At 49.0% G+C, this 241,700-nt stretch overlaps 8 protein-coding genes, 2 long non-coding RNA genes and 1 other non-coding gene across 26 annotated transcripts; 5 read left to right on the top strand and 6 right to left on the bottom strand.

Annotated features, from left to right (window-relative positions):
* Positions 1-8,560: 8,560 nt before the first annotated feature.
* IGFBP4 (insulin like growth factor binding protein 4) lies at positions 8,561-21,309 on the bottom strand. The gene is made up of 4 exons (XM_045781583.2): positions 20,492-21,309; positions 12,497-12,654; positions 11,566-11,700; positions 8,561-9,804 (listed from the first exon to the last, which is right to left on the bottom strand). The coding sequence occupies exons 1-4, from the start codon at positions 20,838-20,840 to the stop codon at positions 9,670-9,672; spliced, it is 777 nt and encodes a 258-aa protein (XP_045637539.1). The 5' UTR covers positions 20,841-21,309; the 3' UTR covers positions 8,561-9,669.
* On the top strand, positions 17,957-26,964 carry LOC123781842 (uncharacterized). Of its 8 annotated transcripts, XR_006776830.2 has the most exons (7): positions 17,957-19,598; positions 19,811-19,918; positions 21,309-22,015; positions 22,205-22,259; positions 22,447-22,807; positions 22,907-23,010; positions 24,308-26,650. It is a non-coding gene; the product is annotated as an uncharacterized LOC123781842 (long non-coding RNA). The 8 variants fall into 8 exon arrangements; XR_006776828.2 differs by having other exon boundaries at positions 21,309-21,666; positions 21,962-22,807; positions 24,308-26,651; XR_006776829.2 differs by having other exon boundaries at positions 21,309-22,606; positions 22,704-22,807.
* Positions 26,965-41,169: 14,205 nt separating this feature from the next.
* On the top strand, positions 41,170-68,459 carry TOP2A (DNA topoisomerase II alpha). The gene is made up of 35 exons (XM_045781674.2): positions 41,170-41,353; positions 42,198-42,353; positions 42,578-42,668; positions 42,940-43,003; positions 44,625-44,770; positions 44,918-45,015; positions 45,241-45,453; positions 45,798-45,971; positions 46,161-46,262; positions 46,364-46,501; positions 48,452-48,590; positions 50,735-50,892; positions 51,174-51,299; positions 51,787-51,897; positions 52,034-52,139; positions 52,231-52,340; positions 52,571-52,663; positions 53,201-53,315; positions 53,418-53,539; positions 54,911-55,059; positions 56,686-56,917; positions 57,317-57,451; positions 57,557-57,757; positions 57,923-58,118; positions 59,404-59,495; positions 59,597-59,761; positions 59,888-59,971; positions 60,933-61,115; positions 61,439-61,529; positions 65,005-65,157; positions 65,381-65,504; positions 65,627-65,670; positions 66,070-66,210; positions 66,655-66,854; positions 67,364-68,459. Exons 1-35 carry the CDS (start codon positions 41,333-41,335, stop codon positions 67,490-67,492), a joined length of 4,602 nt encoding a protein of 1,533 aa, XP_045637630.1. The 5' UTR covers positions 41,170-41,332; the 3' UTR covers positions 67,493-68,459.
* A 9,249-nt stretch (positions 68,460-77,708) lies between these two features.
* On the top strand, positions 77,709-80,215 carry GJD3 (gap junction protein delta 3). Its single transcript, XM_045781725.2, has one exon. The coding sequence runs from the start codon at positions 77,709-77,711 to the stop codon at positions 78,564-78,566; it is 858 nt and encodes a 285-aa protein (XP_045637681.1). The 3' UTR covers positions 78,567-80,215.
* Positions 80,216-84,303: 4,088 nt separating this feature from the next.
* RARA (retinoic acid receptor alpha) lies at positions 84,304-127,516 on the bottom strand. Of its 4 annotated transcripts, none has more exons than XM_045781731.2 (9): positions 127,387-127,516; positions 105,767-106,308; positions 92,022-92,170; positions 90,594-90,735; positions 88,463-88,623; positions 88,071-88,247; positions 86,591-86,795; positions 85,655-85,813; positions 84,304-85,067 (listed from the first exon to the last, which is right to left on the bottom strand). In XM_045781731.2, the coding sequence occupies exons 2-9, from the start codon at positions 105,942-105,944 to the stop codon at positions 84,850-84,852; spliced, it is 1,389 nt and encodes a 462-aa protein (XP_045637687.1). In that variant the 5' UTR covers positions 105,945-106,308; positions 127,387-127,516; the 3' UTR covers positions 84,304-84,849. The 4 variants fall into 4 exon arrangements, with proteins under 4 accessions (XP_045637687.1, XP_045637686.1, XP_045637689.1 ...); XM_045781730.2 differs by lacking the exon at positions 127,387-127,516 and adding an exon at positions 118,149-118,363; XM_045781733.2 differs by lacking the exons at positions 105,767-106,308; positions 127,387-127,516 and adding an exon at positions 97,402-98,167.
* Positions 127,187-144,333, top strand: LOC123781947 (uncharacterized). 3 transcript variants are annotated; one of them, XR_015721293.1, is made up of 4 exons: positions 127,187-127,394; positions 130,272-130,438; positions 143,678-143,769; positions 144,208-144,333. It is a non-coding gene; the product is annotated as an uncharacterized LOC123781947 (long non-coding RNA). The 3 variants fall into 3 exon arrangements; XR_006776838.2 differs by having other exon boundaries at positions 144,155-144,292; XR_006776839.2 differs by having other exon boundaries at positions 144,111-144,242.
* CDC6 (cell division cycle 6) lies at positions 132,524-144,304 on the bottom strand. Of its 2 annotated transcripts, none has more exons than XM_045781728.2 (12): positions 144,165-144,304; positions 143,097-143,284; positions 141,205-141,486; positions 140,881-141,080; positions 140,459-140,634; positions 139,945-140,051; positions 139,359-139,498; positions 138,098-138,198; positions 136,885-136,949; positions 134,235-134,437; positions 133,657-133,797; positions 132,524-133,344 (listed from the first exon to the last, which is right to left on the bottom strand). In XM_045781728.2, the coding sequence occupies exons 2-12, from the start codon at positions 143,269-143,271 to the stop codon at positions 133,255-133,257; spliced, it is 1,680 nt and encodes a 559-aa protein (XP_045637684.1). In that variant the 5' UTR covers positions 143,272-143,284; positions 144,165-144,304; the 3' UTR covers positions 132,524-133,254. The 2 variants fall into 2 exon arrangements, with proteins under 2 accessions (XP_045637684.1, XP_045637685.1); XM_045781729.2 differs by having other exon boundaries at positions 144,152-144,273.
* Positions 144,334-147,022: 2,689 nt separating the features above from the next.
* On the bottom strand, positions 147,023-191,209 carry WIPF2 (WAS/WASL interacting protein family member 2). 3 transcript variants are annotated; one of them, XM_045781737.2, is made up of 9 exons: positions 191,074-191,184; positions 185,572-185,745; positions 169,456-169,587; positions 163,136-163,268; positions 162,291-162,407; positions 161,278-161,934; positions 153,601-153,810; positions 152,168-152,269; positions 147,023-151,920 (listed from the first exon to the last, which is right to left on the bottom strand). In XM_045781737.2, the coding sequence occupies exons 3-9, from the start codon at positions 169,516-169,518 to the stop codon at positions 151,880-151,882; spliced, it is 1,323 nt and encodes a 440-aa protein (XP_045637693.1). In that variant the 5' UTR covers positions 169,519-169,587; positions 185,572-185,745; positions 191,074-191,184; the 3' UTR covers positions 147,023-151,879. The 3 variants fall into 3 exon arrangements, with proteins under 3 accessions (XP_045637693.1, XP_045637692.1, XP_087710560.1); XM_045781736.2 differs by lacking the exon at positions 185,572-185,745 and having other exon boundaries at positions 191,074-191,209; XM_087854434.1 differs by lacking the exon at positions 185,572-185,745 and having other exon boundaries at positions 191,061-191,192.
* Positions 191,210-204,048: 12,839 nt separating this feature from the next.
* Positions 204,049-217,188, bottom strand: RAPGEFL1 (Rap guanine nucleotide exchange factor like 1). The gene is made up of 15 exons (XM_045781705.2): positions 216,298-217,188; positions 213,438-213,513; positions 212,382-212,523; positions 212,054-212,151; positions 210,282-210,394; positions 209,880-210,047; positions 209,052-209,149; positions 208,817-208,939; positions 208,085-208,263; positions 207,908-207,998; positions 207,307-207,357; positions 206,872-206,959; positions 206,617-206,681; positions 206,225-206,279; positions 204,049-205,998 (listed from the first exon to the last, which is right to left on the bottom strand). Exons 1-15 carry the CDS (start codon positions 216,815-216,817, stop codon positions 205,874-205,876), a joined length of 1,992 nt encoding a protein of 663 aa, XP_045637661.2. The 5' UTR covers positions 216,818-217,188; the 3' UTR covers positions 204,049-205,873.
* Positions 217,189-218,956: 1,768 nt separating this feature from the next.
* LOC123781967 (U6 spliceosomal RNA) lies at positions 218,957-219,062 on the top strand. The gene has a single exon (XR_015721408.1). It is a non-coding gene; the product is annotated as a U6 spliceosomal RNA (small nuclear RNA).
* A 1,368-nt stretch (positions 219,063-220,430) lies between these two features.
* CASC3 (CASC3 exon junction complex subunit) lies at positions 220,431-241,332 on the bottom strand. Its single transcript, XM_045781614.2, has 14 exons — positions 241,048-241,332; positions 240,651-240,678; positions 240,279-240,316; positions 229,133-229,291; positions 228,891-229,042; positions 228,210-228,386; positions 227,339-228,024; positions 225,730-225,794; positions 224,917-225,031; positions 224,577-224,675; positions 224,111-224,325; positions 222,791-222,913; positions 222,596-222,659; positions 220,431-222,125 (listed from the first exon to the last, which is right to left on the bottom strand). The coding sequence occupies exons 1-13, from the start codon at positions 241,276-241,278 to the stop codon at positions 222,636-222,638; spliced, it is 2,112 nt and encodes a 703-aa protein (XP_045637570.1). The 5' UTR covers positions 241,279-241,332; the 3' UTR covers positions 220,431-222,125; positions 222,596-222,635.
* Positions 241,333-241,700: the final 368 nt, after the last annotated feature.

Raw genomic sequence — 241,700 nt, forward strand, 5'->3', positions numbered from 1 at the left:
TTCAGTGTTGCTAAAGTATGTGGTACCCAAGGAAATAAGACGGGAAGCAAAGGAGAGTCAGGAGCCAGATTTTCAAGAACCTTGGGTACTAAGCTGAGAATGCCTAGGGAACAAATACTTGTTAAATGAAATGGATGAGTGAAGGAATGAATGAGGTTGGACTCAAGACCCTTTGTGTACAGTTGCACGGGTTGTGCAATGCACAATCATACATGGCAACCTGCTTGGGTTTCATCCTGTGGGCAATGGGGAGACATCAGAGGCTTTTCAGCCAAGGAGTAAGTGATCAGATTTGTTCTTCAGAAAGATGACTGTAGGGCCAGGAGACAGGATCTGAGGCCTGGGTTGGGGAGAAGTGTGATTGGAAGAGGAAGCTGGGAAAACCTGGGACTTCAGGCCGGGAAAGGGATAAAAGCCTAAGAAGACAGCCTGGGACAGGAACCTACTTGATCTAGGCCTGGGTCCTGGGTTCTTCTGACTTAAAGGGCCACGTGGGAAAGAGCAGGACCAGGGCCTCCCAGTTTCACTGGGTTTAGTCTCCTCAGGCTGCCATAACACAATACTGGGTGGCTTAAACAACAGACACTTCCTTTGTCACCGTTCTGGAGCCTGAGGTGCCAGCATGGCTGGGTTCTGGTGAGAGCTCTCTTCTTGACTTGCAGACGGCCACCTTCTCATTGTTTGCGCACATGGCCTTTCTTCAGTGTGTGCTCCTGGAGAGGGGAAGCTCTCTCTTCTTCTTAATAAGGCCACCAAGCCTCTAGCATTAGGACCCCACCCTTCCGATCTCAGTTCACTTTAATTAACTCCTAAAAATACTATTTCCAGATACGATCACACGAGAGTTAGGGCTTGTGAATTTGGAGGGACACAATTCAATCCTGCCCCGGCCACGTTCCCTACTCCCACACTCCCCCTGTGCTGGCCCTGCTGGGGCTCTCTTCTTCCTGACCCTTGCCCTTAGAGGCAGCCCGGGGCTTGTTTTGTAAGCCTCTGCTTCCTAGAAGTCTTCTCAGCCTTTACCTCCGTGCAGTCGAGTCTCGTGGAGGAAGTCAAGTGGAGCTTGGCTTGCAGCAGGCCTGGAGGCCAGGGAGGCGAGCCAGGAGGAGGAAGCAGAGAACATGAGAAGGGAAAGAAGAAGGGAAAATGCCACTCACTTGCTCACTCACCCTTTCACCAAACATGTGCCGAACTGTCATGTGAACAGTGCAGCACTAGGCATCCTGCGGAAGGGCAGGGAATGGAGAAGAGCTCTGCCTGCGCCCCAGGAGAGATGCTCTGTCCTTCACAGCGTCAGATGTGACGCCCGTGAACACTGAGATGGGACCTACACACACACACACACACACACACACACACAGAACTTCCCTCTTCTGCATCAAGACTTAGAAGCCTGAGGGGGTCAGGCAGACGTGGGTGGCAGGTCCCCTCTGCCATTGACCAGCTTCATGATTTATCAAGAGTCGGATGCTCAACCGACTGAGCCATCCGGGCACCCCTATCTCACTTAATCTTGACAGCAATACTACATAAGTACTATTATTTATCCTCATTTGATGGATATAGAACTGTGAAGTGGGAGACTAAGTCAGTCTCTCAGGGTCCAACCTTAATAAGTAGAGCAGTGAGATTTGAACCCAAGCAATCTGGACCCAAACCCATGGTGACGATGACAATAACAATGACATTTGGAGCTTATTGAACCCAAGGTCATCAAGTCCAATCCCTTGCCTCCACATACACCAGGATAAGGCTGTCTGCCCCTCCTTCTTGTCTCTGCCAAACCCCTCCTCTCAAATCAGGGGGTAGGTCCCCAGCACCAGTCTGCTCGGGATGTTGACAAAGTCACCCCTCCCTCTTTCTGCCTGGAAAATGGCACATCTCCCCCTATAATCCCCCACCCAGAATCCCAGAATCTTCCCTCAGGACCTCCGTCCTTCCTCTCCAACTAGAGCCCTTACTTAGCTTCCCCTTTCTGGTGCCTGAAGAGTCCTTTCCTATGGAAAGGGTAGGTGCCCAAACATTCCCCCTGCACTCACTGGGGGATGGTGCACATAGAATATTGCCCTGAGTTCTAATCCACTTCCTCCACCAGCTCTTTTATGCCTTCAGACAAGCAAGTCACAGACCCCAGTGGGCCTCCATTTCCCATCTATGTAATGGGTGAGCTGGAGAAGAACGTCAAGGCTGCTCCCAGCCCTGGTCTTCTTGATAGTGACCTTTCTCTGCCACCAGGCTAGAGCCATCCTCTCTCCCCCCACATGTACCCCTCTCCAGTGAGATGCTGCTTGGCTCTCCCCAAAGCTTCCTGTGTGGTCTTCCCCACCACTACCTCCTACCCTAGAACTATGGGATCTGCCTGTGGGCAGCCTCTGCTTTCCCCCCACTCCTGCCCTCTACTTTGGATTGTGCTGACCCTCCCTTCTTCTGCCAGGGCCCCGAGTCCCCTACAAGGCCACCATCTGCAGAGAACACAAACGGAGTCTAGCCCTTCCCCAGCCTATGGGGCGGCTCCTCTCATTAGAGCCCCAAGAACATCCCCATGCAGGGATTTACAAAATCCCTTTGCATTTTTTTTTTAAGATTTTACTTATTTTACTTGAGAGAAAACAAAAGCAGGGAGAGTGGCAGGCAGAGGGAGAAGCAAGCTCCCCACTGAGCAGGGAGCCCAACGGGGGGCTCGATCCAAGGACTCTGGGATCATGACCTGAGCCAAAGGCAGACACCCAACCAACTGAGCCACCCCTTTGCATTTTAAAGGCAAACTTCCCCACCCCTCTCCCAAAAAAAAAAACTTTTCAAAACTTTTAAGGACCCAGTTTACATTTCTTACATAAACTCTTCTGGGCCTACTGCCTGGGATTTAGGACTCACCCACCCCTAAATTCGAAATCTCTTTTGGGGAGGGTTTTTGTTTTTACCACAACCCCTCCCTCATTGCATGGGGCAAGGACTGCCCAGGGCTTTTGGAAGTGGGGGTGGTCACAGTTCCGGGCTGGCCCAGCCTGACCCCTCACACAGCCAGCGATCAGGCCAGGGTCACTGAGCAGTCACATGTCACTTTGAATGGGAAGCCTTGAACCGAGCCTGAGAAATGAAGTTGGGAAACAGCTCAGCCAAAGGCAATTGGACTTTTTTTTACTTATGGTTTTTGGGGGAAAAAAACCTCTATTGTCCGACTAACCTTCCCTGATGCTGGAAAATTGAATTTATTTCCCAAGTAGTCTGGTCCAATTTCCCCTGGGTGGGGACAAGACTGGGCTTCCCTCCCTGCTGTTCCAACTTAGAAGCTCTGGCTCTGCTCACAGACCAGGACCCAGGAGGGAGGCAGGGACCCTGAGACCTGGCCCTTCCAGGCAGCTAGCCCCCCACCCCACAATCCTTTCCCAGGAAACCCCCATTCCAGCCCCTGCAGGTAAGGAAGCTTTTCCCTCTGTCTCAAGGCCCCCGGGTTCATTGCCATTCTCACTTGCCCAGCAACCTGGGTTTGCTGGGCATCTGTCCTGGCCTGTCCCACACCTACCCCAGCAATCCATGTGTGCCCCTCTGTGTCCCCCAGCTTCCTGCCTCTGTCTCCAGTCTCTCTGGGGCAAGCCACTAGAGGTACAGCTGTAAAGCATTTGTGCTGGCCGCCAGGCTGCCGGGGGGGGGGGGGGCATCTGCAGCCCGGTCGCTGCCAGGCCTGCGATGACGGGAACCCGGGGCCCCAGCCCTTCCATCCCAACCCCCAACACAGGAACCTCTCTGTCTACCAAGGCCTAGGAGGCCAAGGGGAAGGGCAATGACCTTGAGGCCACTGCAGGAGACAGTGTACAGACCTAGTCAGCCTTACTTGGCAACCTGCAGCTGAGCTTCACTGCAGAGGTGGGGGAGGGGTTGCTGCTCCCAGAAGAGGCTGTCAGATGGCTGGGGGCTGCCCACCCAAGCCTCAGTGACAGATTTGTCCTCAGCTGGCCAGCGTCCCGCTTCCACCCTTCCTGAGAGAATAGAAAAGTTCCCAGGCCACTAGTGGGTAGAGTAGGAAAGAAGGAAAGGACTCTCTGTCCTAGCCCCAGCACAGAGAACCCCCCAGGCCCTGACTTCCCTAAACTACACCCACCTCCCCTCCTTGGGGGGGGAGCGGTGGTTGCATTAAGTGAAAGAACTTCTGAGATGCCTCCAGCCACAACAGACCCATTTGGTTCCAATCAGAGCAAGTTCCCAGATCATAGAGGGCACATGGGGGAGGGAGGCTGTGCACACAACCTCCCCCACTCCAGCCCCTCCCCAGAGTGCAGCCCCTGTCCTATTAGATCTCCTTTTACCTCCCAGGTGGGTCTCACACAGCCACTGGAAGACTAGGTGAGGCAGGCAAATCTTAGGGGCAGCAGTACAGACCCCAGACCTCTGTCCATGTTAGAAAAGCAGACTACAGAGGAGAGTGGGAAACGGAAGGAAAGAGGGGCCTGGAAGGAGGAGAAAGGGCTGCAAACAGAGTCGGAGCAAGCAAAGTTCCTGGAAACCACCAGGTCCCAAATGGATCTTATCACAAATGCGGAAGCAGGGGTCCTGAGAAGGAAGTCTAATAGAACCACTTACTGAACTCGGCCCGAGCCCTGTTCATGCATTCCGCCCACCAGTCTTACCAGGAATTATGATCCCACCTTCAACAGATGGGAAAACTGTGGCTTATAGGAGTAGAAGTCCCACCTGCCCAACCTCACCCAGGTGGTAAGCGACCAGGGCCACCATTTTTCCTTCCTTGCTATCTCTAGACTTGGATCAGGTGGGAGCCTAGTTCTGGAGAAATCTACCCTCCCCAACGAGGGAGGTTCCCCAACCCTCACCTGCCCAGTCCCAACTTCTGTCTCCAGGCGCAGGTTGAAAGGATATGAGCCTGAAAAAAAACAGCCTTCCTGGTCATGGCTTGGTGCCAGGGTCCTAATCCTGGCTCTGGATGACTTTGGCACTTGGGTCTCAACCTCCCCACCAATAAAATGGGTCAGTATTGTCTAAAACTGGTTTGGACAGTGATTCTGTGATTCTCCAACACTCCATTTCTATCATCCTAAACAAACCTAGAGGTTACCCTTGGCTTGGGTGGTCTTTAGGAAGAAGGTCGATCCCAATTTCAGAATTTAGAGCTGGCAAGGGAGCCAGCTCTAAAGAGAACGAGGGGACCCAGCCAGCCATGGAAGCCGCTAATCTCCATCTCTCCCTGGGGGGACTTCACTGCCGCCTCCACTGAAAGCAATTTGTCATGCCCTGAATTAAGTGATTCCAACAAGGGTTTAATTTCAGTTTAATGGCTCTGTTTTTATGTGTAATTAAATACCATCACATGGCGAAAATATGTTGTTTGCACTTTAGAGACTGTGTAAGGGCCCGGGAAGCCAATCCCACCGGGTTTCTACTCCCAGGCTCTAGCAACCCCTCCCCTAGTCTGGCTGGAATTGTCCAGGTCGTGGAGAAGGGGGCTGGGGACCTGGGGAAGAGAGGAGGGGTTCAGGGGAGAAATGGTCCTGGTGGCGCCTGCTCACTCAGTAGAGCCTGTTTCTAATTATCCTCGGCACCCCCACTTCTACTCCCTGACCCTAACTCTCTTCAGCCCCTGGGGCCTCAGACATAGAAGGGACAGATCACTCTGACAGTGAAGATCTAATTAGACCCTTGGCTGGCTGAAGTGGTGTCGACTCCCCCCTGCCCCCTCCCCACCGTGGGTATGCCCAAAGGTCTGTCCCATTGTCTCTCCCCCACTTATTGTTCTCATTAAGTCTCTCCTCCCCCGTGAATACACTTCCTCTCCATTGACCCTCTCCCCTGACTCACAAACCACCCCTTTCCTCCCCTCTTCCCTAAGACAGCCCCAGGACCCAACGACCCTCATCTGTCTTCTGTCTTCTGTCTTCTGTCGCAGCTGCCAGCGTGCCTCCCACATCATCTTGACTTTCTCTTTCTAGGTCAGAGGTGACATTGCCATAGGGGTCTGGAATGCAGGGGGAGTTTCTCCAGCTGGGAATGTTGCAGGGTCATTTACCACACAGTCATATCCCCCCCCAGGAAGGGGGGCCAAGCAGACACCCCAAGTCCTGCATGCCTCATAACATTCCTGGAGCAGCTTGGTATAGCTGAATCTGGCCCAGAGGGCAGAGCGGTTGGGACAAGCAGCCTTGTCCTGGAAGGAACTGAAGCCATTGCCGGAGCTGGAACCTAGGGGCCTTCCTAGGAGGAGGGGCCGCAGGAAGCTTGGCCAACTCTTCAGAGATGCCCCCGCCCGAATCCAATACTGGAGTCAATCCACGTCTCCCCTTTTCTCTCCCTACTCCCACCCTGCTGGCTTGCCGGTGGAAAACCCAGCCCCCAGCCCTCAACGACAGCAGGGCTTCATCTCCACTAATGAGCTGGGAAATGGAAACCAAATGCCTGAAGTAGATGGGCACCAATGGTCTAGGGGATCCTGGTGGGGCGCCTCCCACCCGCCTACTCCAAGCCACAATGGAGGCGAATAACGTTTCTTGGGGAGGCAGAGCAGAGCGCTCAAGGACTTCAGTTTTAAGTTTATCTGGGTAGGTCCCAACAGGACACCGGAGTTTAGTCCTTGCTGCCTCCTCCCTTCCACCTCTGCCAGACATGCGGATGCCCTGTGGCTACTGGAGTGACGGTCCAAGGATTTGGACGCCTCGGCTGGGCAGGAAGGGGGTGGGGCTAGGGGGACTAGCAATTCCTCTCTGGAGCCTCGGTCTCCCCACTGCCCGGGACAGTGTACTTCCTCCAGCCTGGCAGTGGTAGAGGGTGTCCACATTGACACGGGGCTGCTTTTATTTCCTTCTTTTTGGACACCTGGGCCCTGGCTCCCAGATCGAGGAGGCAAGCGCCGGGGATGGGTGGGGGGCAGTGTTTCTGTGGGATGTTTCACCCCCTCTCCCAAAGTGCATATCCTCTGTTCTTTGGTGCTTAGGCTCCCACAAATCCTGCAGTGAAGGCCACTCATTCATAGCCGGGAGGGAAGTACATACATACTCTGAGTTTCTCTATCCCTCCCGCCTCACATCACATACATTCACAGATTCGCACAGCCCGCATAAACACGCCCCTCGAATTAGCGTCTCCTCTACACACACCCACGCCTGGTACACATGCGTTCACATCTCACCTTATATATTCGCTTCGTATATTCAAAAGCATCACTTTGCTATATCCACACAGGTGTCCACACACACTCAAACCCACACACACACACACACACACACACACACACACATGTACCACAAATATGCAGATATAACAAAGGCACAGCCCAGGCCACATACGCAGCTTCTTCCCAAGCAGATCCAGCTTTTTTTGGAGGCCCACGAGAGGAAAAGGACCTCCTAGTACCCACGGCCAACAGTACCAGGGTAGAGCATTGAGAAGGGGGGCTGGAGAAAAAAGGGGAATTTAAAGAGATGCTTTAGGGAAAGAGATACTCTCTCTACATTTATTTGGTTTAAGGACCTACAACTCGTCAGCCTGCGCCTACCTCCTACCCCAACATGCCTTGGCTTCAGCCCAAGCGGTAGGGGGCTCCATGAAGGGGGGTCAGGGGGCCAAGGCCACTTTATTCTTTAATCTCCTACTGCTGGCAGGGGCTTGTGGTGCCTCAGGGAGACCAGATGGCTGTGGGATGCTGTCACTGAGGCAGAGCTGGAGAGATGCGGGTTGCAGGCCCAGATTTAAGAGGCCAGCTCATCAGAAGCCAGTGAATTAAAAGGCCTGGGAGCGCCCCTGGTGCTGGGGAGGGGCTAGGAATCCAGAAGACAACCCAACAGGAGGGAACACCCCAGAGTGCAGCAGACATGGTGCACTGGGCCTTCAGGCTGCCCGTGACCTCCTGAGAGGGGGCCCTGACCCAGGCAACCAGCATATACACACACACAGACACACACACACAGCACAGAGATGGGGGAGAGGGCAGTGGGAGAGGACCAGAAATCCAGTCATACCACATGCGCACCAATTCTGGGTCTGGCACCAAAAGCCCACAGCCTGCTGAGCTCAGGACAGCAAGATCAAAGATGCCCCTACTCCCAACCTCTCGGAATCGAATCACGACCCAACTACCCCATTAAGGAATCTAGGCAGTCAGAGCTGTGGAATGTATTGGAGTTTACCCCCTTTCCCCAACTTCAGGGAAGTGCCTCCCCACTAAATGAATACATCAAATCCAGAGGCAAATCCAATCTGCCTGATGCCCTAGGAGATACCCCAGCTTCACACACCACATGATCCCAGAAATAGCCCTGGCCCAGCAGGTCTGTCCTTGCTTGCCTTCCTTCGGAAGCCATTATTTGCCCCCCAGGAGTCTGAACACCCACAGCATGACTTTGGGGACAGGGAAACTCCCTAGGGAGGGGCTACAGGGAAGAGGAGGGTGAATTGGTTGACTCTTTGCAGTCTTCTTACCATGTAGGACAGGTCTGGGGACCACACGATGACCCCCCCCCTTCCCACCCCTGGTGCATCCTTGTCTCTAATTATAAATAAATCAACCAAACACAATTGTCTAGATTTTTTTTCTTTTGTTTTGTTCTGTTTTGTTAAAAAAAAAAAAAAAAAAAAAGACAAGACATCATGGCCAACTGGTAGGTCCCTAAGTCTCCTTCCATCAAGTCAAGCCAGAAATTCCTGGAGGGCAGGGAGATATAAGGAGGCAAAGCCACAGGCAGTGAGCCACTGGAAGGATGGAGTCATTCTGGCGACTTTGTGACTGTGACTGCAAACACGGGAGGAAGCAGGACGCCAGGCAAGTCCTTCACCCCCCAGCATGTGTGTCCTCTGTTCCATCAGGCACAGGCAGTCCCATTGTGCATTCGTTCCTCCCACCCTGACTATTCAGAGATGGGCCCCACCTCCCCAGCCCTCTGTCTTGCCTGACTTCTTCCGACCTTCTTCCCTCCCTCACAGCAGGGTCTGGGCAGCCAGGCAACCCAGCAGGTGGCACACCAGACCAAAAGGTGAGCTTGTCTCTATAGGTCCTTCCCCTTGGAGGGGACTGGGGAAGAGAAGAGGGGAGCCTGGCAGGCTTGAGCTTTCAGAGTGGGTCTGGGACTCCTGACCACTGAATCATCTACCACCCCACACTTTCCCTACAGCCTCTGTCCTCTGACTAAAGTGAGGGGAAGGACAATGGTACAAGGTACAAAAGTCAACGTACATGTCTACTTTCCTTCTCTGATTCTGGAAATGGGATTTCTCTTCCCCCACAAGCTTGTGCTCAGCTAATAGGAAGTGACCCCACATGCCCAAATCAGACAAAGTCAGAATAAGAGCACCCAGGACTAAAAAACTAGAGCTGGCATGTAGTTTGTTGTCAATAAATGTTTTTAGATGGCTGGATGAATGAAGGAAGGAAGGAAGGAATGAATGAATCCAGGATCAATTTGGAGACATACCAGGGCTCCCCATTGCCACTCTCAGACCTCTCGGACTATCTAAGCCCAAAGACACCCCTAGGCTTTGGCTCACCCCAAGGGCACACCCATGCACACACACACACACACACACACACACACACACACACACACAGAGAGAAAGGGAAACTTCTGGGCCAGAGGCAGAGCCAGGACTCAGACCCAGGTTCCAGGTCAGCTCTGTAGCCTCTAGGGGATAGGGGTGGCAGGGGGCACGGAGCCCCCTGCCTCCTGTCAGGCCTCACTCGCGGAAGCTGTCAGCCAACTGGTGGCAGTCCAGCTCCCCTTTTGGCTCCAGGCCCCCCGGAAGCTTCACTCCCGTCTTCCGGTCCACACACCAGCACTTGCCGCGCTGCCCATCTAAGGCCGGGTGACACTGCCAAGACAAGGGTATGAGAGGTCAGTTCCCAGGCAGCCTGCCCCAATCCCAGCCCAGCCCAAGTCAGACAGTTGATCCAAGATGGCCTCTGAGCGCAGAGGCTCTTTCATGAGCACGGACCCTCTGAGCTCATGGAGTAGAGAGATCTTCGGCCAAGAAGCGAAGGTTGTCTCAGAGGTCAGCATTGGTCTAGGGATAAAGGGCTCAAGTGTCAGAAGTTTCAGTGGGATAAAAATTGGGGGAAGAAAACACACAGAACTGTACAGCACAAAGAGTGAACCCTAATGTAAACCATGGACCAATATCAGTCCCTCAATTTGTGGTAGCGTATGTACCTCACTAAAGCAAGACGTTAACGGGAAACTGGGGGTGAGGGAGTAGATGGGAACCCTGTACTTTCTGCTCAGTTTTTCTGTAAACGTAAAACTGCTCTAGAAAATATTAATATTAATGTAAATATATTTATATTAATATAAATATTAACTTTTTTTTAATGAGGGAAAAAAGTTTTTAAAAATTAGACAAGGATGGGACACCTGGGTGGCTCAGTCAGCTGAGCATCCAACGCTTGGTTTTGGCTCAGGTCATGATCTCAGGGTTTTGAGATGGAGCCCCAAGCAGGGAGCCTGCTTGAGATTCTCTCTCTCTCCCTGTCTCTCTGCCCCTCCCCCTGTGCTTGCTCGCACTCTCTCTCTCTCTCTCAAATAAATAAATAAAATCTTCTAAAAAATGGGACAAGGATAAAATTGGTGTTGGGATAAAGCTTGTGAGTAGGTTTGGCACCAGTTTGAGGGGCCCTTTCCGGTCCTGCACTCATTGCACACCACCCCATAACCTCCTCATGCCATCCTGGGATTTGCAGACCCGGCAGCAGCCCTTCTCCTCCGACCTAGGCCTCTATTGGCTGAGTAGCAGCCCACTTTGTGGATCTCCCTGTAGAACATGGAGTGGGAGAATGCATGTGTCTATGCCCACAAAGAGCTGGAGAAAGACCCAGGCCAGGACTCCCCAGGCCACACCCAGCACAAGGCTCTGCCCAGATACGTCACCCTTCCGAGTAAGCGCCCCTCTCCTGGGTCAGAGATGGGGCTGAGGCAGGCCCACCTTGCTGAACATCCTTGCCTCTTGAGGGCTCATCAGAGGGACCCATGTTCCAAGGGCATGAGGGAGTATGGAGGTCCCCGCATTCATGTTTTCTCTCCTGCCCCCCTCCATTCTCTGCTTCCATCCAAAGCTCCCATTCCCAGCTGTTAGATCTGGCTTCACCTCCATCCTGACTGTACCCCAGGTGGTTTGGTTACTCAGCTTAGGGGAAGGGGCAGGCTGAGTTTCCTCCTTAACCCTTCATGACTGAGCCCCTCCATCCCCAAATGAAACCTAAGACAGTCTATGGCGAAAGAGAACTACTCATAGAACGGAGTGCAGATGGGGAATGAGAGAGTGCTGGGAGGTAGAGGTTGGCAGGGGTGCTAAATGGTGAATCCAGAGGTGATGGAAACAGCCCTGGATGGAGAGGCAGGACAGCTGGTCTGCCATTAACTCACTCCGGGACTTTGGGCCTCAGTTTCCTCATCTCCAAAATGAGTGTGGTGGGCAAAATAAGCTGAGGCTTTAAGGCTGGGGGAGGGTCCAAGGGGTTAGGTTTGGGTGGGGAGGTCTCCCCCTTCCCGAGATCTCCTTCCCGAACCATCTTGTAGAGAGACCAAGAACGCCCCACGAGCTGAGGCCAGGACGGAGCCAGCAGGGATGAAGACCCACCTGCTTCGGGTGGAAGTTGCCATTGCGGTCGCAGTTGGGAATGGGGATAATGTAGAGGTCCTCGTGGGTGCGGCTCTGTGAGGCGGCCAGCCGCTCCAGGGCCCGGTGCAGCTCGCTCTGGCAGGAGCCCTGCGGCTGGAGGAAGGGAGAGTGAAACTGCTTAGCAGAAGGAAGAGAAATAGGAAGACCAAGGCCGGGGCGGGGGGGGGGGGGGGGGTGAGATCAGGACTGAAGGCCCAGAAAGGAGGCTCAAGGCCCAGAGGCTGGGCAGGGCCCACTGGGTTCAGGGGACCCTGGTGGACAGAGCAGAAGGACACTGAAGAGAGGATCCTGAGCCAAACGAGGTTCTAAAAAGGAAGGGTGTGAATGGAAGGGACTTTGTGGGGAAGGGGTTGTGGAAACCTATGGAGGTGGCTGGGAAGGGACGGATTTCTAAGCAGGAGGGACAGCTGATGTCATACAATGTCATACACATGTCCTACATATGTCATACAATTAACAACTTGGTAGGACCCAGGCACAGATCCATCAGAAAGGACATTAGCCAGACCCTGGGGCACGGTCTCCAGGCCCCCTACTGTGGCTAGTGTTAACCCCTTAGTTACTGAAAAAGTCTGCATGGAGAATCCAAGAGAAGAGCTAAGAAACACCAGGAGGCTTGGGTGACCACTATTTACAAACCAGCACAGAAGTACTTCAGTACTTCACAACTGCTTCGACTGCATCAATATACACATAACTGATGGAGAGGAAAGGAGGTTCAAGGAAAGGAATGAGGATTCTCTCGGTCCTGATGACGCATACTAGGTGCCTCTTGCACACAACAGGCATCCAGCGACCGTTTGCCGAATGAACATCGTCCAGATCTAGTGGTGGTGCCAGTGGTGTGTGTGCCTGCGCACATGAGTATTTGTAGGTCAGAGGTCCTCACCACGGGCCGAGCTTCCTCCCGGGGCACCCCGATGACCTTCATCTTGCCCCCGCTGCTGCTGCGGTCTCGAATTTTGGCGAAGTGCTTCTGCAGGCACCTGCGGTCGTGGGCGCTGCAGGGACTGAAGCTGTTGTTGGGGTGCTCACCCTCATCCTTGTCTGCAGTCAGGCCGAGATGGGGAAAGGTCAGCACCAGGAAAGGACAGGGCAGCACACCAACCCAGCCTCCCACCTTGCTTTCTTCTTGGAGATTCTCCAGCCTGGCTCTGGGAAAGCATGGGGAACCTTGGGGGGGGGGGGATGAAAGCAACACCCTTGTCTCCTGCCCACTCTCCTGGGATTCCCGCAGGAGAATATTCCTCTTAAAGTCCTTGACTTGTCCCTCACCCCACCCAGTCCAGCCCTCAGATGAGTCACCAGCTGCAGCTGCGCAGACAGCAGGAGGGTCCCCTGGGCCCTGCAGGGAGGTCTAAGGCAGGCAGGGGCCTCCCCACCAGATCTCACACCCTCCTCCATTCAGCTCCTCCTACTATCCCCCATTCCGTCTGCTCTCTCTTCCTGTCTCCTTTCCTGCTCTTTTCAGCATCTGGCTGAGCCAACCAGGGGATCCTCAGATCTGTTGGCTCTGCTACCCCTCTTCCCCATGGCCAAAATCAGAATGTCCATGAGGGATAAGAAATCTGGCCCAAAAGGCTCTCCCCATTGGCTGAACAGGAGAGAAGAAGCGGGAGTGGGTGTGTATGCCTACATGTGAAAATGTGGGTGTGTGTGTGTGTGCGTGTGTGTGACACTGTGTGGCTGCAGGACCAAAAACACCCTCACACCTCCTTTCAGTTCCCCGACCCCAACATCTCCCATCCTTGGACTTTAGACTCCATCCAAAGTCTATTGCCCAGAGCCAGGGCACTGGGGATGCGGAGATGGGGGTGGTGAGGCTGGACCTGCACCCTCTCCCTGGGATCTCCTGAAGACTCTATCAAGAATGACCCGATCCAGAAGTCCCAGAATTGTAACCACTACTCCAACCTCCAGGCAGCCAAAACCAGAATACAGGGCTGAGCTGGAGAAAGAGGTTGCAGGACCTCTCTGCAGATCGGAGTCACCTCTAAAATGCTTGGGCTTGGCAGCTCGCTGCCGGCCTGAATGCAAAGCCCCTGCCAGCATTCCAGATGTTGGCAGCCAGACAAAAGGTCACATCTGGTTTGCGTCAGGATTTTTTTCCTGAGGAGTTAGCAGCTTCCTCCATGCGTGGCAGCAGTCCCGGAGCTGCCTCCGGGTCAAATGGTATTTTTCCGTCTAGCCAAAGTCAGTTGGGGGGTTAGTTCTCTTTTTATTCTCCTAGTTCTGGCAGTGTGGGGGGAAGCAAGTAGATACAGGGAAATCAGGCAAGGAGGAATCTAGACTTTCAGAAAGTCTTTGTCAAGATTCCATACCAAAGGTTATTTATAAAATTGAGTCACCAAGGATGGGAAGGTTTTGTCATGGGTGGAGGGCTGGTTTAGAAAGAAGAATCAGGGGCGCCTGGGTGGCACAGTCGTTAAGCGTCTGCCTTCGGCTCAGGGCGTGATCCCAGTGTTCTGGGATCGAGCCCCACATCAGGCTCCTCCGCTGGGAGCCTGCTTCTTCCTCTCCCACTCCCCCTGCTTGTGTTCCCTTTCTCACTGACTGTCTCTCTCTGTCAAATAAATAAATAAATAAAAATCTTTAAAAAAAAAAAAAAAGAAAGAAAGAAAGAAGAATCAAAGGTAAGGAATAAATGGAGCAGATAGGGGAGCCTGGGTGGCTCAGTCGTTAAGCATCTGCCTTCGCCTCAGGTCATGATCCCAGGGTCCTGGGATCGAGCCCCTGCATCAGGCTCCCCGCTCAGCGGGAAGCCTGCTTCTCCCTCTCCCTCTGCTTGTGTCCCCTCTCTCACTGTGTCTCTTTCTCTGTCAAATAAATAAAATCTTTAAATAAATAAATAAATAAATATAAACAAATAAATAAATAGAGCAGATAGAAATAATCTATCTTTCTGCGTATTTAACATCCAAAAGCATAGTCTGGAGGGAACTCCAGTCTCAGAGAAAACATCAAGTTCTTAAGCCGACCAAGGAGAATCCACTATAGCAAGACCTCCCAGTGATGTAGGCAGCAAAAGATGTGGGTAAATTTCAGAAGATCGGGATTGGCAAGGGGGCCGTAAGAAGATGGACCCCAAACCCTAGGTCAGAACCAGAGAAAAGATCTGGGATCCAGGCTCTTCCCTGAAGACCCTCCCAAGGAACCTTTCTGGCCAAAAGGCCCAGATTGGCCAGTGATCCTTGCCCCTGCATCCACCTTGTACAAAAGCATAAGACTTCTGGAAGGGGTCACAGTGTTTCAGGGGTGTAGGCTGGAAGTGGATAATGGAGAGGAAGAGGAAATGGAAGACCTAAAAGAATTAGAGCCAAATCTTGAAAGAACAGAGGCTGAGCTGAGACATGAACAAAAGTGCCACCATTTTACCCGGAAAAGGCTGGAAAGGATCAAAAGGACTCATTTGCCACAGCCCATGATGCTAATTCGAAGGGCACCCCTAGAACCTGGGAAAGATTTTGGTCTTTCCTTTGAGTTTGCTTTCTTTTCACGGCCATAAAGGGAATCACTACTTTGCACGGTGATGCTTGTTCCTCTTGGTAAGCAGGCAGAATGTTCTCAGGTTTGAGAAGTAAGCAAGAGTTTTATAACAAATGGAGGTAGAGAGCCTCCCATCCTGGACGTGTAGGGCATCGGGATGGTAAAGGTCTCAGGAACCTAGAGAGATCTGGAGTAGAAATGTAACTGCAACTAGGCTTCCCAACATTGAGTTTCTGTGAATTGAAGTTCACAGATGACTAACACTTGGGGGCTTATTAATGGATATATATGAACTATTGATCCCTTAACTTAGGAGGCATGATTAAGGAGGACAACTGTTTGGGGTGTCTGGGTGGCTCAGTTGGTTAAGCAATTGAGCATCTGGCTCTTGGTTTTGGCTCAGGTCGTGATCTTGGGGTTTTGAGATCAAGCCCCAAGTAGGGGTAGGGCTCTGCGCTCAGCACATAGTCTGCTTGGGTTTTCTCTCTCTCTCTCTCCTTCTGCCCCTCTACCTGATTGTGCTTGCTCGCTCTCTCTCTCTCTCTCTCTCACTCTCTCTCGTAAATAAATAAAATCTTTAAAAAAAAAGAGAGAGAGAGAGAGAGAGAGAGGACAACTGGATCTGCTCACTGACCTGGAGCGCAAAGGCCATAGGGCAAGGCTGGAAGCATAGCTTATGCTCTTGTGGGGGTAAGGCCCCATGTCACACTAAGAGGATTACCTAGGGAAAGCTAAGCAGTCAGTGTGCCTGGCCTCCCCCTCCTTGGTTTCCCCACTTTTGTGTTGTTGCTAGGCAAGCTTCCTTTTTTATTTTTTGAAGAACTGAAGAATCCTACAAGCCTCCAAAACACACATACTTGAGCCCAGATACTCATCAGTGCCATACTGGGACCCTTCTTGTCCTCGGCCAGACTGCTTCACCCCAGCAGAGGGGCACCCCACAGAGGAGAGCAATCCTTCATTAACGCCAAGCATGCCAACTTCCAGCTGCTCTGCCATTCTCCAGATCTGGTCCCGGCCTGTCCCTACCTCATGCCTAAGCTTAGAGAAGAATGCACCAGATAGGGAGAGTAGCTGCTCACCTACTCTCATGGGGACACAGGTACACGGAGTATATCTATATCTATGTACACAGACACAGAACAGGCCAGGACTCAAGAACTACAAACATATACAAACAATCACGTGTCCAGGCACGCACTGGTCCACACATGCACGTCCATGTGCACTCGGACAGTGTGACCCTGCCCTGGGCAGAGACACAGACCCGGGGCAGGGCACTCCGCCTGCACCAGGGCTTGTTGACTTTCCATTTAATCTGTAACTTTTCCTTGCCCAGCCTTGCTTAACAGGCAGACTGAGGATCCACCCCAGGCTCCACCCCTAGACCCTGGGTTTGGGAGGGTGAGGGTCATAGCCTTGGGCCTCTGAAAAATGTTAACCTTCCCCTCTCCAAAGCTAGCTAAATACTCGCTACTTCCCTGCTTACTCAGGAATTCCATCCACCTGGTACTGCTCACCCAGGTGAGGCCCTCTGGAAAGACCCTAATCCCTGTGGGTCCCCCCAGAGTCGGACCTAGCCCCCTGAAAGATCTGACTTTCTGATCTCCGAAAGGCTTATTTAGGGGATGGGACCTCCAAGGAAGGCCGGGTCATCTCCTCCAGGCCCTGCTTGGAGCTAGGCCAACGACGCGGAACCACAGCACAAACCTTGGTCTTTGCTCTAGCCACCGAGGGTAAGGCGCCCAGAGAGAGACAAGACTTCACGGCTTTCGCACCATTGGCTGAAAAGTTCATGGTCAAAGCTGGAGGATTTCCTCTTTCTGGCAGCCTGATTTCAACCCCATGAGTCCCTCCTCAACTCTAGCCCCGGTCCCCTTCAAGACACCCAGGGTGAGGCTGTGAGGTGGGTGGGCCCAGCCAGACAGACACAGGAGTTACAGCTCACTCCCCTTCCCTGCAAGAAAGGCCCTTTCTTTCTTCCTCTGGACTCTGTCTAGAGAAACCAAGATCACCCAGCCCTTTCTTCGAGGTCTGGCTCACGGGGCATCCTCCTCACCGCTGTGCCACGCTGCCCACCTCAGACTGGAGGAAAGCTGGCCTGTCCTTCCCATGTTCACAGCAGCAAAAAGCACCAAGTTCCTCCCTACCCCTCTCAATTCCTCCGAATGTCCCCCTACTTTGCTCAGTTGCCCTACTGTCCCTCAAAGTCCCAGCATCAGAGGAGGATTTAAGCTTCAACCGAAATCTTCTCAGCTTCTTCTCAGTCACCATCCTCATCATGGCTCTAACCGATGGGGCTCTTACTCCATGCCAGACACCCCAAGCCTGTGAGGCAGGTCCCGTTGTCATCTCCATTTTACAGATGAGGAAATGTAGTAGGCTGGGTGGAGGGGAAGGAGGACAGACTTATCCCTGCAGCTCCTATGTCTTTAAATGGAAAGACTCCTGATACCCGAGGCACCAATAATTCTGGCTTTGCCAATACTAAAGAAAAAATGTTAAGCAGCCATCCTCCTCCCCCTACCTCCCCCAAGGCACAGAATTTCTGGGAAGGCCCTGTTCCCATGACATGACTGGATTCCCAGTACTGAAGTAAGGGGGACAATATTTGCTGCGTTGACTAAAAATTAACCCAGTCTGTCTGTTCCCTAACCCTGTCCCAGAGAGACCCAAGAGCACAGTTTAGGAGCGCCCCAGTCCAAACACTGATCTTCCCGCTGTCCACTCCCCCAGATTCCATGAGTCAAGGGTCAGTCCACTGATGCAGCATTGTGGACTTCTGACGCACACATCCCACCCCACCCCCACCTCTGGGGGCCTGAGCAGTGTTAATCCACAACCTTTTCTGGCTCAGAAAGCTGGGACAGGAGGGCTATGGGGAGGTTAGGGGACAGACGCTTAAGATGGAAGGAGGAAATCCGTTCCTGGGGCAAATAGTAGGCAGCTAGACATAGCAGGCCAAGGGAAGGGGCATGCCAAGTAGTTGTCCTCCCCCAGTCACCTGCTGAAGCTTAGCTCCAAGACGAAAAGGCAGAAAGAGGAGCCTGATACCCTCTGCCAAACTATCCACAAGGCAAGAGGGTCCAAGCCTTGGGACCTAGGAGGGACAGTGGCCTATTGACAGTGAAAGGCTAGAGAGAATAGTGGGGATAAGGCCTGAGCTCTGGCCATCTTGTCTCACCAGCGACCCTGCAGGGCTGTCGCACAACTCTAGGGGGCACCTTTCACATGGCGCAGGGGATGCTTCTGTGGTGACTAGGAGGTGAGAAGGCACAGACACAGCTTGCCTAGTAGGTACCTAGTTTCCCAGGGTTCTCCAGGCTAGCCCTTTCCCTCTCCAGATCTTTGCATACCCTGCATGGGTAGAGGACAGGCAAGGAGGGATGGGGTGGATGTTAGAGACCTGGACCCCCTAATCCTAAGGGGACATAAAGGCCAATTTGCATGATGTCCACAGGACAATCACAAACTTCATACCATTTCCCCCAAAGCCCCTAGGGGATTAGATTTTCCTCCACTACAGGATGGGGTGCTCCTACCCAGTCAGGGAGGGAGGGGTGCTCAAGACCCTCTGAGGGCTCTTCTGCCCCGAGTTCAAGTCAGTGAGAGAGGAGAAGGCTAGCACCCATTCTAATCTGGTGCCAGATACATACCCACTGGCCAGTGGTGGATGGAGATATGAAGGGAAAGAGGTCCCCAAGGGCTCAGCCCTCACTCCCAAGCTGGTCTGGTACCAATACCCCTCCTCTCCCACTGGCACCGACCTCCATGCCCCAGGATCAGTGCCTTACTCCCTCAGGAACCCCGCCTCCCCCGTTTCCCAGATGTGCCGGGTGCCAGGCTGGCATTTGTCCTAGAATGTTTTCTGCTGACCCATCTCTCACTGCCTAGGGACAGGAAGGGCAGAGAGGCCTGAGGCCCAGACCCCTGGGGTCCACCTCCTTCCTGTTTTCCCTGCATCCTGCTTTCCTCCGCTAACAAGCGGCAGAGGATTGAGGAAGTGGAACGGTCTGGGACCCAGGGCAGGAAGCTTGGGGCCAGAGTCCCAGCATCCGGACTGCAACAATGGAAGCTTCAAGCACCAGGAAAAGAGACAGACACAGACAGAGGCACGGGGAGAGCAAAACAGGGTCAGAGAGGGAACAAGAAACAGAGGCAGAGATACAGAAAAGCAGACAGAGAGAGAGATTCCAAAAGTAACAGAGAAAGACAGGAACAAAGAGAAAGAGAAACAGAGACATGGAGAGAAAGAGCAACAGAAAGGGGCTGAGGAGAACGAGAGAGAAGCAGGACAGCAAAAACAGAAAGGAAACAAGATAGAGAAAGAGAAACTGATAACGGGGAGAAGACATTGAGGAAGAGAGAACACAGGAATGTTGGTGGTGAAACTAGAGATTGAGAGACTCAGCAGGAAATAACAAAAGAGTAAGAAAGAACGAAAGACTGAGAACGATTATAAGAAGAAACTGAGAGGCTCACTGAGAAATGGAAAAAGAGAAAGTGTAAGAATGAGTTTAGGGCAAAGGGCCTTCTAAACCTCTCCCTCTCCCTCTTCCTCTCTCCCCCTCTTTCTCTCCCACCTCCCCCTCTCCCTCTCTCTCCCTCTCCCTCTCTTTCCCTCTCTCTCTCCTTTCTCTACTCCCTATCCCACACCCGTTAGGTTTCTACAGCTCTGGGCTGGGAGCCAAGACTTACTTCTCTTCTGCCACCTCAGATGACACCTGCCGGGAGAGAGGAGCGGGTGCCTGTATACCAGAGCAGGATGGGGTGCTCAAGCCTGGCAGAGAGACCTCTGTCTTCCCAATACCTCTCAAACAGCAAGGTGAGCTGCCCAGGGGCTTTGGGGGTGAGGGGCAACTCTGAGGCCCCTCACCCCCAAAGCCCCTTTAATTTGCATGTCCCACTCCACCCCACCACAATGTCAAAAGGCCAAGCCCTGGCTTCTTAGACCCCTGGGGATTCACACGTGGCCAGGATGAGGGAAGTTCCAGGATCAGGAAGGGAAAGCCACCACGACCACCATCCCCATCCTCTAGCTATCTGGCCCTAGGCCGCTCACTTGCAGGCTGCTGGCTGGACCAGGTCAGCTTATGTTCCACTCTTGCACCAGCAACCAGGACTACCATTGAGACCTCTCTTCCCAAATAGGCACCCTTGGGAGGTTTGAGATGGTGGGCTGGGACAGTCCTCCTTGCTGGTGGCAACAGGCTGCTAGGGACTCAACAGCAGTTTCCTTGGGTGAGCCTGTCCCATGCCAGTCCAGCCCTGCCAGGTACCTGCCTCCTCCTTAACTCGCAGGAGATTTTCAAGGGCTTTCCAGGCCAGCCTGAATGGGGAAGGGGCTTGTACGAGGGGAGAACACCGGGTAGGGCATGCAAGGACAGGGGCACCTTACCAGAGGGCTGCAGGCTTTCCTGGATGGCCTCGATCTCCGCCAGCTCCATGCACACGCCTTGCCCGTGCATCAGCGTGTGTAGGGGCTTCTCCACCCCCCGGGGCGGGTAGCAGCGCAGGCCGGACCCGCAGCGAGGGGTATACACCCCACAGGGCATCCCCTTGCCCAGGGCGCAAGTGGCGCAACAGCCGCAGCCCGGCTCCCGCACCAGCTCCTCGCAGCCCACGGGGGGGCGGCAGCGCGCCAGCTTCTCCTCGGAGCAGGGCGGGCAGTGGATGGCTTCGTCGCCCAGGCTCGGCCCGGGCCCGGCGGCCAGCAGCAGCGCGGCCACGAGGCAGAGGGGCAGCATGACCGAGCTAAGACGGGGCGCGGGCGCGGGGCGCGGGAGGGGAGAACGCGCGCGCAGACTGGCAGCAGGGACACACGGCGACAGAGCGCCCGGAGCGCCTGGAGGACCCGACCCGGAGGGCGCGGGGAGACGGGGCGGCCCCGCGGGCGGACAGGGACGGAGCCAGGGAAGTTAGCAAGCGGGCTGGAGGGGAGCGAGCCTGGCCGCCGAGGCGCTGCGCCGCATCCTCGGCCCGGCCCAGGCGGCGGGCGGCGGGGGGCAGGGGGCTGAGCGGCTGCCCGGGACCGGCTCCCCCGGACTTTATACCGGCCCCTGGCCACACCCCCAGCGCCTTCCCAGAGGTGGGGGAGCGGGGGCGCCGGGGGGAGAGGCGGCCGTTAGGGGGAGGGGGCGCTGTCCTGAGTCGCCGCCGCCGCTGCCGCCGCCGCCGCCGCCGCTACAACATCTGAAAGTCCTTTTCTGCGGCAGAAGGAAGCGGAGCAGTTTGGAAGCCGTGGCAGGCGCCGAGAGCGCCTCTGAACCGGAGCCTGGGAAGGGAGAGAAAGAAAAGGAGACGCCAAGGGTCTGCTCTTCGGCCCCCTCCCCCAACCTTGGAGGATTCCTCCCCTACCCCGCCAAGGCGGCTGCAGCCCCACCCCCCACCCCCGAAGAACGCGACCTCCTAGCCCGGACTCCGGGCTCCGCGGATTCAGTCTCCCGGGCCAGAGTCCTTTCCACCCCACCCTAGTGCTTCCAGTCCCAACCACTGGAGACCAAGTCGGGTGAAGTGGGGAAAGGGAAGTAAGCACCCAACGAGGGACCCAGAAGGGCCTCATGGCCCTACGAAGTTAGTAGGCTCTCTTCCCACTCGCTCTTCCAAGTACCCTCTCCCCCTCCCTGCGCGCGCGCGCCCTATCTCGCAGGGCTCATCTGGGTCCTGGTCCACTCTGCCTTCCTGAGAACTGAATCCACCGAACTCCTGGAGAAGGAGGTGCCCAGCCTCTTCTTCCTGCCTGGATGTTTGCTTCTACTGCCCGACTCCCTCCCCAGAGGAGGATTGGCTAGGGAGATTGCCACTCGCAGTGTGCAAATTGTGCATCGCACAACTCCAGGGGGCACCATTTCTCTTGTGGTCATTGTAGGTTTCTGTAGCTGTTATGACAGTTTTCCAGCAGATGGCAGCCAAGCATTTCGAGGTAGGGGTGCCTTTTCCTAATTCCGCCAGCGTTGCTATTTGGGCTAGTGCTTGGGGCTAGCTAGGCCCTCTGTGAGATCCTGTTGGTGCCTGTTTCCCCCACCCTTGCCTCAGTCCTGGGATCCGGAGGGACCCTAGATTAACATTTGAGTGGAGACCCGTCTCCTCGGTTCTCTCTCTGGTGCCCCAGGTACTCACCCATCCTCCCCCACAAAGGCTTCTGCTGTCCTGGAGCTGGTTTCAGGGTAAGAGTGCCTGTCAGGGCGCAATCAGTGACCCACTGTGGATTTTTTTTTATTATTTTATTTTATTTTATTTTATTTATTTTGGCTTGGCTTGGCTTGGCTTAGCCTAGAAAGCAGCAAGGCAGCCAAGCCAGAGTGCAGATCAGAGACCGTTTTCCTGCTTCCTGCTTCCTGCTTCCTCTCCCAGGGCAGCAGTCTCACAGCAATTAGGCCCTCTCCTACTTTCTCCAAGTGTAGACTGTCCAGGTGATAGGAGGAAGAGAGGGGCTGGAAGCTGAACTTGTAGGGACAGAACCAAAAAGTTGCAAACTGACGGCACCTACTGGCAATCATCAAGACTGCAGAAGGTCTGGAGAGTTCTGGTGGGGCTCAGATGCTGGGATTCTCTTCCTCACGTGCCTGGGGGAAGCCCAGCCTGTCCCTCATTCAGGATACTTCCCCCAGCCATATCCCCCTCCATCATCTTGAACCCAGTTCTGCCACCACCTTACTGTATAAAGATGGATACCACTCCTTGGAGATTGAATGTCCCTAACGATAAAATAGAGGTAGGTCATTTCCACCTATCCTGACTCTTAAAGCTCTTGTGAGAGTAAAATGGGACCAGAAAGGATGGTTCTGATACCAATGCCAGACTTGCCCCATAGACAGCAAACCTGGGAGAGCTAAAGGTGCTGGAACATGGAGGAAGGAGTGCAGGAGAGGCTGGGCTGAAAGCAAAGAAGTACCTGGAGGTGAAGCATGAGTGCAGGTGAGTGTGGGAAATCCAGAAAGGCCTCCAGGTGAGACAGGTGCCCAGACTGCTACCCCAGCATCCCCCATCCATCTGCTGGTGCCCCCCCCCCAATATCACTGTCTGGGCTAGTTCCAAGGAAGGAGGAAAATAGACATAAGTAGGCCATCCCCAAGCACCTCCCCATCATTCATGCAACACATATTTACTGGACGCTGATTATTTGCAGGCTTTGTGCCACATACTGAGGACACAGAGATGGCCAAGATCACTCTGTCCTCAAGGAGCTCACTGCCTAGTAGAGGGGAGACAGGCATATAAATAAAAGGAGCCTAAGAATTGTGCAGGTGCCCTGGGAGACATCCATATGGGGTACCACAGGGACCCAGATGCACAAGCGGTCAGTTCTACATCCAAGGCATGGAAAGACTTCATGGAGAAGGTGACTTGTGAGCCAACCATCTTCCAATGTAGAGGAAAAAGCACAGATATTAGCATCAGGCTGACCTGGATTCCAATCCCAGCTTTGCCACTAGACTCACTGGGGAAACTGAAACAAGTTACTCTGAGCTTCACTGCCCTTACCTGGAAAATGGGGCTTGGTGATAAGAAAGAAAGAAGGGCGAGGAGGGGAGAGAGAGAAAGAGTGGCTTGTGCAAATTGCCCAGCCTACAATGGGCACATAGTGTTTGCTCCTTCCTATCCCACCCTGCTGGAAACTGTAATTCTCCCCCGGTGGCAGGACTTGTGTTCCCCCCAGCAGACTGGAGGCTCTCAGAGGACTGGGTTTAGTGTCCCCCCCCCCCCCAGGCTTGCTGGTGTTCAGGAGAGACTACCTAAAGGGTGCAGGATTTGGAGTCAGAGGACCTGACTTCAAGTTACAGCACAGCCGCTTAAGACCTGTGTGACCTTGGATACCCACCTAATGTCTTGAAGGGTCATTTCATCCTCTATTTTAAAAAGAAAAAAAAAAAAAAAAACCACCAGAATTCTGAATTCAGTTCTCCAGTGGTTTTTACATGCTCTTGAAACAAAGATACAACTAAAAAAAATTAACCCTAAAAACATAATAAAAACAAAAAAATAAAAAAAAGAAAGAGCAAGAGAGAGATAGTTGGGCTTAGCCCACAGGATGATTGCAAGAGAAAATGAGATGATGGATAAGAAAGGGTTCTGGAACCCAAGAAATAGGGTACACATGCTGCTCATTGGTTTTCTCCACCTGACTGTTGCCTCCTTGAGGACTGAGAGCACCTCCTGGAGCCCCCAGAGGCAGAAACGTGGCCCTCCTTCCCTGTCATCTTTTCCAACCCAGGACTCTACCAGAAAAGGAACCTCTGTGGGGCACCAGCCTGGCTCATCTGGAAGAGCATGTGATTCTTGATCTCGGGGTTGTGAGTTCCAGCCCCACACTGGATTATTGAAAAATAAAATAAATTTAAAAAGAAAAGAAAAAAGAAAAAGAACCTCTGCCTCCCTCTCACATCCTTGTCTGTCCCTAAGCTTCCTGGGCACCCAGGGTGCCAGGAAGGTGCTCCTGACAGAGAAAGAAGAAAAATCCCCACTCCCTGCCCACTTCTCCCAGCCCACAACCTTGTTGGCTTGTTGCTTAGAGTCTAATTCGCTCCCTTGTTGGTTCAGTTTCAAACCTCTACTAGGGTTCAGGTTGGGCTTCTTAGAGAATTGACAGTCCTGCCCTCAGAGAACCGCCAGTCTCATGGGCTTGCCCTACAGAGTAGACAAGGGTATATAATAAAGCAGTCAACACGTGCTGAGCGCGGGCCATGTGCTGGACGTGGTTCTAAGTGCTTCACCCGTGCCCTTCACTGCGATCTCATGAAGTAGGGGCTATCATTATCCCCTTTAAGATAGGAAAACTAAGGCACAGAAAGGTATGTAACTTACTCACTTAAGTCTCGCAACAAGTAAGGAGAACAGGGGTCCGAACCCAGGCAGTATGGCTCCAGAGTTTATATGATAAACTTTTATGTTTTACAGTGTTCCAAAATAGCTGTCAGAAGTATTCTAAACACATGCCAAGGGCAAAAGACTATGGTACAGAGTGCAAGGTGGCTGTAGGGGGACAGAGTGGAGGAGGCAGTGGCATGGAAATAGGCCTCGGGCCTCCCCATAACTTTGGCTTCCCAGCCCCTCCTTGGCTGCCCTGGACTTCCCACTGTGCCCACACTGAGTAGGGGGCTCAACTCCCCTCCATGTCTGCTGATGTCCAGACCCCAGGGAGGGCATTCTCCACAGTCACTCCAGGTGTGGGCTGAGCAATGGCACAACAGTACAGCTGCCTCAATGGCACCAGGGCCCCGTACTTGGAGAGAAAAGATCAAGAGAGCTAGGATCTCCACAGAGAAACCACGGTGCAGAGGGAAGTCTGGTTCAGAGGCTAGAGCCTGGGTCCTTCCCTCAGGACATGTGGCTCCAGAAATAAACACCCAGACAGAGGATGCAGAGGGGAGAGGAGAGCCCATCTGCGGTTGAACTGGCCGGGATTCAGTTTTATATCTCTAGTCCGACCAGCTCCGCTACTTGTCAGCTTTTGGCCACTTCCCCTTTCTCAGCTTCAGTTTTTCATCTGTAAAATAGGGGAGGGGAACTCATCGAATTGTGAAGCCCCTTCCAGCTTGGGCAGTCTAGGAATCTAGAACCTCTGGAGTCTTTTTGCACGGTCTTAGGCCCTATGCCAGCATGGCTCCCAACACTGCAGAGTTTGCACTATTTCCAAGCCAACTGGCACCCGTGGAATCATTTTCTCATTAGCCAAAACCTGTGTAGGAAACAAGCCAAGTGAATGATGTTGGGTCCTTTGAGAGCTCTGTCACTGCCCGGAAAGGTGATGAAGTTCACTCAAGGGCACACAGCTAGTAATTAATAGAGCCAAGACTTAAGCCAAATATATTTACTACGTGCTACAGACTTAGTGCCCTGCGCCATGCTGCTTCTGCTGCCAGAGCATTGCCAGTGAGCCATGGACTAAGGGCTCAAGGAAGGTGGGAGTGGGAGAAGGAGGTCCAACCTGGGAGAATCTATGCAGATGACGCTTGCAAAAGTACAGACACAGAGGGGACTCTGGGAGGAGAATGACAGATGTTAGAAAGGGGAAATTATTTGCCCTGCCTCTCCCGACAGCTGTTGAGTCAAAGAGCAGGGTATCTGCTTGCCAGGGTGCCTCTTGGCCTGACAGGTCAGAAGCCCAGAATCAGAGTAGACCCTGTGTCCTTCTCCCACATTCTCTGGAGGGTCTCTAGGCCCTGTCTCTTACTCCCCCAACCCTGGGGAACAGAGTGTTACCTACCTCTTAGAAAACTCCAAAGAGACTCTACCAAGGGACTGCTGAACCCAGAGTGACCTCTCAAAAGAGAGATCTCACACACTCCTCTGACTTAGCAAAACCCCAGAAAGAGGCTCTGGGATCCAGAGAAGTCCCCAACATCCCTATAAACATGGGTTCTTGTTCCCTGGCTACAAACCTCCACTTTCCACCCCAGCACTGGGAGTTCACAAATATCCCCAGTCATGCCTTCTCTATATGCCCAGACCTCTCTTCTGGCCCCCTCATCCCACGCCAAGAGCCAGAATCTCCTCACACCCATCTTTATGCCTCATCCTTTCTGTCCTCCCCACCCTTGTCCACTTCACCCCAGCCTTCCTCTTTTCCTTCCCCAGGAGAACATCCTGGCCTGAGGGGCCTCCCAAACTTGATGATAACCAGGCATCCCAATCCCACTGGGGAGAAGCGGGGAAGGGGCCTCCAGGAAAGGTGAGTGGACTCGAGAGAGGAAGGGGAAAAGAAGAAACTGTGGCCTCCATTCCTCATCTGCAAAATGGGAGTGATACCTGCACTCATACGGTTGTTATGACAAGCTTACAGAGTGCTTGCTTTTACCTCATTTAATAAATAGATATGGAAAAACATACTGAGATACCACTTTATATCCACCAGATTGGTAAAAATTTTAAATACTGACAGTGCCAAGTGTGGAATAAGGGACTCTCATATAATGCCAGTAAGAAAAAAAATTGTACAATTGTTTGGAAGCAACCAACAATTCTACCCTGAGATATATACCCACTAGAAATGTGTGTGTGTGTGTGTGTGTGTGTGTGTGTGTGTGTGTGTGTGTTTGTATTCCAAAACACATCATAGCAGCATTTTTCAGGATAGCCAAACACTGGGATCAATAGTAGCATGAGTAGGGGCGCCTGGGTGGCGCAGTCGTTAAGCGTCTGCCTTCGGCTCAGGGCGTGATCCCGGCGTTATGGGATCGAGCCCCACATCAGGCTCCTCCGCTAGGAGCCTGCTTCTTCCTCTCCCACTCCCCCTGCTTGTGTTCCCTCTCTCGCTGGCTGTCTCTATCTCTGTCGAATAAATAAATAAAATCTTTAAAAAAAAATAGTAGAATGAGTAAATCTATAGTTGAATACAAGACTGCCATACCAACACCATAGAGGAATCACAAACTGAGCAAAAGGTTACTGCTGTAGGATTCTATTTCTATAGAATTCAAAAACAGGCAAAACTAATCTATGGTTTAGAAATCAGGATAGTGGTTCCCGTTGGGGAGAATGGTGGAAGTCGTTACTAGAAAGGGCCTCATGGGGTACAGGTGATGTTTATTATTTAGTTACATAGTGTATTCACCATATGAACATTCGTTGAACTGAACATTTCTTATTTCTGCACCATTCTGTATGTACTTTCATTTTCTTACTATAATTTTTTTAAAGACTTTATTTATTTATTTATTTGAGAGAGAGAGTGTGACAAGAGGAGGAGCAGGGGGAGCGACGGAGGGAGAGAGAGAAGCAGGCTCCCCACTGAGCAGGGAGCCCAATGTGGGGTGGGGCGTAGGGCTCGATCCCAGGACCCCAGAGATGACCTGAGCCGAAGGCAGACGCTTAACCAATTGAGCCACCAAGGCGCCCTTTACTTTAATTTTTTTAAGAAAAAACTTTTTATTTTTTTAAAAAATGCTGGCTCTCAAGTAGCCTGCCTTGACTGGACTCTTGGCAGTAGGCTTAGAGTAAGTTAGCACACCTCTCAATGCCTCAGTGTCCTCGTCTTTCACGGTAAGTGACTATTATATAGAGTGGCTATAATGATTAAGTGAATAAATCTGTGTAAAACACTTACAATGGTGCCTGCTACATAGTAAGTGCCCCGGGGAGCATTGGTCATTAGCCATGACCAGCCAAGTGAGTGAGTTAAGAGCCTGGAGCCAAAATGCCTGCACTAAAACCTGGATTTGCCATTTACTAGCTCTATGACTTTGGCCAAGTGACATCCTCCCTCTTATCCTTAAATACCCTCAGTTGTAAAGGAGGGCTAATGGCAGCCCATCCTGATGGGCTGTATGAGAACTTACAGAAACAACGCAGAGAGGCACTTAGCACAGGGCCTGCCGCACAGTAAGGCTCCATGCCAGCCATTATTATTATTATCACCATGGTAACCCTATAAACCCATTGTACAGCTGGTGTTCCAGGTAGTAAAACGACTGGCTTAAGGTCACATGCAACTACATGTGATTTAAACCCATTCATGTGACGATGGAGTCCAACTGGCACCCCACACCACTTTCAGAGGCACCACAGACTTGAAGAGTTTTGCCCAACCCCAAATAGCACCTCTTGCTCCTGCAGCTCTTGTCTTCCTCACCCCAGTTGCCAGGCTTCTGTGTGCCCAGAAGCTATTCTGCCTTCCCTGCCTGCCCAGCTCTAGCACCAATCTGATAATTCTGGTACCCTTAGTTGGGGTGCTGGGGATATAGCCCCAGCTGTGGGAAGAGAGGGTCTCAGAGAAAAGCCACATGGCCCACCAGGCCTTCCATGCCAGGGACCTCTTCTGTTGCCGTCTTCGATTTCCCTTGTCCTGAGAGACGTAGGGATAGTGCTAAAGATGGCTGGTGAGAGCTGGAGAGAACTTGAGGGCAAAGGGACAAGGCTGAGTGGGCCCAAAAAGAAGGGCCATCCTGCCTGGAGTCCCGAATTCACATAGCCCCCACCTTCTCTTCTCCTGAAACCTGGATTCCTCCCACCCTCACACCCTCAGTCCTCTCTGTTTCCAGAGACTTGATGTTTGGAGCCAGTAATCCTCAAGATGTGTGCAGTCTTTTCCTCACCCCCACCCAGTCTTAATGATCTAAAAAGCAGGAGAAGTTGGGCCCCCAGCCAGGGGAAAGGCAGACAGCCTGCCATGGAGAATTTTGCCCCCAGGTTGGAGGCAGAGAGCTCTAATCTTGCAGTCAAAGCCAGGGGTTCAAATCCCGGCTCCGTCCTGATTAGCCATGTACCGTGGGCTGGTCTCTTCACCATGATGATTCTCAATTTCTTCATCTATAAAATAGGGGTGTCAGGCCCTACTTCACTCCAAAAGTCTGTTAAGGAGGATCAGGCGAGACTACCTATGTAAGTGAGGGACATACGTACCTGAAAGCAGGTTACCAACGAGTGGTGTCGTCACTGTGACCTTTTTGGATTCTAAGAGTCTATGATGCTTTGAGGTGGAAGGATAGAAAGAAGGGGAGAGGGTACTAACAAGGGGAAGGCCAAGAGAGGAAGGGACTGAATAAGGAGTAGGACACAGAGATGGAAGGCAGAGAAAGATGAATAGATGTGATGAAATGAAGAACTTGGAGAGATGGGAGAGATTTATAGATAGATATGAAACCAAAGATCCCAGTCCAGACTCCCCCTCTTCATTCATTCATTCATTCATTCACTCACTCATTCACTCTTCAGATGAAGGAATGAAGCAGTAGTGGCCAAGCTGGATAGGGTGTCAGAGCCTACATCCAGCCAGGGCCTTCTCCCAGCAGCACCCACGGGCTCTCAGAAGGTGCTAGATTGGAAAGGGGGGGTGGTCTCTGCAGTTCCAGGTAAACTCTTTCTCAGATCAGACCCCCGGGGGTTCACAAACCCGAGTCGGAGGTAAGGAAGCACATAGGTCCTAGGAATGCCTGTCCTCTCCCCATACTCCCACCCTGACTCTCGTTAAGGAATGGGGCAGGGACCCCAAAGGACAGGGTTCAGAGAACTAGTTGTTTGATGGTGTTGGAAAATCCACACATCAGAATTGGTATCAGAATCATAGAAGACATTAGGGTGGGGCCCAGAAAGAGAGGAGGAACCCCACCCTTTATGGAGACAGAGGCATGATTAATTAAATCATTGGCCACTGGTGATTGAACTCAATCTCCAGCACCTCTCCCCTCCTCAGATGTAGGGGGTGGGAACAGTTCCCACTCTCTGATCACAGGGTGGCTCCCTGGCAACCAGCCCCCATCCTCAGGTTAGCTAGGGGCTTTCAGAAAGTCACCTAATTAATATAACAAAAGACACCTTTATGGCTCTGATCACTTAGGAAATTCCAAGGGTTTTAGCTCTGTGCCAGAACAAAGAAAGACTAAACACCTATTTCTTATCACAACATCACACCTCCCAAGGACCTTTTCTGGGATTTCTGCCAATTTCAGAACTGGGTAGAAAGTGACAGGTCCAGGGATGCCTGGGTGGCTCAGTCAGTTAAGCATCTGCGTTCAGCTCAGGACGTGATCCTGGGGGTCCTGGGATCCGGCTCCATTGGGCTCCCTGCTCAGCAGGGAATCTACTTCTCCCTCTCCCTCTCACCCTCACCCCCTCACCAGCCCCCCCATGCTTGCTCTCTCTCTCTCCCGTGCTTTTTCTTTCTCAAATGAATAAATTAAAAAAAAAATTTTTTTTAAGTGACAGGTCCAGGTGACCCCATTCCCCACCATATTAGGAGACATACTGGCTTTCTCACCCCCATCCTCCAGGCCAGCTTGCTGTCCCATTGCTGTCACTTGCAGTTATATCTCTCTCTGGGCCTCAGTTTCCCCATCTGTACAATGAGGAGGTTGAACTTGGTAATCTAAGAGCCAGTTTTAATCTCCTCTCTTCCAAGGAGATCCAACCCTGCTCCTGTCACATCTTCTAGGTGTGTCCATCCTGTTGGTCCCCCTGAATGTCAGGTAAGTTCCTGTCTGGGTGGGAATTTCAGGAACTTTGGGACCTTCTGGGATGGCAGTGGGGTTGGGATAGAGGAACAGAAGGAAGATTGAGGAGCTGGAGTGAGAGAGAAAACTCACTCTCCCATCCCCATTTCTATCTCTACTACGTGCCCTTCTGACCCAACAGGGAGAGCAAGGGGAGAGGAGTACCCCAGGACTGGACTCCTGGCTTTGCTGGTGAGAGGGGGCCTATGGGGAGCCCAGAGTCCCCTAATCCTCCTGGGCCCCCAGCAATCCCTGGCCTCTCAGCACACCCTGTAGCGCCAGATCAGCCTCACCTTTGAAAGCAGAAGTCAGACCAGAGGTAAGGGGTAGATGATGTGTGAGTGGTGGGAGGTGAGTGGTAAGTAGATGGTGGGTGTGGAAAAATGGGTAGATGGTGAGTGGGTGGGAGGGTAAGTGGCAGATGGGGCTGGATGGATGGTAGGTGGGTGGAGTGGGTAATGGGTAAGTGATGGGTGGATGAGAAATGATAGTGTTCTTTGGGTAGAAGGTTGGTTAAGGGTCCTTTGAATCGCGTAGGGTAAAGTTGGCAACAGGAATCTCAAACTTAGAAGCCAGATTCCTCCTGAGACAATCTCTGTAAGTGTGCCCAAGTACTATAATAGGGCCTTGAACCCAGAACTATGGATGACTCAATTAATGTCCCACCTCCAGGATATTTCAAATTTCCCTAAGTAATCTCAGGGCCGTGGGCACTTTCCCACACACACATTCTACTCCCATCACAGCTTCTGGCTTGGCCCCATTGCCTTTCCCTACAAGAGTCCCCCAGCCCCGAAACACACACTGCCAGCTCTGTGGTTCACCTCCACCCCTCCTGCCTTTCCTTCCAGGTGCAGGATGGAATTGGACCTCCTGGTCCCCCTGGTTGCCAAGGGTTTCCAGAATCCCCAGGACCTCAGGGCTACCCTAGCCATGAAGACTCCCAGGACCACCCTGGATACTTAGGGCCTGGGACTGATGGGCTCCCAGGAACCCTGGGGATACCAGGCCTTCCTGGAGCTGGGGCTACCCTGGCTTTTCACTGCCAGGCCCAGATGGGCTCCCATGGAGCTCAGGGACCAGTGGGGTCCCCTGGACAAGAGTATCCTCCAGGGGGCACCTAGGTAATTCAATCAGTTAGGCATCTGACTCTTGATTTTAGCTTCAGTCATGATCTCAGGGTGGTGAGATTGAGCCCCGCATCAGGCTTCTCACTAGGAGTAGAGCCTGCCCCTCCCCCCACCTCGCACGTGCATGTGCACACAGGCTCTCTCATTCTCTCTCTCTCTCTTTAAAAAAAAAAAAAAAAAAACCAACAACAGTCTCCTCCAAGCCAGCCTGGTCCACAGGTGAGAAGACGGTCCACCCTAGGGGCACCTGGTTGGCTCAGTTGGTAGAGCATGTGACTCTTGATCTCAGGGTTGTGAGTTCAAGCCCCACATTGGGTGTGGAGCCTACTTAAAAAAAAAAAAAAAATTAAAATTCACCCACCTTAGAATCCCCTCTCCCGAAGAAGAAGATACCCACTCTAGCCCAGCTCCTCTATTCCAGGCCCTCCTGTAACCTCCATCAACACTCTTTTTAACTTCTTTCCAGGGACTGTTCACTTGTCACTGAGCTTTTTTGCCAGTTGTCTTATTGTTATAACTAGAATGTGAGTTACTAGACATCAACAATTGTGCCTTTCTTTCCTCTTCTTCCCTTTATGTCTTCACTCCCTCCCTCCTTCTCTTTAGCAACCCCTCCCCCATCCTTCCCTACACCTTTTCCTACAATAAATGTGCTCACATGTAAGACACAGTGTCCACCCATCCTGTGTGGTCTGCGGCTGGCACATAATACATACTCAGTAACACTTGTGGATCACTGACCCTCTAACCCCACCTCTGCTGGTATCTCTCTCCCTTTGGGGGTCTTCCTCTGGGGCTGAATCATTTGTCTCATCCTGTGTCCTTCCTCTCTTCCCAGGACAGAGCCAAAAGGGAGAGAGAGGCTCAATAAGCGGCCCAGTTTTCCTGGAGAAAGAGGCTTGCAGGGACCTCCTGGAGCCCCAGGTCCAAATGGAAAGATGATCTATGCTTAGATGGCTCTCCCTGAAAGAACACGCCAGAGCACTTCTCCTGCATGGCTGTTCTCCCTCTTTCTCTTCTACTTCCTTTTCCTCCCTGAAGGAATATCCTCATATGCCTCTTAAGTTTCACCTTCCATCGTTAATTCCTTTAGCTTTGAGGAGGTAGTGTGTATAGTCAAAAGGCTGGAAATTGTATGTGATGTTGAACATGTCGCTTCTTATGTGTCAGTGAAGCCTATGAAAATATTTTTATTTTCTCTGGATAAATGATTCCAGATGCCTCCCTCATCTGTTCTTCTCTCATCTGCTTGCTCAAAATTTAAGTCATCGGTAATACCCTGCCATTCCCTCATTCCTTCACCTGTCCCACCTCTCTCAAAGTGCTCTGGCATGAATGGATGCTCTCCCCCTTCTTCCCTGCTGCCCCCAGTACCACCATCACCACCCCCCAAGACATACCTTCCGCCTCCTGGTAACCCCAAGTAAGAGAGTAGGAAAGTATCTACAGAGACCCCCTGTGACTGCCCTGTCTGTACTTGAGACAGAGACTTGATCTACATCCTGTCTGCTGAGCTCAGGTGAGACACACTGAGGTAGGAGCACCTCACCTGTCCACACCCCCAGCTTACCCTGTCCTTAGAAGTGATATGGGAAGAGCAGAACATCTAAGACAAGGGTTGGAGGTAAGGGGCTTGCGAATGAGGTTGCTTGGCCTTTCTCTTTACCCACTCCAGTTAGGAGCAGGGTTCATTCACCCTAGTGCAGAATTCTCCTCCTCCCCTTTCACCTCATGGGGATACAGTCTTATTCCGGAAAAGTCTCCTTGAGTAGGACTCTTGCAGCTGACCCTTTCTGCCCGTTCTGGGTTTTCATTCCATTAGTTCCCTCACTGAGTCTTTGAGTTCAAGGTGCAAAAGCCCTGGAACAGCCCCAACGTTCCCAAGGGCAGCCCAGCCAATGTCAGCAACGAGTACTCAGTCTTCAACTGAATCTCAAGGGGATGGAGCAAACTATTGGTACAGTGGGTCCCAGCTTCCAGGGAGTAGTAAACAGAGGCATGTGTAGGCCTTTCCTTTCTCTTTGGGGTTTGACTTTATTGGGCTGCCCCTCCAGAGTTGTGCACTCCTGCATAAGGGGGCCTGCTGCTGGGTATGCTGCCCCCAGGTGGACAATGATAATACTGATAGCTTTCGCAGAGAGTCCCCTGGGGAGTGGGCATGGTACTAGGTGCTGAGGGTTCCAAAGGAGTAGGCAAATCCCTGCCTTCGGAAGAGCTTGTGGTCTGAAGAGGGAGACCTGCAGGTAAATACACCATGATCAGTGTTATGTAACAGAGAGAAATGCACAGGATGCCAAGAAAGCAGAGAGGAGCCCAGAGTGTGTGGTTATGGAGAACTTCAAAGGGAAGTGATGTTGGATCTGTGTCTTGAAAGATAAGTAGAATTTTACAATCTTGAGGAAATTACCTAACCCCTCTAATCCTCAGTTTCCTCAGTATAAAGGGTTGGTATAAAGATTAGGGGGGAAATTATGTAGAGTGCCTATTACTGTGTCTAGTTCATAATTGGCACTCAGAAAATTGATATGTAATAGGATTTATTTTTAGGAATTGGCTTTGATAGTGGAGTCTGGAAGGTCTGCAATCTGTAGGCAGACTGGCAGGTGGAGACTCTTGTGGGATTTCTCTTCCAGTCCTGAGGCAGAATTCTTTCTTTTCTGAGAAACCTCCATTTTTTTCCCTTAAAGCCTTCAACTGATTGGATGAGGCCCACCAGCATTACAGAGTCATTATAGAGGCATTACAAAACTTTTTCTCAAAGTCAGCTGATTTTAAGTGCTAATTACATCACAAAATACCTTCACTGCAACATCTAGATTACTGTTTGACCAAACTACTGGGTGCCATAACCTAACCAAGTTGACATAGAAAATTAACCATCACAGAGATCATTCCAAGCAGAGGCTACTCCGGACAGGGACTATGTTACATTTTTCTGCTTGGTTTTGCTTTCTGAAAAATCACTCTTTGTTAAACTAGCAAAATATTAATGTTAAATAGGATAATGTTTGAATATGATAAACAATTTAGAGCACAATTTACAGAAACATAAACTCCTAGGTAAAATCACCATAACATCTTAAAGTCAGAATGGATCTTATAGCTCATTGAGTCCAACCCTCACTCTGGAGAGATCTCTCTTACAACATATCTAGAAAGTGGTCATCTAGACTCTTCAACATTTCAGTAGTAGAAGAAGTCCCTATGTCCTAAGAATGTCCATTCTTGAACAGCTCTAATTGGAAACTTTTTCTTTACATGGAACTTCCTTACATCAGCACCTCTGCTATCAATTGTTCCTTTTTACTTATCAAAGACAAATCTTATCCTGGATTTTTCCCATCCCTGAATAGAATACTTTCCTTACTTGTCTAAATGTGTATTTATCAGGTCAAAATTCTTTGTTTTTAATTTTTTTATTTTTTTGAATTCCAGTATAATTAATGTACAGTGTTATATTAGTTTCAAGTGTACAATATAGTGATTCAATAATTCTATACATTACTCAGTGCTCATCAAAATAAATGTACTCTTAATCCCCTTCACCTATTTCACCCATCCCTCCACTCGCCTCCCCTCTGGTAACCACCAGTTTGTTCTTTATAGTTAAGAGTCTGGTTTTTTGTCTCTTTTTTCTTTGATCGTTTGTTTTGTTTCTTAAATTCCACATATCATAAAGTATTTCTTCCTCTGACTGACGTATTTCACTTAGCATTAAACCCTCTAGATCCATCCATGTTTTTGTAAATGGCAAGATTTCATTCTTCTTTAAGACTGAGTAATATTCCTTGGCACACGCACGCGCACGTGCGTGCGTGTGTGTGTGTGTGTGTGTGTACCACATCTTCTTTATCCATTCTTCTATAGATAGGACACTTGGGTTGCTTCCATATTTTGGCTATTGTAAATAATGCTGCAATAAGCATAGGGTACATATATCTTTTCAAATTAGTGTTTTTGTATTCTTTGGGTAAATAGCCAGGAATGAAATTACTGAATCATGTGGTAACTCTATTTTCAATTTTTTGAGGAACCTCCATACTGTTTTCCACAGTGGCCGCACCAGTTTGCATTCCTACAAACAGTGCATGAGGGTTCCTTTTTCTTCACATCCTCACCAACACTTGTTGCTTCTTATGTTTTCAATTTTAGCCATTCTGACAGGTGTGAGGTGCTATCTCATTGTGGTTTTGGTTTGCATTTCCCTGATGAGGAGTGATGTTGAGCATCTTTCCATGTGTCTGTTGCCCATCTGTATGTCTTTTTTGGAGAAACATCTGTTCATGTCTTTTGCCCATTTTTTAATTGGATTATTTGGATTTTTTGGTGTTTAGTTGTATAGTTCTTTATATGTTTTGGATACTAACCCCGTATCAGATGTATCATTTGCAAATATCTTCTTCCATTCAGTAGGTTGTCTTTTTGTTTTGATTGTTTTCCTTGTTGTGCATATTTTTTTTTTAAATGTAGTCCTGATAGTTTATTTTTGCTTTTGTTTCCCTTTCCTTAGGAGACATATCTAGAAAAATATTGCTATGGCCAATGTCAGAGAAATTACTGCCTGTGCTCTGTTCTAGGATTTTTATATTTCAGGCCTCATATTTAGGTCTTTAATCCATTTTGAGTTTACTTTTGTATAGGTGTAAAAAGGTGGTCCAGTTTCATTCTTTTGCATGTTCCTGTTCCAGTTTTACCAACACCATTTGCTGAAGAGACTTCTTCCCATTGCATATTCTTGTCTCCTTTGTCATAGATTAATTGACCATATAATCGTGGGTTTATTTCTGGGCTTTCTATTCTGTTCCATTGATCTATGTGTCTATTTTTCTTTTAAGATTTATTTATTTAGGGGCGCCTGGGTGGCACAGTCATTAAGCGTCTGCCTTTGGCTCAGGGCGTGATCCCAGCGTTCTGGGATCAAGCCTCACATCAGGCTTCTCCACTAGGAGCCTGCTTCTTCCTCTCCCACTCCCCCTGCTTGTATTCCCTCTCTTGCTGGCTGTCTCTCTCTGTCAAATAAATAAATAAAATCTTAAAAAAAAAAAAAGATTTATTTATTTATTTTTGAGAGAGAGAGAGCGCATGAGTGTAAGTTGGGAAGGGGCAGAAAAGAATCTTCACACAGACTCCTCACTGAACGTGGAGCCTGATGCAGGGCTTGATTTCATGACCCATGAGATCATGACCTGAGCCCAAACTAAAAGTCAGATGCCCTTTACTAATTTTCACAATATCATTCCATTCCATGCTGCCAGTTCTTTTCTAACAAAAACAATATTGCAATAATTTTATATACACACACAATTGTGGGAGTGTATCAGTATACCTAGAAGTTAGATTACTGAGTCAAAAGGTATGTACACTTTTAAAATTTTGATAGATACTGGACTGCCAGACTGCTGAGAGAAACCCCTGAGGGGACTTACTGGGGACTAATCTCTGGTCTTGAGTTCCTTCCCCCTGTAGCCTCCCTTGCTCTCTTCCCAGCTATGTTTGGTGGCCCTCATTGTCCCTTTGCCTGGGGCCATTAATGGTCCAAGAAACAGACCTGCAGTGCCACCAGCAGGGAGAGGCTGAGCTCTATGGGACATTTTGGGCTTTCCTGGCCTCCTCCCACCCAAAGCTGGTATCCCTGGTAAAAAGGACTGATTGGACCCTGCCAGTCATTAACCTCAAGGTAAACAGGGCCTGTTGCCCCAACCCTAACCACCCGAGACCCTGGGCCAGCCCAGCCTCATTCAGGAATTCCCAGTGAGCTCTAGCCTAACCAGCTCCAACCCCCAAATCCGCAGCCACACTTTCAGCCCAGCCCCATCCACTCAGCCAGCTAGAGGAAAGAAATAATTCACTTTCAAGAGGAACTTCCAGGTGGAGGATGGAGACACAGCTCCTTTAGGACCCCCTCCCCCTGCTGCTGAGTGGAGAGACAGAAAACACGAATACCCATAAGAAAACCGAAGAATATTTATCAAAGGAACTCATCTGCATTTGCAAATGTACTCCAAACTGAAGGAAGCCTTGAAAAAAAGGTCTAAGAAGACTCTCTAAACAAGGGAAGTTTTGCATTGGTTTTGGTGGAGAGGACTTGGAGAATTGACAAGGGAAGCAGGAGAACGTCTTGAAAAGGAGTAGAGGTAGTAACTGCTAACATGTTTTGAGCATTTATTATTTGCCAAGCAATACCCTAAGCACTTTACACATGTGTTATCTCCTCTATGCGGAGGTACTCTGATTATCCTCATTTTAGGTAAAGAAATGGAGACACAGTGAGACTGAGTGACTTGCGAAGGTCATACATCCAGCCAAGTGCTGTGGCCAGGAGTCTGACTCTAGTGCTTAATGCTGCCCCCAGGTAGGGGTAGGGATGGGGGCAAGGCACAGAGTAGCTAATAAAGTTGGGGGGAGGTAATAAGGTTGTGGTAGCTGCCCCCTCAGCCCACCAGTTCCACCCTGCAACTGACTCCCAACCCCTTCTTGCCTCCCAGGAGTAGTGGCTAGCAGTCACCTGGAATTCCCTCTTTGTGGACAATGCCTCCCAAGCCCACCCATCTCAGACTTCCCTCAGTGGCCCCCAACAAGTCCTGTAGAACACCCTGTGATAGGCTCTGGAAAGGAGAAGGGCTGACAGACAGCTGTGTCCAAAAGAGAAGTCCCAGCCCCACCCCCCACAAGACCATCCTGTTAGAGGGCTGGAAGATTGCCCTAAGTGCTTCCATATCTTATTTAGCCCTCTGTGGTTTTAATAAAGGATGATAACATGGGGAAACTGAGGCTCAGGGAGGTTTTTGTTGTTTTGTTTTGTTTTGTTTTGTTTTGCTTTACTCAAGCAGGTGTGACTCCAGAGTCCTTTTGACTCCACAGTTCTGCTTCTGGGTTTTTGGAACAGAGCCTCACATAATCAGGGTCCAGCTCAACTGCAGGGTCCCAGAAAATAGGACTGGAGCTGCTTATTAAATTCCTGTTGCCTCATCCACAGATGGGTCTTACAAGGTACTGCAGGCTGGGATGAGCTACAGGGTAGAGGCCAAGAAAGGTAGAGGCTGGGCTGACATCCTTGAGGAAGCATGCCCACCTGCCTCTACCACATGGGGTCTCTGTGTTCCAGGAGGCAGAAGGTAGAATGGCTGATCTCTGTCAGAACATCTTCTGTTCTGGGGAGACTGCAGAGAATGAGAGGCTGCCCTGGAGCCCAGGCCTTGTCAGCCTTTTGGATGGGCAGAAGCTACTGGATTGGGTGGGCTTCCCTACAACTGCTCTGAGACCCTGGGTGATCCTGTGTATTGGAGGTTGCCTATCCCATCAACACATGCGGTGAGGGGAGTGGAATGAAATACTTGGAATTACTGGAGGCCAGGTGAAAAAAATCACACTAGCCCATAGGCTACCTCCATGCTAGACTTCCGGTCACACCACCACAACCACCGCCACCCCACCTCTCATCCCCGTCACCCCCAGCCTCCACACTGGCCCTCTTTGGGGCTTTGCTAGCAGAGTAGGCATTGGATATGCTGGGATGATTTAACAATTGGTTGACCTCTGATTTCTTTTAGAAGGGGGGAAAAAAAAGAATTAAAGCCATAAATTGTCATGCCAGCCTAAGGAAGATTCCTGCTTCCTGATTCTGATACTGTTAACTTACTATTCTAAGCACCTTACATTTATTTCAGGTAATCCTCACACAACTCTCGGGTACTACTGTTTTGGGTTGTACGAGAGACGCAGAGAGAGCAAGCACAAAGGCGGAGGGCGGAAGGGCAGAGGGAGAGGAAGAAGCAGACTCCCCGCTGAGCGGGAAACCTGAGGAGGCAGGGCTCGATCTCACGACCCCGGGATCATGACCCGAGCCAAGGCAGCCGCTTAACCCACTGAGCCACCCAGGCGCCGCTGAGGTACTACTGTTATTTTTATTCTTTTTTCATCAGAGAAAACCAAAGCACCAAAAGCCTGCCTCCATCAAGACCACGTGACTGACAAATTGCCCAGCGGGGATAGAAACTCTGGTAATACCGATTGGAGGGAGGTGGTTCAGACGACAGAATTAGCAGTCTTTCAAATCGTGCAGGTATTTTTTCAAGCATCTTGTAAGGGGGGAAAAAACACATTGTCATTTTAATATCGTGGATTGACAAGGACAGAATAAACCCACTCCAACATTTACACGGCAGAATTAAAAAAAAATTTTTTTTTTTTTAATTCGGTCTTTGGCATGTTCTCGTCACACGTGAACAGCTTTTCTGGACAGCAGAATTCCTGGAATTTAACAGAGGAAAGTAAAAGTAACAAGCAGCAGGGCATCCTACTGGCTTTCTGAGGAAAAAGTTTCTGTCCTAGAATGGCCCCTAAATCCCGTCCTCCGTTCCTGAGGCGGTAACTACAAACTATTCCTTTTGATTGACCAGCTGCAACCCAAAGCCGCTCTATTGGGGGGACTTGAATACTGCTCTCTATTTTGCGTGGCCTCTCCACGCCCTTCTATTATATCCCAAAACCACAACTGTAGCACTTCTGTTTCTTCGAAAATAAATTCTTGGGAGGGGAAGTTGAGGCAGACACCAGCATCTGTTCGCTTCACCAAGTCGCCAGGCTGCCAGTCCAGAAAGCCAGCGCCCAAATTTCCTCATGAAAATGAAGCTAGGACTCCCGTTCCTCTCGCTAAAAAGCCTCAGGACAGAAGACGGCTTATAGATTTCAGGAATCTGAAATAAGTTAGCAGTCCCCGAGGAATCCTTCTCCTTCCTCCTTTTGCCCCAGCCTGCACCTCAGAAAACCCCTTCTCACTTGCATCGCCAGTCTCTTCAGAGTTGTGGATACCGAGAACCCTCCTCATTGGCCAGGTTCCCTGTCGGTCTCTCCGCGACAACTCCGAGTGGTGCCTTTTGAAAACCCTGTGGTCCCGCCTCCCTTGCCTAATTGGTTTGTTCAAACAGGCCCCCGGACAACTCAGGCGTTCATTGGTGGATATAAAAAACCAGCTACGATTGGTTCCTCGGGACGGAGCCGGTGAGAGCGAGTCAGAGATTGGCTTATCTGGTTTGGGCGGGCTACGGGAAGATTCAATTGCGCCTGCAGGAGCTTTTCTAACCGACGAGCGTCTGTGGAGAAGCGGCTTGCTCCGCGGTGGTCTCGAGAGTCCCGCCGGTTTAGTCGCTTGCTGGGTTCTCGAGCCCTTTCACGACGGTCACCATGGAGGTGTCACCACTGCAGGTACAGCTCGCGGAAGGGGCGGGTCGTGGACCCACAGCGCGGCCCGGCATCTCTCTGGCTGCCGGCGAAGGGTTAGGCTCCTGGGCTGTGGTCCCATCGCCGCCGGCTGGGAGCCGGTATTCCGCGTGGTCCCGGGTCTCCTGGGCTCGGCGTGATCGTGAAGAGGATACCCCCCCCCTTTATGGTGCTAGTAGTGAAATATGATCGGCTACGCTGGCTTTTGGGGTGTTGGGTTCTGTTTTACTGTTTCTAGAGGCAGTATTCAACTGGCCTGTATTATAATGGCCCGCGTGTGACTTTAAGCGGCACAGTCAGATATTTTCCTACCCTTCACTGGAAAACGGGATTGAATGCCCCTGGCCATGGAAGGTGCAGAGCATGGCACGATGTTCCCAGTGAGGAGCCAGCAGGCCCGAGTTGCTCAAAATATGTCCTTCCTGTGTTCAAAACGTTAAGGTGGCCAAAGGATTGACTCGATGGGCCCCCAAACTGCTGCTGACTAGACTCTTATGTGCCTGGGACATAGCAGGCACTCAGTAAGTATTTGTGGAATGTCTGAAAGAAGTGGGTGTATTTTATTGATGACATCTAAAACATTCAAGGAAAATAGTTCCGTGTCACATGCACTTGCTGAGATAATACATGTTTATTCAAACTGACTGACAACCTGAGAACTTGGCTGAAGTTAACTTAAATTGCCGTGTTTGTACAAAACGATGTAAATACCTGATAAAAGACTGTGATTTGTCAGAGTGCATAAATCATTACAGTGGGTATTTTGTTTACAGTTTTTAATAAACCTCCGATTAAAAATCCCTTTTCTACAATTTTCCAAAATTGCTAGCCTGTAAATGAAAATATGCAAATCAGCAAAACAAAGAAAAATGCAGATGCTAAGAAAGGACTGTCTATTGAAAGAATCTATCAAAAGAAAACCCAACTGGAACATATCTTGCTCCGCCCAGACACCTACATTGGCTCTGTGGAACTAGTGACCCAGGTAAAGCCAAGTAATTAAATGAAGTTATGAAGTAGTTAAAATGCATACTTTTCCAGGTTAATTTTCTATATATTCCATGTACTTTGAATGTCACAGGAACTGGCCTAAGCTATCATATGTATATTGTAGTATTTAATCCAAAAGACTTTACAGTAATCATGATGATAAAACAGAATAAATATAGAGAGAGTAAAAGTAACTATATTTCTTTGCCTTATTTCTAGCAAATGTGGGTTTATGATGAAGATATTGGCATTAACTATAGGGAAGTCACCTTTGTCCCTGGGTTGTACAAAATCTTTGATGAGATTCTAGGTGAGTAAATTCTTTCACATAAATATCTACTGGTCGAATCCTTCATAAGTATCATTTCTAGCAAACTCTCTATAACCAGAACTCCTATCATTTCAAACAATAGCTGGCAAGGTGAGGCAGTTTACTGGAGTCTAGCAAGTTGAATTCTTTCCTAGAAACAGTACTGTGAATAAATGTTAAATTAACACCTCGTTAATATGACTTTTTACTTTCCATATCTTAATGTTTTTTTAAATATTTTAATTTCTTACAAATGTGTATTTTCTTTCAGTCAATGCTGCAGACAACAAACAAAGGGACCCAAATATGTCTTGTATTAGAGTCACAATTGACCCGTAAGTCTCTTGCATGGTCTTTAGTTTGTTATAGCTCATTGTTACTGTTAGTTACATTTACTTTGATTTATACTAACGTTGGAGTTTTTAGTAAATGAAATTCTGTAAAAGCACAGAAAAGCAGAATGCTAAAATGAACAATCTACAATACCTATCACTTAGATCCAACAGTTATCAATGCCTTGCCATATTTGCTCCATCTATATTTTTTGAGTCATTACAAAATAAATTACATTCAAAATAAATTATGACACTTCATCCCTAAATTTTTCAGTAAGCATCTCCAATAAGTCTAAGCATTCTGGAGTCTAGAGGTTTTACTCTTTCTCGTGATGCTATTCAAATAGTAAACCAGCAGGTGGTGATAGAGAATAATTGGATCTAACATTTCTGGTTATAAATGCTGGGTGTCCCCTTGTCGGTACTCAAGGAGCTTGTTTCACCTTTTTATTAGCCTGGTCAGTTATGGCATAAACTATGCTTTAGGTTCTTTGAGAGAAGTGTGTTAATGATGTACTCGAATGCTAATAAGAGCTTGATATCGTAGTCTTTAAAAAATGGTGGGGATGCCTGGGTGGCTTAGTCGGTTAAGGGTCTGCCTTCCGCCTAATTCATGATCCCAGGGTCCTGGGATCGAGTGCCGCATCGGCCTCCTTGCTCAGTGGGGAGCATGCTTCTGCCTCTGCCTCTGCTCTGCCCCCTGCTTGTGCTGTCTCTCCCTCTGACAAATAAATAAAATCTTTAAAAAAAAATGTTGAGCTAGTTTTAGTCTTTTTTGTAGATAATACTAAGTACTACTTGGAATAAGATCCATAGTGTTTGTCTGGTTATAACGAAACTGTACTATCTTATGAGAATTAACTTAAAATAACTAAGAGAAATAAGTCCAAATAAATTTTTGGCATTTTTTTGGCGAGCAGGGAAGTTTATAATTGGTTATGTTTTTCCCTTTCATATTTGTTTTGCAATGTGCTTTGTTGGGTGGGAAAGCTGAGGAAGCTAGGACAGTACAAATAGATGATCCACTGAAAAGCAGTATAATAGGAGCACCTGGGTGGCTCAGTCGGTTAAGTGTCAGACTCGATTTCAGCTCTGGTCACGATCTCAGGGTCCTGGGATTGATCCTGGAGTAGGGCTCCGCCCTCCAAGGAGTCTGCCTGGGGATTCTCTCTCCTCCCTCTGCCCCACCCCCACCCCCACTCATGCGCACACGCTTGCTCGCTCGCTCTCAAATAAATAAGTAAATCTTTAAAAAAACAAAAAAAGAAAGCAGTATAAATAATAGTTTCCAAATTTTTCCTTTCCATTGGGCATAAATCATTTCCCTTTGTTTATCCTAACATTTTAAAATTTCATGTTTTTTCAGCATTATCAGTGTCTGCCCAGGTGTTGGAAAAGGATTAATTTTTTTTTCCTCTTGGCTCCTGTTTCAGGAGTGTCAGGAACTAAGCATGGTGGGAAAGGTAGTTCATGCTGAATTTCAGAAGATATGTATGAAAAACAGTCAAACTGAGACTCACGAATTTCTATGTTTTAAGAATCATGATATTTAAGTATAAAAAATATCAAGCACTAGTTTACCATCTGTTTTACAATAAAAGTTTCATTCTTTTTTCCTTAGGGAGAACAATTTAATTAGCATATGGAATAATGGGAAAGGTATTCCTGTTGTTGAACACAAAGTTGAGAAGATGTATGTCCCAGCTCTCATCTTTGGACAGCTCCTAACTTCTAGTAACTATGATGATGATGAAAAGAAAGTAACAGGTAGAGTATAGAGGAAAATAACATCTTTGTCACTGAAAAAACACATCTTTTAAATGACTGTGGCATAAAAGTTAAAAATATTGGAATAAATCTCTAATTGATTAGCATTGCCAGTGATAACAAAGTATTTTACATTTATTTGCTCAGGTGGTCGAAATGGCTATGGGGCCAAATTGTGTAACATATTCAGTACCAGATTTACTGTGGAAACAGCCAGTAGAGAATACAAGAAAATGTTCAAACAGGCAAGTAAATAAGTATCTTGTGCCTCAATTATAAATTGTACTTTAGCAGTTTATAACAGCATTAGTGGTTGGTTTAATTTAACATAATTTATAGGCTATTAAATCATGGAAAATTTTTCATGAATATACATTAAGTTATTTTTTAGGACTTAAAAGTTTGTGTTTAGTTCTAGTTTGTTTTGAAAAGACTTGAATTTTTTATCTTCCTATTTTTTACTCCCACAGACATGGATGGATAACATGGGGAGAGCTGGTGAGATGGAACTCAAGCCCTTTAATGGGGAAGATTATACATGCATTACTTTCCAGCCTGACTTGTCCAAGTTTAAAATGCAAAGCCTAGATAAAGATATCGTTGCACTGATGGTTAGAAGAGCTTATGATATTGCTGGATCCACTAAAGATGTCAAAGTCTTTCTCAATGGAAATAAGCTGCCAGTAAGCATTTTCCAGGGTGTTAAGGGCAATGAGGGACTTTATATGATCATGTCAGAGGCAAAATTGATTTTTCCCCCCTCCGAATTTTTTTTTTTACCACTTCTCAGATATGTTCCTGAAAAGAAAACAGTATGCCACATTTTTTTACTTAGCTCTTTTAAACGCATTAAAGGAAATGTCTTTCTGAAACAACCTCCTAAAGGAATCCTTTTGTGCTCTTTAGTGACCATCTCTTATGCCCATCAGTGAGCATCATTTCATTAGTTTTGAAAAATCCTCATGGTCTCCCACTGAATACTTTTTATAACTTTTTTCTAATACCATAACTTTTAATTCCTATATAGGTAAAAGGATTCCGTAGCTATGTAGATATGTATTTGAAGGATAAGGTAGATGAAACTGGCAATCCACTGAAAATTATCCATGAACAAGTAAACCCCAGGTGGGAAGTATGTTTAACAATGAGTGAAAAAGGCTTTCAGCAAATTAGCTTCGTCAACAGCATCGCTACTTCCAAGGTAATTTTATTTTTGTATTATATGATTTATCTTTACATAGAAGTGTTATTGCTTTTAATAAATAAAATGAACTTGAATATTTGGCTGCCCTGGCATAAGGAAAGCTAAATTAGATTTTTTTAAATATTTGATCATTTTTATAATTTTGAGGATCCTGAGCTTTACAGTTTTGGTATTTTTCCACATTAGGGTGGCAGACATGTTGATTATGTAGCTGATCAGATTGTGACTAAACTTGTTGATGTTGTGAAGAAGAAGAACAAGGGTGGTGTTGCAGTAAAAGCACATCAGGTATGGTATTTTAGCACACTTTCCTTTTTCTAAAGTCAAGGAAGAAGAGAAAGACTATAAATCGTAAGTTTTTAACAATGTAATATCAACTTTTCCTGCAGGTGAAAAATCACATGTGGATTTTTGTGAATTCCTTAATTGAAAACCCAACCTTTGACTCTCAGACAAAAGAAAACATGACTTTACAAGTCAAGAGCTTTGGATCAACATGCCAATTAAGTGAAAAATTCATCAAAGCTGTGAGTACTGGGGCACCTGCATGGTTCAGTTGGATGGGTGTCTGTCCCTCAGCTGGGGGGGGGGGGGTCTGCTTCTCCCTCTCCCTCCACTCCTCTCCCGCTCATGCTTGCTGTCTCTCTCTCTCTCCCTCACTCTCTCTCTCAAATAAATAAATAAAATCTTTTAAAAAAAAAAGTTATGAGTACTTACAAGGAAATAAGAAATAGAAGCACCTTGCTTTATTGTCCATCGCACTTCTCTGCTCTGCAAAAACCAAGATTCCTCCCACATGTCTTCTGCCTCTGAAAAGGAAATAAGAAATAGCTTTCACATCACTGGTGAAAATTACAGCCTTAATTACCATCCATATGCCTCTACTTCCCCATTACATTACATTATCACCATTCAGTTTGGATCACTTCTGAATTCACTGTTTACCAAACATTGCCTAAAGTTGGCTTCCATTCGACACATCCAAAACGGAATTAGTTCTGTCCATACTCACCTCTACACAAGGAGCTTCCCCCACCCAAAAAACAGAACTATTTCCTGTCATAGTAAAAGGCCCCAACCAACCACTAGGTTGCATAAATAAAGCTGCGAGCCTTCTCTTTACCCACCTGCCTTCTCTAATCCAGTCAGTAAGACTCATCTTTTGGATACCTCAGTAGCCTCTCACTGTCATCTCTTTTCTGTATTACTATAATGATTTTTTTTTTAAGATTTTATTTTTATTTATTTGACAGAGACAGCCAGCGAGAGAGGGAACACAAGCAGGGGGAGTGGGAGAGGAAGAAGCAGGCTCCTAGCAGAGGAGCCTGATGTGGGGCTTGATCCCAGAACGCTGGGATCACGCGCTGAGCCAAAGGCAGACACTTAACGACTGCACCACCCAGGTCTCCTACTATAATGATTCTTAATATTCATAACATTTCAGTCCTTTCTTTGCAATGCTCTTGAGTATTGTCTTTTTGTCTTAAAGCACACGTTTTTGTCTTCATTCTCTTTTGAAGTCTTTTGGTCACTTCCACTCTTAGGAAAAGTCTGGGGGCACCTGGACTCAGTTGGTGGAGTATGTGACTCATGATCTCAGGGTTGTAAGTTTGAGCCCCATGTTGGGTATAGAGATTATTTAAAAATAAAATCTTTGAAAAAAATAAATGAATCAGGGGCACCTGCGTGGCTCAGTTGGTTAAGCGTCAGACTTGTGATTTTTGGCTTAGGTCATGATCTCATGGGTTGTGAGACGGAGATGGCACGTTGGGCTCCGTGCTCAGTGGGGAGTCTGTTTAGGATTCTCTCCTTCTCCCCTACTTGCACACACTCTTACTGTCTGTCTCTCAAATAAAGAAGTCTTTTAAAAAAATAAGTCTTTAAAAAAATTTTTTTAAAGTTTTTAAGTCCAAATTCTTTAACGTGGCCTACAAGACCCTGCCATCTACAACCTCATCTCAGTACCACTTTTTCCTGTGTTGTCTAAACTTCAGTCCTGCCTGAAATGCTTCTCACTTGGCAAGTTACTTTAGATCTTCAGTGTCATTTCCTCAGGAAAGTCTTTACTTTCTACCCTTCTCCCTGGACGTATGTTATTAGATGTAGCACAGTTTTATCCATAACACTCCTCATGCTTGCAATTTCTCATTTTATTTCCATCTTCCTTATTGTTATCTTTAAGTCCAGGAGGACAAGGACCGTGACCAATTTGTTTTAATCACTAAATCTCCAACATGGATCTAAGGCCTAGCACAACGTAAATATGTAGTTAGTAAATATTTACTGAATGAATAACTCAACGGAACCATCTCCTCAGTTATGATAACCTAAGACAGGGACACGTGTCATCTTCTGTCTGAAAATTACTTTTTTTTTTTTTACCGCTTTTCAAACTTTCAATTATTTTTATAGGCGCTCATTTGTATTCTAGATTTCTGATCATTCTTCTTCCCTAACATGAATCTTCTCATTTTCAGGCAATTGGCTGTGGTATTGTGGAAAGCATACTAAACTGGGTGAAGTTTAAGGCCCAAGTCCAACTAAATAAAAAGTGTTCAGCTGTAAAACATAACAGAATCAAGGGAATTCCCAAACTCGATGATGCCAATGATGCAGGTACGCATTTAATAATGCTTCTAAACTTTAAATCTGGTGGTGGTTATTTGTTTTATTCATTAACAGCATACCTTGGATACTTTCCCCTCGACATGTAATATTCAACAGAATATTTTTACATGGTTAAAAATCAACCAATTCCCTGTTATTGAACATTTAGATCATTTCTAGTTTTTCGCTGTTACATTAACGTTGAGATGAGGATTAAGAGTATAAAATAAGGGGCGCCTGGGTGGCACAGCGGTTAAGCGTCTGCCTTTGGCTCAGGGCGTGATCCCGGTGTTAAGGGATCGAGCCCCACATCAGGCTCTTCCGCTATGAGCCTGCTTCTTCCTCTCCCACTCCCCCTGCTTGTGTTCTCTCTCTCGCTGGCTGTCTCTATCTCTGTCGAATAAATGAATAAAATCTTAAAAAAAAAAAAAAAGAGTATAAAATAAGAATTTGTAGTGATCTGGGGTGCCTGGGTGGCTCAGTCGGTTAAAAGTCTGACTCATGATCTTGGCTCAGGTCTTGAGTTCAGGCCCCACATTGGGCTCTGTGCTGGGTATGGAGCCTATAAAAAAAAAAAGAAAAGAAAAGAGAGAGAGAGAAAGAAAAGAAAAGAAAAGAAAAAAGAATAGAATAGAATAGAATAGAATAGAATAGAATAGAATAGAATAGAATAGAATAGAATAGAATAGAATAGAATATGGGTGCACCTGGGTGGCTCAGTCATTAAGCGTCTGCCTTCCCTCGGGTCATGATCCCAGGGTCCTGGGATCGAGCCCCGCATCGGGCTCTCTGCTCGGGGAGCCTGCTTCTCCCTCTCCTTCTGCCTCCCACTCCCCCTGCTTGTGCTCGCTCGCTCTCTCTCACTCTCTCTCTCTCTGTGTCAAATAAATAAGATCTTAAAAAAAAAAGAATATATAATGATCTATTACCTAATGTAGGGGAGGAAAAAGTTTTCCTCAACCCTCTTAGTTCCTGTCTGGGTCTGAAAATTAAACTGACAAAGACAGGTTAACTGATGAAAAACACACAAATTTATGTAATACAAATTTTACTTGACACAGGAGCTTTCATAGGGAAATGAAGACCCAAAGAACCTGAGTGTTTTACGTTTGAGGAAGAGTGGAAAGATATGATAAGGGCAGAGTATGAACTAAGTATAGTAAACTGGAGGAAGCTCAATGAGACCTGTTCATTCACATACTTTTCAGTATCACTCTGGAAGATAAGAATGTTCCCTTCCTCTGTGGTGTATGGAGGACACTATTCACATGAGGGTCTCGTGACCTGCTTCAAGGTAGAAGGTTGAGGGGTAAGCTCAGAGAGAACTTGCTTCTAGCATTTTCTCAAACTCCTTCAGCTTAAAATATTCAGTATGCCAAGTACCCTATTTTGGGGTAACGTGTTCTAAACCCCGTCACTAACAAATTTTTTTTTAAGATTTTATTTATTTATTTGAGAGAGAGTGATCATAAGCAGGGGGGAAGGGCAGAGGGAGAAGCAGACTCTCCCTGAGCAGGGAGCCCAATGAGGGACTCGGTCCCAGGACCCTGGCCATGACCTGAGACTTAACCAACTGAGGTACCCCGGTACCCACCAATAAATTTTTTCTTTTTTTAAGATTTTATTTATTTATTTCACAGAGAGAAAGACAGCCAGCGAGAGAGGGAACACAAGCAGGGGGAGTGGAAGAGGAAGAAGCAGGCTCCCAGCAGAAGAGCCCGATGTGGGGCCGATCCCAGAACTCTGGGATCACGCCCTGAGCTGAAGGCAGACGCTTAACGACTGAGCCACCCAGGCGCCCCCCACCAATAATATTTTTAACATAATATGACCAAATGAATGTTCAGCCACAGTATAAATGTACAAGAAATGAGCATAAGAGGCGCCTGGCTGGCTTAGTTGTTGGAACTTGCAACTCTTGGTCTCAGGGTTGTAAGTTCAGGCCCCATGTTGGGTATGAAGATTACTTACAAACAAAATCTTCTTAAAAAAATAGTCTAAAAAACTAGGACTTTTTTTTTTTTTACTATGAACATTAGTTCTAATATCTAATTATTAGTGTTTTATCACAAAACTGTTGATAGCACCTCTAAGTTAGTATATTTGAGGTTGAACTAAATGTGCCAATATTAATTTGTGTATTTTTATTTTAGGGGGTCGAAACTCCAATGAGTGTACACTCATCCTGACTGAAGGAGACTCAGCTAAAACTTTGGCTGTTTCAGGCCTTGGTGTGGTTGGGAGAGACAAATACGGTGTTTTCCCACTTAGAGGAAAAATACTCAATGTTCGAGAAGCTTCTCATAAACAGGTAAAACTATCTTTAGAATCTAAATCCAGTTTTACAATGCAGGACTTCATGCTTGTATTTCATTCCCTCACTGAGCATTTTGAAATATATTTTAGATAGTTTATTATTATTTTAAGAAATTGGGTACATTGTAGCATATCTTAACAGATCTTTCTGACTAAAGTATAGGCTAATAATAACTGAAAATACTGGAGCTCCAGAAAACCCAAACATACACTGTCCTATTTCTTTTCAAATTTATAAACAGAACATTACCTTTTTTTTGTATATGTCCATTTCAGATCATGGAAAATGCCGAAATTAATAATATCATCAAGATTGTGGGTCTTCAGTACAAGAAAAACTATGAAGATGAAGATTCATTGAAGACTCTTCGTTATGGAAAGATAATGATTATGACAGATCAGGTCAGATTTGCCTCCAGATATTTTAGATTGTTACACTAAATTAAACATGTCTTAATTGTTGCATTGCTTTCCTGCTATGGAAGGAAATTGCTTAACTTGGAGATTTATTCATCACATGTGTGTTACATATACAGGTTAAGTGAGTGGATTTAAATAGCTGTTTTCTTTTTTTTTTTTTTTTTAATCCCCGTAGAAAAATTTTAGAGGGGCGCCTGGGTGGCGCAGTCATTAAGCTTCTGCCTTTGGCTCAAGGCATGATCCCAGCGTTCTGGGATCGAGCCCCATATCAGGCTCTTCTGCTAGGAGCCTGCTTCTTCCTCTCCCACTCCCCCTGCTTGTGTTCCCTCTCTTGCTGGCTGTCTCTGTCAAATAAATAAATAAAATCTTTAAAAAAAAAAATTGTTTTTTAGAGAAATTACCAGTGGGTTAATCATCTTTTTAGTTTCAAAATAATTCTTTTGTGTTTTGGCTTTCCAAATATTTCTAGGACCAAGATGGTTCCCATATCAAAGGCCTGCTGATTAATTTTATCCATCACAACTGGCCCTCTCTTCTACGGCATCGTTTTCTGGAAGAGTTTATCACTCCCATTGTAAAGGTATATTAACTTCTAAATTACCATAATGGATATTTTAAGGCCCCTACTCAATGCTTATATGCATATAACCCCAGTGATGTACGGTATACAGGGGACTCAGCAGTGTGTAATACGACAGCAATGTTCTTTACCACAGGTGTCTAAAAACAAACAAGAAATGGCATTCTATAGCCTTCCTGAATTTGAAGAATGGAAGAGTTCTACTCCAAATCATAAAAAATGGAAAGTCAAGTACTACAAAGGTTTGTAAGGAAACCCATATAGAACTTCTCATTTTGTTATATATAATTGTACAAGATTATATGGAGTAACTTGATATTCTTGGTTGTGTAGGTTTGGGCACCAGCACATCAAAAGAAGCTAAAGAATACTTTGCAGATATGAAAAGACATCGTATTCAATTCAAATATTCTGGTCCTGAAGATGATGCTGCCATCAGCCTGGTCAGTTTGAGTTCTCTTTCATACATACATTCTAGTTTTGTAAATCACTGCTTTAGCTAGTCGATTGAAACATATAAATTTTTATATAATAGAATGTTTTTAGTAAGCATATCCTAGAGAAAGGGACCATATGTTTTAGGAAACTGAGTTTATTGATTGTTTAGTTTTTATATAAGAGATTTCGGGATATTGTTCATACCAGTGACATCTTGTTTATCTCTAATGTGTAGGCCTTTAGCAAGAAACAGATAGATGATCGAAAGGAATGGCTAACTCATTTCATGGAGGATAGAAGGCAACGGAAGTTACTTGGCCTTCCTGAGGTAAAAATCTTATATATATGTGGGCACCTGGGTGGCTCAGTTGGTCGGGCATGTCCAACTCTTGATTTTGGCTCAGGTTGTGATCTCAGGGTCGTGAAATCAAGCCCCACATGGAGCTCTGTGCTGGGAGCCTGCTTGGGATTCTCCCCACCCCACTCATGTGCTTGCTCACTCACTCTCTCAATCCAAAAAAAAAAATCTTATATATCCTACAACACAATGACTAATTGCTTCAGTAAAAAAATTAATAATAGATAACTATATAAATGTGCTTATTTAGACTGCTGCATAAATGTATGGGGCCTGAAAAATTTTAAAGGCAATGCAGTTTTTCCTAATTGTGCAGCAATTAAATTTGCTTTATCTTTAAAACCTGTAAAGTACTTCTACATAATTTGGTATATTTGAGGGACTTAATAATTATCATAGAATTGATATGCTGAAAGATGTCTTTGTTTTATTTTTGGTGTTAAGCATTGTTAAAATCAATGATTTTTTTTAAACTAGATCATGTAATAACTCTCTTTGGTCCCTTAGGATTACTTGTATGGGCAAACTACCACATACCTGACATATAATGACTTCATAAATAAGGAACTTATCCTGTTCTCAAATTCTGATAACGAGAGATCTATCCCATCTATGGTGGATGGTGAGTTCCAAGATGTTAGCCTATTTTTATCATACATAGAAATCAATGTCCAGAAATGGTTAAATTGAGGATACTAATAATTGTACCTCTTTCATTTTGAAGGTTTGAAACCAGGTCAAAGAAAGGTTTTGTTTACCTGTTTCAAACGGAATGACAAGCGAGAGGTGAAGGTTGCCCAGTTAGCTGGGTCAGTGGCTGAGATGTCCTCTTATCATCATGGTGAGGTAAACACACAGTCCATAAATGTTTCCAGAAAGCACTATAGCAATAATACCTGCAAATCATTTTCCAAACATTTAGTGAGAGTACTTGGTGAGATGAACACTGGTTCATCCATAGTAGAGGACAATTTGGTGCAATCTGTCAAACTATAAATGTGCTTACCCTTTGACCTAACAAATCTATTTCTAAAAATTATATTCTGGTAAGGAGACTCATAAATCTGTAAGGATCTATGTTCAAAGATGTGTTTAATATACCTTTGTGATGCTAAAATTTAGTCACTGAAAATGTCCATCAATTGAAAAATTGTTGTAGATTGTGACACATCTATGCCTGAAATCAATTATATAACTGAAGTAAATCTGTGTGTACTGACATTGAGAATATCCATAGTCCATTGTCAGTGAGGAGAAAAAGAGCCAGAACAGTACTTAAAGCAAAATACCTAGAAGGGTGTGCTCCAGGTTGTTAACTTTGGTTATCCTGTGAATTAAAAAGGACAACTTTCTAATTTTTTTATATTTCTGAATTGTTTGATTTTATACAAACATATATTCCTTTTTTATTTTGTGATTAAATTGCTTTTTTGCATTCATTATATTTTAAAGAACTAGGTTGCCTATAGGTTTCTAGAACTTTAAATGTAATGATTATCTCACTTATTGCTTTCAATCAAAACATAGTGGGCATTCAGGGATGCCTGGGTGACTCAGTCGGTTAAGGTCGGCCTTCTGCTCAGGTCATGATCCCAGGGTCCTAGGATCGTCCCACATCAGGCTTTTTACTCAGCAGGGAGCCTGCTTCTCCCTCTGCCTGCCGCTGTCCCTGCTTGTGCTCTCCCTCTCTGTCTCTGGCAAATAAATAAATAAAATCTTAAAAAAAAAAAAACATAGTGGGCATTCAGTAAACGTTCTCACAACAAACATTTGTTGAAAGCTTACCATGAACCAGGTATATAAAAAAATCACATATGTTCCTTACTTGAAGGTATAATCACAGTTTAATCATCCACCCCACACACACGCACACGTACACACACACACACACACAACTACAGAATAAAGTGATACATGCTAGAATAGAAATGACAAAGTGTTGTAACACAAAAGAGGAAATATTTCATTCTGCTGAGGGTGAAGAGAAGAGCTATGCCTTCAAGGTTGAATAGGATTTAACAGAAATTATTGGAAGGCAAGACCCCTGAACTTGGAGCCAGAAGTCTTGAGTTTAGATGCATAGACCATGTAATTATCTGGGAAGAGTCAATAAACATCTATACCTCATAAAACCTTACAGGATTATAGTGAGGCTTAGTCATAATAATGGAATATTATTAGAAGCCTACAGATTAACAAATCTTTTTCCACCCCCAGATGTCACTAATGATGACCATTATCAATTTGGCTCAGAATTTTGTGGGTAGCAATAATCTGAACCTCTTGCAGCCCATTGGTCAGTTTGGTACTAGGCTGCATGGTGGCAAGGATTCTGCTAGTCCTCGATATATCTTCACAATGCTCAGGTGAGTATGCCTTCAGTTTCTAGTGAACTGCCATTTCCAATTTTGAAATAATGTGACATTTAGTTGACCAAAAATATAAAAATTCAATTAATCAGAAAATGTACTTTTGATGTAGATGCTTAGCGTATTAATTGTTTTAAAACTAGCTGACTTAAGTTCAATTACACTACTCTTTACAATGAGCAGAAAGTCTAAATTCTATTTCAGTTTGATAGCCGTGCCTTTGAATTTCTTAGAAGTATTGTTTCCTTGCCAAACTAAATGTTTTTACTTCCATTTTTTATATTTTCTTCACTTTCATCGTACAGAGCAGTGGTTCTCAGCCAGGGTAGATTTTGCACCACCATCCCATCTCCCAGGAGGTGTAGTAATGTCTAGAGACATTTTTGATTGTCATGACTAGGGGAGCTGTGCTATGTCAGGTGGGCAGCAGCCAGAGCTACCACTAAACACCTCCATAACAAGGAATTATCTGACCCAAAATGTCAATAATGCCCAGGTTGCGAAACCCTGCTGTAGACTTGGGGTCAGAGTAAAGAAGAACTTAATTCTTCCTAAATACCACAGTTGAAATTTTACTCTTTATAAGTCTATGGGAAGTATATTATGAATAGTCAATTTTCCACTGTCCCCTTATTCAACCTTTCAGCAGCGTTAGCTAGTTAATCACTTCATCCTCCTTGAAACTCTTCTTTATTTGGCCTCCAAGATACCAGACCGTTGTCTTTCTTCCTTATTTGTCTTCTTTGCTAGGTCCTTCTCATCTTCCCAGCCTCTAACTACTGACCTGCCCCTTAAGCTCCTTCATTAGCTCTCTTTCCACTAGCTATACTCACTTCTTCCTATCCATGGATGATAACCCATCCATCTAGTCTCAACAGCTCCAACAACTGAATCTCTTATACCTGACTACCCTTTCAGTATTTACTAAGGCACCCCATTCATCTAAAGTGCTATAATACAGTCTACCATCCTTCTTTCTTATGACAGCCAACTGATTTTTTTAAAATAGATCACTCTGGTTCAGAACCTTCCAACTTTTTCATTTAGAGTAAAATCTAAAGGACCTACATGATCTATGTCCCCACTCCCCATATCTTTTGACTCCATCTCATACTGTCTGTTCCAAACACATCTGGCCTCTGCCTGTATTCAAACATGCCAAGCACACTCTCTCTTCAGGGATTTTTACTTACTGGGCCCTCTGCGTACAACACTCTTTCTCCAGATAACCTCATGATGGCTTATTCTCTCAATTTCTTCTCTGCTCTAATGTTATCCTTTCAGAAAGTGTTACCATTCGTTAGCACCTTCAATCATTCCATCACTTTTACCTACTTTTTCTTAGCTTTTTTTTTTTTTTTACTTAGGATTTATCCCACCATCTGACAAGATGTACGTGCATTGCCTGTCTCCCTGTAGTAGAATGTGAGCTCCTTGGGGACTTTATGTCTGCAGTACCTGACACATACAAAGTACTCAATAAAGAGTGTTAAATGATCATTAGTCAGCAAGTAAAGGCAAAGTAATTTTCATGCATAGATAAAAGATAACATGTCCTTTTCACAAATTAAGTATCAAAGTCAGTATTTTTGTAAAATAACATTCTTTGATTGTTTTCTTTAGCCCTTTGGCTCGGTTGTTATTTCCACCAAAAGATGATCACACATTAAAGTTTTTATATGATGACAATCAACGTGTTGAACCTGAATGGTACATTCCTATTGTACCCATGGTGCTGATAAATGGTGCTGAAGGAATCGGTACTGGGTGGTCCTGCAAAATCCCCAACTTTGATATTCGTGAAGTTGTAAATAATATCAGGCGTTTGATGGATGGAGAAGAACCTTTGCCAATGGTAACTATTCTGTGTATATCAGGATCCTTCCTTTTCCTCTGGTTTCAATTCAGTAGACTATATAAAGAAGGCACATAAAATTTATTTCATACTTTAATGTTCATTAGATTTATTGTTTAATGCTGTTGGGATTTCTGTTTTTAGTGTCACATTTAGAAAACCTTCTTTAGGGGCGCCTAGGTGGCTCAGTCGTTAAGCGTCTGCCTTCAGCTCAGGGCCTGATCCCGGCTTTCTGGGGTCGAGCCCCACATCAGGGTCCTCCACTGGGAGCCTGCTTCTTCCTCTCCCACTCCCCCTGCTTGTGTCCCCTCTCTTGCTGGCTGTCTCTCTCTCTCTCTCAAATGAATAAATAAAATCTTTAAAAAAAAAAACCTATTCTTCTTTAAAATACCAATTTAGCTTCCAAGTTACAAGAACTTCAGGGGTACTATTGAAGAGCTGGCTCCAAATCAATATGTGATAAGTGGTGAAGTGGCTATTCTTAATTCCACAACCATTGAAATCTCAGAGCTTCCTATCAGAACATGGACCCAGGTAAGTAATTGTGGATTTCTCCTTTGATTTTTGTGTACTACTACTTGTTGAATACTCCTAAGCCTGTATTCTAGACACTTACAAAAGGATTATATCTTTCTTTAGACATATAAAGAACAGGTTCTAGAGCCCATGTTGAACGGAACTGAGAAGACACCACCTCTCATAACAGATTATAGGGAATACCATACAGACACCACTGTGAAGTTTGTTGTGAAAATGACTGAAGAGAAACTAGCAGAGGCAGAGAGAGTGGGACTACACAAAGTCTTCAAACTCCAAACTAGCCTCACATGCAACTCTATGGTATGTCTTATTTTAAAAGAGGCACCCATGTTTCAATTAATATCGATTTTAAAAGGATATCCTAGAATACTTTTATATTTTTGAAGAATAAAGTCATTTCTCTAAAACCATTAAAGTTTAGCCAATTTATCTGTTCTTGACTCTAATCTTGTTTTTCTTTTCTAGGTGCTTTTTGACCATGTAGGATGTTTAAAGAAATATGACACAGTGTTGGATATTCTTAGAGACTTCTTTGAACTCAGGCTTAAATATTATGGATTAAGAAAAGAATGGCTTCTAGGAATGCTTGGTGCTGAATCTGCTAAACTGAACAACCAGGCTCGCTTTATCTTAGAGAAAATAGATGGCAAAATAATCATTGGTAAGTTTTTGGGTTAATAACTGTACTACAACTACAATTATGCCAAATTTTAAGCATTATGGGGGAGAGTAATGGTGGGGAGGGAGGGCAAAATCATTTAGTTCCGATAGCTTTTCTTAGATTACATCTTGAGAAATCATGATTTAGTTGACATTTGGAGAATAGAGAGATAGAAAGGTACCTGTGTAAAGTGATCAAGAGAAGAGATGGTAAGTCTGAGGGGAGAAAAAGGCCAGAAGGAAGATTATAAATAGCTTATATTACAACTAAATTGTGTACCGAAGACTGAGAGTCATGTCTCAGAATTTTTTTTTTTTTTTAAGACATTCTAGAAGCAATTAAGTCAGGGTTTAAGTGACCTGGAAAGAAACAGTTCTGATAAAAGCTGGGTTGTAAGGAAGTTTAAAAAAAAAAAAAAAAAATAGCTCAACCCTGGCCAGGGCTAACTAGGAAAGCCAGGCAACAATAGCAAATCCCAAAACATGGCAACATGAGTTCCTGGTGATTACAGAATAATTTTCTGGTGGTACACAAAAATGTTTAACTTAATAGTTACATGTTCAAATCCATGAATATTTTTTAAACTGATAACACTAGCATAACCACCCCTTAATTTCATAGAATTATTGCTTAAGACAAAGCTAAAATGAGTGATAATGAACATAATTCAAAGAAAACAGAAAGTAAAGGTTGTGTCTAGTTGACTGGAATTTAGGGAATAATGGGACTATGCAGTCTTCTTGAGTATAAAAATGTAGAGGGCCTAAACATATAATCTGTGTCAAGTTAATTGATAAAAAATGGTGCTCAGAAATTCATTCCAAAATATCTTGTAGCTAATAACTTAATATCCCTCAAAGTGTAATAAATTGACTGCAGTAGTCATTGGAAGAGAGGTACTCTAAAAAGGAATGGGTACAACATGGAGAAATCAATGGTTGGGTTGGTGGCACTAAAATCTTGCCCAATCAAATGTTAAAATTTTCAAAAGGGAGTATAATTGAGGTAGAGACTTATCAGAAATAAAGGTTTGATTGTCTTCTGTCCTTTTAAGAGTTATAATTAGATCAACAGTTTCATAATGTGATTTGACTGTCCCCCTTGTGGCAACTTACATTTGTCAGTGGTTTAGGAAAAGACTTTTCTCTAAACCAGGATGTACAGATTTATGCAAGACAAGGACAGTTTAATTATTAATTTTAATCTTTTGAATTAATATGGTAAAACCTATTCCTTTTCTAAATTATTGCTCAAAACCATTATTTCTGTTTACATTTTTTAATAGAAAATAAGCCTAAGAAAGAATTAATTAAAGTTCTGATTCAGAGGGGATATGATTCAGATCCCGTGAAGGCTTGGAAAGAAGCCCAGCAAAAGGTAATTTCTTGGTTAGCATTTTCTATGTTCTTAAAGACTGTATAATCTAGTGTCTCTATTTCATATTTCCTGTTAAAGCTACATTTTAATTCCTCCACTAGGCACCAGACGAAGAAGAGAATGAAGAGAGTGACAATGAAAATGAAGCTGAAAAGAGTGACTCTGTACGAGATTCTGGACCAACCTTCAACTACCTTCTTGATATGCCTCTTTGGTATCTCACCAAGGAGAAGAAAGATGAACTGTGCAAGCTGAGAAATGAAAAAGTGAGTTGTTGGTGGAGAGTAACATTGCTAAGTTGTTCCAATGGTGAAAGTAAAAACTGTGCTTCATGAAAATTGTGTGCTATTTATGCCCAAAATTAACTCTAATTTTCTTACTATCTTATGAAGGAGCAAGAGCTAGAAACATTAAAGAGAAAGAGTCCATCAGATTTGTGGAAAGAAGACTTGGCTGCTTTTATTGAAGAGCTGGAGGTGTGTAGTTTATAACTGACCATGTTAGAGTTTTTATTAATGAAATAGTACATTCTAGCAAGATACCTCTTTGTCAAGAAATTTCACAGTTGGGGGCGCCTGGGTGGCTCAATTGGTTGAGCGTCTGCCTTCGGCTCAGGTCAATGTCTCCAGGTCCAGGGATCAAGCCCCACATCAGGCTCCCTGCTCAGTTGGCGAGTCTGCTTCTCCCTCTCCCTCTGCTGCTCCCCCTGCTCTGCTCTCACTCTCTCTAATAAATAAACAAATATATATATTTTTTACAAAGAGAGAAAGAAAGAATACAAGAGGCATAAGGAAACATTCCACGATAACACAAAAAAGAACAGATTGTTAGAATGAAGTAAATCATGGCCAGAGGCATACTACCTAGAAGTTTTTGGACAAAGAGGAAAGGGTAGGAGCAGATTTCTAACTTACTGGGACTGAGACGATGAAGAGAAATTAAATATGGAAAAACACCAACCCAGTCTCCCAGTCAACCTACAAGGACAAAAATGTTTACCTTCAGGGCTAGCTAATCAGTAGTTTCAGAAGATACTTTTTACCTAAATCTCACTAATATGCTTTGTTTTCCAACATTATTTTAAGATAAGAAAAAGCATTTCATAAATTAAGTTAAAATGCTAATATGCAGTTCTGTATTATTACACTTCGGTGTGGATGTACAAGTGGAATTCCATCCTTTCACTTCTTATTTGAATTTACAAATATGTATATGTAGCTACATATTTTAACCTAACACAGTTTCCCCTTTTTATCTTCAGAAAGCTTAAATGGTAGAATCAAGAGCAGAACCCAATCTTCTGTGTCCACACTTGTCAAAGTGGGCCTTAATTATATCTTCACTATAATTGATGGCATGCTTAGTTGTGGCAAGTAGCCTCGATTTTGTAGTGTCTTTGTTGACTTATAAACTTGCTTTCTTCTACCCCATTTGTAGGCTGTTGAAACAAAGGAAAAACAAGAAGAACAAATAGGACTTCCTGGGAAAGGGGGGAAAGCAAAAGGGAAAAAAACACAAATGGCTGAAGTTTTGCCTTCTCCATGTGGGAAAAGAGTCATCCCCCGAGTGACCATAGAGATGAAAGCAGAGGCGGAAAAGAAAATTAAAAAGAAAATTAAGGTACTACTCTTGAAAAGTTATACATAAATACTTAAAACTTATTTTAGCTTTAAATTGAACAAATGATATTATAAAATTTCTATCTCATAGTTTGCAGTTAATCCTATATCTAATCATAACTTTGTTTTCCTGTGAGCCTGATTTTTTTTTAATGTTTAAGTATCTTGAAAAAATCATACCCATCCGCTTTATTCAGAGCTCTTAACCAAAATTTAAGGGAAAATATCACTCTTCGACCAGTTATATATTTGTATATTTGACCTTACATTATTCCAAATAATAAGTTAGCAGAACTTGACCATCTTTGTCTTATTCTCTTTTAGAATGAAAACACTGAAGGGAGCCCTCCAGAAGACGGTATCGAACTAGAAGGTCTGAAACAAAGGTTGGAGAAAAAACAGAAAAGAGAAGCAGGTATTAAAATATTTTAAGTAGAATGGTACAGAGTTGAGATTAAATTGTGTCTGTTACCTAGTACATTCCTCATAGATGTTTAGTAAGTCCTTACTGAGTAACATGATGGAAGGCTGTGTCTAAAGTTTACTTGAACCTCCCTAATACTGTCCTTGGATATGATTTATTTTAGAACAGATCATTTTGAAATAGTTTGTTAATTTGGCTACTTGAATTCCTTAGTTGGGATCTAAAGAAAACACACTGAGTTTATTAAACTCCACTTTCTAGCCAATTATAAGGCTCTAATATATATTAATATATAAAGCTTCTTAAGAATAGTGAGCACATCTTCGTCGTGTTTATATTATCCCTAAGGTTGAACACCATGCCCGGGATATAAGTAGTACTTAGTAAATTAAATAGAATTAAGAATTCTACTAACCATTTGACTATACCCTTATTGAGTATCTACTTTTTTTAACTTCTTAAGATATTCACATACCAAATTCATCCATTTAAAGTATTCCATTCAGGGGCACCTGGGTGGCTCAGTCGATTAAGCATCTGCCTTTGACTCAAGTCATAATCCCTGGGTTCTGAGATCAAGCCCCATGTTGGGTTCCCTGCTAAGTGGGGAGCCTGCTTCTCCCCCTCTCTCTGCAGCTCCCCCTGCTCGTTTTCTCTTCCTCTCTGTCAAATTAATAAAATATTTTAAAAATAAATAAAGTATACCATTCAATCATTTTAGTATACTCAACAGTTTTAAAACAATTTTTTGCACCAAAAAGCAACACTACCCGTTAATGTTCACTCCCCATTTCCTACCAATTTCCCCTCCCCCTTGGCAACCATTAACCTACTTTCTATCTCTAAAGTTACTTATTCTGGACATTTCATTTGAATGAAATCATATAATATCTGGTCTTTTGTCCCTGGTAGTTTTCACTTAGCATAATGTTTTCAAAGGTCATCAATGTAGTGACATGTATCGATACTTCATTCTTTTTTATTGCCAAATAGTTTTTCATAGTATGAATATATCACATTTTATTTATTTCTTCATCAGTTGATAGGTATTTGGCTTGTTTCCACTTTTTGGCTGTTGTGAACACTGCTATGAATATTTGTCTACAAGTTTTTATACAGACTTAATGTTTTTATTTCTTTTGGGTAGATACCTAGGAGTGGAATTGTGCTGGGTCATATGATTTTTTTCTGTTTAACCTTTTGAGGAACTGCCACACTGTTTTTCAAAGCAGCTGTACCATTTTACATTTCCTCCAACAATGTATGAGTGTTCCAATTCTCCATATCCTCACCAGCACAGTTCATTCCTTGTCACTTTTTTTTGTTCTAGCCATCCTAGTGGATATGAAGTGGTTTCTCGTAGTTTTGGTTTGCATTTCCCTATTGGCTAATGATGTTGAGTATCTTCCCATGTGCTTATTGGCCATTTATATTTCTTTGGGAAAATGTCTATTCAGACCTTTTGCCCATTTTTTAATTGGGCTATTTATCTTTTGTTGTTGAGTTAGTTGTAAGATTTCTTTATGTATTCTAATGTTTTTATTTTTATTTTTTTTTAAGATTTTATTTATTTATTCGACAGAGAGAGAGACACCCAGCGAGAGAGGGAACACAAGCAGGGGGAGTGGGAGAGGAAGAAGCAGACTCATAGTGGAGGAGCCTGATGTGGGGCTCGATCCCATAACGCCGGAATCACGCCCTGAGCTGAAGGCAGACGCTTAACCGCTGTGCCACCCAGGCGCCCCTCTAATGTTTTTAAAGATTTTTATTTTATTTTGGGGCACCTGGGTGGCTCAGTTGTTAAGTGGCTGCCTTCGGCCCAGGGCGTGATCCTGGCATTCTGGGATCGAGCCCCGCATCAGGCTCCTCCACTGGGAGCCTGCTTCTTCCTCTCCCACTCCCCCTGCTTGTGTTCCTTCTTTCTCTGGCTGTCTCTTTCTCTGTCAAATAAATAAATAAAATCTTTAAAAAATTTTTTTTATTTTATTTAGAGAGAGAGCACAGGTGCATGAGTGGGGGAGGAACAGAGAGAAAAGGAAAGAGAGAATCTGAAGCAGACTCCACCCTGAGCGCAGAGCCCCACACAGGGCTTGAGCTCATGACCCTGAGATCATGACCTGAGCCAAAATCAAGAGTTGAAGGTGTAACCAACTGAGCCACCCAGGTGCCCCAGATTCCTTTATGTATTCTAGATGCCCGTCCCTTATCAGAAATATGATTCTCAAATACTTTCTCCTATTTTATAGATTATCTCTTTATTTTCTTATAGTGTCCTTTGAACCACAAGTTTTTAATTATGATGAAGTCTAATTTATCTTTGTTTTTCCTTTTGTTGCTTGTGCTTTTGGTATCATGTCTAATCTTTTTCCAAAGTCATGAAGATTTACCCCTTTGTTTTCTTCTAAGAGTTTGTTGGGTTTTTTTTTTTTTAAGATTTTATTTATTTATTTGACAGAGAGACAGCCAGCAAGAGAGGGAACACAAGCAGGGGGAGTGGGAGAGGAAGAAGCAGGCTCCCAGCAGAGGAGCCCGATGTGGGGCTCGATCCCAGAACACCGGGATCACGCCCTGAGCCAAAGGCAGACGCTTAATGACTGAGCCACCCAGGCGCCCCTCTTCTAAGAGTTTTAGTTTTAACTCTTACATTTAGGTCTGTGATCCATGTTGAATTAATTTTTCTATGTGGCATAAGGAAGGAGTCCAACTTCATTCTTCTGCATGTGGATATCTGGTTGTCCCAGCACCATAATGAAAACCTTCTTTCCCTACTAAATTGTCTTCACCCTTGTCAAAAATCAATTGGCCATAAATATTAGGGTTTATTTATGGATTCTCAACTCTATTCCATTGATCGATCTATATAAGTCTAACCTTGAGTATCTACTTTTAATAGATAGTGTGTGTTCTGTGGGAAATGCAAAGATGAATGAAACAAATGGAAACATCTTAGTATTAATCTTAAGAAATAATAAAAGTATGCCATACTGTGCAAAATTATATATTGACCTTCAAATGCAACACACCTTTAACCTTAAACCTAGCAAGAGATCTTTTAGCATATAAAACCAATGAATCAGTTGAGTATTTTGAGCTTTCATGTTCCCATGAGTTTGATTACTCTCAAATAATGAGAGGGCACAAGAAGTGGGAGACCATGGCATTTTACCTGCAAGAGGTTTATCAAGAACAGAAATTAAAGCAGTATTAAAGCCATTCTAGGGACTGAGAAAAAGGTGAGATCAGTGTGGGTACATGTACATTGTGGAGGTGACAACAATTCATTTATGAGATTAAATGACCAAGCTATAAACTCCACGGGAAGAGGGACTTTGTCCGTTTCTGTTCATCATCATATTCTCAATACTAGCACAGAGCTCAGTAAATATTTGAAAGATGGATGGATGATAGACAGAGAAAAGTGAGTCGAAGAATATGTAAAGATGGTTAATTCCTATCTCTCTTCTAGGTACCAAGACAAAGAAGCAAGCTACATTGCCATTTAAACCAATCAAAAAAGGAAAGAAGAGAAACCCCTGGTCTGATTCAGAATCAGATATGAGCAGTAACGAAAGTAACTTTGATGTCCCTCCACGAGAGATAGAGCCACGGAGAGCAGCAAGTAAGAAAAAGTGAACAATGCTGGATGTCCTGAAAGATCTGAGTGGCATTAATCCCAGAAACTGTTATATCTTAGAGCAGTAATTATTAAGTTTTTGGAAAAACAAAAGCATCTTTTAAGAGATTAAACTAAAGCTTAAATCTTCATAAAGTTATATCAATCTGTGGATTAAATATTTCTGTTACCCTCTTTTATTCTTTGTCTATGTATGTTTTTTTAATAGCAAAAACCAAATTCACGGTGGATTTGGATTCAGATGACGATTTCTCAGATTTTGATGAATATACTCAAGATAAGGATTTTGTCCCATCAGATGTTAGTCCTCTTAAGACCAAAGCTTCCCCAAAGTAAGTATCTTCTCTAATATGGATTTTATCATGATTGTTGCCAGCAGTCAATGCTATATTCTTTGTTACTTGACACATTTAGAATTGGTTGTCAGGATGTTTTTTGTTTTTTTTTATTCTAGACATACTACTAAAGAACTGAAGCCACAGAAAAGTGCCACGTCAGGTACGTATTTAAGTAAAAATAGTGAGATGTCTGCTTCCCTGAGACACTCAGGTCCAGCTGAGTTTGAATCTAACTACATTATCTAAGTCCTTCCTTTGAAGATAAACGTGGGTTTTTATTAGCATTACATTGGTGTTGTTCATTAGGGTTAGTTTTGCACAGAAAGGGGTTCTACACTTAATATACTAAAAGTCATCACGTGCTTGCTGTTTACTGTGCTGGGTGCTAGAGGTACAAAAAGTAACTGCTGAAGAAGAATCCAGAAATTAGATCAAAGTTATAAGAGTATGTTTTAAATGTTCTAGAAGAATCACAGACTTGTTGTTTAAATGGGGATTCAGAGCAGGAAACAGATTTTTATGTGTTGCTTATATGTATTATTTTCCTTTCCATTTGAAGTAATGGACCTTGACACTGATGATGCCAAGGACAGTGTGCCACTTTCTCCAGGTTCTCCTGCTGCTGATTTCTCAGCTGAAACTGAAATTATAAACCCTGTTTCTAAAAAGAAGGTGGCGGTGAAGAAGATAGCAGCAAAAAGTGAGCCTCAGTCATTGAGATGGGTTAATATTAAGATTAAGTAGCTGTCTGCCACAGTCAGTTTCAATTATTTTACTCCCAAAAGTTACTATTAATATTGGAATTAAACCTTTTCCAAATGGAAGCAAATATTTAGAACTTTGTAATCAAAATTGGTGCTCAAAAGGTTTAAAATCAGCATGTTTCTCAAAGTGCCAGGCATTATCTAGCTCATTTTTATGACAGGGACAGATTTTATAAACAGTGCAGAAGTTTAATGTAAAACATAAACCTATAAAAAAAATTAGATGCTTAAGAATACTTTGATTCTCTAATGTATTTTCAGCTCTGTTAGATTTTTTCCTATATTAAATATAAGCAATCAACAGCTTGCTAAAGAAAGTTCACAGTGAGAACAATTCATGTAAGAGTGGACACATGACGAATGCCTGTGTTGACTTGCAGGTCAGTCTTCCACCTCCACTACAGGTGCCAAAAAAAGGGCGGCACCAAAAGGAAGCAAAAAGGATCCAGGCTTGAATTCTGATGTGCCTCAAAAGCCTGATCCCCCCAAAACCAAAACTCGCCGCAAAAGGAAGCCATCCACTTCTGATGATTCTGACTCTAATTTTGAGAAAATGATTTCTAAAACAGTCACAAACAAGGTGAGTATTTATCCTAGACAGTCCTTTTGGTGTAGGTGTTTTAAAATACATAACCAAGATTTGCTCTTAATAATCTGACACATTTTTAAGAAAATAAGTGTAGGGACCCCTGAGTGGCTCAGATGGTTAAGTGTCTGCCTTCAGGTCAGGTCCTGATCTCAGGGTCCTGGGATCGAGCCCTGCATCAGGCTCCCTGCTCAGTGGGGAGCCTGCTTCTCCCTCTCCCTCCCCCTCTGCTCCTCCCCCCACTCATGCTCTCTCACTCTCTCTCTCTCTCAAATAAATAAAATAAAGAAACATAAATCTCATAATCCTTTTAGCTTTTAGTAGTTGTAACAAAGCTACATTTAAAAATATGCCACTTAGTCAATGAGTTGCCCTGGATCTGTTTCTTACTGCTTATTAGGAGGAGGGAAACTCCTTGAATTGTAGTCTGTTAATGTATTTTTTACAGTGAAATGTTGCTGTCAGACTAACATTGTGCAAATTACTTGGACTTCCTCTTGTAGAAATCCAAGGGGGAGAGTGAGGACTTCCATCTGGACTTAGACTCAGCTGTGGCTCCTCGGGCCAAATCTGGACGGGCAAAGAAACCTATAAAGTACCTCGAAGAATCAGATGAGGATGATCTGTTCTAAAATGTGATTATTTTAAGTAATGGTCTTATTGAGCCCAAGACTGGTTTTAGAGTTACCTGAGTCCCTTAATTTCCTCCCCTCTGAATTTTGTTTGGGGAGGTAGTTTTAATCCAGAACCACCAAAGTGAAGTGTGTAGAGCCCAAGGATCTATTACCGTTTTATAATACTGTCTAAGTAGTGACCACCTCGTGGGCATTGTTTTCTTCTCTGCTTTGTCTATGTTCGGAATGTCTTCTCTTTTGTCTTTAGAATCTGATTTTAAATTCTTCTGGACTCTGGAGACAGTCGTGTGGTCAGTTCAGCATAATATATTGACCACTCATTAAGCTAAAATTATTATAAAAGTGTCTACTCTGCCTCCTCTCCTACTTTCAGTAAATATGAGATAGAGCATGATTAATTCTGTTTTACCTTAGTTTTATAGGTAATTTTCCATCAGATAGAATTTTATCGTTCTAGTACAACTACTCCCCACTCAGCCTTTTATGTGCTGAATTTTTGCTCAAGTAATGAGAACTTGCTCATATTCTTCATATCCTTTTGAATATTAGCAGGGGCTGAAGAAAAACAGCCTGGCTGTGTTCGTATAACCTCAACACAGTCAATAGGGTGAAGAAAATTAGTGTTGTGACTGTCTCGATTCTTGATTTGTCCCCTCGGGCTATCTCCAAGTTTGAATCTCCCAAAGAGCAAATTTCTAGGGAGCATTGGATTGCAAGAAAGTGGGGGACAGCATTCACTCAAAGATCTTATATCAATGCCATCCATACTCAGCACTGAGCGGTTATATCGATTCTGAGAAATCTCCGTATTTTCAACTTACAAACTTTTTAAGACATTTCTGCATTTTTACATGTGTGTGACATGAGTGTTGTTTTCAATGTTTTTGTAAATATTTATTATGTTTTTCTATTTCACTTAATTCCAACAATTTTTTACTTCAATAAAATGTTCTAAACATTGTAACCCATTGATTGCCCTTTTTTTCCCTTGCAGTATACCCTTTTCCTTACTCTAAAATACATCCGTCTGTACTTCCCTTTGACAACTATTCTGATCATTTGCTGATGTATCTACCTACTAGTCCCTGGCCATAGTAATAGGTCTAAGAGATAGGCATCATGACCTAATTAAGGCCAATCAGGTTTTTCCCTGGGTTTTTATACATTGGTACAAAGTTCTCCTTCACACTAAGAAGGCCTTGGCCCTCCATGAACAAGTAGTTTCAAATATGCGTGGTTGTTGTTTTGTTTTGTTTTGTTTTGTTTTTTTAATGATCCCTTTAACAACTTTTGATAATCAGGACAACCACTTGATGATCTCAGTAAATGACATTAGGGCAACTGGCCAATCATTTAGAAAGAAATGTTAGGTAAGTCCAATCCCTTCCTCACATCTTATATCAAATTTAAGTTCAAACAGACAGTATTTAAATGTCAAAAACAAAATCATTTAAAAATGGACCAAAAGAATGGGGCACCTGGGTGGCACAGTGGTTAAGCGTCTGCCTTTGGCTTAGGGCGTGATCCCAGCGTTCTGGGATCGAGCCCCATGTCAGGCTCCTCCGCTGGGAGCCTGCTTCTTCCTCTCCCACTCTCCCTGCTTGTGTTCCCTCTCTCGCTGGCTGTCTCTCTCTGTCAAATAAATAAATAAAATCTTTAAAAAAAAAAAATGTACCAAAAGAAAAGTAATTTTGAGTTACAGAGGGATATCCTAAACCTGGCCCCAAGGGTTGATGAAGATCTGGGAAAATGAGCCCTTTCATCAGAATCTGGGCCAAAAGGTCAAACTCTGTCCTAGCAATTCTCACTTTACGAAATGTAGTTCAAGAGAAAAATTGCAACATGGGGCGCGTGGGTGGTTCAGTCGGTTAAGCAACTGACTTTTTTTTTTTTTTTAAGATTTTATTTATTTATTTATTTGACAGAGGCAGCCAGCGAGAGAGGGAACACAAGCAGGGGGAGTGGGAGAGGAAGAAGCAGGCTCCCAGCGGGGGAGCCTGACGTGGGGCTCGATCCCATAACATCGGGACCACGCCCTGAGCCGAAGGCAGACGCTTAAGGACTGCGCCACCCAGGCGCCCCAAGCAACTGACTCTCGATTTCACCTCAGGTCATGAGATTGAGCCCCACGTCAGACTCTGCACCGTGTGTGGAGCCTGCTCAAGATTCTGTCTCCCTCTCCCTCTGCACCCCCACATTCTCTCCCTCTTTCTCAAAAAATTTTAAAAAAAAGACAAGAATTGGGACATGTGTAAAAAGTCGCGTAAACGCGCAGAAACAGGAAATCTCAATATCCTAGTCACATAATTTTGCAAAATGCTACCATTAGGGGAGAGTGGGGCAAAGTACACAAGGGATCTCTTGTTTCTCCAAACTACATGTAAGGGGCGCCTGGGTGGCTCAGGTGGTTGAGCGTCTGCCCTCACCGTTCAGATCGTGATCCCAGTCCTGGGATCAAGCCCTTCATGGGGCTCCATGCTTGGCAGGGAGGCTGCCTCTCCCCCAGCTCATGCTCCCTCGTTCTCTTTCTGTCTCTCTCAATAAATAAAATCTTAAAAAAAAAAAAAAAAAAAAAAAACCCTACATGTAAATCTACAATTATCTCAAAAAAAAAGTCACATGCAAAGATGCTTAATGAAGTTTCTAATAAAATTGAAAGTAATCTAAGTGTCCAACAAGAAAGCTCAAACAGTTTAAACAAATTATGGTACAATGAGGAATACCAGGTACTCCTTAAGAATGATCATGTATATTATTGATTGACATGAAAAGATACCCAGGACCTTACTGAGTGAAGAAAGCAGGCTGCAAATCAGAGGTGAAGTCCCTGTCTGGTAAGTACTCATTTGTTGATAGAAGGAAAGCATATAAACCCTCTTTAGAAAGGAAAAAGTCCGAAACATTTACCTTTTAAAAGTAGAAGTTTGCTCCTGATCAGTAAAGCACTTGCTAACTAAGACTCCAACTGAATACATCTCTTGACTTCATTCCTTAAGCCAATTGACATTCTAGAAGATAAAAGTTCTAGTGCTCGGAGCGCCTGGGTGGCACTGCGGTTAAGCTTCTGCCTTGGGCTCAGGGCGTGATCCCGGCGTTATGGGATCGAGCCCCACGTCAGGCTCCTCCGCTATGAGTCTGCTTCTTCCTCTCCCACTCCCCCTGTTTGTGTTCCCTCTCTCGCTGGCTGTCTCTATCTCTGTCAAATAAATAAATAAATTCTTTAAAAAAAAAAAAGTTCTAGTGCTAATAAACCTAGTTATGTACATTTAGACCTTTTCTAGAATAGTTATTTCCTACACATGAAACGTTGCTTAAATACATATTACATCAATTAGAATTACAAAAGAATAGTTATTGAGAAAATAAGGGATTCAAAACTGGCATCCGTTGATAAATTATACAATAAGCTTACTAAGCCTTTTTGTTCTTTTAAAACATTGCATCCCACTGTTCCTGCTGCAAGGAAATTTTTTAAGTGATTTCTGGCCATTTTTTCCTAAAACCCAAAGAAAAACATTTTTTAATTCATTAACTTTGGCTTCTAGAGTGAAGGATGTCTGTTCTGACCTGCCCAGTGTCCCTTTCCTCAGTAACTCCACTTCTGGAAAATTATTCTGAAGTCCAAGAAACCAAAAAGTTTGTGTCCAAAAGCATTCATTATAGCATTATTTACACTGGTGAAAAACTGGGAACAGAATAAGTGTACTACAATGGAAGAACTGGTTAAATTGGTACACCCTTACCATGTATTACAGAGTCATTAAAAGTCATTTTTCCAGAACATTTAACAACAGGAAAGTTGTGTTAGGTAGTGGGGAGGAAACGATACCAAAACTATCCTGTGTAATGTATCAGAACTCATTAAATTATATTATAAAATGGTGCATTTTACTGTGTAGAAATACTGCAGTAAAAAGCTAACTTTTAGGAGCACTTGGGTGGCTCAATCAGTTAAACATCTGCCTTCGGCTCAGGTCATGATCCCAGGGGCCTGGATTGAGCCCGCATCCGCCTCCCTGCTCAGTGGGGAGTCTGCTTCTCCCTCTCCCTCTGCTCCTCCCCCTGCTTGGCTCACACATGCTCACTCTCTCTCTTTCGCTCTCTCTCTCTCATGAATAAAATCTTTAAAAAATAATAAATTTTGGGGCGCCTGGGTGGCACAGCGGTTAAGCGTCTGCCTTCAGCTCAGGGCGTGATCCCAGCAATCTGGGATCGAGCCCCACATCAGGCTCCTCTGCTATGAGCCTGCTTCTTCCTCTCCCACTCCCCCTGCTTGTGTTCCCTCTCTCGCTGGCTGTCTCTATCTCTGTCGAATAAATAAATAAAATCTTTAATAATAATAATAATAATAACAATAATAAATTTTAAAAAGCTAACTTTTAGACAGTGTGAGGCTCACATATAAACCAATGCTCTTCAAACTTGTACTTACAAATCCATTAGGGGTCTTGTTGAACGGCAGATTCTGATTCAGTAGGTCTGCATGGGGTCTGAAGTGGCATTATTAACAATTTCCCAAGTGACATCCCTGCTGCTGTTTGGAGACCCAACTTGGAAAAGCAAAGGTGTAAACTGCATACCAGTGCTTCTCTATGTATGGTCCCCAGACCAGCAGTATTAGCACGACCAGAGAGCTTGTTAGAAATTCAAATGATCAGGCCCACTCCAGAACGGGGTAACTTAAAAGCACCTGTTTTAAGAAGTGCTCCAGTTAGGGGCACCTGGGTTGTTAAGTCTGACTCCTGCTCTCAGCTCAGGTCTTGATCTCAGGGTTGTGAGTTCAAGCCCCATGTTTGGCTCCATGGGGGCGGGGGGCGGGGGAAGAAGAAGAAGAAGAAGAAGAAGAAGAAGAAGAAGAAGAAGAAGAAGAAGAAGAAGAAGAAGAAGAAGAAGAAGAAGAAGAAGAAGAAGAAGGAGAAGGAGAAGGAGAAGGAGAAGGAGAAGGAGAAGGAGAAGGAGAAGGAGAAGGAGAAGGAGGAGGAGAAGAAGAAGAAGAAGAAGAAGAAGAAGAAGAAGAAGAAGAAGAAGAAGAAGAAGAAGAAGAAGAAGAAGAAGAAGAAGAAGGAAGAAGAAGAAGAAAGAAGAAGAAGAAGAAGAAGAAGAAGAAGAAGAAGAAGAAGAAGAAGAAGAAAAGAAGAAAAGAAGAAGAAGAAGAAGAAGAAGAAGAAGAAGAAGAAGAAGAGAGAAGAAAGAAGAAGGAGAAGAAGAAAGAGGAGGAGGAGGAAGAAAGAAAGAAAAAGAGAAAGAAAGAAAGAAAGAAAGAAAGAAAGAAAGAAAGAAAGAAAGAAAGAAAGAAAGGAAAAGAAGGAAGGAAGGAAGGAAGGAAGGAAGGAAAGAAAGAAAGAAAGAAAGAAAGAAAGAAAGAAAGAAAGAAAAGAGAAAAGAAAAAAGCACTCCAGTTAATTCTGATGCAAGCTGAAGTTCCAGACCAATGCTATGTGCATTGAAAGGCCAACTGCAGTTGCAGCAAAATGTCCTCTGCTTTTCTTTGGATAATGAGATTTGGGTGATTTTTGTTTTCTTCTTTGCATCTTCCTATAGTTTACAAAAATAGTAAATGTTACATGTCTACTTTCCAAATGAAAATAACCATAATTTTTTCAGGTTATAAAAGTAATATGTGGGTTCCAGTTCTACTACGATGCTGAACTTGAACCACTCCAGGAATCACTCTCAGGTGTCTTTCACTCAGCTGCAGCACCCTTGCAAATCTGAGGAGGATGTGATGGTTAATTGTATGTGTCAATTTGACTGGGTTAAGGGATGCCCAGATAGCTGAGTGTGTCTCTTAGGGCGTCGTCTCCAGAAGAAACTAGCATTTGAATCAGCAGACTGAGTAAAGATCACCTTCACCAATGTGGGTGGGCATCACCCAAACCACTGAGAACCTGACTAGAACTATTCCGCTGGTGGGGGCAGACTTGGGGGAACTGAGTTTCCCTGAATCCCACCTCAGCGGAGAGGGCCAATAACAGGAGCAGATCTGTGACAGTGAGGGTGAAATTCCGCTTTCTGGCGTGTAAGGCCACCCGGGGGGGGGGGGGGGACTAAAAAAGACTACATTTCCCAGCCTTCCTTGCGGAAGGTCATCCTGGCCAATGATACCGAAGCAGCCGGTCACGTGGTAGCTTCGGGACTTTCTCAGAGCGACGTCCTTGCACTTACTTCTCCCGCCTTCATCCCTTCTTCCATGTGCTGCCTGGGATCGGGCTGACGGGATGGAGGAGAACGTGGTCCCCACCCCGGGCGGGGTTGGAAGGAGCCTGCAGCCCTAAGTACTTTGGAGAACAGAGCCGCCCCGCCACCGGTGAACAGCCCATCGCGCTCCTCCTTTCATATGAGAGGGAAACAAGCTTCTCTTGTTTGAGCCACTGTTAGTAGTTTTGCTGTTACAGCCAAACCTAATCTTAAATAATTATACAGCCAAGGGAGGAGGTAGCGGGTTAGCGGGTCCCCGTGGGTGAGAAAAGCGCAGAGCCGGAGGGATGTATTGGGAGCCGCAGACTGAAGGCCGGGGGAGAAGAGAGAGGAGCGGGGGCCACCTGTGAACAGAAGGTCTTCTGTCCGGAGGATTTTCAGGCCGGGAAAGGGTTTGAAGGGTCAGACACTATGCAGCAGAAGGGGTGGGGGGTGGTAGGGAGGTGCTGCAGAGTAACCAGAACCCAGCGCCCCCGCCCTCCGAGGCCCGCACTTTTCCCACGCAGGCCGAGAGGGAAGGAAGCGGAGGGAGGAATTTTACCATTAACGCGTTTTGGCGTTTTCATTTCTACCCAGGACTGGACATTCTGATTACTGGTCTGAGACTAAATCGGCCACTTAAGTGATCACAAACTTTAGAGGAGATCCGAGTGAGCAACTGAGGCAGGCGACACACAGTCTTGGGGCTCAGATGGTCTGCCCCCGCCTTCATTCATCCACTGACAGATAATTACCGAGCATCTACCAGGTGCAGGAACTGTTCTAGGTGCTGACACAGGACAGTGAACAAAGCCCCAGAGGCCCTGCCCTCAGGGAGCCGACATGCTCCTGGAGGAGATGGGTGCCACGCAGGATAAAAAATGAAAATTAAAAAATACCAAGTATGTTAAGTAGTGATCAGTGCAAAGAAAATAGAGCTGAGAAAGGAGACAGGAAGTAGGGGGTTAATTCCAGGGAGGGCCGCTAGGGAAAGCCTCACTAAAAGGCAACATCTCTGTAAAGACTAAAAATTGTTAGAGGGGTACAGGGAAGAGAAAATACAGTCGTGTCTTGATGATGTCACTTACTGGGTACAACCGCGCCACGCCGGCATGCGTGTGTCCATGTGTGACAGAATGGGAATTGGCACCACAGCCCCACAGATTAGGGTGAAGTGTCTGGGACAGAGACTGACTGTGAGCCTGTGCACGATGGGCCTCTCAGCCCAGCTCCAGATCTTAAGTATGGCCAAGAATGGGGCCATGTGTCACCAGCCCTGGGCAGCATCAGTGACACCTCCTCTCAGGCTGAACAGCGCTATCTGGGAAGGAGGCTGGGCCCAGAGATTGTAGATTCTCCTGTGTCTGGCCCTGTGGCATCAGGGGCTGGGGACAGCACAGCGGGACCATGCTCCTGCCCCACCCGAGCCCACCGCCTCTGCCATTTTCCGCTCCTGACAGGCAGACGGCCTGATGGGGTTTTTCCAGGCTGGGCCAGTGGCCTGACCCAGCAGGGGCCATGAGGACAGGGCAGGGACCATTCCTGGACAGTCCCTGAGCCCCCATGGCTGGGACTGGGGGTTGGGGGTCGGGGAGCAGCTTTGCCAGGAGCAGGCAGAGGTCAGGGCTGGGAAAGTCAGCCATGCCCCCACCCCACATCCTGTTTTTGGAATGTGGGCCCCCAGCATGTGCTTTCCTTTGGACTTTGTCCAAGGCAGTGTCTCCCCACCCAGGCCCACTCCCAAGGGAGCTCTGCAGGACAGTGGGGAGAGTTCCCCGGCACATCCATCATTAACCAAGGGTTTTTCCAGGCTGGGCTGGGCCCCTGAGCCGGTGTGGGTGAAGGGCACATTTCCCACCCCTTCCTGAAATCAGGCCAGGGGGTCCCTGTCAACACATGGAAAATTATACAGGCCCCCATGGCTGAAGGGAAGAGGAAATGTCAGGAGGAGGAAAGTCTTGGCCTCCCCACTCAGAGCTGGGCAGGCATGGTCCACTTCCAGAGTCTGGACCCACCAGACCCAACAAAAGCCTAGGGGATTGTCAGGCCCTGGGAAACCCAAGCAGGAGAGAGGGAGGCCAGTTCCATGATGGGCTTAAGCACATGGGCTCCCAGCCAGTCAGGCCAGGCATAAGACACAGACCAGCTATTTACGTGCTGTGTGACTGTGGGCAAGTGGCTTAGACCCTCCAAGTCTTAGCTTCCCTCCTGCCGGGGTCGTCAAGAGGATTAAATGCGCTAATTTGTGTGATGGGCTCAGGGCAGGGCCTGGTCGAGAGCAGGTGCACAGGTGGAGGAGAATGGCGTGCATGTTGGACAGATTCCTAGAAAGGCCCACAGGGGACGAACAAAATGTCTCAACCTGGGGGTGTCCCCTTCCTGGCCACTCAGGTCACCATGAATCATCCTAACTCTTCCCCTAAGGGACAGCGTCTCCTGCCACCTAGAGTCATCGAACGTGATTCAGAGCCTTCTAGAAGTCTATTTATGTTTCCCATTATAAAATAACACGCTTATTATAATAAATCTGGAAATTATAGAAAAGCAGAAAGAAAGCAAAAGGTTTTATTTAACCACCAATACTGACCACTCTTGATGCTTTAATGGTTTCCATATGGGATTTTTTTTTTCCTGGGCACAGGTTTTCTTTATTCTCTGTAATATGATTGGGACCTTAGCTTTAAGACATAGAGCTGGAAGGAAACTTGGGGGTCAGGTGGCCCAGCATCCTCAGTTGACAAGCCAGGAGACTGGCCCAGAAGAGCTCCAAGGCCAGTAGTGACAGAGCTGCTGCCCCCAACTCAGCACCAAACCTGTCTCCAGCCTTGAAGGTGACAGTTGACAGTGGATCTAGGCTTTCCAGTTTGAGGGAGTCTATTCCATGGGCTTCCATAACCCCCCCCCCAAGGCGGTTGGTTCTGGTTAACCCCTCCCCCATTCCCAGAAGGAGACACAGCAATGGGATGGGAGTGGGAGTAGGTTAGGGAGAAAGGGAGGGCTGGCAAAGCCCAGCAAGGGGTATGGCCCTGTGTCTGTTCCCAAGGGTGGAGCCAGCCAACAGGGTCACCCTGTCCCTTTAAGAGAAGGGGGAGAGCAAGCCCCTCTCAGCCGTTCTGTCCTGTCATCTGTCCTGGCCAAATCCAAAAGGGAAAAATGAAAGAGGGCCTAGGAGGAACAAGTCCCAGCCATCTCCCAGGATCCCTCCCTCAGCTCTAACACCTCAGCTCCAGCTAAAGGGTGAGTGGGGTCCGGCGACAGTCTGGGGGCGCCAGGGGGCTGTGGGACCTGTGCGAATGTGTGCATGTTGGGGGAGGTTCTCAGGAGATGTGGGAGGCTGGAAGTTGAGGGACACCAGGGAGGAGATGGGAGAGGGCTGCGCCCCTATTCCTGCCACTCTGCGCTGGGATGGGAGGAGACATCTAGAACAAAGGATAGAGTTAAGGAAGTGGGACTACTTTTGCGTCCACTCCCCCCACCCCAATTCTGAGAGGAGTTCACTGCAATAAGAAGGGCAAGAGAAACAGAAACGGTGGGCAGAGGAAGGAGGTGAGGTCCCTCCGGGTCTGCTGGCTCCCACCCCTCCCAGGGGTACCGAGTTGGCTCTGGAGTCCTGGGTTGGAGGCACCATGGTCGCCCGTGGAAAGCATCCTTGAGCACACAAGGGTACCCCTGGGTTTCTGCTTCTACAATGCCGTCGGTGGCTGCCCGTCCCGATGTCCAAGTTCACTCCCTACTGATGTGGACTCTGGAGGAGCAAGCGGTCCAACCAAGCAAGCCCGTGGGGGTCTGGCTAGAGCACCAGGGTGGGGCTCCTCCCCGGCGCCCGTCAGTCCCACGGAGAAGGGCACCCACAGCGGAGGAGCTCCTAACACCGCCTGCCCCCCACCCCCGGCTGACTCCCTAGTTCCCACAAAATCCCAGCTAACCCCAGGCCTCACCCCAAAGTTGGAGGAGGGAGAGCCGACCTCAGCCCGCGGGCGGGGGGGGAGGGGTCGCGGCCGGCGCCGGCCTCTGACGCCCGCCCGTCCGCAGCGCCATGGGGGAGTGGGCGTTCCTGGGCTCGCTGCTGGACGCCGTGCAGCTGCAGTCGCCGCTCGTGGGCCGCCTGTGGCTGGTGCTCATGCTGATCTTCCGCATCCTGGTGCTGGCCACGGTGGGCGGCGCCGTGTTCGAGGACGAGCAGGAGGAGTTCGTGTGCAACACGCTGCAGCCCGGCTGCCGCCAGACGTGCTACGACCGCGCCTTCCCGGTCTCCCACTACCGCTTCTGGCTCTTCCACATCCTGCTGCTCTCGGCGCCGCCCGTGCTCTTCGTCATCTACTCGGTGCACCGCGCCGGCAAGGAGGCGGGCGGCGCGGACGCGGGCCCCGGGCCGCCCCCGCGCCGCCGCTGCTACCTGCTGAGCGTGGCGCTGCGCCTGCTGGCGGAGCTGGCCTTCCTGGCGGGCCAGGCGCTGCTCTACGGCTTCCGCGTGGCCCCGCACTTCGCGTGCGCCGGGCCTCCGTGCCCGCACACCGTGGACTGCTTCGTGAGCCGGCCCACCGAGAAGACGGTCTTCGTGCTCTTCTACTTCGCCGTGGGGCTGCTGTCGGCGCTGCTCAGCGTGGCCGAGCTGGGCCACCTGCTCTGCAAGGGCCGCCCGCGCGCCGGGCGCGGTCGCCAGGGGGCCGAGCGCGACGGCCGCCGCCACCGCGCGCACGAGGAGGCGCAGCAGCTGCTCCCGCCGCCCCCGCCGCCCCCGCCGCCGCCGCCGGTCCCTCCCTCCCGGCGCCCGCGCCCGGACCCCTGCGGCCCGCCCGCCTACGCGCACCCGGCCCCCGCCGGCGACAGCGAAGGCGGCAGCGGCCGCAGCAAGGCGTCCCTGGCCACCGTGCGCCAGGACCTGGCCATCTAGAGGCGGGCAGCAGGTGCTTCCGCGAAGACTGTCCCCGGGACCCTGCGCGAGCACTTCCCAGGTGCTCTCGGTGGAGTGGGGGCCGGGGGATGAACGGAGGCGGGTCCTGCTGCCCTCCCTGATCCAGGCGGCCCGGGACTGAGAGAAAGCGCGCAAGAGGACATAGAGAGGAAACTGGAGGTTCGGGCGGTGCCCAGAAAAACGAACCATGGTACCAGCTTCCCGCGGGCCTCTCCTTGTTCAGACAGAGGTGTGGCCCCTGTGCGGGCTCCCTATGTGTGTGCACACATGTACACATTTGGACTGTGAGCTGCGTGTGTGCGAGCATGCGTATACCCCGTGTGAGCTGTGTGTGTGCGTGTGTGTAGGCACAGGGGCATCCTGTGTGGGCTCGCTGTGTGTGCATGGGCAGCCCTGTGTGGGTTCTGTGTGTGTGCATGACTGCGCGCGCGCGCTCGCGTGTGTGTGTGTGTGTGTGTGTGTGTGTGTGAGAGAGAGAGAGAGAGAGAGAGAGAGGGCGAGAGCGCGCTGATACGGTGCCAGCAACAGCCACGATGGCTCCCTCCGCACCTGCAGGGGCATTGCCTGAAGCTCTCCCCTCTCAATGGAGCCCACGCAGGGAGGAGAGAGGTGCCCCTTCACCCTGGGCAGGCCTCTGTGTGGTAGGGCTTGTGGGCACCATCCACACCCTGGACTGTGTGGCCTGGGCAAGGTGGCCAAGCCCTCCCTTTGTTGGAAGTAGACTGGGGGTGGGCAGTAGGGTCAGAAGGCAAGACTCTTTCCCAGCTTCACCCCCTCACCCTGCTGCTGTTCCCCAAGACCTGCCTGATTTTCTCCTAGTCCTCCTGCTTGCGCCCTGGGGGGCTCCCTGTCATCAGGGTAAGTCACACCGTTGTTGAGGCTTCCGAAGTCCCGCCCTGTCCTCTCCTGCCCCAGCCCCATGGCACGGGCTTCCTATGGTTTCTGTGCTCCAAACCGTACTGAGTTTTCTCTTCTTGCCAGGCACAGTGACCCATCTCCTTCCAGGTGTTTGAACATGCTGTTTCTTGGCCTGGGCCAGCCTGCCTCGCCGCAGCACCTCTTCCCCACCCCAGCTAATTCCTACCTACCTTCTGGTCTCATTTGGGAAGAAATAGATGCCTTCCCTCAGAGCCCCCACCCCCAAGTCGGAGCGAGATGTCCCCGAGGCACCCGTGCGTCCCCAGGCAGAGCGCGCCTGCTGGAGCCATTGCTTTGCTCCACACTGGCCCAGAGTACATGCTTCGTAAATTTGCGTTCTCAGGGAACTGGAGGTGCCCCCAAGGCCCGGGGGCTTATCCACACTCGTGGTGTGCTGCATTTCTCTGACGACAGTTATGTGTGCAAAGCCTGGACCTCCAACAAACTCACATGTGGCTATCCAGCTGTTTTCCAGATGTATTCATTCAAGAAAAATTTGTTGAGCACATACTATATGCCAGGCAATGCTCAAGATCAGCACTGTTCAATAGAAATAGGATGTGAGCCACATGTGTAATTTTAAATTTCCCATTAGCCACATTAAAAAGTAACAGGAAGCAGATGAAATTAATTTTAATAACATATTTTCTTTAACCCACTGTATCCAAAATGTTATTTCAACACATCATCGATATTTTAAAAAAATATTAAAGAAATATTTATTCTTTCTTTGCACTAAGTCTTTGAAATCTGGTGTGTATTTTATGCTTAGAACATATCTCAATTTGGACCAGCCACATTTTTTTTTAAGATTTTATTTATCTGTTTGAGAGATTGAGACAGAGAGAGCGACAGAGAGCACCAGCAGGGAGGAGAGGGAGCACATTCACTGCTCAGTGGGACTCGATCCCAGAACCGACTGAGCCACCCAGGCACCCCTGGACCAGCCACGTTTTTAAGACTCAGTCACCACATGTGACTAATGACTGCTGTATTGAACAGAGCAGACCCAGATGTTGGGCTCCAGTGGTGAACAAAACCTACTTTCTGCAAAGCTTACATTCTGGTGGGAAGGCAGGCAATAGACTTTACCGCCAGGTGTTGGTCAGAATAGGGCGAGACAGTCACTATCCCTGAGGAGTGACATTGGAACGGAGCGTAGCAAAGAGCTAGCCATGAAGCTGGCTCCAGGAAGAGCATTCTCGGTGGAGGGAATGGCAAGTGCAAAGGCCCTGAGGCAGGAATATGTTGGGGGTGTTTGAGGCCAGCAAGGAGGCCCATGTGGCTCGAGTGGAGTAAGGGATGGGAGGGGGTCACCAGACCCTCAAATGCAACCCCAACTGCCTTAGTTCCCCTCTCAACGCTTCTGTCCCCATCCACCCAGGCCACCTCCACCCACTGCCGCCAAAGCCTGTCTCTGCCTACCTCCCATGTCCTGTCAATCACCTGGTCCTCCCATTGTGCTGCCTAAGCATTTCCTCCCCTTACACACTCTCACGCCTTCGGGGGCTGCCCAGGGTCAGCCCTGTCACCAGTGGCCTGGTGTGCTCCCACAGCCTCTGCTCTGCTCCCTTCAATTCCAATCCCAACAGCTCGCTGGCTGGCTTGAAATCCTTCACTCCCATCGCCCTCAGGGTCAAGTCCAGCTCCTGACCCAGCCCTGGCCTGAGCCCATCCCAGCCTCTCCAACTTCCTTCTTCCAGCATCCCAACCAAGATGCTTAAAGCACAGAGTTGCTGACAGTTGCGGGTCACATGAAGCTATTTATCACCTGTGGCTAACTCTTCCCCTTAGGCTTTCAGCTGGGAGGGGGCACCTCTTCCAGGAAGCCTTCTGAAACTTGCCCCAGGCCTGGTTAAATGCCTTGAGCTGCCATAGGCTCCAGACTTAGTCACTGCCTTCCCCAGTTTGTACCCCAGCCACCATCCTTGGGTCAGTCTCCCCTGTGGAGGAGGGGGCCGGACCCAGTGCAAAGCACCTGTCAGAGCTCAGTGATCAGACAGACTCCACAGCGGGGTTCTCAACTGGGCCGTTCTGCCCCCCGGGAACCCTTGGCAATGTCTGCAGACATATTAGGTTGTCAGAGCTGGGGGGAAGGTGCAACTAGCATCCAGTGGGCAGACACCCAGAATGCTGCTAAAACACCCCGCAGTGCACAGGACAGCCCCCCCCCCCCCCCAGAATCCCTGGGCCCAGAATGTCACTTGTGCGGTGGTTGAGAAAGTGCTCAGCAACGATAAACTGTGTGAGCCACTGAGGGCAACCTCAAGCCCCAGGGTCAAAGGTACTACCCGGGGCGGGGGGGCACTCTGTAAATGTGGGGCTGCTGCTCTAGTCGCCACGATGAGGGCGACCCTCTTGGCATTTGGTAGGCCGGGGCTAGAAAAGCCAAGATGCCCTCCTGCAATACAGAATTATCACGAGTGGGGGCGCCCGTGGCTCAGTCGGAGGAGCCAGCGACGCTTGATCTTGGGGTCGTGAGTTGGAGCTCCAAGGCGCGTACAGAGCTTACTTAAAAAAAAAAAAAAAAGAATTGTCACACATGACTTTAGAATGTCCCGCTGGACAGTCACACGGTGAAAAACCTCTCCATAATGACCTGAGCCCAAAACCTGATTCTGTTCTACGTGTAAAACATTAGGGTTTTGTTTGGGGATTGGGGGGGGGGGGGGACATGGTTTTATTATACATTGTCAGCTTTTATTTCAACATTCACCTATATTCCTTAAGTTTCCTGGGCTTCCTGTACAGAATGGCTTCCAACCTTCTCACTTCTTTTAAATCCCAATGTATTAAATTAAAAAGTAGAAGCAATCACAGGATGATGTCCTATCCGCCATGCAGTCGTGTGCATTAGCACCCTGAAATTCATAGTCCTTTCCCTTTATTTCTCCTTTACGCTACAGTCTGAGAGTGATTTCTGTAAAGCACCCGGGTAGGTATGTTATGTTAAATTTCTGTCAAATACATAAAGAAAATGTTAGAAAAAAAATTACTGGAGGAAGAGAACCCCTGTCCCCACACGCACGCGGGCCAGAAGGCGAGATACGTGAGGAGCTGCCGCCACCTGGTGGCTGAAGTGGAAATGGCAGGCAGACCCCTGTGGAAGGAGCTCTTCCTGCCCAGGCGCCCTGCTAACCCACCCCAGACACAGCCTCCACCGCCACCTCCCTGGAGCCCTCAGACCTCAGTGCTTGACGCTCCCTCGGGGGCATCAGGGTTCCAGGAAAAAACTTCTGGCTGAGAGGTGGGAGCCCTGAGTACTGGGCCCCCGCATCTGCAACGATTTCGCTGTGTGACCCTGGGCAAGGGCACTGCCTTCTCTGGGCCTTGATGTGTAGTGTGAAGGGTGGGCAGAATTGGTGTCACCACAGGCCTGCCACAGTTGATCCTCTCAACCAGGAGCAACCAAGTTCCCTTGCAACTTGTCCTCTGTACCTTCTGCCCACAGAGTGACCTTAGGGGTAGGCAGGGGAGGGCAGGACAGTCCTTGGAGGCGCAGGGATGGATGGGGTGGCCTTCTAAGCTGCCGTCCCAGTCCTATGTTCTTGTAGGTTGCCAAGGGCTCCTGACCTGGGTACCCGTGCCACCTGCCACTCCTGAAGGTCAAGTCCAGACTAGAACTCCTCTGCCACTTAGTGACCCCCCAGACCCAACCTCTGGCTTCCAAGGGCTCAGGACTCTCTGAAGGCAGAGGCTGGCTTCCTCCCTCAGACCAGGGAACTCCCTGAAGGTGGGAACCTTTCTCCTCTCCCCTCCCCACCTCCAGACTGGAGCTCCCAGACACGGGCCATGTAGACCCCTAGACAGAGGGCTTCCCAAGGGCAGGCCTACCTTGTTTCACCGAAGACCCCAGCGCCACAAGGTAGGCCCCAAAGGCAGCTGGGTCCCCAGTGCTCATACCTGACCCCCCATCCCCAGCTCCCTGCCCACACAGCGGGAGAAGGCAGCAAGGCAGTGAGGCTCTGAGGCGCGTGTAGAATAAATAGAACTTTATTCTTTATCCAGTAGATCTCAGTGGAAAGTCCAACAGTAACAGGTGCACCAGCGGGCTCTGGGGGGATGAGACCCCAACCCCGGGGCAAGGAGGGCAGGGCAGAACCAGCTCCCCCAGCCTGGGGGTGCAGGGGGTGAGGCGAGGGAACCCCCTGTAGGCCCGTCCTGCGGGGCAAGGAGGGGGCACGGGGATGGGGTGGGGAGCAGGGGGCAGGCCAGGGAAACGGAGGAACTCAGGCCAAGTGTGTCTGTTGGCCCATCGGTCCACTCTGTGTGTGTGTGTGTGTGTGTGTGTGTGTGTGTGTGTGCCCGTGTGTGTGTGTGTGTGTGTCTGGGGGCCCTGTGGGCAGTGCTGGTGGCTGTGAGGCTGGGGGACAGGGGCAGCTCGAACTCCTGGGCCAGCCCCTTCACAGTGGGGGCTTAGACGATCTCAGCCCTGCGGGAGCGGCATGCCGAGGCCACAGGGCTGAGAAACATACACGAGCACGTTCTGAGGGCCCCCCCTTGCTTTGCCCCCTGCCCTCGCATGGTGGGCCCCCTCCTTCTGGGGGCTGCCTGAAACCGTCCACGCCCAGTGGTTAGGCAGAGGGAGAAGGGGAGGACAGACCTCAGAAAATTAGTACTTCACAGTTTTAAAGAGAAAACTGAGGAGAAAAAGGCTGGGGAGGAGGGCTAGGGGGTGCAGGGACATGGAGAGAGAGTGGGAGCCCCTTCTGAGCCGCTCCCCTCCCCCAAGACCCACCCCCCTCCAGCTCTGGATCCAGCTCCCCCCAATACACAGCACAGATTCCTTCAGTATAAATGTGCTTAAAATGAAAATTCTTATTAAAAAAATCAAAACCAAAAAAAAATTAAAATAAAAACAAAACCAGCGAGAATTAATACCTGGGGGTTGGTATGGCAGGGTATGTACAGGGGGAACCCCCCACCCCTGGCCCACCCCCTCTGTCACCAACCGAGGCAGGGGGGGTTTCCCGACAGGGGGGCAATGGCTTGCGGGTTCTGAGTATGGGGGAGCCAGGTCCTGGCATTTGCTGGTGATGAAGATGTGGCGAGGGGGGCAGAGGGCTGTCTTGATGAACGCAAGGCCCCCAGGCTCCGTCCTGAGGCCCAGGACCAGGGGTCCTCACTCAGTTCACGACATTGCCCCTGCCGTCCGCCCAGGCTGCAGGAGAGGCAGTCCGTCCTGCCTGGGCCTCCCTCTGAAGAGTCGCCGCCTCCGCCCTCCTGTCCCCAAGGAAAGGGAGGACAGGCAGGGGGGTAGGGCCGGTGGGGGTCGCATGGTTGGTAGAAAGGCAGAGAAAAGCCAGGGCGTGGGGTGAGGGCTGTGTCCACGGGGCACGGGCAGTCACGGGGAGTGGGTGGCCGGGCTGCTTCTGTTCGAGCTGGGGCTGAGGCTGGGGCTACAGCTGCCGGGCGGGGGGGCCAGGCCACCCCCATCCCGCCCCCCGCCCCCTGGCTGTCCGCTCAGAGTGTCCAGGCCCTCAGAGTTCTCCAGCATTTCCTGGATGAGAGGCGGCATGGAGCCCGGGATCTCCATCTTCAGCGTGATCACCCGCTCGGCCCCTGCAGAAGAGGGACGGCGGTCAGCACCCAGCCCCAGCCTCGCGAAGCCGCAGGAGGGAGGCCGCAGGGACTGGGCCTACCAATATGGGCATCCACGGTAGACGGAACTCGGGGCTCGTTCTCTGACATAAACCGGCTCTCTCAAGCCCCCAAGTCTAGGGGCAGCAGTGGTTCCAAACCCAAGCTCTGGGGTCAGAGTCCCCAGGGTTGTCCCGGGACTCTTCCTCTGTGTTGTGTGTCACGGATTCTCCTACTGACACCTCACAACTCTGTAAACACCACCGTGACCCCCCCCCTCAGAAGGGAAACGGAGGCTCAGGGCTGTTAAGTGACCAGCTCCACACACACCCACACGGTCTGGCTGCAGAGCCCTGCCCTCCACTACCAGGCAAAGGTGACAAGGCCACCTCAGCGCTCAGGGGCAGGAGGAGGGCACGGGCAAGTCCAGAGGAGTGGGGCACCGTCCTGGGCACGAAGACCCGGGGTGCGGGCTCCCACGTGCGGGCCTGACTCGGGACATGGGCAGGGGTCCCAGACCAGCTGCTGGGGCCCAGCTCCCGCGCGCACACACCGGGCACGAGCCTCACCCTTAGCGCTGATGCTTCGCAGGTCCGTGATCTTCATCAGCATCTTGGGGAACATGTGGGGGCGGCTGGGCCTCCGTTTCCGCACATAGACCTTCAGCGCCTCCAGCAGCGGCTCCTGAAGCATGTCGACCCTGTCTGGCTGCTCCAGGTCCTGCCGGTCTGAGCAAGCAGATGCCCCCTGAGCCACCGCCCTGAGCCACCGCCCGGGCCAAGCCAGGAACACAGCCGCGCTCCCAGTCTTGGCCACGGGGGGGCGCGCTTGCCCAGGCCACAGGCGGAGATCTCTGCTCCTGGGACCTCCGGACACCCGGGAAGGGGGTCTGCGTGCTGTGAGAAAGGCCCTAAGGGGCTCTTCAGTGTGAGCTGAGAGGAACTGGGGTGGGGGTCATCCGGGGCCCTGACAGCCCAGTTCATAGGGATGGGACCCCTGAACTCCGGCAGCGCCGTCCTCAAGCAAAGAGAGGACGCCCACTAGGTCTCACTCCCGCCCGTCAGGATAGACGCCAGCACAATGCGTCCCAACTCTTAACCACCAGATAGTAACAGGCGCCATTTACCCGGCCTCACTGCGGGCAACCTGTGCCTCATCTGTTACCCCCTAATCCGCCATCGACTTCACGAGGTGGACACTTCAAAGAAACAGGGACTCAAGGAAGTTCAGCAACCCGCTCAGGGTCCCAAGCTGGCCAGGATTTGAACCTGGGGGGTGGACCCTCAAGCCCTCACTCGTAAGCCCCCCAGTAGGGAAGCAGACGTCGGGGGTCCGCCGCTACTCCCTTGCTGTGTGGCGGCAGACCGGACCCTGGCCCTCTGCGTTCTCCGTTCACCCCTCCGACCGGTCCCCTTCTGCTCTGACCCTGGGCCTCTCCCTGGAAAACTCCGGGGGCCGCCCGCCCACCCCGGGCCTGGCCCCCCAGCCCCAGGCCCCCCGCCCACCTCCACAGATGAGACAGATGGCACTGAGAAGCCCAGTCTCGGCATCATCCATCTCGAGGGGCAGCAGCTGGTTGGCGAAGGCGAAGACCAGGTCCGTGAGGGGGCCGAAGCCAGCATTGTGCATCTGGGTCCGGTTCAGGGTCAGCCCGTCGGAGAAGGTCATCGTGTCCTGCTCGGGCGTGTACCGCGTGCAGATCCGCAGGATCTGGGTGCAGAGGGCGCACGAGTTCAGGGACCTGACCCATCTCCCCAGCACTTCCAGCACCAGCATCCCCACAGGACCACCTGGCAGGGGGCCAAGCCAGGGCTGTCCGACGGAACCTTCTGCAGTGATGGAAACGTTCTATGTCTGCACCACGCAAATAGGAGCCGCCAGCCAACGCAGCCACTGGGCACTTGAAATGTGGTTAGCGCAGCTGAGGAACTGCACTAAATTTAATCTTAATTAATTTACATTTGAAGAGCCACGCACAGCAAGCGGCTAGTGCACAGTGCGGATCTAGATCATCCGGGGTCCACGCAGAGAATCGAGAGGGAAACTAGAATCTTCAGCAGACAAGGATCATAGCAGGTTTGGGTCTCCAGTCCCCAGGACTGGGCGCACAGCAGAACTCCAGGAATGTGTATCAGCTTCAACCATTTCAAACCCTGATCCAGGTCTGAGACTGCTGCATCTGGGGCACGGGAACAGGGGACTACCCAGAAATGCCACACCGGCTCCTCCCACTCCACCCCTACCAGGAAGCTGCAGTGGCCAAGAGGGAACAGGGGGGTTGAGCCCATGAGGGAAGTCCAGCCTTGACTTTGACAGTCCCCACCAACATCCTGCCTCTAGCCTGGCCACCCCCTGCCCTGCCAAATGCCCTGCAGTCCCCTGAATCCAGCTGGCCTCACACCCTTGGGCCTGTCACACCCTGTTCCCAAGTTAGGGCCCTCTATACAACCCGGGGTGCCCCCTCCTCTGGGACGCCTGCCCTGGGGCCCCGCAGCTGGGGCTCTCTCTCCCGCAGGGAAGGGACAGCCCGCCCCCATCTCTAGCCACACTCAGCACGGTTTAGTAACCTCTGTTTACAAATCTGCTGCCTCCACCCACAGAAGGTTCTCGAGAGAGGGGCCGCTGTTGTGTTCACCTCCATTTCCTGACACCCAGCTCAAGGCCTGCCACACAGGGTCCTAGGTGAATCTTTATTAGACGGAAGAGATGGGCAGATGGGTAGTCTGGTGAAAGGTTCAGTGGAAAGAGGGGGTGAGCGTGGATGGATGCGCATGCGGGTGAATGGGTCAAGCAGGGTGCATCCAGATGCGGAGGGGCTCGGCGAACAGGTGGCCACGTGGGGAAAGGAAGGGTGGACGTTTGGCTGGTGGGCATCTGGACAGATCGATCCCAGATGTGTGTTTGGGGAAGGCGGTTATCTGAATGGCAGGACCTCCTCCCAGGACTCAGGGGCAGGGCCCGGGTGGGCAGGGAGCAGACCCTCACCAGGATGTCCAGGCAGGCGGCCTTGAGGAGGGTGATCTGGTCAGCAATGGTGAGGGTGGTGAAGCCGGGCAGCTGCTTGGCGAACTCCACAGTCTTGATGATGCACTTGGTGGAGAGCTCACTGAACTTGTCCCAGAGGTCAATGTCCAGAGAGACACGCTGCTCTGAGCTGTTGTTCTGGGAGGACGGGGGAGAGTGAGGGCCTTCTCCGCGTGTACCCCTTCTCGGCCTGGCTCCGCCGCCCCCACAGGCCTGCCCTCCACCTGCTTCACTTCCCCAGAGCTCCTTGATCAGGAAGCAGCAGGAGGAGGGAGAAGAGGGGAAAGGACACGGACGCCCGGGCGGGGGTGCGGAGGGGCGAGACAGGCGTGCGGCGCGGGCTGGGGCCATACCGTAGTGTACTTGCCCAGCTGGCAGAGGGCCGGGAAGGTTTCCTGGTGCGCTTTGCGCACCTTCTCAATGAGCTCCCCCACCTCGGGGGTCAGCGTGTAGCTCTCGGAGCACTCGGGCTTGGGCGCCTCCTTCTTCTTCTTGTTTCTGTCGTTCCTCACAGCTGTGGAGGGCAGAGGCCAGGGCTGCAGCAGGTGCGGCAGCGGCCCATCCCCGCCCGAGCTCCTCCCACAGGACAGAGCCGCTGTGGCCGCCAAGGAAGTCACCCGCCCGGGCCTCGCGCACGCGCACAGGAATGCCCACACGGGAGTGCACGTGTGGGTGCGCACAGACGAGCGCACGGGCAGGCAAGGTGTCCACGTGGCCCAGCCCTCCATGCCCACCTGACCCACACGCCAAGTCCAGCCCCGGCGCGTGACCATCACGCACACTGCCCCCCCCCGGCGGCCCGTGTCCCCTGAACCGCACACATCTACACGGGCCCACACGCCAGGCGTGCAGGTGTCCAGGGCTGAAAGCAAGTGTGCAGAGGGTCCCACCTCTGTGCTCGGCCTCCCCTGCCCCCCATTCCCTCTGCCGGCTCCTGCCTCCACTGGCCCCAGCGCTCCCGGGCAGCAGCCTCCCTGGGGGGTCCCTGGGACTGGCTCAGAGCAGCTCCCCAGCCTGAAAGTGGGGGCCCGGGCAGGAGAATCTCTCGGCCCATTAGCCGGGGGAGCTGACAAATCACCCGGGGCGCTGAGCCGCACACACCACTCGGCTTTAAAGAAGCGATGGGGTCGTTACCAGCCGATTATCCCAGACACACAATCACTCACAGGGCCAGTGGTGGTGGCTGCTGACGCTGGAGGAAGAGAGGGTGGGGATGGGGGGCCCGGGGAGGGGGCAGCGGGTGGGGGTGGGGGGGAGCTGGCATAATTTGGAGATCACTCATGTCGATTCTGCAAATTCAATAAAGTGCAAGGGAGAGGAGGGAGAGGGAGAGGGAGAGTGGGGGGGATAATTTGGGAAGAGAAAATTGCAGCTGTGACAAGACGTTTATCATTCGGAAGCTTTAATTCTATTGAAATGGCAGCTGCTCAGCTCCGGGGCACAGAGCAGCCAGAGAGGGAGGGAGGGAGGGAGAGGGGGAGTTGGCGGTGGGAGGGAGAGGGGGTCCCCACCCTGGTCCCTCTGCGCTGAAAAGCTCTGGGAGTGGAAGGTGGCAGAAGCAGCGGGAGGAGGAGGTGCTGGGCCTTGAAGGGAAGGGTCCCAAGTTGTCACCCGCTCTACAGCACTTCCTGGCCGCCAGACCACGCGTCCTCTGCCTCCTGTGGCAAGCGGTGGCAGGTTGCTGCAGGACCCCTCTGCTCCTATCTGGGGCTCCTCGGGTCCCCCCCCCACATCCCCTCCCCACTTCCTTCTTCCACTGCCCTCCCCACAAAGGGCTAGGGGGTCCTGCGGCCCCCCTCCCCCACCCCATCCCCCAAGGCTCAGGCTCCATGGCAACGGCCACGCAGACAAGGAGGCGTCTGTCAGCGTCATTTATCTCTGACATCATCAATCACCGGTCACCACGGCAACACCCATGATTCAACACAAGAGGGTCTCCCTGTCCAGCCCGCCCTCCCTCCCTCCCTCCCTCCTGTCCATCGGGCCTCAGCTGAGCCCAAACTGGAAACCCCCAGTTCCTCTGGGATCTGAGAAGTCCCAATTCTCTCTTCCAACTCCAGGTCCCTGGCTTCACCAGACAATGGCTTTTAGATCCCTGTGCCAGCCGCGCCCCCCCCCAACACACACATAAATACCAACCAGCACCCCCAGTGCAAGCCCTCCCCTGAGAGGCACAATCCAGAAGCCCTCAGGTATGCCCTGCGCCCCGCCCCAAAGCCAAGCAGGGCCTGGAAGCAGACACGCATGCACACACGCGTGCGAGCACACACAGCCAACCGCATGTGAACACGAAAGGCTGCCCACACACGGACACGCAGCTGGCTAGACGGGTGGACAGACAGACAGGTCCTTGCAGCTACACACAAACCATCCTGAACCACGAGCCCGCACGCCGCGCATCGGGCACGCGCGCTCCCATCGCGCGCCCATGCACACGTCCCTCCTGCCCCAGCCTTTCAGGAGCGCCCAGCCCGGTGCACTCACACTCCTTGGACATGCCCACTTCAAAGCACTTCTGCAGCCGGCAGTACTGGCAGCGGTTCCGGGTCACCTTGTTGATGATGCAGTTCTTGTCCCGGTGACACGTGTACACCATGTTCTTCTGGATGCTGCGTCGGAAGAAGCCCTGGGTACGGAGGAAAAGGAGTCGGGTCAGCCACAGCCGTGGTGGCAGCAGGGCCAGCCTGTGGCCTCAGCCTCCGGGGCACAGGGCCAGGCCAGCTGCTGCCCCAAGCCTTTGGCCATCACCTACCTAGACAGGCCCGACAAGGTGAAGGAAACAGTCCACCTACCAGGACACCGCCCCCCCCCGCAGCCCGAAGAATCCCTGTGCCTGCCTTGACACGGCACATGGGCAGCGGTCTTCCCACAGCCTATGCCCACAGCTCTGGCTTCGTCCCTCGCAGGGAAAAGGACCTCAGGGCTGCTAGTGAGTCAGGAAAAGGGGCAGATGGGACTAGATGGGAGAGAGGCCGGGCTCTGGAACCCACAGCCCCGGGCTCAGAGCACAGGAAGAGGCCGCAGAAGGCCATCCACAGGCTGGCCAGAGAGGTGGAGAGCCGCACATGATCAGGAGTGAGGCAGCAGGACACGCGGTCACCAGCCCAGCTGATGCGCGTGCCCACAGGCAGACCTGCGCTGCTAGGGTCTACACACAGCCGGACCAGAGCTGGGAACCACCGGACGGGGCAGGCAGATGCACAGAGTCCAAAGCCTTGTGCTTTGCCCTGCTCTCTGCCCCACCCCTGGGGAGAGCCACTCCATGCTCAGGGGCAGCCCAGGGCCTCCAGCCTCAAAGCTGAGCAGCTTCTGCGCCCCAATCCCTGGGGAAGACACCGACAGAGGCTCGGGCCCTGGGGAGAAGGGAAGAAGCCAGGCCCACAGCTGCTGAGAAGGTGGCAGCCGCATCTGTCCTCTGGAGCTCAACATGGGCACAGGGAAACCCAGTCAGACACGGGGGATCCCACAGCCTGGGCGCCTGAAGGAGAGGCCAAGGCAGGGCGCCTGCTCCTAACTGCCCCCTACCAGGCTGCCATGGTGAGGTTCAGGCAGGGCCATCGGGTGGGGGGGTACAGGCCACCTGGGTCCCTAGCCAAGAGCCAGTTGGCAACCAGCTCACGACGACAACCTGGGCATCAAACAGTAGCAGAGCGGGCGTATGCCCTGCCCGCTGGAGAATGCAGAGGTGGAGAGGGGCTCGGCTGGGGGGGGGGGTGGCCTCTGGTTTGGGGGTCCCTGATCATCTAATGCAGGCTTCCCCTCCTCCAAGGCTCTGCCACCTTCTGTGGGGAAGGAATTGAGAGCAGCAGTTTCCGAGACATCCCCCACCAACGGCATACTCCAGGATGAGGCAGAGGGGACATCCCATTCATCTCATCAGGACTGTCCTTCCCAGTGACCCCCTCAACTCACCTTGCAGCCCTCACAGGCACTGACCCCATAGTGGTAGCCTGAGGATTTGTCTTGACAGACAAAGCAAGGCTTGTAGATGCGGGGGAGGGGGGGCGGCGAGGGAGGACTGGGCACTATCTCTTCAGAACTGCTGCTCTGGGTCTCAATGGCTAGAGAGAGAAGAGGGGAGGAGCGGTTAAAGACCGAGGTCACCATCCCTAATACCGTGCCCACCCAGCCTCAAGATCTCCCCCAGGAGCCTCTCCCAGCCTCACCACTGCTACCAGGACTCTCAGTCTGGGGCAGGGACAGTCTCAGGAAAGCTAGGACTTCTCAGCCAGACTTGGACAATGAGCTGCCAAGGAAGCTTCCAGCACCCCATCACTCCTGCCTACTCACCCAGGACCCCACCTTCGCAACCAGAAAGATCAGAGGATAAACCATCAGATTTGCATGTAGACAGGGCTACGCTTGCAGGGTGGGGGCAGGAGTCAGACTGGCTCTCAAGCCCTGGCCCCGCAGGGCAGCCTGGCCCCACCTCCCCCAAGTTAGGAAGGAGTTAAGGCCTCGTTAAGGAGGGAGGGAAGAGGACACAAGCTGGGGGCAGAGGAAACTGGGGTCAACAGGATATTCAAAGCGGCCACTCCCCCACCCCCTCTGCTTCCGCTCCCTCCCCCCACCCCAGTAGCCACAGCCCTCCCCCACCTAAACAATCCCTTGGCTAGGGAGCCAAGGCAGGGTGTGCGAAGAAGAGTCGCAAATGTTGGCGCAGGGCAGGTGGGGATTCCCCTGAGATAAGCAGGGAGACCCCTGGAGACAGGGAGAAGAGTCCCTCTGAGCCCCGGAAGCCCACTGCTCTGGGTGCCCTGTCTGGGGGGAAGCAGCATGACAAAGGGGGGTCTGTTCCTATCAATGCTCTGTCTGTCTGCCCTCAATACTATGTCCGGGTTACTACCCTCCTCCCCTCCTGTTATTCAGTTCCAAGAGGGCAGCCGGGGGGTGACCCAGCCAACAGGGGCAGCCCCCAATGGTCAAATCCTCCCAATGCCTGGCCCCCTGCCCATCACCCCAGGCGAAACAGAGCTGGGCTGGGTGGCGGATGTCTGTGCCCAAAGCCTGGGCAGCTGGGGGTGTATCGTGCTGGATGAGAACTATGACCGAGGCAATCCCAGACTCCCAAGGTTACTTGCCCAGGGCCAAGGAAGGGCAAGGATGTCTCCCTGAGTAGGAAGATCCCAGCCCCCTCCCATACCCCCGAATCCTATCTACTCTCACCCCAAACACAAGGTTCTGGAATTCAGAGAGTCCCAGAGCTCCTGGTCCAAGCACCTTATAAACCATGAATCCCGTGGCCCCCAAGTGCAGGCACACAGAAAAGCAGCAGCTGGACACCCGGGGCTGACTGCACACGACCCCTCTGCCCCTTACCTGCAGACACACCAGGAACTGCCAGGCGGTGATGACAGGGAACCAGGCCAACAACCTTGGCAGGGCCTTCCTGGCTCTCAGTGGGGCCCAGGCACCACGTCCCTGGTTAACCTGGCCGACCAGCATGGCTGTGGCCCTGTGCCCCCGTCCCTGCCCTAGACACCGGCCTACAGCAAAGGAATAGTGGATGCCCAGACCCCCACCAGTCCACAGCCTCTTCACTGATCTCCCCTGGCCCTCTGCTGCTCGCCCCAACTCTAAACTGCCCTGGCCTGGTTTTCCCCCCACCTCACCATCCCTGAGGCCAGACAAGCAAATCAGACAGGCAAGAGGCCTGAGAACAGCTGCTGGGGGGGGGGGGGCACGGGGTTGGGGGGCCTGGGTGAGGCCAGGAGGCAGAGGGGTGAGCGACAAAGGAGCCCTTTGTTGTGCTAACTTTTTCCAAGACGTAAAAGGAGTAACAATAGACAATCCAGACTGGTGGGGGGGGGGTCAAGGACAAGGGGGTGTGGGGGGACCATGGCCTAGAATCCCAGCCAGTTCCAATAAGCAGAGGATGAAGGCACTGACCTCCCCCTCCCCTGCCCTCCCCATCCGCCCTTTGCCCTGGGCCCACCCCTCCAATGCCCCACCTCTAAAACGGACAGCACAGCACGGGGAGACACACAGGATTACCAGGACGAAGGACAGACAGCTCTGAGGCCAGAGACAGACTAAAGGGGCAAAGACCCGTAGAAATTTGGAGCTAAGGCAAAGTCCCGAGGGTGTTTATAGAACTTAAAGAATGTGCTTTTTAAAATTGTTTTTTGGCAGGATGGCGGAGATGAGCTGAGGTGGGAGCTCCAGTCTGGGCTGGTGAGGCCTCCTGCCAGCCCCGCCCACTGCAGCTGGCTGCCTCTGAGGCTCCGGTGTGCCCTGCACCCCCACCCCCAGCACATGCCCACCTGTCACCCAGGTAACAGCCCAGAGGTTTTGCACTGTGCCCTTTGAACCCAGAGCCCTGGCCCAGTCCCCACCTCCCCAGGCCTCCAGCCAGCAGCCTCAGGAAGCCCGGGGCACTCTGGGACCCCTGTGGCCTCCGCAGTAGTTAGGACTCAGCCTGAACTCTGCACACCCGACCTCTGGGGGAAGGACCGTCAGGGCCCAGCCCCTCCCCGCTCACCTCCCTCCCAGAGAGGCCCCAGCCCACAAATCTCTCCTCTTCCTGCAGGAGGAGGCTGCCAAAGCACCACGCCTCATCAGCTCGGAGTCCCAGCGCCCCGCCGAGGGCTGCAAGCAGCCCAGGAAGCCAGGCGTCCCCTCCCGCCAGCCCTGCCAGGTTCCCCTCCCCTGGCCCTCTGGCGAGCGGGGGGCAGGAGGCACAGCGCTCCGGATTCCCCACACCCCAGAGCCGTTCGCAGCCTCGCACAAGGGGCCGGTTTCCTGGAGGAGATCAGCAGGAAATCAGCCGGGCCCCTGGCCAGCGGCTCCCCTCCCAATCCAGCTGGCGCCCGCTCCTCCGCAGCTCCCCTCGCAGCCCCTGGGGAGGGCCGGGGAGGGGGCGGGGGTCCCCCCTGTACCGCCCCTCCTCCCCCCACACCCAGCCCAGGGGGGAGGGTGGGGTAGCTCTGGGTGTAGCGGCGGAAGGAGGCCCCCTAGCCCAGCGCCCCGATAAGCATCTCTCCCCCTCCCCCCACCACGGGCATCCACGTGCTTCACATTCTTGGACGTCTGGGAGCGGGTGGAGGCGTGAGCGGTGAGACTGGTGGGGGACAGATGGGGAGCCACATCCTGTATACCCCCTGTCCTCCAGTGCCCCCTGAACGGGGCTCTGGGGAAGACGGCAAGGTTCCCAGGGCCCTGCAGGACTGGAAGGGTCTCCTCCCCTGGCCAGCCTGCAGTCTCTCCCCACCTTTGGTTCAGGTGGCTGGAGGCCTCCTGTCACCACAGGACCTGCACATACACCAAGGGGCCCCTCCCAAGGCAGTGGTGGTGACCCCTGTACACCAGACAGGGTCAAGTCACCCCCCGCCCCCAGCAGCCTCCAGGTCTTTCCTGTGCTTCAGAACAACTCCCACACCCACCACTCCCAGCCCACAGTTTTGGGGCTGAGCCCATTGGCACCCCAATCACATATACACACACCTACACAGCGACTCCGGGAGCAAGGGAGCCCAGACCGCCAGCTTTACCCAACCCCAGACAGAGTGTGGGAAACAGGCCTCTACTTCCCCCTCACCAGCCTCACCAAACCCAAGGCCTGTTGGACTCCCATGCTGCTCCCCACCCCCGACCAGTGTGGGGCCCCGGAAAGCTGGGCTGCCCCCATGGAATGAAGGAAGAGATGGGGTTGGAGGCCAAGGTCTCTGATCCCAGCTTCCCCCCAGTCCTCTGGCAAAGGCGGCCAACGTGCTGACAGTAGTGACCATGGCAGCTGTGCCCCAATGTTCCCACTGGGATGAAACCCCTTCCTCCAGGTCTGGAAGCTGGCAAAATGGGTCCTGGTGTCACACCTCTTACCTCTCCCCTTTGGCTAAAGTCAGCAGGCACACACACACACCCCTCCCCTCCCACGGTCTGGGTCTGCAGCCTGCAGCCTCCCAGCCACTGGGCCCCAGAGGCAAAGGTCAGGGGACAGGACAATAGGAAAGGCTGGGGGTGAGGTGGCTCTGGGAGGGGTGGAGGTAGGGTGTCTCTCCACTTCAGGTCCCCCTCTACCTAGAGCAAAGGGGCTGGGAGTTGCCCTTCAACCTTCTCCAATCTGCCAGGCCTCCAGCGACCCATAACACCCCTCCTCCAGGGCAGGCAGGACGGAGGCAGCGGATCGGGAGGGCGAAGCTCGGGGGAAGAGCGGAGCCCCAGGAGGGAAAGGCAAGAAACCCAACCCAGGTAACAACAGCCCCCTAGCGCCGGCTCCCTCCCACCCAGGTACACTACCTCACAGCTGGGTTCGAACACGCCCAGGAGTGCACCCCAGGCACTCACAGCTCCCTCGGGTGCACAGAGCCCCTCCCTTCCAGAGGAGCCCGAACCCAGATGGAGGACAGTGGGAAGGTGAGCGGGCTGCCAGGACTCCCGGGTTCTCATCAGCGTCCCTCTTAGGGACAACCCAGTGCCAGCCCCTATCCCTAAGTGTAAACAGGGTAACAAAAGGACACAGCTGGGTCGGCAGGGGATGTGTCCCTCATTTCCAGAGCAGCCCTAGACCCACAAAACACCAAACTCATCCCCCAGAGAACAAACCAGATTAGGGTTAGGAGGTGGGAGATTCTTCCCACCAGAGCAGCCTCTCCCCCCACCCCATTCGTGGCTCAGAAGCCTTGAAGATGCCAGCCAAGTGTCCAGGGCCAGAATGACCCTCCTCTGGCCAGGTGCCCCTCCCCAAGATGTAAGGGTTGGTTAGGATGGCAGACGGGTGTCAGATGCAGTTGCCCCTTCCTGCCACACCCCACTGCCAACACCAAAGACATCGAGCCCTGACACCGACTCTAATGACACAAGGGCAAGGGCTGGGGGCAGCAGCTGTTGCACGGGAGGGGGCTCTCCTCCAGGCTTTGACGGGTGGGATCTGGGAAGGAGGCCCCTCCTCCTCAGAGCAGAGAAGCCCACAGACAGGGCCTCTACCCCACCCTCCAGAGTGGGAGAAAGGACCACTCTGCTGTGAAGGCCCTGGATTCCAAGCAAGAAGATATAAAGTGGGGGCAAGGGGTTTCACTCCCCCTGGCCGAAGTAGCAGGACAGATGAACGTTTCCTGCAGGGAGAAACCCCCAAAGTTCCTCAGCTCTGATGTAACAGAAAGAGCGCCCAGGGCTACTCGGGAGAACCCAACTGTCCTGCAAGGGCACCCGAGTTTCAGCGAGAGAGACGGGAAAGTGACGAGTAGAGAAAAGACCCCCACCACGCCCCAGGCCCGCATCCCCGGTGGGAGTGGAAGCTCCACCGCCCACCCCCAGCCCCAGCTCCTACAATGGGAAAGGGGAGGTCGGTACCTACAGTGGTTTGAGCCATTCCAAAGCGGAGTCCGGAGCGGGGTGGAGTAGGGACCAGGGGCGGGGAGCCCCTTCTCCGGGAGCAAACACGCCCGGTTCTGGTTATAAAAATCCACCACAAGGAAGGGATTGGGGGTGGGGGTGAGCCCCCCCACTTCCACACTCTCGTACATCTTCCCCGCGAAAACAAGAGGTCCGGGCGGGGAAGTCCTGCGCGCCGCCTCCCTCACTCAGCCGGCGGCGCCATCCGCGGAGAGCAGCTGGGGGCGAGGGGCACGTCCCCCCACCCCCCAGCCCCGACTGGCGACCCGAGCCGGGGGCCGCCCGTCGCCCGAAGTCCCGCGTCAAAGTCGCCCGGCCGCTCCGCCAGTCCCAGGTGAACAGCGGGGAAGTTGTGTGGGGGGAGGAGGGGGTCCCTCGGCTCCCCCCGGGAACGCCCGGCCGAGGCCCGGGAACTCAGCGGCTCCACCTCGAGGGGGCTCCCGTCTCGAGCAGCATGCTGTCCGAGGCAGAGTCCCGCGGCTCCCCAAGTGCGCCGGCCGGGGCGGGATCGGCGCGGGGCGGGGAGAGCGGGGGGCGGGGGGGCGCCGGACACTTCCTCCTCCCCGCCGGGGCTGCCGGGCTTCTCCGCGGCGAGGATTCCGGGTGGGGGTGGGGACCCCGCGTGGCTCCGCCTTCGCCAGGCCCGGGGCGGCCCGCCGACGCTCGGTCTCCGAGGTGCGCGCCGCGGCCCCCCGCCCCGAGCCTGCGCGCCCCCTCCCGGGCGGCCCCACCCCCTTTCCCTCCGCCCCGTCCCGTCCAGGCACCGCCCCTGACTTAACCCTTGCCCGGCGGGTCCGGCTACGGCTGGCGAAACGCAGGGAATTGACAGAGAGAGGCGGGCTGTGGCGGGCGAGTTGGTGGGGGGGGGGGGGGTCTGGGAAGGGGGAGGATAGAAAAGGGGGAGGGAAGGACGGGGGAAAAGGCTCCAGAGGAGGAGTACGCGGAGGACGGACGGAGACAGGGTACGCGGAGAGGTGGGGGCTGCGCGCGGAGGCAGGGACGGAAGAGGGGCGGGCGTCTCCCCCATCCCAGTTCCGGCTCCCAGCCTCCCCGTAGTTTGGTCAGTCCCCGGCCCAGCGCTGCTGGAGGAGAGGTGATGGGGCGGGGAGGAGGAGGTGGTCCCGGTGTCCTCCCCCAACACACCCCCCACCCGGCCCGGGCCTCATTTGCCTAATGCAATGCGGCTGAACTCTCGCTGAACTCGCCTGGCGGCGCCTCACCTCCGGGTGACCCACCCACCGCTGCCCGTGACATCACCCGCTCGCCAGCCCGCCCGCGGGGCTCACCCGCCGGCCCCCGGCCCGCTCGGGCCCGGCGAGCGCCCCCGGAGACGCGGAGAGTGACCGCAGGAGGCGAAGGGCCAGGGTGCGCGGGGCCAAGTGTTTGCGCCACGAACGCGGCGTGCTGGGTGTCCCGGGTGTGACATTGTGCATCTCAGGCGCTGTGTCAGAATGAGACACCCGGCTTGTGTCATTGTCTGTGACATCATGTGTGACTCCGGCCGGCCGCCCGCCAGAACCCAAAGCGGCAGCGCGGACGCTTTGGCACAAACGCGTGCAGAGGGGGGTCTCCTCCCCAAGCTCTGCGTGCTTCCGGCGAGCAAAGCCCCGCCCAGGGTGTCTCCCAGCGGCGGAACCGGGATCGGCCCCCCACCGCGCAGTCCGGCCGGGGAGAGCTAAGAGGAGGGGCTGGTGCCTTCCAGCAGACCACTTCCTCCCGGAAGCCCTCGGGATGCCCGTTTCAGTGGAAGAAAGGCATAGGTTGGGAAGGCCCATAAAGGAGGGGGATGTCCCTAGAGGAGAGGGTATCCTGTTACTCCCACTGACCCTGCAGCAGAGCTCCCCCACTCTAAAAGGGGATAGGAATTGACATGCTTCCCAAGTATATTCCTTTAGAAGCCAGGTTCTTAACCTATGTTGTCATTTAATCCTCAAGCAACTCCCAAGAGATAAGTGGGCATTATTCCTATTTACACATAAAGAAACTGAGGTCTCAGCAAAGCTAGGTGGGTTGTCCCAAGTTCACACTGCTAATAAACGGTACAGTGAGGATTTGAACTTTCTGCTGCCAAAGCCCATATTCCCACCATGCCAGGCTGATTCAAGAAAAAGTATTTTCTGAGCGCCTCCACTCTGGTAAGCCTGTTCTTGCATACCTTATGGAGCAACAGCCATTGAGCATATAATCCTAAATATATATATATATAAATTTAATTGCAAACTGAGGTAATTGGTATTATGAAACAACTATAGTATGCTTTGAAGGAGAATTAATGTAGGTACCTAATTCAGGTTGAGGAGTCAGGGAGGACCTCAAGGCAGAGACCTAAAGAAAGAGTAGAAATTTAGAAGTTAGGTAAAAAGCAGGAAGGAATGTGGTACCAGTAAAAGAAAGAGCCTGTGCAAAGGTCCTGGGGTTAGAGATGGGGGGGTCATTCAAGGTACTGACAGAAGGTTAGCAGGAGCTTAAAATTCAAGAGGAAAATAGACAAAAGACCAGGCTGGAGAGATGGACCGACGCCAGACCAGGTGGGATTGTTGGCCTCAAATGACTTGGATTTTATCCTAAACGCAAGAAGCCACAGAAAGCTTCCAAGCAGAGGAGAAGCAAGGCCTGATTTACAGTGGTATAAGATCTTTCGAGCAGCTGTATGAAGAATGGCTTGTAGGAGGGCAGGAGAGACCGGCTGGCATCTGCCACAAGGGTCCAAGCAGCACAGGGGGAGGCAGTGGAGAGGACTCTGGTGTGTGGCTTGTGCAAGAGCCAAGTTCCCGAGACTGCGAAGTACAGACGTCTACTGGCCTGGTGGGCAGGTGGCTGTGGGGCTCCCAAGTGAGGCCTCACCCACGTGTGTCTGGGCTGCAGAGGGAATGCTGGGGTGTGGGGCACATACGCACGCCTTGGCAGTGGAGGAGTGCCGGGGAAGAGGGCAGACTGCTGCCACAGCCCTTGGTGTCTCTCCTCCCAAGTGACCTAGCTCCTGGGCACCAGTAACGTGCTAGGCTCTGTGTTCACTGCTGCGAGGTACTAAAGGATCTGAGACTGTCCCTACCATCAAAGACTTGGTAACTGGGGAAAAGATCTCCCAAATGATTACAGCTCACGGCAGGAGCTAGGTGGGAAGAAGTCACTTCGTGGTAGAGATGAGTGTTGGAAGAAAAAAAAAATGAGCCACAGGCATTCAAAGGCACGAGAGTGTCATGAGGAAGGGGGAACGGCTGTGAAGGTTTCTGGGAAGAAGCAGCATTCAGGATGTTCCTTAAAGGGTGGATAGGGTTTCTGGAGCTGCATACGGGGACAAGTCCAGGGGAGATACCTGTTCTGGGCAACAGCAGTGTCCTGGGGCAGTGAGAGAAGGGAGGGGGCAGGAAGGTTCTGTTGGCTGAGGGAGAAGTCCAGTGGCAGCTGCCTGCAGCCCTGGGCCCGTCCTCCTCCGCAGCTCCTTTGTCACATTCCCCACGCTCCTCAAGGGCTGTGTGTTTAGCAGGCCCTCAGCAGGTATGGGCTGAACTGAACTGGCCCCCACTTGTGCCAGCCCCCTTCTGTCCCCAACCCCATCTGGAGAGCATGACAAACAGGAAATCAGGAGGCCTGGAGCCAGACAGATATTGGGTCCCAGGAGAGGGTGGCCATCCCCCAAGACAATGCCCCGGCTCCACCCACCTTGTCATCACCGCTCTTGCAGGGTGCTTGAAAATCCCCCAGGCTCTCATCAGCAAGCAGGTCACCCTGGCCTCAGAGCAACTCATCCAGCCAGGAACGCATTAAGAGTCTTGCTTTAAAGGGGAGGATACAGACTCAGAGAGGATGGGTGACCTGCCCAAGGCCGCACAGGAACAGCCGTCCTTTTTAAGACTTCGGCCCCGTGGTGCCTTGCTTCGTCTGTGGGCAGGGTGAGGTCCCAGGCAACCCCAGAAATCAAAATGGGGAGGGGAGGGCCGCTTTTACTGATCTAGCCAGTCTACCCTGGGCGACCCAGGGCCACTGGCTGTGCCTGACTCCATGGAGGAGGAGGGAGGAGGAGGAAGGAGGTAGTGTGGGCACCGCCCCAGAGTGATTTGGAGAAGGGAAACACTTCCTCTTTCCACAGATGCTACCCCCTAAAGGGTAGTCCTGGCCTGCACTGGTCCATCTTCATGGGCACAGGGGCCATGGCGTGGAGCGGACCCAATGTCTCAGGTCCTGGCCAGCCCAAGAGGACAGGCTTCCTTCCCTGAGTCCTGCCCGAGGGAGTGCATATGCATTATCGATGCTACCAGATCAAAGGTGAGGGGCCCTCACCTTTTCACTCAAAATCCCATCCAACAGTCTTTTGGCTGACTCTGCATCTTAGACCCCAGGAAGGGGACTGCTGGCAATACTTTTCTCTGTCTGAGCTGTCCCTCTTATTGTCCAGGGAAAGAGTAGAGAGAAGGGAGGGATGGAGGACAGAGACTAAAGGGAAGGGAGTGCCAGAGGAGAGGAAAGGAGGGGCACACCCCCTCCTCTGTCTCCCCAGTCTCCAGGCAGACACACTATCAATATATGGACAGAAAGGGGCTCCCATCTCTGTCTCTTCTACTGACTGCTTCCAACTTCCCTGCCCCCACCCCACAAATTGAAACAAAATAATAACAACTGTGGCTTTTACACTCTGTTCCTACAGTGTCTGGGAGGGGGGCCTCCCGAGCTCTACAAACTCCCCTGGGCTGTAGCAGGCCGATTCGGGGGTGGGGATGGGTGTGAACAGATTGTATCCGCAATTTCCAGGACAGGATAGAGATCTGGCCCAGGCCTCTTAGCACTCTTTCCCTCCAGCCTTCAGGATCCAAAACACAGGGGAGGGGGCGTGGCTTGGCTGCCTTCCCAGCGCCCCCTACTGGGGGAAGGTAGGAGGTCCTCGGGCAGGAGGGGCTGATCAGCCGTGGGCGAGGGGGTTTCAACACTGGCTCTGCCCCCCCAAAGCTCCCCCAACCCAGGAGTGCCCCCCACAATACCCTCCTACATTCGCCTATCTGGATGGTGGAAAACGGGTCGGCTTCACTCCTCACTTAACCCAGCCACTTCGTCTCCACCGCGCGGTCTCCTCCTGTGCAAATGGGGACAATGACCCTCTCCCAGTGTCACAGGGATTAAGGTTTGTAAAACAGAGATAAAGTCGGGGCACAGAGTAGGTGCTCCGCAGATGTTAGCATCCCGTTCTCTCCCACTCCTGCCTAGGAGGGGCCTGGGTCCCTCTTCACTGTAGGAAGGGGTACCGCACCATGAGACAGGAAGGATGCAGCGAGCAAGGGGCAGAGCTGAGGGCATTACGTCGGTGATCTTGCCTCATCGCAGCCTTTGAGGGAGGTTCTGGTAAGATCCCTGTTTTACAGACCAGGAAACTCGCTCAGAGAGGTCATCCTATGTAGAAGGTGGCAAAGCCCGAACTCCAACTAGGCCTGCCTACTCCCCAGCCCGCGTGGAATTCCGGGAGTAAGCAACCCATAAAGCAGGGGGGTGTCCCCTCCAGCCTAGACTGGCAATAAGAAAGAAAGACCCTGACCTCCGCAAACACACAGCACAATCCACAGACCTCTCCCCCTTAAAGACACTGTGCCCTAAGTCACGGCCTCCTCCAGCACATGGACAAACTGACACCCCCTCCTCCCTCCCCCCCCTCTGGATTTGATTCTCCCAAAACACACTCAACCCTCTGACCTTCTCACCCCATACATACAAACCATTAACCCCCTTCCCAATACACACTCAGCCTTGACCCCCCACAGCCCTAAAACACACACAACCCTGACCCTCCCCACAATGCACACAGAATCCCAACCCTCCATGGTAAATACCAGCCGTCAGAGATCAAGCCCCAGGGGCTCTGCGGACGTGGGGAGGGAATCCTGTACCATCTCTCGGGCCTCCCACTCTGGCTCCCTGACTGGAGTAGGACCAAAACCCACCCTCCCCACAGTGACCTGGACCTGTCATTCCACAGGCCACCGCGTCTCTGAACAGGGACACCCAAGACACCCAAGGTCCAGCCTCCTCCTCATGTGGGGTGAGGGATGGGAAAGGGGGGGGATTATCCAAACCCTTCTGTTGGTGGGAAGTGGAAGGAAAGAGCCTCATCTGGGAGGTTTCCTACAAAAAGGGTGACCGTGTCTCCCTGCAGGAATGGGGGCCACCAAGGTCTCCCTCTCCTAGGAACTGCCTGACCCCTGGTACCAGCCCCAGGGCAGGGAGAGCAGGGTAATGACACATGTGAATTTTGATCTGTCATGCTTCGCTACCCAGGACTGAGGAGCTGGGGTCACCAGGCCACCCAGCCCTGCACAAGAAGGAGGGAGATGCCTGGCTCCCTGAGGCCCGTGGCTACACCTGTGGTCACGAAGAAGGAGAAGGTCGGGGAGAAGCTCAGAAGCTGGGGGTCTGGGTAGGAAGAGAAGTTGTTTACTAGGAAGAGCAGAGGGTAGAGAAACCCACACGCTCAGAGGGAGGGGGCAGGAAAGGGGCATTGCCTAACCTGGGTGGGGAAAGCCAGAGAAGGCTCCACTTGCCCGAAATATGGCACCCCACCCTGGGGAGAAAAGGTTACCAGGGTGGGAAGTCGGGGACCCGGAAGCCCTCCCCACCTCTAAGAAAGAGGAAGAAGCTTGCAACATTAAGAGGAGGGCATGGCATTTGCTCGTCTGACACAGGGTGGGCAAGAACCCAGCCCAGGCCCCAGGACCCTCCAACTCTGAACAGTGCCTGGGGCTCTGTTCCCATCACCTGGGGAAGGACAACTTATCCACAGGTACCAGGTTATAAGCCTCCTACTTCTCCCTCCCTAAAAATCCCATCCTGGCAGGAAGCAGACGCTCGAGTTACCCCCATCAAGAATACGAATTTCAGTCCCTGTAGACAGAAGGAACCACACACATGCCCATCCATTCCTCAGCAACTCCGAACCCACAGACTGGCCTTCCTCGTCGCCTAGCACAGACTAGAAGACTAGGCCAGGATCGGAGGTCTCCGCCTCCCAGGTCACTGTGCCATCCGCCACCACTGCGTGAGGACGGAAGAGAGGAAGGAAACAGAAGCTGGAGTGTGAATGGCATGACAGTGGACACAGGCAGTACCTGCCTGCCCCCGGTCGCCGGCCATAAAGAAGGGACACCTATAGGAGCACAGACACGGAGCCCCTGCTCCAGCAGCCGGTAGGGCCTGGGAGGGAGGGGCCGTGGCGTAGCCAGAGGAGGAGGTCCAGGAAGCGGCGGTGGCGGTGGGCAGACGGCCAGTGTGGGCAGCGAGGCGCCCAGCCAGGGCCTGCCCCAGGGACAAAGAGACTCCCTGGCTCCGGGGAGAGAGTGCTGCCCCCACACTGAGAAGGGGACACTGACCCAGCCCAGCCGGGCGCGCAGGGCAGTGGTGCCAGGCAGCCCGCCAGTGGCCGTGGGAGGGGCAGTGGGTGCCCGGGGCAGGGTGTTCAATCCCTGCCCGCCAGGAGAGGTGGGACACGTTTCCCAGGTCAGCAGCTGACCGGCCAGCCGGCTGTCCACGGCCCATTCTGCTGCTTCCAACCCCTCCCGCCCCAGGCCAGGCCCCGGCTCCCTCCTCCCCCCAAGCCCTGGCCTGGTGCCCAGCTGGGCCCTGGGGGCCAGAGTTACTGTAAGCGGCCTGGCAGGCCCAAGGCCTGGACTCTGCCAGCTGGCCATAGCTGCTGCCACCTCCCACTACCTGGCTCGGCCAGCCGGGGCAGGGTACTGAGACCCCCGTCCAGCCAACAGGCGACCCCCATGGCAGAGGGTGGAGTCACAGAGAAAACACAGGCCCTGCCAAGAGCATGCAGGCTCACGCAGCCGGAGTCCAAGCCGAGCGCCCCCTCCTGGGACACTGGCCCCAGCCACCAGGCAACGGTGGGCGGAGCTGGCGGGGAGGGGGGAGTAGGGGGGGGGTCCAGCCGCCCTGGCAGGCTGCTCCTTCAAGCCCTTTCCCTCAGAGGCACTGGCTGGGCTGGGGCGGAGGTGGGGTGCCACTCTCCCTAGAGTTGCCATTTCCACCAAATGTCGAGAGGTTTGTTTACCCGCCTCCAGCCTCTGTGTCCAATCCTTGGAGCTATTTATAAGGCCCTCAACAGCACAGTGCAGGAGAGGGCGCCAGGAGCCCTGAGCAACAGCGTTGTTGCAGCTCTCCCTCTGCCGCCCCCAACATCAAACATGACCCCTGTGATCAGCCTACAAGCCTCTCATCCTTGAGCCCCCCCCCCCCTGCCTAAACAGTGGTCCTCATCATCTGGAGAAGATATCACCTGCAGAGGAACAGAGGCTAAGTCCCGAGGCCCACTGCCCCCCACAGTCCCCTCCCGCTACCCCACTTACTGGCCGGGGACGGGGTGCTGTAGCCGCTAACTGGGAGCTGGTGCTGGAGAGTGGTCAGAGCGCCTGGTGGGGAGAGTCCGCCCAGCATAGGCGGGAAGAAGAAGGCGTAGGGGGGCACCGGGTACCCATTGAGGTGCCCTCCCCCAGGTGTTGGGCAGGAGCTGCTGTTGCTTGCCATGCCAAGAGCCACAGTCAGAAGGGGAGGCAGACAGTCTGGCAGGAGGCTCTGGCGGGCTTCAGGCTGCCCCTCCTCGGGGCATGGGGCCTGGGCCCAGAGGGGGTTTGGGTGGTCAGCCCACCCCCCCTTCTGTCCCGGAGCTGCTGTCCAAGGCCAGCGGGCTAATCGCAGCCTCCTGGATCCCCCACTCTAGCTGGGGGCCGGGTGGGTTGGGGGACGTCCCAAGAGCTGGTCCTTTGGTCAAGCAGTTCTGTGAGCTGGCACTTTTCTGGGAAGGTCCAGCGCTGGCCTTCAGGACACCGAAGAGGATGCCTCTCCTAGATGGGCCCTGGCTAGGCGGCTGGGGGGGCCATATCCTGTGGCACTGCAGAAAAAGAAAAGACAGGTGAGTGGGCACCTAGGAGCGGGTACACGGGCATTCCCCGTGGAGCTCCCCAACCTGGGCGGCCGGAGATTTTCCCGTGGCACCCGGCTGAGCAGACAGCTGGCACCATGCCTGGCTGGCAGAGACAGCCTGGGAGCAGGGCCCAGACACTGCTGGGGGTGGCAGGATAGCACAGCCAGGCTGGGGAGATGAGGATAGGGCCCAGAGCCACAAAGGGCCTCTCACCCACAGTCCTGAGGGGAAAGGTCAGGGTCTGCCACCCCAAAGGATCCTCCTAGAGAGGCAGGCAGCTGGCCCTCCTCCCCCCAGTGTGGGTTACCTGAGGTCAAGATGCAAAGAACCCTGTGCTTGAGGGGAGGAGGGAGGGGGAGGAAAAGCCGCTTCCCTAAAGCATTGGCACTTCTCAGAAAAATGACTCCTAGGCCAGGGGGCCCCTCTTACACCACTTCCCCCCCCAAAATCCAAGCCCCAGCACCCCTGATGGGTTTGTCCCACAGGCGCAGGGAGGGGGCCTGCTGCCATACACACAAATGGGGAAATGGGAACCCAGGACTCCTGGGTGTCACCTCCGACGCTTAGCGACATGGGGGCCACCAGTGGGCAGCGCATCGGGAGGGCAGGGACTGCCCAGGGTGGAAGCCCCCTACCCCCAGGGAATGAAGGGGCAGGGAGGACTGATGAACTCAAAGTTCACCCACACAGGGCGCCTGGGTGGCTCAGTCGGTGAAGCGTCTGCCTTGGGCTCAGGTCATGATCCCAGGGTCCTGGGATAGAGCCCTACGTCAGGCTCCCTGCTCAACGGGGAGCTTGCTTCTCCCTCTGCCCCTCCCCGTGCTTGTGCTTTCTCTCTCTCAAATAAATAAAAATCTTAAAAAAAAAAAAAAGTTAAAAAGAAGTTCACCCACACACTCTGTCTGCAGATGCCACATCCCTGGATGGGGTGGGAGGTGAGCTCAAGATGAAGGACCTGATGCCCCCCCCCCCAACAGTGTGGACACAGATCCAGACCCTGTTTGAACAGCTGGGACCAGAGGACATGTGCTGATAACACCATGGGGCAGAGAGAGACAGAGATGGACCTGGAGATCCCATGACACACTGAGACAGGCAGCAGCGAGAGCAGAGAGAGAGGGGGAAAGAGAAGCATTCACGAGAGGATGCTGCAAACCGAATCCACTTGGGGTACAGGATATCCACACACAAATACGTGTGCATGGATATATTTCTTTATATAGGAATACACATACACAGATAGATGACGTGTAGACGGCATGCTGTATATGTGAAAACCCTATATGAATGACCAAAACAAAGACACAGACACAAAGAAACACAGCCATTTAAAACCACAACGAGATACCACTTCATAGCCACTGAGACGGTTATAATCACAAAGGCTAATAACAAGTGTTGGCGAGGATGTGTAGAAATCCGAGCCCTCATCCATGGCCGGAGGGGGTATACATCAGGACAACTGCTTTGGGCCACAGTGTGGCAATTCCTCAAAAAGTGAAACAGTTACCCTACGATCCAGCCTGTTCCCTTCCTAGATATCTACCCAAGAGACAGGAAAACAAGTTCACGCAAAAACTCGTACATGGGTGTTCATACCAGTATTACTCATAATGGCCAACGAGTAGAACCGACCCAAATGTCTATCAACTAGATTGGGTAAATAGAACGTTGTGCAACCATACACAAGCTCATTCGGTCATAGAAAGGCATGAAGTACCGATATACACCCCTACATGACACGGATACCCCTTAAAAACCTTACGCTAGTTCTAGAAGGCCACATACTGATGATTCCATTTATACGAAATGTCCAGAGTAGGCCAACCCATGAAGACAGAAAGTAGGCTGTGGTTACCAGGGGCTAGGAGGTGCGTCTGAGGGAAATGGGAGGTGACTGCTGATAGCTATGGGGGCTCTTTTTGGAGTGCTGACAATTTTCTAAAATGGATTGTGGTGACAGTTGCACGAGCTGTGAGTACACGAAAACCACTGAGTTGTACACTTTAATGGGTGAATTTTACGGTAGGTGAATTACCTCTCCATAAAGCTGTTAAAAAGAAGAAAGCAGGGATACCTGGCTGGCTCCGTCAGCAGAGCGGGCAAAACTCTTGATGTGGGGGTCGTGAATTTGAGCCCCCTTTTGGGGGTAGAGTTTACTTAAAAATAAAAAATAAATATTTAAAAAAGAAGGGAAAAGAAAAAAAAGGAAAAATTTGAAAAATAGGGCCCCGCAGACCCAAACTAAGGACTGCCTCCATGTCCAACCTCTAGTCCTCCCCCCTCCCCCCTGCCCAAGCTCTGGCCGTACCAGGTCGTAAGCACCAGGCTCCAGGCTCCGACCTGGAGTCCAGGGGACACGCACACAGCCAGCATTTGGCCAAGCACCATGCCTGGGATAGAGGAGTTCCTGCCAAGGCCACTGTGGACAAGGCCAGGACTTCTGGGCCCAGCTGGGCCAGGCTGAGGGAGGGGGAGGCAGGGACAGGTACTTGCTAGGGAGGAGGCTGCTCCCCCAGGAGTGAAATCTGGACCTTGTTAATGACCATGATTTTTACTGGTACTAATTATGACAACCATAAGGCCTCTCTCCTTACTCCTGAATGAGGTGCCCCCTTCCCTCCCCAGGCCCCTGCTGATTCCCTCCCAGGCTGAGAAGGCTGACGTCAGAGGAACAGGGGCCCCACCCATTGGGCCAGCTGCCACTCCAGCCCCCCCCCACCCCTGTGGGGCCCCACACAACGGGAACTCTCGAGCTGAGGGAGCCAGGCAGGGGAAGGAGGGGTTGGCTGAGCCTCATCAGGGTTGACAGTCACACACACACACACACACACACACACACACACACACACTTGCAGAGACACACGCACGTAGATCTATGGAAAGCGCGTCCGGGTGGGCAAGAGCATGCTTGTGTGCCCCAGCCTGTGTGTGTGCGGGCACGCACGTGAGGAGAGGGAACCTGGAGATACCATCTCTCCACACCTGGGCTTCGCCACACAATGAACACGGTTCAGGGCTTGTGTGCACGGCCCCAGGACACAGCTCCCCGCAGACACACAACCACGGCCCCACAGTTTCCCAAACTGCACATTCCCTGGCCCTCCCACAGCCAGGCTGGCCTTTGTCCCTGCCTCCCTGGGGGCCCAGCCCCCCAACACACACTGAGGTGCACCCCTCACCCTCTGACAAATACTGAGGTGGGTCCACGTCCATACAGGGGCCTGCCTCCTTGAGGTAAGGCCCAGGAGCCTGAGGCCCAGAAAGCCATTCACTCCAGACCCCAGGCACCCTGACCCAGCTTTTGGGGGCGGAGGGTGGATTCAGTCAGTCCAGTCGGGACCCTGTGCATTCCACCCTTGCCCCCAGAGGAGAGAGAACTATAGCCACATTAATGTCTCCACTCTGCCCGTGAGGAGTTAGACATCGGACCAAGCTTCAAACCCCCTCCCCACCAAATCCACACGCCAGAGAGACACTGAAAGGCCTCCCCAACCCCATCAGAGCCTCACTATCCCTAACCCAGCTCAGCCTGCAAACTCTGGTACAGAGTTACTCAGCTCCCCAGAGAGGGCCTTGAGCCATGGGAGGAGGTAAAGGTCACAGAAATGGGCCAAGAGCCAGGCTGGCCAGGGAACAGGGATGGGCGAGGGCAGGGACGACGAAGCAGGGGCAAAGAGCACAGGCCCTGCCTCGTCCCTCTGGAGCCATGACCCTTGGGGAGGCACCTGGGCCCCAGCTCCCTGCACCCAGGGGGAGAGAAGACACCGTCAGAGAATCAAAACCAGCACCAAAGAAAAGGAAAACAAACTACCCACATCCAGCCTCCACCCTATGCCCGCCAGCCTCACTGCCCACGGACACCCTCCCTCGAGGGAGAGAAAACCACAGGCCCACACCTCCGATACGCTGAGCCTCGCCTGGGCACAGCAGAAGGGGGTGGGGGCTGGAGTGCCCGCCACCAGCCACGCACCCCGCCCACTGCGGCCTCCCTCTCTCCCAAAAGATGCCAGGACACATTCCCCGCTGCCAGGCGTCCCCAGCTGCCCAGTCCTTACGTCCCCAGACTCATACTCCCAGAGAAGAAGGCAAGAGGTAGCTGAGCCATGAAGATGGCAGAGAGAACAAGAGGTTTGAAGGGTCAAATCTCAGCTCTGCCACTCTGGGTGAACTTAGGCATGTCACTTAACCTCTCGAAGCATCTGTACTCGCTTGTGAGCTGCCCCCCCACCAACAACTGGGGGTGTGATTTCAGACAGACAAGTCTGGAAAGCACGTAGCACAGCACTGGGCACAAAGGAGGTGCTGGGCAACTGGGCCCCTGTCCCCATGCCTCTCCCCCCACCCCACCCCACCCCACCCCATGCCTCCCTGGGCCATGTGTCTGCTCTCCCTTCCCTCTCCCCAGCCAGGGCTAGCATCTGTGCACAGACCCCGGACAGAGAATTACCCATTTTCCAGGGTCTGCTTCCCCCCAGACTGAGGAGAGGGATGTGGGTATGGGATATTCGGGTGTGGTTGGAGGCCCAACCACAACGCTTTCCCAAATTCCCTTCTTTCATTTCACAAACCAAAAAAGGGAAACCTTTGGATTTGGGGAGGGGAGGGGGGAAGAGAAACAGACTATTTCCTCCCCAGAGAAGAGGAGCCAGGGGTCCCCAAATCCCGCTGGCCCAGCCTCCCTTCTATTTACTCCTTCCTCTCAGCACCCCAGGCTCCCCTGCAACAATGGCTCCCAAGGAACAGAAGTCAGGCAGTCCCAGAGGAGCTGAGAGAGGGGGATCAGGACTGGGCAGCTTAAAAGAAGGGGACACAGGGGCTTTCCTAAGCATTCTAGACAGTCAATGAATCATAGGCAAATGACACCCAAAGCTCAGCTCGACTTGGGTGGGGGGCAAGGGGACACACAGAACGTGAACCCTAGTAAAAACAAAGACCTGCTCCTTCGGACCCCCTCTACCCTACCAGGAGCTGGCAGGGTAGGGCAGGGCGGGACAGGGCCGATTTCAAACCAGAACAGTGGGCTGGAACTATTTATAAACTTTCCAGGAAAACACACACACACACACACACACACACACACACACAGCCACAATTCTCCCCTCCTCCAAGTTCTTCAGATCTTCAGGCAGGTTTGGGGAGCAGTGATGACCACTATTCCCTCTCTCCCTTTTCCAAAGGTTCCTCTGGCCAAGGCTTTCACCCCTCTCTTCCCCCACAAGCCCACAATCTGGCCACTCTGGTCCTCTGTTTACCTTTTGCTGACCAGGGTCCCAGCTGCAGGGAGCCAGCCAGGCCAGCCCCACTTGGAAAGAGATCAGCACCCCAGGAGGGCCGGGGCAGGATCACCGGGAATATGCTAAAACGGGTGCAGGGCACCTCTTCTCTACCAGACCCTTGGGACCCCAGGCCTGCCTCACTGGAGCTAGGACTTGTTTGAAAACCTGCCCCAAACCTGTGCAGGCCCTGAGCACATCCCCAGGGGGGTTCGGGGAAGGCTGAAGTCTAGCATCTTCCTCTGGATGCTGCCACCGCCCACCTGCCTGCAGATGCAGCCCTCAGTCCCAGAAGAGTGCATCAGATCTTCCCTCAATCTGCGCCCCGCCTGGCCCGAGGTTCTGCCCCCACTACACAGGGCCACCCGACCTGCACAGGCCGCAGGCTCAGCGGCAACGGAAGACCAAGCAGAAAGGGCAACTGGAAAAGCCCCAGCCCGGGACAGGCCGGGGTCTGGGAGAAGGCAATACTAGTCTCTGAGGGCCCGACGGGGCCTCCAGCTCCTGCGTCCTCACGGACTGTACCCAGAGCCCTCTGGGAGACATGCTCAGGACCTCCCAAGCTCAGGGTGGTTGAGGGGCCACCCAGAACCCACTGGGTCTTCTTTCGGATCAGAGACTAGGTGAAAGGGCAGGGGGCAGCCCAGGCCTCAAGGAGAGGGAGCAAGCTACTGGGAAGGAAGAAAACAGGAAGAGGAAGAGATGAGCCTGCTGAAGCCACAGCCAGACCACAGGAGTGTGTGGCCCAAACAAAGGCACCTCTGTCTGGGTGGGGGAACCAAAGGGGCACAGACAAAGGGGACCCCCCAGCTTGGAAACCACCGTCCTCAGACCCAGCCTGGCATGGGGCTTTCCCCACCCTCACCTTGGCAACTGCCCCCTCGCCACTTGTCTGCCCACTCCGCCTTGCAGGAAGCTCTGCTCTCTCACAACGGGAGCACGGAGCAAGGGTGTGGGTGTGCGTGTGCATGCACGTGTGTGTGCGCGCACGTGCGCGTGTGTATGTGTGTGTGTATGTGTGTCTACAACAACCCCCCGCCCATCCCCTTGGCTCTGCCCTAAAGCTGAGACTGCCAGATTCTGAATCCCAGGCCAGACAGTCAGCAGGACACGGTACTACCAGTCCCCTCCCAGCACCCCTCCCTGGGGACCCAGACTTCAGGGAAGCTGGAAACAGCTCCCCCCTCCTGCCTCAGGATATCCTTTTGGCTCTGACCCCAGACCAGGCCTGAGTCAGACTGTACCCCGCCCCACACCCCCCTCCATCCATCGACCCCCCAGGAACTTCCTCCTCTACACCCGCCTACCAGTTGGGGGCTAGAACTAGGGGGACTCTCTTCTCCTCTCCATCCCTGGCTGAAGAGGGAAGCCCACAGGGGGTGGGAAGAATGGGTCACAAAGTCTTACGGGCTTCCCCTTTAAGCACAGGGCCTGCACGCCTATACGGAAGCCTGTACAGGCTGTGTGCAGGGGTGAGGATGGCCTGCAGACCACCACCTCCCCAACCCCGAAAACACACACACGACCTGCTCAGAGCCTCTTCCCACTCCAGCCTGTACCCCAAGAAATCACAGAAGCTCCCTGTGGAAGGCAGTTACCATGAGAACACAAGATGGGAGAAGGTTCCCAACGTAAAAGGAAGTCGGGAACCTCTGTGATGCATCTTGAAGGCAGCACGACTCAGGCTGGAGGGAAAAGGTCTGTGCGCTCGGCCAGACTCAGAGCCACAGTCCAGCACAGCCAGACGCGGTCACACTCTCCCCAACATTCGGTCTAAGTAGGTGGCGGTGACTCCCTCCCACAGACAGAAGTCTGGGGGACTCTGGGGGATCTGGGGCATCAAAGACCACACACACTCAGCCTGAAACAGCCCCCAAGGCAGGCCCCCCAAGTCCCCCCCACAACTGTGGGTCTTGGGGGAGGGGCAGCTCCCTCTCCACAAGAACCAGGGTAGTGCCCACGGCAGCCATCTCCATGGCAACCAACAACAAACATCCCGGGGGAACCACAGTGGGACAGGAAGTGATGGGCACGTGACAGGAAGACATTTTTTTTCAGTGTGGGGGGGTGATAATGATTGTTAGCAGCCCCGGGAGAATCAGCTCTCCCCTAAGTTTCCCCCACTCGGAGCTGGAGGGAAGGGGGCCAACCGGGAGGGCGGCCACCCCCTACCGCAGTGTGCAGTGTGCGAGGTTGGTCGCAGGGCTGCCGTGCCCTCCCTCCCAGCCTGCCACTCACGGTTCTCCCCCTGGCTCCCCCTCCCCTCCACTTCCTGCCGTGACTAGAGATCAGAGAACTCCCCACCGCAGCTTCCCCTTCTCAAGTCTCGATTCCTGGGCTGGAGGTTTCACCGTGGGCCGAGGGACAGAAGGAAGGAGGGCTGGGGATCTGCGGTAGGACCCAGGGGACAAAGGCTCCGGGGGAGGGGCCGGGAGGGAGCCACTCCTAGGTAGGTGTGTACACAGAGGCACACAGCGAGTGGGTCACAGTGACACACAGCCGGGCGCAGTGACACGCAGAGACTGCCTGACCTCAAGCAGCTCTGGGGGGAGGGGAGCAGAGCCATTGGATCCAGCCCGTGCGCCCCACTCCAGCCGTGTCCTGAGCCTCCGGGTTCATCTCAGGCGGCTACTGGCCGCCAGACAGGCGAGATCCCAACTGTACCCAGCCCAGCCCCCGCCGCCTCTCCCCTGCCTTTTGTGCTGAGGAATCCCCCCTCCCTGCTCCAAGGTGCCCGCCCAGACGAGGGCACCTTGGCGGAAGGTGGGGGGAATGGAACCTCCCTCCACCCCCCTCCCCTTCTCTGCAGATGTCCCAGACTATATTTAGCCCAAACCGGGCGGCTAGCCAGACCCAGACTCCCCACTGGTCGGGAGCTGAGCTCCCAGTTTTTATGCAATTAAAACATTAACAGAGAACCACCCCCATCCACAACCCCCATGCGCCCCAGTCCTCCCAGAGGAGCAGAGCTCAGTTACTTAAACAAGGCCAGCCCAGCTCTGCAGCCGGTGAAGGGGGTGGGAGGGTATCACAGGGCAAACAGCAATAAACTCATTCCTTTGCCCATCTCCCAGGTCCTGCCCCCACAGGCAGGACTGGGACATCATCCATGAGATCAGGTTGACACTTGGGGGGACAGGCTTTCCTTGTTCCGGCCGGAAGGGAAAAGCATATCCAGTGGGGGGGGCGGTTGCCTGGTTGCAGAAATTCCACCTGTCATTTTGTAGCCCCCTCCATGGCCGGCTCCAGTTACAGGGCTGGGGGTTGGCAACAGGTGCTGGCCAGGCTGGCAGCAGTCTAATCCCCCACCCGCTCCCTGGGGCTGACAGTGGTGCCTGGAGGTCCCGGCAGGGGCAGGGCAGGCAGGATGCTGGGTAGAAGAAGGAGGCATCACTGCCAGGCAGGTGGAGGTGGGGGACAGCCCAAGGCCCTTCTATATGACCTAGCTCCCTAGACTCTGTGACGTGTGTCAGTGGGTCTGGAGAAGGCAGGGAAACCTGAGTTCTCTCGCACCTAGTTCATTTCCCCATGATGCCAGGCGGGCGGGCTAGAGTGTGGGAGGTCTGTCTGCCTGCCTCTTCCTCCTCCTCCTCTCCAAATTCCAGGAACAGGCAAGGGAGGCTCCAGTGGCAGAGAGAGAGGGAGAGCAAGCAGGCGGTCCCAGTTGGGGGGGGGGGGCGGGGCGGGGACTGGAGCGGGAGGCAAGATCCAGACGAGCAAGAGACACCCACACCCGAGCCAGACGGGGGACAGACACACCGACGCTGACACATTCTCACACTCTGGGCCTGGTCCCCGCACGCCGCCCACCCTGCAGGGACACCCAGACACTCTCAGCCAATCCTGCCAATCCCCAGAACACTCCCTGGACACACACGGAGATCCAGGCCCTCGCCCCCACCCTCCATCCCCCTACAAACCGTGTGGGCTCCAGGCAGCAGCCAGAGGGTGGAGAGGGGACAGAGGGAAGACAGACAGCAGGCATCAGAGGGGGTGTGCAGCCAAAGCCCTGGGAGCTGGGGTATCAGCTGCCACACTCCTCTCCCAAAACCCCGTAAGTCAAGACAACCCTGGTTGTCTTGCCCAGGACCCTGCCAGCTTCCCACACTCCCAAAACCACTGCCACCAGAAAGGGGCGTGGGGCGCTGGGCAAGTGGAGATTACCACGTTCATTCGTCACAGGGATAGGATTACCTTCCCCAGATGCCCACCACCCTAGATGGCAGCCACTGCTCTGAAACAGCCCTCCAAAAAGGCCCAACCCCACCCACCCCTCAGCCCAGCCCAGGTCTGGCCCTGCCCTGCCCCAGCCCATGCTGCCCAAAAGACAGGGAAGTGGGCACTGAGGTTTTATCTTTTGGAGCAGGCCCCACCCTCATGTCACACAGTTCTGAAAACTATCCCACTAAAGAACCTAGAATCTGAGCAAGAAGTGGATTCGGGGGAAAGGTCCCAGAGAGCAGAGCCAGCTTCCAAGACCAGAGGATTTGGGGAAGGGGAGCTAATTAACTGGGGTCCGGGTCAATGCCCCCAAAACAGATTTGAAGGGCCACTCAGACCGTGTCCTCTCCCCCACACCAGACGGGGTGGCAGGAACCACGTCATGGCACATGTGGGTGACTGTGCCCAGCGGGGGAGGCACAGGGGTGATCAGGATGGGGCTGCCCACAGCTAGCTTCCTGCCAGGCTGCCACATGGTTGGGAGTAGGAGGTGGACCAGAGAAGTGTCCCAGAATGGTAGCAGGGGCATTTAGGGTCAAACAAAGGATGGAGATTTAGGGGTTATAGGAGGAGATGGCCAGGATTAAGCCATTCTAAGCCCAGGGTCTTCTCAGAACTGCTACTTCATCTGCACTGCCCGCGCCAGTCTGGTGGGGAAATTCCTGCCGTGACCATTTCATGCAGGTTCACTCACACCCTCAAAGTCCAAAGCTAAGACCCTGGGCTCCCAGGGGCCTACTGCAGTCTAACCCTAGCGACCGCTCCATCCCAGGACCAACATGGCCCCGATGCCCAAGGGAACTGACGTCCTAGCCCCTCCCAGTCCACTAACATCTTTCATAGCCACAAACTCCCGGACCACCCCACCCCCCCCCCCGCAGCTTCCTCCAGCTCCAAATACTCTTTCTCTTGTTCTTCCCCCAGACTCATCTCCACCCCCCACAGGGGAAACCCCAAGATGCCAAGCCACCTCCACTCCAATCTGGGGCTTCCCCGACCCAGCCTCCCCATCAAGCACAAGGCCCTGGAGGAGAGTTTGGGGCTTGAGTCCACTTTGTAGCATGGCCTGGCGTCCTTACTGAATTACTTCCCTAGAACAACCCAGCCCTATGACCACTGCAGCCAGGGAAGGGGACAAGAGACATCCCTGAATCTCCCACCCAGGGAAGTGGAGGAGGTATGGTGGTCAGGAGCAAAAATGAGGGGGAGTTAGCAGCAGAGGGTGGGGGAGTGGGGGAGTGTTCTCAGGAACAAGTCCCTCTAAGAACATACACGGACACACATGTGCACACAGCCCGCAGACAGAAGGCAATCTGGTAAAAGAAGAGGGAGCTGGCACCAGGTGAGTGCGGAGGGTACCCCACCATGCCAGCACATGGGCATCCTACCCAAGAAAGGATGGAAAGAGGCAGAGAAACACCTCCCAAGGCTGCAGGGCTTTTCCTGTCTGATTTCCATAGGAGTTGGTCCCCAGCCCCAGCCTAGCACACTGGAGGCCTGCCCCCCTACTCACTGAGCCACCTAACAATAGGGCAGTGCCCAGAGAAGGGGGGGGGTATAGCCAAGCTGATTTTCCAGCGCCCTCCCCCCCCCACCCGCCTCCACATACACATCTGGCTAGCAGCTTCCCCTCCTCATGGGTGGCACCAGGTCCCAGACACCCTCAGCAGAGCAAAGACAACCGGTCCATTCTGTCCTCCCCTCACCCCAAAAAGCTTCCACAACCCCATGGTAGCACCAGACCCAGAGACCTGCCTCCCCTGACTGCATTGACTCCCGCACCCAATTCAGTCGGCTCCCCTCACTCCACGGGGGACACCAGCTGAGCGAGCCCCGCCCCCCAGCCGGCTGCTCCGGTGGGGGTGGGCCTCCGGGCTGATTCTCCCCAAACCACAGGGCAGCTCAGATAACAGGAGGGAAAGGAGGGGGCTAGTCCGTTGGGCATCCGATCTCTCCCCAAACAGGTTTGAAAGTCTTTTTGTTTTGTTTGTTTTTGAAGAGAAAAGCGAGAGGGAGTAGGAGTTCCCAGCGGCGGTTCTGCCACAGCTCGGGCTCCGGGGACACGCGCGGCAGACGGCCCCAGATGCCCCACGGCTGCGCGCGAATACTCGGGCGCAGACAGACGCACAGACCGGGCTCCCCCACCCTGGGCTCGGCGGCGGCGGGGTAGGAAGCCCAGGAAACCCCGGGTTCCCGTCGGAACCCGCCCGGCACTGGGTCCCCGCCCGCAGCTCCTATCAGGGGCAGGCCACGGGGCCCCGAAGCCCGCGGGAGCCGGGGGCTCTCCAAAATCCCTGGGGCAGAGGTTACCTCACAGCGGGAGGAAGCAATCCGTCCAAGGCGCCCGCGGGCTCGGCGTCTGCCCTGACCCTGCGCCTCGGTGCTGCTGAGCGTCAGGGGTACGGGGTCCCGGGAGAGGAGCCGTCTGGGGGGCCGCGGCTCAGGGGCGCGGGGCGAAGGCAGCGGCCATGGCGAGTCACGTGCGGAGGCTGAAACTTTACCCGGAGCCCCGGACTGGGGGGGGGGGCGGAGGGTACGAAGCAGGAGGGGAGGCCCTCTCCCCCCCCAGGCCCGCCTCCGCCCGCCCACTGACCTATCACCAGCCAGGGGCGGGCCCACAGGCTCACGCCCCCCCCTCCTTAACAGACCCAGGGAAGGGCGAGTCTTAAAGGAGACGTGCCTAGCAGAAGGCTGGACCGTGGGAATCTGGGAGAATTCCCTCCCTCTGCCCCAAAAGGAGACATTCAGAGCGAGGAGGAGAAGTTCTGCGGAAAGAATGGAAAGAGGACTCCGTGGAGAAAGGACAGCAGTGTGTGGTGTCGCAATCCCTTGCCCCCAACCACACACACCCACACTCGCAAGGGCACGGATCACACACAGACAACACACAGCGCACACACGCCCCACACCTAAACCGGGGAAGAGGGCATAATATGGAAGTGAGTACATTGACTCTGGCCCTAGCTATCAAGCCCCTGACTCCCATAGTAATAACACTCCAGGGATCAATTGGAACTGAGAGCTGTGCGACCTTGAATAAGTCGCTTCCTTTCTCTGAATCTTAACTTTCTCATCTGCAAAAAAGGAAGTGCAAGAGTATGCAGACCTCCCTCGAGTAATAACTCCTCTCCTCTTCCCCCAAACACCTCTCCAGGTCGAGCGGGTCGCAGGAACTCGGGCCCAACCCAATCCCCAGCATCTCCCCGCCAAGTACCCTTCCCCCAAAAGGGCAGTGGCCCTTGGATTTTCCAAGAGGCTAGCAGGGGGCGCTCCGGAGCACCCCTCCATGCTAGAGGACTCCCAGACTCCAGCTTCTCTCTCCTGGCCCAGGCTGGAGGAGCCAGGAAAGCTCACGTTCTGGTTCTAGGGGGGGCAGGATCTGAATCACTCTCCATCTGCAGGGACCCCAGTCCCTAACACAGCCACAGGCCGCCTCCGAGCCCTTCGCTCCGTTTGGAAGGATCACGTCCCCACCTCTAGCAGTCTACTGGAGGATGAAAGCAGAATCACTAAGGAACAACCCCCCCCCCGTCAGAGAAGTGGCCACAAGTGCCCCCACAGGACTTCCCAGTGGAAGGGGAAGTGTCACACTCCCAGGCCTCCACCCCAGTGAGGAGACTCTCAGCCTGACCCGGCTGGCAGAGCTCTCAAAGCCATCGGCCCGACGGCCCCCCCTTTACAGACTAGGAACCGGAGGTCGGAGGTCGGGAGCGGACACGGGGTTCTGTCCACCATCGCACTGGCTGCACAGCTGGGTGGAGAACTGAGGTATCTCTTTGCCTCCCTCCAGCTTTAATCCCCCGGCCTTGGTAAGGGAGGACAAGCCGGGCCGGCGGGACGCTCCGCTCTGAGGTCCGGCACTGGGGAAGGGTGCCCGGGCAGCGTTTCCCCAAGCCCTTTCCTGCCCTCCAGGCCCGGCTGTCTCTCGCTCTCGTCTGGATTTCCGTCCACCGGTGCGAACCGCCCGCCCAGCCCCTCCCGTCCTGTCCCGTCCAGATCCATCCGCAAACATGCGCTCAGCGGGCAGGAATGCGCCAATGGCTCCCAGATGTGAACGCCGAAGCTTAACCCCTTCCCCCCCAGCGCCCCCCAACCCAGGCCTTCCAGCCTAAGCCTAACCAGCAGCAGGGGGCGTCACCCGGGTGAGAGACCAGACTGGGAGGGGGCTCTGCACTAGCCACCCCTAGCCTGCACAGGCTCTTCCTGCCCCAGATCCTACCAGTATCCCTTCCAGCTAAGGCTAGAGGGGAAGGACCATGAACACAAAAATGCAAGAATGCGTAAACACAGGTACGCTGCCTCCCACGAAGGGCGGCCTTCCCATGTACCCGCCAGCACACAGAGTCATGCACACCCGTGCACACCAAGGTTCAGATGTGCAAACGCTCACACAGGACACCCATATATGCACACCCATGTGCACGTTCAGGGCACACATGTGTACACCCCCACGTGCACACGCAGGGCACACGTGTACCCACATTGAGCAGAACGGAACAAGCTCATAGAAGATACATCAGCACACACACAAGGTCACGGGGCAGAGTGTGGGGTGCACTCCTGAACAGACACAGCGGCAGGCCCATGTGCAGACGAAGGAAGAAATTCATGCACACACACACACCCATTCCCCACAAGGGGCCACTCAGACACCCATACAATACGTATTAAGCACACAGCCCACAGGCCTTTGAGACACCTCCTCCTGCTCAGGGCACCCAGTGGGGCCAGCTGGTGTCTAGCCCTACCCAGGCCTGACTCCAAGAAACCGGAGAGGTCCCTGGGTGGGAGACCAGGAGTCTTTAATCTGTAGCAGCTGAACTCCACCTGTGCTGGACCCACGGCAGGGTCCCCTTCCCCGACCTGCAGGGACCCTCACCCAGAAGGGGAGAAAAGTGCAGGAGGCAGCAGGAGGCGAGCAGACAGAGAAAAGCCGCAGGCCCAGGGGCTCCTCACTCTTTAGGAAAGACACTCTTTCTTGGGGCCTTCCCCTCCCGCACACAGAAGGCAATGGGCTGTGGAAGGAGCCTGAGCCACTGTTTTCCCAAGACAGGGATCCCTCTCCAAACTAGAGGAAACCCTAGAGAGCGCCCAGCAGCCAAAGGAGATACAAAATAGCCCTGAGACCCCCCAGGAGGGCCCACGCTGCCAGCAAAACAAGGCCTCCCTCTCACAGCCTCTGGGGAACTCCTGAAGAATAGCACCCCTGGTAGTGAGGAGAGGATGGGAAGCATCGCCCCTCCAGGACCACCTGGGGACAGGCAGGCAGGGTGGAAGATGTCTGCTGGAACCTTCCCAGCCCCTGACTCCTCTTCCCCTCCCTGGCTGCCCTCTACCCCCCTCATCCCAAGGGGAGCTCCTCCCACAAACACACTCCAGGCCCACTCCATCTGATTAACACGGTCCTGAAGGGGCATCTGGGGCAGGAACCCTGTTGCCATTCTGCAGATAAAGAGACTGAGGGGCAGAAAGGAAATCGCCTTGCCCAAGGTCACCCACCTTGTCTGACCCACAGTCCCCTCCTCAACCGCCCCCCCCTTCGCTGCAAAGCAAACATCTCCAGCAGTATCCTGCTGCCTCCTGCCTCGTCCTTTACCCCCTCCATAGCGCACGTGGGACAAACGCCATCCTTGCACCCGTGCTGCAGGATTGTGGGTGGGGCCAGGACATGCCTGGGACAGATCAGAGAAGACCCTGGGGGCTACACACATGCCCCCCCACACACCCCAAGCACGGTGCCCACCTGCCCAGCAGGCACGGCCGGGTGACTCAGCTGCATCCGGGGGAGATGCCAGGGCAGTGACTCACCTACCGAGAAGAGCTGAGCCTGGCACCTTGCCAGCCCCAGGACAGAAGTGACTTAGTCACCAAGACTGTGATGCCCAGCAGGCGCAGCCCAAGGATTGGGGACAGGGGCAGGCTGTGTCCTCCATGCTTACTTGCGCCCCCTGGCGAAGAACCGGCGTCCCAGGGCAAGCGGCGCCTGTGCCCGCCCCTGTCCCCCCATCACTGCCCACCCCCAGCTCGCCAGGACCTGTTCTAGTGCAGACAAGTTTTGTGAGACCCCTAGGCTGCCCTGCCCCCCTGCGGCCTGCCCCCTGTCCATCACTCACCACCCACTCTCCCACCAGCCCCACCTCCTCCTGCCACCCAAGTTGTACCCGGGCTGCGCGGCTCCTTTAACATGTCCTGGCAGCACCTCCTGCCCCCACAGCCCCTCTCCACCCCCAGCGCACACACATGCACTCACACACACTTCTGGCAGCCCTGCTTCTGCCAGCAGCTGCTGAAGCTGTTGAACAGGAGGGAAATCGGGAGGGTGGGGTACACGGATTGGGTTACCAGAGGCTGATGGGGTGGGCTGTCACCCAATCCCTCCCCAGCTAGTCCTCCCTGGGCACAGTCTCCCTCACCCACCTGCTTCCCCCCACCTCTGGCTGGCAGCCTACTGCCCTTTTAAGCCCCTCCACCCCCACTCCACCCAAGCTAGAAAATAAATGTTCAAGAGTATTTGTCATGCTAAGGCCAGCCCAGCATGGGAGAGAAAGAGAGAGTGAGAGGGACAGAGACCGCGAGGGACAGAAAGAGTCATTCCTGAGCTCGGCGCTCCAGCCACAACCGCTAGGTATGTGTATCTCCGTGTACACGGAGCCAGAAAGGGACTGAGTGACTCGCCAAGTCCCGGGAGAGTTGGGGGGGCCCAAGGGGAGTCGACAGGCTGAACAACCTCAATCCATTTGCACTATTGATTTCTCACACAGGGCAGCAGGCCTGATGGGGGGCACGATACATCAGCCCCCCAGACACAGACTGAGTGGAGTGAGGGGGAGGGGCTCCTGCACAACACTTTGTGGCCCACGGTGCAGGGTGCCAGGCTCGCTGGGGAAGGGGTGGGCAACAGAGGAATAGGGGACGCTGGGGGGCAGGAGGCAGGGTGGGGGAGGGCGTGTTGGATTCAAGCCCACCTGGAACACCTCCTTCCAGCTGCCTCTGAAGCTGACTGGAAGAAAGAAGGTGGGGGACAGAAGCACCACGTTTGGTTCCATAGGCAGAGCCCTGAACAACTCCAGGGGGCGCCACTCCCAGCGTAGTCTACGTGCACCATGGCGGCCCCGGGCATGAGGCGGAGGCAGGAGACTGAATTCCGAGGGCATACTTCTCCACTGAACTTTCTCCTCCTGAAGTTCAACCGGCTGCCCCTGCCTCTGAGTCCCGGAGGAGGGTTCGCTCGCTTCTGACTTCTGACTGGAAGCCTTCAGTGATCTACCCACTCTTCTGCCTGCTCCCATCCGGGGCTGGGGGCACGGGCAAACAACCAGAAGGGCCTAGGCGCAGCGGGATGGGGGCTCTGGAGTGCCTGCAAAGCTACGGCCTAGTCCTTGGTCTGTCCTCAACTCATCCCAGGACTGTGGACAAATCCAGGCCCTCTCTGGGTGTCTCAGAGGGAATGAGACCGGGCGGCCCTTCGCTGAGGTGTGTCCAGGCCCAGACTCATCAGCCCGGGAGCCTGCTGGAAGAGGCCCAGCACCTCGACTCACACCAGTGGCCACAGGCCACCTAAACAAACCCCAACCCTGACCTCCTTCCAGCCTGGACACAGGCTCTCTCCACACGGTGGAGATTTATAAACAAACCAAGCTGGGGTTTACCGGAGACCCTGCATAAACAAGCAGAGAGGGAAAGAGACCAGTCGGGGAGGGAGGCATAACCAGGTGCGGTGAGGGACCCTGACGGGAGAAAATCGGTGCAAGGGGTCTGGGTTGGGGCCCCAGTGCAGCCCGATGACTGGTTGAGAGTCCTAGGGCAAGGGACATCTCCCTGTCCAGGCCTTTTTGCCCCTCTGTAAGGGGGAGGGATGGTCTAGGCGGTCTCTAAGGCCCCTTCTGGTTGTAAATCGAGTAGGACAGAGAGCCCCGAGGGGTCCCCAGGATCCCTCTGCCTGGCCCGGCCCATCTCCCTGGGTCAGGACCAGCTCTGCAAGGCCCTGCCCCAGCCCAACGCGCCTCCCTGCCCCATCTGCCGTCCCTCCGGCTCTTCCTCACTCCTCCGCCTGCCTGCTCGCCCTCACCTTGGCCAGCCCCTCTGCTGCCCCGTGCTTTTCTGCACGTCCCTCCTGCCAGGGGACAGACCAACTAAAAATAGTCCCTGCAGCCTTTCTCGCCCACAGCTGCCCAAAAAGCAGGAAATGAGGGGGGCGGGAAGGCCCGTGTCCTGCTCTCCCCAACAAACTCCCAGCTCCAAACCAAGTCCAGCACCCCAGCCTGGGGCTCGTGCCGACTTGGCCATCTCAGGGGCATCCCACACCCCTTCCCTAGGGGGGGCCTGCCCATAAGTGCCTACAGTCTTAGAGCTGGCCCTGCCCTCCCTCCGAGAGGAGGAGAGAGGAGGCAAGCAGTCTAGAGGGAAACCTTCCCAATTTCTGACAAATCAGTGCCAACCACATTGTGGGCACCGAGAGGGCAGGGCCTGGCTCCACTGACTGGTCTTTTGAGGGCAGAGGGAATTGGCATGGGGAAGTTTGTGCTGGTTTCCTTCATCCTGGCCCAGCTGGAGAGAAGACAAAATAGTGCCCCAGCCTCAATTATGCTAATCCCCTGCTCCCCAAAATGTGTGGGTACAGACATAGGGGTTTCAAGGGCCACCCCCAGATACCATGGGGAAAAAAAGCTAAAAAGAAGAGAAGATCTTGGCTGCCCACATGTAAAGATGGAAGCCTGGAGGCGAGAACAGGCCATGCCTGCCAGGCAGGGCATGTGCTGCCCCCAAGCTGAGTCAGAGGCGAGCAGGGAGGAGTCGGGGTGCTGTGGTGCCCGGGGCTGTGGTGCCCCCACCCCTATCCCACCTGGGATTCTTGACACCTCCCAGCCCAGAGAGAAGGCCCTCCCCACACAGGAGGAAGGAAACCAGCTTAGCGACTCTCTGGAGGCCTGCAGGGCAGCCCTGCACCAGGAGGCAGGCGGGAAACCCAGGAGTCCTGGCGCCCAGCCCGGAGAGTGAGTGAGAGAAATACCTTGGAGGGGAGGAAACAGCCCACAGTGAGGCAGACACATGGTGCCCCCAGCAGCTCCCAGATGTAACCCGTAAGGGGGGATTTGGCCAAAAGGGCTAGATGGGGAAAGTGAACACATTTCCCAACAAGAAGAGAGAAGAAAGTGGGGCCATGGGGACATGGGAGGGGGCAGGGCAAGCCTGGCTCTCACCTGCTGTCCTCTCCTCCAGGTCTTGGTCAGAGATAGTGACATTAAGGCCACCAAAGATCAAAGAGGTCCTGGGGTTTCCCCCCTCCCCTAATCTTCATTCCTAGCCTCCTCTGGCATCCCTTTCCCAGGGCCAAGCCAAGCCAGGAGTCCGCGGGCTCAAGGTTGTGCCTGGGAGGCCCGGACAGTGCCAGGGGCAGGCCTCATACCATCCTCCCACTGGCCTCTCTCCCGCCTGCTCTCAGCCGTCACACAGATCTCAGCTGTCCAATCCGATTAGGGCCCCTGTCCAGTGAGCCGGGCAAGGAGGCCACTGGGCAGGGGAGAGACGGGGACAAGGACGCTGAGCAGGAATGGCAGAAGGAAGGTGGAGACGGAGCTCAGGGGAGAAGGTGTGGAGCCCCAGAGGAAGAAAAGCCTGGTGGAGAGATCTGTCCTCTCTGACCACAGGCTCTCTGGCAACTGCTACCACCTGCATTAGGGTAATTCCACAGCCCTGGGGGGAATGGCCTGCCTGGTTCTGCCACCCCACAGATGGGCAAGGATGGGGGGAAGGAAAGCCAAGGCAGAGAGACTGACCTAGATTTAGGAAGAGAATCCTGTCCTAGAACCCCCTCTTCCTCTCCTCCCCCAGCCATAACTACCATTTGCACTGGGTTGTCCAATACGTTGTCTTACAGGGTCTTTATGGAGGTGTCCCTATCAGGCAAGTGGGGCTTGCTACTGATAGCCACTTTTACAAATGAAGAAACTAAGTCTGCTGTCTTCCTGGTGTTGGCCTCACTGAAATAAATTCTTTTCTTGTCTCATCAAAACAAGAAAGAGAAAGAAAGAAAGAAAGAAAGAAAGAAAGAAAGAAAGAAAGAAAGAAAGAAAGGAAGGAAGGAAGGAAGGAAGGAAGGAAGGAAGGAAGGAAGGAAGGAAGGAAGGAAGGAAAAACTGAGCCTTCAGTATAAATGCACATACCCACTCACACTGAGAATCTCTGCTTCCTGGGTCAAGGGCAGAATTAAGTCTGAAGTCACTCCATTATCCACCCTTTCCTCCAAAACCAACCATTAGGGGCCCCGGGGAGTCATGGAGAAATGCAAAGCACACCCCACACCTCGACAGAGTGACCAGATGGGGACATGCTGCCCACTCCGCCACACAGAGAGCTAGAGGGGTTCCCCCAAAGTGTGGCCAGTCTTTCCTATCACTCTCTTCCCCAGTCAGCTACGCTCAGAGGCGATACACACATTCACACAGTTACTCAGACAAGTCATACACCCCTCCTGCAAACCCACTAAACCAGAATGAGATGCCCTAGGTCTTCCGAGAGCAGGCTTTGTCAGCCCCCCACTGGAGGGAAAAATAAGCCACCGTAAACAGTAGGTGCCATTCAGCCCTTTCCCAGAGAGACGGCAGGAGGGCAGAAACTTCGGGGTAACACCAGGAGCCTGAGGCTCTGAAAGCCAAGAAACCCAGGGAGCTGGCATGGCTGGGTGGCCTCCCTGATCTCGTCCACACCCCCTTCCCCAGCCATCTGGGCTGAGCCTACTCTGGCCTGGGCCACACTCTGGGACCTCTCCCCTTCAATGCACACAGCCACCTTTATCCAAAGCTTATAGATCTTAAACCCACATGGTCTACACACACACACACACACACACACACACACACACACACAGGGCGGCGGGCGGGGGGGTGTCTTTGCAATAGGTGCTGAGGTGTTGGCAGGGATGGGGGCTCTAAGCTGAAAGAACTTTCCCTAGAGGAACAGGTCACCCAAAACCACTCCCAACCTCCACTACCCTCCAGCAATGCCTTTAGCCACCCAAGTGTGAGAGGCGCCTAGAAAGGGGCATTAGTTCCCCTCCAAGGTGAGTAGGGAGCTGGGGGTGGGGTGGGTGGGTACCGAAGTCCCGAGCTCTTGGGGCTGGGAGGCCAGGAGGAAGCAAGAGAGAAATCCTCCGGGGAGCTCAGGTCCCTCTCCGGCTCCCTCCGCGATCGCCCCGGCACTGCCAATTCTCCGGTCGAGGTGAGGTGGGGGAAGGGGCATTAAGCAATACTGCAAAGGAGGGTGCAAGGGCGTGGGGCCTGGGCAGACCTTCCCCCCACTTTCCATTCTTAGCCTGAGATCGGGCAGTGCCTGGGGCGAGTGCAGGAAGGGCGCTGCAGGGCGCGGGGGCTCCGAGCTTTCAGACACCCCACTGTTCCCAGGCCCCCACCTCCCAGGACCACAGTGAGCAGTGGGGGAGGAGGGATGGGGAAAGCCTGAACTGGCGAGAGGGAAACGACCAGATCAGCAGCGGGGACGCCCGGCGGAAGGCGGCCGAGGGGGAATTGGGAAGGGGTGTGCGCGGTCCTACCTGTTCAGGTGCGTGCTGGCAGGGGGGCGATGGGGTTCCCTGGAGAACCGGGGAAGCCCTCTCAGCTCGATTCAGGATTCCCCCCTGCTTCTGGGTTAGGCTGCTGCAAGAGGCACGGGTTCCCGTTGGGTCCTAAAGCCCACTCTCCCAACACTAGGCTCTCCCCGCCCTCTTCCACCAGCCCTGACTGGGTCAGCGGGTGCAGAGCTGACTGATGGGGCAGAAGGAACTCACTGGGAGAAAGCCGGCGATCTGAGTCATGGGCTGGGGGCCGGAACAGCCCTCAGTCTCAAATACACAGCACAGGGATGACTTTAGCAGAGGATAGGATAATATTTGACAGGAGGAAAAAGACATTTCTTCCTGCCCCTGCCCGTCCCCAGCCCAGCAGATGATTTGGGCTTTGGTACTGAAGATAGGGGTTAAGATTTCCTTCCTTATCACTCCTGCTAAGCCGCCTAGCCATTGAGAATTTGGGGATAGAGGCATTCATTTTGGACAGGTGCTCACTCCTATCCTCCCCCTCATAGACCTATCACAGTCTCCAGATCCCTCCCCACTATTCCTAAATACCTAGGAGGCCACCCAGGGGAGGAGGGGGGTGATTCCCACCGCCTCAGCCCCCACAAGTAACAGGGCAATGAGACATGGATGGCAGTTGGAAACTGGTAGAGATTCATACCCTGGCGGGAGTGTGTGGACCTGGGAGTGCGTTGAAGGGGGCAGACATGCGCATATAGGTGAGAGTGTGAGCAGGTGGAGCTGGGGGACTTTGGTTATACCCATCACCAGTGGAAGAACGAGATGCAGAACTTAGGGGTCAACTAGTGACCTATTGCCACTACCCAGCCCTGAATAGGATCCTGAAACTTTACCAGAATGAATATGGACGGTGAAGAGACAGAATATTTTCCCAGGTACCATTTGGGATAAATATAGGGGGCGGAGGGGCCTCTTTGCACAATTAGATCCACATCAAGGTTACAGACCCAGTTTAAGACTGGCGATCTTCTCGGTAGCTCAAAAGGAGGCACTGGGGTTTGGGCCTGGTGGGCGGGAAAAGGCGGATGGGAGGTCCGCAGAGGGCCGGAGTGAGAATATTTTGCAAGGAGAGTTGCACAGATCTCCCGCAGTGGCAGAGGAGGGCAAGTGTCATGGGGTGAAGGGCCAGGGGAAGTCAGGGATGATTCGAGGGCAGGGAGAAAGCATGGCCTCTTCCTAGAAGGGGAGAGGGCAGAAGTGGGATCCACCTCTTTCTCTGACTTTCAGGAAGAACTGAGGAAAGGAGCTAGACAGGAAGGATGGAGGCCCCAGGGTGGAGTCCATGGGGTGAGCTCAGGTCAAGCCTTTCTCCCTAACGTGCCTCAGTTCCCTCCCAGCTGTTAACCAGGACTCGGTTCTTCCCAGGCAGTTAATGAGTGTTTACAAAAGAACTTGGAGATCCTCAGATCTCAGCTGGGCCGCCACTACAGTTATAAAGCCCAATAAGGGCCGAGTGTTACTTGGAGAGGGGAATAGGGCAACAGGGAAACAGACTACTCTCTTACAAGCTAAGGATAAAACCGAGCTCAGAGAGGAGCACAAGCCTCAGCTGCCACAGGATATTCTGGTGCCCAGGGATGGAGGTCATGCACCCCACTACCTCCAACCACCACCAAAGGCTGGCCTCCAGCTAACTGCAGGCAGAACCCAGACTAGCAGCTGGTCTTCATTAACTCTAGCTTTTTCTCACCCCCCACCGCGAACCCATGGCTTCTACAGGCCTAGGCTAGAGGGGGCTGCCCTAGTCCGACCTTGTAGCTGACTTGGGGGGGGGGGGTGCACCGCACCAAAGGCCAAGTTACCAGCTGAAAATAAAGTAGAAGCAAGATTCCCTTTCCCCATTAGGAGCAAGGAGAGAGGAAAGAAAGGAGTGTGGGGGTGAGAGGGTGGAGGTGGGGGAATTTAGGGCAAACAGCAGGCAGTGAAGTCAGCTGGATTGAGGCCCAGAAACCCCCACACCCTGGGGCCAAGTCTTACTCCAGCTTTGCTTTCAGCTTGAGTCTTGGCTAGGCCCCAAACTAGGGAAGGCCCTGGCTGCCCCTTTCCGCCTCCCTACCCCCACCCTTATTAAATACACATTTTATCTCTCAGCATCTTCATTATCTTAACTGAAGGAGACAAGCAGTGGATGGCGGCAGCGGAGAGCGTCGGGAGAGGGGGGCGGTGTGGGCAGCAGGCGCACCCTTGTTATAAAGTGCTGATCTAGCTCTTTCAGGCAGTGTGGGAAACAGAGGAGGGATCAAAGAGAGGGAGGCTGATTCAGAACTCAATTAGAGCTTTTTTAAAAAGGAGCTGGCTCTCTCCTTTCGCCAGTCTTCAGACAGCCTCTACCCAGGCCCCTTGCACCCAATTAGCTTCTACTGCCAGTGCCTTGGGGCTGGGGTTGAAAATCAAGGGAGGCCAGAGGGCACACCTTCTCCCCCTACAGAATGCACTTCTGAGAAGAGGGAGACCTGCACTGTCTGCAGCTTTACAAGAGGATGTATTAGAGGGCCCCTTACATTTTCAGGAGGAACCCGAGATCACAACTTTCCTCAAGAGTTAAAAAGTGGGACACTAAAGGTGTGCTCCTCCCCGATCCGATCCCTTACCAACTAGAGGCACAGCTTCTGGCCGGTCCCTAAGGACACAGGAACCTCCAGACAGGCCCCCATCTTTCCAGCCCATAGGCAGGACTAGGACTCTCTCCCCAAACCCGAGGCTTCCTGGGAGCAACACGGAAGTTGCCTCAAGCAAAATGCCACTACATCAGAGGGAGCGATGGGTACGCGTTTGCGAGGCCAATAAACGCTCCACAATGTGTCAAGACACATCTTGTAAGATGGAGCACCCTTCCTTTGCAGGGGCCCGCTCCACCTCCGTGCAGAAACACCAGCAACGTGTAGCTCCCCATGAGAACGGCCCGGAGATGGAGGGAAAGGCAGCACCTTTCTCGGTTCATTCAACAATCATTTACTGAATACCTACCAGGTCCCGGACCCTGTCCTGAGTGCTGCGGACACACACAAACGTAAGTAACATCTCAAACTTGGCTCTTTCTTTTGGTTTCCCTTGGTAGTCAAGGCGACATGTCTCAATAGATATTTTTGAAAATCCCCAAGATATATCCCTTACAGATCCTCCCTTCCAGGTCTCACTGGTAGATCTTAAAAGGGCACTTAATAAAGGCAGGGAGTAAAGGAACGGGGGTGGGGGTGGGGGTAGCAAATAGAGCTCTGCCAACATTTTTGATCTCTGGGAAGCCTGGACCTCACACATCTTGCCAGTTAGTTATCTAGCCACAGGCAAGTCTTCGCTGAGCCAGAAATGTCAGTGGCAGCTCTGGGGTTGAAACTCACACCAATTTTATTGTGTCTATGTTCTTTCCATGGCAATACCCACTAACACTCTATGGAAGCTTCATCTGCTTCTTTGAAGAAATATAAATCAGGATATAGACACACAGCCTACCACCTTCAAGAGGAAGAATGTGGGTCAGCATCTTCGCCTCTACTCCATGTGAAACAGGCTACGATCCTGGCAGAAACTAGTAACCACAAGCCCAGCCCAGCCCTCTAAAAATCCCACTACCTTCCCATAGCTCTCAGCTTCAGTGGGAAAAGCCAGCAAGGAAAGGACTTTTCTTCCTCTTCTCGGTCTGCGCCCCGGCTGTCTGAATTACACTTAAGACTCTACTGACAAACATACATCAGCTTTTGCTCCCACAAGGGCAGCAGAAGCCAAGCAGGGACTCTAAGTCTGCTTCACGCATCATTGACAGAACCAACCCTGTTCCAATTGCTGAAGTCTTAAGAGCAGCAATGACCTAGAAATTGACAGTGGGGGGAGAACTGAGGGAAAGGAAACTAACCACCCAGTACAGAGAAAACCCTATTTCCAAATACCAGGGGAAAGGGAGAGAAAAGAGGTAGAGGGGAAAGAAATTTGGCCCTTTTGAATCTGCAAATGCGATCTTGGCTCCGAGCCATGGAGGATACATAGCAGCCCCACTGCGAGTCAAGCCATGTTCCTGACTCAAGCCCTAAGTTAAGAGGAAGGCGCCAAGCCTCAAACACAACGAGGTGGGGAGGCCGCTCCTTTCTGGGCAGGATCCTACTGTGGACACAGAACAGACAGCAGCTGCCCACAGTGTGGAAACAAACTGTAAAGCAGTCACGTCTCTTAAGGCTGCAGCATCCAATAAAATGTAATTTAAATCAAGCCCCGCATCTGTTCTCAATCCCATTCAGTCTCTGCTTTCCATCAGCCTTCGGACAATCTTTGCAATTATGCTTGTTAACCCTTGTAGCCCCAGACACTCTCGGGCTTCTAGGTATGGAACTGTGTTTTCCACTCACAAGTGACCCTCCGAGGGAGTGAGCGCTCTAGTCAGGGTGAGAAGGCGAGAACGACATTCCGATTCAGACTCAGCCTCCACTGCAGACTCTGCTCTACCACACCCGCTGGCCGGTGGTGTTCATTTCAGAGGGCTCCCTCTGCGTGTCCTGCTATCCCATACCATCTGCTGCGGCCCAGATCACATTGCAGGGATACAGTGGGCAGCATGAATGAAACAGTGGCCAACAGATCATTTGTACAATATCAGGTTCCTAAACTCAAGTCATGTCAGAGAGGCCAAAGAGCTCAGGGAGCAGCACAGACTTGGTCACTGGTCTCGGACCCTTCCTATCACACATGGTTTGCATTCCAAGCATCTGCTTGAGTTATAAAAGTAGAGCAATCTTCCCAAAGGATCAAACTTAATTTTTCTCTCCCTTCCCTCAAAACTACCCCAGCCCCACTGCCTGCATTTTCAAGGCCGTCAGTGTTATCATGGTGCCCTCTGGTGTCCCCGCCACAAATTACTATTGAATGCCACTGGAAACCAAACCCAGAAAAGGGGAGACTTGAGTAGCCATATGGATTAATTTATCTAATAAGACTGGAAAAATCTGAGGTTTAGATGAAAATCCAACCCCAAATGAAGGCATCTGGAAACCAGTGGATTCATCTGAGGGCGGCTAAGACTGTGCGACAGTTTGGGGAGAAATTTTCACATTGTTTGCTGAAAGTCTGAGCTCTCTTGAAATGTACGTGCTTAAAAAGACAAAGAATGCAACTTGGAAATAAATATATTCACAATCTGTACAGTCACATTCTTTCTACCACCCCCGCAACCTTGGGAGTGCCCCAGAAACTCAATGAGTCTTTAAAATGTCACAATGTGGAAGTATGTGCAACGCGAACACAGTATACTCCAAAAAGAAATTCTTCGATCAAAATGTCCCCCAGATCTCCATGTAGACTTGCTTATTTTCCTGGAATGTCCTTTTTCATTCTTCTTACTCTAGCCCCAAAGTTCTTTAAGATACATCAATGCTTGAAGAGACTAAGAGGTAAATACAGACACATTCCACCACATAAATCCTGTGTACTATAATGTAAGCATACTGGTTAGAGACACACAAGAGGTGGAAGTAGTGAATATAATTAAAAAGAGTCTACTTGGTGATTTTTAATGCATAAAAATAAGACCCCAAATTATCATTCAGTGTTAATATTCATGAATCTATAGATTAAAATATATCCGTTTCACATTACAAAAGGCCATCTTTAGGGGCACCTGGCTGGCTCAGTCAGAAGAGCATGCAACTTCTGTTCAAGCCCCATGTTGGGTGTAGAGATTATGTAAGATAAAATAAAAATTAAAAAAAAAAAAAAAAAAAAAAAAAAAGGTCATATTTGTTTTCAGACCTGAATGGATAAAGTACTAAAATGAAGACTCCGGAACTCTCAAAACGCCAGCTGGACACTTGCGGGTAGCATATTAGCCTAAGAGAAAAGAAGTTAAGGCAATCCAGTAGCTAAGATATTTCCAATTAAAGCTTTGTCTTTAAGAGCATGCTCTACTTCCTTCTCTTCAATCTTCAAAGACACCTGGAAAGAAGAGAAACGGACTTTTCATGGTGGAGAATTCACAAAAGCCAAGCTTTTATTACATGAACTTCTACCATGTTGAACTTCTGTCCCAAGAGGCAAGCAAGTTAAACGCTGCTTTTTCAATGGCCTGCAGAAAATATCTCATTCATACCACAGTCCCATCCTCACAGATCCTAAACTCCACCTAACAAAAAACAAATTGTTTACCTAACTGTGGTCATACTTACAATCTTTACTTTAGCAAAAAAAGATAAGCTCTCCAAAACAGGGCAATTAAAAGCATTGTCACAAAGAAGCAGTTAGTTGTACCTTTGTGAAGCGGGTTTCCTTGTTTTTCTTTAATCCTAAAATGCCCCTGGCCTCCAAGAGCCCTGAAAGTGACAAACACTCTGACTGGTCCACCGCTGCCACCTGTTGTTTTCGACAGACGTTACTATAGGCTTCGTATAACTGGAGTAAACAAGGGAGAACACAAAAGTTGTTTAAAAGTTCTATCTCTTGTAGTCTTACAGTCTTTTTAAAAAATGTGAATTTGCATTTATAAAAGTTATCTGAATACTGCAATTTTTCCCTCTTTTCCATAAAATCCTTGAACAGGCATTCTGTAGATACTGCCAAAACCTCTCCCGTCAGGCAGGAGAGGAGCTTTACATGTTTCATAGGAAAAGGTAGAAATGAAGGGGAGGAGATGAATGGGAAATTCTCAACCACAACCCAAGGGAAATAAAATCAGTTGCCTTTTTTATGGGACCAGTATTTATTCTTCCTTTCAAAAACCCACTTTTAATTCCTATCAGTTGGAGCATGATAGGCCCTTTGGACAACATCTGCTCTGCAAAGCATACTCATCTCTACCCCAGTTCCATCTGCTGAGATTCTCAACTCACCTTCCCCAGAGTGACCTCTTTGATTTTCAGCTGCCGGGTCAAGAGCAGCAAAGAGCAGACCAAGATCTTCTGCTGAAGAGGGAAGGAATCTTGTGCTCCTTCTTTGCTCAAAGTCATTCTGTTACCATCAACTTCTGAGATAACTTGAGATATGTGAATAAGACCAACCCGCTTGGGAACCAGTGACTCAGAGGGTGACCTGCCTAAAAAGTAAATAAATCAGGCTTCATTAGATTTTTAAAATATTGTGTGTACTGAGACAGATGATACTAAGTTTTGGGGGAAGAAAATTCAAGTGCAGTCATGTGGTGGCAAAGCAGAGGTTCCAACTCTGTAACCAGAAGTCAAAGGATGAGAGACAGTGCTATCTTCAGAAAGATGATGACTTGGAAAATAGGGTTATCTGTTTTTTCTGCGTAGAATGTAGGCTATTTTGTCCTGCAGAACGCAATTTCATGTCAGAGAGACAGAATCCATCTCATGAAAGAATAAGGACGAGACAGAGGACTACAGTATTCCGCCTTGGAAATTCCCAATATCTTGAAGATGAAAAAGTACAGAACCCTGAAGCGAAGATGATTGTGCCTGGTAATTAAGAAAGGAAAAAAAGTTGTAAGAATTACCTAATAGTTTCAAATGAGTGGCTAACTGTGGATAGTAAAGTGAATCCTACATAAGTCCTCTAGATAGCTTCCCCAAATGACCTTTGAGGTTTGGTTCACTTGCCTAAGACGATCCACGACAGAGCAACACTTGAGAAAATGTCATTGGATATCTTAGCAGATAGCACCATCTCAGAGGCCGGAGGTTGGGGAACTGCCAACAAGATGCCTAGGACTATGGCCTCATTGTTTGAAGATGCATGAATTGCAAGACAGAGAAGGGATTTGCTCTGTAACAACCTTTGCCTAAGCTACTTCCTCAGACTACGTGCAGTTGCCCCAGAGCAATCTGCTTCTATTTCATTACCATAACTGGGATGTTGCAAATAACTAAAAGTAGTGGAAAAACTAGAGATCACTGATCAAGTAGCAGAACCTTCAAGTTGAAAGGAATTTAGAGGTCTCTTCTTGCTCCCTACCCAAAACAATCCCAACTAGTGATCATCTATCCAGCTTTTGTTTGTGAATATCTTCAAAGCTAGGGAACCCACCTATGTGTCAAAGAAGCCGTCCTGGGGTGCCTGGGTGGCTCAGTCAGTTAAGTGTTGACTCTGGATCTTGGCTCAGGGTCGTGAGATCGAGCCCTGCAGTGTGGAGTCTGCTTAAGATTCTCTCTCTTACTCTGCCCTTCCCCGCTTGTGGATTCCCTCTCTCCCCTTCTCTTAAAAAAAAAAAAAAAAAGTGCCTTCTTACATTTAGTTGAAGTCAGCCTCCATATAGCTTTCTAGAACCATCAAAAGCCAATCACACATACCAGAGGTCGAAAGATAGGAATTAGGTTAGTCTAATAATTTATGCCAGAAACTTACAACCTCCTTTAGCTATGTGTGTGCCAGTGGTGCTCACAGGGGCACTGACAAGCCTAAAATGTCATTGGTAGGAGAAAAAGGAATAATTTGAAAAGTTAAAGAGAAACCAGTATCTAATCCATGCATTGGTATATATTACCTACCATTAGCCTAAGCACTCAGTTTGGCTACTTGTGTAATATTTTTATTAATTTTCTTTCAACAAACTGATAAGAAAGAAAGGAAGAAAGAAAAGAAAAAAGAAAAGAAAAGAAGAGAAGAAAGGAAGAAAGAAAATGTTTTCTGTGGAACTACAGTGCTAGAAACAATTTTGATAACTCTCAACCAGTGGAGTGAAAGAGGAAAGAAACAATCAAATCAGACTGTCCTGTTTCTAAAGATTAACACTGGATATTAAATACTGACAAGATATGTAGTTCATGGCCATTTTACATCTGCCATGACTAAGAGAACAAGGCTAACGGAAAGGAAAATAATTTTGTCATTTTTATAACAGCCTACTGTAGCAATATCATCTTTGCACCTCCACCCTCCCAGACTTGTCTGAAGGCTTGAGATATCCCAAGTTGAACTGGATTCTCTCACTGTCCGACTCTTATTTACTTTCCTCTCACCTACATCAAGACCTAAAGTGGGGGCGCCTGGGTGGCACAGCAGGGGCGCCTGGGTGGCACAGCGGTTAAGCGTCTGCCTTCGGCTCAGGGCGTGATCCCAGTGTTATGGGATCAAGCCCCACATCAGGCTCCTCCGCTATGAGCCTGCTTCTTCCTCTCCCACTCCCCCTGCTTGTGTTCCCTCTCTCGCTGGTTCTCTCTATCTCTGTCGAATAAAAAAAAAAAAAAAACAAAAAAAAAAACTAAAGTGAACTCAACAGAAGAACCCAGAGAGAAGCTGATCAAGCCTTACCGTCCACAATGTTCATTTCTAGAGCTTAGAAAGAAAACTTACTATGATCCAGCCTTTTATGTAACACCCCGGGGAATGTGTATCCAGCAATGCAAGGACTATAGTACAGACAGGCCAGATTGAAGTAAAATAGATGAAATTGACAAAAAACACAGACATACAGAAAAGGGTAAGCATGGATTTAACTATGGTCATTTCATCTTTCTACCTCTTTCCTCAGAAAAGTTAAGCTTCCAATTATAAAGGAAGATGGGAAAGAGATAAACTACTTACATTCAGACAGCGGTTTGAGGACAGTCTGGCTTTTGACATCGGACTCTACAATTTCAATAGCTCTCCTATAAAAAAAATATTTCTAAAATTAATTTAGGCTGAGCCAAACCAAACACCACACCAAACCACCAAGTTCAAAAACAGACACATGTTTTATAATTTTAAAGCCCCCAAACAAAACTGGTTTATGTCTCAGCTAAAGGGGACTTAGTTGCCTTGAAATAATTCATGGACCAGGGAATCGGAGAGACTTTCAACACTATATGGTTTCCTCTTAATAGATGCCAAGTAGGTCATCATACATTAAGCCAATAATAACATTTTGAAGGAGGAAAAAATATCATGGATAGGAGAGAGGCTATGTGGGTGGGTGACTGCCTACAGAGAGCCAGTACCACCCATACACACTGGACCTAAAAGGGGAGTCCTCAGTTCTATATTCATATGATATGCGTAGGCTAAACCACACCAGCCTACATGACTATTGCTCATAGCTGCAGTCTTTACTCAAGTAGTTTGCTGACTAGGGGAAACTTTCAAATCCAGGATCATGCCATCTAGCAATAGGAAGAGCTTACTCTCCACTGCTGTCTCCAAAGCACTTTGCCCACAGGAAGCCATAAGCCAGACCTGGATCTTTTGCATGGCAGTAGGGGGAGGTTGGACCAGCGGGCCAGCACAGCAAGTATCATTTTAATGGACCCAGTGTCCCTACTGGGAAGGAAGGAATTTCATCAGTCAACACAGAGGCTTTCCCCAGCAGGAGGGGCAGAGGATGGGAAGGGAGAGAGAGGTCTGGAGTACAAGTGTGGGGGACCACCAACCGGAGGAAGGGGTGCTCACAAAAGCAAAGGAAGGAAAAAAAGTCTAAAGGCAAAGATGGTTCAGGTCCATAAATAAACCTGCTTGAGACCAGCTAATGGAAAAGTAAACTGGAGTCTTTTTTAATACAAATGTAATTAACCAATCTATAATCACCACAGGGAGTGCCAGCAACATCTCATTTGTTTCTCCCTCTGTAGGTAATGGACTGATAATGTTTCAGACATTAACACGGTGGAAATGCAGAGCTCCCCACTGAGAAACAAGTCCTCCTTTCTGAGTGTAAAAAGTGGCAGAATGCGGCCTCTTAAGCCACATTCACTTGAGTTACACGAGACAATTAACAGCATTTCTTTTTTTAATAAAAGCAGCCAACAGTGCCATAACTCACCTGCAAACATCTAGCGCTTTTCGAACATCTCCTGAAAGAGCAGAGACTTTTCGGGCACAGAACTGAATTGCAGCATTGTCCAGAACCTGAGCTCTAGATACCTTTGGAAAGACATATGAGATGACAGCATGAACTATAAGGTTCTCCCTCTCTGTAATTTAGGTCCCAGACATAAATATTTTCACATTTCAAGTCTAAACTTGACCGGTCACCCTTTAGGTCCAAGAGATGCCTTTTCTGCTCACAAATAAATGGAAATTTCACACATTTAAACATTTTGTAGGCATGTGGTAGAGGCTCACGAATGGCAAAAAAAAGCAAACAGAAATTAGCAAAACTAAACTGAAATCTATTTGGTCATTTTCCAAAGAAACGGGCCCTATTGTTACAGGCCATTATAAAAGTATTGAGGGGCACCTGGCTGGTGCAGTAGGAAGATGATGTGACTCTTGATCTTGGGGTTGTGAGCTTGAACCCCACGTTCGGTGTAGAGATTACTAAAAACAAATAAACTTAAAAAGGGGGGGGGAGTATTGAGTGATTCCTCTCTTTAAAAAAAAAAAAATTTATTTGAGCGCTCCCATGTACCAAAGTGGGGTGCCAGACAGGAGCAGAGGGAGAGGGACAAGCAGACTCCACACTGAGCCTGAAGCCTGATGCAGAGCCCCGTAGGGGGCTGGATCTCACGACCCTGAGATGGTGACCTGAACCGAAATCAAGAGTCAAAGGCTTAATCAACTGAGCCACCTAGGCACCACACCTCCCCTTTCAAAAGTAGGCTCCCTGCCCATCGTGGAGCCCACTGTGGGGCTTGAACTCAATACCTCTGCGATCAAGACCTGAGCTGAAATCGAGTGGGGTGTTTAACTGACTGAGCTACCCAGGTGCCCCTCCTCTCTTCTTTTTATTCCAACACTGAAGTATTGAATAAATGGAGCTTTGGGTGGAAATTCATATAAAAATGTTCTCACAATGGCCCGCAGGAACTCCCTGCTGAGGAAAGCAATCTAAGCAAAATAAATAAATAAATAAATATTTAAAAAAATTAACTTTAAAAAAATTTAAATAGGCTCCCCACCCAGTGTGGAGCCCAACAGAAGGCTTGAACTCACAACCTTAAGATCAAGACCTGAGCTGAGATCAAGAGTCAGATGCTCAACTGACTGAGCCACCCGGGTGCCCCTCTAAGCAAAAATATTTCAGGATTGTTAGGTTTTCCCATCCAAGGGACACATAATGCGGTACAATGGGTGGCACTTACCAGATCAAGCCGATCCTGCAAGATAGCGGCTATCTGATTTTTGGTATAAGGTGGGAAGTTCAACAGCCGAGGCTTACATTTTTCTCTAGCTTGAAGCCTCGGCAAAATTCTGTCTGTGAGATCCAAGGTATTAGCAATACCTGAGAAGGAGATAAATATTACCAATCATCACGGTCAAGTCATCTCAAAGGAAAATTAAACCCCCTGAAAGCTGAATACAATTTCCAGTTATAACCCAGCATTCTAACTGTTGCTTCCACTTGCCACCTCACGCCCACCCCAACACTTATTAGGTTAGATGAACATAGTCATTTTAGAATGCTCTTTTCAAGTTAGGTTTAGAATTGTTCACTGATAAGCAGGACCAGATACTCCAAAAATCAACTGTCTCTGAAATGAAGTATTATGTCATTTTTATTTAGACTTAACAAAGTTGAGTTTAGATTAAAACTATTATTTTATAGTAATTTTTTCATTTTGATAAGGAAGCAGAAAGCTGGCTTAAGATAAAATAGGTGATAAGATGAAGCGATTACAAAAAGAATTCTTTAGACCCATCCTGTAACATTAGCCACTGAGCACTAACCAATCAGCACCAATCGAGAATTGCTTAGCCATGGCCACTCGAACAGCGTGTACAATACATCCTGCCCTTTGCTGTCCAGCTGATCCACCTCGTCCAGCACCAACACACTACGTATAAAGACAAACAATTAGTATCCATGTTCACCTTCCTAACTCTCCCATCTGTTAGATCTGGGCTGACTCCAGGTCACATTCCTACAGCTGACACCAGTTTGAAGGTCCTAGTCTGTCCTCTCTCCAGTCCCTGTTACAATGATACCCCCACCATCACACAAAAGTAAGATACAGGTTTTTCAAGCAATTAGTTTAAGAGCATTTTTTTTTCCAATTTAAAATTAGAAGTTGTATTTTTCCTCTTCTCTTTCCCTTTAAGCATATGTAACTACCTCTTGTACAGCAAATACAGGAAATGTTCATTTCTTGTACAAACTGATAAATTCAAGAGACTAGAATGTGAGTTTGTGGGCAGCAGACCTTGCAGATTTTCACAGAACATGCAGCAGAGCAGTACTTACATCATGGGGCCCTTCTCTGCAGTCATATGGTTTTCCAGTTTCTTCATCGTGTCCTTCCCAGCTGGCCTGGATACTTCTTCCTGATAAATCTCCTGAGCAATAGCTGGGAATACAGCCTGGGCACTCCTCAAGGACATGCAATTCAGCATGATAGTTTTAAAGCCTTTCAGTTCCTTCTAGAAAAATGCAAACATGAAAGATATTTCCCCCTCAGATAAAGGTTTGATGGAACCTAGTCTTTGAGGAGTTAACAGCATATAAGAGAATAAGCTCTACTTTCATTTGGAAAGATTTAGACAATGAAACTAAAAACATCTTATTTGAGGGGATACTTCAATCCCCTAAGCACGTCTACCTTTCTTAACCCTTAATAACCAAATGTCATTTTAGCAAGAGCACCATATTTCAGACTCTCAGTGTACCTTGAGGTCTTGCAGAATTCGGCTTAAGCAGGCAGTTTTTCCAGTTCCAGGAGCACCAGAAAGATAAAGACTTCCAGCTTTTTTCCCACAGATGTGCTCCCTCAGGAAATTCCTGATGACATTCATCTCCTTTTCCCTGGCAGGCAGCCGGTCCGGGACAGCTGTATTCAGGACCAGCTTTGCTTGTTGGTAGCAAGTGCCTGTGTCAGATGTGAAAGGACAATTAGATACAACAGAGGTGACTGAGAAGATCCACTGGGTTTCATTTGGGGTCACCAGCCTTGTTTACAAGGCTGCATTAACAGTTGCCATGTAAGAACGAACCTTCTTGCTTGAACAGTCTCACACATGCAGATTCTTTCTCCAGTGGACATCTCTGCTCAGAATTTGTTGTGATCTCTTGATCTTTACGAACTGAGGAAAGGATTTTGTTTTGGTGAGCTCTGGCTTGTTCTCTTTTGCTAGGAGACTTAACTGTCAGCTGATTGTCGAATACCAATCTGCGCCCCTTAGGTGAACGTGAGCAAGGGGGGCCATTCTCTTTCTTGCCTTGCTTTGGTGGAGAACAGGGTGGTAAATGGGGAGTGTTGCACAGATTGTCATCACCTGAAATATATTAAAATCAAAACATGGTCATTCATAGTAGCGGACAGTAAAAGGACTTGCAAAGATCTCTGCTATTCCCAGAAAGAGGCAAATTTCTTTCTTTCTTTTCTTTCTTTCTTTCTTTCTTTCTTTCTTTCTTTCTTTCTTTCTTTCTTTCTTTCTTTCTTTCTTCCTTCCTTCCTTCCTTCCTTCCTTCCTTCCTTCCTTTCTCTTTCTTTTTCTCTCTCTCCTCTCCTCTCCCCTCCCCTTCCTCCCTCCTTTCTTTCTTTCTTTCTTTCTTTCTTTCTTTCTTTCTTTCTTTCTTTCTTTCCTTTTCTAAAGATTTTATTTATTTGAGAGAGAGAGCGCAATCGGCGGGGAGAGGCAGAGGCAGAAGCAGGCTCCCAGCTAAGCAGGGACCCCCCATGTGGGGCTTGATCCCAGGACCCCGGGATCATGACATGAGCTGAAGGCAGACTCTTAACTGACTGAGCCACCCAGGTCCCCCAGGAGGCAAACTTCTTCTTTTCCTTTTTTTTTTTTTTTTTTTTTTTAAGATTTTGTTTATTTGACAGAGAGAGAGACAGCCAGCGAGAGAGGGAACACAAGCAGGAGGAGTGGGAGAGGAAGAAGCAGGCTCGCAGCGGAGGAGCCTGATGTGGGGCTCCATCCCAGAACGCCAGGATCACGCCCTGAGCCGAAGGCAGACGCTTAAAGACTGAGCCACCCAGGCGCCCCAGGAGGCAAACTTCTATAGTCAAAACCACCAAAACAGAATGCCTCTCATCTAGAAGCAATTATTGGCCACCAGATGGCACCACTGAATCTTACAACTATTTGGTAGAAAGCAAAGGGGTTTGGTGGGATGAAAATTCTTAAGATTGTTCTAAAATAAGGTTTCTCAATCTTGGCACCATTGGGATGTTGGACCAAATAATTCTTGTTGGGGGCCATCCCATGCATTGTAAAATGTTTAGCAGGATCCCTGGCCTTTTTATCCACCATTCCAGTAGCACTCCCTCAGTTGTGACAACCAAAAATGTCTCCACATCACCCTTCATTAAAAACAAATGATCTCGGCTCCTGGATGGCACAGTCGGTTAAGCGTCTATCTTCAGCTCAGGTCATGATCCCAGGGTCCTGGGATTGAGTCCCCACTGGGCTCCCTGCTCTGCCCCTCACCCCCGCTTGTGGTTGCTCTCTCTTGCAAAAATAAATAAGTAAAATCTTTAAAAACAAAAACAAATGATCTAAAACAAAAAAGGATTACCAACCAGTGTTCTAAAACAAGAATATCACCTGCTTCTCTTAATTTCACCACTAATGAGGTGAAAGCTTCAAAATACAAGACAGCTAACTGCAAAGTCATTTAAAACACTGACAGAACTAAGTTCAAAGTTAAGGAATTGAACACCAGAACTGTGAAGCAGTTCAGAAAGAGATCTCAACAAGTGGCTTAACTCTGAAGTTCAGTAAATGAACTCAGCAATCATTCTGAAAATAACCAAAGTGACAAAGTGGTCTTACCTGAACTTATTAGGAAGCTGCTTCAAAGGACTAGGCATCTTATTATTGAGGAAAGAGAGGTCAACAGCTACCAAAAAGTTGTACTTATTTAACGGATAGCTTACCCAGACGTTTTCTGGGGCTGAGAGGCAGAATTTTTACGGAAGAACAGGGGGTGGCCTGGACATTGGTCAGTTCTAGTTTGGTGTCGCCGGAGTTTTTAGCTTTGTCCAATGTCCGAGACAGCTTCTTTTTTGGAAAACTGATTGTAACCTGTGACTGGGATCGGGTTCGAGGCATGATGGCAACACGGCTGGGTACAAAAAAGAGAACAGGACAGCCAGTCAATATGTAAGAGTGAAGGAAAAATAGCTAACATGGAATTTATACCAATGATCAGCATTTCATAAGTAAATTCTAACAATATTTTAGCACTCAATTCTGCTTCATAGCCAAATCTGAGCAATAATAACACTTATTGTCTACCTACTATGTGTAACGCTGTTGTTATAAGCACTTTACTTTTATTTTATTCTTTTTTTTTTAAAGGAATCTCTGCACCCAACGTGGGAGTCAAACTCACAACCCCGAGATCATGAGGGGAACCCTCTACCGACTGAGCCAGCCAGGCTCCCCTTAGGCACCGACTCATTTAAGTTTTACAACTACCCTAGAGGTCCACACTCTTATTATCCTTATTTTACAGATGAGAAGACTCGGAGGCACAGAGGCCCAAAGTCATAGCAAACCAGGCATTCTGGCTCCAGAGCTCAAGTTCTTAACCACTCGAGTGATGCAGTAAGTTTATCTTAATAGATTTCTACAGGACTTCTGATTCCCTCACTCCAGGCACGGGGTGTGCCTTTATCACCAGTTTAGCCCAGCACCCTGCCACATTTACGGTCTGCCCTCCGCCCGCACTCGGTCCCCACCCCACACCCTCCCAACCCCACCCCGGAACATCTCCCTCCTACAACATTCAGCCCCTTTATTCCACGCACGACTGCCAGCCTACTCCTTCCCTTACCCGGACCTCAGACCTCCGGCGATCTGAGCTCGTCTCCCCTCACTTCACCTTGGGCCTCAAGGGAGGCAGCGGCCCTCGCCTTAGCCCCTCTCCCAACTCTGCTGCCTCCCAGACCCTAGGCCTCCCCAGGCAATCCTCTGCTTTCCACCTTACAAGGCTGAGTCACCTCAGTGCCGGCTCTTCCTCACGTCTCTCGCACACGGCTTCAGGGATTCTTCAGGTCAAGCTCCCGAATAAACTACACACCAGCAGCAGTAAAGCCCAGCCGCGCTCGCGCCAAATCTACAAGGCCCCAGCTTTACCGCCTCCCGCCAAAGGCAGACCAGGCTTCTGATTGGCTGTCGCTAGAGACCCGCGCGCCTTGGCCAACGCCCCCTCCCTCGCGTCCAATCCAGTTGGAAGGACCACAACCAATAAGAGAGCCCCAGGTCTCCGAGCCATCGTGAAGCCACGCCCACCGAGCTGAGAGGGATTCTACATCCGGGGCCTCCGCAGAGAGACGCAAGGTTGCAGAGGGCGCGATTCTGGGTAGGACGAACCAGGATCGCCGCAAAAGGCAGCGGGAGATGTAGTCTTAGCTGCACGCGACTCTGTTTCCACGCCCTTCTTCCTGGGAGGTTCAGAGGTGTGGTTGTGCCTTCTCGCGGCCAGACGTATCCATTTTCATTACCCTAATGGGATACATTTTCAGCGAGCTACCATGTAACACCTATCATTCGGGGGGGCGGTTCTGAGTGCCAGGCAGAATACCAGGAGCTTATTTACCTAATGTTCAACCCTGCAAAGCACAAAGCCACCGTGCGGAGGGCTAATTAGAGGTCATAGCATCTTGGTGGCAGTGAAGAGCCTAGGACCCAGACTTCCTGACACCCAGGGTTTTTTTGTAAAGTTCTACACATACACAAAGAAATACACTACACTTCATCACACTATCTCCCTGCTTTGTGTTTCAAAGGTAAGAAATAGGGCCAGGTCTTTGCTTTTGTTAAAAATAAAAATAACATTCTGTGCCCCTTATCATTAATTCCATTAATCCACACATTGTGGGGAGTTGAGAGAATTATGGCCTCTTAATTTTAAAACCTTGTTTTATGGCTAAACACTAGGGTTTCAGGGCCAGGGAAAACCGCTATAGAAGAAGAGGCAAGCTGAGCTTTTAATGAAAAATATAAATTAGAGCAGTAATTTACAGGCCAGCCTCCAAAGCTAATAACCTAGCTAAGCCTCAGGTTCCCTTGAAGGCCAAAACCCAACTCTAGGCGATGGCAAGCATTTATCTTTCATCCTTCAGTTTCAAATGAAACAGAATAATGAAGCTGAGAAACAGGAAAACAATGCTATTACAATCGCCAGTTAATTGTAGTTAGTTCATACAGGAGATAAGAACAAATACTGAGTGTTCAATGTATGCCAGGCACTGAGCTCAAGTATTTTACCTATACCACCTTATTAATTCTCACAAGCACTGCATTAAGTTGGTATAATTTTCATTTTGCAAATGAGGAAACTGAAATAGAGGGGTTGAGTAAATTTGCCCAAGGTCACAAAACCAGTAAGTGGAAGAGCTGGCATTTGAACTCAGGAAGTCTGACAGGAGCTCAAACACTTGACCACTTAAACATAGGAGGAGGTATTAAATGCAGGTCCTAAACAGAAAGCCTTCTGTACACTTAAATAAAGCTTTAAAAATAAATAAATAGGAAGAGACGGTGAGGGAGCACATCTTGGGAAGGCTCTCTAGGAGCTGAAAACTACAACAGACATTAGCGGCAGTGAATGGGATAAGCGTTTCCATAAAATGGAGGTTTTCGATCAGATGGCATTTCTGGTCTCTTAATAGAACAACAGACCCCAGGAAGCAACCTTCAATGTTCATGTATTTTGATAACCAGGACACCTAAAAACTGTCCTTAATAACTTGACTGGTAACGTGCGTCCAGCAGGTTTAAGGGATAGTGGTGAAAACCGCCCTAGGTTTCAGTGGGCTAGAGGGAGCCCAGGAAGCAATGAGTACTTAGTATTCATCCTGAAGCCTATAAAGCACTGGTCCAGGGGAAGCCTACAATATTAAATGACCACTGTGGAAGCAGGCGGAGAATCACGGAAGGTCCTGATTGAAAGGTCTCTACCAAGTTACCTATGTGAATCTCTCCCTTTCCAATACTACATGAACATGCTGCACATGCCACCAGACTGTTGCTTGCTTCTGGGCCTCTGTCCTTGCTGTTTCCTCTGTCTGGAATGCCACACACCACCCGCCTTCCCTGGCTAACTGCCATAAAGCCTTTTAATAACCTACATAGGTTTCTCTTGGTAGCTGCCTGAAGTGTTCTACTAGACTCCGAGCTCCTTGGAGGCAAAGGCCAGTCCTATTCGTCTTCATATTGGGGTGCCTGGCACAGAGTAAAGTATGCAATAAATGCTTGCTGCAGGAACGAAAAGGACATCCCTGCCAAATGAATTTCCACCTTTTTCATGAACACTTTTTGTGGCTGGATAGCATATAGTCCTTTAAATCTCACACCCCTAAACCTAGGAGCGGAAAATGAATTCAATTATGCATAAAAGCGATCCAGACTGGGCTCCAGTAAGGTCAGATGCGAAGCATTTCTCTGTAGTTATCCTCTGGGGTGGTTAGGATCCTGAGGTTGACATTTTAGTTCTCTTACCTCTGTCTGGAGAGTAATAGGAAGTCAGAGACAGGCAGCACGCCTGCAGCAAGTCACAGTTTGTGGCTGGGCCAGGCCAGCAATACTTAAAACGGAAACATTCACAGTAAACAGCTGTGTCCCAGTAATGAGAGTAGTGTCCTTATCACCTGCTGATACACAGTATCATGAGGGAAGGAATCAAATCACACTGGAAGGACCTGCCCAGTATCTTTTTGTGTGTGTGCGCATGCATGCATGCACACACAGACTAGCAATACCACCCCAACAGGACAGAGAAACCTGTGGTTTAGGAAGTTGAGGGTCATTCAGGCAAGCTCCGTTTGAGGGCTATTTAAAGTCACAGGAGGAACAATTAAATCAATAAATAGGTAGTTTATTAATCATATTAATAACAATGATGGGTCAAATAATCAGAGATTCAGCCAATCTGGCAAGTATAGATGAAAATGAGAGGAGGCCTTTTCCCCCCTCCCTCTCATAGGTTTTTATATCTAAATTATGTGAAAGTGATTCATACACACACCCATTATGAATCAGTATGGGAAATAATTTCAAGACCTTTCCTAGTGATGAAAGTGCAAGGTGAGCTCATTAAGTCTTAGTGGTGATTATGTCAGCTGACCACAGTAAGCAGAGAATGTCTGGTTCAGTTTTCACACCCCAAGTCAAAGTTCAAGAAAGCCAGCCAAGATTGCAACACAAAAAGCAGGGAAGAATAAAAGCCAACACCCCCAGTAAAAATAGACACACACAGTCTGTCTGCTCTGCCCCCACCTTTTCTTCCATACCTCAATGGGACAATCTGCCATGCAACACAGGTAGAAAGAACCCTAAGAGATGTAAGGAGAGGACACAAGGCCAGAGCGTCTCCTGGGTCTCCTGAAATCATGGGCATTGGGAAGGTAGGTGGCAAACATAAATGATGACCAAAACTACCAGAGTCACCCAGGTGGGCATGGTTAATGAGAACTGTGATATTCAAAACACAGCAGGAAGGGAGGAGGTAAGACCCCTGGGAAGCTGCAGATGCTTCTGCCCGTCAGTGTGGCTACCTTCTTAGAGGTTCTAGAGTCAAACCACTACACTCACCGGAAGCAACAGATGTTCTCCCCTCCCTATGCCACCACTGGAGGTGGTGTTCCAGACAAGAGTACACAATTTTCAGGTTTTTTTGTTTTTAAGCAAGGTTTAATTAAACTGCACAGCATCCAGAAGAAAGAAATGTACCAAAGAATCCAACCTGAGACCAGATTATACATTGTAGAGGGGTGGGGGAGGGGGGGAGGGGGGAATCACTGCTTATTGGGAGAGGGAGCACTGCAATTGGAATATAACTCCAAAATAAATCATACAATAAATTATTTTTTTAAAGAAAATAAACTGATCCACATGCAAAGATGGACACACACACACACACACACACACACACTGAACACGTCACTCTAGTCTTTTATTCAGTGTTGACTAGGACTTCCATGCTGGTCCCCATGGGAAAGGACAAAGGTTAGACATGAGAAAAGAAGGCTCGGCCCCTCTGCCACCAGTGGAATGAGATTTAAGACAATTAGAGAGGAAACCCACTAAGTTGTTAGAAACAAGCATAGAAAGAAAGAGTTATCAAGGAAGATTTTAATTGCTTCAAAGAGAGAGAGGAAGAAAGCACAGAAATCTAACACAAGTAAAGGCACGATGACCGTGGAGTTGAATGGAACCAAATCCTTCCTTCAGTTAAACAGTTATCCTTCTTTTTGCATGTGTTTTGAAGGTGACTGTAGTTTTGTTTCATTTTGCTTTTAAGAGAGGAGTCTTGAAGGCAGAGTTGTAATGCCTTCCATTCCCTAAATCAGGGCGGCTTACAGAAAGCCACCTTGGCCACATTGCCAGGGACTGAGATTCAATAGGGAAAGAAAGGCTACAACTGGAATGTGAAGAATTGGATTTGCAGTTGATTGTAGGTTGGGTTTCCAGAAGGACAGACAGCTCAGTGTAGTGCCATCAAAGGGCCTCAGATGCCCTATACTCCACCCCCAGAGCTTTGCAGAAGGAAAGGACCCTGGAGTCACATTTTTCCCCCACTCCCATAAGCACTCGGCCTACAGATTATTTCAAGTGATCAGGAGAATTAAAACACACCCAACCCTGAGTTGCTCTGTAGCAAGTCTATTTACAATTTTTCTCACCTCTCTCCGGAGGTAAATCTGGATTTCAAGTTGGGAAGCTGTGGGGTGAGGGGATGCCCCCAGTGCAATGGCCAGTGGCTAGTCTCCTTGCCTTGGCCAGTTGGGAGGGCTGGGATGCATTTCTGGAGACAAGCAGCCTCACATCCATCAGGTGGGGTAGCCCTAAGCACCCTCACTCTGGGAGCCCAGGATGTGAGGATGATGGGGTGCTGCAGCTGGAAGAAATCCCCAAAACAGAAAAGCCACACCTGGAATATCAAAGTGATTTGATCCAAGTTTGGTGACCAAAGAAGAGTGGGGAAAAGGGGGCATCTAGCTCATTTAAAAACCTGGAAGCCACTGCTCTGCTTCCCTGAAAGGGTGGAAAGAAACAACTAAGTTTTTCCCACTAGAGAAAAACACCATAAAACCAAATCCACACAAGGGCTTATAACACAGCTTCCTGATGCTTAGTTGGGCAATGTCTCTTCCTTCTGGGAGGGAATAAGGAGGTTAATGGGACTGGGCAAGAGTCTCAACATGAGACCACCCAATCTTCCACTGAAGAGACAACATTCCCACAAGCAGATAAAAAGAGCAGTTTAAAAGGTGAGAAGTTTTAGTGCTCTTGAAGTCAGCCCACCTTAAATCTATATTACAAGCTTTTTACAACATACAAAATAGATCAATAACTATAAGGATCACATTCCCATTCTTCAATAGTAAATATACATGATAATAAATCTATTAACAGAGGGACCAAATAATGTATAAGGCAAAGACATTTAAATAGGTACTGTGCCATCAACATGCTCTCAAGAAGAAAATCCCTCTGATTAGATCTAGGCCCGGGCCTTTTTTCATGAGGCCAAGAAAATGAGAATACAATCAATACCCATGTGACACAGTCCAAATGCTGGGGAATATGAAGGGCAGCAGGTCACAGAGGAGGAAGATATCAGCCCCAGGGAAAAGCTGGGGTTTGGCTTTTACTTGTGATACTTACTTTGATGCTCTATGTTTGAGTAAAGGAAAAAAAAAAAAAGGATATACTTTGATAATATTGTACAAAAGGCATCAACTCCCATTTCAAAAACAAATGGGAAGACTTCACAGTCCAAGTTCAGTAACTGGTCAGCATCTCCCCTGGAACTCTGCTGCAGGGTTAACTCTTGTATTCTCTCTTTTTCCCTCCACTTGTGCCCTGTCTCAGCACTACTGGCTTCAGAATGCTGGGGATACTGCTGAGAGATAACTGCTAACAGATTTGAAAATAAAAATGATAAAGAGAATGATCAGAAAAGGTTTGGTGACAGACCTCATCATGGTTTGTCCCAAGAGTCAATGTAGTCCAGGGGATGGCAAAGGATAGCAGACCTTGTACAAAGAACCCAAGTTGAGAGCTCTCCCATCTGGCACAGGAAGACTTGGGTTTCTCTGGGCACCATGCACAGATCCTTAGTCTGTGATACAACAGATTGAAGAGGTCCCTAAGGCGATTTAAGCCTGTGATGTACCTGGTGAAAATTTTTAATTGACTTTCCCTATCCATTTCAAGGAACAGCCCTGGCTCCTTCCCTGCTCTCACTCCAAGCTTTGAGCAGTCCCTGCACTTGGCAAGAGTTGTAGCAAACCAAACCATCCCAGGTGTAGAGCCCAGGAGCTTCATCCTGCTGTTGGAGAATGGTGAAGTCCCATCCCACCATCCAAGCTCAGTTCCTACCTACACTGGGACCCTCTATTTCCTCTGTGCCCTTGAACTAGGACCTGGAAGACGAAGAAACATATTGCTGGCTGCCGAGGAAGACCAACTGGACTGAGGCACACCTCACCAAAGTTTTTGTGCTTCCTGGCGCAGAGGAATCTTTGACTGTCCCCATAAGCTTCCTCACCCTTCTCTATTCTGCTGTGTTAACCCCTGCAGTCTTGCAAAGGCAAGAGTAATGGAGACAGGAAGAGAAGTACCTGCTCAGTCAGACGGGCTGTGAACTTTGGAACAAGCAGGCTTTAAAGTCCTTCATAGCCCACAGAGTTGATCCCTTCCACGAGGTGCTTCACCCTTCCCTCGTCATCCTGGGCACCCATCAGGGGCTAAAGTCTTTGAGCAGGCCTTCAGGGCCAGTCAGAAAAGACTTAAGTGGTGTCAAGGCCAACGCCCTATCTTTCCACCTCCCACTGCAGGTTTTTGGGAGTTTGTGAATCCATAAGGAATCAAAGTGACTTTTCTTTTGAGGGGATGGGCAGTGCAGAGAGGAATAACAGCCCTCAGCCTCAGCACCCTGAGGAAACAGGCAAATAGGCAGGGAGTCCCAGAGGACACAAATGGCTCCTGGTCCCTTTGCTGCAGAGAAACTGACTAGCTCTAAGAGGATCCCCAGTTTATTTCTCCCTCTCTTTTTATTAGGTGTTTAGTTCAACTGATTAGTATTTAGTGTTTATAATAGCCAACTTTTCCCTTGGGTGGTTGCATGGGGTGGGGTGAGAGCAAAACCAAAATACCCCTAAAAAGAAAGCAGACCCATTTCTTTGCCCTTTCTTCAAACTTGACCTTTAAAACAGATCACTTCTCTGCAAATTCCTTTCCTGTTTCACTAAAAATGCCCACCCCCAGAAGTCCTGGCCATGCCAGCCTCCTAAATGAGGAAATATAATATACCCGCCACACTTCCCCCACAGTGGGTAGGAGAAAGTAGGAGTACAATTCTCCACCCTGCTCCAACAATGAGTTCATTCACCACAACAAGGCACCTTTCCCCAAGAGGAAAGCAGGAGACATGGAAGCTTTTTCCTCATCTGGCTAGCAGGGCTTGCGAGAGGAGGGATGGATGCAGGGCTTGAGACCCTAGTGTCAATATAAAGAGTCCAATCACCAAGTCTAGAGACGAGATGCATAGATGGAGGTGAGTGGGGAGGACGCTTGGTGTCTAGAGGTGGGTTGCACTGTAGAAACACGTCAGGAGCTCTCATGCAGGTTTCAGGGGAATGGAAGGGACCATGTGAGCAGAGGAGAGGGTCCATCCTTTTCCTGAGGAACAGGACCAAGCCAGGCTTCACCTGAGAATGGGTGGCAGAGGTGGGGCTCCACGGGCAGCTGAAAAATATAAAAATGAAAACCACATACATAAGGTCAACCACCAAACCCTGAATAACCCAAACATTCCTGATACGAGAGACAGGCTCTTTAAGCTAACCTGTAAAATTTAGGGACTGGTTTTGTTGTTTCCTTGTTTTCTTAAGAAAATGCAGATGAGAAGAAGAAAATTTTAATCTAAGAAAAACATACCAATTCTACTTTCTATGGAATTATAGAAAAAACTTTCATGGACTACTCTTCTCACCTCGGTTTGTTTTGCTGGGATATATTCTCTGAAAGTGTTTATATTCTTCTGGAGCAGGAAAGTCCTCTACTGGATGGAAAGAATACTTTGACTCAAAATCATCTGGGAAAGGAACAGAATATTAAGTCATATCACCCTTCCTTGTGCTTCCACACACTCTGTACCACTTCTGACCCCCCACCCCGCTATCTCCCTCAAATTCTGATGGACCATGAGGGCCTGCCTGGCCCACTAAACCAAGGTTCCTGAGGCCAGCAACAGCATCTTTCTATGGACCTTGCACGCACAAAGGATATGCTCAGAGGCTCTTTACATTAAGGATTGAGTCTTCAAATTAGTTCTTCAAATTTTTCCACCAAAAATCAGGCACTTAACAGGAAAGGAGCCCAGCAGTTTGCATGGGAGGAGAAGGAAATACAGCTCTGTTTCAGTTAACAGTCATTTTAGAGACTGTCACCATGGGAAACCAACTGAACTGAATCCACAGATCGGTAGACATTAACCTAAAATGGGAATTTCTGTCACCAGTTAGTGAGAGATCTGACCAGATAATGCCCCTCTGGCCCAGGTTACCCTCATTTAGCTCTACAATAGAGTTGGGACAGCATCTCATGGCCTCTGCTCCCACTTTACGTGTCCCCTCTAGAAGAAGGCTCAGATTTTCGATCAGTGTGGCTCAAACACATTCCAAAAACCCTGGTCCACTAATTAGGAAAAGACTAGACTGGGGACAGAGAAGAGGGCAACCATTCAAGAATCTAGAGTGTTAGGGTTGAAGGAGATGGTACAGATCTTTCCAGGGGTCCTCAACAGAGGGTCTGAGGAAACCTGATGGACAACCTTTGCTTGCGGCTCCATCTTCGACCCAATGAACCAGAATCTCTTAGGTGGGGCCTAAGACTCATTTATTAACCTTGAAAAAGGTAAATCTCATACACTCCTGATCTCATCCACCTCATTTCACAGATGAGGGAAGCGAGGCCCAGAGCAGCGAAGTGACTTCCTCAAAGTAGGACAGCTAGGTAGTGGCTCTGTATTATTAATGTTGTGCACCATGGGTTTTTGTTGTTTTTTAAAGGTCCAGAAAAGGCCCTCTCCGTCCTAAGAAGATACATCATTCCTGTCTGAATAATCCTGAAAAGGATAAAGTCTCTGACCTAAAAGCTAACCACAAATGATCCAAGCAAGAGAACAGCTTCAGAGTTATTACCACAACACCTACTGATTTTACTTCAATCTCTTCTAAAGCATTCATACCTAGAATTTGCATAAGGCAAGGGCTGTCAATGGAGGGGGCCCAAAAGTCTGAGGAAAAATCAGGAGAGGAACTGTTGTGAACAAAGGATACCTAGTGACCATTCCCACTCTAGAGTGGCCACTGGAATTAGTGAAGTCACCACAGAACTATGAGACTAAAACAGCTAGTTACTTACCCAAGAAAGATCGGACAGTGGTAATAGAATCTCTGTGGCCATTCCTCAGGGGTGGTGGAGGAGGAGGGGGTGGCCCAGCTGGCGTCCTTGAGGGCGGAGGTGGGGGCTTTCCTCGGCTCAGGGGTTCTGACCCATGCATTCGGTATGGTGGGGGGGGAGGGGGAGCATCCCTGGCACCATTTCGGATCATAGGTGGTGGGGGTGGAGGAGCTGCAAGGAAAATCCAAGGCAGTTTAGGCTGAGATACAGAGATGGTGAGGGGTAGGGGAATTTGAGAGACGTGCGCTAAAAGTGCCTTGGTGCCTTCCCAAAGATCTGGGCTCCGGGAGCCTCCGGGCAGCCTGTCGAGTATCAGATTCACCCTCCTCTCACCCCTATTTAAGCGGGAACATTCTTCCAGATCCCAAAGTCCAGAATAAATGTGTGACCTTCTTCATTTCCTGTGACAAGTCAGTCAAGAACTTTGCCTACTCTTGATATCTTTTCCCTGCCTCTCCATGCCTTCCTCCACAATCCTAATTCAAGGCTTTCTCCTATTCAGCCTGTTCTACTGCAAAAAGTTTCCAAATGTTCTCCTTGCTTCTCATCTCTTACCATTCCAATCCATTCTTCATTTCGACTCACTAATCTCCTCCAAAATACTTGCTCAAACTTTTCTAAGGTCTTTGCATTTCCTCTATCATGAAGTTTCAAATCCTTAGCTTCAATCCCAACTGGGTCTCACCACATCATCCTCCTTTCTTACACAACAACTTACCACGCCAGGGAGCCTGATTTCACCTTCCCCTCTTCCTTGCTTGATTCCTAGGCTGAGACTCCCACTGTCGCCTCTGTATCTCTCTACTACACTACCATATTGTATTATAATTTCTCATTTTATGTGCCTCTTCCCAAGTCAGGGCCGTGTCCATTCATCTGAGTTCCCAAGCTCAGCCACATGTACAGCACACAGTAGGTACGCAATCAACATGTGCTGACTAAACCAAACCACATATGCTTTGCTCCTGTGACTCCCCCAAAAGATGCGGAAATGCCTTCCCTCTTCCCTTACTATAAAACCTACCTCTCTTTTTTAAGATTCCACTCAAGCCCCATCTTCTACAGGCTTTCCCAAAGCAATGCACTCTATTCTAATGCCCTCCTTCTTTGTTCTCCCATAGCATTTATAGGCTGTCACTTACTCTAGCACTTAGTAGTAGAGACCAAAATGAGTGATTCTCAAGATATGTATAGTAGATTCATCTGCAGAATTGCATATCTCCAATGATAGGCTCATTGCTCAAAAAAACTGGGAATGTCTCTTTGGGAATTGCCTCCAAACCCAGTTTCTAACCAGACAGTTCAGTAAATATTATATGATGTCCATATCTCATTTTTTTAAAAGATTTTATCTATCTACGTACCTACATATATATTTATTTTAGAGACAAAGAGTGCATGTGCGCACATGTGCAAGCTTGGGGGAGGAGCAGAGGGAGAGGGATAAGGAGACTCTGTGCTGAGCACGGAGCCCAATGCGGGTCTTGATCTCATAACTCTGAGATCGTGACCTGAGCTGAAACCAAGAATCAGACGGTCAACTGACTGAGCCACCCAGGTGTCCCTCATATCTCATTTCTGAGATTGCACAACCATCAATAAAAATATTCATACCTACATCTGACTCCACTCTCTTTTTTTTTTTTTTTAAAGATTTTATTTATTTATTTGACAGAGATAGAGACAGCTAGCGAGAGAGGGAACACAAGCAGGGGGAGTGGGAGAGTAAGAAGCAGGCTCATAGCAGAGAAGCCCGATGTGGGACTCGATCCCGGTACGCCGGGATCACGCCCTGAGCTGAAGGCAGACGCTTAACCGCTGTGCCACCCAGGCGCCCCTCCACTTCACTCTTAAAAGACAAAAATGTGGGGCACCTGGGTGGCTCAGTCAGTTAAGCGTCTACTTTTGGCTCAGGTCATGATCCCAGGGTCCTGGCATTGAGCCCCATGTCGGGCTCCCTGCTCAGTGGGGAGTCTGCTTCTCCCTCTCCCTCTGCCCCTGCTTGTGTGCTCTCTCTCTCACTCACTCTCTCAAATAAATGAAATCTTAAAAAAAAAAAAAAAAAAAAAGACAAAAATCAAGGTAACATCAACAACACGTCTGAAGACATGGCAACATCACTGGAATAGGTTCTAAGTAAGGTGTTTATATTATATCGTTCTATTCTTTTCATTAACTAACAAAAAGAGCAGCTACCATTTATTTGGTTTCTGTTATATTCCAGGCACTGTCCCGGGTACTTCACAGGCATTACATCTTTAAAAATTCTTCCACCACTCCTGCAAAGTATGTGGTACTATCCCCATTTCACAAATGGGGGAACTGGGACTCAGGTTGTCTGTCTGAGGTCACAGATCTCATAGAGTCAGCATACATCTGCTCTTTCCACTACGCCCACACTGCTTTTCATAACTACCCCAGGTACTATATTACCTCCCCCTAAAATGTATAACCCACTGAGATGGAAGTTTATCTTCTGGTACCAATGCCATGTCTGATAAATAGCTGTTTCCTAAATAATTCATGGAGAGACTACTCGGCTTAACAGACAACAAGGATTAGTGATAAAGGGTGTATCATCATCATCTTTTTTTAAGTACACTCTAAGCCATCGTGAGGCTTGAATGCATGACGCTGAGATCAAGAGTCACGTGCTCTACCGACTAAGCCAGCCAGACACCCAAGAGTGTATCTTCTTATTCCTCCTGAATTGTTGTCGGAATTTCTGTAGAGTGACCGCAGTTAAGAATGAAACAGTAATGGGATGATTTATGTAGACAAGGGGTCCAGCACTGTAGGCCCAGTAAATGTTAGTTTTCACTTTCCCTAAGATGCACTCTGAATGTCTCCCTCACTCTTTTCAAGGTTTTAAGTATGGACAAGGGCTATTAGAAGCAATAAGTAAAGAGAAATCTCCTTACCACCACCTAACAGATCTCTGAAGCTTGATTTCATCCCAAATCTGCAGCTCTTTGAGTCCACCTTCAAAGTATTTCCCTCAAACCCAGATTTCTCAGGGCCCTAAGAGTCTGTATCTCTCTAGGGGAGGGCCAGGGAGTGTAAGGCAGGCAGGGTTAGGTAGGCTCAAAAGGACATCAGCCAGACAATGGGCAGGTGGCAGTGATCAGAGCCAACCCAGACAATCTGCTTGCTCCTTTGGTGCCCTCCCTCAGGGTCACCCCAACCAGGTTTTGCCATCTCCAGGAAGTTTCTGGGCTCTTTGCCACATACAGTTTTAAGACCATTTCAAGTGACAGAACTGGAACCCAAGGACCGTAAGAAAGAAGCAGTTTGTAAAAGAAACCTTGGGGTGGGAGACCACCTTTTGTAAACCTAGATAAACCCAATTCTGAGGAAAGCAGGATGGTACTGATTCTTTAAAAAAAAAAAAAAAAAAAAATCCCTTAAAAAGTGTTTTACTCTGCAAAGAAAAAATTCAGAAATGCTATGGACCAATAAAACTGGTCCCTGAGCACCCTGGGAAGACAGAAGACTCCATACTTTTCCAAATGTAAATAATTCATATGGAAACAAAAGTATATTATCACTTAATATTGTCACAATATGATTTAATAATAGAGACAAATCCATGAACTACCTGGAAACCCTTGCATAAAACCACTAACAGTTATCAGCATACTACAGTTTACAAAGCACTTTCATACATACTTTTTACAACCACCCCTGAAGGTACTATGAACACATGAGGAAACAAACTTAGAGAATCAGAGCAATCTGCCCAATGTCACACAACAAAGAGACCCAATACTCACAGGATCTCTGACTAAAATACCTCAATTTTCTCTCAGTGTTATCACTCTAAGAACTGCTGCTCTGGTTACAGAGATGGAAAGCTGCCCGAGGCCTCCATCAGGCCTCAAAGTTGGTGATGGCTAAGGGACAGAAGAACAAGGCTCATAATTTCACATTCTTCTCAAGAAACCACAAAGAAAGAACAGAGAAGTGGGAAGCAAGAAGTCTGCAGACATCTGAAATTACCCAATTCAGGGTGCATGGCTGGCTTAAGTCAGTAGAGCATGTGACTCTTGATCTCGGGGTCTTGAGTTCAAGACCAACATTAGGCCTATAGCTTAATTTTTAAAAATTAATTAAAGTTAAAAAAATAAAACAACTCAGTTAAACCCACAGAAATTATATATATATATATATATATATATTTTTTTTTTTAGTCGACAGAGAGAGACAGCCAGTGAGTGAGGGAACACAGGCAGGGGGAGTGGGAGAGGAAGAAGCAGGCTCCCAGCAGAGGAGAGGAGCCCGATGTGGGACTCGATCCCGGAACGCCGGGATCACGCCCTGAGCCGAAGACAGACACTTAACGACTGCGCTACCCAGGCGCCCCAGAAATTATATTTTTTTCCCTGTTTCTATTCCTGGATAGGGTTAGAAAGATATGGGCTCTGCTTAGATAAAGTTTAAAAAAATATATATATATCCCTGGGACACCTGGGTGGCTCAGTTGGTTAAGCGTCTGCCTTCAGTTCAGGTCATGATCCCGGGGTCCTGGGACCAGAGTCGGGACTGGGCTCCTTCCTCAGCAGGGAGCCTGCTTCTCCCTCTGCCTGCTGCTCCCCTTGTTTGTGCTGACAAATGAATAAATAAAATCTTTAAAAAAAAATCCCTAAGTTAAAAAATAATTTTTAACCTAAACTTTGTAGAATCAAAGACCACCTTAGGACTAGGATTCTTATGGCTAAAGCCAGGGAGACATGGGGTCAGGGATGTACAGGTTACCATACAACTGCCGTCTGCTGGCCGGCCAGCTTCTAGAACACCAACTCTCCATGTACCTCGCCAAGCAGCAGCACAGGTTAATGGACTTTCAATACGTGCTTCCTGATGACTTAATTTCTTAATCAATGATCCAAACCTGCAAGGACTGTTTAAAAGCTCAAAAGCCATTTGTGGAGGATGTGGCTCAAAGTCCAATGATATAAGAGGCCATGGGAGCCAAAATTCCTGGGTCCAAGAAGGTCCCAGAGAGCTTCATGGTCTCCCTAACGCTCTACTTTCAGTCGTGCTATTTTGTAAAGAGACTATACAACCTCTTCTACTTTTTCTAGAGCTCCTTACTCCCCTCTTCACCCAGTTTAGGCTCATGGTCCACTATTACAATCATTCTCTGACCTACACCCTTAGCTTTCTTTCTCCCTTAGTGTCCCACATGCCTAAAAAAGCTAACCCTGGTTAAATACCATGCTGCCCCCACTTAGTACCTGCAAACACACAGCTGAACACACACTGTGCTAATCTCATTTTGAGTGTACAGCTCCTAATCCTGAGTGGGCCTTTCATGCTGCTGCTTATCCCAGAACACTTCCCCATCCCCTTCACTCTCCCATGCTCCCAGAGGACCACTTCATGTCCCTCTCTCTCCTTCCCTCCCTTCATTCACAGTGGATGTCCTTGCTTTCTATCTCACCAATAAGAAACAAACCAGAAGGTGTGCCTGGGTGGCTCAGTCAGTTAAGCATCTGCCTTTGGCTGAGGTCATGATCCCAGGGTAATGGGATAGAGCCCCGTATCCGGGCTCCCTGCTCAGCGGAGAGCCTGCTTCTCCCTCTGCTCTTCCCCCTGTTTGTTCTCTGTCAAATGAATAAATAAAATCTTTAAAACACACACACACACACGAAACTTTGCACATGATCCTACCACTACGCCCACCTACCCACTTGCATCTATGCCTATGCACTCTGCCTTCCCTCCTGTTACCATGGAAGAACTATCTGTGTTCTTATCTAAGGTCAACCCCTTACCTATGAATCAGATTCCATTCCTTTTAGCCTTCTTGAAAACATTACTCAGGCAATTTCCCCCCTTTCTACTGTATCATTTCATCAGTATACAAACAGATGCCGAAATATCTCCCATCTTGGAGGGGAGGGGTCCCAAACCTCAATCCCACATTCTCCTCCAGCAACCATTCATCTGCGCCCCCACCCTCGCTCCCCTTTAAGCAAACAGAGTTCTACATCGCTATCTCCAATTCCTCTCCTCTTATTCCCAAGTTCCCAAACACATCTCAATTAGACTTTCACCCTCATCCTCCATCACTCCACTGAAATTATCAAAAGGATATCATGTTGTTTGGGGGTCCCCCTCAAAAGACTCCATGTTGCCGAGACCAATGTCATTCTCAGTTTCCAGTCCTGAACACAGCTGATCACTCCCTCTTGGCATCCTTCCAGCATCCTCTCGTTTTCTTCCTTCCTCACTATAGACTCTTTCTCAGCTTCCTCTGCTTGCTACTGTCCATCTCTCTGACCTCTAATATAAAGGCCTCAACCTCTTCTCTATCTAGACTGACTCCCTAGGGGAGCTTATCCAGCATGTGGTTTTCAATATCATTCAAATTTCTCTAGCCCAGACCTTTCCCCTCAACTTCAGAGTCTGACAGAAATCCAAGAGAAAATAACGAACTGGTGTTTGCCTAACAGGCATGTCAAACTTGACTTGTCTAAAAGTGAACACCTGTCTTCTTCCCCCAAACCTGCTGCGGCCCTACCTATCTGCCTGATTTACTGCACCAGCCTCCGAAGTGGTCTCCCTTGCCACCTCTGTCCCCCTGCAGTCTGTTTTCAACACCAGAGTTTGTCATCCTTTTATTTTTTATTTTTTAAAGATTTTGTTTATTTGACAGAGAAAGAGTACAAGCAGGGGGAACAGCAGAGGGAGAGGGAGAAGCAGGCTCCCTGCTGAGCAGGGAGCCCAATGCAGGGCTCAATCCCAGGACCCTGGGATCATGACCTGAGCCAAAGGCAGATGCTTAATCAACTGAGCCGCCTGGGCGCCCTGAGTTTGTCATCCTTTTAAAAGCTAAAGCAATACTTCTCCTCCGTTCCAACGCCTCTAGAGGGGCTCAGCATCTCACCGAGTAAATCCCAGTCTTGACAAAGTCCTACAGTGTTCTCCTGTGCAAATCTAGCTTCGAATCTAGCTTCCTGACCTCCTCGTCCTTCCACTCTTCCCCCTTCACTCATTCCAGTCCTGCCACAATGGCCTCCCTGCTGTCCCCAGTCTCAGGGCCTTTGTATTTGCTGTTCCCAATGCCTGCAATACCTATTCTCCCAGATTACTGCTTAGCCTACTCCGTCACTCTCTTCAGATTGTTACTTTATCAGTAAGGCCTTCCCTAACCCTACTCTCACCCCACCTCTGCAATAAAAAATACCACCACCACCCTCTACCCCAGTATATCCTATTTCCCTTTCTCTGTTTTGTATTTCTCTAAAACATCTACATACTGTCTTTATATATATATATATAAAAACATATAATATATATAATTTTATAGTTTTATTTGTATATATTTATAATTATATGATTTTATATATATACATACTCACACACACACACATATATAGATCTACATATATAATTTTTTAAACTAATTTATTTGCTTGACTGTCCAAAGAACAGGAATCTTCTGTCTTTTCTACTGTTTGTTGTTTCCCTAAAAACAGAGTCTGAAACATAAAAAGGCACTCAGTAAACCTGCTGAATGAGTAAGTGAATTCTTTTTCTTTTCAATCGCTGAAGGAGAGCTTTGGAGGAAAAGGTGAGAAGATAAACTCAATTCTACATCTGATAGGAAAAAAGGTGCTTCCAGGCACTTACCGGCTCCCCGACTGGGAGGGTCCCGGGCTGGGGGAGGTGGTCTATTACTCTGTAGTGATGGAGAGGCTGACGTGGGTGGAGGAGGCGCTAGGCCTCTGACAGGCCCCGGTGTCTTCCTATGCAAAGAATTGTGTCTCTGTGGCAGCTCAGGGGCTGACTCATTAGTGGGACTGGAGGGTCCATTGGGGACCCCAGGAGGCTGGCGGTAAGGCGGAGGAGGAGGAGCCAGAGACTGGCCACTTGGTCCCGTTCTGATATTCACAGGGGAAGGAGGTGGTTTGACTGGGGGTGGAGCAGGAGGTCCCTCTCGACCAGGGTGCAGCCTTTGTCCAGGTGTGGGTGGCAAGGGCTTCTCTCTGTTGTAGGCCGGGGCTTTGCTGCTGTGCACAGGCAGAGGTGTAGGGGGTGCGTTGGCACGCCGCCCTGGGGGTGGTGGAGGAGGGGCAGAGGAGCTGTGCTTCATGCCTGTACTGCTGGTGGTATTAGGCCGAGAGAGGTCCGGTAACGAGGGTCTCTGCATCCGGGGCAGTTCTGGGAGTGAGGCTCGGCTGCTGTCTGTATCATCTTGAGGGCGCCCACTAGCTGTTGACACCGGTGGCCTTGGGGCAGCAGCTCGAGAACTGGGGACTTGTAGGGCTGGCTTACCAGCTAGGTTCTCTACAAATACACCAGACAGCACTCGATCAACAGAGCTAGATACACGTTAGTCAGTATCTCTACTTCACCCAGCCTCCTTAGTGTAACCTGCATGGTAGCAGGTTAAATGCCTGTATAGTTCTGGATTTTAATGTGGTTTCAGGCTCAGGGCCCATGACAAATACTGCCAATACAAGTTGAACACATTTTTATTTAATCTCTCAGCTTTGGCTTTATTCTACTCTGTAACTTCTCCCCTGCTCCCACTTCTCCTTCCTCCCACCTCTACAACACACCTTAACCCTAGATGACCCACTTGGGACTAATCAGAAATTAACGCACTTGGGAAATATCCGAAGAAAGTACTGATCAGATACCTGAAACGTCCTTGGCTCCCACAGGTCGGAGTTTTGGCACTCCCCCTTGGAAGAGACCTCCCTTGGGCTGCAGGGCAGCTGCTCCAGAGCCATAACCACCACTGCTTCCTTTCGGTTCTGGAAAGCATACCATTAGGGTTTTCACTTCACATGCTGGGAGCTGGTGACCAAGTTAATCCTGAGGAGAAACCCCTCTTCTATTTGGGCTTTAATTTGCAAACAAACCAATCTTGCTTTTGCATTAAAAAAAAAAAAAAAAAAAGGCTAGGCCTCTCAGCTCCACAGCTTCATGTGGAGATGAAACTCCTTACTGTGATGCAAGAGAAAGAACAAAAGGAACAAGGAGTCAAATTCCCCTTATTTAGGAAAGGCAGAGGGAAAACCAGGATCAAGACACATTCAGCAGAGTTCTCTGGGCTCTCCTTTCCAAGTCCCAGATGGTAAGGGGGCCAGGGACTCAGGGATCCAGGTGTGAGCAAACTCTCCAGAGGCCTAGCAGAATGGACACTTGTGGCAATTATAACATCTTCACTAGCTTCAGCTTAGCGGTTTTTAGTAACATGATGGTCTCCTCAGAGACCAGCCATGGATGTGCCGTAAGGAGCACTAGTTACAGTAGGAGATGGGAGTCTTCCCCCAGAGAATGTGTCCCAAAGGTCAAAAAGAAAATTCTAAGGTATTTAAATGAAAAGATGTGAAGACAGCCAAAGAACATTCAAAGAAAACTCTCCTAAAGGACAAAATTTTCCCACTTAAGGCCCCACAATAAAAATGACAGGCCAGCCAAGTCTCCAAGTCAATCCTGGGATCCTGGTGGCTCACTAGGAAATGAAGATTAGACTCACTCTCAAGGATGGGAGCACTCCGATCATTAATGTTGGTCACCTTCTTCAGCTTGGTCCCTTTGCAGATGTCCTGTAAGAGAGCACCTCGACTCCGCTGCTCATCTCTACTCAGCTTGGGCTGCTCTGTGTTTGCCTAGAGGAAGAGGGGAAAATGTAATTATTCATCCTAAATAGTTCCCTTTACCAGGAGCTTGGGATAAATACCGTAAGCCAAGCTGGATTTCATTAATGACCCTCTAACCTAATCAGATCCTGCACCAAATATCGGTACCAATGTGTGCTCTCATTCTTTAGTCCTTCTTCTGTTGTGCCTTCTGTGAAGGGTATAGGTCCCCTTCCTATGCAGAACATTCTGAAAGGAGGCCTTATCTGGGGCGCCTGGGTGGCTCAGTCAGTTAAGGTCTGACTCTTGATTTCGGCTCAGGTCATGATCTTGGCATTATGAGATCAAGCCCTGCATCGGGCCCTGGGCGTGGAGCCTACTTGGGATTTTCTCTCTCCCTCCCCCCCCCACTCCCCCGCACGCTCTCTCTTAAAAAAGGGGGGGGGGAGGCCTTAACACTTACTGAGTACCTGTGTGCTGGGCTTGTGTGTTAGAAGCTTTACATGTTATGAAGGCAAACACTGACTTGAGTCCCTACAATGCCTCAGGCTAAGGATTTTACTTCCATCATCTAATTTAAATCTTGAAAAAATTCCTGAGGCCATGCACCCAGTAAATAGTAAAGCAAGGATCCCAACCCAGACAGTTGACTCTAAAATTCTTATCTCGACTAACAGTATTTCTTCCCTATTACTTTATCATCTTCTTCTTCTTTTTTTAAATATTTTTTTATTTATTTGAGAGAGAAGGAACACAAGCAGGGGGAGTGGGAGAGGAAGAAGCAGGCTTCCCAGCGGAGCAGGGAGCCCGACGCGGACACGGGGCTCGATCCCAGGACCCCATAGTCACGCCCTGAGCCGAAGGCAGACGCTCAACAACTGAGCCACCCAGGTGCCCCCCTGTTACTTTATCTTCTAAACAATGTTATAAAATAGACCATATTGGGGCACCTGGGTGGCTCAGTCGGAGTCTTGGTTTCACCTCAGTCATGATCTTGGGGTCGTGAGATCGAGCCCTATGGCACACTCCATGCTTGGCCTGGAGTCTGCTTGTCCCTCTCCCTCTGCTCGTGTGCACACACTCTCTCAAATAAATAAGTAAATAAAATCTTAAGAAGAATAAAACAAGGGGCGCCTGGGTGGGTGGCTCAGTCAGTTGAGTAGCTGCCTTTAGCTCAGGCCATGATCCCAGGGTCCTGGGATCGACCCCTGTGTTGGGCTCCTTGCTCTAAAGATGAGGAAATGAAGGTTTAGAAAAGCTAATGTCACATGGTTAGTACATGCAGAGCTGGTCTGTGTTAAAGCCCATGCCTTTCCCACTTACCCTACAGTCTCTTCCAACACCATATTTCTTTTCGAGTTCTTCACCCTCCACCTACCTGTTAAATGCCACTTCAGAGTCCTATCCTCAGCCTCCATCTAAATCTCCCTGAGCAAGCTCACCCAGTCACAGGATTTGAATACCACTGAAAAGCCCAAGTATCTCAAATCTTTATATCTCATCACCACTCCTGGCCCTGAGCTTAATACCATATGTGCCAATGTCTACAGGATATCTCCAAATGAATATCCCACATGTACCTAAAATGCAACACATCATACCATGTTCCTTACACAATTTCTAAATGTAGAGCTTTTTAAATTAAGAACACAGTGGAATTTTTGGAAACCATTAAAAAATGATTCTAAAATCCATCTGGAAGATTAAGTATAGGAAAAAAACTAAGAAAATGGAACTAGTACCATCAAAAGCTAGGACCAACTACAACAGGAGTACAGGGACAGAGAGCTAGATAAATGGAACAAAACAAAGTCCATAAACAAACTCAAGTCTATATAAGAAATAATAAAAGTGGGGGTGCCTGGGTGGCTCAGTCAGTTAAGCATCTGCCTTTGGCTCAGGTCATGATGCTGGGGTCCTGGGATCCAGCCCCGTTGTCAGGCTCCCTGTTCAGCAGGGAATCTGCTTCTCCCTCTCCCTCCGACCCTCCCTTCTACCCATGCTCTTGCTAGTTCTCTCTTTCAAATGAATAAATAAAAAATTCTGAAAAAGAAGAAAAAGAAATAATAAAAGTGTATTTCAGCAATGCAGAAAGCACAGATTACTAAATATAAGCTACTAATAATAACTGGCTAAGTTTGGGGGAAAAAATCAAGTTAAATCTCTACCTCATGGCTTACTCTCAAACAAATTCTTTTTTTTTTTTTTAATTTCTTTATTTGACACAGAGAGAGACAGCCAGCAAGAGAGGGAACACAAGCAGGGGGAGTGGGAGAGGAAGAAGCAGGCTCCTAGCAGAGGAGCCTGATGTGGGGCTCGATCCCAGAATGCCGGGATCACGCCCTGAGCCGAAGGCAGACGCTTAACAACTGCGCCACCCAGGCGCCCCCATACTCTCAAACAAATTCTAATTGATTTATAAAATATAAATGTAAAAATAACCCATAGAAGTACTATATGAAAAAAATAGGTAAGGGGAAGGACATGACAACTAAAATACAGGGAAAAACTGGGAGACTCGTTTATTATAAATTATCCACTTAGGAATATAGTAAGCAGATGATAGACTTGAAGGAAAAATCATCTGTGACGCACAAAGGTAGTATCCTAACTCTATACAGTATTAACATAAAGATGACTTATAAATCAATAGGATAATAAGCAAAGGTATGAACGCTATGTAAAAGAAATCATGGAGCCAGCAAATACGGAAAAAAAAATTAAAAATGCAGGCTAAAACACAGTATCATTATTTACCAATGAAACCGGTAAAAGTTAAAATTTTAAGAGGAGACCGCTAGCTTCATGAAGGCAGGGTCCGCTGCTCACTGTTGTACAGTGCCTGGCACGTGGAGGATGCTCAAAAACTGTGCAGAACACGTAACTGTCTTATGGTGGCCATAAGGATTTAGGGGAACAGGTACAAAAATTATCCAGAGGAAGGTAAATTAGTATGATCTTTCCAGAAAGTAGTTTATGTATCAAACACCTTTTTTTCCCCTCCACTTTTCTTTTTTTTTGAGAGAAACGGTAGGGAGGGGCAGAGGGAGAGGGAGAGAAAGAATCTTAAGCGGCTCCACACCGAACGCAGGGTCCGACACAGGGCTGGATCTCACGACCCCGAGATCATGACCTGAGCCAAAATCAAGAGATGGACACTTAACCGACTAATCCACCAGGCACCCCTTGTGTCAAACACCTTTAAAAAATCTACACAAGAATTCTATCTAGGAATTAACTTTAAGAATTACATTTAGAGACGTACACAAAGATGTTATTAATAGCATAGAACTGAAAATAACCTAAAAGTTCAATCAAAAGGAACACTGATGACATAAGCATAGAAGGGAATGCCAGTTAAGCTCTTAAAGATGTGGAAGTAAGTATCTTTAGACAGCAAATGTTTGACACAATCAAGTAAAAAATATTATAAAACAAAACATTTAACAAGATTAATTTTCTCTTCCATAAAACAGAGTAATACTAGAACCTATCTCTCAGGGTAGTTTTGAAAATTAAAGAACTCTTTTTTAAGAGGTTAGCATAGTGCCTGGTGCTCAATAAGCAGTAGTTATAGTGAAAGAAAAGGTACATACCCACAGAACATTTCCAGAAGGATATACACTAATATCAACAGAAATTAATTTTGGGTAATAATTCTTTGTATTTATTTGAATTTTCTAGTTTTCCTATAATAAATACATAAAACATATAAAATATTAACAAAGATTAACTATTAATAGCTTAATATTTTCTATTTTTATTGGCCTTCTCTAATTTTTGCCACATTTTAGTACAGTAAAAAAATCTGTAACGATATCACTAACCATTTAATGATGTGAGAAGCCATTCACGATGTATTAATGCGTAAGAGCAGATTAGAACTCAGTACGCATAGCAGTGTGGGGGAGGTGGAAGAAGAAAAAGAAAACAAAAAAAATCAGTAGGTATATACAGCACAGCCTCCTTTTTAAAAAAGTAGGAGATAAAAGGGAGGAAGGAAGGGAAGGATATACACAAAACTATTATGAATTGCTGGATTATGGATAATTGCTCCTTTATGCTTACCCGTAGTTCATAAATCTCTTTTTTTAAGTAAATTCTACGCCCACTGTGGGACTCAAACTCACAACTCTGAGATCAAGAGTCCCATGCTTTACCGAATGAGCCAGCCACACGCCCCAGCTATAGTTCATAAATTTCTTGAATATATTACTTTTGTAAAGAGAAAAGTATTAAAACATTACTCAACATATCTAAAATTGAGTTCACATCCTCCTCCACAAACCTCGATTTGTAAATGGCACCGTCATTCAATCCCCCAAACTATAGTTGTTCCAAACTCCTTCCTCTTCCTTGCATCAGTCACCAAATAAGATTTTACTTTCCAAGTGTCCCTTATCGACATCTCGTCCATCCTCATGGTTTTAATGCAAACTCTCAGATTTCCAACTGTTAACAGGCTTCTATCTCCAAGTCTTCAATTCTCTGTCTCCAGTCTCAACCCCATATCACCATCTATACTGTGAAGGACGACCTTTCTAACACACACCCAGTCAGGTGACTCCTGCAGCTGAAAATACACTACCACCCCATCGCTGCCTGGAGAAAAAGCGAAAACCCTCAGCCTTTGCCTCTCCCACCAAGCCCCTCAAGCAATGATCCAATCCTGAGTATGCTTTCCCACAAATCAGCACCCTTTCATTCTACTTCCTCAATACCAAGTACCTGCCCTCCCTCTTCTCTTTCTGGCTAAACACTACTCATCGTTTAAGACTCTGCTCAAGTATCAACTCCTGGCTAGAAGACTTCTCCGACTGCCTCCACTGCCTCCAGCCAGTATGTGAGGCATGCTTCTTTGTGGCCTCATTTATGCCTGCATAGCATGGAATTTCCCTGTTGACTTGTCTATCTCGCCCACTGTGCTGGGAGCCTTTGAAGGCAGAAATTGTCTCATTTCTGGGCGATGATATTACAGATTATTTTTATTTGCTTCTTTTTCTTATCTGCATGTTTTCCCTCTCTTTCTTTTAATTATATAAATAAAGCTTGTGGGGAAAGACTCAAGCAATATAGAAGCATAGAGTAAAATTATCTGGATTTTCTAAGTCATATGCCTCGCCAGGTCTCTGTCATCTGTTACATACCTAACACAAACATATATCGACACTTTAAGGCACTATTTCTCATCTGTTAAATAACACCCCCCTCCCAGGTACTCATTCCCTATAGCTCCTTCCGCTTCTAAATTTTACAAAATTGAATAAAGCAGGAGCACGTGGTTGGTTCAGTCAGTACAGCATGCAACTCTTGATCTCAGGGGTGTGAGTTCGAGCCCCACTTGGGTGGAGAGGTTCCTTAAAAAAAAAAAAAATCTTAAGGAGTGCCTGGGTGGCTCAGTCAGTTAACTGTCCAACTCTTAATTTTGGCTCAGGACATGATCTCAGGGTCGTGAGATCGAGCCCCCTGTCAGGCTCCATGCTCACCGTGGAGTATGCCTGAGATTCTCTCTCTCCTTTCCCCCCTCTCCCTGCTCTCTCTCTCAAAATAAATAAATATATAAAATCTTTAAAAAATTTAAAAATAAAATAAAACAAAAATAAAATAAAATAAAATCTTAAAAAAAAATGAGATAATGCACCCAGGTTGCTTCTTTCTCACGTGACACCAGATATCACAATCCACATATAGTAAAAGTGGTTGCCTCTTTGGTTCAGAAGCCACACTGGTTTTTCTCCCTCCCATTATCAAACCTTTAAGTCTTCTTAATAGTATTTTCCAGAAACTCCTTTCTTTTCTGATGGGCTGGTAGACTTGACGGACTTGGCTTTAGGATGAACTGGTTTGGAGTAGAAGAGGAAGAGATGAAATAATAGCGAGAAACAACCACTAAGAGTTGCCGTCCCTTTCCTCAATGATGCCAGAGAAATGCTGTACTGACCTTTACAGGACAAATAGTTTTAGGGGCAAAAGACTAGTTCCTGCTCTGATGTGATCTGTCCAAATCTCCATTTAGACTGAACCAGGACAAGAAAACAAGATAAGCCATTATAGTCCTAAGAGGACCTTTCAGAAATCAGAATGAGTTAACGAAGACAGACTTGCCTTAACTTACTCTCTTTCCACACCACATATCTTTGAGTACAGTATGCCTTACACCAGGAAGCCCTGAGTATCCATTAAAGTTTTGAGATAGCCAGGTGGAAAGATTACCTACCTGATTAAAAGTGGGAGGTGGAGGAGGACCAGGGGGCGGTGGAGGAGGTGGAGGAATTGGCATCCTTGCCCTGCTCGCAGTTGGCACTGCTTTCTCTCCGTTTTAATTTGCAGCTTTAGGTCACTCATATACCTGCAGATGAAACAAATTCAATGAGAACAACTCTGCCATCAGAGACACTCATGAGTACCCAGAAGAATTAGGGGACTGGGCATGACACGAGAGAGAAACTAAGCACCTCACCGCCTAGTTCCTCTGTGATAGAGTCCAGACTTGGTAAACATTTTTTGTAAAAGGCCAGATAATAAATATTAATACTGGGCACCTGGGGGGGGGTCAGGCTGACTCTGGATTTTGGCCCAGGTCATGATTTCAGGGTCGTGAGATCGAGCCCCATGTCAGGCTTTGCACTCGGTGTGGAGCCTACTTAAGGTTCTCTCTCCCCCTCTGCACCTTTCCGTCCCCCTTTAAAAAAAAAGAAAATTAATATTTTAGGCTTTACAGGCCACATACGGGTCTCTGTCGCATTTTATTCTTTGATTTGTTTTATTTTGACATTTTTTTAAATAATAAGCCTTAGTTTTTAGAGTAGTTTCAGGTTCATAGCAAAATTGAGCAGCAAGTACAGAGTATCCATATACTCCTGTTTCCCCTCCACCCACACACATATACAGCCTCCCCCACTATCTACATCCTGCAGTTGGACATTTGATACAATGGATACCTCATCACCATCCAAAGTCCATAGTTTACATTAGGGCTTACTCTTGGCAACCTATATTTTATGTGTTTGGACAAATGTATAACAACAACTACACACAGTGTAGCATCATAGAGAATAGTTTCACTGCACTAAAAATCTATGATCTGCCTATTTATCCCTCCTTTCCCCCATCCACTGGTCCTTTTTACTGTCCCCATAGTTTTGTCTTTTCCAGCCTGCCATATAGTTGCAATCATATAATATGTAGCCTTTTTCAGATTGGCTTCTTTCAATTAGTAATACGCATTTACATTTCCTCCATGCCTTTTCATGGCTTGATAGCTCTTTTTAGTGCTGAATAATATTCCACTGTCTGGATGTACAACAGTTTGTTTACCCATTCACCTACTGAAGGACACCTTGGTTGCTTCCAAGTTTTAACAATTATGAATAAAGCGGTTATAAATATTCTTGTGCAGTTTTTGTGGGGACATACATTTTGGCTCATTTGAGTAAATACCACTGGCTGTGACTGCCAGATCCTATGGTAAGAGTTGCATTGTATAATAAACTGCCAAACTGTCTAAGTGGTTGTACCATTCTGCATTCCCACCAGCAATGAAGGAGTGTTCCTGCTGCTGCACATCCTTGTCAGCATTTGGTGCTGTCAGTGTTTTAGATTTGAGCCATTCTAATAGATCTGTAGTAGTGCAATCTCACTGTTTTAATTTTTCAATTCCCTGATGACATATGAAGTTAAATCTCTTTTCATACGCTTACTTCCCATCTGTATATTTTCTTCAATGAGGTGTCTGTTTAGGTCTTTTGCACAGTTTTTAATATGGTCGTTTTCTTGTTGCTGAGTTTTAAGAATTCTTTGTCTCTTTGGGATAACTGTCCTTTATCAGATGTGTCTTTTGCAAATATTTTCTCCCAGTGTGTAGCCTGTCTTCTCCTTCTCTTGATTTTTACATTTTAAAACTACATTTTTACATTTTAAAAATGTAAAAACCATTCATAGCTCATGGGCATTATAAAAACAGACCATGGACCAGATCTGACTCGTAGGCCATAGTTTATTGACTCCCCGTATAGTCACATCCTTGGAATCTGATCAGAGCATAAATACCATGTGAGAATTTAGCTACTTATCAGGTCACAAAAACTATACAGCTGTCCTCCTGTTACAGTCTGTAAGGGATCCTCACTTTACAAATGAGACTAAAACCAAGGAGTGTCTTGCGCTAAGACATTAAAGTAGGGGGCAAAAATAAAACTACAACTCAAGAACAATAATTCACCCAAAAAGTTGTTCCAAGGAAATCCCACTTCTTGACCCCCTGTCCAAAATCGAAGCCAAAATAACATTATCACTGGGAGTACAACTTACACATGACAAGAAAGGTTCAAGACAGGGTAATCAACTTCACAAATTAATCCACGGAAGAACTGCTTCCAAGCAAGGTGATTGATGAGATTAGGACATAGGAAATCTCACAGGTAGCCCCTAGCAGAGATGAGAGACCATGTGTACCAAGCCAAGCCTAAAAGATCAAAATCAGCATGGCAATCCACTGAGGAAGTTTGGTTCTGAACTCTTTACACAAGTGAACAAAATTTCCCTGTGAATAAAGGAGTAACCACTTAAACAGTTCCCTCAATGCTCTCAAAACCATTTAAACACTTTCTCAATGATGAAAGGAAAGGGCAAATATTCCAAAGGTTCTAAAAACCAAGAACCTTTAGAGGCAGGTAGAATTTGATCAGAAACACGACTGTGAAGGTCTTCACAATCCCAACCCTTCCAATAATGCCACTATAGGCTGGATGCTGAACAGAGCTTTTTGCTCCAATCATAAAGAACTGGACAGTAGACTTTGGACAACTAGACTTTGGCTAGATGGTTCCCATGGGAATGGTGTCTGAACTCACTTCAAGAATCGAGCAGCTGGGGCGCCTGGGTGGCTCAGTCGTTAAGTGTCTGCCTTCGGCTCAGGGCGTGATCCCAGAGTCCTGGGATCAAGCCCCACATCAGGCTCCTCCGCTGGGAGCCTGCTTCTTCCTCTCCACTCCCCCTGCCTGTGTTCCCTCTCTCGCTGGCTGTCTCTCTCTCTGTCAAATAAATAAATAAGATCTTTAAAAAAAAAAAAAAAGAATCGAGCAGCTGACCATCCTTCAAGGGAAACACCTTCTGATGTCTGGTTTCAAAGCTAACACTAGTTTTTCTTTGCCAGGGATCTAACATACTAGACTTTAAAAACTGATCAAAATAGGGGCGCCTGGGTGCCTCAGTTGGTTAAGCATCTGCCTTCAACTCAGGTCATGATCTCCAGGGTCCTGGGATCGATCTCTGCTTCAGGCTCCCTGCTCAGCGGGGGAGCCTGCTTCTCCCTCTCCCACTGCGCCTTCCCCCACCTCATGCTCTTCCTCTCTCTTAAATAAATAAATAAATAAAATCTTAAAAAATAAATAAAAATTGATCAAAATAGTAAATCCTCATGATCTATCTATAATGGGGGGACATGCAAATTTAAAATGAAAGATATAGAGAAGAAAAAAAAAACTTTCTTCATTTGAATTCTCTGGGTTCACTCTGGTAGTTCCCCCAAAGCATTTTTTTTTTTTAAGATTTGATTTATTTATTTGACAGAGACAGAGACAGCCAGCGAGAGAGGGAACACAGGCAGGGGGAGTGGGAGAGGAAGAAACAGGCTCCCAGCGGAGGAGCCTGATGTGGGACTTGATCCCAGGACTCCAGGATCACGCCCTAAGCCTAAGGCAGACCCTTAGCAACTGAGCCACCCAGGCGCCTCCCCCAAAAGCATTTTTTTAAAAAGCTAGCAGAAGGCACCAGGGTAGCTCAGGCAACTGCCTTTGGCTCAGGTCATGATCTCAGGGTCCTCGGACCGAAACCTATTTCAGGCACTGTGCTCAGTGGGGAGTCTACTTGTCCCTCTCCCTCTTCTCCACCACTTGTGCAATCCCTCTCTCTCTCTCTCTCTCAAATAAATAAAATCTTTAAAAATAAACAAATGAAAAATAAAGCTAGCAGAAAACAATAGGAAATAATAATAATAATAATAATAATAATAATAATAATAATAATAATCTATTCAGAAACGAACATTTTCAACCTCAGTTCCTGCCTTTTCTGAGTTTCTAGTTCTACCTACCTTTGCCATTGCCAGGACTGAAACGGCCTCCTAGAATGACCAGGAAAAGAGATTCAGACCAGTCCCTAATTCTTTTCATATCCACGGCTGATCCAACCTACACGCTACAAAGTAAGAAATCACTTAGAGGGACAACCTTATGCCTGACAATGAGCACCGTTTATAAGGCAAACAGTAATTCTCTAGCAAGGCAAATCTTTTTTTTAAAGCAATCCACTGGAAAAGACCACTAATATATTACAGTTACAGATGCCTTCTTAAAATAGGCTCAATTCAAACTCCAATTTCAAAATAGATCCACTAAAAAAAAAATCACCTTCATCAAGAGACAGGCTTTCGTGCTGACAACCAGCAGTGCTTCTCAACCTCTCCTCTGCCTCCACAAAGACTGTATGACCCTATTAGTGACACTGAGTATGCAATGCCACACTGTGGTAGAGTATCACTGCCTCCCATTTTACAGGTGAGGACACTAAAGCTCTAGGAGTGGGTGCAATCACATGCATGCACACTACAGAGAAAGACTGATCTAAGGGCAGCTGCCCAAGATCATTCTGGAGTAAACAGCAGAATTAGCACTCAAATCTAGATCTTCTGATCCCCTGCTATTTCACTAATGACCACAAAAAACATCTGTGATGGAAATTGGTTTGGCATAGCAATTTCCTACTATTTTCCCCAAATGAAAATTCAACCCACCCCAAATTTCCATTTTATTAATAGAATACAAACAGCTCTTTCTATGTTTCCCAAGAGCAGCCCAACTTAAGTAAATTTACATTAATACAACATTCCTTCCCTTGAAAATCCCCAAAAGCTTTATTAAAACTAATTTAATATTGATACAATCACTTATCCAAAGCAGAGGGTCTGCTTTGAAAACTACTTTTAGTTAAAAACAAGTGAACCAAAAACACTTAATAAAGTTTTATAACAGAATGACAATTTTTTTTAAGTAGGCTCCATGCTGGGCATGGAGCCCAGTGCAGGGCTTGAACTCACAACCCTGAGATGAAGACCTGAGCTGATACCAAGAGTTGGACACGTAACTGACTGAGCCACCCAGGCGCCCCACAGAATGACAAATTTGAGTGACCAACTACTTTTAATCAAAGGACAAATTTCAGCCTTCCTGTGTACTGCAATTTTTTAAAAGTAACATTCCTGAGATTAAACCTAAGAAGAAGAGAAAAAAGGGTTCTTCACAGAATTTTAAGACTTTCCTTTCTGATCTTTTAAATTAGAACTACAAACCTCACCATCTGTGTTCTTCAGAATCCTTGATTTTCAGAAATATTGTGAGGCTGCCCCAGCTCAGCAACACACCAATTCTCGTTCCCTTCTTAAGCCCTTCTATCTTAGAAACCATGACAGAATAAGCTTTTCACATCCTCAGGAGTCAGTTTCTTTGAAATCAAGATCAGAGAGCATTATTTCAAATCTTCCTGATGTCAAATTTCTCACAGAATTCAGAGATAAGTCTTCATAAAACTCAAGCAATGCACTTTTAAAAAACACCCTCTTCTATTCCTCAAAAGATTTCAAAACCTATTTTTCTATTCAATTTCTTAACATTTCATTCCAAATATGTATTCCTACTTTTAGGAGCAGGAGACTTCCCAAGTACAAAGACAGTGACCTTTCACATTTGATAAATGAAGAATCCAATTTAGTTATTGCTTTTTTCAAATATTTAAAATTATCTCAAAAGTATTCTAGTTAACACTACCATTTGGGGCCTTTATTCAAATGGCATTCTGCTATTATAAAACTCAAGTTTCAATTGCAAGTTATTTTTAAAGAAAAAAAAATTTTAAATCTAAATCTAAATGCTATCTACTTTCATACTAAGAGACCTTAGGTAACGGCACTTTCATCTCAGTTTTGATTACCAAGTAAATCACAGTTTTTGTATTGAAGTACCCAACAAAATCCCATAGCAGAGGGAAAAAACTAACCTTAAAAAGTAGGCTCCCTCCCTCAGCAAAGTCTCAAAGGCCTTAGTTTTACAAGAATCAGTTATATGAATATGAATTTGGGATATCAATAAGAAAACTCTCTTTTCTTTCTTTCTTTTTTTTTTTTAAAGTACTCTCTATGCCCAACATGGGGCTCAAACTCATGACCCGGAGATCAGGAGTCACATGGTCCACCAACTGAGCCAGCTAGGTGCCCCCCCCCCCTTTTTAAGCTTTTATTTCAGAGAGGGAGAGAGAGCAAGCACAGGGGCGGGGGGGGGGGGGGGGGGGCGGAGAGGGAGAAGCAGACTCCCCGCTGAGCAGAGAGCCTGATGCAGGGCTCCATCCCAGGATGCTGGGATCATGACCTGAGCGGAAGGATCATGATCTGAGCAGAAGGCAGAGACGCTTAACTGACTAAGCCACCCAGGCACCCCTCTCTCCTTTCTTAAATACATGGCTGGCTTAGTTGGTTCAGCGTCCGCCTTTGGCACAGATTGTGATTTCAGGGCCCTGGGATCAAGGCCCATGTCGGGCTCCCTGCTCAGTGGGGAGTCTGCTTCTCCCTCTCCCTCTGCCCCTTGCTCGCCCCACTGGTGCTTTCTCTCTCTGGCACACTCTCTCTCTCAAATAAATAAATTTAAAGAAACAGACAGATGAAAGAGACATTTCAAGACCCTCTCTGAAAGACCAATAACTCTGCCTACTCTTGTCTCCAGATCATCTAAAGAAAAGAGAGTTGTGATTTCAAGAGGAAAGATTCTAGACATTCCCCTCAATGGAATTCTTCTGATTCAACAGTTCAAATCAAAATAAATCTAATAGTATCAGAGATGGAACATAAATGTTTGGCGGAAATAGAAAACCAGTTGCTCTGAAACAAAGAAAGTCACAATGCAAAATGGGGTTTTTATTTGGTGTATTTTAATCCCAGCCAGAAGGAACTACAACCTTGCCTAATGTGGCTTCAATAACCCAGGTAGGTAGGGTAGCAAAACTTCCAAGCACAGACACTGAAACCCACTAATCAATCAAATGTTCATAACCACACTACAAACACTAGAAACATTCACATCAAACAAGTTCAAAATGAGGGACGCCTGGGTGGCTCAGTTGGTTAAGCGTCTCCCTTAGGCTCAGGTCATGGTCCCAGGGTCCTGGGATCGATAACCACATCGGGCTCCTTGCTCAGTGGGTAAGCCTGCTTCTCCCTATCCCTCTGCCTGCCGCTCCCCTGCTTGAGCGCGTGAGTGTTGTCTCTCTCTCTTTCTGACAAATAAGTAAAATTAAAAAAAAAAAAAAAAGGAAGAAAAGGAAAGGAAGAAACGAGGCTATGTGGTTTAGTGTTCCAAAAGTTTTTAACTTGCTAAATTCATTCATTCATAAATTTATCTATCATCCAGTGAATACTTGAGCACCCATCACTTAATCCATTCAATAAATATGGTGCCAAAGCATTGTTCTGTAACAATGGTTCTAAGGGGAATGATTCTGTCTCCCAGGAAATACTTGGCAATGTCCAGAAAAAAACATTTTTTATTATCATGACTAGGGGGTGCTACTGGCATCTAGTGAATAGAAAACATTTTATAATGCATAGGACAGTCCCAACAACAAAGAATCATCTAGTCCAAAATGTCAATAATGCTGAGGTTGATAAACCCAGTTCTAGAAGCTGAACAAGTTTCTACAATCTTGGGGCTTACATTCTAGTGGAAGAGATAAACAAGGAAACAAATAAAATCTCGTTATCTCCGTCACTGATAAAAAGAAGAAAAAAAAAAGAATCATGAAGGATGACAGGAGGAGTATGGAGGAGTGTTCTCTTAGATAGGGTTGCAAGGAGGGGGGCCAGCTCTCTACAAAGAAGTCTCTCCATGAACAGAGCAACCCCTGTGAACATCTGGGGGAAGAGCACGCCAAGAAGAATTTAAAAAAAGAGCAAGTAAAAAGACCAAGATGGGAATGAACTTGACATGTCGGAGAACTAGTAAGAAAGGAGGGTAGCTAGAACAGAGTACAGACAAGAGTGGTAGAAGATGAAATCTGAGACCTTACAGGCCATTCTCCAAATCCCTTAAAAGTAGTATCCTTTTCCATCCAATATGCCTATACTAAAGAAGTTTAAACCAACTAACAGTTCCATGCCCAAAGTAAACAAGTTCAATCAGTTATCTCAATCCCAAGGACTGTACATGATCACTTGGTTTAAGCACAGCTAGGGACTTAGATACTAACTGGAAGCCTTCCAGGGTTAAAAAATCACCTGATGATAATGTCTGCCTGTTCACCTGCCCTTCAATTTTGCTCCTGAAAAGCAGTACAGCATGGCCAGGTAGGAGTTCATTACCACAGTAAACACAATGGCATCCAGTTCCCAAACCAAAGAACCCCAACATGGGAGAAGTGCCAGAACCTACCTAAGAGTATTCACATGCCACTCCAGGAGACTAACAAACAGCAGGAGCCAAACAGGTTCCTATAATTATATGGGAACTGATGTCAACACAGAATTATGAACACACCTTTATGTGTTCTAGGGCAGAATATAGTGGAGGGTTTCCACTAAAGCATTTTGGTTTCTCTAAATAAAAAGAAAGACTAGAATACCATTCATGTTATAGAGATCTTACCACCCTTCCCCCGACCCTGCAAAAAAAGCTTTATATAGTTTAAAAATAATCCACAGCCCTCTTCTCTCAATGGAGAAGGTGCTACCTTCCCCTTGAAATTCAATTCAGTAAAATTCTGGTGAAACAGATTTCTGTCATGCACAGAGATGGAATTAATTAAAACTCCAAGGTTACTCCACGAAAGGGAAAAAATCATTTTCCCAACTGCAGGCATGTTCCATCATGGAAATTCAACTATGCAGCAAATCTGATTGATCCAAAACAAGTAATAAAGAAAAAAATCACATATGCACTATGAATATTTAAACTGAAAATACTTCAACTCCTGCAACTAAGCCTGACTGTTTTACTCCCCACATCAATGATTTTTCACTATTACAAGCAGCACACAACCCTGAAAGAGAAAAGGAAAGAGGTAGAATAAAGATATGTAACTGTATGATGAAACCCTTTCAATATAATTTCTCTAGCAAGAAACGTAAGTACACATCACAATGATGCAGCTTTTCTTCCTAATGTTGACACTTTCCTCTTGTCCTAGATTTGTTTAAAACCCTAGAAAAAGAGGCACCTGGGTGGCTCAGTCAGTTAAGCAGTCTGACTTCGGCTCAGGTCGTGATCCCAAGGTCCTGGGATCGAGCCCCTCATCGGGCTCCCTGCTCATCGGGAAGCCTGTTTCTCCCACTTCCCCTGCTTGTGTTCCCTCTCTTGCTGTCACTCCATGTCAAATAAATAAATAAAGTCTTTAAAAATAAATAAATACATACATACATACATAAAATAAAGCCCTAAAAACAAACTCAGAAGTCTACTTATTCATATACACCTTGATGTAGTAAATATTAGATACCACAGGTTAGTCCCAGATACGGGGCAACCCAGGAGCCAAGTCCTCTTACCTAAAATGATGGCAAATCAATGAGAAGTCTACTCCGGTTCAATTAAATAACCACAGCTGCAAAGAATGGCTTCATAAAAAAGATGGCTAGAGATTAACTAATGCAAGAGCAACTGTAAATTAAATGTCTGAAAATCATCCTAAATAGAGAGCAGGGAATGACCTCACCAAACATCACCAGCCCCTACTACACCCCTCGAAGTAAAGAAAAAATCCTGTTAACCTGAAAACACTAAAGTATTGGAAAGGTGGGGGAAGGTGTACAGAAACAGCCAACTGCAATAAATCAGTAACAGTTCAAAGTAGTGCTTCATAACACAGCCAGTGATCAATAATCTGTGAGACAGTAACACTTTAGATTTCACACTGTTTTTGTGACTTCATTCACCAAAATCATTTCAAAGGAACTTGCAAAAACATATTAGAGCCGTTTCTATGGAGCTGTTCATCTTAGAATGTAAATCGGCTCTATGTCAGAGCCAACATGACTTCCTCAGGCTATATTTTAGCTAGTAACAGTCACAAGATTTCCAAGAACTAAGAAATAGGATCCTACACTAAGAAATAGGATCCTACACTTGGCCTCTACAACATTTTAAGACATGTACTATTTGGTTCCTGACTGCCAAGCAATTCACAGCAACCAAGCAGCAGCAGCAAACACCTCATTTCCAGGTGCCTTACAGACTGGTAGTAAAAGGTACAGCCATTTTTCTTTTCTAGGCCTTAGGGATCCACAGCACAAAAAGGAGAAGACAATGCACCCTTTCATATTATCAAAGTTAAAACCAAACTTCAAATCACAGCCTTTAATATCTTCAAAAATGATGCTGCATAAATCCAAGGCAGATAATTAATACATCTGTTTTCAAAGCCTGAGTCAATTTTCCACTTCAGCAAAAAAAATTTAACAGATTCTTGGATTTGGACAGTGAAATGATGCAGAAAGTAGCTCAATGTTCATAATATTTCCTCCCCACCCACACAGGCCAGGAACCAAGCAACCAAGCAATGGGTCTAGAAGTGCTGGCTAAAAAAATGGGAGTCACATAAGACCAAAGTTATTACCATCAGCCAGCATTTAACCAGAGAAGAGAGGAGTTAATCAGATGAAGGACACACACTCTAATTTAAAAATCCAGACCAAAGCCAGACAGACTAAAACACAGTCTGAATACAAAAGCAATATTAAGTGGAGCCTGGGAAGTTTGCCTCAGAGACTTGGGAGCAAGAAAGGTTTAGAAGGCCCTTCTAAAACAGAGTTTCCAAACTTGCCTGAAGATAAGACACATCTTAGGGCATTTGTTTAAAACACACGCGCACACCTGGGCCTTAATTCAGACCTACTAAAATCAGAAATCTTCCAGCAGAGAGATCTGGTGATCTGTATATTCAACAAGCACCTTAAGTAATTCTTGGTGTTAAGGAAGTCTGAAAAACATTGTTCTGAGGGAGTATTAGTACTCAATTATACCAACACTATTGTGACTGAATGGAGAGCAGCAAGGAAAAGCTGATGACTATGCTAGTTAAACATAAATGTGTGGCAGGCATTTATCAGTGTTCCCTCATGAAACACCATTAAAATGACAGCAAAGGGATGTTTTTAAAGGCATGAGCCTAAAAAAACAGAGAAAATGGAAAAGGATGCAACAGCAGAAAGATGTCAGCAAAATTTTGGAAGCTGGAAGGCACATGCACTAGTGACAAGTAACCTCACGGAAAGGAAAAAGTTAAACGCTTGCAGCAGAAAGTAAATTCCCACCACAGAAACTCAGAAAAAGCTCAGAAACTGAAGGCACCTGGTAACTCTGAACAAAGGGGTGTCGAAGGGGCTAAAACAGGAGAACTGGTTGAAAGTCTACGTAAGAAAGATTCCCTCTTTCCCTTGCCCATGCTGCCAGGCAGAGAACCTCTGAACCAAGTGAGCAGTTACAGCCTAGGGCAGGAGTACCATACTGAAAATAGGGAGATCGACTGAACGTCTATCTACTCAATCATGAGACCTCTCCCCCTCCCTAGCTCTCTTCCCCCACATGGCTCCAAAACACCTGCTGCTGGGCTTGTCTTCTCTAGGCAGGAGACTGGAGGAGTCCTCTCCAAGAAAAACGACCAGATGCCAATACACCCTACAGTGATGCCTACCACTTGATGAGGCAGGGCTCCAAACTCAGAGCTTGTAAGTGCCTCATTCTCAAAAGTAAACAGACAGCCAAAAATTACCAGACTTTTGGAGAAAATCTCTAACAGAAAAGACAGAAATCAGAGTAAACAAAACAGAATTCCTAACAACGTGTGAAAATACTTTATATATAAAGTTCTGAGAACAAAAGAAAGCTCCTGGAAATTTAAACATCAATAGCAAATATTAAAAATACAATAGAAGAGCTGGGAAAAAAAGCTCAGAATATCTGAAAACTGAAAGAGGGGGAAAAAAAAAAAGACAAAATCACAAGGGGAAAAAAAAATTAAGAGAACCAGTGTAGGAATTTTGCCATCTGGATAACAGGGGTTCCCGGAAAGAGAAAGGAGAGAACTATCAAAGAATATATTATAAAAATATAATACAAGGGGCGCCTGGGTGGCACAGTGGGGCGCCTGGGTGGCACAGCGGTTAAGCATCTGCCTTCGGCTCAGGGCGTGATCCTGGCGTTATGGGATCAAGCCCCACATCAGGCTCCTCCGCTATGAGCCTGCTTCTTCCTCTCCCACTCCCCCTGCTTGTGTTGCCTCTCTCGCTGGCTGTCTCTATCTCTGTCGAATAAATAAATAAAATCTTTAAAAAAAATAAAAATAAAAATATAATACAAGAAAATTTCCAAGGACGGATCGAAATAAGCTTCAGACTGAAAAGGCCCACTAAATGCCAACCATGATGAATTTTAGAATAGTCACACGAAGGTACACAGTCACGTATCATTGTATTTCTGAATACCTGGGGTAAAGATAACTACCTAAAATCTTTCAAAGAAAAAACAAATTCTATACAAAGAATCCAGAATCAGAATAACATCAAACTTCACAATACTACTATTAAAAGTTAGAAGACCAGGGGCGCCTGGATGGCACAGCGGTTAAGCTTCTGCCTTCGGCTCAGGGTGTGATCCCGGCGTTCTGGGATCGAGCCCCACATCAGGCTCCTCCGCTATGAGCCTGCTTCTTCCTCTTCCACTCCCCCTGCTTGTGTTCCCTCTCTCGCTGGCTGTCTCTCCCTGTCTAATAAATAAATAAATCTTTAAAAAAAAAAAAAATTAGAAGACCACAAAACGAGGCTTAAAATTTCCAAAGAAATGCCATCTCCAATACAATATTTTATATCTAGTCAAACTTCCAACCAGTGTGCGGGCAGAAACATGTAAGGCTCCCCAAAATGCACCCTCTCCAATGGAAACCTTTTTCATAAAGCCTCTGGAAGAGGCTCCACTAAAGTATTTGTACTGAAAAGAGATTTATACTTTTGTCGGAGTTTAGGGATGAATTAGCAATTGATAATCAAGCAGAAAGAAGGAAGAAAAAAAAAGAATGGTGATTATTACATGTAAAGTGAAAATGTATAAGGAAATACAGTATAAATACAGTACAGACAGTCATTATATTGGACGTTAATTTTTCTTCTTTAGGCTACATTTACCTCTACCCCCTTTCTGGATCATGGGGGATGGAAGGCGAGACTGAAAACCTGGGAACTACATTTCCCAGAATGCTCTGCCAATGGGGTTGTGGTTTAAATTCCATCAGTACAGAGTCATTCATTCAAGGCCTAGAAGATGTAAGAAAGGTATGTGCCATTATTGCTCTTCTAGCAGCAATGAGCAGGTGTGTGGCCTCCAACAGATGACAGATATGTGGTTTTGCAGGTTTCCAATATTCTACAAATTGCCTGCTTTGGTGTTTAAGATGGCCAAGATTATTAATAGCAGCAGTTTCTTTGGAATCCCTGCGAGGTGGCATTCCAATGACCTTCCAATGATTTTTGTAAGCGTCTAATATTCTCTTTGAAGCATCAAGAATGGTTTTTTTCTGATTGAACCCTGACATATAATACAAAAACATACAAAATATTGATTTAATCAAAACTGTGATGGATCTGTATTAGAAGGAGAGCAGGAAGGGTTGAGGGTAGGTAGCAGCACAAGAATGCAAAATCAGGGGCACCTGGCTGGCTCAGTTGGTAGAGCATGCGACTCTTGATCTCAGGGTTTGAGTCTGAGCCTCACATTGGGTGTAGAGATTACTTAAAAATAAAAAAATCTCTGGGGCGCCTCGGTGGCTCTTGATTTCAGCTTGGGTCATGATCTCGGGGGTCATGGGATCAAGCCCTGTGTTGAGCTCCACGCTCGGGAGGGAGTCTGCTTCTCCCACTCTCCTTCTGCCCTCCTCCCCACCCCAGCTTGCGCATGCGTGCACGCATTCTCTTGCTACATATACAATACATAAATCTTTTTAAAAAATCTTTTAAAAAAATGCAAAAATCATCTTCCATAGAAGTTCAACAGATATCTAAGACTGGAAAAAACAAAAAATAACAGTGTAAGCATACTGTATAACCATAGTATAAGCATACCATGTAAAAATATGAAAATAATATGCATCAGAAAAAAAACCACTGAAAGTACTAAAAATGAGGACAAATAAGGAAAGATGGAGCAGCTGTTCTTTTAATTATAAGTCTTCTAGTACTATTGACTGTTTAAATTATGTATTCTTACTACGTCAATTACAAAATCCAAACATTTAATTTAATTACTAAAAAACAAAAAATCCTAACACTGTATAAGCAAAATCAAACTTCAGACTAACCAAAATTTCAAAACGTAAGGTCCATACTGGATCTGTTACCACTGTAATTAAGAACAGCAGAAAATCTCAAACCAACCAAAATAATTAAAAGGCCACTATGCTTAATTCAGGAACCTGTGTCTCAGATTCAACTCCAATGAAAGCAGGCTGCCTAATGTGACCTCAATCTCTGCCACAGCCTGGGTGTCACCTAACAACATTCACCACCACCAAGTTTACTCTACCACATGTCAGATATGCGAGGAACTTCCAGGCCACCGTAAGAAATCATGACCAAAATTAATTTCAAAGGTAGGTACAAAAACAGAGGGATGGATCTTAAAATCAATTACCTCAGCTCCTCTTTTTGTTTTGTTTTCAATTAACACAACTGAAAAACAAAAACAACCAACATCTGTGGTCATATCTTTAGAAGTTATAAGAAACTGTTTGTTTTAAAGAAACTGTTAATTAGATTAAAAGGCTGTTTACAAGGGAAGCTGAAACCTAGTCACTGATGACAAAAAACGGCTCTTCTCACTGTAGGGTAGCCCTGTCTCATGTGACCAGGCCTCAGCTTCCATGTGCCAGCCTTCATTCCACACGCCCCAGACAGACAAGTGGAAAAGCCTATTCAGAGAGCAGCCAGAAGTAAGGCAAATCCAGTGATGACAGTCTCCATTAGAAAAGGCCTGAAAGAAAACTTAAACAGATGCTCCATAAGATGTTGATCCAGACTTCACATGGAGAGAAGTGTCATGCCTCATTTCAAAGATAATATATTAAGTCCCAACTCACCACAGATAATCTAATAACAAAGCTGTCACTTTCATTGAGGAGTCTCTTCTCCCGCTCTAATGCCCTTAAGCCATCGGATACACAGACGCTTCTTGCTGAAATGCTAGAAAATCTGCACATTTTCATTCCCTGCTCACTAGTGTTGGGCTGCTAAACCAGGATTCTACTTTAAGTTATGAAAACAGGGCAAGCTGATCCAATTACACAAGAAAGGTACTAAATCAAACAGGACCATCTGGGCTTTGAGCAAGAGTACCGTGATTTCTGAACAAAAGTCAATACTTGCAGATAAAAATGCTTTCATATATTCAGAGTTATAATGGCCCTTGGGCTACTGATTCATTTGCATGTCCAACAAGAGTTATGCATCATGTTAAGACATATGGCCTAGATGACGGGTACGACAGAGTATTATATTCACCAGTTCGTAATGAGAACATCTGTGCTCTCTCTCTAGCCCTATGAGGCTTACAAAAAACAGTCAATATTCTCTAGAATTAAATAGGTTTTCTGTTCCTAAATAGCAGGTCTGGCAAACTAACCATCTCATCATCCCCCATAATCTGACAAGACTGGATGCGTTCAGGGTAGTATGGCCACAGACTCATCATCCCCCAGAATCTCAGAATGGTTCCCCAATAATCACTAACCTCCAAACCAATTTCCAAGATTCCTAAAATTTTAAGACCTAACCCAGCCATGCAAGTTTAATTTGCTTGACCTAAAAGAAATCAAGACTAAAAGAACAGCCTTTATCCAAAGAAGTTCTTACAGAAAACATGTTGCATTGTACAGGCATCAGATTTCTTTATGATACTGATGATTTCAGCATCAACCCCAGTAAATTAGTATCTGTGAAAAGAACTGACAAAAAGAAAAAATCTCTCCTGTAAAGACTGGGCTCAAAATTCACTTTTATGTGGTTTTTTTGGAGACCTCACATCCCTAAGCCTTACCTCCTACCTCTCTGCTTCTCACTCCCTAAGCTCCAGACACACTGGAACTTACCTTCTTCAATTCTTCAAAATAGCCGTGTTCTTTCCCTCCTCAGGACCTTCACGTATGCCATTCTCTCCATCTGCAACACTCTTTGGTCTGCCCCTCATCCTTTAGGTTTCAGCCTTAAAAGCCAATTCTTTAAGGACATTCCCTCATTGCCTGTTTCTCAACCAACCTGGCTAGGCTTCCCGTTAGCTGTTTCCACAGTATTTACAGCAGCAGTAATTAATTATTGTTTAATGGATGTCTTCCCCACCAGACCATACAGCTGCATAATTGCAAGGGCTAAGTCACTTCTGTTCACAGACGAAGCACAGTGCTTGTCACACAGTAGGAGCTTCAAAAATTCCTGGCAAATAAACGAGAAACAGGGCTAAAAACACATCAGCTTTAGCAATTCTACTTATAATTTACCCTACAGATACAGTCACACATGCTAAGGGCCAAATGTATATGGTTATTCACCAGAGCATAATTGGTAATAGCATAACACTGGAAATACTTAAAATGTCTACCAGTGTAGGGCAGGTGCCAAAATCTCTTTATTGCTTATATGGAATGATTGCCAAAATTTAAGTTTTTAAAAAATGTAGACAGTACTAACAGCGTGCTACATTTGTCTATAGAAAAAGCAAAAATTTATATATATATTTGGTATATATATATATATTTACATAAACACACACACACACACTTTATATGTACATGTTATCTCTGGAAAAGATCTTAAAAAACTGAACACATCAGGGGCGCCTGGGTGGCACAGCGGTTAAGCGTCTGCCTTCGGCTCAGGGCTTGATCCCGGTGTTATGGGATCGAGCCCCCATCAGGCTCTTCCGCTATGAGCCTGCTTCTTCCTCTCCCACTCCCCCTGCTTGTGTTCCCTCTCTCGCTGGCTGTCTCTATCTCTGTCGAATAAATAAAATCTTAAAAAAAAAAAAACAAAAAAACTGAACACATCAGCCGCCCCTGGAAGACAACTGGACAGATGAATGAATACACAAGCAGAGAAGATAGACTATTCAGTGTACATTCTTTTTAACTTTCAAATTTTGAATCATGTGAATGAATTATCTTCTTAAAAAATAAAATTTGCCAGGGGCACCTGGCTGGCTCAGTTGGAAGGGTGTGCAACTCTTGATCTCAGGGTCAGGTAGAGCCCACGTTGGGTACAGAGATTACTAAAAATAAAATTAAACTTTTTAAACAATAAATAAATAAATAAATAGAATTTGCTAGAGACAGTCCTATCCTTATTTCTAAGACAGCGATGGAGTTTAAATGACTTTGTGATCCTGCCTGCTAGCTGAGCACTGGGAGGAGGAAGTGGACAGAAGGAAAACTCACTTATCCACAAATCTCAGACAGCCTGTCCCATACTAGATTATACCACTTTAGAAAAAAATTTCCACTTTTTTTTTTTTTTTTTGGCAACTAATTGTCCCAATCTGGACATATGGAGAATGTTTTCATAGTCAGAAGGAATTATTGGGAGAAAAAAGGGATTATTGAATTCAGCATTTTTATAAGCTTAGAAATTAGGTCAATGAATTAGTACTGAAGAAATATCATAAATACTTACTAAAAACAAATTATTTTCACCAGCCTCAAAATCTAAATGGAGCTTAATCCGAATCCACAAAGTTCAAAAAACTAAAAATTTTTTGAAAACCAATTATAAGAAAGGTGAGGAAATCAATATGCATTCCTTAGATATACAGATCTGCCATACTTGAAGACATTCTTCAGTAAAGAAATATCACAGACAAGATTAAACGTAACTCCAAATAATCCTGTTTGTTACCACAATCAAAGCCCTGGATGAGAGTTAAAACCTTTGGATCTGAACCTGTTAGTTTCCCAAACCTGCATATGGGGAACAGAATATTCTGGGCTAACGATGGCAGGATTGTCCTGAATCCAGGGCCACCAGACAGAGGATTTGTTTTGGGGTTATCTCCAATGTTACAAGGGCCACTACCACTGACTGCAAGAAATGATCTTCATAATCCATCCCAAGACCTATTGGAGACAAAGTTATCTTCAACTGACTATCCCTTAAAAAACAAAAGAATATTTACTAAGTAGAACACACTGAAAAGGCATTTACTAAGTAGAACCAAGTACTTAGTATAGCCATTCTAAATTGTTAGAACTTTGCCATGTTATATGGCAAGTTAGAAGCCAATTCCTGGCTCTCAAATTGGATAACTTACTTGCCTCCAAATGCTCTTTCTCCATGTTAGGGCAAAATCTCAAGAGATATAAGACTGACACAGACACAGACACTAGCAAATGAATCACCTATTTTCCCTACTAACATTGTCTTTCTCCATAAAGTTGTTTTTTTTTTTTCAAGTAGGCTCCCCACCCAGCACAGAGCCCAACACAAGGCTTGAACTCACAACCCTGACACTCAACTGACTCAGCCACCCAGGTACCCCTCTCCATAAAGTTCTATTCGGCATTTTAAAAAATCTCTCTATAGGGCACCTGGACGCCTCAGCTAGGTTAAGCATTCGGCTCTTGATTTTGGCTCAGGTCATGATCTCAAGGTTGTGAGATCGAGCCCCACATCGGGCTCGGCGCTCTCTGTGGAGCCTGCTTAAGATTCTCTCTCCCTCTCCCTCTGCCCTTCCCGACTTGTGCACTCTCTAAAAATAAAAAATAAAATAAAATACCCCTCTATAATAATACCAAGAAGTGCTCATGAGTTTAGCCTGTGGCTTCCTAGGCTAAAAGGACTGGGAGTGAGAGTGGAACAAAAAAATGTGGGAAATTCTTTCTCTCTCTTTTCCTCAGCGCCCTGGACTTTGAAAGCTAGGCAGAGGCAATGATTTTGCATTTAATCAGCAGATGAATAAGAAACAGGTTTGAATTTAGAAAAAGCATAAAAGAGTGCAAGAACATTCAGAAAAAACTACTGCCTCTATTTCCTTGCAGAGCAGCTCTCAGGATCTGCCAATGACCCTCATTTTGACATGGAACACCCCACCTACTCTAATCCGGGACATATCCCTCAAGAGATAGTCCGTCAACTGGAACTCTGCCAACTTCTGCTCGGGAGTTGTGTGGAGAACAGTAGCAACAAGAGCCTACTTTGAGAAGGAGATCAACAATCACACTCGAGAAGAAAGGAAGTTACTTGGCAAAGGGAAGCGTGTTGCCAAAATGTTAGTCACAGCTTAAGGTCCCAGTTTGTGTCTCTGCAACTATTCTTTGCTTTGACAGAATCCATTCTCTGGTCCACAAAACCCGGCTCAGCTCTGTCACCCTCCCCATTTGAAGCAGTCAAGAATCCTTTCATTTTGGAGGTATCAAACTGTGACACAGACAACATGTCCACCAGAGACTAAAAAGGAGGGGAAAAATGTGTAATTTGCCATTTTCCACCTAAGACTGGCTCAAGTAGAGCAATGGAAAAATGTGACAGGACAGGAAAAATGGAAAATCATGTTAAAGAAGCAGGCTATACCAAAAGCCTGCGCAGACCTCTGAGCCTCCCATAACTTATTTCCAAACCCTCTGGAAGAAAAAACAAAACAAAACAAAACAGAAAGAGATCCTGTGGTTGAAATAATAGCAAAATATTAAGCAGGTTTTTAACCCCAAATAAGCGTACAGTATATACTTTATAGCCTGCAGCTCTTCCTGCTCTTGCTGGGGTTAGGAGGAAGACTAGGGTTTGCTGGAACAGCCCGAACCAGCGGCCCGTGATTTTCAGAATCACTTCGGAGCAACGGAAAAACAGACTCAAGTACACTAGGTTACTCTCCCAAAGAGGTCAAGAAAGAACATCTGACAATCTTCTCTTCAAAAGGAACAGGGCTTCTCCCTTCCCCTCTTAAAAGCCACTAATAAAACCTGAAAACTCCACTGTTCTCACCACCCACCACCTTCCACCTTCCCCTGCATTTCACCTTTGTGCGGACATCACGTAACTAATCAGCACCAACTGAAGTAAACACTACTCTGATATCAAGTATGAGGTAGAATTGGAAACTGCCCTCTTCTTAAGCAAACCCACGTGAGACCTCAGAAATGCCAAGACTTTCAGGAACACTTTTTCTAAACTAAATTAAATAAGTTCACCTATGGGCAAAGTGTTTAGAATATTATGCCCAAAGAAAAAACTGGAATAGTCAAGATTTCAAAATATTAACAATAAAGAAGCTAAAACTGTCCACAAGCACACTGCTCCCCACCACCTGGCAATGAAGCCAACGTGCCTAGGCCAAAGCAAAAGACTCAACTGTCTAGAATACTGTTTCTCAGTAAATTCTCAGAGTTCATGAGGAAAGTCAGTGTTTGTCAAAAAGTAAAATAAGACACTGCATTCTCTCACATTCTTCATCAGTCGACCTCATTCAGCCCCAGTGCTAACTTCCCTATCTCCATCTGGATGGTAGTCAATACAATGTAAAACAATAATATGAAATTTGGGGCTACTAAAAGTTGACTTTGAGAAAAGTTAAAAAACTGGACATGTATCAAATCAAAATCAGCTATTCCCTGGCACAACATACGCAGCAAGGCTGAAAAGAAGAAACTGAGAGACACACGTCTTCTAAATACCGATACCTCAATTATATTCTCAGAGATCACTTCTTTGCAACCACTTTAAAGATCCCATTTAGTTAACACAATCTTTTAGAGGCAGGGAGGAACCAAACCTGTCTTTCAAAGGGAAAAAAAATGAGACAGTTTAATGACTTGCCTCAAAGTTACTTAGTAAATCCATAGGTATGCTAGAACAGTCCTTATTCCCTGAGGTTCTCTTTTGGTTTGTAAGACGAGAAAAAAGTCGGTGAAAACATTAAGTCATGAAGAAAACACTAAGGCAAAAATAACACCATGAAAAAGGAGGTGGCTCCTGGGGCGGGGGGGTCCAAAGCAGTAACAGATTATTCAAATCCCTTTAAAAATATGAATTCCAGTACACACCAGCTTCTTCCAGCTCCTCATCCGAGTGTTCTAAGAATTTTCCTTCTTGATCAGTAACTCAACAGCACACACTGCCCACGTCTAAGACTTTAAGATTTCCATCTTCCCTCACTTCAACACCACTCCAATCTGAACCCTCAACTCTAGGTTGCTCCCATGAGCAACTCAGCACTTCTCAATCCAACCTTTAACTCAATTCTGATTCCTTCTCAACCAACGCTCCTAGATTCGCTCAAGTGTAAGCAGTTTCCCGAATCATCCTCTGGGCCATTGGTTTTCACCCAACTCAATCCCCAAAATGTCACAGTGGCCTCCTCACTCAGAGCATCCTGTCAATTACCTGTTCACAACAGGTCCTCCCTCCCCATCTCCCTTTTTGCGCACGGTTACTTGTCCCTCACTCCGAGTTGCCGTCTTACTCACCTTACCCAACCCTTCAGGATCCCTTATTTCCTGTCTCTCAATAACCTTCCTTCCCATTTTCAGTCTGCGCTCGCCCCACACCAATTCCCGACCACTCCTCCCTACTTAGATTCCCCACGCTCCAGTCCAGGCTCTTCAGACCCAGCCCCCCCACTCCGTTCCATCCACCCCTCAGACCCCGCCCCCAGGACCCCCTCACTCCCTCAGGCCCCTCCCCCAAAATCCCCTCTCTCTTCAAGCCCCGCCCCAATTCCTCCCCTCCCCCGGCCCTCCCTCCCACTCAGGTCCGCAGATCACCTCAGCGACATACCCAGCCTCCTCTGCCTCTTTCCGACCTGGCCACAGCTGCCCCGGGAGCGAATCCTCCCCCACCTCCGCTCCGGCTTCGTCCCGTCCTGCTCGCTCCCCAGCAAGCTCCCTCTCTCGCCGCCGCCGCCCCTTTTGCCAACCCGGAAATGGATCCGCTCCCACCGTCCCCAGCGTCCGCGAACAAAATGGAGGCGGGGGGAAAGAGGAGGAGGGAGCTGGGAGCGAAGAGACATTATACGCATGCGCCCCTGGAAAGCCCGCCCACTGCCGGCGCACGTAAAGGCGGAAGCCGTAGGGTAGCCGCCATCTTGGGAAGGTCGCGAGCGTTCCGCCTGCCTTCTAAGTGCAGGGTTTGCAACTTTGTCTGCAATTAGAGTCATCGGCGAAGACTTAAGCAGATGGGGAAGCCCAGAGATTCTGATTTAATTTGTCTGGGTTATGGCCTAGGCATCGAGGCTTTAAAAATTGCGCAGGTGAAGCTAACATGTTGCCGAGGCGGAGAATGACTGAGCTAGAGTCTTGAATATACCTTTTCCATCTTTATTTTACCGCGCGCGTGCACGCACACACCCACCCCATAAATGTCTTTCCCTAATTTCGAGTTAACGAAGGACCCGCCTCAGTCAACCTTGCAAAGCCCAGTAGTCAAGCTCCTGTTGTCATAGCAACAGAGAGGCAGGCCCTTGCTAACTTGTCATCCTTAACGTCATCTTAGCCACCTGACCTTAACACCCGTCTCTTTCGCGGGCCGGGGGGTTCCCTAGTTTCCAAGGCTGGGGGATGCTGCTGCGGACTCCTCCAGCTGCTTGAGTTTTGGAGAGGAATCCTGGGCCCTCCCTAGTGGGGCTGCTGCTAACTCCTTACCAGCTGAGTAAGGATCTCTCCCTAGTTCACTCACAAAAGCTCTTTTCCACCATAGCTAACCCCATTGCCTTATATCCTCAAAATGCTCTTTGCCTCTCTCTGTCATCCCTCCTTGAGTTGAATCCAAAGTAAGGGGACAGGGGTGCCTGGGTGGCTCCGTCGTTAAGCGTCTGCCTTCGGCTCAGGGCGTGATCCCAGGGTCCTGGGATCCTCCCGCATGGGGCTCCCTGCTCAGCGGGGAGCCTGCTTCTCCCTCTCCCACTCCCCCTGCTTGTGTTTCCTCTCTCGCTGGCTGTCTCTCTGTCTGTCAAATAAATAAATGAAATCTTAAAAAAAAAAAAGTAAGGGGACAGGATTGGGATTTAGTTCTCACTACTCACTAGCTGTATGCCCTTGGGCTTCAGCTACCCAGCTGTAAAATGGGGCTAATAGAGCCCGTCTCGACTGTTTCATAGGGTTGTTGGAGAGCTCAAATCAAGTAATGAATGGGAATACGTGATAAACCATAAGTTGTGTTAATTTTGTTTTCCTTCTGTTCTGCCATGAGTAGTGCTGGGCTGCACCCACTAGGCAGTGTGCGGCGTTCATTGAGACCCTCCTGTGGCTGGGCGCCATCAGATGGTTACGGAGGTGACTAAGAGCCTCTCTTCTCAGGGCACTCACTGTGTGGCGGGCAGCCTGGTGAGTAAACAGCTAGCTGAGCTATAAGTCAGCGTGTAATTAGTGCCATGGGGACATCTGTGCCGTGAGAGGTCAGACAGGGAGTGATGAACTCCTGCCGAAGAATGGGAGAAGGTTTCATAAGTGGTTTTGAACTGGGCCTTGAAGGATGAGTAGAATTTTATTGCCAATCAGAGAAGGCAGGGAACACATTCCAGGCCCAGGGATCAGTGGGTGCAAAGGTAAAGATTTTCAGGTATGTAGTCCTGCATGTCTGAAGGTGGGGTGAGTGATTGGGTCAGGGAGATGGTAGACACCACACTCGAAGTTCTTCAACTTCATGTCCATTCTGTCTCCTCCTTGCTCACCGTATACTGTGTGGACCTACTTTCTATCACTGCTATGCACCAAGTGGGTCCTCAAGGCCTTTGTACTGGCTCTACTCTGCCCCTTCCTCATTTTTCAAGCCTTCGTTCACATGTCCCCTCCTCAGAGGCGTTCCCTGCCCACTGTTGCTAACATAAGCTCCCCGCATTCTCTGTAACACCATTCTATGATAAAGGCAGCCACTGGGGTGGAATACAGGGACATCTCACCTGGGGAACTAGGTGTGGGCTTCATGAAGAAAGTGACATCTAAGTGAGACCTGATGGGAAAATAAGAATTACGCAGAGGCAGAAGAGAGAGAAGTGTTCCAGAGCAGGGGGAAGGTATATGCAAGAAAAGAGGCACCATGGCGCGTTCCAAAAACTTCAAGCATTTGGATGGGCTAGCTTGAGCCAGAACTTGCGAGAAAGGCAAACTTATGAGGAATTAGGTCAAAGAAGTCTTCATAACATCCGACGTTTAATTAACATCGTGTTACCATGTGACATTGGCCTAACTTCACATGTCATAGCTCATTCAATCCTCACAATAACTTTCTGAGATAGGTATTATTACCCCCATTTTACAAATGAAGAAACCGAGACACGGCATGGTTAGCCATCCTGCCCAAAGTCACATTCCCACAAAAGAGCAGAACTGTCTCCAGAGTCTGTGCTGTTAATGCCCATACCAAGTGCCCCTGCGTTGTCATTTGTGGTGTCATTTCCCAAAATGGCGAAAGACTCTTAGTAAAGTTCTCAACAGCACAAAACAACACAGGTTATATTAAGTTTGTGCAAAAATATTTCATGCTTATACTTTTTCGATAAAATGACAGGCCAAGTACCTGGGAGACCTCCCAAAAAACAACAAAAGAATAATATTGAAAAACATCTTAGAGGTAGGAGTTAAGATGGCGGAGGAGTAGGGGACCCCTTTTTCAGCCGGTCCCCTGAGTCGAGCTGGATAGGTACCAGACCAGCCTGAACATCCACGGAATCAGCGTGAGACGCAGGAAGATGCATCTGGATCTCTACAAATGAACATCTCCAGCGCTGAGTATTGAGGCACGAAGCGGGGAGCCGTGAAAAACACTTAAATGCTTTGATGAAAAAGTAAGGAACGTTGGCAAAGCAAAGTAAACAAAGGCAGGGTTTCTAGAAAGAGGTAAGTAGAACACCGAGGCAGGTTTTTGCTCTGAGGACATTTGCCTAACTAAGTGAACCTGAGCTTCTGTCAGTGTCTGATGGAAAAGGGAAACACCTCAGAACCTCCTCAACGGGGGAATTTTAACAAAAGATTCTCGTCATAAAGATGGGACCCCAAAGAGATACAGGGCTGTATTTCTGGTAAGGGTGAGCCAGAAATAAGCCTGTCCCCTCCTCCCTTGGCTATAGGGTTAATGGAGATATAGGCTTAGATACATCTTTTTTTAATACGTGGATTTTTCACATGGAATGTTCAATCAGACATTGAAAGCCATGTGGAACCCAGGATAATTCTTCGTTATGTGGATCCGTCCCTTGCATCACAGCGCTCTACCATCCCTGACCCCTGCTTACCAAATGCCTATAGCACATCCTTATCGTTGTGATAAACAAACAAAAAAAAAAGCCTTCACAAATTTCCAAAATGCCCCGATGGAAAACCACTGCCCCAAGGTACACTGTCAAGTCGACAGGAGCCAATGTATGAAGCACTTTATTATCCATTGTGAAAAGTTAGATTTTTATCTTCTGGGTGAGAGGGAAACCATTGAAAGGTTTAAGCAGAGAGGTGCCATGACCCCTTTTGCCTTCTAGAAAAATCCCTCAGACTGCAGGATGGAGGATAGATTAGATGGGGCCAGACTGGAGGCAGAAACACCTGTTGGGAGGCTGCTGTGGACCTCGAAGTGAGAGATGATGGCTGCCTGAACTGAGGGGCAGCTGGGCACCAGCTGGACAGAAAGGCTTTGGAGGCAAGGCTGCCTGTCTCCAGAGCCAAAGGGCTCAAGTTTCAGTTCTCCCCACTACTGAATAGGGTGAGACTTTGAGCAAGTTATTCAACCTCTATCACTCTCAGGCTTCTCATCTATGAAATGGTGATATAAGACTGGATGGAATGTGTCCAAAGTGTGTACATACTTGGAAAGAACCCACTAATCTTAGCCATGATCATTATTAGGTATGAGCAGTAGAGATGGAGAAGAAGTAATTCTAGAGATATTTAAGAAGTGGAATGTGAGAGCTGAGGACAGGGAGGAGCCAAAGATGGCTCCCAAGCTTCCGGCTAAACTCCTGTGTGCATGTGGTACTAACACGTAACTCCTTAGCTTAGAGAGGCCAGGGCTGTGAATGAGCCTGAGGAACCTGGTGAGGAGGGAGGAAAGAGAGGTCCAGTAGGCCACTACATGTTTGGGTCTGGAACTTAGAAGAAAAATCCTAGCAATTTGGGACTCCTAAACTGTGGTAGCTACTCTCCAAAGATGGCCCGACCATCGCAGGACTCCTTGTATTCATTGGGTCTGGGCTGACCTGTGACAACCTTTAATGCAGCAGAAGTCATGCTGTACCAGATCCAGGACTAAGCTTTAAGAAGACCCAGAAGCTTCCACTTTTGCTTTTGGGACCCCTGATCTCCCATGTGAGAAATCAGCTACTCTGCTGCAGAGGTCATCTGGAGAGAGAAGCTTTCACCTGGAGAAAGAGAGGTCCAGCTATCCCAGCAGTCCAGTCATTGCCACCAGAGTGTGAGACAAGCGAACTAGTCATCTTGGACATTCCAGCCCCGGTTACCTTCTGACTGCGGCCACATGAGACACCCCAAGTAAGACAACAGAACTGTCTCGCCAAGCCCCCATCAACCTGGAGGATCATGAGAAGTTCTAAAACGGTGGTGGTTTTAAGCCATTAAGTTTAGAATAGTTGGTTAGGCAGCTATAGATCCCTACACAGAATGAAATTGATGAACTCTAAGCCTAGGTGGAGAGTGAGAAGAGAAGAGGGCTTAAGACAGAACCAAGGCACCCCATGTGCAAGGACCGAGCTGAGGGACAAGGCTTACAAGGGAGACGGAGATAAATAGGATGGAGGGAAATCCTGAGAACATAGTGTCCTGGAAGCGGTGATAAGGGCTCAGGAAGGAAGAATGGTCAAAAATATCAAATGCCAGTGAAAGAACAGATAAGTGTGGTAACATGGGAGTCAGTGACCTTGACAAGAACAGTTTCAGTGAGTCCTGAGGGCGGACACCAGATGCAGGGGGTTGAAGAATGAAAAAGCAACAAAACCAAACAAACTGGTATGTTTCTGGGTTTTTTGTTTGTTTGTTTGTTTGTTTGTTTGTTTTAAGAATTACCTCTATGGGGGCGCCTGGGTGGCTCAGTCGTTAAGCGACTGCCTTCGGCTCAGGTCATGGTCCCAGGGTCTCAGGCTCGAGCCCTGAGTCAGGCTCCCTACGCTGCAGGGAGTCTGCTTCTCCTCCTCCTTCCTGCTCGTGCTCTCTCTCGCTATTTCTGTCTCTCTCAAATAAATAAATATGATATTAAAAACAAAAAGAATTACGCCTATTGACCTGGGTGAATCTCACAAGCGTAATGTTGAGGGGGGGAAAGTGGCCGCACACGGTACCCAGGAGGACAGTATTTATATAAAGTTTTAAAACATGTGACTATTAAAAACTCTCAAAACTCAATAATAAAAAGACAAATAACCCACTTAAGCCATGGGTAAAGGATCTTGAAGTGGATTGAACGGTGTCCGCCCCACAATTCACATTCACTTGGAACCTCAGAAGTTGACCTTGTTTGGAAATAAGGTCTCCGGAGATAGAATTAGTCCGGTTGAAGTTGCGTGGATCAAAATGAGGTGACGGGGATCGGGGTGGCCCCAGTCCAATGACTGGTGTCCTTGCAGGAAGAGGGCACACACGGGAGAAAAGCATGTGAAGACAGAGCAGAGACTGCGGTGACGTGTGTCCAAGTCAAGCAACCAAAGTTCCCGTAAACAGAAACCCTTTTACTCACTTCAAAGTGGACAGTTGAGCAGGTCTTAGTATATTCGCAGTTTTGTGCGACTGTCACCACTAATTCCAGCACGTTTTCATCGCCCCAAAAAGAAACCCTATACCCGTGAATAACCTCTCCCAATTCTGCCTTCCTCCCGTCGCCACTCTCTGTGTCCTGGCGACCACGAATCCACTCTCTCTATCTGTGGCTTTGCCTATGCTGGACATTTCCTGTAAATGGGACTCACACGACACGTGGGCTTTTGTGCCTGGCTGCTTCTCCGCAGCATAATGTTTTCAGGGTGTGTCGCTGCTGTAACATGTTTCAGCACTTCATTCCTTTTTCTGGCCAAATAATATTTCATGTTATGGATGTATCGCGATCTAGTTTACGCACTCATCAGTGGATGGACACTGAGTGGTTTCCACTTTTTGGCTATTACAAATGATGTTGCTATGAACGCTCTTGTACAGTTTCTGTTCGAGGTGATGAACGCGTTCTAAATTTGATTGTGGCCATTGTCACACAACTCTGTGGTTATGCTAAAAGCCATTTAACTAGGGGCGCCTGGGTGGCACAGCGGTTAAGCATCTGCCTTCGGCTCAGGGCGTGATCCCGGCGTTGTGGGATCGAGCCCCACATCGGGCTCCTCCGCTGGGAGCCTGCTTCTTCCTCTCCCACTCCCCCTGCTTGTGTTCCCTCTCTCATTGGCTGTGTCTCTCTCTCTCTGTCTAATAAATAAATAAAATCTTTAAAAAAATAAAATAAAAGCCATTTAACTGTACACTATAAATAGTGCATGTGAAGGATAAATTGTTACCCCCCAGAATACAAAAACCATATTGTTGTGAGATGTCTGTGTACACAGTAAACGTTTACAGAAACACACGGAAATGATACCACACTCGGGGAAGCCATTGTCTCTGGGAGAAAGGAAGGGGATGTGATTAGGGAAAGGCACCCGGGACCTCAACGGCAGGGTATGGCTTTATTTCTGAAGCTGGGTGGGGAGACGTGGGTGTTCATTATATTAATCTTTAAAACTTTTGCGCAATTGAAAAATTACATGACACATTTAAAAATAACTTCCTAACAGGAATGAATGATTGGGATAAACACGATATTTTGCAAGAAGCAAAAATCACCACATACTAACAACAAAGAGAGAAAAAAATGTATCTTTTTCATGGAGAGATCTGGCAATTCCGCCTTGAGAAACTCAGCCATCACTCATGGGAGCCAACCTGGCATTATTGGCTGCCTGGTGTAATGCTGTTAATGCTATTACCAGCATCACCCATATTATCCTCTAAAATATTTAAGCTCCAGAAAACCCCTAGAATGAACTATGCTGTCCAGTTACAAAGCTGCTAGCCACAGGTAGCTATTCAACGATTAAAAGGTGACTCGTCAGAACTGACATATGCTGCAAGTATAAAATGAACGCCAGGTTTCAAAGACTTACTACGAAACGAAGTAAAAGATCTCATTAGTATTTTTATGTCAGTTACATGTGGAAATAATATTATCTTGTATATATTGAGTTAAATAGAATATATTATTAATATTAGTTCTCCTGTTTCTTCTTGCTTTTTAAGCGTGACTATCAGAAAAATGTAAATTACATTAAAGGGGATGAAAGTACAAGTGAACAAGAGCTCGGGGAAACAATCAGACAGGTCAAGAACTTGGGACATTTTACAAGACATTTCTCCTAGACTTCGAAAAGCCAATGTCGTTGGAAAAAAAGAAAAGCAAAGGAACTCTTCTAGATTAAAAGAGACAAAAGAAATATAAGAACGCAACGCAATGCATGGGCCCTGATTGGATCAAGCTTCTTTCCCTTTCTTTCTTTCTTGCTTGCTTGCTTGCTTTCTTTCTTGCTTTCTTTCTTGCTTTTTTCTTTCTTTCTTTCTTTCAAGATTTAATTTTTTTTAAAGTAATCTCTGGTCCCGATGTGGAGCTTAAACTCAAGACCTCAAGATGAAGAGTAAGAGTCCCGGGGCGCCTGGGTAACGCAGTCGTTAAGCGTCTGCCTTCGGCTCAGGGCATGATCCTGGCGTTCTGGGATCGAGCCCCACATCGGGCTCCTCCGCGGGGAACCTGCTTCTTCCTCTCCCACTCCCCCTGCTTGTGTTCCCTCTCTCGCTGGCTGTCTCTCTGTCACATAAATAAATAAAATCTTAAAAAAAAAAAGAGTAAGAGTCCCATGCTAAACTGACTGAGCCAGTCAGGCACCCCTCTTTTTTTTTACCTTTTTAAAAAGGTATTTTTGAGACAATTGGGAAAATCAAATGGAGACTGGATATGAGGTGACGTACAACTACTACTGACTTTCCTAGGTGTGCTGATGCTGTGGTAGGAAATCATTCTTATTCTTGGGAGGTTCTCGCTGAGGCTTTTAGGAGTGAAATGATATTAATATTTGCAACTTACTTTCAAATAGCTTGGTAAAAGAAAAAGTGTGTGTGTGTGTGTGTGTGTGTGTGTGTGTGTGTGTGTAAAGAGAAAAGGGAGAAAAAGAGAGAGACAACAAAAGCAAATTTAGCAAAATGGTCATTATACAATCTAGAAGGTTTTATGGATATTCACTACTAATCTTTAAACTTTTCTGTGTTTGAGCTGATTCATGATGAAAAGTTGGGGAGACAAGACAAAATAAAAAAGGAATGAATGGGAGATGAGGACGTGGAGATAATCCTTTCCAGAAGATTGGCCTTGAGCTGGAAGTGAGAGAGGGGACAGTAGCTGGAGCAGGCATATCGGGTCAAGGAAAGTGTTTTTAAAAATGGGGAGTTGAGGGGGTGCCTGGGGGGCTCAGTCATTAAGCTCAGGTCATGGTCCCAGCTGGGGTCCTGGGATCGAGCCCCACATCAGGCTCCCTGCTCCACTGGGAGCCTGTTTCTTCCTCTCCCACTCCCCCTGCTTGTGTTCCCTCTCTTGCGGGCTGTCTCTCTCTCTGTGTCAGATAAATAAATACAATATTTTTTTTTAAAAGGGGGGGTAGCTGAGAGGGTTTAAATGCTAAATGGGAAAGCCCCAGCAGAAAGAGGAGAATGAAGAGCGCCTGGGTGGCTCAGTCGGTTGAGCGTCTGCCTTCGGCTCAGGTCATGATCCCAGGGTCCTGGGACTGAGCCCTGCATTAGGCTCCCTGCTCAGTGGGGAGCCTGCTTCTCCCTCTGCCTCTGTCATGGCTCTGCCTACTTGTGCTCTCTCTGTGTGTCAAATAAAATCTTAAAAAAAAAAAAAAAGAGGGGCGCCTGGGTGGCACAGCGGTTAAGCGTCTGCCTTCGGCTCAGGGCGTGATCCCAGCGTTACGGGATCGAGTCCCACGTCAGGCTCCTCCGCTATGAGCCTGCTTCTTCCTCTCCCACTCCCCCTGCTTGTGTTCCCTCTCTCGCTGGCTGTCTCTATCTCTGTCGAATAAATAAATAAAATCTTTAAAAAAAAAAAAAAAAAGAAAGAAAGAAAGAGCAGAATGAAAGATACAAATGGGAAGTCAGGGATGGTCAAACTTCTGACTCATGCCTGGGGGTAGACCGTAAGAGAGATTCAATATTCCCCCAAGAAATACTCTACCCTCCTCCCTAACGCCAAGAGTGAAGAGAAAGTAATTTTGGTGGTGACACCTAGTGGATTCAAAGGGCACTGCTTAAATTCTACACTCGCCTCTCTACCCGTGATCAGGAGGGCGTCTTACCTTGCTGGTCCTCCGACCACGCCAAATCATTGTCACCCTTTTGTTCCTTGCTAGACCAGCCTGGGATGTGCGATGCTACTAAGAATGTTCGTCCTCTCCCCACACAGCCCACAGAGCCCTTGACCACGTCTCGTGTCTTGGGCACTCTCCACACGGGGAGGCAGAACTCAGGCAGAGTGGAGGAAAGGACCAGAAAGGATAGTCTCCCCACCCCACCCCCCCAGCTATAGTCAGGTGGCCACTGCAGTCTGGTGAGTGCAAGCTGGACATTGCTTAGTTATTCAAACTGTCGGGATTGTGCAGACCTTAAACTGTGGGCTCTGGAGTCAGAATAACTGGGTTCAAATTCTCGCTAGCTTTGAGACCTGGCCTCTCTGTGTCCCTGATGAGAAATTTCTCGTGACCTCAGTTCTCACCTGGAAAGTGAGACTGATAGAGCCAACCTCTTTGTTGGGAAGACTAAATGAGAGAACGCACATAAAGCCAAGCATAGTGGGTGGTAAAGGACACCCTTCCAAATGTCAATTCTCATCATCACCCCCGAAAGGGAGCAGATGACGGGTGGGTCTGAAGATGGCCAAGATGGGGATAAGGAGAATAACCCATACGACTCTCCATGCCCTCCCCGGGGTAGAGGAGCAGAGACAGAAAGGACTGGCCCCTATGATCCTGCCCCAGGGCATGGAGTCCTCCAAAGTGGGACCAGCACCCTTTGAAGAGGGCAGAGCCTGTCCAGCCCCCACACATCTGGCTCCCCTTGTGACCTGTCCACAGGGCAGGGGCAGCTCACAATGCTGAGCAGTGCCTCCCAGCGCCTCATCCCTGACCTCCCACTTCCACACCTTGGCCATCAAACCTGCTTTGGGTCCTGGGTCATCTCTTTCAAGAAGCTTTCTTTTACTTGCCCCCCACCCCCTATCCCCAGACTGGTAGTGAATCTCTTTGGCTCAATTCCTAGAGGGCTTGTCATCTCGCGTCTTGTCTGCTCTTACAGCTCTTATTTCAACAAACCTAATTTATTCATTCAGCAAATATGTATCGAGTACCTTCTCTGTGCCAGGTACTGTTCTCGGCTCTGGAGAGCGAATAAGACATTCATGGAGCTAAGAGCTAACATTCGTGTAGGAGCCGAGGCATGAAGAAAATACACAGAGAAGTATATATGATGTCAGGGGGTGATGAGTGTCTAGAAGACAATATGGGGGGTAGGGGACGGGGGGGTGAGATGGGGTCAGCGTGGTCAGGGAAGGCTCAGGAAAGAGCAAAGGTGGTTTCCTGAGACAGGAATGGGTGTTAGGTGTTTAGGAACAGTAAAGCGGTCAATGTGGCTGTCGGGGGAGGGGGGAGTGAGAGGAGGGGGGGTAGGAGAGGGGGTCAGAGAGGGAGGATTTTTATTTTTAATGTGTTATCGGAAACAGGAGTGTTACGGTCTGAATTGTTTTAGTTGAGATATACCTACAGCGAAATGTATAAATCTCACAACTCAGCGAACGCATACACACACACCCACATCAAGATAGAGAACATTTTTACCACTACAGAGGGCTTCTTCATGCCCCTTCCCAGTCAATACTCTCCTATCCCCATCAAGTAATCCCTATTTTTAATTCTTTTTTTTTTTTAAGATTTTATTTATTTATTTATTCTACAGAGAGAGAGACAGCCAGCGAGAGAGAGAACACAGTAGGGGGAGTGGGAGAGGAAGAAGCAGCCTCCCAGCGGAGGAGCCCGATATGGGGCTCGATCCTAGGACTCTGGGATCATGCCCTGAGCTGAAGGCAGACACTTAACGACTGAGCCACCCAGGCGCCCCCCATTTTTACTTCTATCCCCATAGATTAATTTTGTCTGCTCTTGAACTTCTCTTAAAAAGAATCCTACAATTTGTAGTCTTTTGCATCCAGCTTTTTTTTTTAGCTCGATATTATGTCTGTGAGATTCATTCATGCGGGTAGTGGTTGCGTGTTGTGTGTTATTGCTGTGTAGTTTTCCACTGCAAGACGACAGCACGCTTCATGAATCCATTCACCTGTCGAAGGACATCCGAGGTTTTTCCGGTTTCACTGTCGTTGACGACACTGCTGTCATCACCGCTGTCCATGTCTTTCAGGAGACTCAAGCACGGATTTCTCTTGGGAGTGGAAATTCTGGGTCATAGGTTAGGCGTACATTTAGTTTTGGTAGACACTGCCAAGCAGGTTTCCGAAGCGGCTGCACCAGCGTACGGTCCCGCCAACGGCGTGTAAACATTCCGGTTGCTCCACATCCTGATACTGATATTGTCACTGTTTTTACTTTTTTATTTTTTAGAAGATTTTGATTTATTTGTCAGAGACAGAGAGAAAGAGAGAGAGAGAGTGCATGAGTGGGAGGAGGGGCAGAGGGAGAAGCAGGCTCTGCGCTGAGCCAAGAGCCCGATGTGGGACTCGATCCCAGGACCGGGGGATAGTGACCTGAGCGGAAGGCAGAAGCTTAACCGACTGAGCCACCCAGGTGTCCCTCACTGTTTCTAATCTTAGCCGTTCACGATCTGATTTAGGTTTTTAACGGAGCAACCTGGCTACACTGTGAGAACCAAGTGGTGGGATTAGGGTTGGGCTGGACAGAGGAAGCCGAGACGCCAGGTAGGAGGCAGTGTGGTCGCCCACGGGAGACGGGCGAGGGGTCTGCACTGGGTGGTAATAGAGGAGTCCCAGGAAAGCGGACCGATCAGGATACCTTCTGGAATTGTAGCCAGCAGGACTGGCTGATGAGACGGGGGAGGGATGAGGAGGCGTGGAGGGGCAAGTCCCGCATTCTTGCCTTGAACCCCTGGGAGGAGGAGAGGACCGATTCCTGAGAGGCCACTCACAGGGAGTAGCACATGGGCGGCAGGGGAAGACTGGGGCTCATGTGGAGCTTCCTGAAGAGCTGTCATCTCCTGAAGCTTAGGCTCTCCTCAGAGCCGAACACTAGGCTCCAGACGCCCCCATCTCAGCGCCACTGGTAGACGCGCGTCGTGTGACTAGTGAGCACTGTCCTCGTAGCGGGGGGCGGAGGGTGCATGGTGTCTGCAGTGACAGGTCTCAGTCAGGGCCCAGTTCTGCCCCCTCGCTCGCCTGTGACGTGGCCCTTATGCTGGGACTTCCCAGCTTCCATCTTCCGCCTGCAGGTCTCAGGATTTAATGAGATCTCAGGCTACGGCGTCCCGAAGGTGGAAGAACTAGCTTCCACTCTGCCCAGTTCCAGACACTATGTGACGAGGCTCATGAGGTTGGCCCCTTTCCCTCTCAACCGCATTTTCAGTTATTCCAGAACAGCCCTGCTGAGGGGCCCCGTGCGCCGAGAGGGGGTCCCCTCTTCCCTCCCTCAGTCCCTGCCCCAGCCTCAGAGAAACAGAACGGAGCACAGCAAGCAACTCGATTCATAGACTTTATCAGCTTTTTCTCCACCCCGCGGTCTCCGCAGACAACCGAACCAGTACAGCACACGCGGTTCACTCCGGCCGAGCTGGGCAGCAGCGGGGCAGGCATCAGGACCTGGGGCGGGCAGCAGCTGAGACGGGACCAGCGGCCCCCAGGGCTTGAGGAGGGTTGTGGGAGCTTCGGGAGAAGGCTGCCAGCGAGTGGGGTCAGGAGGGAGGGGGCCGCAGGGAGAGGAGGGCGCGGGGACCGCGGCGGTGAGGAAGCAGGGAGGGGAGGGGGGGTATGGTCAGTGTCTGGAAGGGGTGGAGGAGGTGGGACACAGTGCCTGTGTATGTGCAGGTGGGGGTGGGGGCCCATACACATGTTTTGGTGGCAGGAACAGGACAGACCACTGTATAAAAGGGACTGTGCAACATAACCTATGATACAATGTTTACATATGATACAAGGCTCTTCCCCTCTTTGAGTTTTAAAAAATAAATTTACAATTCCAGAGCTTTTGATAAAAAATATGTACACCCTCAGAGCAGGAACAGCAGCTGCTTTCGCTGTTGCTGCCTCTGCCTCTTCAGCAGGGAAAGAGGTGGCGCCAGAAAAGGGGGGTGAGGCTGTGCCGGGACACCTCACCCAGTAGCTGCCAGGAGCCCTGCGCCCCTCGGCCCTGGAGGCCCATGTGGGAGAGGGTGGGGAGGCCGAGAGGTATTAAAGGCGTCACCACAGTCCGGTTTTGCCTTTACAGTCTAGGCCATTCCCTCCTGGGGGCTGCCTGCCCAGGTACAGGGGTCCACCCCACCCCAGCTCTGATGGGGAGGACCCAGGGAGAAGTCAAGACAGGGAGAAGGATAGAGACCATGGGTTGGTGCCCCACAGAAGAGCCAGAAGGGGGATGACAGCTCCCTTCTTAGCAGTAGACACCCCGAAAGCAGGAGTGCGGGCAGCAGACACCTTCAACTCCTAACACCGCCTCGCCCCGCCCCGCAATGCAGAGGGAGCGTCCTGCAGGCGGCTTAGGCCTGGGTTTCCCTGAGCATCTTCCACGGTCTCATTGGAGCCCACCCAGAGACCCTGGGGAGGCCTGAGTGGGGGACTCCCAAGGGCCGACCAGTAACCCTTCCCACCTGCTGCTGCCCCTGCCCCAGGAACAGCTTCATTCACGGGCTTGGGCACGAAGGGCAGCAAAAGGAGCTGAGCAGGGAGCGGTGGGGGTGGGGAAAGCACCCCGCACCATCATCGCAGGGCAGAGTAGACCAGGGTAGCACCAAACAGAAGGACCCCCTCTACACACAACACCCTCCCTCAACTGCCGGATGCACTCCTGCTTCTTAAAGGGGACAGGCGCACACACACACACACAGACACAAGGGTGATATAATATTCTGGGGGGTACATCCAGGGGTCCCAGCCCTGACCAGGGAGAGGCCGGACAGGGGTGGAGAGGAAGGCTGCCAATCCCTCCCACGATTCCGCTCTGGGAGACAGGAGGGTGGGCAGCGTTCCTGCCTGCCTGGGAGGAGGCTGGAAACTCCATCTCTGGAACGGACTTTGATGGGAGGGCAGAGAGGAAGGAGCCCTCTGCCCCCCCTTCCCTGTGAGGGCAGGGACCAGTAGAGTGTGGTTTTGGCTGGAAGGAGCAAGGGGGAGAGGACTTCAGCAGGATGAACAGGCTTATGAGTCCAGGGCTAAGTCCATCTGACTCTTCCTGAGGGGCAGGAAGTCGCTCCAGCGGAAAGATGTCAGGGGTCATTTGGGACATCGTGCAAAGTGCTTGAGTGCCAGGTGCCCGAGGACCTTGGTGGGGCACCGACCAGAGCCTCTGTTCTCACTGACTATTAGCCTCCAGCTTGTAGGAGAGCTCGAAGAGGAGGTTCTGGTTGTCGATGACCTGGAACTGGCGCACATAGGCCTTGGTCTGCAGGTGATGGGGGGATGCCTCCATGTCCAGGCCTGAGGGGTGACGAGAGAAGGGGTCAGCCTCTGAGCCTCCCTTCTCGCTCTATGCGCATACCAGCCAGAGGAGCGGGGTGTGGATTTGGGACAGGTGCTGGGCAGGAGGGCCCCCGGGGAGGCCAAGGAAAGGGAGGAGAGAGACAAGTTTAAGGAGATGAAGAACTGAGCCCTCCCACTCAGTCAGAGCTCCACCTGTGAAACTCTCAGTTTCACAGGTACTCACAAAGGGGCCGGCTCCGGTACTTGCGGATTGTCCTCACTTTTTCGGCCACTGAATGCTGGGAGATGACAAGGAATGAGCCCTTAAAAGGGTACAGAAAGATGTCCCCCCCTCTAACGCTCCCCTTGCTCCATTCTCCGATTCTGCTGGTTTTACCCTGCTCCCTCCAGGGTCTAATTCTGGAGGGTCTCTGAAGAACCAAAGGAGGGGTGTAACCGGCCGGTGAGGAGAGGTAGCGTTGTGACCCCCCCACCCCTATGCCACCAGGGACAGTCAGGAGTCTGTTAGGCAAGCTGGGCACCAAGGAGGTAGGCTGCTATCTTTAGGGATCTGCCAGGAGAGGGGGAAGGTTGCCAGCCCCCCACACCCGGGCCAGGGTCGGCAGTGGCACTCACCAGCTTCTCAATGTTCACCAAACCATCGACAAGGGTCTTACTCCCCTCGTGCAGGAAAGTCAGGTCTAGGGTATGGAAAAGAAGCCCATGGGAGGAAGAAGAGAGGAGGTCTCAAGGGCCCCTCCCCCCCCTCCCCCACAACCGCTCAATGGGGGGCTCCTGTCCAGGCGGGCACCCACAGCTGAGTGCCAGGGGTTGAGAGCCGGAACTGGGGCACGGAGAGGGTGGCTAGAAGGGCACGGGAGTGCCTCTCACCTTTGAGGATCAGAGGCACGAAGGGAATCACGGGAGGTTTCATCTTGGAGATCACTTCTCGGTAGCTTTTGTGGTTCCTGCAGGGGTCCTGGCAGTCCGAGGCAGACAGGTAAAGGGGCACATAGTCCCAGAGCACCTTAAAGATGTCCCTTACTCCTCCTTCGTCCCCCTGCCCTAGGTCCATCTCTGATCAGAGAGGGGTATGTAGGGGGTCTAGCTGGGGGTGAGGTGGGGAGGGGCTTGACTGTTCTTCTCCCTCCTCCCAGGAAAACGGGATGGCAATCCTCCCATCTCCTCCCCTCCCAGCACGGGGGGGGGGGGGGGCGTCTCAGGCACTAAAAACCTTGCAGGGAAGCTTGAGGAAGAAGGTTGAGGGGAACAGAGGGCCTCTGGGGTACAAGTTCAGGGGCAGATAAAAGAGCTGAACCCACTCACTGTCAGGTTCTCAAATTTGCGGAACAAGTTCTTGAATTTCCCTGGCAGTTTCTGCAGAGAGTTTGAAGGAAGGAGAAGGAATGTGAGTGGAGCTCCTTGGGTTTCACGGCAGCTCTGGCTGATCCCCAGGTGTCAGAGGGGAAAAGGGCCTGGCTGTCTTGCAGGGGGCTGGCAAACTGGTGGGTGGGGAAATAGAGTCAGCCCTTGGTGCGGTCTGGGGAGCTTGAAGCAGCCCAGGGGAACAAATTATTTTGGGGAATTCGAGCCTCTGCTTAGGCATACGCCATGCACGAGGGACCTCACTGAGTGCTGGCTGAAATCCAGGATCCAAGTCTGCGACCTGGCCTGGGCTGCCAGCCCCCGCTCGCGGGGATTCCGGCTTTTTTCCTATTTTGCAGGGGGACAGACAGGGTCCATTAGCCAAGCTGCGTGCCCGGGGGCAGGATCTGCCAGAAGAGGGCGCCTCCTTCCTCCCGGCACAAAGGTTCCTACCGACCCGCCGCAGCCGTGGGAGGCCGCCCTGGGGTGACCCCGGGAGGCCGAGATCCCCGAGCGGGGCCAGCACAGGCGGGGGGAGAGCAAGGGGCAGCCGTGTCATCACCTCCCAGGTGAGCCGCAGGCGGCTGACCGCGGCGTTGTCCAGCCCCATGACCACGGCGTAGAAGGACAGCAGGTCCTGGTTCTGCTTGCAGCTGCGGGGGACGGGGGTGGGAGGCGGGGTCAGGGCGCGCCCGGGGGGCCCCCCGGCGCCCCCCCTCCGCCGCGCGGCCGCACTCACATGGCCGCGATCTTGAGGAATTTCTTGAGCAGCTGCGCGCGCTTGCCCGGGGCCTCGCACAGCAGCACCTCGGTGGCCACCCAGTGCGTGACCTCGCTGCAGCGCTGCAGCAACAGCTCCAGGTTGGCCGTCTCCCGGCGGCCGCGCTCCCCGTGGAACACGTAGTCCACGAATTCCAGCTGCACCCGCGTGGCGTGGCGTGGCGTGACGGCCGCGGCGCGTGGGGGGTGGCGGTGGGCCGGCGGCGGGTGCGCCCGCGGAGGGAAAGGCCGGAGGGCGGGGCCGGGACGGGGGCGGGGCAAGAGGAGAAACCAGGGACAAGACGGGTTGCAACAGAGATGGGGGGGAGTCACATTAATAATACTGTGCTATCTACGGAGCACTGACTAGGGGCCAGGCCCTTGAACCATCTGATAGACATGCCTGTGACTTGTGACTGCCTTGTTTTCTTTCTTTAATAGGGAGTAGTTTAAAAATACTAACCATGGATCAGGTACTATGTAAGACCCACCTCTCTCTTTGCTGTTTTTTTGTTTTTGTTTTTGTTTTCCTGGATGGAGGACGCAAGGCTCAGAGGGTGTGGGGTGAGTTGGGGTGAATTGCCCAAGGGCCCCCTGCCAGCCAGCCTTCTAAACCCAAGTTCAGCTGCACACGTTGCCCGTCTCCAGGCCCCCCACGTTGGCACATTTCTCCCCCCAGGCCCCCCAGCCCAGCACCAGCTACAGTGCCCACCTCGTGCACGCATCGGAACAGCTCCCAGTGGAAGGCGGTAAGGTGGTTGGCCACGTCCTCAGGCTCCACGCGGTGGATCTCTGTGTCTCCAGGGGACACCTGGATCTCCTCAGGGAGGGGCATCTGGTGGCACACAGGGGCACAGGGGCTGGACTCCACTCTGGACTTGTGAGTTTCTGCCCACAGCCCCTCTGGGCCCTGGCTTGCAGCCGAGGCCTTGTGCCGGAGTTCTTACCAGGGCCTCATAGCTGTCCCGTGTGCAGGCAAACAGGTGGCTGTTGATGCCCAGCGTGGTGAACACACAGTCTTCCGTGGGCTGGAGAAGGACCTTCTCTGCAGGAGAACGAGCTGCTCTGCCTCAGCCCCAACCACCTGTACCCTCACACACCCCAGCCACTGTGGCCATCCCATCTGGAAACTCCTAACCCTGCACAGACACGTTCTAGACTAATGGGACTCGTGTTATATTATCACCAGTTTATGCCATATTTATCTGAAATTTTTCAGCTAATGATTTCTCTTGCATTCATAACCTCCTTTTTACCCCCAACATTCTTCCCCAGCTCTCCTCTCATTCTGTCATCCCGGTGACACCGGAACTTTTTCTCCTTGCCTCAGAGGAAGATAGGGCTCTGGCTACGGGGCAGGCTTTCTGCCTTCCCACGGGAGTTGGAGGCCTACCGTGTGTTTTTAGCCTCAAAAACGCAGCATCCTCAGATGCTCTGGGAGGTTAAGGAGTCGGATCCCCAGGTGAGGAAGAGACAAGCACCCGGCTCCAAATCCAAGTTCTTGGACCAGCGCTTTCCAAACTTTACTACGCATGGGCATCGCCTGGGAATCGTTAAGATGCTCTTTCTGAATCGGCAGGTGTGGAGTAGGGTGGGAGGTACTGCAGTTTTAATAAGCATCCAGGTCGGCGATGCTCCTGTGGCTGGTCCCAGGACCACACTTTGGGTAGCTGGGGCCTACAAGTCGTCTGCACCCCTGCCCCGGAGCACTGGGCTTTCGAGTTTCTCCTCTCCTGCCCCCACGACCACCCTGCCCAGCTCTTCCCGAGCCTCACCTCCCGAGGAAGCCACCGCTACCAGGATGAGGGAGTCCTCGCGCCCGGCAGGCTCCTCCGAGTACTGCAGCTTCTCTGTCACAGAGCCCAGGATGTCCTGCACAGACGCCGAGAGGCGGCTGCGGATGGTCACGTAAGAGTGGTCAGGCATGTAGACCCGGCAGAAGACTGGCCAGAGACAGGACGGTGGCTTTCCGTTAGCAGGCGGAACGGGCCCACTGGCCCAGGCCCCTGCCGCGCGTCTGTTTCCCCGCCCATCTCACCCCCCGCCGTCAACAGAGGCTGTCAAAAGGACATCCTACCACACCAGGAGACTCCACGGAAGGTGCCCCAAACCCAGAGACCCCAAAGGGCCCTCTGAGCCGCTCCAGAAGCTCTCCCCATCTTGCTGCCCACACTCACTCTCATCAGAGCCCCGGAAGGCCACTCGGGTCTGCAGACAGGAGTCGATCCGGCGGAAGTGGCGGAAGAGAGGCTTCACTTGCTTGCTGGGCGGCTGGCTTTCCTCTGGGATCCTGGCATGGACACAGGTGGGTGTCAGGAGGTCCTGTCACGCGTATGGAGCGCCAGGCAGGCAACATCAAGCAAGGGCTTATCAGAACAGAGTCAAGGATCCACCAGCACCGGGTTCAGAAAGCGGTGAAGGAGGTCAGAAGGGAGACAACGACCAGCATGGGACAACTGTCCGAGTGACCCAGATCATATGCCACCTCTTGCACCAATTCTCTGATCCACCCCACCCACCAGGAAAGGTCACTTTTTGGCATCAGCTGCCGTAGGACACTGGGCTAATATTTGTTTATGTGCGTATCTTATCTCTTCTGCAAGACTGAGAGCTTTTGAGGGCTGGGCTTAGTCCTTCCTGGACTTTTTTTTTTTTTTTTCACCCTCCAGGCCTAGCACACTACTTGGCACATGGTAGGTGTAGGTCATCTGCTGTTTCCTGAATTTTGCCGACAAGGACTTCACAGCCTGGGAGGGAGACAGACGTGTATACAGCTACTTCTAACACGAGACAGGAGGTGTTAGGTGATATCACAAAGGTACAAGGAGAGTTCTGTTGGCATGAGGGAGGGGGAACTTTCAGTGGAAGATGGTATTTGACCGGGGCCTTGAAGGACAACAGAAAGAAGCGGATACAGGGTGGTCCTTCTGGGGTGGACCATAGAAATGATGGCAGGAAATTGGGATTGGGAATGCCCAGAAGTTCAGAGAATGGTGGGGTGTATAGGGAGTGTCGTGGGGGCTGGGGGTTGTGGGAGATGAGGCAGGAAGCATCAGCAGAAAGACGGGGCGTTGAATGCTGGGCAAGGGTGTTACAATTTTGACTTGTGGGCAATAGGGAGCCCTGGATGTTTTTGAAAGAGGAGCATGATGTCGTCAAACTGGAAAGATTTCTCTGGTGTCAGCATAAGAAGGGAGAGGACGCAAGACCAAGACCGTGAGTTGAATCCCCGGGCAGGAGGCTGTGGCAGTAATCCAGGTGAGAGCTAATGAGGCCTGAACGAGGGTTGTGGTGGTGGAAATGGAGTGAAGAGAGACTGAAATGGTCAGAGGAATGGACGGATGGATGGATGCGCTGGAGTCCTGAAGCTGTCTCGCAGTGGCTCATGAGAGCAAGACGGTGAAATCTGGGGAGATTCTGCCAATGAGTTTTTAAACAGCCATTAATAAAAAAAAAAGTTTTATAAACTTCTAGTGACATTATTACCACAAAAGGTAGTATCCTGTTTTACTCTATTTTGCTATTATCAATGCTCTTGATGTTATTTACCTCTCTTGTATTTGTGTGGTGAAAATACTACGTAATGGCCTGCTACTGCACATTTCTTCCCAACATCACATTCAGTGACGTCATGTCGGTAGTTGGAAATGAGCCAGCGAGAGAATTTACACCATGGGAATCAGCAAAAGCTACAAATAGGGGCTTTTTTTTTTTTTTTTTCCTGAAACGCTGGTTGTTAAATATGTACCAGTACACCACTGGATTGATGAAGAGATGGATGGGAGAATGGGCAAGACAGTGACTGGAGGCCGTGCTTTCTGCTACCCTCTAGCGAGAGAAAGGGGCTGAAATAAAGCCACACTGGAGTCAAAAGGCCAGAGGCAGTCCCTGTGACAGAGGAACATGGCGGACGTCTGTCCTATCCCCTCCCCCAACCCATTGCCCTCACTTTAGCTCCACTGTTTCCACAAGCTGGTGCAGCCTCAGTGTGTCCTCTCGGAGGTCCTGGTAAAGGGACTCATCCTTCATAATCAGCAGGTACAGATCCTGGGGAGCAGAGGAGAGAGAAGATAAAGGCAGGGGTCTCATCCCAAGCTTCGCTATCGGCAAGGGCTGGGGCAGGGTCTCCATGTCTTTGAGCGTAGAGGAACCATATAAACTGAGGTCCACTGGCATCTTCTCCTTCCAGGTACCCAGCTTGAGGAGTATGGCCCCTTCCAAGGAGCCCCCTTCCAGAGCTAATAGCCTGCTCACCCGCCTTCTCTTCCCAGGCCCACCTTGATGATGCGGCCGGCCCCCTCTTCCTCCTGCAGCAGCCCCTGGTAGGTGTCCAGGAAGTGAAGGAGCATGGCTAGACAGGCCTGCTTCCGGCCCCGCCCCTCGGGGCCCTCCATGCCTCCTGCCCAAACAAAACTGACCCCTTAGTTAAGAAAAAGCCCTGGGCAGGCAGACCTGAGGAAACTAGGAAGGGAGATGAGAAGCAGTGGGTGGCTAAACCCTCCCAAATATTCTCTAGGTCTGGGGCCAGGGAGAAGGGAGGTCCAGGGGTCCCTGGAGCCAAGACCCCTTCATGCCCCAGCCTGGGCTTTTGCTCAGAGTAGGTAGGGATGGCACCCGCTTGACCACGTCCATCTGACCACATCCTGCCTATTTGAATTTCACTTGAAGATACTGTGCCTGGACCCACCCAACCTCTGACCAGCGCATAACCTGGAGGTGGTAAAGGCCAATGATGCTTACCACAGACCTGACCATACCTCCGTGTATGGCCTGGTGTTTCTAAGAGAGCCTATGGTATTCTGCTCAGTGGCCTGACATTTACAATTAGATCCTAAAATAACTCAGTGAGAGGCCCTATGGTTACATGAGACCCTACGAATAGCCCAGCCAGTGGCCTGTTTCTAGCAGACCCCACCGAAGCACAGCTGTGACCTGATGTTTACATCGGACCCTATAATAACCCACGGGGCAACCAGATGTTTAGAGCAACAATTCAGTGGGGACAGAGGCTCTCTTAATAGAATAATAACACCTTGCATTTGCACAGGGCTCTGCCGTCTCCAAAGCACTCCCACATCTACTATCAGAAGGATCTCCACAACAGCCCCGTAGGTACGCAGGGCAGGTGCTATTTACCCCCTTTTTACAGAAGAGGAAACTGAGGCCCCAGGAGGTTAGGGGGTCTGCCCAAGGTCACAGAGCTGGTGAGTCAAACCCCTGGAATTGAAACCCAGGAGTGCTGGGTTGAGCTGAGGGCCTGATATCACATGTGGGGTAAGGGGCGTGGCTTCCTCCTGACCTCCCCTATAGCAAGCTCCATAAAAGGATATTACTCGTGTAGCTCCTGCAGAAATTTCTCCGTGGGGAGGAAGAGAGAATGGGTGAGGACGATGTCATCCAGCAGGATATCTGTAGAGATCAATTGGCGCCACTGATGTCAGGCGGGCACTTCCAGGACCCGACTGGACACTCACTACCCCCCCTTCTCTTTGCCTCCTAGAGTGAGTTCTTAGCCAGGCTGGAGCCCCAGCCACCTGCCCCGTCATGCTCTGCACAAGCGCGCGCGCACACACACGTGTGAAGGTTCTGGGCAGCCGCTGCGGGGGTGGGGTTGGCAGCTGCCAAGGCAGCTGGAGGGAAGGAGGGGGCGCCCTTTGATGGCCACGCCCACTACTCTTCAACGCGTGTGGGAAGCTGGTCAGATAATAAGGCAAGCTTGAGATCTGCCCCAAAAAAGAGGTCGACCACAGAAGTGTCTCTAGAAAAGAACTTCCAAACGCGGAGGTTAGGGTCAGTGGTGTGTGTGTGTGTGTGTGTGTGTATGTCTCTGTATCCCTCCTCCCCTCCCTACTCCCTACCTAACAGCTCTGAGTTCCAACTGGGCAGGTGAGAACCAGCCGCATTAAAAAGGAGAGGGAGTGACTGCCATCTCTTTGATCCCAAAAGCCTTTAAATAGAAGCCCTGTGTCCTCTGGATGCTCAGAGATGGAAGGGTTAATGATGGAAGGGTGGAGGGGAGTGGCTCTCACCACCCTTTTCCCCTCCACTCCCCCATCTGGGCCTGGCTCAGCCAGTCAGCCAGGTACAAGGTCGCCCTGACTTGCAGCCAGCCCTGGGGTGGGGCAGGGCAGCCTGGCACACAGAGACAGGCCGGGAGCAGGGAGGGAGCCAGGTGTCCTCACCAGGACAGGTTAGGGCCAGGTCCCCAGGCACTGCCCCAGGACAAAACCAAGGCTTCTGACGTCCCTTGGCGCACCATCCCCTGGCCTCTGAAGGTCGAGGAGGAGAACCAACACCAGATCCTCTACTTCAACTGTTGGATTTCACAATTGAGAAACTGAGGCCCAGAGCTGGGAGGGACTTGCGTGGAGCTGGAGTAGAAACCCAGACTCCTGAGTCTTTGTTCTTTTCTCAATATGCCTGAGGCAAGCAGTGTGCCAGGGTAGAGCACAGTGGTTAGATAGGGCTGCTTAGATGTTTGCGAGCCTTTGACTGGTTTGAGGATAACTTCTGTAAGTCCCCCCTCCCACACACCCTGGGAGGAAGACAGGATGGCTTGAGAACATTGGTTATATTGGAGAATATCAGAGTGGGAGGTTAAGGTGATTCTCATTTACCCTGGGACTGGTTTGAGGTTCCCCAAACCAGTTACTCGGGGCATCTAGCTTGCCAGCCCAGGAAATAGGGTGACAATCAATTCAGGAGTCCTTCCCCACGAGAGACCAGGTGGAGTGTGTGGCACCACGTCCCCGTGGAAGGGGAAAGACAGATTCTCCCTTTTCCTCTTTGCCTCGCTACCCTGTTATGTTCTTAAAGTGAGTCTGAGAGCCCCAGCTGTGACGCCTGGCTCCAAAGATGTCGACAAGGAATAGTGATGCCCACCGTCCTTCCTGTCCATCTCATGGGGGAGCGAAGCCAGAGCAAAGGAAGAGGAACATGGGGCAGAGTGGGGGAGATGCTGCTATGGGGGCTACAGTTTGGCGTCTGCCTCTTCCAAGCCAGGCTCTGGTCCAATGCACAGCCTCCCCAGGGAATGTGTCATAGAGACACAGGGTGTGTGGTGTAGGCGGGAAGTTATGGTTAGGAGAGCTGTGTGTGTCTGATATTTTTCTAATTAAATCCAAAAGGTGTCAGCTCCCCAGGGCAACGACAGCTGAGCCAAGGAGAGGACCCAGGTCTTGAGAAAAATCTAGGGGAGCGGTGACCTATTCCACATGCCTAGGTCCAGGCTCCCTGCAGAGGTCTAAAAGAAAGTGTGAAACCCCCATCTTTAGGCCCTCGACCAGGGCTCCCATCCTCGGACCCTGCGGGGCTTCGTGAAATGCTGAGAGGCAGACCTAAAGACCCGCCAGTCTTCTACCTCCACCACTAACCAGCAGTTTGGGGCCTCAGTTTCCTCAAAGTCCCCTTAGTAGGGGTGCTGGTGGGGAGTGGTGAAACAGCATCATCATTTAGGGAATAAGCTTCTCAGGGTGTGGCTATTATTTTTTAAAGAGGCCGTGTGCTGGGGCCTGCCTTGCGAAGGGTGGGAGTTGGAGGGGCTCAGAATCCCCCCAGGATGCTGCAGGGTCCTGATGTCTGCCTGCCCAGCCACCTCTCCCCCAACTAGAACACCTCCTTCCCCCCAAGCTGCTAAGGACAGAGCATGCCTTTGCCCAAGGCCAAAAGGCAACTTGGGCCCTGAGCCTGTCTGGCACTGCCCCACTGAGTGGGCCAGCCCTGTGCTCTGGGGCTTCTGGACAGAATCGGGGACTTGAAGGTCTTTCAGGTCTTGGAAAGCACCTCTTGAGGTGGGGGTGTGGGGGTGGAGCACGGTCTGCTCAGGGTAGCTTCCATCTTAGTGTGTCAGGCCTTAATTTGGGGCCACAGAAGGAGGTAGGCAACACCAGGGACCCATGAGAATCTGTGGGTAAAATGTCCAGGAGAAAGGAAGTGTGGCTTAAGGAGAGAAAGAGGTTCAGCTTCTCCAGCTGGTGGGTGAGGCTGCTACAGGGAGGAAGGTGGCACTGCCGCTTCCCTCCTGCATAAGGGTCTGTTCCTCTCCTAGGCCGCTGCCCCACTTCAGTGACTGCTCAACCCCACACCGAGGCTCCCAGCCAAGCGCCCCCCACCCCCACCCCCACCCCCCCACTGTCCAAGGGCAAGGAAGAGGAACCGGTAGCAACCCCCTCCTCCGGGATGGATGAGCCTTACCTGAGGCGGCGCTGTCCCTGGTGGCCCCTCCGGCGAGCCGCTCCAGCACCCGGTTCAGAAGATGCTCCGGCCGCTCGGGGGCGCCCAGGGGGGCCCAGGGAGGGGAAGTCAGGGGCTCGCCCGGGGACAGCTCGTCAGAGGAGTACGAGGAAGGGGAGCGCAGGGGCCCCCCTCCCCCGAGCGGCCCGGGCCCCGGCACCTCCTCGAGCTGTAGCCAACAGGGACCCCCGCTGCCGAGCTCCTCCGCGACCCCCGCCGGCTCTCCCCCTTCCTCTTCAGGGGGCGGCTCCAGCCCCGGCTCGGCGGGGGGCTCCCGGAGGAAAGCTGGGAGCAGCAGGCGAGACACGCTCTGACGCCGCTGCAGCGGCCGCAGTCCCCCGGTTGGACCGCCGCCCCCGCCAGGCCCCCCGCCCCCGCCAGGCCCGCAGCAGCTTCCCGGACCTCCGCCGGGACCTCCCGCCACCGTTCGCCCCGCCAGCTGCGACGTCTGCTTCTTCAAAAATTTCTCCAACGGCTTCATGCCCCCCCCCCCGCCCCTCTCCTCGGGGCCGCCGGGGGACCCAGGTGTCCCAGGCGCGGGCGGGGGGGGGCGGGGACACGATGCTCAGAGCCGGAGGGGCAGAGCGGAGGGCTGTGCCAGGCGCCGGACTGGGGGCCAGAGGTGCCCGAGGCTCGCTGGCCGGGGTCCAGTGGCCAGTGGCCCGGGGAGGTGCCAGAGGGAAAGAGTGCTCGCTCTTAGTGGCCCCCCATGTCGGTTGCAGCCGGCACGCGGCCCGGAGGGCTGGTAGGCTGCGGGGCCAGTGCCCCGGGCTCTGCGCTCCTGGGCCGGGCTGCGGCGGCAGAGACAGCGGGCGGAGCGCAAGGCTGAGAGAGGACGCGGCGGCGGCGGCGGCGGCGGCGGCGGCTGCGCTCCTGGCCCGGGGGAAGGTGGCAGAACTGAGACCGCGCCCCCTTCTCCAGTCCCCGCCCAGTCCCCGCCCCTGCCCTTTCTGGGCCCGCCCCCTGGGCCGCGCGAGGCTTGAACTTGGGCGCTGGGGCTGGCCTCGAGGGAAATAGTAAGGCGCTGAACGGGATTGACGTCAGGGCAGATGCAGAAATTAAGGGCAAAGGTGATGGAGTGATTTACCAATGGAGAGTGAGTCCTGGCTTGCGGGCTAACAGGAGCTCTTAGGTATCATTTCAAAGAAGTAGGGCAGGTGTGTGGCCTGCACAACTTGGGCTTACCTGTGCTCAGGTGAGGCCTATAAAGATTGCTGATTGGGTGTGCATCCCTCTCAACCCCGACAGTATGGTCTGTTGCCATATTTGTGGTCTTTATCTTCCTTCTATAAGAAGGGCTGGAAAGGCCTGGGGTGCATTGGCATTGGCACTGGGGGGCGGTGCCCAACTGCCCTTTCTGGTAGGGCACAATAGGTGGTGAGGGCCTGGCTTGTGAGAGGCAGGTACTGGCAGGCAGGTAGGAGCCAGGCAGGGAGCAGCAGGTTGTGGCAGGTCTAGTTGGGGTGAAGAGAAGAGACAGGAGACAGGGGGGAGGAGATGAGGCATACAAGGGCACCTGAGCCCAGCTGGCAGCAGGAGATGGCAGGGCCACAGACATGATTGACAAGCTCTAGAACTGCCAACCAACATCATTAAGCATAGAGAGCCCCTCCAGAGTTGACATGGCCATGAAGCAGGGAAAGTGGTGCCAATTTGCACTCTAAATGATCTGTATTCCTATGCCTGTGCCAGGAGCACTCTGTCCCTAAGGATACACTGCCCCAGAAGGAGGAGGTGGGTGTAGAGACACACTCAGTGTAAACACATCGAGGTTAAAGTAACAAGGTGGGGGAGTGGCACCAGGTTGCAGAGGGATTGAAGCTCCTTGGACAATGCCCCACCCCTGTTTACTGTGCTGGGACCAGGCAGGGACAGGAATGCTAAAGGCTGGGAGTGGTGGTTGAACTGAACAGGGTGTGTACCACACACATGTCACTGTGTGTGCATATCTGGTCCTATGTGTGCTAGAGCATGTGTTCACAGAAATAAAGCTTTGCACACCCATCTGTTTGTGGGTTTGGAAAGGGAACAGTAAAAGGGAGAGAGCAGTTTTGGCTAAGAACCTGGAATAGAGATCCAAGTATCATCTTGCTGGGCTCCCTTTATTGGACACCCCACTATCCCTGGTGTTAAGAGGAGAAACTGGCTGGAGTGGCTACGAGCTCCCCAGGCATTTTGTGAACCAAATAAGAAGAGGAGAGGGCTCCACTCCCAGCACATGCCACAGTTACCAGATTAAGCTGGTTGCCTTGGTAACCTCCTCTCTGGGCAGGATTTGGGATTGTCGGTTAGGAAGGGGAAGAATTGGGGAGTGTGGTGGGTGTGGGGGCTGGAAATAAGAGGCAGAGACACTTCTGGAAACTGAAAGCTTGGGGAGTAGGACCCCAGTACCCCTGCAACTACTCAAGGATATTGGACAGAGACTAAGTTCAAGGACTTCAATCAGGAAGGAAAGCCAGCATTGAGTCATGGCCTCCTAGAACAGTGGTTCTCGCCCCAAGTACACATTGGAATCCAGGGGAACTTCTCAGAAATACTGATGCCTAGGCCACACTCTACATCAATTAAATCTTTGAGGTGAGGCCAAGGTTTCTAGTATTTTTTAAAAGATCCCCAGGTGGTGCTCGCTTTAGCAGCACTTATACTAAAATTGGAACTATATAGAGATTAGCTTGGTCCCTGTGCAAGGACGACACGTAAAGGATCCCCAAGTGATTCAAATACACTGGGTTGAGAATCACTGCCCCAGAGCGACAATACAACCCTAATGGGCTGCCAATGCTGGGTGACAACTTCAGGATTTGAGGTTGTCAAATCCTGTTCTGGGTCACCCACATGGTAGCAGGCCTGTGTGTTGACCCCACAGAGGAGGGGGGCAGGCATGGAAGAAGTGGTGGGAGAGTGGTATGATTAACAACTGTGAGGAGATGGTGGCAAAACAACTTTGAGCCCAGCCCCTAGAAGGGGATGGGGCAAGGCTACCTAAGCTGATCTGTCTGCCCTTTATACTCCCTTTCTGCCCACCAAGAGGCAGGCTGGTAGGGCAGGCAACCTGGGGGCTTTGCTGAGCTTGAGTTTCTTCTCACTGAGCTCGTTACCAGGGCAACAGAGAGCAATGGGATCTAACTGCAGGACCGGAGAATCAAGAGGCAGGGGTGAGGGGGGAAGCATCTTAAGAGTCATTCTTCCTGCTGGTAACCTACCCCCAAGACTGGCTGGCATTCTTTGCATGACCCCAGGAGATCAGGCCCATAGTTACCCATCACCCTGTGGGGGAGGAGGAAAGCAAACGGACATTAAGAGGAATTAATAATAGGGGTTAGAAGAGTCATGGTCCCCCAGCTCAAGCAGCAGCACCAAGGGATGTAGGGGGAGTCCCAACTGTTTTAAGGTGTCCTATGAAGTCCACGCCCCCAGTGTACAAGGATTTGTGGTAGACAAGAAGAGATGCCAGCAGCTCCACATTAAATCCATTGCTCCCCCACACTGAGATCAACCTCTGTAGTAAACTCCCACCCCACCCAGGATCTGGAAGAAAACAGTCACTTTAAAGCTAGGGATTGACCTGCGTACATCAGGGGCCCAGTGGCCTTGGTAACTGGCCACATAAGCCACAGCTGAGGGTCTAAATTGCTCCTTTACCTTGACGAAGATTGAGAGAAGCCTCCCTCTTAGGCTGTGGTTCTTGGTACTTCAGTGCCAGTGTCTTGACTTTTCAAGAAGAAAGCTAACTACCTGTGCCTCCCCCTCATCTAAGACCCGGGACAGCTGTACTAACACTGGGCACATTACACTGGGAAACCCACCTGCCAAACACTAACAAAGGCGAAAAGGATGGCTACAGTTCATTAGTTTTTCTGTCCCTGACACTTCCAAGCTAAGGGACTGCATGGTATCCTGGTTCTATGTGGCAATGGGGTTAGGATAAGATAACTAATGGGGACTACAGACACGCCTGTGGGCTCCTCACCTCTCAGGGCTTCCATTTCACAAGTCTTGAGTTGGCTCGAGTTGTGACTGTGGCTCTGGGGAATCAGCAAGTCCTCTCCTATCCCTCCTAAATCAAGACTCACGCAAAACACTGGCAAACGGGCCAAGTTTACAGTCTAGATTTTATTATCTCCAAGTCACAATGCTGATCACAAATGTGCACCCTTTAAAATAGTAACAAACAACAACACCACCACCACACATGGAGAAATTCTTGCAACGAAACACAGTGGACCAACAGAGACAACTGTCACAGTGTCTTAAGGTCTGGGAATCTGGGCATGCTGCCCACAGGCTTGAGGAGACATCTTCAGGTTTAAGGCAAAGGGGACAGCCTACAAAAGGCACAACAACCAGCCACCCCTGGAAGAATCTCTTAGTTACTTCCTCCTTGGGGTTTACAGCTTGAGTGCCTCTCCCCACTCCCCACCCCACACCTGTGACTCAAGAGTGGTTAGATCAGCTGCTGGAGAGAAGGAATAGAAACAGTGACATTACCTGGGGAGACACAGCCACCACCATCTCCCTCAGGTTCTGTAGGACGGGGATGGTGGCCAAGTTACTCCTGGCAGACGCAAGTGCTGCAGCAACAGGGATCTCCTGCAGAGGCAGCAGGGGAGTGGTTCAGCGCCGTGGATAGGGAGGAAAAGAGGGAGGAGCCCTTGCCCCAAAAGTGACTGGTTTCCTTAGGCCTGAAGCCCAGATGTAGTATCTTCTGTTTGCAGGGACAGGAGCAGAACTTGGAGAAAATCAGGTAGTAACATCTAAAACACCTGAAGCAGGAAAGACATGGAGAAGAGCGACCGCAAAGTACAAGGTAGACTGCTTGCTGGACAGTATCTGCCTCTAGAGAGATGCATTGGTCCACAGCAACTGGAAAGGGGGTATGGCAGGAGGGATGGAAAGAAGAGAAGCAGGGCCCTCTAATTCCACTTACCTCAAAGACTGAGCCCTGAGGACTATGTGAATACAGACCCCTAAGGTGCAAAGGCTTACTCCACGTTCCCTTTCTCACAAAAGCATCTGGTTTGCCACCTCTCCCCGGTGTAGAGACTTTGCCCTCAAGTACAGGACTGACACCTACCACAGTAGAGGGACTGACACAGGGTCAGATTCCTGAAAATCGAAATCAGGAGGAAGGGCTCCTACCATACACTTTGAGCTTTTCTCCACAATGAGACACTCTGTGGATGGTTCTGCTTCCACGGGTTAGAGGAATTAAGAGAATCCAAGTATACAATAACAAAGGCCAGCCAAAAATGAAAGGCCACCTCTTTGCAGGCTTGGTGGAGGAAAACTGGCTGGTAAAATTTCAATTATCTGGGATGCAGGGAAAATCCAAAAGGGAAACCAGAGGAGCTATAAAATCAGAAGAATGAACCTGTCTCATTTAAAGGCAGAGAGAGAAAGAAACTAAAAGAATATTAATTTAAGAATAGCAAGCCAGGCTTTAAAAACGAACATCCTAGGAAACAAACTGAACAGGAAGGAGCTTCCCTGGGAGAAGACATTTGAATTTCCCAGGAAAAAGTGAAGAAGAGTAAAAGACACAGGCTTCTAGATGTAGAGCCAGAAGCCTGAGCTGACTGGACCTCTGCTCCTCTGAGCACAGCCAACTCAAGTAAAGAGTGGAGATGGGAGGAAGTCCACTTGTTTGTCCCTTTCTCCAACAGAGCCTGTCCTCAGAGGAGGGCAGGGGTCCTCCTCATTCAGCTGCTTGCTGGTAGGAGCCACCTTATATCTTTGAAGCCCTCCTGGTAGTAAACAGCCAGTTGTATTTCTCTTCTTTCCTGGGTTCTCTGGCAGAAGTGGGGAAAAGGGAAGAATCATCAAAGCATTAATGGACCTTCTGGGCATTTACAAGCTGTTTTCAAAATGCCACATTTCTAAATAATATGTTTTAAAATAAAGTCCCTAACAAAACAACAACAGAACCCCCATGGTCCTTCTCCGTGACCTTTAAAATTGGCTCTGTTGCAAACACCTCAAATTTAGATTTCCCCTCTCCTTAAAAAAAGAATACCCTCCTGCATTTTTTCCTTGCAGCAGAACTTCATGAAATTCTGCCAAGTTAACAATGCTTTCTGCTTCAACTCTGCTCAATGCATTCGCAAAACAAAGCAGCTGGCAAATTTTGAGACCCCTGTAAGCCTCCCCGTAAGATATCTCATGATTACAACTTAAAGCATTAATTAGGGGACTGTTAAGCAAGTAAGCATGAGCATTAGTTTTAAGAATTTATAAGAATTATAGTACATTATATACTTACTTTTATATGATGTTTGATTTAAAATATTTAGAAACTCATATTAACTGGAACCCCTGCTTACAACCTGAAATAACAAAGTTAGAATTTGTTACCAGTCATTAAAACAACCAACCAACCAACCATGGAGACACACCCAGAAAAGGAGAGAAATCTTCTAGGGGAAAGAAAAGCCCACTGATGGTGGGACTCTCATACCTCAGGTGGTGGGGGTTTGATGGTGACTGGCTGAGGAGTCCTCCGGGGTGGGGAGGGCTTTGGCTGCACCTGCTGCTGGGCGGGGTTATAGTAGGTCACTCCTCCATATACCTGTGATGGGGCCTGGGACCCCAAAATAAGGCAGAAGAAAAAGTTAGAGATAAATTCACCTATGATGAACAGGAAACATTATTCAGGCACAAAAATAAAGGTACTGAGGAATTTTGGGCGCCTGGGTAGCGCAGTCGTTAAGCGTCTGCCTTTGGCTCAGGGCGTGATCCTGGAGTTCCAGGATCGAGTCCCACATCAGGCTCCTCGGCTGGGAGCCTGCTTCTTCCTTTCCCTCTCCTCTGCTGTGTTCCCTCTCTCACTGGCTGTCTCTCTGTCACATAAATAAATAAAATCTTAAAAAAAAAAAAAAAATACTGAGGAATTTTATAAATCTCTAAGCTAACCCCCTTTAAACAAGTGATTATTCATTTCTGCCTTACTATAACCTAATTATGTTGTGGTTCCTACTTCTTCAAAGTACTACTTAGCTTTCTCTAATTCCTACCATCAACTGAAAAATGGAAGGGGCTGAGCTCAGTGGTGACACCTCATATACCAGATGGTGTCAACCTGTTGGGAGTGAAGCAGTACAGGGAGGGTAAGGAGGAGAATACAGCTTCTTTACTCAACTGAATAAACAGCAGAGACAGCCACAAGACATACCAAAATACTTGAATGAAACACCATTAAAGAAACAGAAGAGGGCGCCTGAGTGGCTCAGTCTGTTAAACATCTGCCCAGGGGCCTGGGATCGAGTCCCAAGAGCCTTCTTCTCCCTCTGCCCCTCCCCCCTGCTCACACTTGCATGCTTGCTCTCTCCTCTCTCTCAAATAAAAAAAATCTTAAAAAAAAAAAAAAAAATGGGGCGCCTGGGTGGCACAGTCATTAAGCGTCTGCCTTCGGCTCAGGGCGTGATCCCAGCGTTCTGGGATTGAGCCCCACATCAGGCTCCTCCACTAGGAGCCTGCTTCTTCCTCTCCCACTCCCCCTGCTTGTGTTCCCTCTCTCGCTGGCTGTCTCTCTCTCTGTCAAATAAATAAATAAAATCAAAAGAAAGAAAAGAAAGAAAGAAAGAAGAGAATAAATAGATGACGGGCATTACATAAGCTGCATTTCCAGCTCCTGACCACCAAGAGGCATCCTGGAGCCACATGCAAAATCAGTGGCACTGAAATGTTCTCTCAAATTCCTTAAGATTCTCCCCATACCACATCCTTGTCTGATTTGAGGGATGTGTACCTAGAAAAATCTGCTCATTAGCCATCTCACCTGTGTATTAGGATACAGATGAGGAGGCGGTGGGGGAGGCAGTGCCCCTGGAGCATAAGGGTAACTGGGGTTACCAAAGTTCATGACGCCTGGGGCAGAAAAGTAAGCAGGAGCAAGCAGCTGCTGCGGTGGCGGCTGTCCCGGAGACATGGACACTGGTGGGGGATAGAGACCCGGATTGGGCAGAGGTGCCGGTGTCTGGTGGGGATGTAAACCTGGACAGGAAGAGGAAAACAGAAACTGAATACGGGACGACACCATTCCATGCGATGGCTTGGCTGCCCTGCTCAGCACAGACTGAGGATGGAAGGCCTCGGGATGGACCCAAGACGAGTTTGTTGCGCAAGCAGCGAAGGTGGCCAGCCTTGTGAACGAGCAGCACAGAGCTCAGGAGGATAGAGTTTGTGAAGCCCCCAACACATATCCTCACGTACTGGAAGCATAAAAGCAGAGGTGCAGAGCTTACCTGGGTGGGGAAGGTGCATTTCTGGCTGCACAATCATGCCCTGAGGAGGCAGTGGGGCAGGGTTGTCACCATGGGTATAGATTGGTCCCTGGAACTGCACTGTAAGATATCACATTGGGACTCTCGTAAACCCTCACTCTTCATAGCACATGGACAAATCTCCTTGTCCCCCAAACCCTTTAAAAGATGTTCTCAATTTTCCATGTGAAGAAAACAGAAGCCAGCCAATGTTTGATAACCACTGTGAGAAGTCAGAAGGAAAATTCAGGAGGCAAGAGGCTGGTCTCTTAGTTCACTTCATGCTGCCGAGAAGGTGCCGCAACAATAAGAAAAAACTCACGTGGATCATAGTAATGTCCTTCCATGATACTGATGTGCACAGGAGGGGCAGGGGGCTCTGGCACGGGTCTTTGCCGCTGAGATGAATAGCGTTTGGCTCGCCCACCCTGGACACCCTGAAATAAAGAGGTCTGAGCAAAAAGACTCCCAGAGGGCTGACTCTCCTATCAAGTCCCACCCTCCTTTAGGTGCTACAAAACACACACTTGATACGTGGCATGTGTTTAAACAGTATTTGCAAAATGACGGGTGCCTGACTGGTTCAGTCAGAAGAACACACAACTCTTCATCTCGGGTTTGTTTGAGCCCCACATGGGGTATAGAGATTAAATAAAGAAAAAAAAAATGTGAAAAAAAAAAAAGAGTAGGGGTGCCTGGGCTCAGTCCGTTAAACATCCGACTCTTGATTTCGGCTCACGTCATGATCTCAAGGTCATGAGATCGAGCCCCATGTCGGGCTCTGCGCTGAGCTGAACATGGAGAACTACTTAGGCTCTCTTTCTCCCTCTCCCTCTATGACCCTCCCTGCCCTGCACTCTCTTGAGAGGGAGAGGGAGAGGGAACGGGAGAAAGAAAAAGGAAAGAAAAGAAAAAAGAAAAGAAAGGAAAAGAATATTTGCAAAATGAATTGAAAAACCAATGAGAAACCTCAAGATCTGAACCTAGGCCTTGCTACCCTTTCTGGAGAGCCAAATTAAAAGAAATATGGGTAAATCAGTGGAACATGGACTCCCAAGACCTTATCTTAGTTTAAACAACGAACAGGGGTTGCATGCAGACCCCTCCCCCAACTGCTCCCTTTCCCTTTCTGTACCATTTCTTCCATCCGGTTAAACTGAGGTGGAGGTCCTGCTCCCATGTGTATGTGGTTGGGCATACCTGTGATACAGCAAAAAAAGTCACGGCTACAGAGCAGATAAATATGAGTGGGACTAAAGAGAACATCAAGAAAATGACAAGTTTAAGAATCCAACATGGAGAATTGCTTTCTTCTTTTTAAACTGACAAAATTCCTTTTAAACTATATCTGCTTCCTATCGATACCAGCATTCAGAAATTTGCCCCCACTGTTTGCAGCCTTAACACAGCAATAAAGCCTCTGAATGTGAAGGAAAAACAAAAAAAAGACAAAAAAACAAAAACAAAAACAAAAACTTCAATGAGAAAATGCAATTTTCCCACCAAATACTTCCCTGTACAGAATCCCTGGGAGGTTATAATCAGTACAGTCCATTATCAAACATATCAAAAAATCTGAGCCCTAAAGTTTCTGAGCAACAACTGGACAGTCTGTGAATCTGCCCAATTATTCCTGGCCACAGAGTAGAAGGCTGGAAGTTTGGGAAGATACTCCCCTCTGGCTGAAAATGACTCAGGACAAAAAAAAAGGGTATTTTAGAGACTATCTTCCAGTGGTAATAAGATACCAGTAGAAGGGTATAGGTCCAGTTCAGGCTACAATGGTTTTTGGCATTCAAAAATCATGCATACCCGAGAAGGATGCTGAAACTCCCAGTCCAAATGAGGATTTCCAATCTTTAAGTTCAAATCAGATCTCAGAAACTAAGGAAAGACCCTTTGATCTACCTGATTGGAGGGAGACAAAGACAGATGGGGAAGAGCAGTGGTAGATATGTTCTAGTTTCTAGAACTATGCTGTCCAAAGTAATATCCAGTAGCCACATGTGGTTATTTAAATTTCAATTAATTAAAATTAAAAGTTCAGTTCCTCAGTCACTCTGGCCACATCACAAGTATTCAAAAACTTTTTACACTACAGAAAGTTTTATTGGGCAGCCTAGCTCTACATTAAGGAAATTAGGCTTTCCTTTCAAAGAGACTAGACAACTCTCATCCAAGTTCAAATGAATAAGTTTCTACCTCCAAACATTTAACCATTAGCTCATATAATAAGAACACTGCCACCTTCTCCCAACTTTTCCTACAGAGAACGGGTAAAAGATTCTGCATGAGGAGCTCAATACTGATAGTCAGTTAGGCAACAGTAGGCAAAGTAGTACGGGTAGTCTTGGGTAACAGATAAAACTTCTCTGAGGTCTTTGGGGGCACCTGGGTGGCTCAGTTGGTTAGGCGACTGCCTTCGGCTCCGGTCATGATCCTGGGGTCCCAGAATCGAGTCCCATATCAGGCTCCCTGCTCAGCGGGGGTCTGCTTTTCCCTCTGACCCTCACCTCTCTCGTGCTCTCTCATTCTCTTTCTCAAATAAATAAATAAATCTTTAAAACAAACAAAATACTTCTCCGAGGTCTTTGGATGAATATACCTATGAATCCATCTGTTTCTTTCAGTTAATGAAAACAAAGATATTTGTCAGATCCCATACCCCTGAGGCCTAAATCCCATGCCCACAAACCCAATGATGCACAGGGAAAAAAGCTAGTCACTGACCCTAAGGGACCTACCCCGAAGCTCACGTGGCTGCAGGAATGAAGGCTGCCCTGGACTCCAGTTCTGTTCGGTTATATTTAGTTGTGCCACATCTTGCTCAAGTCCACTTGTAGTAGAATCCACTGGAGCCTCCCAGCTTCCAGTCTTAGCAGGTGGAGGAGGGGTCGTTTCTGGGACTTGAGGTGCCGGGTTCAACCCTTCAGGTGGAGGGGGCACGTCCTCTGCAATCTTGACTGCATCTCCAGCTTTGATTCTGGTTCTTCTTGCCCGGGAGTAGGATTTCTTCTCAACAGGCCTGTCAGGGGCCGGTGGTGCAGTGTCGGGAGCAGCGGCTGGTACCTCTGAGGCCGCCTCTTCCTTCTCGGGACTGCCGAGCACTGGAGCATCAGCTTCTGGAGATGGGTCCCTCACAGGAGTCTGCTCGAGGCGCCGTGATCGGTAACTGTTTTCATGTTTAACAGTCTCACCAGACCGGCCACCGTGCTGCCCACCAGCGTCCACAGGCCTAAAACCAGCACGACCTTCCTTGAAGCCCCCAGATCGAGAGTAATTCCTGGGAGCAGACATTCGGCCAGTCCCTGCAGCATTCCTGTTGATAAATGTCCTTGGTGGTAGGGTGCCCCCAGGACCCTGGTGGCGATGGGACTTGTTTGGCCGCTCAACAATCCAGTTTGGATCTCTTTGTGGAGGACTCCCAAACCTGAATAAATGAAACGGCAAAAGTCTTAAGAAAAGAAACAACAAAAGAGACCACTAGAGATATAAACTGAGGGTCAGGGAGACTTCCCATAGTCCTCATCCACTGAACTACAGACTGGTATGGCATTTAAAAAAGCAGACCTCTCTCTACAAATATAAACAGTGTAAACTCCAAAATTTTCTCACCTGGGTTTCCGGATTCTTCGGGGTTTGATGTCGTCAGGATTGTGAGCTGAGCGGATGTCATAGCCATAAAGGGCAATGAGCTCCTGTCGGGACTTTGGAGCTTGTTCGTCTTCCCGGAATTTGTCATGCTCCCAGCGACCCTCATCCTTCCATAGCTTTCGCTGACGCCCCTTGGGTCTGGATAAAACCAGGAAAAAGTATCTTAGGTTGGCAGACTCTGCCAAATAAAGATGTTCACCAAAAAAAAAAAAAAAAAAAGAGGGCTGGGCAGAGAAATTTCGCCGGTCTCCCCATCTTCCCAGACAGATCATACAAAACCAAGAGTGAATCACAGCATCTCAGGGCCTGATGGGCTCAAATGGAACAGGCACAGAAACAAGGAAAGACTTTACTTCCAACTACTCAGCACCTTGGAAACATCTCTCGCCTGTAAGGCAGCATACACAAGTACTTCATGTCCCAGAGGCTTGAGCCTCAGACTAAGGAAGGCAGTAAAAGTATGAGTCTGGATCCAAGCTCCTCCACCAAGAGTTACCAAATAGCCTAAGCCTCACCTTCCTCATTTGTACAAAAGGGACAATCATAATAACCTTAAAGTACTGTGAGCAGTAAATCAGCAAAGCGCCTGGCCTGTAGCAAGCACTGAATACGTACTCAACAGCAGCAACAAGAGGCTGTTACCTGACTTCCTCTTCCTGCGTTTGCCCTCGAAGATCATGCTCAAAGAAGAGCCCTTTCCGGGGTATGTATGCTGGGTTCTTCCGATCTTCATCATCATCCAAATGCTTAGGACCCTTTTTACCCACTTTGTTCTCCACAGGTTCTGTACTCTCCTAGAGGACAGATAAAGGGCTCCTTATTCTCTCCAAGGTTAAGAGCCCTTATTCTGACCCCCAAAATGGAGGTCTTTGGTGGACACTGACCTGTCCATCCCCACTCTGCCTCTCTCCAGTCACAGTGCCTTTGGTGTCAGGCTTTTCTTCTCCCTTCTCTTCTTTTGCTGAAGAATTAGCAGCATCATTGGCTTCTGATTTCAGCTCTACTTTGGAGTTTTCCTCTTCACTGTATTCCCCTTCCTCACCCTGAAAAAAGTTACCCTGTCAGTTGGAAATGGTGTTTTTTCCCCCATTCTTTAGGTAAACATTTTCTAATGAACTTTTACTATAATGTAAGAATTAAAAGCAAACATATCAATACTCTTATTAAAATTTCTAGGGGGTGCCTGGGTGGCTCAGTTGGTTAAGTGTCTGCCTTCAGCTCAGGTCCTGATCTCAGGGTTCTAGGATCAAGCCCCACATCGGGCTCCTTGCTCAGCAGTGTGTCTCCTTCTCCGTCTCCCTCTGCCTGTCTCCCCAGCTTGTGCGTGCTCTCTCTCTCTCTCTGAAATAAATAAAAATCTTTAAAAATAAATATATAAAAATAAATAAAATCTCTAGAGGATGGGGCACTTAAAAAAAAGAGCACAATAAAAGAAATACACATATATACGTTTATACAGATCCTAAGTTTTCCAGGAAGACATGCAAGGAAATGTTAACGGTGGTAGCCTCTGCGGAAGGAGCCCAGGAGATATGAAAGGGAGGTTTTAAACCGCCTAGCATACAGAGGGAGACTAATCTTTGTTGATGATTTCTATCTTCATGGATTGTTTCTTAAACATGCAGGGCCTAAAAATTACACTCTAACTCAAACTGTGAATTCTCTCATCTCAAAATGGCTTAGAGCAGATTCTCAACCTTTTAGATTATGTGGACCTCTTTTTAGCTTCTAAAATTTTCATGGATCTCCATTAGACAATAGCTCAGTATAATATATTCAGACTGAAAAAAATGTATGACGAACTACTACTATACGTTCAATAATACTTCAAAATAAATTAACATTTTATTTATATATATTCAAAAACAGTAGTGCATAAAGGTGGAAGATACAGATTTAGTCTATAAATAATATAAGCTGAACTAGTGAACTTGCAAACTCTTTGTAATAACACTATAATTTCTCAAGGCACTATTTACCCTCAGATTGGGAAAAAGTGGCTTACATTTTTTATATCTATGATACAAATACTCAATTTTCTGTAGCATGAGATTGAGATCCCCTTAGCCAACAACTCTGTCCAGAATTATATAATTATAAAATTTTGATTTAGAAAACTTTGGTGAACTTGTATGACCATCGCATTTTAGAAACAAAAACTAACCCCAAGTGCTCTCTCGCCTCTCTACAATCACCTTTCCTATCCTGCCACATGAATATTAGATAATCTTGCTCTTGACAGAGAAACTGCTGGGTCTATTCATACAGAGGAACGTCCTTGGGCTATCTTCTGAATAGGGGCCACCAGAAAGGGTCAGATAATAGCTGTGTGGCTAGTTCTAGGCAGGGAAAAGAGTAACTACAGTTCATGCTGAGTGAACTGGCTTTAGAATACTCTCATCTCACAGTCCTCTCAGGATCTGGACCTCAGGGGGCAGAGCTACAGGCTGGGGGGTGTAGGAGGTTCAGAAACCTGAAGACAAAGAAATGGGTTCAAGGAAAGTTGGGTTAGTCCCCATTGTGGGGTTAACAGGTCAGGGTGCCAATACCCCTCTGTCAACTGGTAGATAATGTACACGCTGGTCTTATTCTCCTACTGCGTCTGACACTTGACCTGCACCAGAGCCTCTCATAACTCCAGACCCAGCCTAACGTCAGGAATGTGATCAGAGTCCCGCTGTGAGATTCCTGATGAAGCAAGAAGCTCTCAAGCTCTAAGTTTCTGCCCTTTCTTCAAACAGTGAGGTCTGCCCAACTGGCCCAGACAAGCCAATTAACTCCTCTTCCCTGCTCAGCATCCAGGTATCTAAGTGTTCTGGGTGAGGACTCCCAGAGAGGTGATACTGTTGTGAAGTTCACAATGTGAGGAAGACCAAAACCGAGGGAAACCACACCCACACTATAAGGATTAAGCCTTTACCCATAGCCTTTTTTTTTTTTTAAGATTTTATTTATTTGAGAGAGAGCAGAGCAAGCAAGAGAGAGAACACAAGGGATGAAGGGCAGAGGGAGAGGGACAAGTGGATTCCCCACTGAGCAGGGAGCCGGATGTGGCACTCGATCATGACCTGAGCCGAAGGCAGATGCTTAACCGACTAAGCCACCCAGGTGCCCCTACCCATAGCTCTTTAATAACTAAGTACCCTTAATTCTTCCCATGTCCCCTCAGTCACAAGAAGTTACCCCTCCTCTTGATACGGGGATGGGTGGGTGGTAATCCTTCAGTTCTTTCCCTGATCCTACGTTCCCTGCACATTCTGAAACAGAAATTCCAAGAGTCTCGTTCAATATGTATATACGACCTTAATTCATCAGTCCCCACCAAACACACATACACACACAGAGACTGATTCAAACATCTTAAAACAGTATTAGCATGATTAATGAGAGAACTCTGTTTTATGCTCTACCCCCCTCCAATCCATGGTGGAATGTCAAATGAGGCAACTCTTTTATTCCAAATGAGAAACTAGTTTTATTTCCAGGGCAGGACAGAAAGATACAAACAGCATAATGCTGAGGAGACTCCAAATTAGAGTCAAAATCTGGTCTAACTGAAGCCAAAAAGGTGCTACCCCGGGATCACACTGCTTTGGCTAAGGGCTGACAGCAAAATCCTTTTCCAGAGACACACTCCCCTACTGCTGATTTTACCTTCAGTGAATGCTCTTCCCAACTCTGAAGCCTAGCTCTCCCCTAAAGGAACTACTTCCCTGGCAGCATTCTCACACAGAGGTTTTAGCTCATTCTTTCACTCCCTACCTATCTCAGAGTATTAGGTGGAGTTGTCATCTTCCTCATTTCTCAGTATCTCTTCCGGATCTAAGCTCTCCAGCCTCACTTTGAACTCCTACTCCCGTGAAGCTCCTATCACCTAGCCATACCTCTATGCTGTGTCAGCCTACCCTGCCACTGACTTGGAAGACTGACAAGGTGCTCAGTCTTCACCTCTGCTACAGGCATCTGTTTCCATGGCCACAGTCCAGACAAGTCATATCTGGAACTGCTATACTTTTTTTTTAAGTTGGCTCCACACCCAACATGGGGCTTGACTCACGACCCTGAGATCAAGAGTGGCATGCTCTGCCAACTGAGTCAACCAGAAGCCCCTCCTATACATTTTACTTATTTATAAAGATTTATTTATTTGAGAGAGAGAGAAAGCACAAGCAGGAGGGGCAGGGAGAGGGAGAGAGAATCTAAATCAGACTCCATACTGAGCATGGAGCCCAATGTGGGGCTCCATCTCACAACCCTGAGATTACCACCCAAGCCGAAACCAAGAGTTGGGACACTTAACTGAACTGTGACACCCAGGCACCCCTATACAGTTCATTTTTATGCCATACATTTTTTTAAAAAGTAAACCTGCTCCTCTTTAAATCTCTTAAATACTTTGATCAAAACTGCCATATGCAAAAAACTGAACTTAGACCCTTACCTCACCCCATATGCAAAAATTAACTAAAAAAATGGTGGTGCAGTCAGGTAAGTGTCTAACTCTTGGTTTTGGCTCAGGTGGTGATCTCAGGGTTGTGAGACTGAGCCCCACATCGGGCTCCATGCTCTGTGAGGAGTCTGCTTACGCCTCTCTCCCTGGGGCGCCTGGGTGGCTCCGTCAGTTAAGCGTTTGCCTTCAGCTCAGGTCATGATCCCAGGGTCCTGGGATCAAGCCCAGTATCAGGCTCCCTGCTCAGCGTGGAGCTTGCTTCTCCCTCTCCCTCTGCCTCTACCTGCTGCTCCCCATTTTCCCCTGCTTGCGTGTGCTCTGTCAAATAAATAAATAAAATCTCAAAAAAAACTCTCTCCCCCTCTGTCCCTCCCCACTTGTGCACGCATGCACACGCCTCTCTCTCAAATAAATACATATATAAAAATAAATAAATTAGGGGCACCTGGGTGGCTCAGTCGGTTAAGTGTCTGCCTTCAGCTCAGGTCATGACACCAGGGTCCTGGGATAGAGCCCCCTGTTAGGCTCCCTGCTCAGCAGGGAGTCTGCTTCTCCCTCTCCCTCTGACCCTTCTCCCACTTGTGCTCTTTTTCTCTTTCTCATGAAATCTTAGAAAAAATTTAACTCAAAATGGATCAAAAACCTAAATATAAGAGTTAAAACTATAGAACTCTCACAAGAAAACATAGGAGTTAATCTTCATAACTCTGGTTTTGGCATGGACTCAGCAAAGCCTTCTTAGATAGGACATCAAAAGCAAAAAGAAAAAAAAACAGATATATGAGACTTTATCAAAATTGAAACCTGACACCATCAAGAAAGTAAAAAGAATACCCACAGAATGGGAAAAGAAGATTTGCAAATCATGTATCTGATAAGTAACTTTTACCTAGAATATTTTATAAAGAATTCATACAACTCGATAAAAAGACAATTAAAAAATGGAGAAAGTATCTGAATAGGCATTTTTTCCAAGATACACAAATGGCCAATAAACACAAGGAAAAATGCTCAACATCATTAGTCATCAGGGAACTGCAAATCAAAATGAGGCACCATTTCACACCTACTAGGATGGCTAGAATCAAAAAGTCGAGGCAAGACAATTACATGCTGGTGAGTAAGTGAAGAAATTGCAATTTCCATATATTGCTGTTGGGAATGTAAAATGGTGCATCTGCTTTGGAAAACAGCTGGGCAGTTCCTCAGACGATTAAACATAGTTATCAGGGGGCACCTGGGTAGCTCAGTGGATTAGGCATCTGACTTCGGCTCAGGTAGTGATCCTGGGATCAGGTCCTGCTTCAGGCTCCCAGCTTGGTGGGGAGTCTGCTTGTCCCTCTCCCTCTGCCCCTCCCCCTGCTCATGCTTGCGCACTTGCTCTCTCTCTCTCTCTTAAATAAATAAATAACTACTAATCTTTGGGGAAAAGAAAGATTAAAAAAAAAAAACAACCCAAAACCCACAGTTACCATATGACTCAGCACTCCATTCCTAGGTACACAACCAAGAGAAATGAAAACATACATCCACACAAAAAAATTGTACACTAATGTTTATAGCACCATTATTCATAATATAAAATTCATAATACAAAAAACAGAAACCCAAATGTCCATCAATGAATGAATGGATAAACAAAATGTGGTATACTCATACAATGGAATGTTACTCAGGAAATAAGTACGGATATATGGTACAAAATCGATGAAAACTGTGAAAACATAATGCTAAGTGAAAGAAGCCAGTCACAAAAGTCCATATGTTATGATTCCATTAAAATGAAAGGCCAGGATAGGAAAATTCCTAGACACAAAAAGTAGATGTGTGATTGCTTAGGGACCAGAGATGAGGATGGAGGAACTGAGGGGCAGTGGGGAATAACAGCTAAAGGGTACAAGGTTTCTTTCCAAAGGTAATGAAAATGTTCTGAAAGTAATCGTGGTAATAGTTGCATATATCTGTGTATATACAAAAAACCTGCAGAATTGTACATTTTAAAGAAACTGTATGGTATGTAAATATCTCAATAGAGTGGTTTTTTAAAAACCTGCGTAAGGGCACCTGGCTGCCTCCGCCTGTAGCGCAAGCGACTCTTGACTGATCTTGGGTTCGTGAGTTTGAAGCCCATGTTGGGAGAGTAGTTTATTTTTTTATCTTATTCTATTTTTTAAAGATTCTATCTATCTATCTATCTATCTATCTATCTATCTATTTATTTATTTATTTATTTATTTGACAGCGAGAGAGCAGAAGCAGGGGGAGCACCAGAGGGAGAGGGAGGTTCCCCACTGAGCAGGGAGCCCGACTTGTGGCTTGATCCCAGGACTCCAGAGATCATGACCTGAGCTAAAAGCAGACCCTTAACCGACCACCCAGGCATCCCTAGAGTTCAGTTTAAAACAAACAAACAAAAAAACCAAAAACCCTTTTACTCCTATTCTTACTTATTCGCTTACCCTCTCATCTCCAACTTAAGATACCTATTCCTTTGACCCTTCCATCTTCTCCCTATCAATCAGTCTTTTTTCCACACTTTCCTCTCTCTTTAGTCTCCATGGCCCACTCATTTCAATCACTACTAGGTTAGAATCACCAAGTCCCTTGCCACTCCCCTGTGCCCAGGTCTAGATTAACTCAAATGTCTGCCTTTTTCTAAGTCTACAACCAGACTATTAATCATCAATGAAGGGGTTTAAAAAAAAAATCATATAACTTCACACATCAGTGCCACCTCCAACCTCAACTACTTAAACCTCCTTTAGTCTGACAATTCCTCCCCTGACCCCCCCCATAACCTCCCTACTCAATGTCTTTCCTTCTATTTCATAAGGAAAACAAAATGAAGAAAAGAACGGCAGTTTCCTCCCCCCACACCTTTCCTTCCTACCTCTCTATAATTACAACGAAGATTTTTCCCTTGGCTGGTTCCTATTTCCTCTCATACAGTCAATCAAGGACCCCAGTACACTTATCATCTACTACCTCTCTTTTCTTTCCCTTTCTACTCCTTCCTTCAATTTTTAACCATACTTGATTCTCCAACGTGAAAAAAATAACCACCAAAACTTCTCTTGACCTCATAGTCTTTTTTTCAGCTACCATCTCTCTAGCCTCCTTTTCACAGTCAAATTTCTTTAAAAACTCCTCTTGGAAGATTCTGGGAAAATGGCAGCAGCACAGTTTTTGGTCCCTTCAAATCTCCACATGAAATGAGGACTTCTAGACAGCAAAACCACAGTCCTAATTTAAACCCTTTTACAACAACATTTACAACAAAACTAGGTTACAAAGTATCCCCTAGACCCCAAAAAACAAGAGCATAGGAATAAAGTAACAAGAGCCATAAGACCTGCATCACACTAATGTCCGTACTCAAGAGAGCCGAGTAGTAAATGGAACTAAGAACAGGCGAACCCCGAACTAATCAACAGGTATTTAACAGAAAGCTAAACTGAGAACAAGAGTTGCAACTAGGACGGATCTGACTATCTCCAATAGCATTTGAATGTGAGAGTCCTCCAGTAAGAAGCTCTGAAAGATCTAGAGCTGTCTATCCCCCTGAAATCTTGCAACTGACCTAGTACAGGGCTCCCTTCTAGATAGGGTCCCACACCAAAGAAAAACTTGAGAGGAGAATCAAATTGAGCAGGAGAGGAGCAAAAGGAATGAAGAGAAGCTACAAAACAAGTTAGGGAAGGGAACAAAAGCAGGAAATCTCAGAAAGCAAGCCACCATGTTTTCTTTTCACGCTTTTTTTTTTTTTTTTTTTTTTACACAACTACAGGAAAACAACAGAAGAAAGAGCTCTATGAAGTTACAAAAAGCTACTGAGCTACACCTCCTAACAGATCAGGAAAACTAATTTTACATAAAAATCAGTAACAGAAAAATACAGAGGTCAAATCCCATATAAACTTACTATGAGAAAGACAAAATAAGTAGAAAAGCATTCCTATAAAGAAACCATGCCAGAAAGACAGGCTTGTGTCATATAAAAATTGTGGCTCCTACTTCAAAATGAGCTAAAAAGACATTAAGAAAATTATGTAAGGCATGAAAGAACATCAATCAGAATTAGAAAAACTCAAAAATGAAATGAGAAAAGTCATTTCAAATACAAAGTCTAAAACTAGAAGGAATATAAGAGTGAATAAACACAGTAATAGCACCTTAAGTGAAAAAAAAAGTGTCACCTCATTAAACCTCTCATCTCCCTTTTACACTTTGCAGAGAACTTCATCTCTGACTTCTAAATATTTAAAAATATTTTAAAAATCAAGAAATGAAGAAAAAAGGATTAGAAAGAAAGGGTCAAATACTGAAGACAGGCATAAAATACTTGGACTGGAGTTCCATGACATAAGCACATCTCATAACTTCGAACACTGACCCAGAACAAACACCACCAAGACAAATCCTAATATAATTATTGGACCTTAAAGAAAATATACTGGGAATATCTAGACAAAAACGGCAAGTGACCTATAAGGGAAAGAAACTAAGTGATTATCAGTCAGTTTTGTTCAAGATAAAATCTTTGGTTCATGTTGTCTTTCCAGGAATCTGGAAATACCAATTTGCAGGAAATACAAAGGACAGAGGGAACATGTTGAGTGAGCAATTATCAAAATCTTCCCAACAGATAAACTGTATGGAAAAGAAAGGGATTAAAAACTAACCAGCAGACTAAGAGACAGATCAAATTTTCACAGGCAAGACTAAACTGTAGTGTCTAGGTATATAGTTAGTAACCAAGAAAAATGCAAGCAATACATTACTATGAAAGTCAGGACACCAGGTCTTTTTCTCTAATCTGGACCACTGCTGTCCAATACAGCAGCCACTAGCCACACATGGCTATTGAGTACTTAAAATGTGGCTTTGCAACTGGACAGAGTAGAACGAGACCTCCCTCTTTATTTTCAGACGATATGTACTATATATTGCCATTTCAAAGTCCCACACATCCTTCTATTTCAAAACATCCAAAACTTAACCCATCAGGGTCCCTCCTGAAATCTCCCTGTGTCCCATTCTTAGTGAATAGCATCATTCATCAACTTGGGCATCCTTTTGATTCCTTAAATCACACTCCACATTCAATCAATTAAGAAGTTCTGTTAGTACCACCTAAACATCTCTCGAATCTGAGTCCCACTCCCGTGTCCCTTCTCTAGGGCACCAATCACATTTCTTGGCTTATCCTAACAACCTTTTTTTAAGATTTTATTTATTTATTTGACACAGAGAGAGTCAGCGAGAGAGGGAACACAAGCGGGGGGAGCAGGAGAGGAAGAAGCAGGCTCCCAGCGGATGTGGGGTCAATCCCAGGACACTGGGATCATGACCTGAGCCAAAGACAGACGCTTAATGACTGAGCCACCCAGGTGCCCCTATCCTAACAACCTCTTAACAGCTCTCCCTGTCCCAAGTCTCATCTTCCATACTTAAGCCTTCAGTAGCCTTCTTTCCTTGTTATTTAGGATAACATCCAAACTCATTTACATAATGGTAAGATGCTATAAATTCACAATCACCAAACCTCACCGAACACTCTATACTGCCTGACAATCTTTCCAAGGTTTCCATTCTCTAGTGACTACTGTAAACATTCCTCAACCCAAAACCTCTTATCTCCCTTTTACTCTTAGTAGATAACTTCATCACTGACTTCAGAGAAAATAAGGCAACTCATTAATCACCACACTCTGTGAATTCCGTAACCTAAATAACTTTCAATTCTGTCCACTTCGGCTTTCACTGCTACTACTCCACTCCAGGGCGCACTTACTGCTTGCCTAGACTTCCACAATAGCTTTAACTAGGTTTCCTGCCTCCAATCTTACTCCCCTCAAATCAACTATCATCGTAGACAAAGTGTTATAAAATCATAATTCTCAAATTTTACTGTGCATAAACATCAATCTGGGATCTTGTTAACATATAATGTCTGAGTCTTCCCTCTCTTTGCAAGACTTTATTTCAGTAGAACTGGACAACTGGAAAGCAGGTGTTCTTTGGATCTGACAAATCTTTAATATTAAGTCTAATCCATATCACACACTTGTTTAAAACCCTGTAATGCTTTCTCACTCCTTAGAGTAAAATCCAAATACATTTTAATCGGGTTCACAAGGTATTTTAAAATTTGGACTCAGACTCATCACTTAGCACCAGTTACACTAAACTTTTCATATCCTCCAACTTGTCATGCAGTCCACCCCTTCAAGACCTTCTTCTCAGACAGTGTTCCCTCTGCTTAGAATACTTTCCCTGGCTCACTCCCACTCCCCCTTCAAGTCCCTATTTTAACATCTCATCCTCTAAGCATTTCCAAACAGTTAGTCGGCTGCTCCTGCCATGTGCTCCCAAAACACCCTATGCTTCTGATATTGTGACACTTACCAAACATGACTATAATTACTTTGTCTGTTTTCCCCCAAAATGTAAATTTCAGTGGGGCAGAACCATGTCTGTCTTTTATTCCAGTGCCTAGTACAACTCCTGGCACACAGCAGGTACATAATGAAGAAAAGGAACAAGTAAACCCCTTCATGATATGACCCCTGTTCACTAATTTGCCTCTATTTCTGGTATCCGTCTTGTTTCAACAATGTTCCAGCCACACCAAACTACTTTCAAGTTTCCAAATAATCAGTCTTCTCTCCTGTGTCTGGGCTTTCACAGCTGTTGTTCCCTCTGCCTAAAACATGGCCTGATTAACTCCAACTTACTCTTTCCGGACTGCTCAAGATGGATTCGGTACCCAGCCCTTAATACCCTACTTAACCCTATCCCCAGCAGTTGTCACCACGTCCTATGACTGCCTGCATATTTATCCGACTTCCTAAGTCATTTCTAAAGACAGATGTTTTAGTATAGTGTTCACTGTTGGATCTTTAGGACTTAATGGAAGTCTAATACATAGCAACAGTTCTATAAAATTTATAGAATGAACCTTTGATCCATAATCCAATTCCTCCTGTCCATAACCCCATGACCCAAATTCCAGAACTCAAGACTATTTAACAACCCCAGGAAACAAACAGCCATTCTCATAGCATCTCTAGTAGTTCATCCAACCAAAACAAGTAAGGCCACAAAAGCTTAGCTTATGGAAATTTTCTCCTGAATTTAAGAGCGAGAAAACTCCCTATAAACTGAGGGATGTTTGTGATACAAACCACTCAGAATCCTGCCCTTTTAAGGTTTTTAGATACACTTGAAAAAAGTATCCAACTAGCTGCTTTCATTCCCAAGGCAGCATAAAAGAAACTGTCATCCTGTGAAGGGCTTCAGGATGTTCTCATCCTATTTAGAACCTTTACTTTCTTCAGACAGGGTGAAAAGCCAACTACTAACAATGTTAACACATGAAACGTGATGAGGCATGCACCAAACTTCCCTCACCCTAAGTAAACAAGACCTTTTACAACAGTTTCTGAAAAGCATAAATGAAGAATGCACAAGAGAGTAGGTCATGGTACTTTTGAACCACAAGTGTGTCCATGTTTTTAAAACATATTTAAATATTTCCAACATATATGCCACAGAAAAAAAGAACCTATCACACTCACTTCAGAGTCTTCTGCACTTTCATAATCCGACAGAACAGCTGAAAGAAAACAGAAATATGTAAAGAAAAAAAAATAAACAGAAATTATAAATACATTTCCCGATTGCTTTTTAAGTCAAGCTAAAACTCTCATTCAATTCTGACATCAATCTATCAGAGAGATAAAATTATAGTCCCCGTTTACAAATGGAAAACGGTCAAAGCGTGATGGGCCTAAGATCATACTGCTAAAACCTAAACTTGTAAGCACTGTGCTTCAAAGAGCCACTTTGTGGCACCCTCCCCCAAATCCTTAACAATCTGAGAGGATGTCAATTGGTGGAAATAGGTGATCTGAGTTTCCGGTCAAAAAACTTGTCATGATGCTACTCACCATCGCCCTCGATGCCATCTTCACTCTCCTGAAGGAAAGAAGATGACATGGGTTAGTTCCGTGATTTCCAAAGGGCGGGGAGCTGAAGACTCAACACGAAAAGGTCGAAAAGGGAAATGAAGAAAGGTACATCTTTAACAAGTAGCAACCAAGGGAGGTCCGGTCTCTCCACTTCCAGTCCCAATTTCTGACTAAACATCCGCTTTTCATGTGCAGCGGCTCTGCCCTTCCCCCAGAAACCCCTAACACCTCCTCCTCCCTTGGGGCTCCGGATACACAATGCACTAGGATAGCTCTCTTCTCTAACACAATATGCCCGAGCATCTACCATCAACTCCCAGCCTCCCATCACCACCTACACCCCGCCCCCCGGCCCGCCCCACCCGCGCGCACTCACACATTCCGACTCCTCGGCGCTCTTAGCCCCCCCGCTCTCCACCCGCCGCAAATGAAGGGCCCCAGCTCGGCCTCCGCGCTGGGAAGGCAGAGAGCCGCTGCCACCGCCTCCGGCGCTACCGCTGCAGCTCCCGCCGCCCCGCGCCGGGGAGCCGCCGCTGTCTGAGCCCGAAGCACCAGACTCCTCGTCCTCCGTGTCCTGCGAAGCGCGCTGCCGCCGCCGATCCGCCATCTTACGGAGAACGGCAGCCGCCGGCCAGCTCCTTACGCACCGCGCCCGTCGCAGGGGCTGCCGGGAGGCTCGAGAGCTAGTCCCAGCATGCTTCACGTGCGACACAGGCCGCCGCGCTTTTCAGGGGGAGGGGCTAGGACCGGGGCGGCCGCCCTGCGGCACGTTTGCAGGAGAGCGGGATTACGTAACCGGTGACGTACGGGGGGCGTGCCGCGACCCCTGTCTTCCCTTGGGTGGGCCCCCGGCGAGGGTAGCTGAGCTACGGCTACCGCCTCCGATTTCTCGCCCAGCCATTTTGGGCCTTCCCAGTGGAAGGCGCCCACCTGTCACAGCTTCACTGCGGCACTGGGGCTGTTTAATAGTTTTCTATTTCCGTTTCTCGTTTCTGCCTACGTTTGAAGCAGATCATTTTACTGCGTTCG

Source organism: Ursus americanus, chromosome 23 (genome assembly GCF_024610735.1).
Source record: "Ursus americanus isolate L20-20 chromosome 23, mUrsAme1.1.p, whole genome shotgun sequence".
Taxonomy (NCBI): domain Eukaryota; kingdom Metazoa; phylum Chordata; class Mammalia; order Carnivora; family Ursidae; genus Ursus; species Ursus americanus.

Excerpts from the sequence above, each read along its gene's own strand:
- IGFBP4 (XM_045781583.2), bottom strand. The coding sequence starts at position 20,840 with ATGCTGCCCCTCTGCCTCGTGGCCGCGCTGCTGCTGGCCGCCGGGCCC. Across the intron at positions 12,655-20,491 it reads GGAAAGCCTGCAGCCCTCTG|ACAAGGATGAGGGTGAGCAC; the intron begins GTAAGGTGCCCC and ends GCCTGACTGCAG. Across the intron at positions 9,805-11,565 it reads GCAACTTCCACCCGAAGCAG|TGTCACCCGGCCTTAGATGG; the intron begins GTGGGTCTTCAT and ends TTGTCTTGGCAG.
- TOP2A (XM_045781674.2), top strand. The coding sequence starts at position 41,333 with ATGGAGGTGTCACCACTGCAG. Across the intron at positions 53,316-53,417 it reads TATCCCATCTATGGTGGATG|GTTTGAAACCAGGTCAAAGA; the intron begins GTGAGTTCCAAG and ends TTCATTTTGAAG. Across the intron at positions 66,211-66,654 it reads GAAGAAGATAGCAGCAAAAA|GTCAGTCTTCCACCTCCACT; the intron begins GTGAGCCTCAGT and ends GTTGACTTGCAG.
- GJD3 (XM_045781725.2), top strand. The coding sequence starts at position 77,709 with ATGGGGGAGTGGGCGTTCCTGGGCTCGCTGCTGGACGCCGTGCAGCTG.
- RARA (XM_045781731.2), bottom strand. The coding sequence starts at position 105,944 with ATGGCAAGCAACAGCAGCTCCTGCCCAACACCTGGGGGAGGGCACCTC. Across the intron at positions 92,171-105,766 it reads CAGCACCCCGTCCCCGGCCA|CCATTGAGACCCAGAGCAGC; the intron begins GTAAGTGGGGTA and ends TTCTCTCTCTAG. Across the intron at positions 85,814-86,590 it reads CATCTGTCTCATCTGTGGAG|ACCGGCAGGACCTGGAGCAG; the intron begins GTGGGCGGGGGG and ends CTGCTTGCTCAG.
- CDC6 (XM_045781728.2), bottom strand. The coding sequence starts at position 143,271 with ATGCCTCGAACCCGATCCCAGTCACAGGTTACAATCAGTTTTCCAAAA. Across the intron at positions 138,199-139,358 it reads TGCAGGATCGGCTTGATCTG|GTATCTAGAGCTCAGGTTCT; the intron begins GTAAGTGCCACC and ends GTCTTTCCAAAG. Across the intron at positions 136,950-138,097 it reads AAAGCGCTAGATGTTTGCAG|GAGAGCTATTGAAATTGTAG; the intron begins GTGAGTTATGGC and ends TTTTTTTTATAG.
- WIPF2 (XM_045781736.2), bottom strand. The coding sequence starts at position 169,518 with ATGCCAATTCCTCCACCTCCTCCACCGCCCCCTGGTCCTCCTCCACCT. Across the intron at positions 161,935-162,290 it reads GGGAGCCAAGGACGTTTCAG|AGAACCTAGCTGGTAAGCCA; the intron begins GTATCTGATCAG and ends GTGTATTTGTAG. Across the intron at positions 152,270-153,600 it reads CACTGTCCGATCTTTCTTGG|ATGATTTTGAGTCAAAGTAT; the intron begins GTAAGTAACTAG and ends TTCCTTTCCCAG.
- RAPGEFL1 (XM_045781705.2), bottom strand. The coding sequence starts at position 216,817 with ATGAAGCCGTTGGAGAAATTTTTGAAGAAGCAGACGTCGCAGCTGGCG. Across the intron at positions 212,524-213,437 it reads TTTCTGCAGGAGCTACACGA|GGTCAGTTTTGTTTGGGCAG; the intron begins GTAATATCCTTT and ends TCTTAACTAAGG. Across the intron at positions 212,152-212,381 it reads GGGCCGGCCGCATCATCAAG|GATCTGTACCTGCTGATTAT; the intron begins GTGGGCCTGGGA and ends TCTGCTCCCCAG.
- CASC3 (XM_045781614.2), bottom strand. The coding sequence starts at position 241,278 with ATGGCGGATCGGCGGCGGCAGCGCGCTTCGCAGGACACGGAGGACGAG. Across the intron at positions 240,679-241,047 it reads GCGCCGAGGAGTCGGAATGT|GAGAGTGAAGATGGCATCGA; the intron begins GTGAGTGCGCGC and ends TCTTTCCTTCAG. Across the intron at positions 222,914-224,110 it reads ATCTGTATCCTAATACACAG|GCCCCATCACAGGTATATGG; the intron begins GTGAGATGGCTA and ends TTGGGGTCCCAG.